At 45.6% G+C, this 251,400-nt stretch overlaps 2 protein-coding genes across 2 annotated transcripts; one reads left to right on the top strand and one right to left on the bottom strand.

Annotated features, from left to right (window-relative positions):
- Positions 1 to 22,509: 22,509 nt before the first annotated feature.
- LOC130879998 (T-cell ecto-ADP-ribosyltransferase 2-like) lies at positions 22,510 to 24,921 on the bottom strand. Its single transcript, XM_057778804.1, has 2 exons — positions 24,084 to 24,921; positions 22,510 to 22,592 (listed from the first exon to the last, which is right to left on the bottom strand). The coding sequence occupies exons 1-2, from the start codon at positions 24,919 to 24,921 to the stop codon at positions 22,510 to 22,512; spliced, it is 921 nt and encodes a 306-aa protein (XP_057634787.1).
- Positions 24,922 to 112,235: 87,314 nt separating this feature from the next.
- Positions 112,236 to 243,340, top strand: Clpb (ClpB family mitochondrial disaggregase). The gene is made up of 16 exons (XM_057778193.1): positions 112,236 to 112,677; positions 115,590 to 115,641; positions 138,838 to 138,924; positions 161,610 to 161,713; positions 176,928 to 177,056; positions 203,894 to 203,991; positions 214,814 to 214,928; positions 223,732 to 223,809; positions 224,948 to 225,003; positions 229,153 to 229,197; positions 229,661 to 229,822; positions 234,790 to 234,946; positions 235,509 to 235,582; positions 235,704 to 235,823; positions 235,977 to 236,081; positions 236,656 to 243,340. Exons 1-16 carry the CDS (start codon positions 112,278 to 112,280, stop codon positions 236,902 to 236,904), a joined length of 2,031 nt encoding a protein of 676 aa, XP_057634176.1. The 5' UTR covers positions 112,236 to 112,277; the 3' UTR covers positions 236,905 to 243,340.
- Positions 243,341 to 251,400: the final 8,060 nt, after the last annotated feature.

Below are 251,400 nucleotides of genomic sequence, written 5' to 3'. Positions count from 1 at the left end.
TTCTGAGGTGTAAAGTATTGTGCTTTTGTTGTTAAGTGAGATACATGTGTCGGGGGGTTGCTTGGATGTCAGAAGCAACGTGAGCCACAGTGAGAAAACTGTCCTCATGCTTGCGTCAGGTGGCCATACGCCTGTCAAATTTAAGTAGGGAAAGAGAGGGTCCTACATCAGACCAGGTTGCAGGGTAAACAACTCTGTCCACTGCCTCAGTGTTAGGGACACTGGGTAGAGAGTCTTGGAAAAACCCTGCTAGGATTTTTCACACAGCACGCATCTCTAGCTAGGCCTTGTCTTCTGCATCCAAGAGCTATGCGTTCAGAAAGAAGGTTCTGCCAGGTGTGGTACCACAGACGCGGTGACACACACCTCTAATCCCAGCTCCTAGGAGGTTCTGTGCGTTCCAGGCCAGCCTGGGCTGCATAGCAAGACCCTGTCTCAACAACAACAACAACAACAAACCACCACCACTACCAAAGCAGCGGCTGACGGCCACTGAGCCATCACAGAGACTGACTATATCAAATAATTATGAAATTGCAGTTGTCTCTATGAGCAGGGTATTACTAAAACTGTCAAGTCATGATAAGGTCGGGAGCATACAGGGGCAAGCCATCACATGATGGAAGTGGCTCGTCTAGGAAGGAGCATAAATGAGTCACACAGCCGGTGTCATAATCCCTCCCCTGCAGCCCGCACAGACCCCTGGGGCTTCCTCTAGCGGGGGAGGGGGGTAGAAGAAGAGAACACATGGGCCTGATTCTCATTTGCAGGTGCAGCTGTCGGTTGATGTGAGAGGAAATAGACCGTGGCCCACCGCAGCCCCAGGCAGGCCAGGAGGGGCAAACAGCAGCAAGCCGGACTGGGAGCCTTTCTCTAACACATGGGTATATTTGTATGTGTGTGTGTGTGCCCATGTGTGTGAAGGCCAGAGGATAATCTGAGATATCATCCTCAGATGCCATCTGCCTCCTTTAAAACAGGGTCTTTGATTGACCCGGTGCTCACCAGGTAGGCTAAACTGACCAGCCAGTGAGCCCCAGAGATCCTCGTGTCTCTGGTGACAAATGCAATCTGCGCTGCCTTTTCCTGTGAATCCTGTGGCTCAAACTCAGGTCCTTGTGCTTGCGATCACGTTCTTGACTGGGAACCTTTGGTGGAGGGAAAAGTGATTAAAGCACCAGCTGGCTGGTCAGGGGAGCAGATTCGGGTGAACCCATGGGGACAGGCACTGAGTCTGAGGGCATCAGCACCTCATGTTGATGTTGACTGGGAAGAATGGGGGGACTTCTCTGGAGATGCCAGGCCCCTGCCCTCGGCCTCTCTAGTGTTGAGCAATAGACTCACGGATGGAGGGGGCACAGTGGCCACTGTGAAGCTCTGCGTTGTTTGCCCATTCACCAAAGCAGGTCTCGGTGCTACCTTGGCTGACAACAGAGTCTGGAGTGCAGCTCTCCTCCTGGAGAAGACCAGATGAGCAGAATGAATGCCTCCGTCTTTCCAGCCAGGCAGAGAGCACTTGTGGTACCCTGTGAGTACCATACAGAGCTGACAGTGTTCCTGGTTCTCTGGGTCAGAGTTCTGTCTCGTAGAGTCCTGTTTTGTAGTAAGGAAGGGGTGCACAACCACCCTTTCATGGGGTCCACAGATCTATGATCAATGTCACCTGGAAAGGACAGAGAAACTCTGGGGAGTCATGGTGCTGCCCTGCCCTGTGGGTTTGGAGGACGTATTTAACTGGCGGCTCTTGTGGAGGATGCTGTCTCTATAATGTAGAATATAAAGGATCCGCGACCAGAAAGTTGAAGGAGGAGTAGACCTTCTTACTGCCATAGAGATGGACCCATTTGTGGAGGTTAGTATTGCTTCATGCTCCTACAACTTCAGGCTCTGCTGGATGGAAAAGCCCTGGTCTCCAGGAAGAGGGAGCTCCTCCATAAAGTGACACAGGAAAGCTCCACCCATCTGAGAAAGAGCTGCTTCTTACACACTTTTGGGTTTCCAAGCCTGTGGTTTGGGAGCACAATGAACTCATTTTGATGGTAAGGTATAAGCAGAACGAGGAGGTTGCTAACACTGGGGCAGAAAGGAAAGGTGGGTAGCTCAGAGGGTTGTTTAGTCTCTACCTTTGCAACAGCTTGAACAGGATACTAAGGTCTGGGAAGGGCAAGCAATAGGACATACAGACCCTTCAGGAGCAAAGAACAGGCAGCTAGATGGGCTGAGCTGCTGCCTGGGTGGTTGAGGGGAGTAATAGGTACTGACGAGAGAAATGGATATTCAAATGTCATCAAGATTGGTTCTGGCTGGGGATGTAGTTTAGTGACAGAGCAACCAATCTGGTGTATTCAAGGTCCTGAGCTCCATCTACGTGGAGTGTGTGGAGGAATAAAAAAGGAGAGAATAAAGAGGAGAGAGGAGAGAGGAAGGGTGAGAGGAGGGGAAAGGAGAGAAGAAGATGAGAGGAGGGAAGAGAGGAGAGGTGAGAAGAGGGGAAAGGAGGGGAGAGGAGAGGAGAGAGTAGGGGAGATAGGAGGGGAGAGGAGGGGAGAGGAGGAGAGAAGAGGGAAGAGGAAGGAAGAGAGGAGAAGTGAGAAGATGAGAGAGGAGGGGAGAGGAGGGGAGAGGAGGGGAGAGGAGAGAGGAGAGGAGAGGAGAGGGAAGAGGAGAGGAGAGGGGAGAGGAGGGGAGAGGAGGGGAGAGGAGAGAGGAGAGGAGAGGAGAGGAGAGGAGAGGAGAGGAGAGAGGAAGAGAGAGAGGAGGGGAGAAGAAGACAGAAAGGAGTGGAGAAGAGAAGAGGGGAGAGAAGGGGAGGGGAGGAGCAGGAAGAGGTAGGGGAGCGAAGAGGAGGGAAGAGGAAGAGAAGCGAGAGAGATGAGAGAGAGGCCCACTCCTGATCCCCAAATGAGAATACCTCCCATGGTTGGACTTAACCTGTCATAGTGAGGCTGTGAAGAAAATGGAAGCTCACACATTGCTGGAGGGAGGGGGAAAGACATGGAACCCACAGGAGGGGAACAAGGCAATAGCTAGCAAAATTACATACACATTTACCCGTTTCTAGGAATCTATCCCAAAAGTACACTGCCAAAAACCTGAATTGCCATTGGCACAAAGCTGCCTGCTGCCAGTCTTGCTTGTGCTCACAAAAGACCCAGAGGGATGCCACAGGGAGAACTGCACTTCTTTGGCCAAACCCTGGGGAAGGGGTTGGAGTCTGGACAAAACGCCAGGTGATTAATTTGTTTCTCACTAATGTGTCCTGAGTGCCTGCGATGTGCCTGCTGGTTTACACGTGCCAGTCTGCTTAACTGTTCAATTTGGAGCAGCGGTCTTTTACCCAGCGGTTCTTAGGATATAGCAAGAAAACATAACCAAAAATGGAGAAAATTCTGTGTAAGATGTTTGTTTACTGAAATACTTTTTTGGAATTAAAAAAATCTATTCTATCAAAATCATGCAGGCACATGGTAACTCCACCCCCAAACACATACACACCCGACACAGAACCAAAACTATTACCTACATTGGTGCCAATCGCAGAAGTACATGCGATGAGTAATGCTACCCACAATCCTCCTCTCTGCACCTCCCTGCCCCCAGTCTAGTCTCCAAGGGCAACCAAGCCCTTTGAACAATTTCAGTTTTATATCTTGAAGGGGTTTCGTCTACATCCTTAAATGATGTGTTTGTGTGACTCTGGCTTGATCGAGTTTAGATGTTATGGGTTGGCTTCCAGTTATAAGTTAGACTAGGACCTCTTTACAAGTAAAAATGACTTTTTATTTCTCTCTAGAGATCCAGGGCCTGGCCTTGGGAATGCTCCGTGAATATTTGTTGAATAGATGGATAACCTGAGGGATTGTGGGAAGGAAAGGCATTGGAAGTGCCGAGGAAGGTGGGGTATAAGGGCAGAGCCCCCCTTCTTCCTGATAGGACGGCATGTCCCCAGGCTCCCATATCACCTGGTCCTAGCCGAGAAGATGAGAGTAACCGAGCCGATGAAGCTCCAGAGGATTTTCCAGCAAGCCCAAGACAGGACACTTGTCCCTCGCTGGTGTCAGCCCCTCTCTGCTTCCTCCTCACTGGAGCAAGGATGCAGGTTTCTGGAGGCGGGGCAGCCATTCGCACTCACATTCTGAAGACGGAGGAAACTGGATTTCTGAAGACATTATTCCGTTCTGCAGAGCCCTGGAATCTGTGGTGAACGGTGCTTTTTGTTTAAAAGTGAGTAAGCAGGCTTTCTGTTGTTCGCTGCAGCTTATCTTCTTCACTGAGGGAGATGGAAAAGAACGGCCCACGCTGGGTGGTCATGGCTGCTACAGGGGTACATTCCATTATTCTCTCTGGTTTTGTTTACTTCTAAAATTTTGCACAACAGAAAGATTAAAAAGAAGCTGCACAATACCATTCTATTTTTGTTTATTTAAAATTTTTCCACCATAAAAGGTTTAAAAGAACCATGAAAGCAAACAATGCATCTAAGTCACCCTTGCAATGTGAAATCCAGAACGAAGCGTTGTGAGGCGCATTGCTGGGACAGAACCAGGGTATTGGGATGCGCAATAGACTTTAAAACATTATTATTGGGGCTGGAGAGATGGCCCAGTGGTTAGAGCATTTGCTGCTCTTACGGATGCCCTGGGCTGGGTCCTGGCCACCATGTGATATCTGATAGCATCCTAACTCCATTTCCAGGGAAGCTGATGTCCTCTGAAAACCTCTTCTGGTCTCTGAGGGCACCAGGCATGCACATGGCGGTTATACAGTCCTGAGGACAAAACACTCACAAAATAAAAAACCCAAATACATATAGAAATGTATGGTGGTGGTGATGGTGGTGGTGGTGGTGTGTGTGTGTGTGTGTGTGTGTATATGTGTGTATGTGTGTGTGTCCATGTATGATATGTATGCCTCAGCTCAAATGTGGAGGTTAGAGGACAATTTTGTCAACTTGATTCTATCCTTCCTTCTTTATGTGGGTTCCAACAGTGGAACTAACAAGTTCCCCAAGTTTCCTCAGACAGGAGGTAGCCCTGTTCACCATGTAGCCCAGGCTTACCCTGAACTCGCTTTGTAGACCAGGCTGACCTCTAACCCAAAGAGATGTGTCTTCCTCTGCCTCCAAAATTCTGGGCTTAAAGGAAAGTACCACCACACCGGCCCAAGCATTTTTTTTTTTTGTTTTTTTGTTTTTTTTGTTTTTCGAGACAGGGTTTCTCTGTGGCTTTGGAGCCTGTCCTGGAACTAGCTCTGTAGACCAGGCTGGTCTCGAACTCACAGGGATCCGCCTGCCTCTGCCTCCCAAGTGCTGGGATTAAAGGCGTGCGCCACCATCGCCCGGCCCAAGCATTTTTAATGGTTAAAAATTTGTCAAATTGGTGGTGACATCTAAATCCACACCTCAGTTTGGGGAAACGGTACAATGACTTGTAACTTTTCTCTTTAACCGAGAGATTATCAGCACAGTTTCTTCCACTGTGTACCAAAGTGAAGTCAAACTGTTTTTTGTTGGATTTCTTATTTAAAACAAAAAACATTTTTTAGCCCCGTTAAATTGATAAGCTAGTTGGAAGCTAAAAGCAGAGGTTATGACCCGCCGAATCTGCACGCAAGTCAAGCGAAGGCTGGCAGAATCAGTCTTCTTGCGTGTGCCACGCCTTGGACCCTGCCCACATTTGTGAGTCTTCCTGTCTCTCAGCATTGCTGCAGCAAACAGAGCGCTGTAGGCGGAGCCCATGGCGGCGCGCTCCTCCGCTGAGCTCTTTCCCTCCTCCCGTGCAGTTTCTCTGATGCCTCAGTGGTGAAATGCCTATGGAGGTTCACAGCCCTCAGGGGAGCACAAGCCGGAGATGTGAGAGGAGTTAACATTCCAATCAGTAACATCACCGGAGCACGGGAGCAATGGATCCCCTCTCCCACCCCGCAGATGAGCAATTCTATACTCTGTACTATGACATTAAACCAGACCAGAAGCACAGCCTTGAGCTGGCTTCCCTTCCTCTGGGTACAGGAACTCACCAGGGACCACTCCTCTCAAATCTACTTGGGACGTCTTGGGTTTCACTACAAAGTCTCACCTCTTAGAAAACCCCCCAGTGTCCTACAAACAGGGACGGCTGGTCAGCGTACCATTCCTCATTTCTGCACCTGGCACCGCCTACTAAGTAACTCTTCATAGAGGCGACTTCTTGACTCAGGCTGTTGTCTAGGGAACCCAGGCAACGACAGGCAGTGCTTCTGAGTCACCACGGAGTGCCTGCCTCTTCTGGAAGTACTCTAGCATATTCAGTACAACCTCGTACAGGAGCTAAGAGCAGCTGGCCAAGATCATCTACACGGTAGCGGAGGTGAAAAGCGTGGAGCTGCTTTCTGTCTGCGGCTTGGCTAGCTGCTCACAATGAGGCCACAGCTCCTCAGGGGGAGTGCTCCCTGTGAGGCCAACAGTCATCAGCAGATTGGATGAACTTTGTGTCTCGGTCCCCAGAATGACTGCAACTAAGCTCTGGGTTATAATGTTATCTGATTACAAGTGTGAGTGGGGCCCTGCTAAATCAATTTCCCCCAGAGGCTCCAAGAAGCAAAACTATGGCTCAGGTTTTTCACCAGAAACAAGGAATTTACGCCCCCTAGAGGAAAAATTTGTGTATGACACTTTGGGGAAACCAGTGACTCGCCCCTCCCTCTCGACAAGTGCAAGAATTTTTTACTTTTATTTTCTAGGGAAAAATGCTATTGCTTAGATTTTAGATTGATCGATATTGTAATAATTGCTTTTGTTTAACTGAGAAATATCCATCCTATATGAATGCCCATTGAATTTGAATGGATCTGAACGGAAGGACTTGAAGTACAGAATCCAAGGTGATTCTAGAAGGCCAATAGGTATTTGAGCTAATTTCTGGAGAAGCAGCCCCAATATGCCATAGGTGGGGAGGGAGGGATGTATTTGGTATTAAGGACAGCTTGTAATTAATTAGGCCTCCTCTGTAGGCTTGGAGGCTATGACTCCCGGCCTCTGTGGATTACCCAGAGACCAGTAAGAGCCCAGTAAATCAAAGATAAAGGGATTTCTTGTCTTCCTGGGGCCGCGTCGGGGTGTGAGTAGAAGCGGTGGGGGCAGGGCAGCTTCCAGAAGGAAGCCTCACCTCTGATCCTTCAAGCGTGAAAAGCCCTTCAGGCTGAGGGAACAATTAAAGAAAATCAAATAGCAAAACGCCAGGATTACAAAGAGACATGAGCTGCAAATTGTGCGCTGTAATTTATGTTAATGTATTTTAAAAGATTAAAGAAATCAGTCTTCAAAAGGATGGATCTTTTAATAGTTGTCTATTTAGAAAAAAAACAGTTTGAAGTGAAAAGGGAGAAGATGCTGCTCTGCTGAATTAAAAACCTTTGAATGAATGGTAAATTTCACGTCTTTACAAGAACGAAATAAAATATTATGCATGAGATAATCTTGAAGAACAAGCTGTTGCTAATACTAATCTCAGTCTGTTCTTGCCTTCAAACCTAAGCGCTTTCCTAACGATTTGGGTAGAAAGAGGAAAAAAATACCTTTGGTTGAATACCTTCAAGGTGCCAGCCTGGTTATGAAATAAATATGCAGCTCAGCCCTAATAATATGTAAATTCAGTCAGGCCAAAAATCGGCAGTGTAGAAACATTAAGAAACCGTTCAGTAGGAAGACTTCTAATCGGGGTTTAAAGAATTCTGGTACAGTCAGGCACAGCAGCGCAAGCCTTTAATCCCAGGCTTCCAATGGCAGAAGTAGACAAATTTCCTTAAGTGCCAGTCTGGTCTACATAACCACTTACTGACTCAGAAATAAACTCAAGTAGGTAAAGTGCTCCTTGCAAGGAGGACACTTGTTTCGTTCCTGGCCACTTAGCCCCAAAATAATCACACAGAAACTGTATTATTTAAATCACTGCTTGGCCCATTAGCTCTAGCTTCTTATTGGCTAACTCTTACATATTAGTTTAACCCATTTCTATTAGTCTGTGTATGGCCACATGGTAACTTTAGCTTTCCGGCTAAAGTTCCAGCATCTGTCTCCGGCGGGGCTATATGGCTTCTCTCTGACTCTGCCTCCTTCTCCCAGCATTCAGTTTAGTTTTCCCACCTAGCTCTGTTCCCCTATAGCTCTGCTACAGGCACAAAGCAGTTTCTTTATTAACCAATGATATTCACAGCATACAGAGGGGAATCCCACATCAAGTGTTTGCTTTGAATAGAATGCTTTTGGCATGAGTGTGAGGACCCAAGCCCATCTAAAACCAGATACAAGAAAAGGAATCTAGTCCCATATGGAGTTGGGAGGTAGAATCCCCAGAAACTCAAAGGCCAACTAGGCTGACACATAGCTGGGACCAACAAGAGAGTTTCAAATAAGGCAGAAGGTGATGACTGACACCTTCTTTGACCTCCACATGAGTGCTATAGTAACCATACCTGTGCGCGCGCACACACACACACACACATTCTGTCACCATTGTCCCTCAGTATCCAAGCTTCTGGGATTCACCTTGTACTTTGGAATCGAATAGTATTTGCATGTAACCAGTGAACTTTGGTCATCTCTAAAATATTTATAATGACTCATTCACCATAAATGCTAATAAAATCATCACTAGCCTGTATTGGTTAGGGAATAATAATAACAACAACAAAGCCAAGTTCTGTACATGGCTACTACAGATGTGATTTTCGTCCTGGGTATTGGGTGTGTACTGAAGTTTTTCAATCTGCCATTATAGTTGGATCCACAGATCTGGAAGCCACAATTGCAGAGGGGCGACTCTGCTTTGTAAAACAAATGTAAAGAAGCCCTCAGCCCGTGCTGTCGAGGGACCTGTGTGCAGCCGGCTAGATGCGTCCTCCATGTCTGTGGATTACGGGACTTCCGTTTGCTGCCCTGGCACATGACATCTGACCCCATTCATAAATTACTGAATGTGCAGAGATTCTGCAGTGTTTAATTTGAATGCTCTTGGGAGTTCCAAGGTGTCTCATTTCTTCTCTTGAGTTCCCATTTTAAATTATCGGGACCCTGTTTATCTGGAGAAATTGTAGGTAAACGACAGATTGTGCACATAGTACGGATGTCGTTCTTAAACTTATTAGTTTCCTGCCCTCAAGAATACTTTCCTCTCCCCTTGTCTTGGTAGCCCACCTCTCTCTCAAGTCCTGGGCCGCAAGGTTCTGGTCTGCATGAAGTTTTAGATCCCGCTTGTAAGGTGTCCGCACTCAGAAAGGCTTTGTTCTGTATACACTGCGCCCCCTGGTGGTTGCAAGTACTCACTGCAGACTGGCTCCATTGCCCTACATCCCAGAGGAGCTGGTCTCTAAGCCCCTAGGCATCACCAGGTGCTTGACTTTCCGGATTCAAAAGAGCATTTTCTAAGCCATATGCAAAAGGACTCTGCGAGTGGAAACTGTGCCATCTTCTCCTGAATGCACCCACTCCAGCCAGTCTATTCCTCAAAATAGTTTTCACTTCTTCCCTTTCTAAGGAAAAAACAGCATCAGTTCAGTTGTTTGAATTCCAACAGGGAAAGGTTGGCTTCTGCTGAGTGGGCAGCTGGTATTTTAATTATCTCAGTTTTCCCTGTGTCACAGGGCAAGGGCTTTCGCCGCTCTACTCCGTGGAGTGGGCTTATTATTACCGTGGGTTCAACAGCTCCAACTCCACCCTGGGGTGCAACTGTCCTTTGGATGCTGGTTTTGTTTGACCAAGACCTTAGCAGAATTCTAATTTTGTGGGTAGCCCAAAATGCTAATCTTGAAGATGAGGGGCGTGTTTCAGGATGAATATGCATCTCCTGCGCTCCGTCCCAGCTGAGGGATATTTTAAACACGGGGAACAGAAGCCCTCACAGGGAGAGTGGGCTGTAGATTCTGCACAGAGCGCGATTCACGGCAAAATCAGCTGCTCTGTTTGGAAGTTTGAGGAAGAAAAGGAAAAGAAAATTAATAAAAGCCACCCAGTCTTGCCCAAGCATGCCCTTTGTCAGATGGAGTTCTGTTTAATCGTCTCCTGATCCCCTGAGCATCCCTCAACAATGCATTTCCATCAATTGGGATTTAGCCGGCAGAGCTCTCAAAGAACAGACTCGGAAGGGGGGGGGGGGCGCGACTAAAAACAACAAAGGAATTAAATGTTAGTGCATGTGCATTTAGTTGTCTTCACTGAAGCAGGAGCTCCGACGAAAACGCACGGAATTTAGTTAAAGATGACTATGGGTCTTCCTCCCACACAGAAACAAAAATGTAAATGTGATATTTTAGCTCCCGAAGGATGCTGAGTTTAAAATTTTAATGTTTGAAAAAGCCAAGTGAAGTAAAATATCCAAATTCTCTGGTTATTTTTTATTTCCTATACTGACATTCGGGAGACTGTGAGTGCAACTAGCTGAATTATTCTGAAGAATCAATATTTTACGGACTGGCTCTTTTATGTTCATATAATACATATCCATAACATTCCACTTAAAGAAGATGGTTTTGCCACTATATTTCTTTTAGAATCTCTTATTGTCATAGCTGCATGCTTGATGCCCCAGGTTCAGTCTCCAGTACTACATGGGGACAAAACCCTAGTAATCAAAATGACTGATTTAATAGTTTTTTTTCCTGAAATTTACAAATGATGAGGTTTTAAGACAATACATTATTCCTAATTACCTGGAGATTTTTAAAGAAGTAAAATTCAAAAGAAAAGTAAGTATATAAAAACTGCTTAATCTCCAGGTGTGGTGGTGCACGTCTTTAATCCCAGCACTGGGTAGGCAGAGGTAGGCCCATCTCTGTGAGGCTAGCCTGGTCTACAGAGTGAGTTCTAGGCTATTTAAGGCTACATGTAAGACTCGGTCTCAAAAAAAAAAAAAAGTCAAAAACAAACTAACAAAACAAGCAAATAAAAAATCCTACATAATCCCAGGCAGGCTTCTGACCCATGCATTTAATGTTCTATGTATGAGACATTTGGTCTCTGAAACTCTCAGATTAAGAGGGTAACATTAATCTGTGTGTCTTAAATTCCGCTGTAAATGTTTGAGAGCCGTTGTCATTTGTTTGTATTATCACACGGGACTGTGTGTACAGCCAGAGGCTCGTGTGTAGACATTTTATGAGAAAAGTGACTTTAAGCAGCAGGATGGGACCAGGAGGGGACAAGAAGGGACAACAGAGCAACTTAGTGTGGACACTGCCCAGGGCCAAAGCTGTGGCCTTCCCATACGAGTATCAGACCTGGGGAGCAGAAATTGAAAGACCCCAGTAGGGACCTTCCCTCAGGTGGAGACCCCCGGACCCAAAGACCAGGCCGAGACCACAGGTCGGATGCAAACTGCAAGAGGTTTATTAGGTATACACAGGTACCTGCGGGCGGCAAAGTCTTTCGGAGGACTTGCGCGCCTGCAGACTGGGAGGAGGTCTTTTTTGTAGGAAAGAGGGCAGCAAAAGCAAGTTTTACAGAAGCAGAAGCGTGGTTATCGGAATGAGGTGGGGGGCATGAATGGTTTTCCTCTCCCAGCATGGATGTCTGGCAGCAGACATCCTGTTCCTATCTTATAGATATCCTACTTTGCAGTCATCCTGCTTTGTAGATGTCCTATCTTATAGATATCCTGTTTTCTTCTCACGAGAGCAGGCTAGCTGCTGATCCTGAGAATCTTTCAAGCAAACAGGACGTTCTCCCGGGAGCCTGCTAGCTGCGGGTTCTGAGAAGGGGGTCTGTAGGGTCTTTCAAAGTGACCAGCTTTAATCTTTTGATTCTGCCTCTGTTGGTTAAGGGTTGTCCTGGGTAGCTTGAACCCTCTCACGTTTCAGGGTTACAGATATGAATGCAAGGTGACCTTTTCCAGGTGTCTGGGGCCTCTGTGTGAGAGAGACCCTCGGGGCAGAAAGCAGAGACCAAGTCATGACGGTAGAGCTCTTACAGACGGGAGTACAAAGGGACTCTGGAGGACTAACTTGTCTCCTCGTTATAAGAGGACGCAGCAGAATGATGGCTGACCATGGGCCATCAAAGAGGACTCATCAGAGACCAAACTCAATGGTGTGTTCATATCGGACTTTCCAGCCCTCCGAACTGAGGAATAAATTTGTGTTGTTTCTTTTCATTTTTAGCAGTTCTTCTCTCTCTCCTAGGGTGGTGGTGGTGATGGTGCTGCTGGTGGTGATGGTGGTGGTAGTGACAGAGTTGGTGGTGGAGGTGACAGAGATGGTGGTGACAGAGGTGGTGGTGACAGAGGAGGTGGTGGTGGTGACAGAGGACGTGGTGGCGACAGAGGAGGTGGTGGTGGTGACAGAGGACGTGGTGGTGACAGAGGAGGTGGTGGTGATGAAGGAGGTGGTAAGGGAGGTGGTGGTGGTGTTGGAGGTGGTGGTGGTGATGATGGTGGTGGTGACAGAGGAGGTGGTGGTGATGGTGGTACTGCTGGTGGTGGTGACGGAGGTTCTGGTGGTGATGGAGGTGGTGGCAGTGATGGTGGTGGTCTGTGTGTGTGTGTGCCCGGGGTCAACTTAGACGTTACTCTGCAGGGTCAGTCAACCTTGGCCTTTGAGACAGTCTCCATGGGTTAGGGCTCTCTAATTAAGCTAAGTTAACAAACCCAGGGATGCCCTGCGTCCACCCCCCCCCCCCCCCGTACTGGGATTCTAAACACATGCCATCATCTCTGGCTCTAGTTTTTCCCTTTCGGATTTGCTTACTTTACTTGTGTAGTGTTTTGCCTCCCTGGGTGTATGTGCACCACGGATGTGCCGGGTACAGCGGAGATCAGAGGAGGGGATCTGATGCCCTGGACTGGGTGGGTGTGAACCACCGTGTTGATACTGGCAACCTAACACAGGTCCTCTGCAGTAACAAGTGTCCTTAACTGCCGAGCCACCTCTCCAGCCCCATCCCTGGCTGCTTAATGTCAAACTCAGGCACGTGAGTTTGTGTGGTATCTAACGTATCCCCATGGCCAGTTATTACTTCTAATTCTCCCAGGTTGAGACACCTTCTTATGGTGATTAAAGAAACTAAGAAATCCACGAATTTCTCATTACCCTTGTCTTCCATAGCTACCATAAACTCCTGGTACTCTGGTTAGTTACTGAGTGAGCTGCAGCCACTTACTGATCTCACACACTTCAATACCATTGATAACCATCCGAGGCCTCGAGTATCTCTTCAAGAGTAGGCCTTGTACTTAGAACCTTCCATATGGGCCAGAGTTTTCCCCCAAGCCATCTTTTAGTGCTCCCAAAAAATTAGTTGGTAGCATCAAAATGCCTGCGTGGTGATTTGAATGAGAAATATCTCCTATGACCATAGGTGCATGTATTTGAACACTTAGTCCCCAGTTTGCGGTTGTTTGAGGGAGGTTATAGAACTTTTAGGACATGGAAGCTCACTGGAGAAAGTACGTCACTGGGGGTGGACTTCAAGAGTTTACAGCTTGCCCCACTCTGAGTTTGTTCTTCCGACTTCTTAAATGCAATTGACATGCAACCTCTCAGCTTCCGCTTGGGCCACCTCTCAGCATGCCCTCCCTCCCTTTATGGACTCGACCCTCTGGACCTGTAAGCCAAAAATAAACTTTCTCCCTTCTGATGTTTTATGGTAATCTATCACAGCAGCAGAAAAGTAAATAATCTGCCCTGATCTGTGCCCATCGACACAAATGCCTTCCAGGAGGGGTTTAACACCGGCCAAGTGTGCCAGAGCTATCAGAACCTAATAATACTGGAAAAAATATTTTCAAGGCTACAATGTGGGAAAAACTAACATGACAGAGAAAAACCAAGCCTTCCTTCCCGTGGTTGCTTTCGTTGAGGGAAACACTGGTGGCCCAGCACATCTAAGCGAGCAGAGGCACATCGGAAGGTTGCACAGTGCGACTCCTGAGCGCTGTCTGTTGTAGAGTTCAGAAAGGTTTCTGAAGGTTTATTTTTCAGCTCGGATCATCCTTATCTATTATTAGTTGCCTTTGTGCCTCTCATCATGTAGACCCAGAGAAGGTAGTGCAGCTTCACAATGGAGTTCTAAAAATGATGAGCCCTTAGGGTTTGCTCGGAAACTAGACTAGGGTGGCGAGCTGACCATCCATAGCTCTTATGAATGGCATACACTGAAAAACAAAGACTGGGGCTCTTCCTACATGATCAGTTTCTAAGCAATGTTATTATGGTCCGGATATAAAATGTACCCGTAGGCTCATGTGTTTGAACTCTACCTGGTGGTGCTTTAGGGGCAGGGGGTGGGGGGAAGGAGGAGGGGGACATGAAATCTTCAGGAGTGGAGCCTAGCTGGAGGAAGTTGGTTGCAGGGGCGGTAGGTCTTGCAGGGTACAGTCCAACCCTTATTCCTGCCCTCTGTTTACTTCTCGATCTGCCCACATAAAAGCAGGCGTTCTCATATTTCCCCTGCCACGGAGATAACCATTACCTCTTCTACGCCGCTGCTGCCATGATGCATTGTTCTCTCAAAGTGTGGGCCAAAATATATCTTGCTTCTCTTAAGTTGCTTATCAGATAGTTGGTCATAAGAAAGGTAAGAGCATAGGAAAATGTGGTTGTTGCTGTGATTAAACATGACTTCATGGTTTATAGGTCTTAGGAGCTGATTTGGGAGAGGGATGTGGAAGGTTGGTAGATGCAGATTAAAGAGTCCCTGGAATGTGTGATTCTGGTGAGCGTGGGAGACCAGAGCGCTGGCAGGAGAGCGGCAATCACACTGACCTCTCAGGATTGCAGAGAGGAAAAAGGACTCTGTTGGGAACTAGACTAGAGGCCATCATGTCGAAATCCAGCAGAGACCCTGACTGCATTCTGCTTGTTCCCTGAAGACCTCTGAAGATGAATTCGAGACTGATGGACTAAGTTATTTGCTGCAGGAAATTCAGGACAGTGTGACACCCAGGCTGTGACAGAGTTGCTGAAAATTGCACTTCCTTAGATTTCGTGATAGAGAGCAGAACGATATGAAAACGTACATTTGGGCCAAGAAAGTAGTCTGGGTGAATCTCGAGTTGCTACCTAGGTAGTGCAGGCAGAGAATCTATAATTATTAAAGGGATGAATGTCATTAAAGAAGAACCACAGAATTTGCACTGCATCTATAGGAAAAGTGACTGAAAGGTGTGACCGGATCTATTCAGAGCTCCAGGGTGTGGCACTGCAAGCTCATTTGAAAAAAAGAAAGTGATGGGATAAAGAGATTCTCCACTGCATCTTCTGAGCAGATCCACCTAGGAAAGTGTTTTCAAAGACACTGATGCTGTGCTCCAAAGGAACCAGACTACCTATTGATCTGGTAGCAGAAATAGATCTATTCTGGGAACTGGCTCACCCATTTACAGGGGCCAGGAGTCCTCCATCCTGCTCTCTGTAAGTGAAAGACCTGAGTGAACTAGTGGCAAATTCAGTCTTGAATTGAATTCAATCCGTCTGTTGTTGTCTTAGTTACTTTTCTATTGTTGTGATGAGACTTTATTACCATGGCAACTTACAGAAGAAAGAGTTTGTTGGAGGCTTACGTTTCAGAGGATTTAGCCCATGACAGTTACGGTGAGAAGCATGGAAGCAGGCAGGCATGGAGGCACTGGGTCAGTAACTGAGAGCTCACATTAAGAAGAATGTGAGATGCACACGCGCGTGCATGAGCTTGCACACATGGATGCACACACACAGGGGGTTGAGGGACTGGGAATGGCATCAGCTTTTGAAATCTGAAAGCCCACCTGCTGTGACTCACTTCCTTCAACAAGGCTACACTCCCTAATTCTTCCCAAACAGTTCCGACAATTGTGGACTAAGTTTTCAAACAGCTATGGCAGCCACCCTCATTCAAACCATCACAGCTGTTCACATGGTGCTAGCTTCGAAGCATACAAAATGCAACAGTTATGGGGTCCTGAAGGTTTCTGCTAAGGTTCCAGAAAGTTGCAGAGACCAAGAAATGTATAGAAAGGTTTGAGTGCTTCATGAAGCTCCTGAAGGTCATGGATGAAGGATGCAGTGGAGCTCCTAGGATACCAGAGATGCCCAAACCGTGGGATACTGCCGAGAAAAGCTATAGATCCCAATTGGAGTAAGCCCAAGAGAGGCCATGTGTGCCATGGGCTTTGGTGCCAGAGGGTTGGGTCTCCCCAAGCCTGCTGGAGTAGAGATGATGCCATCACAAGCTCTGGGTGCTAGAATGGCACAATAGAGTCTTCTAAAGGGATAACATTAAATAAACCATTACATTGGAGTAAAAATTTTTCTCACACAGAACACAGTAACATCATGAAAGAAACAGTGGCTGATTTTTCCTTTCTTTTTGGCCACAGCCGCGAGCCAAGACAGGTGCATACAAAAACCTCCAGGAGCTATGGAATATGTAGTCGATGTGATAGTATTTCCTTACGAGGGTCCTCTGCTGGCAGGAATACCCGTTCTCTGGGCTGTGCAGCGTTGCCCATATCCCCCAGTGGAATAACATGTGTAGGCTGATGTTGGAGCCCACAGGACTCTACAGTGAATGCACAGCTGGCAGACCAATAGGCAGAGCCGCAGGAAGTGTATATGTACATGTCGACTTGGAATAACCCGTTTTGCAGAGCTGCAGGAACGCTTGTCTTTTGGAAAAGTCACTGTCATATCTGTAACAACCTTGTGAAGCCATGATTTTTCCCTTCAAAGTGAGATTCATTCCCAGAACACCTCAGCAGTGTAGCCTCTGCACGAGCAGTGGAATGACTTTGCTCCATTTCCCCACACCCCGAGGCCTTGGAGCGACGACATTTACTCTTTGTTCTAGCAGTCAAATTTCCATAGAGTCAGTCCCACAAAACTACCTGCTAACAGACCACATAGAAATGTCTATAGAAGAAGGCACTGAGCAGAGAGGCAGTGTGCCCCACCTTTGCTAACAAACAAATCTGGTGTCCCCAAAGCTGGTTATCACCAAAGAGATTAGATGAGGAGAATGGGTGAATCCAGGATTCAGGGACATTTAGTAACCTTATCTAATGGTTTGGGATGTCAAGTATTTCCCCTTGAATGCTGGCTTTTTCCTGGGTCAGGTCACCTGTTCTGGAGTACAGCTTTGTCAGGTTCTACCTGTCCTTTTTGTGACTTTGATATGCATATTATCATTGTCCTTGCCTATGGAATTTTCCAACTATGTCTGTGAAAACTAGAAACCTGGTGGAGATCAGATCGTAACCTACTATTAATCCTCCTCTTCCTCCTCCTCTTCCTCCTCCTCTTCCTCTTCTCCTCCTCTTCCTCTTCTCCTCTTCCTCCTCTTCCTCTTCCTCCTCCTCTTCCTCCTCCTCTTCCTCTTCCTCCTCCTCCTCCTCTCCTCCTCATCCTCCTCTTCCTCTTCTCTTCCTCCTCTTCCTCCTCCTCCTCTTCCTCCTCCTCTTCCTCCTCCTCCTCTTCCTCCTCCTCTTCCTCTTCTCCTCCTCTTCCTCCTCCTCCTCTTCCTCTCCTCCTCTTCCTCCTCCTCTTCCTCTGCCTCTTCCTCCTCCTCTTCCTCCTCCTCTCCTCCTCCTCTTCCTCCTCCTCATTACTTCTATTCCTTCCCCTACTCCCCTTCTTTCTTCCCCTTGTTCTCCCCCTTCCTCTTCTCATTCTTCCTCCTCCCCACTCCCTTCACGTCATTTCCCCCTTGCACGAAAAATAAAGAAGATGCAGAGATAATGTACTTGAGTTAAATTTTTACCCTCAGATCCTCCCCTGCCTAGACATTCAATTCTGAGCCATGATGGGTGCTGAGACTGGTACTCAAGGCCCCTGATAGGCTGAGCTACAAGGCCAAGCAGGATTCAAGTATGCCATAGTGGGCCCAAACATAGAGTTCCTAAGGATGCAGCCACAGCAAGCCTGTCCATCCCAGTATGAAAGAGCTGCTGTGTGTGGCATCTTCAGTCTCTTCCTGAGGAGTCCTGGATTCTTACCAGGCTGGAGAGGTTCTCATCACTGGTTCCCATAAAGCTGCCCCTGAAGCTGGTGCTGCGTCAGTCACTTGCCACATTCTTGTGAGACGGAGTCTCTCACTGAACTATTTGATCTATCTGGCAATACTAGCAAGCATCGGGGCTTCTTTTTCTAGTGGCTCAGTTCTGGAATTATAGGCACAAGCTGCCATGCCTGGCTTTTTACACAGATGCTGGGAATTCGGACTTAGGCCCTCATACTTGTGGGACAAACACGTTGCCAGCTGAGCCACCCCTAGTGCCTACAAATTTTAATCTAAATTTTTCTTTCACAAACATGAGTGTAAGTTAGTTTATAAGGTACATTATACACATTTATAATAAGAAAGGAGTATGTCCAATATACTCAAAGGAATTATTGCTATAGTAGGCTACATGCTGATTATAAACTTGGTTCATAACTTAGAATTTGAGATTTTCTTAGCGAAAAGGGTATAGTTCCTTGTAAACAGATTGGTCAGTTGTGTCGAACTTCTTGACTCACAGTCAATGTGAGACCTAAGCCAGATCCAAAGGAGTGATGGGTTCAATTCCTGTGCCCCTCCCTTCCAGTTCCCCTGTCAGTGATGGGTTCTATTCCTGTGTCCTCTCCTCCAGTTCCCCTGTCATTTTAGCCTACTTCAATACAACTTGCCTTATGAAGCTTTTATAAAAAAAAAATTGCCATTGTGTTTTTACTCACTTTTTTGTTTGTGGGTGTGCGTGAGTGGGTACATGCGCTGAGGCATGTGTGTGGAGGTCAGAGGACAACCTGCAGGAGGCTGCTCTCTCCCTCCACCATATGGGCCCTTTGCATCTAACTCACGTCATCAGACAGTGGCAGATCACTTATGTATGGTATCTTGAAAAACAAAGAGATAGCAATTGGAGTTTAGAGACCAAATTGGCCTTTTAGTAGCCCCTCCAGAGTCAGGCACTATCTCATCCCACACGAGAGAATGAGTCTTCTGTCTGCTGAGCAGAGAGAGTCAGCTTCAGAGGCGGGAGAGAGCTGGTCAGCTGGGGCCTAGTCCAGAGCATCTTCCAAAGGATGGCTTCTCGTGAATTCTGCTTAGTAGGTATGCGTGTGACTCTAAGAGTCAGAGTCACCTGTCCTTGTACCACTTACTGCTGCCTTTCCGCCGTGAGTTTTGAGGACCACCCCTGCCCCCCTGCCATATACTTCCTGTTCGCTAGAATGTTTTATTTTCTGGACGATATCTCCAATTTTTTTTTTTTTTTTTTTTTTTACATTCCTATCAAAGTTTTCCCCCTCCTCTCCTTCCAGCTCTCTCCTCTTCCAGTTCTTTTCAGAAAGGGGCAGGCCTCCTACGGATATCAACCAGCCATAGTTTACCAGGCAGCAATGAGACTAGGCACCTCCCCTTGTATCAAGGCTGGACAGAACAACTCATTAGGAAGAAAAAGGTCCGAAAAGCAGGCAACAGAGTCAGAGTCAGCCCCTGCTCCCACTGTGGGAATCCCTCAAGAGGACCACGCTACACAACTGTAACATATGCAGGCTGCCTAGGTCAGTCCCACAGGCTCCCTGGTTGTCGGTTCAGTCTCCGTGAGCGCCTATGATTCTGTGGATTTTCTTATGGTGTTCTTGACTCCTCTGACCCATCTGGCTCCTATAATCCATTCTCCCCCTCTTCTGGAGGATTCCCCAAGCTCTGTCCAATGTTTGGCTGTGAGTCTCTGCATCTGTTTCCATCAGTTGCTGGTTGATGCCTCTCTGAAGACAACTGGGCTAGGCACAGTCTATGAGTACAGCAGAACACCATTAGGAATTCTTTCTTTCTTTCTTTCTTTCTTTCTTTCTTTCTTTCTTTCTTTCTTATTTCTTCTTTTTGCCAGTTAGGTTGGTTCTGTTCTAGATCCCTGGTCTGCCAAGCCTCCAGGTCCTGGCTCTCCAGTGTCAGGCGTGAGCTACCACGCCTGGTACGGGTCTCAAGCTGAACCAGTCACGGGTGGGCCACTTCCACAGTTTCTTTTTTCTTTTCTTTTCTTTTTTCTCTTTTCCTTTCCTTCCTTTCCTTTCTTTTTTTCCGTTCCTTTACTTTCTTTTTTTTGAGACAGGTGTCATTATGTATCTCTGACTGGCCGCAAACTCCCGAGACCCACCTGTCTCTGCCTTCCGAGAGCTGGGAATAAAGGTGTGCACCGCCGCTGCTCTTCTCTATTTGTTTACTTTTCACCATTAAAACATTTGCTCTTGCTTCCTGGCAGACAAAGACAGGATTGTCTTCAGGCGTGGAGAATGGGGAAGGGGGAGCAAGGAAAGTGTTGTGCACTTGGGCAAACCCCACTCTTGCTGAGTGCAGGGCACAGACTTCCTGATACATATACGGCTCAGTTAAAATGCTTGACATGCAAAACTGACAACCTTAATTTGATCCTTGGAACCTATATAAAGGTGGAAGGAGAGGATAGATGCCACAGAGTGTGTGTAAAGGTCGTGGCAAGAGCACACACAACGTGAATATACAACAATAATAACTTTTTAAAGCATAATTGCTTAGCTGGGTTGTGGTGGTGCACGCCTTTAATCCCAGGCATCGGGAGGCAGTGGCCGGTGGATCTCTGTGAGTTTAAGGACAGCCAGTTATATTACACAGAGAAATCCAGTTTCAAAATAAAAATTAATGTGCTTATCCATGTCCTTTGGGATGATCAGAGTTATTGAAGTTAGCTGACAGGGCTCAGGAAGGGCTGTGTTTCTGACGGGGTAGAGTAGGGCGTGGCTTTACATCTATGACCCACTCAATTTGTCCTGCAGGAGTGCTGGAATCCAGCCCCAGCAGGGTTCTGTGCCGCAGGATGGATGTGTGAAATTGGCAAAGAGTGAAGGCATCTGACCACTGGTTGTCTTTCAAACTGATGGCCCCAACTAGCTCAGGTCGTCTTTATTTATACAAGCTCTGATGCATTCAGTCATGAGCAGTTTCAAATCCTTTCTCTTTGATCATTTTCCGGGAATTATCAACATGTATTCATTTTAGTCTCTCTTTTTCTTTCCCACTCCCTTGACATCACCGACCTTTGCCTCCTATCATTACAGGGCAGCGCGGATGTTTATATCTCGCCAGGCACATCTTATTCAGGCTCTGCCCTAGCCGGCAGCAAACGTGGTTACAAAGTAAAAGAGATTTAAGCCCTGTGGTTAGTGGCTTTTTTTTTTTTTTTTTTTTTTTTTTTTGGTACCCAGAGGGACAGCCGAGGGTGCTGGGAACCGAACTCTTATATTTTTGGTGTGAGCCTAGCCTTTAACGGCTGAGCCATCCCTCCAGGCCTTAACATGATACTTTTATATTTTTATAATCATCTTAGTGTATTGTCATGTCCAGGATGTCATTTTCAGGTGTATGCCAGCGTCTAAATATTCTGTATATCACTTTTATGTGGACTACAGTTGTAATTCTAATCTTTATAAATTCTCAAAATAGTAAGGATTAATACCTAATGCTAACAGCTGGGACTAAATTTCTACTCTTCCAAAAATTTCTGCATGTTCTTTTCTTTTAAGGGAACTGGGAGTTTTAGATTCCTTTACTGATAGTTTGATATCTAAGTAAAAATCTAAGTGTTCATGATAGAGATGTCTGTCCTTTCATGTCCTTTATCTTTTTCTTATATGTGCCTATAAAATTTAAATGTCACATTTTAAAAAAAAATTTCCCAAGTTCTTAAGTTCCATGGAGGATGTTTATCTTTTGGGAACTGAGTAAGCAATGATCATATTAACCTTAGTGAGTTCCTTCTGCTCACCCAGAATGGCTGCAAAGGCATCCAGGGGCAACTGGAGGAACTGGTTTCTGTAACAGATCAGGGAAATTTAATTTTTCTGCAGAGGTTTTTGTTCCCAGTAAACTCAGGCACAAACACAACTAACAAAGCAATACTAAGAGTCACTGTCAGAGTAAACAGCGAAAGTTAGAGAGGCCTGAAGCTCATGAGCTCCCTAGGATCCGCGCAGGGGTTTGCAGTATTATTTTCTAGGTCCTTACCAAGGGGATGGGACTCTCCAAAGGGCCTCACCATCTAAGGAGCTCCATTTGCAACACATTTATGGGGTGGCAGCATGGCCCCCGCCACAGGAGCATCTCTGAGAAATGCATAGCATGGACTTTCTCAGCTGCATCAGTGTGGGTATCAGACTTCATGCCTTAGGAGAGATTCCCAAACAAATAATACAACCTAGACAAATACCTAGTCACAGAAAGCCAGGTGTGGTTATAAACCGTTTATTTCCCTGGGTTGTAACAATCACCATATATTGCATACTTAAAACTGTTACTGCTGACCATACAGACAAACATTGCTTTTCGTCACAGTTATGATAAAAGGGCAGTAAATCTGAAATTAGAAAGTAAAGTGTCACCGATAGACCCAGGAGGTTCCAGGGTGTCTACGGAAACCATTGAGTGCGAAAGTAGATCTCCCCAAAATGATCCCACCCTTCCTTCTACCATAGATCTTAGAGAACCAGCCAAGTTCTTGTCTCTTGGCCTCCCTTCAACACTAGGACCCAAAAACTACAGGCAGGAAATGGCTATAGCTCAACAAGAGGAAGCAGCAGGACCAGGAGTCCAGGTATCACCACAAGCAGCAGGAAGGCACAGCCGTCTCTGGCCCCTGTAGATGGGAGGACAAAAAAAGGTTTCCATGTGGCATATCTCATGATACAGGTATCTCCCCTAAACAGTCAGGACTTTACATCCAGCTCAAAACCCAGGGGGGTATTATGCCTGGCTGGCTCTTCTAGCTTCCTGGGGAAGTGAGCAGGCAGATGGATGCCACTTCTTCCAGGGTCCTGTGCTCTAAGACACTGACTGGGGAGAAAAAGATCTTTCCTATTCAGAGCGCCTTTCCTTCTTCAGCCACAAAGAGGTTTCTGAGTCCGAGCTGAGAGGTTAGTGTTACGGCAGTGTGTATTCCTTTTATGCCAGCGGGAGTGAACTAGAACCCACCTGTGGCTCCCAGCGCACCTGGACAGGACAGCAACCATTTCTCCCAGATGGACAGAATCTTTCTAGCTGATCCATGTACCTGGGTAGTGGTCATGCTTTCCTAGGCCCTGATCCAAATTCAGAATTTCTCCGTGCAAATGCATGACATCCCTGTGATCACTTCCTGTGGCGTGGCTTCACTTCCAGCTCCAAAGACTTCCATGTTTCCAGCCTTCCGAGTGTCCCGGCTAGTTAGAGCTGTGATTTCCCGGCTCGCACAGGCTAACTGCAACTCATTTCAGTTTGTTCCCTGGCCTCTCAGCCAAACTTAAATTCCTAGGACAAGATTTAATGGAGCCTGGATATGCATACGCCAGCCACTGCAGCGGCTGAGTGGTGGGCAGTGGAGATAAGGTCTCCAGGATGGGTTTGGCTCAGATGTCTGAGATGTGTTCATGGTTCTTCATGTTTAAAAATAAAAAGCATTTCTGGAATGATATCTACATGCTAATTAATATATCCTGAATGTTTTTCTTTAATTCTCAAATTAATAGTCCTAGAATATTTGTCAATGGGTCTTTATCATTCAAATAGGGAAAACCAGGCACAGATATCTGGTAACTTTCAAAGAGTCACAGGATAATGATGTTTGAGGAAGATTATGATGAAGTCTGATCCCAAACCCATGACAGAGAACAGGGTACAGCAATTTTCTCTGAAAGTATTAAGGAAGGATTACTATGATAGTGATACTTGAACTGTGTCTTGAAAGGTAATCACCAAACTAAAATTGATGGTGTCTTTGGTTGCAGAGATTGAGATGTGGTCAAGGGATGAAGAGAGAACCCAGGCCACAAGGAAGGATAGGTATACATTTACAGAGACGCCCAACCACGGGGGAGCTTTGTCTTAAAAGGATGGACGGATACCCACGGAAGCACTGCTCACTCCTCACAGGGCTGGACACAGTAATAGCTTTGTCCTGCAGCCCCTCACTGTGTTCAACATTTTGATACACCGTCACCGAGGTATGTGCCCCTTAGCTTTACCAATTTCATCCTTGTAGGCACTCTCACCGTGCGCATGGTCTGCCAGTGTCTTCTGGTAGGGAGCACCCCAACTTCCATTTCATGATGGCCCCCCACCAGCTCCACCTCTAACACAGACACAGACTCACCTGAGCTGTTTAAATGACTGTAGTCTGCTTCAGGAGAACCGCTATAGAAGCAGTTGAAGTTGCTCTTCTCTCTTCGCGGGGAGTCCAGGAAAATCTCCTTTCCACTTTGTGCTACACTGACTTTGTGGTATACTTCATAAGCTGGAATCAACACCTCCTCTTCACTAGGATAGTAAGAAAATGCTTTTATATACACCCCCAAGCAGGTTTTGATGGTGTACAGCGTCCCAGTAGCACCATCAAAGTCTTTAAGAGCCATTTCCTTATTCAAAGACGAGGAAGCGAACTGTCCAAATCGCACAGAGCCTTTCCCACTGTAATGAAACCTGTCCTCGGTGCCTCGATAAACGGAGTAGCAGTTCTGATTACTCAGAAGCTGGAGGGCTCTTGTTAAGTAGTAATGGAAGGCCCTGTAATGGAAGTTACCGGGATTTTTCTTGAATTCTCTAACAGCGCCATTAAAATCTTTGTGGATGCCCCCAGTGTAGGTCACTAAAGCCGTTCCATGGAAATCATGGAAACCTTTGGGATAGCTCATTCCGCTTTTTATCTTCTCCCATTTTTTCCCTGCCTTTTCCCATTTTAGTTTTAACCATCTACTCATGTTGAAGTCTTTCCTTAACAGCTCGGGTGCTTTTTTCTCCATTTCTTCGACACAGCCCTCATACTGGTCATCAAATGCATCGGGGGCCATGTCCAGGTTGGGAGGCTCAGTCATGACTGTCACCTGAAGGAAGAAGTAGGGTTCTTTGTTACCAGCTAAGTTTGCTAAGTTATCAGCGCATGCCGGGTGCTGTCTGGAGCCTACATCATGAGACGTCACATATGCCGACCTCATATATGGCACGTGCCTGGGCACAATCTCACTATGTTATGAGGGCTACAGAAAGGCAAACTTAAGGTCTCTGATCATTTTGTGTTTATGGATACTATAATTTTTCTTTATTTAATTAAATTTTTAGTCAGTACACAAAATAACAGGTCTTGCAATGACATTTTCATTGTATGTCTAGCATTATCTACTGCTCATACCCATACACAACAATCTTACTGGTACTACCCTTAAATTACTTTCTCAACATTCATGCTCTCCGGCATCCTCTAGCCACAGACCCCTCAGATGGGGGCAGGGAAAGCAAGGTCAACAGCATGTGGGTTGAGAACATCACCTGCTGGGCTAACAACCAAGTCAGGAGGAATAGATGATGTGAATTTTTGAGTCCAGAAAGAGATTTCATCTTCAACTTCAAGAACATCTGCAAACAAATACAAGACAATGAAAGTGAGGTCCTCATATCTATCACCATGCACAGAACTCAAGTCCAACATAAAGCCAGCCGCATTGAACCTTATAGAAGAGAAAGTGGGAAGTACACTTCAATGCTTTGGCACAGGGAACCACTTCCTAAATATAACCCCAGCAGCACGGACACTGAGAGAAACAATGAATAAATGGGACCTCCTGAAACTGAAAAGCTTCTGTAAAGCAAAGGACACCGTCAACAAGACAAAACAACAGACTACAGAATGGGAAAAGATCTTCCCCAACCCCACATCCGACAGAGGTCTGATCTCCAAAATATACAAAGAACTCAAGAAATTGGTCATCAAAAGAACAAATAATCCAAAACAATGGAGTACAGATCTAAACAGAGAATTCTCAATAGAGAAATCTAAAATGGCTGAAAGACACTTAAATGCTCGATATCCTTAGTCATCAGAGAAATGCAAATCAAAACAACTCCATTTTACATCTGTAAGAATGGTCAAAAACACTGACAACAACTTATGCGGGAGAGGTTGTGGGAAAAAGGGAACACTTCTGCATTGCTGGTGGGAATGCAAGCTGGTACAGCCCCTTTCGATATCAGTGTGATGATTTCTCAGAAAATTAGGAAACAACCTTCCTTAAGACCCAGTAATACCACTTTTGAGTATATAGGATGCTCAATCATGCCACAAGGACATGTATTCAACTATGTTCATAGCAGCATTGTTTGTCATAGCCAGAACCTGGAAACAATCTAAATGCCCCTCCACCGAAGAATGGATAAGAAAATGTGGTACATTTACACAATGGAGTACTACACAGCAGAAAAAAAAAGAAAAGACATCTTGAAATTTGCAGGCAAATGGATGGATCTAGAAAACATCATTTTGAGTGAGGTAACCGAGACCCAGAAAGACAATTATCACATGTACTCACTCATAGGTGGTTTTTAAACATAAAGCAAAGAAAACCAGCCCACAAATCACAATCCCAGAAAACCTAGATAACAATGAGGACCCTAAGAGAGACATACATAGATCTAATCTACATGGGAAGTAGAAAAAGACAAGATCTCCTGAGTAAATTGGGAGCATGGGGACCATGGGAGAGGATTAAAGGGGAGAGGAGAGGTAGGGAGGGGAGCAGAGAAAAATGTAGAGCTCAATAAAAATCAATTTAAAAAAAAGAAAGTGGGATCCTGCTCAGTTCTGGGAAGAACAAGTCTGTGCCCAGAATCTCTCTGACTTCCTCTAGCCACGTGTTCCCTTCCATTGTGGCAATGGCTTCTCTACCATTATGGTAGAGATTATGTGATTCTGCCCACAGGCAAATAAAAAATATGAAATGAAGAAAGCAGACTAACACCATCAGCCTTATTAATTGTTATGTCTTATAAAATGTATTGTTTTCAATTCTTTTTGCTGGGTAGAGCTCTAACATATTCACTGAAAGACAAGTCATGGAATGATGAGGAAGGTCACTGCTCAATGATGTGAACCCACCCCTTCATTCCTGCCTATGACTTTTGGAAAACTATGAAAACTCGCCCCCCACACACAACGAATCCTGTTGTGTTACTTTAAATAGCATTTTGATATAAAGACTCTCCCCACACCTTGAGAATGGCAGAGGAACTGCATGTTGTGGCTAGTTGTTTTGGGGAAGGTTCCTCATGCACAGTTTGGCTTCTCTTGCCCTGCAGAAACAACTGGCCTAGGAGCTCAGCCCTGCAGTGGAGGGTTCCACCTTCCGTACGTCCTCAACTTCAAACCATTATTAATTGTTGTAAAATAACCATAGTGAGCTACATAAGATATCCTCTATAAATTCTTAAAATCTTTTTAGACATCCAGTTATGGCAGCACACACCTATAATCCTAGCCCTTGGGAGGTCCTTGGGAGGTGGAGGAGGGACATCCCAAGTCCTAGGTCAGTTTAGGATGTAATGAGACTCTCAAATAAAGGAAAAATTAAACTCTGGCCAGAAATAAAAATGCAGGCACTTTCCTTTGAATTTGGCTACTTATTCAAAAAGGTTCCTAAAGTTTGACTGTATGAGAAGTTCTCTGGAAACTTGTCACCAACAAATACTTGTGGTCCCCAGTTTCAAAGCAATGCATTTAGCATTTCTAATGAGTTCCTTTGTTAGTTAATTCTGATGCAATTTGCTTAAAAGAAAATATTTATTTTTCTTCTTTAATAATAAGTATGAATGCACGTCCTGGGTTGGGTGTATGTACACCTCAGTGCAGGCGTGGGTGATGGAACCGAACCCTCTGATTCCTGTGCAAGAGGAAGCACTTGCTCTAACCACTTAGAGATTTCTCCAGTACAGAGTTTGCTTTTGGGGAGGTAAGGCCATGCATGGATCCCAACTGATCGGTGCTGAGGGTTGAACCCAGGATATTGTACACGCCAGGGAAGCATCTGGACGGCCAAGCCTTCTTACACAGCACACATTTCCACATTCGAGCTCTTCCTCTGGCCTCAGCTAGAACTACCCCCCCCCCCTTATTGTATTAAAACTTAAGCTTCCAAACTCTGTTTTGAAGGCAGAATGTCTGAGAAAACCCGGATGGAGGTGCCAGTAGAAAGAGATCCTGTATCGTTGGTCAGTCAGCATCGGGGCTTCTCATTCAGGAAGCACGGCTCAGTCAGCCTGCAGTAAGCTTCCCGTTCTTTCCTCCCCTCCCTAGTTCCTCATGTGGTTGATCCAGAGATTTGCCTTTCACCAGACTGGTGTCTACTTCCCTAGGGACAGCTAAGCATAGACGGCCCCCTTCACTGGCCCCTCGGCCCCTCTGCCCACTCAGACTGAAGCTGCAGCTTGAGTCACAGCCCCAGAATGAACTCCTGCTGATTAAAATCCCCCTGGAAATCATGTGACTAACACCTTGGACCTCAGTGAAAACACCCGGCTCCTATCCCTCTCTCCTCACTCATTCCCATTCTCCTTCCCTCCTGCTTTATGTCCGCACCCGATCTCCAAGATCCTACATTAAAATAAAAGAATAAACCTACAGTTCCAACACACAGGAGATCTGGTGCAGGAGGATCTTGAGATCTGAGTTAGACTGGGCTATACAGCAACAGTGGACATTTTAAAATTCTTAAATTAAAAACGAATAAATAAAGCAAAGAAAATGATAGAAGCTAATGAATGTTTGTATGGAGAAAAATAAGATTATTTAAGCATATTCCTGTTCTTTTCTGAAAACCCAGGAAGTTCAGAAAGAAGTGTATTTCCATCAGAGACTATGCACACAGATGCCAGTTATTTCCTGCAGGACCCGGGAGATAAACTGTGTGGTCCTGCATTATATTTTTAAGTCTCTAGAAAGGTTGATAGCCTCTTGTCTGTCTTTCCTTTCTCTTGATCTGACCCATCTCCCTACACTGGCTGTTTCTTGCCCAGAATTGACCTTCTGGCTTTAACCCTTGAGTCATAGACACTGCCGCCCTACCCACAATTCTACACACACTGTAGCCCTCAGATTTTTCTGTGTCCCCTGGACTTTAGAGGCTTTCCCTTCAGAGGACAGAGTTCAGATTTATCAGGTACCTGAGCAGATCTTAGGTGGCTGGGTCTCTGGCCTCTTCTAAAAGCAAGTGTTACAGAAGGGCTGATGTGGCCTTTTTATTCTGTGAACAATGTGCTTTCAGTTTCAGGTTAGTTTGAAAGCCAAATGGTTTATGAACTACCTAAATTAGATAAACTACTTAAATATACCATTTCTATTCTCTATCACTTTTTGTTTTGAGTTTTTCATTTTTTGCTTTTGTTCAAGACAAGGTCCCATTAGCCCAGATTGGCCTCTTACTGGCCATGTAGCTGAGGATAACCTAAAACCCTGATTCTCTTCCCACTAAACTAGATTTATTTGTGCAAAACTAGAACCCAGGACCTGGTTGGTGCTCTCAGCAGTCGCTCTACCAACCAAACTGCATTCCCGTCCTGCATCTTTTCTCTTGTCTGTGCCACAATCAGTCAGGACCTTCCTTTCTGTTGCTCCCCACTGGGTTGATGGGGGGAGACTGTGTAGGCAATATGTGGGTACTGCAGAAAGCAGAAGTTTGTTGACCTTTGCCCTATACATCAACTTTAGAAATTGTATGGCTGGGAGCTTTACCCAAGCCCCCTGGCATTCATATATACAAGGAGTCTAAAAAAAAAGTTTAGTTAAAAACATCACCTCAGCCCTAACATCGTTATTCAAATAAGCCTGGAATGTCGCCACCTGCAAGAAAGCCTACCAAACAGTGGCCCCTTTCCAGGGAAGGTCAAGACTACTCCCAGAGGCTATTGAAACTGTCCTCCAGAGAATGAACACGTGGTCTCCTGGTTTTTCATAGTCTTTTGGTTCTCTGTTCCCCTCTCCGTGTTTTCCCAGGTGGGGGGTACCTGGGAATCATGGCAGCCACTAAACCTGGGTGTCTTCTAATTCAGTCTAATTTGGTCTGATTGGAATTATTGTGTCTGTGGAGAGGTTGGCTGTTTAAGGGAAAATATGTAACACACATAACCTGAAAGCCTGTTGTAGCGGCTCACACCTTTAATCTCAGCAGTTGGCAGGTTGAGGCAAAGGATCTCTGTGAATTTGATACCAGCCAGGTCTACATGGTGAGACCCTGTCAACAAAACAAAACCACCGGCAAATCACGTGAGTACCTCCGGGGAATTATGTGAAGGTGAAGAGAGGTGACCATCTCAAGGTGCATGTTTTTCATCCTCAGTTGCTCCTGGCTACAGTCATCTTGTATGTCGGCTAAAGCATATGAACAAAGTGTTGATCTCAGAGTTTCTTCTGGGAGCTACCTGCTTCTTTCAATCCTAGATCTTATAGCAAATCCATCAGCTTTTTGTGAACCTAGACACCACCACTGGGTGACATGTTAGGTAGAAAATGCCATAACAGACCAAGTTGTTGGGTCCAGGGGGGTCCTGCAAAGATGAGAACACCACCAAGTCTAATAAACCAGAAGCAAACTTTATTCCAGAAACCAGATCCTAGGAAAACCAGAAGCAAACTTAAAAATAAAAAATAAAAAAAAAACCTGTGGGGCACAGAAGCTTATCAGCTAGCTGAGCCCACAGCCAGAGATGGTGTTTGTTAGGCTGTGGCCAAAGGCCGGTTTCTGAACCCACTTTTTATAGTGGAAGCACCAAGCATCAGTTCTGAACAAAGGAATTTTTACGATCCTGCCCTGACCATATGAGGGAAGCGGGTTCTAAGGTCAATGGGTAACTAGGCAGTCATCATGAAATATGTTTCAGAGGAGATTACAGCGAAAGTCACTAATTGCAAGAAAACAGATGTCTTTAGCAAGAAAAGGGACTGCTAGTAATACCAGAAGGATAATAAATTAGAATTAATTGGTTCTAAGGCTGAGAACTTAGGAGATAGCAGAAAGCTTTATTTCTACATTTTTATTTTTAAAATCTACATATTTATTTTCTTATTCTTGGACTCTTCACAAGTGACCAAAAATCTGTAACCGCCAGTCCCATCATATGTAGAAAAGAGGAAAAAAGAAGCTTCTCCAAAATAACGTCTGTAAGTAACCTTTTCTGCATCCTGCTTTCATAACTGAACTTTCCCAGAAATAGAACTTGGAATAGTGTGTGCTTATGCTGGTGTATATTTGGAGGTAAGTCTCTTTCTCAGGTTCTACAAGCTGGAGACCTAACCCCTTCCTCCTCCTCCTCCTCTTTCACTTTCTACTTCCTTCCCTATTCCTAGCCTTCTTCCTCCTCCTTGTTGGAGACAGGATCTTGCTGTATTACTGTGACTGACACAAAGCCTTGGTCTCTGGCCCCAGCTCTCTCTTCATTCTAGATCTCTCAGACAGTCTTGGTGCCACAGACTCCAGTGCTCTGACTTGTTCTCACACTGTTGGATGATCCCATAATGTTATATTGGACAAAACATATCATTGTCTGGTCCTAATGACTGATTTTGAACTAAAGGCACAAAATCCTACTGGCAGAGAAATGCAAACCTGAACATTGTGCACGAGTTCCCAGGTATGGTGACCTATATCCCCATAATCCTAGCACTTAGGAGCTGGAGGCAGGTAGATCAGAAGTTCAAGGACAGCCTAGACTACTTAGCAAGTCTGATATCAGTTTCACCTACAGGAGACCCTATCTCAAAAATAAGGTAGGTGGGGAATGTTAAGAAAGATCACTGTAGCAGGAAGATGCTCAAAGCCTAAATCACAAACCTCTCAAGGACAGAGGGTTTGCTGTGTGAAAGAGGAAGGTGGCTGGGAAAACAAGGAGGGGACAGAAATGTCATAGGATGCTTTAATACTCAGCACACTGCCTGAAACATACCTTAACTGATGGTGGGAGCCAGCCATGTTGCTGGTTAGTAGGCACGGGAGTGAAGTTCAGGTGTGAGGTGGTTTGAATGAAAATGGCTTACAACGGCTCATAGATTTAAATCTTGGTCAATGAGAGCGGAAGTATTAGAAAGGATTATTAGGTGATGCCTGTTTGGAGGAAGAATTTCACTGGAGGTGACTCTCCTCCTGCTGCTTGGATCTGGATGCAGGCCTCTCAGGCGCTTCTCCAGGACAAGGTCTGTCTGCATTCACCATGCTTCCTACCATGCTGATGATGGACTAAATCTCTGAGACTTTAAGCAGGCACCAAACAAATACTTTCCTTTATAAGAGTTGCTGTGGTCCTGATTTGCTTCACAGAAACAGAACTTGGTACCAGGGAACAGGTACCTTACCATGCTTTTTGTTAGCAGAATGTAAACATTGGTTGTTTGGTTAAACACTTTAACAGGGCTTAATGGGCCATACACGTAGGAGCCTGGAAGACACTGTGCTGAGGATGCTTTGAACTGTGGGAACTCCCAGCTCAAGAGCTTTCAGAGCAGAAAAACACTACTAAGTGGCCTCAGGCCATTGTTGTGATAGTTTGGCAAACAATGTGGCTGCTTTCTGCCCACGTCCAGAGGCTAGATGGAAGAGTTTTGGAGTTTAATTGCATTAGCAGTGGAGATTCAGGACAACCTAGTGTTGACTGTGTCCTGTGATTATCAGTGGTCATTCTTATGGAGGTCTATGATGAAAAGGAGCAAGATCAGGGTGGAAAAGTTCAAAATGTAGTTTGAAGAGGAAAAGAGCACCAGGAACTGTAGTGGGGCTAAGTCCAGTGCTCAAGAGACAAAACCTTAAAGAAAAGCCTGAATCTGAATGGAATAAAGGTAGGGGTGACCTCAGGCAAAACCCCACCCAGCTAAGCTTCCAACTCGTGAAAAAGAATTAAGGAAGAACTCAACCAGTGAAGCAAACCACAGAAAGCTGAAAGCTGATGGAGATGTGTTCTAATGAGGGGCGAGTTCCAGCCCCATCAAGCAGCAGAAATGGGCACTCTTGACCACATGGTTCTGGATTTAGAGTCAGAAATGCAAAAAGGGCTGTGGTATTTTAGGGTGTCCATCAGAGAATGCTGCTCAGACGTGGATTAAACCAATAGAAAGTCTTTATTAGCTGGCCAGTGGCTACACTGAGTGTTAGGGAGACAGTGTGTCAGCAAGCCTTTCACAACAACCACACTCGGGTTGACACACTTCACTTAGCAAGAAGAGCGATCCAAAAGCAGAACTACAGAATGTTTTAGCCATTTTTTACTCTTGTTATTCTTTGTTTTTTTTTGGGGGGGGGCACCACACAGCTCCCAAATATATCACACATGGGGGCTTATTCTTATTTATGTCTGGCCTTTTAGCTTGTTTCTAGCCAGCTTTTCTTAACACAATTATCCCATCTATCTTTTGCCCCTGGAATCTTTCCTTTTCTTACTTCTCTGTATCTCACTTTCCTTCTTACTCTGTGGCTAGCTGGGTGGCTGACCTCTGGTGCCCTCCTCCTTGTTCTATCCTGTTCCTCCTTCCCTCTTCCACAGTTCTCCTACGCATACTCTCTTCCTGCTAGCTCCACCTACCCTTTCTCCTACCTTGCTGTTGGCCATCCAACTCTTTATTAGACCATTTTTATTAGAATTGTTTTAGACAGGCAAAGAACATAGCCTCACAGAGTTAAACAAACACAGCATAAACAAAAGCAGCAATCTTTACATCATTAAACAAATGTTCCAGAGCATAAACAAACAAATGTAACACACCCTAAAATAATATTCTACAGTATTTCTCCTTTGTTGTCTAAATAAAAAGAAAGGTTTTGGCTTTAACATAATAAAATTATATACAACAAAAACAGTTATCAAGTAAGAATTACACTTATAATATTCTGTCCATTTGTAGTTAGCATATTCAGAGGAGAAATGCATTATCTTAGTTAATCCAAAGTTTTATAACTGATTTACTTTCTATCATAACCAAGGAAAAATGCAGCTATATATATATATTTAAATAATTTATTTGAATTTATTTCATGTGCATTGATGTGAAGGTGTCAAATCCCCTAAAACTGGAGTTACAGACAGCTGTGAGCTGCCATGCGGGTGCTGGGAATTGAACCCGGGGCCTCTAGAAGAACAACCAGTGCTCTCAACCACTGAGCCATCTCATATATCTCTCCAGCCCATATACATTATATTTTAAATGAACTGCATAAGCACAATTGTGGAGACACAGAACTGGCTTAGAGTGCAGGCTCCTCCTGGGACAAATGAGACGAAGTTGGGAAATGGTTGCTTGGCAAACCAAGCATAGATGAAAGCATATTTTCTCTGCCCATTTCTCAAACGTTCTGTCAGAATCTGTACCCTGGATAAGGAAGGGGCCTTTGAGTTCAGTTCTTCACGCTCTACCAGTTACAAAGGAGTGCTTTGCTTCTATATACTTTTTGCTTTGTTTCTATGTACTTCTTTTCGTTTTTATTACTGTTATTAATTAAGGTATTGTTTCTTGCAAGGAGAGGCAAGAGTTTCTCATGATCATGTATGTGAGTAAAGGGGGGTTTCAGAGTTGAGGTAATGCTTTTTAGTCTGTATAAAAAGCCATACAAAATAAAGCTTGTTATGCAGTTGTTCACGCTCTGCATCCCCTGAGTCCTGATTTGTGTGAGACCCTTACACGGGAACCCCAACGCACTAGATGTTGACAAGTGGTGCCCTAACAGGGACCCTGAAGAGGAAAAGTTAAGAAGGGTCTGAAAACATTAACCAGATAAGTAATCTTTATTACAGGGTAATGGGACAAGCTAAATCTTCTCCATATCTTGCTATGCTAAAACATTTACTAAAAACTCATAATGTTTCTGTTTCTTTTTCTGATTTAGAAATGTGTGTTGAAATATTTAAGGAATATAATCCTTGGTTTCCAGAAGAAGGCACCTTAGATATAGATACTTGGCAAAGAACTAAAACTAATGTTGAAAAAGCTGTGAGACAGGGTGAGAAAATCCTTGTCCATTTCTGATCTATGATTTTTACTGTTTTCAAAGCTATGATGGAAGAGCGGTTAGTGACAGATCTGGGAAAGGAGGTTACTCCATCCGTAAAAAAATTGGACGTGGATTAAAAAACCAAAGAGTAAATTGTGGACGACCAAGAAAGCTTAATCAGTTTGGATTTGCAATCCATTTTGGAGAAACTTAATGGGCTAGAAAAGCAAATGAAAAACTGGCTGCTGACTTGAAACAGGAAGTAGTGCTAGCTGCACCAGTTATGACCATGTTTAAAAATTCTAAACATCTATCGGATTTGGCTTCTTTATCAAGGGGATCAGGAGTTACATAGCCCTCGATCTCTTTCTAAAGAAGCTCAGGTAAAATTAAAATTAGTTGAAGAGCATATTAAAAATGCTTTTTATGAGTAGAATACAACCTAACATTCCTATTATTATTGGATACTTTTCAATATCCTACAGGTATTTTAGCTCAAGATATTTTTCTCCTTGAATGGGTTTACACAAAGCATACACTTTCTAAAACAATAACAACTTATGAAGAAATGTTAGCTTATATCATTCAACAAGGGAGACAACGATGTTCTGCTATAATTTTTCCATTACCAAAAAAAAAAAGTTGAATACATGTTTCAGCTTTCAGAAGCTTTGCAAATTTCTTTAGTTTATTTTACTGGAAACTTTGAATATCATTTCCCCAAAAGCAAATTGTGGGACTATTTACAGAAACAAGAATTTGTAATTAATGATGTTGTAGCTGTCAATCCTTTACCTGATACATTAACTATTTTTACTGATGGTTCAAAAACTAAAAGTGCTTATTGGACAGAATCTAAGTACTGGGTAGAATTTACAGATTATTCTTCCGTACAACAAAATGAATTGTATGCTGTTATTAGAGTTAAATATTGTAGCTGATTCAGCTTATGTTGTAGGAGTTGTACAAAATATTTTTAATGCTGTACTTCATTCCACTAAGCATTCTTTGTTAACTTTGTTTAAATTATTGCAAGCTCTTATTCAAAATAAAAATTCTCGCATTTTTATTACCCATGTATGATCACATACAAATTTGCCTGGATATCTTACATTTGAAAATACTCAAGTGAATAAATTAGTAGCTTTTTCCTCTGCTCAAGAAGAACATGAACATTTACATATTAATGCTAATCATGTACATGTCCAATATAAAATTCCATTTTGACAAGCTAAATAAATTATTTTAAATTGTTCAATTTGTCGTCTGTTACATATACATTCTATTCCTCAGGGGGTTAATCCTCGAGGATCTCAATCAAATAAAATTTGGCAAATGGATGTTACTCATATTCCAGAATTTGGTCGTTTATCTTTCCTCTATGTGACCATAGATACTTTTTCATCATTTATATGGGCTACCCCTTTGGCTGGAGAACACACAAATCACGTTATAAAACATTTATTAGAAGTCTTTTCCATCATGGGTGTTCCCTCTCTTATTAAAACAGATAATGAACCTGACTATACTCCCAAAAAATTTGCTAAGTTCTGTGAATGGTATAACATTGCTCATGTTACAGGGATTGAATATAACCCACAAGGACAAGCTATTGTTGAACATGCCCATTATACTTTAAAACAACAAATTACAAAATTAAAAAGGAGGGAAAAGGAAGATTATGGTATGGAATTAATGTGGGATTTTCAGAATAATGTGAGAGCCATTTTACATCAAGCATTATTCATATTAAATTTCTTGAATCTGCCCCATGGGGATATTTTAACTAGAGCAGAGAAACATTTTGTAAACACCCCAAATGTTGAACTGGCAGAAAAAAATTGGGCCAAAATTGCCATAGCTGCTGAATGGCAGCCTGCATTGCTAATGGTGAAAGGGAGAGGATATGGTCTTGTCTCTCTGCAGGATGCACGACAATTATGGCTCCCTGGCCCCTGGATCAGGGCTCAGAAAGGAGCAGAAGCTGAAGACAGGAGTGCGACGTCGTCATGATGGCCCTCCGGTCAAAGAAGACATTCCAGTATTGGCCATGGCACAATTATCCCTATGGAAGCGACCTTGACGACATCGGTCTTACCAACATGGGGTCAGGTGAAATCTCTTGCAGCCCAGGGTCAGATTATTGTCCAGTAGTCAGGAAGACTGGTTACGGCTGAACATCTTTCTCTGGCCATGTGTGTTCTGCTGTCTGGCTCGTCTGTTCAGGGATCAGCTGTACGTTATGGGGCTTATGTCTCTCACCCACCAATGTCTGAGCCTGTCTTCTGGGGAGATACTGGTGTGTTAGTGTATACCACTCCCAGTACCCTCTCTCCTCCTTGGAATAATCTGACTTTTCTGAATAATTTTGATGGGACTCCATATAATTTTACTTATGTGGATAAAAGGGAGCCGATATGCTTTGGAAATGGTCCTTGTTTTTCTATGGGATTTCGGCATTGGTTACAACCTGGTATTAAAACCGGCAGATCTCGTACTCGTCTTCAAAGACTCTCAGAATGGTCCATTAATCAGACCTGAGATAATATAATTGAAAATTATGAAGTAGCATATCCGGTATGTCCCAGATTTTACATATTATAGTTTAAAATATCAGCCATTTATTTGAAAAACTTGTTTGGGCAAATTTGGCAAAATAATTCAAAATAAGTGGATCAATTGGGGCCCATATGGTCAGTTTATTAACACTTGTTCTGAATGGAATATTACCACTTGTGATTTGCTTAACGCTACCAGGATGAATCGGGCAGTGAATGAAACGATAACTGGAAGCCGCCTCCTGGCTGCGGAGACGGAGGATCAGTGACGATCGCATTGCCTTACTCACAGCCCTACTGCAATTCAGATGCATGTTTGGAAGATCATAGCTGCCTTAAAACCTGTTCAGCTTTTTAATGGATCATTTGTTGGAACACCAGTATCCATTTCTACTTATAAGTGGAAGAATCAATTTCACTACTGGAATTAGTTGTTATGATTGTCAATTGTATTCATGTATTAATTCCTCTGTTAAGTTTAATCCTCATAATCAATCACTTATGATATTACAGCAGCATACACATATTTGGCTGCCTGTAAATTTAGGTCGTTCTTGGGCTCAGAATCCTCTAGGTCATATTGTTGTAGAATTCTTCAATAAGATATTGAAAAGAAGCCGGGTGGTAGTGGTGCACACATTTAATCCCAGCACGCGGGAGGCAGAGGCAGGGGCAGGCGGATCTCTGTGAGTTCGAGGCCAGCCTGGTCTACAAGAGCTAGTTCCAGGACAGGCTCTAAAACTACAGTGAAATCCTGTCTTGAAAACCCAAAAAAATTAAAAAAAAATAAAGATATTGAAAAGAACAAAGCGTATGTGAGGTATAGGAATAGCTGTAATTCTTAACCTTATTGCTGTTGTTGCTACCGCTTCTGCGGCTGGTGTTGCTTTACAAACATCCTTGCAGACAAAACGCTTCGTGGAGCAATGGCAGAAAGATTCTCATGAACTCTGGATTCAGCAAGCTCAAATAAATGCTCGACTTCAGACATACATTGATGTACTTAAGCAAACTGTGGGATGGTTGGGAAAGAAACATTTATCTTTACAAGAACAAATTACTTTGTGTTGTGATTGGAATTCATCCACTTTTTGCACTACTGATCTGGCTTAAAATGATTCTTTATGTGAACAGAAGGTTATTCAAGTTTATCTTTTGGGCAATGCCTCTGCTCGATCTCTCATTGATCACTTACATGATGATATAGGACTTATTTTTGCTAAATCATTTCCTGATTTGGATGCCTTTACCATTGCACAAATTTTTGCTGACAAATTGACAGGATTAGATCCTAAGGGATTCTTACAAAGTGTTCTTCATACCTCCGGTGGTATGCTTATTGTGATCATTCTGATGTTTTTTTATTCTTGATTATGTATCAGTTTTGTGTTCGACCAAACGCAGAAAATTTACATACTTTATGGTTAAAACTCCTTTTGACTTCAAATAAAAATAAGGGAGGAAATTGTGGAGACACAGAACTGGCTTAGAGTGCAGGCTCCTCCTGGGACAGATGAGATGAAGTTGGAAAACGGTTGCTTGGCAAATCAAGCAGAGATGAAAGCAAACTTCCTCTGCCCATTTCTCAAATGTTCTGTCAGAATCTGTACCCTGGATAAAGAAGGGGCCTTTGAGTTCAGTTCTTCATGCTCTACCAGTTACAAAGGAGTGCTTTGCTTCTGTATACTTTTTGCTTTGTTTCTGTCCTTCTTTTCATTTTTATTACTTAATTGAGGTATTGTTTTTTGTAAGGAGAGGCAAGAGTTTCTCATGATCATGTATGTGAGTGAAGGGGGGTTTCAGAGTTGAAGTAATGCTTTGAATCTGTATAAAAGCCATACAAAACAGAGCTTGTTATGCAGTTGTTCACACTCTGCATCCCCTGAGTCCTGATTTGCGCGAGACCCTTACATGGGGACCCCAACACACTAGACATTGACACACAATATCCCAAACAAGAGTAGAACCATATATACAGTGTAACAAAATTAACTTTAAATTTGTATCAATATACCAAAATCCATACCAATGAAAAATATCTGAGATAAATAGTTTTTATTATTATCCTAATAACAAACATCCATAACCAACCAAAATAACCAAAAGCCTCCCACAATCCGGCTCTTGGGAATGTGGACATTGTGTCCTCTCGATCCTTCCTGTTGAATAAGGGCAAAGCATCTTTAAGGTCCCTGATAAAACTTTGAGATGATGAGCAAGTCCTGGGAACTGGTGGTGACCTTTGTGGATATGTCACTTGCCACGTTTCAGGAGGTCTCCTTTGATTAAACCAGATTCAGATCACCCTGGAACGAACCCACAGCCTCTTGTATCCTGTGGGGGGAAAAAAAAAAAAAAAAAAAAAAAAACGCTTCTCCAAAGCATTTTTATTTCCATTTGATAAATACATTTTTGATATTTTTTTATAATAATCAAGACATTCCTAAAGTGTACAAGCTGGTTTATCTCAACAGCCCCTCTTCCAATTTCAGGTCTCTTAGCAGCTGTCTTTTGCTTTTACGCAATCAAAAATTTCAAAATCAACACAATACTATATAGGATCCAGACTCCCTGTGTATTTCCCATCTTTACGTGACTTTTTTTTTTATATTATTTTTACTGTCTCTTTAAAAACTTTAAAAAATTATTTCTTTCTATAACTACCTAAACCCACTTTCTTAAAACTACAAACGTTGTAAGGCACACTGGAACCTGTTCAAAGGGTTTTCCATCTGGACCTCTTCACTGTGTATCTTTAGCCTTTTTTGTCTGCATGAGCAAACTTTAGACTGTTAAACTACTCCTGGGTCCTCCGTATGCTCTAGCCGCTGGCTGGACCCGACTCTCATTTTGTGAGAACAAAGCCTAAAGCTCTCTACCCAGTAAGAGATAAGGGACCAAGAACTACATTCAACCTTCCCAGGGCTCTCAAATACCAATGCTTGCCTGTGGCAGGCATTTTTACTTAATTCTTTCTGTTTAGCATGAAAAATATGTTTAGCTGCTCTGCTGCACATCAGGAGGTTTTAAAGAAGCCATTTTTTTTTCAGTTTTCTCAGGCTCTAGATGGATATTCAAGTCCCACATTAGTATGCCAAAATGTTGTTGTTTATTTTTTTGCTCTTTACTCTTTGTTCTTTTGGGGGCCCACCACACAGCTCTGAAATAAATCACACATGGAGGCTTATTCTTACTTATTTATGTCCAGTCTTAGCTTGGCTTGTTTCTAGCCAGTTTTTCTTAACATAAATTATCCCATCTATCTTTTGCCCCTGGAATTTTTCCTTTTCTTACACTTTCCTTCCTACTCCGTGGTAGCTGGGTGGCTAACCCCTGGTGTCCTCCTCCTTCATCTATTGCTTGCTCTTCCTCCCTCTTCCAGATTTCCCCTTCTATTTATACTCTCTTCCTGCCAGCCCCGCCTGTCCTTTCTGCTGCCTTGCTATTGGTCATTCATCTCTTATTAGACCATCAGACGTTTAGACAGGCAAAGAATCACAGGCTCACAGAGTTAGCCAAATGCAGCACAAACAAAAGCAATATATCTTTATGTCATTAAACAAATGTTCCAGAGCATAAATAAATGTAACACACCTTAAAATAACATTCTATAACAACGAAGCCTAAAAAGTAAGGTTAATACACTTAGAGACTTTTCCAAACTATGGACTTTGAAGCATTAAGCTTTCGTTTTCATTTTGACAGGTGATGCTCTCTACATTCTGAACTTTACGATTTTAATTGTACTTATATCATGGAAATAGTTATGCTAAGGTCTGCCTGTTACATTCCCAACTAGTCTAAGTAAATGTGTCAAATCACGGACTCATACAGCTCTATAGTTGAAGATGAAGGGCCCCTCCATTTATCCAATCAGAACGAGAATTAAAGGACCAGTCAGTCTGGTAGCAGAATAGTTAGCCAGGAAGACCAAGAGAACAAAGATGGGCACCCTAATAACTAATCTCTCTCTATCTCTCTCTCTCCCTCCCCCCCTCATCTTCCTCAACCGAGATGGATTTTTTTGTAATTACTCCTGATTAACAAGCATAAATATAACAAGCTTCTCCCCAAGCCACACAGTCCCATTTATCTCATGAGAAGTAGTCTAAGCCTTTCTGATTCTGCAGGAACACTTCTGCAAGGGAGTCTAACTGTTGTTCTGTTTCAGACATGGAAGCTTACAATGCCTCTAGGTCCTGACCCACCTGTCTACTTACTTTCTTAAGGCTTGACCTCCCGTGACAAGGGCTGATGTGCTCATGGTGCTGGAGCTAGCAATCCCTGCTCCGACCAGGAGTGGGAGGACAGCTGCAGATCGCCCATTTTTTTCCCTGGAGTCTAGGGTCCATATTAAAATTTATTGTTTCTTTTTTCCATTACATAAAGCATCAGAAGAGGCACATTTAATCAAGCCATTAGTACATGCCAACCATATAGTCTCGGGAATATTGCTTTATCCAGATGAGTTGACTCTCAAGGCAGAACAGCGGGCATCAGAATAAGGGGAAGAGCTTGGGTTAAAAGATTTGGAAATTGACAACTTTTAGCCTCCTCTAATGTTCATTTAGGCTGCCACCAATTACAAAGAGTTTGAGCTGACAATCTGGCCAGTTCCTAACTCTATGTATCATGGAGGCTAGGTGTCAATGCATAACCAGCAATCGTGGCTGATTTCAGTCTGGGAAGGATTAACTCTCTCCCCAGGGACACTTGCTGTGGTGTGGAGTCTGATTCCCCAGGTTTTCCCAGTTTCCCAAATGCCAGACACTTTTATGGATTTTTCAGATTTTTAATTCTGTGCTCATTGGGTTATATTTTCTTACTGTGCATTACTAGGGAGAAGCTTTCTTTCCATGTATTCATCCATGCATTGCTAGGGAGAGGGCTTTCTTCCTATGTATTCATCCATGGATTTTCAGGGAGCCTTTGGTTTACAACCCCTCTTTTTATTTTATTTTTTAAAAGAAATCTTTTTTAATTTTACATATCAACCCCAGCTCCCACTCCCTTCCCTCCTGCCATTCCCTCCTTCTTCTCCCTCCCCCACCCCATCCACTCCTCAGTGAAAGTAAGACACATTGCTTTGTGGAAGGACCAAGGTCCTCCCTACTATATCTAGGCTGAGTATGGAATCCATCCAAAGATAACAGGTTCCAAAAAACCATTACAAGCAGTAGGGATAAATCCTGGTGCCACTGCCAGTGGCTCCACAGTGTACCCCAGGCATACAACTGTCAACCCCATTCAGGGGGTCTAGTTTGGCCCTATGCTGGTTCCTTCTCTGTCCAGCTGGAGTTGGTGAGCTCCCATTAGCTCAGGTAGACTGTTTCAGTGGGTGTCCCCATCATGGTCTTGACATCTTTGCTCATATTCTCACTCCTCCCACTCTTCAACTGGACTTTGGGAGCTCAGCCTGGTGTTCCACTGTGGGTCTTTGCCTTTGTTTCCATCAGTTTCTGGATGAAGGTTCTATGGTGACATTTAAGATAATCATCTGACTATAAGACAAGATTATTTTGGTCACCCTCTCCGCTATTGCTTAGAGTCTGAGCTGGGGTCATCCTTGTGGATTCCTGGGAATTTCTCTAGTGCCAGATTTCCTTCTAGCCCCATAATGGGTCCCTCAATCAAAATATCTCTTTCCTTGCTCTCATCTCTGTCCTTCCTCCACGTTGACTATCCCATTCCTTCAAGTTCTCCTCTCCCCATTCCTTTTCTCCTCCTTCCCTTTCAACCTCCCTTCTTACCCAAACCCCACGCTCCCAATTTTGTCAGGAGATTAAATCTACCATTTTGTTTCTTGTTTTCTGTATCCTACCCCTCTTTTCTTTTTCCATAATTACCTGAAAAAAAATTTTTTTAGATATTTAGTTTTATTTGTTTACTGTGTTTTTGTTTTAAAATTTGGGTGGGACAGTAACCAAACAGGCCTCAGACTTGCTATATATTTGTCAATCCCTGCTGTAGAGTATTAGTTGAAGATGTGTTACATTCATTTATGCTGTGAAATATTTGTTTGATGATGCAAAGATATATTGTATTGTTTTATGTTACATTTGTTTAACTCTGTGAATCTGGGTTACTTTGCCTGCCTAAAAACACCTGATTGGTTTAATAAAGAGCTGAACAGCCAATAGCTAGGCAGGAGAGAGGGATAGGTGGGGCTGGCAGGGAGAGAGAATAAATAAGAAAGGGAAGAAGGGAAGAGAGGAGAGAAAAGGAGGAGAGTTAGGAAGCCAGGGGCCAGCCACCCAGACACACAGCCAACAACAGAGTAAGAAAAAGAAAGACATATAGAATAGAGAAAAGTAAAAGAGGCCAAAGGTTGATGGGATAATTTAAGTTTAAAAAAAAAAAAAAAAACTGGCTAGAAACAAACCAAGCTAAGGATGGATATTTATAAGGAAGAATAAGTCTCTGTGTACTTATTTGGGAGCTGGGTGGCAGACCCCCAAAGACTCAAAGATCAAAGAGCAAAAAAACAAAACAAAACAGAACAAACAAACAAAAAAAAAAACCCTACAAATCCTACCAGCAAGAATAAGATCACTACCACAATTTGAGACAAATTCGAAGCAAGCTTGATTTTTGTTGGGGTGCACCCAAGAGCTAGTCAGCTACTGCCTCCTAAGTTGCGTTAAAGAGAATAGCCCCAAATCCATTTCTGGGCCCCTTTTAAGGAGTAAGTTTACAGAAGAGAGACAATGGAGTAATAAGGAACCATGATGTGATTACCATGTGACTAGGGAAGATTCTGGGAGGGCATGGACGGTCAGAAAGGGTCAGAGAGGGTCAGGGTGTCCTCAAAAAACAAGTGAAGGTCATGGGTTAGAGAAGGTCAGGTTCCAGGAAGCAGCAACTCTACTCTTACAGTAAACAGAAACTCATTTTTAACAATACAGCATAATGGCTCCTGCCTTCAGAACGGAGTCAGGCAGTTTCTCCACATCCAAGGATTACTCTTGATGAAGGGCCCAGATCCTCACCAGCACCCTCGCCCCCCTGCTTTGGCAGCCATGACAGGCTGCAGAAAAGACCCAGCAAGATGTAGGCCCCTGACGCAGCAGGATTATGCTAATCCCGCCCCCTCGCCCTAATTACTGGAAAGAAACTACCAGGTATCCTCCAATCACAAGTTAACCGGCAGACTCCGGATGTACTTTACTGATAGAAGGAAGTAACAACCTCCTATGGTTCCATGCAGCATCCAGGTGTAGAGCAGGACAGGTTCCTCCAGCTGGAGGTGTACCAATCCTGAGACTGCTGTTATGCACTCGAAGACCCCCAGACTCGCCCCCTTGCTCTACCCTCAATAAATACCCTACCCACTGCAGCTCTGGGACCCTCCTACTTCACCCCTGTGTCAGCTGGACAGAGACCCCAAGTTAACTCTTAATTAATTAAAAAGACTCTTTGCTTTTGCATCAGATCTGGTCTCTTGGTGGATGCGGGGGTCCAGATTCTCGGCACCACACTTGATCCTTCTGTGTGGTTCTGAAGACTGAAGCCAGGGTTTCATGCATGCGAGGCAAGTGCTCTACCGACTGAGCTGCACGCTCAGGCCTGTCTGCAGTGTTGTGAGGCCATCTATACCTTTGTGTAGCTTTTAGATGTTTTTCTGGACATTGTATATGTCTATCCATACCATCATAGTCTACTGTGTCATCACTGTATGAAGTTTGGATGTAGAAGCAATCTTGTTTATTTCAAATATTTCCTCTCTATGTGTAGAGGGAACGAGTGATCACAGATAAGTCCTAGAAAAAACAGGAACATTAATCACGAAGGGTCACCTCCTCAACAGAGGAAGTGAATACCCATTTTCCACCCAGAAGTCTGGGAACGGATGTTGTTAACGATCTGCTGACCTTTGCTGTCTGTCGAGTTAAACCTCACCAACCCCCACCGCCAGAAAAATCCCAAACAAGCCAAATCACAAAAAGCCAAATTAAGAAATATCCAGGGATTTTTCTGTAGGCAGAGAGCTCACGTAAGAAAAAATTCCTAACAACAGTGTTACAAATTTGTCTGCAATTACCAGATATAGTTTAGAAAACTCAAGAGTAGGAAGAGCTACAGTGGCTCAGCCCTATCACCCTAGCACTAGAGAAGCTGAGGGAAGGCTATCGCAGAGGGTTCAAGGTCAGAATGGGTGGGCCACGTAGTCAGCTCTAGGAAACCTGGGCTACAAAGACTGACCTCATCTCAACCCACAAAACAAAACAAACAGAGGAAGGGAAGTTTGTTTTATTTGCTTGTATTTTCCCTCATTTGTTCTCTATCCATTTTCTTGCAAATGACATAATTTCATTCTTTATTCCTTGCCAGATAATTCTAAAATTGATGTAATCTTGCTGCTGGTGTCAATAAGTTGTTGTGTGTGAGTGAGTGTATGTGTGTGTGTGTGAGGGAGAAAGAGAGAGAGAGTAAATGAGCATGTGTGTGAAATGTATGTGAGTGTGTATAAGTCTGTGTGTATGAGAGTGTGTGTATAAGTGTGTGTGTATGAGTGTGTATGAGAGAGTGTGTAAGTGTATGTGTGTGTATGAGAGTGTGTGTGTGAGTGTATGTGTGTGTATTAGAGTGTGTAAGTGTATGTGTGTATGAGACAGTGTGTGTGTAAGTGTATGTGTGTATGAGAGCGTGTGTGTGTGAGTGTATGTGTGTATGAGAGAGTGTGTGTGTTGAGTGTATGTGTGTATGAGAGAGTGTGTGTGTGTTTGAGAGAGAGTGTGTGTGAGTGTATGTGTGTGTATGAGAGAGCGCCTGTGTTATGTGGGAATGCATGTCATGCATGCTCATGAGGAGGAGACCAGAGGTCACTGTCAGGTGTTTTTCTGTCACTCACCATCATACTTTGTGAAATAGATTCTCTAGCTGAACCTAGGTCTTACTAATTCAGCTAGACTGGCTGGCCAGCAAGTCCCTGAAAGTCTCCCCGCCCTGGATCACAGGTCCCTGCTGTAGCACCTGCTCCTTATGTGGGAGCTGGGGCTCTGAACTCAGAGCCCCATGCTTGTGGAGCAAACACCACCCACTGAGCCTCTTCCCAGTCCCTATAGATGTCTTTTTAAAGTGCAGTTTGGGGTTTCCTGATTCTTGGTTTATTCTGTAGGCTGAATGTCTGATTCCCCTTAAACCCATCTCTTAACTCCCTTAATGCCCAATGTAAGAGCATTTGAAATAGAGCCTTCAGGAGGCAGTCAGGGCTAGATGAGGTTCTGAGAGCCAGGTTGCAGTCTGCTGAGAATAATACCCTTAGAATAAAAAACAGCGACAGTGGCACATTCTGCCATCTCTCACTCAGGGGGCTGAAGCAACAGAGTCCCAACTTTGAAACCAGCCTGGGCTACAAAGGGAGACCCTTGCTCAGAGGGGGGTGGGTATTGTGAGGAGCTAAGGAGTCCTGAGTGAGTGAAGCCCTGCTGTGCGCAGGACCAGGCCAGGCTCAAGAAGGGGTCCCAGTGAGAGTGACGTTACCAGCGTGTACAAAAACAACCATTGCGGCTTCTTCTTCCTGAATGTGTACAGCCTGAGACTGCCCATCCGTTCATCCTACTGAGACTAGCTAATCCTGCCTCCCGTGCCATGCAAAATAAACACACTAAGGTATCGGGTTGTGGTTCCAGGTTACTGGAAGTAGTAGGTGCGGCTCCCTCAGTGCCCAGAATGCCCACAGGACCCCTGCTTTCCTGTACGTGTGTCTGCATTCCTTCCCAGTCAGGGTTCCAGGACCCATACCTCACTGGTTACTGCAGAGCATCAAGAATCCGTTCTCTCTCTGCCCCTCATTGGAGCACAGAGTTAGTTGAATTGGAGGATCTCGCAGGAAATGGGCATCTGCAAGCCAAGGAAGGGAGATTCACAGGAAACCAAACTGTCTTGTGCTTTGCTCTGAAGATGTCACAGCCAGCATAGCTGAGACATAAATCCTGGTGTTCACAACGCTAGGACTGGGGTGTTTGTTAGTAAAAACCTGAGTAGATAAGTTTACCACAGTACAAGATCTTTATCATGAAAGGATGTTGTGTTTTGTCAAAAGTTTTTTCAGCATCTAATGAGATGATCATGTGGTTTTTACTTTTCAGCTCGTTTATATTACATTGACAGAGTTTCGTATGTTGAACCATCCCTGCATCTCTGGGATGAAACTGACTTGATTGTGGTGGATGGTGGTTCTGATGTGTTCTTGGATTTGATTTGCCAGTATTTTATTGAGTATTTTTGCATCAATGTTCATGAATGAGATTGGTCTGTAATTCTCTTTCTTAGTAATATATTTTTGTGGTTTGGGTATCAGGGTAATTGTAGCCTCATAAAAAGAGTTTGGCAATGTTCCTTCTGTTTCTATTGTGTGGAATAACTTGAGGAGTATTGGTATTAGTTCTTCTTTGAAAGTCTTGTAGAATTCTGAGCTGAAACCATCTGGTCCCGGGCTTTTTGGGGTTGGGAGACTTTTGATGACTGTTTCTATTTCTTCAGCAGTTATAGGTCTGTTTAATTTGCTTATCTGGTCTTGATTTAATTTTGGTAAGTGATATTTATCCAGAAAGTTGTCCATTTCTTTTAAGTTTTCCAATTTTGTGGGGTACGGGTTTTCAAAATATGACCTAATGATTCTCTGTATTTCTTCTGTGTCTGTTGTTATATCCCCCTTTTCATTTTTGATTTTGTTAATTTGGACATTCTCTTTCTGCCTTTTAGTTAGTTTGGATAAAGGTTTGTCTATTTTGTTGATTTTCTCAAAGAACCAACTCTTTGTCTCAATGATTCTTTGTATTGTTTTCTTTGTTTCTATTTTGTTGATTTCAGCTCTCAATTTGATTATTTCTTGCCATCTAGTTCTCTTAGGTGAGTTTGCTTCTTTTCGTTCTAAAGTTTTCAAATGTTCTGTTAATTCACTAGTGTGCAATTTTTTCCAGCTTCTTTATATAGGCATTTAGTGCTATGAACTTTCCTCTTAACACTGCTTTCATTGTGTCCCATAAATCTGGGTATGTTGTATGGTCATTTTCATTGAGTTTTAGGAAGTCTTTAATTTCTCCCTTTATTTCTTTCTTAACCCATTGATGATTCAGGTGAGCATTGTTTAATTTCCATGTGTTTGCGGACTTTCTGGAATTAGTATTGCTGTTGACTTCTAGTTTAAACCATGGTACATTGGGTTATTCAATTTTTTTTCTATTTGTTGAGGTTTGTTTTGTCACTGAGTATGTAGTCAGTTTTTGAGAAGGTTCCATGAGGTACTGAAAAGAAGGTATATTCTTTTCTGTTTGGATTGAATATTCTATAAATGTCTGTTAATCCATTTGAGTCATAACATCTGTTAGTTATCTTATTTCTCTGTTCATTTTTTGTCTGACTAACCTGTCCGGTGGTGAGAGGGGAGTGTTGAAGTCTCCCACTATAAGTGTGTGGGGTTTAATGTATGATTTAAGCTTTAGAAGTGTTTCTTTTACATATGAGGGTGCCCTTGTATTTAGGGCATTGAAATTTCCTCTTGATGGATTTTTCCTGTGACTAATATGAAATGACCTTCTTTGTCTCTCTCTCCCTCTTTTTAAAAGATTTATTTATTGGTTATATCCAGCATGTTTCATGTTTTCCTGCACACCAGAAGAGGGCACCAGATCTCATTACAGATGGTTGTGAGCCACCATGTGGTTGCTGGGAATTGAACTCAGGATCTCTGGAAAAGCAGTCAGTGCTTTTAACCTCTGAGCCATCTCTCTAGCCCCCTTCTTTGTCTCTTTTGACAGATTTTAGCCTAAAGTCTATTTTGTTAGATATTAGGATAGCTACACCCACTTGTTTCTTAGGTCCATTTGATTGGTATATTTTTTCCCAACCCTTTACTCTGAGACGATGTCTGTCTTTGAGGTTGAGATATGTTTCTTGTATGCAGAAGAAGGATGTGTTCTGTTTTTGTATCCAATCTGTTAGCCTGTGCCTTTTTATAGGTGAGTTGAATCCATTTATATTAAGGGATATTGATGACCAGTGATTGCAATCTCCTGTTAATTTAGTTTTCATTGTTGATTATGTTAATTTGTGTGTTTCTCCCTTCTTTAGAATTTGCTGTTATGAGACCATCAATTGTCTGTGTTTTTATTGGTGTAGCCAACTTCCTTGGGTTGGAGTTTTCCTTCTAGTATTTTATGTAGGACTGGATTTGTGGCCAAGTATTGTTAAAAATCTAGATTTGTCATGGAATATATTGTTTTATCTTTCTATGGTGATTGACAGTTTTGCTGGGTATAGTAGTCTGGGCTGGCATCGTGGTCTCTTAATGTCTGCATAACACTTGACAATAACTTTCTGGCTTTCATTGTCTCCAATGAGAAGTTAGGTATAATTCTGATAGGTCTACCTTTATATGTTACTTGGCCTTTTCCCTTTGCAGCTCTTAATATTTTTTCTTTACTCTGTATGTTTAGTGTTTTGATTATTATGTGGCAAGCGGACTTTTTATTTGGATCCAGTCTATTTGGTGTTCTGTAAGCTTCTTGTATCTTCATAGGCATATCTTTCTTTAGGCTGGGAAAGTTTTCTTCTATGATTTTGTTAAATAAATTTTCTGTACTTTTGAGTTGAACTTCTTCTCCTTCTTCTATACCTATTATTCTTAGATTTGGCCTTTTCATGGTGTCCCATATTTCCTGGATATTTTGGAGTAAGCTTTTGTTAGACTTAATGTTTTCTTTATCTGACAAATCTATTTCCCCTATTGTATCTTCAGCACTTGAGATTCTTTCATCTCTTTTATTCTGTTATTCATGCTTATGTTTGTAGTTTCTGTTCATTTTCTCATAATTTCTGTTTCTATAATTCCCTCAGCTTGTGTTTTCTTTATTGTCTCTCAGTTTTCAAGTCTTGAATAGTTTCTTTCATATGTTTGATTTCTTTTTCTTGTTTTTCTTTTTTAAAATTTTTATTGCTTTATATATAAGACCACTTCCCCTCCCTCTCCCCATCCAGTCCTAAGAGAGGGCAGAGAACCCTGCCCTGTGGGAAGTCCAAGGCCCTCCCCCCTTCATCCAGGCCTAGGAAGATGTGCATCCAAACAGACTGGGATCCCAAAAAGTCAGTACATGCAGTAGAGACAAATCCCAGTGCCATTATCATCTCAGTCAGCCTCCATTGTCAATCACATTCAGAGAGTCCAGTTTGATCACACACCCATTCAGTCCCAGTCCAGCTGACTTTGGTAAGCTCCCATTAGATCAGGCACACTGTCTCAATAGGTGGACCAACCCCTCACGGTCCTGACTTCCTTGCTCATATTCTCCCTCCTTCTGCTCTTCAACTGGACCTTGGGAGCTCAGTCCAGTGCTTCTATGTGGGTCTTCTCTATCTCCATCTGTTGCCGGATGGATATTCTATGGTAATATTCAAGATAGTCATCAGTGTAACTATGGGACAAGGCCAGTTCAGGCACCCTCTCCTCTACTGCCCAAGGACCTAGCTAGGGACATTTCTTGGTTTTCTTTAAGTGATTTGCTGATGACTTCCAATTTTTTTGTTTGTCTTTTCTTCCATTTCTTTAAGGTAATTTCTCATTTCCTCTTTAAGAGTTTCAAACATTCTTTTGAAGTTATTTTTTAGGCCATTTTCATCTGCTTCATCCATATTTGGTTGTCCAAGTCTTGCTGTTGTGGGGTCTTTAGGGTTTACTGCTGTTGTGTTGCTCTTTGCAGTGTTGCATGTGTTCTTACCTTTCTTTTCTACTCATCTTTTCCTCTAATAGGTGTGGTTGTGGCTATCTGAGATTCTGTTGAATAATCTTCTATGTGCCAGAGAATCCAAAGCTCAGATGGTTGCTCCTCATGCTACAGTCATTGCCACAGTTCTTGTTATCCCGTTGGTTAATCCGTGTTCCTGGAGTTAGCTCAGTGCTCCGGTGTTTTGCTCTGCTCCCTTGCAGTTTGCTGTCTCAGGTCTACTTTGGCCTAGGTTGCCAGCTTTGCCCTGTTTCTGTAAATCCTGGTCTGAATTCATTCCTGCAGACGTCCCTGGCTTGGAGTTGCACCTGGAAAGGTTTCTGGCTCCAGTCTACTGCCTCAGAGGTCCCAGGCTCAGGTGCACCTGGACTGCAGGAGACCTGCTTACTCCCTCAGAGGTCCCAGACTCATGCTCAGACCGGCAGAGGTTCCAGGTTCCTGCCTATTCCTTTTGATGTCCCAGACCAATGCCTGGACCCACAGAAGTCCTGGCTCAGGCCTACTCCCTCTGAGGTCCCAGACTCACACCTGGCGCCACCGAGATCTCTGGTTCCTGTCTATTCCCTCGGGGGTCCCAGGTTCACTCATGCCCAGACTGGCTCAGGCCTAGTTCCTGGAAGGCCCAAGACTCATGCCCAGACCCACTGGGGTCCTGGCTTAGGTCTACTCCCTTGAAGGTTCCGGATTCATGTCTAGATCCTCAGAGGTCTCTGTCTCTGGCTCATTCACTCAGTGGTTACTCCCCTGTACCTATTCCTGTGGAGATCGCTGACTCTGGATCTGGTCGCTGACTCAATACTGATCCACCAGTGTCCTGGTACTGAATTTGCTCCTGGGACTGGATTTGCTCCTGGCTTCTGCTCCCAGTGGAGCTTCTTCCCTCTCTGTCCTAGGTAACTGGTTTATTCCCACTCCGATTCTAGTGGAGATCGCTGACTCTGAGTCAGATCACTGGCTCAATCCTGATTCGCCAGTGTCCTGGGACTGGGTTGGCTCCTGGGACTCAACTTTGAAATTTTTAATACTGTTGAGCAAATGGGAGCTGCTAAGAGTCATGGGATTGTAAAAGAAACTGCTGAATTAAATCAGTCTAGATACCTTAGGGGTGTCTTAACTTTAAAATGGAATTTAGAAAATGTACTACACTCGGGGAAGAGGTTATGCTTTTGTTTCCACAGGAAATTGAAAGACTATGAATTTTCTTCAAAATTAATAGAGACAAGATTTGATTCAGGGAGACTCCCTGAAAACCTTGGCTACAGACATAAAGAGATAAACCTAGAAAAACTACAAGATAGGTGACATATGTGCTGATCCTTTGATGTGGGAGCAGTTTCGAGACCGGATGAGACATGATAGATCTTGTTGGTTACATTGTTCTCATGATTTATTATTACATGCCATCATTTCATATGGCATGGATAGAAGTTTGGTTATATAGTCCAAACAAGCTTATAAAGTTGACAGATGTCTTTTACTTCCTCAAACATAAAACAAAAAAATCATTTCTGACTGGTTTGTATATAATGCACAGTCCATACTTGTGTCAATGCAGCTATATGTGTTACCTTTGAAAGCTTGTGTGTTTTCAGAGCAAGAGGACCAGACACCAATGAAAACAGTGATCCAGTTGATCCAGCCTTTCAGAGTGACTCTGTTACAGTTTCCTCAAAGTTCTGAATTCAGAACAACTTCAAGGCTGATAGCCAAGAAGGTCCAGCCTCACAAACTATTCTAGCCAGGACTTCAGAAAAGCCTACATTTTCCAAATACACAGAGACTATACAACAAATATTATAGCTAGTTTTCTTTGGACTTTACCATTATCTTACTTATCTCAGGGTCCCCTGGGGTTGCTATCACCCCCAAACAACATGAAACAGCTTAGAGAAAACAATGCCCACATTCCCAAGAGGTGAGGCTATGGTTATTTGGAGAGTTATAGATGTTTGTTAGTGGGGATATAGAAACATAAAATAAAAAGACAATTATTCATCCCAAATATTTTACATATGTATAGATTTTCGTATATCAATGCAAATTTAAGGTTAATTTTGTTATACTGTGTATATGTTTCTACTCTTATTTAAGGTATTGTACCTATGCGACTCATTTAAAAATATAATATAAAGCTCTAGTCCTTGAAAGTTATTATCACAAACTGTTTGGGATAATTAAGACATGCAGGTAAGTAGTTAATCATCTATAACAATCAAACTTGTAGTCATGTTAGGTATGTATTCAGAGTTAAACAGATATATTTTAGATAAATAGGTAATATTCAAATGCTTCAAAGACCTACAGAATATGACATTTAATGTGTTTAATAACCTAAGACTTTTCATGTCAGTGAGGCACATCTGCTCCTGGAAGCACCAATCTACTTCCTAAAAGGATGGTGGGTATTGAAGAACCTCAATGAAGAGTTTGCTTTCAATGTGGCAATACTGGTCATTTTGGGAAGAAACTGTCCTTGCCTCAACTGTGGATTTTATACTATAAAACTGGACAAGCAGGATACAAGGGAAAGGACTTTTTAACTTTGCCAAGACAAAGTGGGACAGTCCTTCAAAAGCCACAGAAAAGTCCTATCAGATATGCTAGGCCTTTAGGCTGAAGATGGATGCCCCAAAGTTGCAGAGGAGCCTTGGATAACTGTCCAGGAAGCTAGATGTCTTTGCCATTTCTATAGTTTGGAAGTTGCTTGCTCTGTACTTCCTTTTTATTCAGGTAATAGAAACTTGGGTTTCTGATGGAGTTGAAGACAATATAGTTAAAGTTTTCCTTGTCACCAAATTCAGAACATAAACTTACAGAAGAGCTGTAAAGTTTATAAGTTTGAGAAATATAAAAGCTTAAATTGTTTATCTAAGAAAATGCTTTGCGGTATAAAAAGATAATTTTGATTTGGTAATACACATCAAAATAAAAAGTAAATTAGGTACAAAACTTTGGAATCACCAAGATAAGATAGATAATTGGGTATTTTCTCTGAATTTACCAAATGCATATGAACTGGATATTGTAAATGTAATTCTTACTTGATAATTGTTCTTATTGTATATAGTCTAACTATGTTAAAGCTAAAACCTTCCTTTTTATTTAGACAAAAGGGAAAATGTTGGAGAATATTTGTTTAACTATGCAAAGATGTATTGCATTTGTTTATGTGCTGTGGGAGCTCCTTCTGCTCCCTCAGCCAAAAGTCTTTAGGATACATGCCCACTTGGGCGTGATCTTTTATACTATAACTACAGCTGTAAAGTGTGTGCTTGCTCTCTTGCTTCCAGTTCTTGCTTCCAGCTGCTAGACTCTGTTCCTGTTTCCCTTTCGTGCAGAGGACTGTTATCTAGTACAGTGATCTGTAAGTTTCCCCTAAACAACCCTCTATTATTCATAATTCTGAACTAGTATGGGATTATTTTGTGGCTTCTGCCATCATCTGGTGCCCAACCGTTTGGTTTTAGAATCCCCGGCTCTTAGTACCTGCATGTCCTCTGCCTGGCTCAGAGCATGGGGTGAGTCCTCCCTCAGCCCGCCGCAGCCATGGCCTGTGTGTGGAGCCAGCAGTTCATTTGGATGTAGAATTCTCATGCAGCAGCCTTTCTTGCTACAGATCATCAGCAGTTCTTTATATTTTCTCATTAAACACCTCAAAGCACCTTCAAGTCCCCACGTGCTCTCCCCGGCACCTGTGTCCCACTGCCATGCACTGTGGAAACTCAGACAGGACATGGACTTTCCTAGGTGCCTCTGTTATCTTGTTATTCCTGTGCTTGTGTGGCTACTGGCCATTCAGGGTCCACCGCGGAGCACAGAGTCTGTGATTTATATTAAATAACTGTTTTTAATCTGAGCATATCTTTTAGCATTTAACTCTAAAATCAGATTCAATCCAGCCATGAGGCTCCAAGTGCACTGAGACACCTACTGGCAGGTAACAGTTATTGCTCCTACTTCAGCTAACTGAACCATGGGTAAGATTTCCTCTAATTTAAAAGGGCAAGATTTTGGGCAATTTAGCCTTTCAAGGTTTCAATAGCCTCTTTATTTACACCATGTATGAGGTTTTGCAAGACTTATATGATTTCCCTCATACATCACTATTTTTAATTCTGGGGATTAGTCTTGTCCTCAATATTTTTTCCTTAAAAATATGGTTTGATAATAGGGCCAAGAATGAGACACTTTTAGAAATGGTACAGTCTTTATAGACTGAAACCAATCTTCTAAAAAAAGAGGTTGGAACTCTGAAGAAGGCTATGAACAATTTAACTAACAAAACTGAGTCAACTGAGGTACTTTTAGAAATGGTACAGATTGATAGTAATTTACTAAAAGGAACATTCAGCACTCTGGAGAAGGATACAGCCAGTTTGATACATAAAACCCAGTCAATGACAGAGGGTGCTGAAAATTTGTTTGACAGAATTCATACTGTTGAGTGTATTAATCAGACTCTGTATAAAGGGGTATGACAGATTGACTGATAGAATGTCTCTCAGGAAGGTAATATGCATGCTATGCAGATTATGTCCAAGGATAAGACATTATCTCTACTGCACAGACTTCATACTTTGGAATCCTCAATGAGGGCATTAGAACAGAACACTGGACAGAAGATTCAGACTTTACAAAAGGCAATGGTAAATGGATTTGAAAAGATTGAGGGACTTATAGAATTTGATGACCAGGGACAAAAGGTACAAAGACAAAATTTAGCCTCATCAGTATGTAAAACCCTCCAGGATAGCTTCCCCAGAGTTCTGCCTGCCTTTCTGGTGATAACATCAGAAAGAATATCTGGCCCCAAATATCCTAAGGTTGTCAAAGAATATCCATGGGAGCCCATACATATGACTTATTTAAAGGGAATTAAACAAGCAATTGTAGATTATGGACTATATTCATCCTTTGTTAGGGAAATAATCAAAACATGAGCTTCCAATAGCAAAGCAACACCACAAGACTAATCTCAGCAATCCTAGAAAGTGGATCGCAGTTGCTTTGGAGGTGCTATTTTAAGGGAGAAGCTAAAATTTTAGAACAACAAGAAAAAGCAAAAGGACTTGAGATTTCCCTAGATCAAATTCTAGGTAAAGGACTTCACTCTGATCCTCAGGATCAGGCTCTTTATGATGACCACACTTTGTTCCTATGTAGCACGGCAGTTTTAAAGACTTGGGACAAGATTCAGGAACTAAGAAAGAGAATTGAATCATATCTTAGGGTTAAACAGGGTCAGAGAGAACCTTTTAGTGACTTTTTACAAAGACTAACTAAGACTGTACAAATAGGGGTAACTAAGTTGTATAATAATTGAATCTTTGGCTTATGAGAATGTCAACTTAGAATGCAGAAGGATCCTTGGACCTTTAAAGATCACATCAGCACCCATGGATGAATGGGTCTTGCATACAATGAATGTCAAGACACTTGACTATGGTACTGAAGCTTGGGTAGGAGAAGCGATTTCCAATGATAAGAGAAGACATCAAAATATAAAGTTTTATTTGTGGTAGAATGGGACATATGAGAAGGGACTGTAGACAAGGGATTCTTAGGAATAATGTGTCCTGAGAATGTCAGGGATAAGAGGATTCAGTCTTCAGGCATATGTAGGAGGTGTGGCAAAGGCCAACATTGGACCAATGAATGTAGGTCAATGAAAGATAGACAAGGCAACCTAATACCATTGGGAAATGCTGTAGGGGGGTCTTTTCTAGGCCCATGACTAACATTGTCTAGTCATTCCCAGTTACTGTGGAGAATGTGTCTCACCAGGAAAATTTAAAAATCCAATGCCTGCTGTAAAAAGCAATACTGGTCTGAATGATGAAATAAATGTGGAGCATGAGTCAAAAACTCCAGTAGGACATAGGGAACGTATATTCTGGCAGACTTCTATAAATGATCAAAGACCAAAGCTAAGAGTGTGTGTAAATGGCATTTTTATTCAAGGCTTACTAGACATGGGTGCAGATGTAACTATCATTACTCCAGAATCTTGGCATCCAAATTGATCTCTTCAAGAGGTAGCTGTTCAGTTCCTAGGAACTGGAACTCAGGTAAAACAAAGCATGAGATGGGTTGAATGCCTAGGGCAAAAAAGATAAGAAGGAAGACTGAGGCCATATGTAGCTAATATTTCAGTGAATTTGTGGGGCCATGACCTATTGCAGCAATGGAATACCCAGATTAACATTCCTGCAGGCCCCAAAACTTATGTTTCTGGGGAAAATATTAGAAGATATTATAGACAACAGTCACCAGCCATTCAGGCTGTACAAGAACACAAAGCAGTTGATAAACTTTCAGAAGTACTAATGGCACTGCCTTTAAAATGGGTAACTGAGAAACCAATATGGGTTAATCAGTGGCTTCTAGCTGAGGAAAAGTTTCAGGCTTTAAAATAGCCAGTACAAAAGCAACTAGATGTTCAATGTATTGAAGAATATACCAGCCCTTGGAATTCTCCTGCATTTGTTGTTAAAAAGAAATCTGAAAAAATGGAGAATAGTTACAGATCTTAGAGCTACCAACAAGTTATTCAACCCATGGGCCCTTTACAATCTGGAATTCCTCTGCCTTCTCTGTTACCAAAGTGATAGCCTCTAATAGTTATTGATTTAAAGGATTGCATCTTCACTATACCTTTACAAGAAAAGTATAGAGAAAAGTTTTGCCTTCACAGTGCCTATTTATAATATTTCTCAGCCTACTAGGAGATATCAATGGACCGTCCTCCCACAGGGAATGCTCAATAGCCCCACCCTGTGCCAATACTTTGTCAGCCAGTCATTGGAAATAATACATAAGCAATTTCCTAAGTCTATAATCTACTATTACATGAATGACATTTTGTTATCTGATTCAAATACAGATACTTTAGAAAGGATGTTTGAAGAAGAAACTTTTTCCTAAATGGGGATTACAAATTGTTCCTGAAAAGATTCAAAGAGGAGATTCTGATAATTACCTAGGTTACAGAATAGGTTTGCAGAAAATTAGAACACAAAAGGTACAAATTAGGAGAGACTGGTTTCAGACTCTTAATGACTTTCAAAGATTGTTGGGAGATATCTCCAGTCTAAGACTGGCTGATGTGGGAGGGTCTTCTGTTTTGTGTTGATTTTATTGGTTAATAAAGAAACTGCCTTGGCCCTTTGATAGGACAGAAAATTAGGTAGGTGGAGTAAACAGAACAGAATGCTGGGAAGAAGGGAAGTGAGGCAATCGCCATGCCTCTCCTCTCTGGGTCAGATGCGATGAAGCCAGCTGCCAGGTCAGACATGCTGAATCTTTCCTGGTAAGCCACCACCTCGTGGTGCTACACAGATTATTAGAAATGGGTTAATCAAGATGTGAGAATTAGCCAAGAAGAGGATAAATATAATGGGCCAGGCAGTGTTTAAAAGAATACAAATTGTGTGTTGTTATTTTGGGTAAAGCTAGCCAGTGGCCGGGAGCTGGGTGGCGGGAAGCAGCCTGCAGCACCTTCTACAACTGGCTGTTGGGATAACACCTGACCTAACAGTTTATTTGAATAAAACTTTAGTTGGTGATAAAGACTTGAATAATCTCAGAGAGTTAACAGCTGAAGTGGAAAAGGAATTGACAATTGTTGAACAGAAATTACAGGAGGCACATGTGGATAGGATGAATCCAAATCTTAATTGTATTCTAGTCATATTGCCTTCCAGAATTTCTCCTACAGGAATTTTAATGCAAATGGATGATGTTATCTTAGAATGGATCTTTTTCCACATAAAGCAAGTAAAAATTAAAAACTTATGTGGAAAAGGTCTCCAAATTAATTATAAAAGGTAAATTGAGACTTTGTCAATTAGGTATAGACATAGCAGAGATTATAGTGCCTTTTACTGCTGATGAAATAAAAACGTTATGGGAAGACAATGAACCCTGGCAAAGGGCTTGTGCTAATTTTTGGGGGAGAAATTAATAGCAATTATCCCAAAAGTTATATACTTAACCTTATAAAGAGAACTTCTTAGATTCTTCCCTCAATTGTATGTGATGCACAAATAACTGGAGCCCAAACATTTTATACTGACACAAATAAATGAGGGATGGCAGATTACAAATCAGAAGAATTGAGTAAGGTGGAACAAAGCCCTTATAATTCTCTCCAGAAGGCAGAATTATATGTTATTCTTATGGTGCTAAGGGATTTTAAAGTACCTCTCAATATAGTTACTGATTAACAATATGCAAAAAGAGTTGTCTTGCATATTGAAACTGCTTAATTTATACCAGATGATATGGAATTGAATTCATTATTCATCCAGGTGGAAGATATAATCAGGAATAGGCTTTGTCCTATATACACAACAACTTCCGATCCCATATGAGTCTGCCAGCTCCTCTAGCACAAGGTAATGCAGAAACTAATCAATTGTTAATCAGAAGTGTGTTACAGGCCTCAGAATTTTATAACAAAGGCTTCAATAGCAAACGTTTAAAGAAAGAGTTTTCTATTACATGGCAACAAGCTAAGGAGATTACAAAGAGATGTTCTACTTGCTCTTTCTATAACCAAACACCATTGCCTGCAGGGACTAACCCAAAGGGTATTCAAAGGAATGAGATCTGGCAGATGGATATGTTCCACTTTACGGAATTTGGTAAATTAAAATATGTACACCACACCATAGGCACATATTCAGGTTTTCAATGGGCAACTGCCTTGAGCTCAGAAAAGGCTGATTCAGTAATCACACATTTATTAGAAGTTATGTCCATCATGGGCACTCCTGCATAAATAAAGACAGACAATAGTCCAGTTTATATGTCTAAAAAAATGAATTTTTTGCCTATTACAATATAAAGCACCTTACAGGTATACCAAATAATCCTACAGGTCAGGCAGTCATAGAAAGGTCATGCTGTACTATAAAGGATATGCTGAACAAACAGAAAGGGATGGAAAATACCCCCAGAAATAAATTGCATAATGCTTTATTAACCTTGAATTTTCTTAATGCTAATGAGAAAGAAACAACAGCAGTAGAGAGGCATTGGATAATGGAAAAAACTTTTGAATTGAATCAACCAGTGTATTTCAAGGATGTGTTGGCCTCACAATAGAAACCAGGAGATGTGCTACATTGGGGAAGGGATTTCACTTTTGTTTCCATAGGAAAAGAAAAACTATGGATAGCATTAAAATTAAGAAAGATTCACTTTGAAAAGGAGAAACCTCTTGAAAAAAAGGTTCATCCTTTTTTTACAGCTCATCCACAGTGGTGACAACCATACAGGTGGTAAAGAAAGCATATAGGGTTGGGGCAGTGTTCTGCTCTTGTCTTTACAGGAAAATATACATCTTCAAAAATTCAAGAGACCCTGGATGTTTGAATGCTGACAGAAGAAAAATAACTATCCACTAAGGATCATTTAGAAAAAGGAATATGAATGATGAGTCAGATAATCAATACATATACATTTATGAATATATAAAGCTGGTTTTGGCATTGGACAATGGCTCTGTACTTCTCTAAATCCAAGCATGTTTTTAAAAGGAACATTCAGAGTTTATGTCTCATATCAGGAGACATCTGGTATGGGACAGAAGGAAGACTTTAGGAAAAATTTTACTTTCTCCAGTCTATTTTGTCTATATTGTAGTCTTTATTAAATGTATGTCTCTATGAATAATATTTAAGTTTTACACGATGAACAATAGATTTTCCTATAGATCTTTTTCCTGCTGTAATCTTTGAAGTTTCCAGGAAGAAGCTGGGGCCTGAGAGAGATGACTCCACCTGGTTGAGATGACATCATGATGCTAATAGCACTATTATAAGACCGGATTTTGGGGTACCAGCTGATGAAATGGTGCACCTTCTCATGATGTTCTGACCAGAATTTAAATGAGAACTTTGAAAAAAACAAAAACCTACTGACTGCTCGGAAATCATTTACAGTTATACTAGACAGTAATTTTGAAACTTAAACATCATTTTAATTTTGTAGGATCCCATTACAGCTGGAAGCTGGAAGCAATTTTAGAGGACAATGCCCCCATCCCAAAAAAAAGTTTGTCCTCAGGGTTTGGAACACCATTTAGGGATTGTTGATTATTATGTGTATTAGATAGAGGGTTGGAGTAAAAACTATGTTTATCTTTTTTTTTTAAAGGGGGATAATAATATTGGATAATAGAGCAAATACTTGTGAGCTATTATTTATGGATAATTTACATTGGTATAGTTTTTTGTATGTTGACACAAGTTCAAATTATATTTGTTATTTCTGTTTACAATATTTGTATACCTATGCAAAGTTATTCTGTCAGATTGTATATATGCATGCTTATACCTCTGTTTAGGACATTTTGTATATTGATACAACTTTTGGGATATAGTTTCATATTGCATTATTTATTACTCCTACCTCTGATAAAGATACTTATACATTGTTTACATTTTGAGGTCATTGTCCTCATTTGTTGCACATTTATTCTGACATGAAGTTTTAGTCTTTAAGTTATATAAGTATTAAATATTACAGGTCAATAGTTGTTCATGTTTGTTGTACATACAGTCAGATCAATTAGGTTCTTTAGATACATAGAAATTGCATTCTGTCTAGATAGGTAATCTTCAACTACTTCAAGGATCTGTAGGATATGGCATTTAAATAACTTAGGATTCTGTTGACATGAGACATGATTGTTCCTGACAGCACCAATCTACTCCTGACAGAATGTTGAGCACCAAAGACACTCCATTCCGAGTTTATTTTCTTCTTGGCACAATTGGCATTTGGGCAAGGAACTGCCCATGCCTCATCAACTGACAAGGTACATGGTATCTGGAAATGGATAAGAAGGACACAAAGAAAAAGACTGTCAAATCTTGCCAAGTCAGGGTAAAACAGTTCTGAAATATTTCCTGCCTCTGAAAATGGTCTGTCAGTTATGCTAGGCCTTAGCCAAAGTTGATTGCTTCAACACTGTAAATGAGACTCTGGGTGATTGCTCAGGTAGCTAATTATTTCTGTCCAATTGCTTACTTTGGAAGCTGTTTGATTGCACTTCCTGCCTACTCAAGTAATATTATCTCCCTTCTCAGTCCTTCGATGGGGTTGAAAATTAGATAGTCATAGTTACTACCCTCTTAGGATCTAGCCAAGCCATTTCCAATACAAGACTTAGACTCCTTAGGATAGACTGTTTTTTAAAACACTTATTTAGCATACATTCCTTGCTTAATATTGTTTATGCTGGTTTTAATTCTAATCTTATACTTATGCAGCTGTAAAGTGTGTACTCTCTCTCTTGCTTCCGGCTCTTGCTTCCAGCTCCTAGATTCTGTTCCTGTTTCCCTTTCGTGCAGAGGACTGTTATCTAGAATAGTGATCTGTAAGTTTCCCCTAAATAAATAACCCTTTATTTTTCATAATTCTGAACTAGTATGGGATTATTTTGTGACTTCTGCCATCATTTGTGTTGTGAAATATTTATTTAACTATGTAAAGATATGTTGTATTTATTTAGTTATTAAAGATGTGTTGCTGTTTTACTTTGCCTGCCTAAGGTACCTGGTTGGTCTATTTAAAAGCTGAATGGCCAATACTCTTCCAGGCAGGAAAGTAAGTAGAAGTAGGAATTTAGGCTCAGGAAAGAAAGAAAAGGGATGTCAGGGAGATGCCAGGGGCCAGCAAACCAGATACAGAGGAAGCAGAAAAGTAAGACATACAGAATGAAAGAATGGTAAAAGCCCCAAGGTAAAACATAGATGAACAGAAACAGGTTAAATTAAGTTAAAAGGCCTAGTGGAACAAGCCTAAGCTAAGGCTAAGTGTTCATTATTAATAATAAGTCCCTGTATCTTTATTTTGGAGCCAGTTGATAGCCCAAAGAAAACCCAACTACAGAAGTTCTCTTCTTTTTTCTTTTCTTTACTTTTTTCTTTTTCTGTAGCTCTTGTAGACCAGGCTGGCCTTGAATACACAGAGATCCGCCCACCTCTGCTTCCTGAGTGTTTTTCTTTTATTTTCTTTTTTGAGACAGGGTTTCTTTGTGTAACTCTGGTTGTCCTGGATTATGTGGACCAGGCTGGCCTCAAACTCACAGATATCAGCCTGCCTCTGCCTCCTGGGTGTTAGGGTTAAGGGCATGTGCCACTACCGCCCATATACAGAAGTTCTTAATGAAATACCCATCTCCTTCTTAGTAAATCTTTTCCATCCATGTTCTTCAAGAAACTTAATTTAGTGCCAATTGAAGTCTATAACCCACTCTAAATTAATTTTTGATGACTATGTAAAAGGGTCAAGGTTCCTTTTCACAACATAGTTATCTCATCAACCCATTTTTTTTTAACAGCCCAACAAAGTGGAATGGAGTCTGTGGATCTGCTGCTGGCTCTTTATTCTGTTTTTAGGTTGATTTGTTCTTTGTTGGTATTGGTGGTGATATTCCCAGAACAACAATAAAAAGCTATACAGAGGAAACGTGGATAAAGTCCTCCCACCCTCTCTCTTCGGGGTGGCCACAAGGCTCCCGGGGAGATATTTATCTCCCCTCCATGTTTTAGCAGACATAAATGGTCACATGGTCTGTATTTATAAAGAATTTTTTTAATGATGTGGAGAGTTTACTTGTGAAATGGAGAAAGTAAAATATAAATGTATCAAATGGTATAATTATACTTGGCAAATCGTGGGTATTACAGTAGCCCTAAGAGTTTAGATTGGCTAACTCATTTAATTCCATAATAGCCTTAAAGGATGGGGTGTCGGGGACCAGCCTTGACAAAATTACCTTTCTCCCAGAGTGGAGGTGTGGGAATTTAGAAATATAGTAAGGAATACGAAGACGCAAATGAAAATTATAGTATCAGAAGGGAATTTCAGTGAGTACTGAAAATTTGTTCATGTTTAATTTCCAACAGCTTAAAATACCCCTGATTTCAAAAGGTAGGAGTAGAACAAAAGATGACATTAACATATAAATTGAAAGTCATGGGGTACATTCATTGCTCATGCCCTTGACTGATGCCCTAGACCAAACACTCTGTAGGCAAACCACTCCCTGGGTGGAATCCCAAGTTATTTCCATAAAGGAAACTAGAACTTAATTGGATACTCAGACTTTATTTTATGTAGGAACCAACTACTTCCCTATTTCAGGAGCATGAAGTCTGGCAAGTAGCCACATCTGTTAACCATAACCTTGAGAGAGCAGAACTCTGCTGTACAATGAGATGGGACCTTGGTTTGAGTTAGAGGCACAATAATCTCAAATAAACTAAAAACAAGTCCCAAACTCTCTGACCTTTGGCCTCTTTGGGCCTCCACAGTGGGGTAATTGTTCCCAATTTACAGAAGACAAATTTTTCCAATGACACACCAATATACAGTGGATAGAGAATTGAAACCCAGGCAATCCAATCCAGAGTCCATTCTGGTAATAAAACCTTACAGGAAGAGCAGCTGTTCAACTCCGTGATGGGTTTGTTACCCATCATCTGGCTCACTACCTGTGCCAGGACTCTTGCCATCCAGCACAGCACCTACACACCATAACATCTGGAGTGGGCTTTTCAGCAGCTGTATCCCTTCCACAGCAGGCTCCAGGAAAGCAAGGTCTGGTCTGTTTGTTCACCTTCAGACGCCACACGGACGTAGCATGTGAGGTCCTGACACGTAGAAGACAGTGCCTGAAGGAGCCATGGACTCAGGTTCCTCTCTTTGTGCTCCGGTATGACGACGCAGCGGAAGGTGCTGGAAGCTGATGCCTATCCCTCGAGTTTAGATATGGACCTGGCAAGCTCTGCAAACCTGGATTATCACATTCCTTTATTATAAATCTTGGTTAAACAGTGTCTCACATCTACAAGACTAGCATATAGTAGATATTCAGCAGTTACGTGACTTTCTTGAGTATTTTTGCAACAATTAGGTAATTTTAACATTTGTCTATTTATTTGTTATTTGTTTGTTTGTTTGTTTATTGCTGTGCTGGGGTATTGGGTCCATAGCTTATGTACGCTAGGCAAGTGTTTCACTACTGAGCTACACTCCAGTCCTCAGATTTCTTAATTATTCTGTACTTCTTAGGTTTTGTTCGTATGTCTATAAAATATGATAATGAATAACGATTTAGGATTGTTAGAATTCAAGGTGATGACCGCACATCACATAGAAGTCAGAATTTGGGCAGAATAAATATTTAGTGAAGGTTATCTGCACATTACTGTAGGTGAGCACAGGAGGTGTTTTGTCAGTAGGTGAGGCTGGGTCTTAGTGTTCCAGACAGAGTTTCATCTGTCTGCTTCTGGGGCAAGCTGTTGGTGATGTACAGATGCCACCCAGTGGCTGGCATTTGCCACCACAGCCTCAGTTTCTGGTAAGACTTCCTGGCTCCTTTCATACCTTAAGGATACTCTTCCCTGTACATTTCTTAGGAGACCAGAGGCATTGGAAATAGAGAGGAAATGGAATTTACAGTTAATTCAACAAAAAATAGTGATTGATTACACATTCCAGTGGGGAACGTGTGTGGGTTGTCTAAGATGGTGGTTGCCAACCAGGGGTGGCGTTGTCCATATGAGGATATTTGGCAATATCTGAAGACGTCTTTGGCTGTCATAACTTGAAGAGGCATGACACATGGTGTCTAGAGTATACAGACCATGCATGGCCTAGGGCGATTGTTAGGGCCTTCCATGGGCATTCTGGGCATCAGGTAAATCCATGGAAGTGCTGTCGTGTGCGTTGTCAGTATTGTCTATCCATCTCATATGAGTCAGGGGAAGATGCTAGCCAGGAATTGGCATAACTTACAGAACTCTCCAAAGACATGGGAGGGGCATCCTTGGAGAGCACCTTTTTAAAAATGTTTCTTTATTATTTATTATATATACACAGGGTTCTGCCTGCAGGTACACTTGCAGGCCAGAAGAGGGCATCAGATCTCATTACAGATGGTTGTGATCCACCAAGTGGTTGCTGGGAATTGAACTCAGGACCTTTGGAAGAGCAGTCGGTACTCTGAGCCATCTCTCCAGCCCCCTATAGAACACTTTTATATTTATGGCTTACAACACATGTGTTCAGTGCTGTCACTGAAAGTGTACAAAGTCACTAATGACACTGAAGGACTTAGGCACAGAACATGTTATAGTCAGAAAGACCCCCAAATAAGCCATGTACTCACACAGCTCAGTTAGGAGAGCCTGAGGCTGGGGAGGGAGCCAATGGGTAGGATGGGTTTGTTCATCATGAACGTCTAAGATCTCATTTTTAAAATTTATTTTTATTTTATGTGTATGCATGTTTTGCCTATGTGTATGTATGTGCACCATGTGTGTGCAGTTCCTGAGATGGTCAGAAAAAGTATTGGGTCCCCTAGAACTGAGGTTGAGGAGGGTTGTGAGTCACCATGTAGGTACTGAGAACCAAATCCAGGCCCTCTAGAAGCACAGCAAGCGCTCTTCGTGCCGAGCCGTCTCTCCAGCCCCAAGACCAAGTCTCAGTTTCAACACCAATAAGTAAAATTATGTAGGGCTGGAGAGATAGCTCAGCGGCTGAGAGCAGAGGACCTAGGTTTAGTTCCCAACACCAACATGGTGACACCCTCTCCTGACCACTCTGGACACCAGGCAGGTACATGATACATATATACATACATACAGACAAAACACTTACATGCAAAAACTAAGTAAATCTAAAAAGAAAAATTTTAAGTAAATATATGTGCAAACTACAGCCTTTTGTGCAAGAAAAGCAAACAAAACACTATGAACCAAGGAAAGATTCTATTTCTCATGTTCTCTGATATCTGTGTAATGAAGGAGGCAGTGGGGCTCCTCCTTTTCTTTTATGTTTGTTCTACATTGACAATCAATGGACAACAACTGTGCTGGAGAGGCGCATGCATCAGGTCCAGGAGGCCAGGTGGGAGAACTCTCGATGCAGCTCTCTCAAGCCTGGGAAGAGGATAAAAGGCTCAGAATGCAGACCTGACTTTCCAGCACCGCACTATGATCAATAAACCAGGCAGAGGGCTCCCCCCACACCCTGTAGATGCCTGGCTAGATTCTCCTCTATCTACCCTCTATCTACCAGGGAAATCCTTGGGGGCATAAAAGCCTCAGCTGTCCAGTCGGATGGGCACACATCCCCCTTGCTGATTCTGTGTCCAACTTCCCAGCCCTCGTATTTGTGCAACCTGGACACCCTGGAGCAGCCTGTGCGAGGTGAGAGATGCCATCCCTCTGGCTGGGGCTGGGGGTGAGCTTTCCAAGCTCCTCATTCTAAAGTTTCTAGCTCAGGAAATCAATAAACTTGTGCTGACAGGTATAATTTTGAGTTCTATTCATATGTTAATGGATGTTCTGCTGCCTGGTGAGACCTTGTTTCTTTATGGTATCTGGTGGGAATCATTTGATCCACAGGCTGGGATGGGAGGCAGCTTTCCTTGCCTTGCCTGTTTACCTGATCTTTCTGTTTCCTCTAAGGCATGATGTGAATTTTCAAAGATTGCAGAAGTTCTTTGGAAAAACTCTCTCTGGAATCATCTTTGAATTTTTGTTTCCTGTGTCTGCGCTGCTTCTGTTTTCCACAGAAAATTCAGAAGAAGATCATGGAGAGAACCCAGAGAGCTTCAACTGCCAGTTCTCATCTTTCCACCTTGTTTGAGACAAGGTCTCCCTGCCAGTACATAAGCCAGAAAACCTGGTCCTTGAGAGTCTGGAGATTCTCCTGTGTTTACCTACCATTTCCCACAGCACATGAGGTTTGCTGATGCCTGCACTAGTGAGGATGGCTTTCATATAGGTTTAATGGATCCCAAGTCAGGTCCCCAGGCCTATATGGCAAGTGCCTTCTACCCCTGAGCCATTTCCCCATTCTCACTCCCACCCCACCCTGTGCTCTGACCATACTCTTCAGTCTGTCCAGCTTGCACCTACTTTATCCTAGAGCATCTCACAGAGGTGCTTGGTATCCAGGCCTCTACCCATCACCCTGGCCTTCTGCTCGGTTTAGATGCCTGGATGCCTGCCCAGAAAACTCTAACGGCCACACCTATTTTTGGAACCAAATTTCCTGACTCCATGACCCTTTGATATGGTCCTAGACATATCGACTGTTTCGGTGGCTCATTCAGCTGGTATACAGATCTTTCTATCCTTTCTGTACAGTGGAAATCTGGAGCTCTGCCAGACTAGAAATGGCCTGTGTCTTGTTTTGTTCTGGAAAAATCTCATCATGCAGCCCAGTCTGGCTTTGAACTTGGTATTTAGCCAAGGGTAACCTTGAACTCCTGATGCTCTTGCTTCACTTCTTCCAAATTGGGGATACAGGTGTGTGCTACCGCACCTGACTTGGCCTGGGCCTCTCAACCTGAGCCCACATTCTGAGCCCTGCTCTCTATTCCATGGCAGGGCCCTGCCTTTTAGAGCCCTGCCTGCTGTCCAGCGACCATTGCCCTGGGGACTTCTGGCAGGAAATACCCCCTCTTCTACTTCACGATGGCTCCACCAGTTCCATCTCCAACACAGAGCCAGGCGTACCTGGAGATGCAGTGGAAATTGCTGGCAGTTTTTCGTTTGTTTGTTTGTTTTGCTTTTTCAAAGTTAATATGGTATTTCCCTTTGACTGGTCACGTGTTGGCTTGCCTGACATTCCGAAGCGACTCACGGTCAGAAACCAGCACCTCACATTCTTCAGTAGAACTCTCAGAAGACTGATGGCAAACCAGAGCCTGGCCACCAAATTCTGGTGGGTGAGCAGCTGTCTGCTGAAACTAGACGTGAGGTAAATCACGCCCAGTGTGTATTTTCTCTACCACTGTAATGCAACTTGCTACAAAAGCCTCAATAGCTGTGCCTCGCTTTCCTGGAGGGTGAGCCTGAAAGCTCCTGTGGAGTAACAGGGGAGGCATTGAGCAAGAGCAGGTGGTTTGATAGAATTCTCTCGAAGCTCTGCTAATTCTGTCTCAGTACACGCGGCACGCACAGCCAGAGCTGATCTGAGGAAATGACTGAATTATTTATTCTGCTTGGGTTATTTGTGCTGTTTCTTTTTTCCTCCAAGCTTTCAAGTTCAGTTTGAATTTTTTTTCATTTGCTCCCTATTGCCTTTTTTTTTTTTTTTTAAATAGCTGGGGCACATTTTCCCATGTTTTCAGTACAGCCCATGGTTCCCTGTTTTCAGTACAGCCCATGGACTGTTCAGAAGTCTGCCTGGCTGGTCGCCTGTGAATAAGGAGTCAATTCCTTCACCCAGGGTGTGCTGTAGGCTGCCCAGGGGCTTCAGCCTGCACTTCTCCCTGGTTCAGCCTGAGAGTCATATTCTACTGCCACTGAGCCCATGTCTAAAATGTGCATAATGACTACACAGTGGTTGTCATAGGGAGAATTAAGTGCTGTGTCTTTTATTTAACCTTACCATTTCAAAAACTCATCTTATTTGAGATCCACAATCTCCCACAGACTCTAGCTATCTGCCCACCCCAGAGGTTATTCTTAGACGTGAAGAGCCTCAGAAAAATGAGGGAACTTTACCTGTGTACCGTTAGCTGTATAGATGGAACCAAAAAGTGTCTAAAATCCATGTGATCTATGGTTAATGATATTGCTTTTAGTTACTATGACATCTAATATTAAAATATTTTCATTATAATTGCTTTGTTTTGTTAAGACAAGGTCTCTTTATGTAGCATTGGCTGCCCTGCAACTTGCTCTGTAGACCAGGCTGGCCTCAAACTCACAGAGATCTGCCTGCCTCTGCCCCAAGTGCTGGAATTAAAGATATGTACCACCATGCCTGACCCTCAAAGCCTCTGTTTTGTTTTTTAATTCTGTATGCGTGTGGGAGAGGCATGACACATGAATGTCTTCAGTACACTGTTCCAACAGCACTTCCAGGCCAGTGCTGCCTGAGGGATAACATACAACCTAGGACCAAACAATTCTATAGTATAAATCTCTGGTCGTGAGTCATGTGTGGGGCAGCACTGTAGGAAAGGTTGCTTTTGTGACTCTCTGGACAATGATTCTGACAGGCGTATCAGGAGCAAAAGAGACAATCTGGAAGGACATCTATTCCCACAAGCATATTTCTGTCTCCAGTGAAGGAATTGTTCCAGTTTACCTCCAGATTCCTTTGGCCAATCCCACTAGGGAATGGTGTCATATTGGGGGCAGAGTGTCAACTTCTGGGGCAGCTGGACACACCCAAGCGCTGGCAGTCACACTAACTTCGGTGAAGGGTTATACATGTTTAGATTGAGCGTAGTGTTAATTTCCTGCACCCTCCACCTTGCATCTGTTCCAGTGAGTACCGGCTGGCATAGGTGGAGAATGAAGCCAGCTGATTTGTACATGCCGGGTCATCCTGTCTATCTGATTTTTGAGTTTATTTATAATGGATGACTATTGGGCATTTTGGTGGGACATGACTGTCTTTACACACCAAACCTGTTCTAACAGGGCCCATCCTCATGTCTCTTCTCCTAATCATTTCTGTCATGGGCTAGAGATACCATAATGGTGAGTCAAAGGAGACAATAAACAATGAATTGTGTGGCCAGTAAAGGAATTCAGCCAATTAGTAAGTATAACTACGTTGTATGTGTGGGTCGTAAGAAAATAACTGGATCCACTGTGCAGACAGAGTGAGGGCAAAATTCCATGTAGCACATGACTTCCATTAACCCACATTGTGTCACCAGCAAATGAGATCAGCATAGAACCATTTTCTGATGGTTCCCTGAAAGTCTGGGTATTTTCCCTCTGGATGCAGAGTTGCTTGAGCAAGATGCTGCAAGCCGTTTTGGAATATACTTGTGACAGTAACCCAGGACTTTCTTCAGATGGATGCAGCCTGCCTTCCGTCAGTCATCTCTAGCCTGGGAACTGCTTCCTTTGGTAACTGGGTATAAGGCAGTAAATTCCTTCTGTTCTGACTTAGTCATATAGACAAAGCTATCTTTGTAGCTTGCCCATCTGCTCTTGCCTACGAACCCCACGATCTGCTACCCCAGAAGCTCTAGAAGCCAAACACTCTAATAGGCCCTCTGTCCCCGAAATATATTGTGTAATTTACCTACCTTGATTTTTTTGTTTGTTTTGTTTTTGTTTTTGTTTTTCAAGGCAGGATTTCTCTGTAGCTTTGGAGCCCATCCTGGAACTAGCTCTTGTAGACCAGGCTGGCTTCAGACTCACAGAGATCCACCTGCCTCTGCCTCCCAGGTTCTGGGATTAAAGGCATGTGCCACCACCGGCCAGTTTAAAATGTGTAACCTAGTCTGGTCTCAAACTTACGATCCTCCTACCTCTACCTCCTTCAGCAAATCCTACCAGTGTGTGCCACCAAAACTGGCAACCCACCTTGATTCCTAAGGAGCCACTACCTGGCCTTTGCCTATCCTGAAATCTGTTATTTCAAGAAAGCCCAGTTCTCATTTGGCAGTGGAGGCACTCGGGAGGCAGAGGCAGGTGGATCTCTGTGAGTTCGAGACCAGCCTGGTCTATAAGAACTAGTTCCAGGACAGGCTCCAAAACTACAGAGAAACCCTGTCTTGAAAAACCAGAAAGAAAGAAAGAAAGAAAGAAAGAAAGAAAGAAAGAAAGAAAGAAAGAAAGAAAGAAAGAAAGAAAGGAAGGAAGGAAGGAAGGAAGGAAGGAAGGAAGGAAGGAAGGAAGGAAGGAAGGAAGGAAGGAAGGAAGCCCAGTTCTCAAGTGGGTCCCTCGTGCTGTCTTAGACATTGCTTTTCCAGGGTTCTCTTCACTGTGCTGTGCTAAGCAAAGAACCTTCCCTGGGTGGCAAGTGGGGGCAACCGAGGGAACTGCCGGTTTAGGTCCTTTCTGCCACCGGACTTCGGAACCTTGACCGTTTGTCACTCTAATTGGCTGTATGCCACTGCTCTCTCCAAGCCTCAGAAGACTCTTGAAGTGAACTGCCAAAGGCACTGGTGGGCGGGCACTCAGGGTAAATGCTGTGGTGCCGATCCCGTAAATATACTCCTGTCAATCATTTTATGCCGAGCAGATTCAGAACCTCTCCTGTTCCGTCTGATGCATTCCACACATGCTTTCCAGCTTGCCCCTGTTAATGCATCAGTTCACAGGCTAATGTCTAAAAGGATGTTTATCACTTTAAAAATAACGGATGCAGCCAGGTGTGGTGGCGCCCGCCTTTAATCCCAGCACGAGAAGACAGACAGATCTCTGAGTTCCAGGCCAGCCTGGTCTACACAGTGAGTTCCAGAGAAACCCTGCCTCAAAAACAAACAAGCAAACAAACAAACGATGTGAAATTCTTGTTTAAGTTGTATTTACCATTATCGAGTGACGTACCTATGAGGCAAACAGCAACCTTTTGGAGTCGGCTCTCTCTACCTCCACATGGGTCTAGTACTCAAACATGGGTCTCTAGATTTATGTGGGAAGCACTTTTATCATCTCAACACCCCAACCCTTCAATGTAAAAATTAGAATGTGCCTCTAAATCTCTTTGGCTTATGTCAGTCGGCTCTTGTGGCTCCCAAACCTTTCATAGTTACACCGAAGAACTCTATTCTCCCAACCTTTGGACAAGGGAAACAGTGCCTCAGAGGAGCTAATGCTTTAGCACATCCCGAAGCTCAGCGGGAGCATAGAAAAGTCATTCACAGAGGCAGGAACCAGGCAAGCAGGACATGGCTTTATTTACATCAATGGTTCCTCGGTCTGTTTAGGTAACACAGCCATTGTGAGTCAGATAAAAGCTGTCTCCCCTCCAGAAAAACTGCTTTTATTTTGTTACTGATGTTTTAGTTAGCACTGAAAGGGATTGGTCCAATGTAGTGAAAGTATCTGAAGAATGTCCATCAGCAGAGGGTGGTTGGCTATTCACGAAGAACTGCACCATCGATATCCAAACAGCCACCAACCGTTGGAGAAGTGCAGCCGCTGGCTGGTCCCAGGAGTGGGTAGGTTGAGCATTTCACCTTAATGAGGAGCAGTGCACAACATGTGAGAACCGGGGTCCTTTAAAGGGATCGCCTAAGACCACCAGAAAACACAGATATTTACATTACAATTCATAGCAGTAGCAAAATTACAGTTGTGAAATAGCAACAAAAATAATTTTACGGTTGGGGGTCACCACAACTTGAGGAGCTGTATTAAAAGGTCGCCGCAATAGGAAGGTTGAGAACTACTGTTAATGAGGCTTAAATCCATCAGCCTTTGACATAATCAAACCACTGTGGGTGGTGCTCTCCCTTGACTGGTGGTCCTGGGTTCTACAAGAAAGCAGGCTAAGAAAGCAGCCATGAGGAGCAGACACCTCCATGGTCTCTCTATCAGCTCCTGCCTCCAGTTTTTGATCTGAGTTCTTGAACTGACTTTCTTTGATGATGAACAGTGATTTAAAAGTATAAACTGAAATAACCCTTCCTCCCAAGGTGCTTTGGTCACGATGGTACATCACAGCAATAGTAACCCCCTGAGACAAGCACTAAACAGACTTCTGATTATAATCTGTCTTCTTGGGGAGACTGTCTACAGGGCAAAACTGATCAGGGAAGAGCTAGATGCCTCTGGCGTAAGAGTCCTGGTGTGAGCTGATCAGCCTGCACCAACTGGGGCTCCCCCTTTATCTTCTTGAAAGAGTCTCACTATGTAGCCCAGGTTGACCTCAGACTACCAAATATTGGGATCACAGGTGTGTGCCGTGTCTGGTTGTTGGGATTTTTTTAATGCATCATTCTCTGAGATTGGTTAATGGGAATCTACAGATTAAGGATGATTCTAAACTTCTGGGTGCCCACAACAGAGAAATAAGCTCTCTGCAGAACTGCTCTGAGTGCCTAAGCCTGTAGGTGAAAATGAACATGATGCATTTGCCATGTTTCATATCTAAAGCTCTGGAGCATCTTGTCCCAGGACACAGTCTGCCAGGGTCCCTGGCTTGGTTATCTTGACTTGGGAATAAATGAGAAGAATCTTGTGTAGAATACTCAGGGTCTTCTGCAGAACAAAAGCTCTTCAGTTGTTTATGCATGTTATCGGGTTGCAGACATCGGGCTGAGTCCCACGGTTTCCCCTGACAACCAATTACTATACAATATTTTGAGATTCAAAATGTCTTACCATAGGGAATGATGTTAAATTTTTGAAGACCTAATATTTTCGAGGAGACTTTCAGATAGTCTTACAGAGCCACTTTTTTTAAAAGGAGATAAAATATTGAACAGAATGGCTTCACATAAAAAGTCTCCGTGCCAGCTACATTCTCCAGACTCTTCTCCCTTCGTCTTTTTCCCTCAGGCCTTAGGACTGGCTTCAGAGTTCTGCATTTTATCTGTCTTACACCTTAATAACACTTATCTCCCTAGAATTTCTCTCCTTTTTTTTTCCTCCCTTAGCAACTGAGAGATAAGGAAACTTTATTTTCAGGCAAGACTTTATTAACCAGAACTCAATGGGTAATGCAAGGTTTATAGAAACCTAGGAATTAATAACTTGAATGTGAGAATAATATATTCTTTTAAAAAATGTATCAGACACATTTCACCCAGCATGTAAATTGTCTCCTAAATCAAGTCTAAACTCGAGGGCAGAATTTTAAGCCCTTCCAGAAATTGCTGTCATCCATATATTCATTTTGCACTCAATCCCAGCTCTGGAAACGACTCTTTGTAGAGGTTCAAGTGCAGGCTGTTAATTTCATGTTTGAGAAGGGGTCTCACTATATTGTCCAAACTAACCTCAAACTCATTACGTAGTCCAGACTGGCCTTGAATTCGCCACCGCCCTGCCTCAGCTCCTCCGTGCTGGTTACAGGCCTACATCATCACGCCTGACCCACAGAAAGTTTATTTGGGAAACACGGGGGCCACCTGCAGGAGAGAACGGGAGTGACATTGAGAAGTCAGCCAAGAAGATGTGTTATCAAGGACTACCACAAAAAAGCAGCTAGAGTTTAACCCTACAGGAGTCAGGAGATTGTACAAAATGTCACACCAGAGAAAGACAGGAAGCTGAGTATGTTCCGCCCACTCTCATTGTCATTGGCTGACGCCTGCTCGGGGAATGTCAATTCCTCAGCACCCCCTCCCTGCAGAGTTCATAGTCTGTGTTCTGAAACAGCTTCCAGGAGAGACAATAGGGTCGGGGGTGGCCTAGGCAGAGCACTGAGAATGTTTTCCAGATCTGTCCCCTGCCCTAAGTCTGTGCAACTCCAGGAGTTTTTCTCTTCAGAGAAACCATTTTCTCATCCTTACGCGTTGTCTCGAATCCTCTCTCAAGCAGCTTCCCTGCGCAGCCCTCACACGGCTGCTAAGTGGATGTGCCCATTTAAGCAAAAGTGCTCTCCTCTGAGAAAACAGTCCTTAGGGACCACGGACTGTCAAGGAGACCACATCTTTGTCAGAAAATGAGGTTGGTAATCCTATCAGAAGTTCAAGGCTAGCCTGGACTATATAGAAAGTTTAAGACCAGAAATGAGACTTTGTCTCAAAACACAAAACAAAACAAGAACAAAGCCCTCCTAAGGCAGCTCCTGCCTGTGGGCACAGCTTGAGGAGCGAAGCAGGCATTGGCCTTCATATGGGTAGGCTCCTGTCCACTCGGGTCCTCCTCTAAAGCCACCCCGGACTTAGACATCGTATAGCCTGCCATCAGAGTGTGCGACCTGGGCAGCAACAACCCGGTGAATTGATCAAAGAGGTTTGTGAAGGAGAAACCAGGTGTTTCAGAACCAATCGGATGGAAAGCGGAGTGTCGCCCGTGCCCGAAGCCTGGCGGCGCTTTCCTCCAGGAACCGTCGGTCCTCTCCTCCTAGCTTCCAAGACCAACTCCGCATGCCCAACACCCATTTTATGGCATCTTCAAAATGACAGAGGAAAAGGTGACAGATTGAGAAGAGATGAGCCTACTGTTCAGAGCCTTGGTAAGCCTAGCCTAGGGTGCAGTCGTCTGCGGCTCTGGCTGCTATTGCTATTGGACAATGTGCTAGGTGAAAATTCGATGGTTTCCTTCTTTTTTAACATTTAAAATTAGGGGCTAGATTGATGGCTAAGCTGCTCTTCCAGAAGACCTGGGTTCGATTCTGAGCACCATGTGGCTCACAGTCTCCTGTAGCTCCAGTCACAGGGGATCTGAGGCCCTGTTTGGGGCTTTACTGGTACTGCATGCACACGGTGCACAGACAATGCAGGCAAAATACCCATACACATAAAATAAAATAATTTAATAAGTAAAAAAAACATCTTAAACTGGGCTGTGGTGGCACATGCCTTTAATTCCAGCACTCGGGGGGGGGGGCAGAGGCAGGCAGATCTCTATGAATTCGAGGCCAGCCTGGTCTACAAGAACTAGTTACAGGACAGGTTACAAAGCTACAGAGAAACCCTGTCTCGAAAAACCAAAAATAAATAAATAAATAATTTTAATTACATTTATACTGATATAAAAATTAATTAAAACTGGAACTGGAGTAGTGGCACACACTTGTCATCTTAGACAGTGGAGGCGGGAGGATCAGAGGTCAAGGTCATCCTCCGATACATAGCAAGGTCACTGACAGGCTGGGGTCTGGATGACATTCTGTCTCAGAAAACAAAATAATAATAAACAGAAATGAAAACATAAACCCATCATCCAAGAGGCCGAGGTAGGAGAACAGGCACAATTATGAGGCCAGCCTGGTCTATGTAGTGAGATTCAGGCTAGAGCTAATCAGGACTTCCTAGTTAGATACTGTCTCAAAACACAGAAAAGAGAGTTAGTGGGATAGCTCAGAGAATAGAGGAGACTATAGAGTTAAATCCCCAAGACCCATGTGATAGAAGCAGAAAACCAACTCCTAAAGATTATCCTCTGACCAACAAACATATGCACATATGAATACACACATGTGTGCATGTACATCCATACACACTAAATAAATAAATGTTTAAAGGATTTTTTTAAACATGAGTAAATTAGCTGAGCATGGTACTGGACACCTGTATGTAATCTTAGCACTTTGGAAGCAGAGATCGGATTGCTACAAGTTCAAGGGGAGCATGGATTACATAACAAGTTCCAAAGTAACCAAGGCTATATAGCAAGACTCTCTTAAAACTAAAAATCAGGGCAAGGGGTATGGCTTACTTAGAGTGATTGCCTAGCGTGCACAGTCCTAGGTTCTATTCCAAGCACAGCACAAGCATAGGGCGGGGTCACAGAATGAAAGTGTGGTCGGAGAACAACTTTATGAAGTTGGCGCTCCCTTTGCTCCCACCTCTATGTGGGCTCTCGGGATTGAACTCACATGGCCAGGCTTGTTCAGCAAGCATCTTTACCCACTGAGTCTTCTCAACTGACCTCATCCTGGAGTTTCTGAGTGTTCTTCACTCCTGTCCCCACCTAATCATTACAAAAATAACAAGCCAGGCATAGGAGCACATGCTCCTAGAGGTGCTGAGGCAGGAGGATCAGGAGTTCAGGGTCATCCTCAGATAATTGGTAATTTGGAGGCCTGCTTGAGTACCCTGTCTCCAAAACAAAATAGCCCCCTAAGAAAATAAATAGACTAGAACATTCCATCCAAGTTTAAGTGGGCATGGGAAATACAAAACCTTGTTTTGTGAATGACCTCTCACAAAGGTAATCTACTTTAATGACTTGCCTGCATCATTTTCATTTCTCATAAAAAAAATCTAAGAAAATGTTAGAGGTTCACCTGAGGGAACCTGAATAGATGATTAGAGAGAGGTAGGGAAATGGGATGTTCCTGCTTGTCTTAGTTACTTTTCTATTGCTGTGATAAAACATCACGATCAGGGCAACTTATAAGAGGAAGCATTTAATTGTGCTTACAGTTTCAGAGTTAGAGTCCATGACAGTGGAGCAAAGGCGTGGTGGCGGGGACAGCTGAGAACTCACATCTTGATCTTAAGCAGGAATCAGAGAGACACTGGGGATAGCTTGAGTCTTCTGAAGTCTCAAAGCCCACTCCCCAGTGATAATCTTACTGCAAGGTCACACCTCATAACCTTCCCAAATAGTTCCATCAACTGGGGACCAAGAATGCAAACACTTGAGTTTATGGGGCCCATTCTCTTTCAGACCTTCCAAATACTACTCTTCCCAGATATTATATTAACCCTTCCTTCTTCTTCCCCTAAATTCTTATTTTCAGAAGAGGACATGGATTTATTTATTTATTCCCAACTATAACCCTCCAATCTAATATATTGGCTGATCATCCTTTTCATTGTATGCTGGTTTGCGGTTTGCTTGTTTTTAAGAGAGGATCTCATATAGCCTAGATGCAGCCTAGCTTGGTCTCGAACTCCTGCAGTTCCACTACCCGCCTCCTGAGTGTGGGAAGTACATGTGAACACCACAATAACAATACCTGACATAACTATGCTTCGTATGAACTCTCTTATCTCAGGTGCAGGGAATTTTTATTTATACGATGACCTGTGCCATAGCTCAATGTTTCTTTAATTCTCTTGTCATTTTGTTTCTGTTCGAGGTCATCCTCATTGAAGTGTTTGTCTTGTATTCCAGGTTGGCCTTTGAACTCCTGTCAATGAGGATGACCTTGAACTTCTTGTCCTCCATGTCACTGTCACTGTTCTATGTCACCCTGGGAATTAAACTCAAATCATCATGCATGTTGAAGGAGATCCTCATACAGTGCGGGCTTCCTCCCAGATGCCGGATTAGGCATAGCCCAAACCCAAACACCTGTTTTCACAGATATTTAATAACGCCTTTATTAAGTGAGGAAGAGAAGTTTAAGTCGCTGCTTTCTGACTCGGGCAGCAAACAGCAGCAAATGACCTCGCAGGTGTAATTTCTAAGAAGAGGAAAAAGAGGAGGTCTGTGTTAGAATAGGCTAAGATGCGGTGGTAAAGGAGATGGGGCATGAGAGGGAAGGGAAAGGAGAAAGGAAGAGACAGACTTGGCACATGGGCAAATGGCAGTTTATAAAGGTAAAGGAGGAAATCCCGTGTTAGGATGAGGTGTTTAATTTTAATTGGGCTTGTTAATTAAGTGAAGTAAAGGGAGCTTTTGTTTGCTGGATTTTGGTAGTCAGCCTCAGGAAAAAGAAGTGGCTTGATAAGGCAACAGACGTTGGTGGCCAGCTTCAGGAATGCAATCTAATGGTATGGGGGGGAGGGCAAGATCCGCCAGAGCCACATGCTCGAGTGGGCTTGTTTCCCTTCACATGCTAGGAAACACGCTACCAAACTGAGCTACATCCCCCTCCCCTCCTTAGTTCTTTGGTTTACCTACAATGTTCCTAAGACCTTGCCACAACCCCATCTGCTGCTCCTAGCTGATGTATAATGTCCACACCCCGCTTTAGCTACAGAGTCTCCCAGTGACAGGTGAGAAGATTGCTCCAACTCACTTCTTTTAAAAACAAAAACTTGCAATGTGCACCCTCGTACATCTCCCGTTTGGACGTGTGCGAATTTCCCGCGGATGTGCACCCAGGAGGAAAGTAATTAGGTGGCCAAGCATGTAACGCGTCCTGCCAGGTTGCTAACAGGAATGGCGCACCAGTCTGCTCTGACAACACTTAGAATTAATTAGCTTTCCCATTTTTGCCGGTTAGAAGGACAGAGTGATCTTTCTCTCAGTCCGAGCCACAGATTGACACACGACAGTGCTGCAGATGAAGCCCGTGGTCATCGGTTCCGCCGCTCCCTTGCATCTCAAACCTACTGCGCTTTGAGAATCCCTCAGCTCAAGCTCCACGTCCCCCAGGGACGCCCCATGCTCTCTTTTCCCCTTTTCACCACGGTCTCTCTGCTGCAATCACGCCTCCAATATCTTCTACATCTGCTCCCCAACCAATAGTCTAGAATTACCGCCCTCTAAAGCTGGAATGGGACGGTAAGAATAAATAGAGGTGTTTTGTTTTTAATTTTCTAATGATTACTTATTTCATGTGCAATGGTGTTTTGTCTGCAAGTATGTCCGCTGTAAGGGTGTCTCAGACCCCGAGACTGGAGCTACAGACAGTTGTGAGCTGCCATGTGGGTGCTGGGGATTGAACCCGGGTCCTCTGGAAGAGCAGTCAGTGCTCTTAACCACTGAGCTATCTTTCCAGCCCTGAGGTAGGAGTTTTTAATCCAAAATTCTAGTGCAGGGGTTAGATTTTTCTTTCTAGAATCTAGAAGGGAATCTCTTATCCTAATGAAATGTCAATCAATCAAAGACATCATTCTTAGGCGAATCTCCATAAAGGATGCATATTTGTTTGCTGTTATTTTATTTTGAAATCCTTTTGTTTTGTTTGAGGCAGGATCTCACTCTGTAACCCCTCCTGACCTGGAACTCACTAAATAGCATAGGCTGACTTTGAAATTATGACATATCTCCTGCTTCAGACTCCCAAATGCTGGGATTGCAGGTATTCACCACCATGGTCAGCAGGGATTGACCCTTTTGAGTAAAGAAAGTAAATAAACCAGATGTGCTAACGTAGCTGTTAATCCTGGCAAGGAAGACTGTTGTGAGTTCCAGACCAATGAGTTCCAGACCAGCCTGGACCGCAGGTAATCCAGGTCAGACTGAGACAGAGTGATGTGCTGCCCCCAGGCTCCAGTAAAGGAAGGGAGGGTCAGGAGTTCAAGGTCATCCTCCTATGCGCAAAAAGTTCAAAGACAGTCTAAACTCATGAGAGCCTGTCTCAAAAAGCAAACAAAAACAAAAAATGGCAGTGGGGTGAGAGGGGCTGGAAAGGGAGTGGAAAAGACACTACAAACATACAGCAGTGTCTCACAGACACTGTTCAGAGTCCTGAGTTCTGAGAACTGCAGGTCCTCTCCACCTCCAGTCACCTCTCAGCCTGCGTGGCAGATCCCACGGATTTCTCCAGCCGAAGTTGCAGGTGTCATACCCCGACAAGACCTCATCTCTTGGCTTTAAGATTAAAGGGGACACACACCTCTAATCCCCGCACTCGGGAGTCAAAGGGAGGCGGCTCTTTCTGAGTTTGAGACCGGTCTGATCTACAAATGAGTTCCAGGTCAGTCAAGGCTGTTACACAAAGAAACTCTATTTCAAAAAAGATTTTTAAAAATATATTATCTCACTTTGCCAAACCCCTGAATTTCTGTTACCCAGAAAGGGAAGCAATTGGTTTTGTAGCTGCTGGATAAATGGTCAGATCACGAGAAATGCTACACATAGCGGATGCAGATTGTAGCTAGGAATCTTGAACTTGAAGCTGAACGTAGAGGACACATGTGACTAGATTGCCACCCAAAGTGAACATGAAGTGATATGTGACTTGTGTATGGGGGCACCTGAAATGGTAACTAAGAGAGGGGAGAGCAAAGACAGGTGTGTGCCCTGAGCAATAGGAGAGTTGTGTGCTCTGGGCAGTGGGGGACAGGTGTGTGCTCTGGGCAGTGGAGGACAGGTGTGTGTCCTGGGCAGTGGAGGACAGGTGTGTGCCCTGGGCAGTAGAGGACAGGTGTGTGCCCTGGGCAGTGGGACAGGTGTGTACCCTAGGCAGTGGGACAGGTGTGTGCCCTAGGCAGTGTGACAGGTGTGTGCCCTGGGCAGTGGAGGACTGGTGTGTGTCTTGGGCAGTGAGAACAGGTGTGTGTTCTGGGCAGTGGGACAGGTGTGTGCCCTGGGCAGTGGGGGACAGGTGTGTGCTCTGGGCAGTGGAGGACAGGTGTATGCTCTGAGCAGTGGAGGACAGGTGTGTGCCCTGGGCAGTAGAGGACAGGTGTGTGCCCTGGGCAGTGGGACAGGTGTGTACCCTAGGCAGTGGGACAGGTGTGTGCCCTAGGCAGTGTGACAGGTGTGTGCCCTGGGCAGTGGAGGACTGGTGTGTGTCTTGGGCAGTGAGAACAGGTGTGTGTTCTGGGCAGTGGGACAGGTGTGTGCCCTTGGCAGTATAGGACAGGTGTGTGCCCTGGGCAGTGGAGGACAGGTGTGTGTGCTGGGCAGTGGAGAACAGGTGTGTGCCTGGGCAGTATAGAACAGGTGTGTGCTCTGGGCAGTGGAGAATAGGTGTGTGTGCTGGGCAGTGGAGAACAGGTGTGTGCCCGGGCAGTGTGACAGGTGTGTGCCCTGGGCAGTAGAGGACAGGCTGAGTGAACAAAATTGTATCTGTTTTGCTTGTTTCCTTTTCATGAGAAAACCTTGAGATGGCAAACATTACTTCTCAAATTTTGCTGGTCCAAACTCAGTCCTTCAAGGAAGAATGAGGAAAAGCCCCAGAATATGCCAATATATCCACTCCATAGATGTAACTTCAAAACTCTGGATTCCAGAAAGTCAGTTCTGTTCTCTGTCCCCCATTTCCTCCCTCTGAACAGCAGAGCACCCCAGCATATCCTATACTTAGCCTGGGCACAGTAGGCCTTGTCCTTTCCTGCAGTGAGGGGTGCATTGCTGCAAAGAGGGGAAGCTTCCTGCTTAGAGAGGGAAAGAAAGACGAACGAAGAAATGAAGAATCACATGGGTTTATTCCCCAGCAACATCAAAGAATCTACAGTATGTTAGTATCTAGGCTCAGAAATGGAGCGGGATCTTCCCTGTCGGAACCTGCGGGCCCCGGTGCATATTCATGGCCTCTCTAACTGAGGGGAGAGGAAGAGAGCAGAAGAGATGTCATTCCACTCAAACCAAACTCATGTACAGACACATGCATGCATGCATGTGCACACACACACATACACACAGACTTCCAAGGTCTGCTGCTGGTTCTAACCACTCTTTGGGAGTCGGTGGAGAGTGCTGTTTATCCAAGAGTCAGTGAAAAGTCATGCAAACTGGGCATAGCTTTTACCTTATAATCCGTGCTGAAGGAGCTGTGGCTCCAGGATCATGAGATCCCGAACACCTAGACTACAGAGTAAGACCTTTACCAGGTAATAAAAGAATAGAAGAGACTAAAGTAATCACAAGACTCAAGGTATAGGACTAGCCTAGATGTCCATCAACAAGATGGGTAAATAAAAAAAAAAAAAGTGTGTGTAGTGGGAGGGGCGGGGGCCAGGAGATGGCTCATTACAAACTCTGCAAGCCTGAGGACCTGAGTGTGAATCATCACAGCACCCATGTTAAGGAAAAACAACAACAAACAAAAAACAGGGCGTGGTTGAGAGTATCTGTAGCCCCAGCTGGAGGGCAGAGGCAGAGGACCCTGTGAGATCACTGGCCACACAGCCAACCCAAACAGTGAGCTTATGGTTTACTAAGAGAATCTGTCTCAAGGTGTAGGGCAGAGAACAACAGAGGACACCTGGTGTATTGCTCTGGCATCCGCATATGTGTGCACAGGCACATACATCCACATACTCACATGCGTTCAACACACACTCATGTATACACGAATAATAAAGCAATTTTTAAAATGGCATATATACACAATAAAATTTTATTCTATTACAAAGAATGCAGTTGTGTCATTTTTATGTTAAGCAAAATAAGACAGATTCAAAAAGACAAATGTTTTCTCCTTTATGTGGAATCTATATTTGAACATGATATGAACATATAAGAGGGGTCTTGAGAGGGAGGAAGAAGTATAAAGAGATGGGTAAGAGGAGAAAAAGAGGGTAATGGAGAAAAGACAAAATATCTCTCATATGCACACACGTATGTGCATGTGCACAGGACAAGAACCTAGAAGGGGACAGAAACAGCAAGAATGGAGTAAGAGACACGTAGACAGCAGTGGTGCGGGAGTGATTAAGAATTAGATATGATATTTAAAAACAAAAGCAAAAAATTGGGTTTAATGACGTGTGTGTATGTGAAAATGTCATACTGTGTTGCAGGGTGGTAGAACACGGCTTTAATCTCAGCAGTCAGGAGATGACAGAGGCAGGCAGGTCTCTGAGTTCAAGGCTAGCCAGGTCTACAGAGCAAGTTCTAGGACAGTCAGGCCTACACAGTGAAACCCTATCTTGAAAAATCAAAAAGAAAATGCTATACTGAAATCCATTATTTTATATTAATAAAATATAGTAAATAAACCAAGTGGTGGTGGCTCATACCTTTAATCCCAGCACTCAGGAGGCAGAGGCAGGTGGATCTCTAATTCTAGGCCAACCTGGACTACAGAACAAGTTTCAGGACATTCAGAGCTGTTACACAGAGAAACCCAGTCTCAAAAAAAAGGTGAATAAAATAAATTTAAGCATATTTTTATTAACCCAACATAGTATTTGTATTTATTTACGTATCTCAGCATGCCTATCCCCAAATACACATTGTTAGAGCATATTCCTTCAGACTACCTTATGACTATCATCACATGCAGGCATGGCAATTAAATATAATGTGGCAGTCTTGATGGGATCCCAAAGAACACAGGATATTAGGTGAAAACTAAGGAAATTTGAAGGACAGACTTTAATCATAAGGTGTTCATAACGTCCACAATTGCCACAAAAGTCACACAGGGGTAAGATAAGAAGTTGATAAAATAGAAGACTAGGTCCGGGTACAGGGAACTCTCTGCATTCTTTCCTGGTTTTCTGCAAATCTAAAACTGTTTTAGCAAGTCAAGTCTATTTTTAAAAAGACTACATTATTATTCCCTCAACTAGCTGTTTTTGCTAGCATTAGACATTCATGCCGGTTCTGTTTTTCCACGGTTAAAAATAGCGTTCTAAGAACACCCTGTACAGAGACCTTTTAAATGAGTTCAGAACCAGAGCCAGCCTTGAGGAAACCCAAAATGGAGGTTGAACTCCCGTGATCACTTGTACGTCTTCCAAGTCCTACCAACAGCGCTTCCCAGCTTGCCTGATGCTTACTGCTTCTCCCGCAGCACTTCCCGGCCCTCTGACGGCGAGCCCTGTTCTGTCTCTGCCTCTCTTCGCATCCCTAGAGTGAACATTGACCCGAGACAACGGTTGATACAGTTCCAGAGGGACACACACTGAGCCTGTGGACGTCATCAGAAGCACCCATGCTGTAACAGGTGCAGCTGCTCCAAACAGCCCTCTGGGCCGGCTATGAGGACTCACACCCCTATTCTCCAAACTTGGGAGGCTGAGACAAGAGGACTGGTGGGAGTTTAAGGCCAGCCCAGGCTACTGCATGAGAACCCTGTCTCAAAACAAAAGCAAAAGAGAATCGGCACTCTCTATGCAGACAGCCATTTTATCAAAGTAGTTCATAAATTTCTGTTAGTGATCACCTACACCTGAGGGTTCGCATTTTAAAAGTGAGGCTGGTTTCATCCTCTGCAGATGGTTTCCTCTTCTGCAATACAGAGACAAAATCCAGAATCTACACAACAAGCACTTTTTAGTTCAGGATGTATCAAGAATAAAAAGTCATTTTATAACAGGCAATGGTGGAGAACGCCTTTAATCCCAGCACTGAGGAGGCAGAGGCAGGAGGATTTCTGAGTTTGAGACCAGACTGGTCTACAGAGCAAGTTCCAGAACAGCTGGGCCTACACAAAAAAAGAAGAAAGAAAGAAAGAAAGAAAGAAAGAAAGAAAGAAAGAAAGAAAGAAAGAAAGAAAGAAAGAAAGAAAGAAAGAGGGAGGGAGGGAGGGAGGGAGGGAGGGAGGGAGGGAGGGAGGGAGGAAAGAAATGTCTTGAAAAACAGAAAACAAAAATTACATAGAAAAAAAGTTTAAAAAAAAAAACAGGTAAGACCATGTCTTCCTGCAAAGCCGGGTTTGTTGGGTAGAACAGATGGATCTCAGAAGCTTGCTAGCCAGTCAGTCTCACAAAAACACTGAGCTTCAGGGAAGCAGGGGCAGGCAGATCTCTGAGAGTTTGCTAGCTAGGGCTACATAGAGAGATCCTATCTCAGAAAGAGGGGTAGGAGAGGAAAGGAGAAGAAGAGGAAGAAGAAAAAGCTTATTTTTTTGGTTTTGTTATGTTTTTTGGTTTTGTTTTTCAAGACAGGGTTTCTCTATGTAACAGTTCTGGCTGTCCTGGAACTCACTCTATAGACCAGCCTGGAGTCGAACTCAGAGATCCAACCGCATCTGCCTCCCGAGTACTGAGATTAAAGGCATGCGCCACCACCCACAAGAGATGGTATCTTTTTTATTGATTTTATTGAGCTATACATTTTTCTCTGCTCCCATCCCTTCCTCTCCCCTCCCTTTCCAACCCTCACTCATGATCTCCATGCTCTCAATTTATTCAGGAGATCTTGTCTTTTTCTACTTCCCATGTAGATTAGATCCATGTATGTCTCAGGGTCCTCTTTGTTGTCTAGGTTCTCTGGGGTTGTGAATTGTAGGCTGGTTTTTCTTTGCTTTATGTCTAAAAGCCACTTTGAGTGAGTACATACGATATTTGTCTCTTCGGGTCTGGGTTATCTCACTCAATATGTTTTCTAGATCCATCCATTTGTCTGCAAATTTCAAGATGTCATTCTTCTACATGTTGATATCCAGTTATGCCAGTACCATTTGTTAAATATCCTTTCTTTTTCCCATTTGATATTTTTTGCCTCTTTGTCAAAACTTAGGTGTTCAAAGATGTGTGGATTAATATCTGGGTCTTTGATTTGGTTCCATTGGTCCTCCTGCCTGTTTTTATGCCAATACCAGGCTGTTTTCATTACTGTAGCTTTATAGTAGAGTTTGAAGTCGGGGATTTTGATGCCTTCAGAAGTTCCTTTATTGTACAGAATTGTTTTGGCTATCCTGGGTTTTTTGCTTTTCCATATGAAGTTGAGTACTGTTCTTTCAAGGTCTGTGAAGAATTTTGCTGGGATTTTGATGGGCATTGCATTGAATCTTTAGGTTGAATGGTAAGATTGCCATTTTTACTATGTTAATTCTATCTACCCAAGAGCATGGAAGATGTTTTCAATTTCTGTTCTCTTCTTCAATTTCTTTCTTCAAAGATTTAAAGTTCTTTCATACAGGTCTTCCACTTGTTTGGTTAGAGTTATTCTGAGATATTTTATGTTATTTGTGGCCATTGTAAAGGGTGATGTTTCTCTGATTTCTTTCAGCCTTTTTATCATTTGTGTAAAGGAGGGTTACTGACTTTTTTTTTTAGTTAATCTTGTATCCTGCTACATTACTGAAAGTGTTTATGAGTTGTAGAAGTTCTTTGATAGAATTTTTGGGGTCGCTTATGTAAACTATCATATCATCAGCAAACAGTGAAAGTTTGACTTCTTCTTTTCCAATTTGTATCCCCTTGATCTCCCTTTGGTGTTTTATCGCTCTAACTAAGACCTCAAGAACTATATTGAATAGATATAGACAAAGTGGACAACCTTGTCTTGTTCCTGATTTCAGTGAGATCACTGGGAGTTTCTCTTCTTTTAGTTTGATGTTGGCTGTTGGCTTGCTGTCCATTGCCTTAATTATGTTTAGGTATGTTCCTTATATCCCTGCTCTCTCCTAGACCTTTATCATGAAGGGATGCTTATTTTGTCAAAGGCTTTTTCAACATCTAATGAGATGATCATATGGTTTTTATTTTTCAGTTTGTTTAGATGGTGCCTTGACATATTTTTATATGTTGAACCATCTCTACATCTCTGGGATGAAGCCAACTTGATGATTTTTCTGATGTGCTCCTGGATTCAGTTTGCCAGTATCTTATTGAGTATTTTTGCTTCAATGTTCAGGAGTGAGATTGATCTGTAATTCTCTTTCTTAGTAATGTCTTGATGTGGTTTTGGTATCAAGGTAATTGTAGCCTTATAAAAAGAGTTTGGCAATGTTCCATCTGTTTCTATTGTGTGGAACAATTTGAGGTGTATTGGTATTAGTTCTTCTTTGAAAATATTGTAGAATTCTGAGCTGAAATCTGGGCTTTTTTTGGTTGGGAAACTTTTGATGACTGTATCTATTTCTTCAGCAGTTATAGGTCTGTTTAATTTGCTTGTCTGGTCTAGATTTAACTTTCATAAGTGATATTTATCAGAAAGTTGTCCATTTTCTTTAAGTTTTCCAATTTTGTGGCATACAGGTTTTTGAAATAGGACCTAATGATTCTCTGGATTTTCTCTGTGTCTGTTGTTATGTCCCCATTTTCATTTCTGGTTTTGTGAATTTGGATATTCTCTCTCTCTCTCTCTCTCTCTCTCTTGCCTTTTGGTTAGTTTGGATAAAGGTTTGTCTATTTTGTTTATTTTGTCAAAGTACCAACTCTGTGTCTCATTAATTCTTAATATTGTTTTCTTTGTTTCTATTTTATTGATTCCAGCTCTCAATTTGATTATTTCTTGTCATCTAGTTCTCCTGGGTGAGTTTGCTTCTTTTTGTTCTAGTGTTTTCAAATGTTCTGTTAATTCACTAGTGTGGGATTTTTCCAGCTTCTTTATGTAGGCATTTAGTGTTGTGTCCCATAAATTTGGGTATGTTGTGTGGTCATTTTCTTTGAATTTTAGGAAGTCTTCACTTTTTTCCTTTATTTCTTCCTTGACCCATTGACGATTCAGGTGAGCTTTGTTTAATTTTCATTGTTTGTGGGCTTTCTGGAATTAGTGTTGCTGTTGAATTCTAATTTTAAGCCATGTGATCCATAAGATACATGAGGTTATTCCAATTTTTTTTGTATCTGTTGAGGTTTGTTTTGTTACTGAGTATGTGATCAGTTTTTGAGAAGGTTCTATGAGGTGCTGAGAAGAAGGTATATTTTTTATGTTTGGATGGAATATTCTATAAATGTCTGTTAAGTCTATTTGAGTCATAACATCCGTTAGTTTCCTTACTTCTCTGTTAATTTTTTGTCTGATAGACCTGTCCAGTGGTGAGAGTGGGGTGTTAAGGTCTCCCACTATTAGTGCATGTGATTTAAGTTGTAGTAGTGTTTTTTTTACATGAGGGGGCCCTTGTATTTGGGGCATAGATATTCAGTATTTGGTGCGGGAGAATTGTCTGTATTCTGTCAATCATGTTTTAAATAAATGCTGATTGGCCAGGTAGGAAGTGTAGGTGGGAAAACCAAACAGGAAGTAGAAATGAGGCAAGGAGAACAGGAGAATTCTGGGAAGGAGGAAGCTGATTCCTCGCATTCCTACCCAGACCACCGAAGCAGCAGGATGTGTCCTTCCCCACTGAAAAAGGTACTGAGCCACATGGCTAGCATAGATCAGAAAAATGGGTTAATCAAGATGTGAGAGTTAGCCAGTGAGAGGCTAGAGCTAATGGGCCAATCAGCTTATAATTTATGGAGACCTATGTGTGATTTTTCTTTGGGGCTAAACAGTTGTGGGATACCAGGCGGGACAAAAACCCCAAAAACAAACAGGCCCTGATCATGTTACAAGTATTGAGATTTCTTCTCGATTGATTTTTCCTGTAACTAATATGAAAAGTTTTTCTTTGACTCTTTGATTGATTTTAGTTTGAAGTCTATTTTGTTAAATATTAGGATAGTTTCACCATCTTGTTTCTTAGGTCCATTTGATTGGAAAACTTTTTCCAATTCTTTACTCTGAGCCAATGTCTGTCTTTGAGGTTGAGGTGTGTTTCTTGTATGCAGCAGAAGGATGGATTCTGTTTTGTATCCAATCTGCTAGCCAGTGCCTTTTTATAGGTGAGTTGGTATATTAATGACCAGTGATTGCTAGCTCCTGTTATTTTAATTTTTGTTGTTGATGATGTTATTTTGTGTGTTTTTCCTTTCTTTGAGATTTGCTGCTGTGAGATCATCAATTGTCTGTGTTGTGGATGTAGCCAACTTTCTTGGGTTAGAGTTTTCCTTCTAGTACTTTTGTAGCCCTGGGTTTGTGGCTAGGTATTGGTTAAATCTGGTTCTGTCATGGAATATCTTGTTTTGTCCTTCTATGGTGATTGAAAGTTTTGCTGGGTATAGTAGTCTGGGCTGGCATCCGTGTTCTATTAATGTCTGCATAACACTTGACCAGGACCTTCTGGCTTTCTGATAGGTCTGCCTTTATATGTTACTTAGCCTTTTTCTTTGCAGTTCTTAATAGTCTTTCCTTATTCTGTATGTTTAGTGTTTTGATTATTATGTGGTGAAGGGACTTTTTTTGATCCAGTCTATTTGGTGTTCTATTCTGTAAGCTTCTTGTATCTTCATAGGCATATCTTTCTTTAGGTTGGGAAAGTTTTCTTATACAATTTTGGTAAATATATTTTCTGTGCTTTTGAGTTGAAATTCTCCTTTTTCTATACCTATTATTCTTAGGTTTGGTCTTGTCATAGTGTCCAATATTTCCTGGATATTTTGTGTTGAGCTTTTGTTAGATTTAATGTTTTCTTTGATCAATGAGTCTGTTTCCTTTATTGTATTCTCAGCACTTGAGATTCTCTCTTCTATCTCTTGTATTCTGCTGTTTAAACTTGCATTTGTGGTTCCTGGTCATTTTTTCATGATTTCTATTTCTATAATTCCCTCAGCTTGTGTTTTCTTTATTGTCTCTATTTCAGTTTTCAAGTCTTGAATAGTTTCTTTCAGATGTTTGATTGCTTCTTATTGGTTTTCTTTAAGGGATTTGTTGATATCTTCCAATTTTTTGTTTGTCTTTTCCTCCATTTCTTTGAGCAAATTTTTCATTTCCTGCTTAAGGCCTCAAACATTCTCCTAAAATTATTTTTTTAGATCATTTTCTTCTGCTTCATCTATATTTGGTTATTCAAGTAGTGCTGTTGTCGGGTCACTAGTTTTTACTGGTGTTGTGTTCCTCTGTGGTGTTGAATGTGTTCTTACCTTGTTTACTCATCTTTTACTCTGATTGGTGTAGTTGGGGCTGTCTGTGACTCTGGCGATCAATCTTTCAGGTGCCAGTGGATCCAAGGCTCAGATGGTTGCTCCTCATGGTACAGTCAGGGCCACAGCTCCATTACTCCGTAGGTCACTCCATTTTCCTGGAGGTTACTCAGCACTCCTGGGGTTTGCTCTGCAATACCAGGGGTTGTTTGGGCATGTTCCCATGGAGATTGTTTACTTGTGGCTGTTTCTGCTGAGGTTTCTGCCTTGGTCCTGCTCTGGCAGAGGTCACTGGCTCAGGCCTGCTCCAGAGGAGGTTGCTGGATTGGGCCTGTTCTGGCATGTCAACGTGGGGCTGACCAAATCTATTTAAAAGCCTGAGAGAGCTTGGGAAATTATTCTAGATAAAAAAGAATAGAGTTAAGCATGGCTTCTTAATAGTAGCATTTTCTCAGGTGGGCTCTGCTTGCTAGAGGCAAGCACTCTCATTTAAGAGAGGTTTCCTGGGCTGGGCGGTGGTGGCGCACACCTTTAATCCCAGCACTCGGGAGGCAGAGGCAGGCGGATCTCTGTGAGTTTGAGACCAGCCTGGTCTACAGAGCTAGTTCAAGGACAGGCTCCAAAGCCACAGAGAAACCCTGTCTCAAAAAACCAGAGAGAGAGAGAGAGAGAGAGAGAGAGAGAGAGATTTCCTGACTCAGCATTAGCTGCAAAACTTTGCAGCTCTTTTAAGAGGTCCTGCCATGAAACACTTAAATGGTGTTGGTGAAAAGCTGACTACATGCTTTTTGGTGGTGGCAGGGCTCTTGAAACACCATAGAGTTGTGGCAATAAACATGGCTACAGCTGGTACCTCTGCCATGAAGCTGGAATCTCAGAAAGCTAAGAAATAGGCTGGATCCAGCCATCAATGCCAGGGCTTTAATCCTAGCTATATTGCTTAGCAAATTAAAGATTCACATGGTCAGAAAAAGAGAGATATACAGTAAAGAGAGATTCAAAGACGAAGAAAACCTCTAAATGTTTTACAGTGTGTTAAAATTATATGCAGGCTTGGAAGAGAAAGAAAAAGGTTAAAGTCCGAGAGAGAGAGAGAGAGAGAAAGAGAGAGAGAGAGAGAGAGAGAGAGAGAGAGAGAGAGAGAAGTTGGGTGTGGTGGCACACACCTTTAATCCCAATGCTTGTGAGGCAGGGGCAGGCAGACCTCTGTGAGTTCAAGGTATGGTGGCACACACCTTTAATCCCAGCACTTGGGAGGCAGAGATAGGCAGATCTCTGTGAGTTCAAGGCCAGCCTGGCCTACAGAGTGAGTTCCAGGACAAAGATACACAGAAACCGTGTCTTAAAAAGCCAAAAATTAAAAACAAAAGAAATAGAGTTTAAAATAAAGCCAAGTAAAGATGGAAAACACACACAAAAAAACTGGAAGTGAGAGGCTGTGGATTCATTCTGAGTTAAGAAAAATCAGGTTTGATCAAGGAAGAACCCCTGAGAAATCTCCAATAGGAGTGAATGGCCCAGATGTCTGTGTTCTACATCTAGAACGGATTCAAGACTGCTACCTGAGATGATCAAGTCTCACAGGATACTCCAGTCAGGACTTGATCATAATTCTAAATTTTCTTTAGGTCCCCATAAGATTATCAGCACCCCCAACCAGCAGGAAGTAGCCTGGAAAACTACACCCACATTCCCCAAAAAAATGGACTACATAGTGAGACCCTGGAGGGAGTGTGGGGGAGGGGAGATGAGTAGTAATATCTCACAGTGGAGCAAAGTAGCAAGAATGTTGGTGAATTAACTCAGAGCAGGACATGACTTGTATAGGACATGGTGCACCCTGACGCCTCAAAAAGGGGAGACAATGGGAACACTAGAGGCTACCCACCCTGACTGGTGACAGATAAACAACACCACTGGGGTGCACGATGTGGGACTCCCCTCTCTGCTGTGATTACCATCGATAAATAAAGGAACTTCTTTGGGTCTATAGCAGAGCTATAGGGGAACAGAGCTAGGCGGGGAAAACTAAGTGGAATTCTGGAAGAAGGGAGGCAGAGTCAGAGAGAAGCCACGGAGCCGCCAGAGGCAGACACTGGAAACTTTACCCAGTAAGCCACAGCCACATGGCAATACACAGATTAATAGAAATGGGTTAAATTAGTATAAGAGTTAGCCAATAAAAGTTAGAGCAGATGGGCCAAGCCGTGATTTAATTAATACAGTTTCTGTGTGATTATTTCGGGTCTAAGCGGCCGAGCGACCTGGAACCAACAAGCAGCCGAGCTTCTCCAACATATGCACAACTCAGGCCCAGACTTTGGCCCTGATATTTTTCTCTAGGCAGAAGAGCAAAGCCTCTGAGGAAGAAACTAGAAAATGCTTCATCCAGAGCCTAGAGCATCCTGCCAGCCAAGCAATTGAGAACACGTTCAGAGATACAGGAGCAAACTGACAAGAAAAGAAAAGTCAGCCTAAAAATAAAGCGTTGATGGCCAGAGAGCGACCACAGGCACTCCAGAAAGGGAAACTTGACCCAGGACATCAGGACTAGCCAAACCCACTAAAACAAGGATCCTAAACATTTGGGAAGACTTCAGAAAGGATACCAAAAAGTGAATATGAAGCAAGCACTTGCAGCATAATGGACTTAAACTCTCATTGATCAGCCCAAATTATGTCAGTTAAATGCAGGAATGTAAACTTCAATGGGCTTTGAAGGGTTTGGGATGTGACTCAATTGGTCAGACCCTTACCAGTGTGCACAAAACCTGACTTTGATTCCTAAACCACAAAAGCTGGTGGTGGGCATGGTGGTGTGGTGGGTATGGTGGTGCCAACACTCTGTAGTGGAGGCAAGAGGATCAGGGGTTCAAAGTCATTCTCAGCTATGTAGGCCTTATTACACACACACACACACACACACGCCAGAATTGTCTTGGAGAAGAAAAAGACATCTTTGACAGATATGTATCAACTGGGCATAATAGTTCAGACCTGCAATGCCAGAAAGTTGGAAGGTTAAGGCAGGAGGATTGCTACAAGTTCAGGCCAATCCGAGCTACCTAGTGACAACTTCAAGGCCAAGGCCAAGGGATACATAGTGAACCCAAGTCTCAGATGAATAAATAAATGAACAATGAAAAATATTTATAAAAGTAAGAAAGCACTTGCAGGGGGCTGGACATTTGCTTAGTTTTGCAGTTAAGGATGCGTCAGAAGATGAAAATGTAAATTAAAAGGGAGATGTATTAGACAGGCCAAACTGAGTGTGTAGTGAGCTGCATGAAGCCACACCTGATGGCAATGTAGAGAGCTGCGTGGAGTCGCACCTGATGGTGCTGGCTCCCGCCCTCCGCAATCCCGAAAGCGAGTGCTCTCTGTGATAATCAACTCCTATGGCTAAAGCCTGACTTATGCTATTATCATGCAATGACTGTCAGCTGCTTGCATATGCGTGGACCTATGGGCAGTGCCCACCTGGCAATCTGAGGCTGGCGGCCCAGGCCTACTTAAGGGCTGAGGGAGAGAGGAAAAGAGATAGAGGGAGAGAGGGAGGGAGGAGAAAAGGAGAGAGGGAGAGAGAAATTTTACAATTGTTAACAAGGTCCTGAATAAAACTGCAGTGAGAAGAGCTCCGGTGTTGCGCGTCCTCCTTGCTGGACGAGGGGGGCCGCGACATGAGTGGAAAAGTAATTTTCTGTGTTAGAATGAAGGAAAAAGTTAAGCTTACCTAACAGAAATGAAAGGATAAAGCTAGTGGCCTGGGAAGATGGCTCTGTGGTTAAGAACACCTGCTGCTCTTGCAGAGGACCTGGGTTCAGTTTCCAGCACCTGCATAGTGGCTCATAACTGTCTCTAACTCCACTTCTAGGAAATCTGATGGCCTTTTCTGGCCTTCCGGAACATCAGGTACACATGTGGCACATGAGCATACATATAGGCAAAACCCTCATAAACACAAAATAAAAATTAAATGCACAAATCAGTTTACTCATGGTTTCGTGTACAGTTCTTTAAGCCCTCCTCCCCTCCCCTCCCCTCCTCTCCCCTCCCCTCCCCTCCCTTACCCCCACCCCTCCCCTTCCCTTCCCTCCCCTCCCTTCCCCTCCCCACGAAGGGCTACATCTCTGCAGAGCTGTGTCAGGCCCAGGCAGCACAAACAAGGCGATGTCAGCCGAGGTAAAAGAAGCCGACAATGTATCAGAGAGAACAATGGTTATGAGGGAGATGTCAGAAAGTAAAAATAGATTCTTGACGAGAAGATAAAGAGTGAGAATTATATAAAATGGGTGAGGGAACAAAAACCAAAAAGACATGAAAGTTTATCTAGGTTCAATGGTATCTTAAAATGTCTCAAAAATAACTAGGCAGGGGCTGGAGAGGAGGCGCAATGGTTAGACCGGGGCTGGAGAGGAGGTGCAGTGGTTAACAGGGGCTGGAGAGGAGGCACAGTGGTTAGACAGGGGCTGGAGAGGAGGCACAGTGGTTAGACAGGGGCTGGAGAGGAGGCGCGGTGGTTAACAGGGGCTGGAGAGGAGGCGCGATGGTTAACAGGGGCTGGAGAGGAGGCACAGTGGTTAGACAGGGGCTGGAGAGGAGGCGCGGAGGTTAACAGGAGCTGGAGAGGAGACACAGTGGTTAACAGGGGCTGGAGAGGAGGCGCAGTGGTTAGACCGGGGCTGGAGAGGAGGCACAGTGGTTAACAGGGGGCTGGAGAGGAGGTGCAGTGGTTAACAGGAGCTGGAGAGGAGGCCCAGTGGTTAACAGCGCCTGCTACATTCGCAGATGGCTCAAATCCCGGTCCCAGCACCCGTGTCTGGCAGGCAGCTCACAGTTGCCCATAACTCCAGCTCCAGGGGATCTGACACTCTCTTCTGTCTCCTCAGACACCCGAACTCACACACATACACTGCCAGAGACACAGGCACAGACACACACACACACACACACACACAATATTTTAAACTTCATTTTAATTTTTATTTTATTGGATGGGTGTTTGGCCTGAATGTGTGTCTGTGCACTTCACACATGCCTGGTGCCCAACAAGATCACAGAAGGACATCAAATCCCCTGAAGCAGGAGTTATAAACAATTGTGAGCTGCCACGTGGGTGCTGGGAATTGAATCTGAGTTCTCTACATGAACGGTGCTCTTAACTGCTGACCCATCTCTCCAGCCCCAACATACACAATTAAGAAAAAAAATTAAATAAAAAGAAGCGGACATGAACCAAGCTAAAAAAAAAACGAACCAAAACCTAATCCTCTGCCTGAGAACCAAAGGATGGGAAGGAAGACCACAGTGGGCCATGTTGGCAGTGAGGCAGACTGGAGCCCTATGCCTCCCTTCTTCATGGGCGGGTACTGTCTTGCTCTGGGTTTTGATTGCCATGTTACAGGAAGCTCCCGTGAAGAGTTGAGTGAGGGCTTCCGAGGTCAGGTCAGTGATCTAAAAAGGAATAAACTCGGGAACCGGTCTGCTTCGTGCATGGCAGGGTCTGGTGCTGAGGAGTTTGAGGGGTCTAGCATCTTTCCAGAGTGGTGCTTCCGACCAGGTTCTGTCATACGGTGAGGCAGTCTTTACCTGGACTTGGGAGAACTCCCTGAAAAGGGAGAAGTAGGCAAAAAGACATTGTGTTGCTTCATTTAAAAACGATAAGACTGAAACAGAGACCTGTGGAGTTGCTTTTAGTATGCGATAAATAATAAAAGCCTTTAAAAGTAGGGTTTTGTTGGCTTTGTTCAGTTAAAGGTGTGGGGAGGTGGACTCCAAGGTCAGCCCAGTTCCGCACCAGCAACTAGATACCGCACAGAGAAACAGACAGCGCCGGTATGGTAGTGACAGGCAGGGGCACCTGCCCAAGGGGACAAGGGAACACTATCCTGGAGGCCTCCTTGTGGACAGAAATGAAGAAGTAGGACCTTGTGCTTCGAGAGCAGAACTCAGGCCCCTCAGTAACAGACTCCTCTAATCCGTCAGCAGGACTGAGGAGGACCCCCTGGTGTGTGTGTGTGTGTGTGTGTGTGTGTGTGTGTGTGTGTGTGTGTGTGACATGACAGTTCACACTTCCCTTGCTCAAAGACTGGCAACTGAGGGGCTGGAGTGATGGCTCAATGGTTAAGGGCCCTGACCACTTTTCCAAAGGACCTGGGTTCAATTCATATGGCAGTTCACAGCTGTCTGTAACTCCAGTTCCAGGGGATCTGCCATCCTCACACCGACATGCATGCATGCCAAACACCAATGCACATAAAAATAAATAAATCTCTAAAACAAAAAAGACTGGCAACTGCTCCATCATTCTATGCCTTGGTGCTTCAGGGTGAATCGCAGCTTTAGCCTTGCGACTTTAGCTCTTCCTCCCTCTCCTGCCCCAGCTCCAATTGGCATCAAGCTTGTATAGCGCCTCTCTTATTCCGTTTCACATAGAAGTTCTCAAGAAGCTTCTCCACTATGCACCCTGGAGTCAGGGTCTTGGGAATAGCTGGTATCCTTACCTCTTTCCCAATTCGCGTCATCCTCTTGCTCTGAAGAGACTTCTTTCTTCGCAGTCCTCTCAAGGTGGCTGTCAGCCGCCCCTCAGCCTTTGTTTCACCTGGCCCAGGGGCGTAATGATGCCCTTGATTACATCCTTGGTTCTCACTGCTAGTCCCAAATGTACCCTCCTCCATATGATGAGACTACACTATGTATAACCACCATAAATATATAGACACCTGTCCTCACCTGCCTCCGGGCCGCGATGAAGCTCGGTCGGCAGTGTACTTACCAAGCGTGTACCAATCACTGGGTTCGATACCCAAAACTGCATAAGCTTCATGCTTGTAATCCCGGCTCTCAGGAGGTAGAGGCAAGAGGATAAGAAGTTCAAGTCTTTCTCAGATACAATGTGATTTTGAGGTCATTCTGGGCTACATGACACCATGTTTTTTTTTATAAAAAAAAAAAAAAGGAAAGGAGGAGGGGGAAGAAGAGGAGAAAGAAGTGGAGGTAGGAAAGGAAGAGAAAAATGAGGGGGAAAGTAATCTGGTTACTGGACCACTCTCCAACACTCCCGTGTCACTGTGAGGATGTCCATGTCCAGAGACCTGGATGGATACATTCTCTTCTCCACGGAACTTCATCCACTCTACCCAAGCCTCTCCTACGCATGCTCAGTTTCAAGTGTCTCATTCTCTGCTCCCATCTCTTTCCTAACCCAAGTTCCCTAGAACTCAAAGCCCAAGGAGAACAAGTTTGCAGATGCTTTGTGGACAGAAGCAAGAGTGAGGGAAAGGGACAGTTGGACAGGGAGCTGAGACGGCTGCACGGTGTCCTTTACCCAGTCCACAGCATCTGCAGGACACCCAGCTGGGTTGAGAGTCCAGACGGAACCATTGTCTGACGGGAAGCAGAAGGCGGCCATCTATCTCCTGTTCCTGTCTTCTCATGTATTTCCTCCCATTGTTCAAAATCAAGCTCACTATTTGGCCAGTCTGGGAGGTCCCTGGGGGCCAGAGCTTCATGAATCCAGTCAGCTCAGCCCTAGTGCTGGAGCTGCTACAGTTACTGATGCTGTTGCGGATAAGCTGGACAGCCTGTCGGGGCAGACAGAAAGATGGAAGGAAATGGGCCATCTCAGGAAGCCAGAAGGGGTTAAGCCAGTCAAGTTGTGTGCACTGCATCCTTACCTGTACCGTGCCTGTCCTTCATCCATACCATATGGGTCTATCTTTATCCTTTCATACTGGATCTTAAGCAAGAAGAAAAGAAAGATTTCATTTTTTCTCTAAGAAGAGAAGTTTAAATTCAATTCTGCAAGCACATGCCCAGTTGCATTTAGCATCCTAAAAAGAAGGACTAAACCATCAACTTATTATATTATTAGAGTTGGTAATGGTTGATAGCACTTTTTCTTTTGAGACAGGGTCTCCTGTAGCCCAGGCTAACCTCAAACTTTCTATATAGCTGAGGATGATTTTGAACTTCTGATACTCCCGGCTCTACCTCCCAGGTTCTGGGGTTATAGGCACACACCACCGTGCCAGGCTTTAAGAAGTTCTGGGCTAATGGGCTACTTTGTCCGTTCAGAGATGATGGTCTTTGAATTCCAGGGCCATGGTTGGTATTTATTATCTTCTTTATCTATCAGCCATTCTAGGTTTGGTGAAAACTTCCATTGGCCTGGGTTCCTGGGTGGGGGGACCATCCAGACCTTAAGCCCTCTTGCGTTGGTTGGTCTTTTCAGGTTATGGTCAGTGCAGCTCTCACTTCTCACTGGAAAGGGATCTCCCCCGAACCCTCTGAGTTTCAGACACACTCTCTGCGTCATGAAAGGACCACCATTGTCATTCATGAGAATGAGTGTCAGCTACCCCTTCCAGCACAGAAAGGCATTTGATTGTCTGCTGATCGGCTGGCATGAGGAGTCCAGAGTGGACAAAGATGACCACAACTCCCGGTTCACACCACACACTCACACACAGAGAGAGAGAGAGAGAGAGAGAGAGGAATTTATCAGGTAGAAAGTACTGGAAACATAAATTCTACAAGGGGGTCGTTGAGAAACATGGTGGTCATGAACAGTATCTCCACCAACTTGGAGTTGCCAAGATCTATTTATTGTCGGTATTTAGGGAGACGGCGCCATCTCACTCAGTGCCACAGCAGTAATGCACCCTGGAAGGAACTGCAAAGGTTGGTACCATTGCCAAGGTTTGAAAGATGCATGGTAATTATCTTGCCACACTCTTATTTAATTTGTCCTTTTGGCAGATGCAAAATCTTGATGAATCTTGAAGAATGAAAACAGATCACTATCGACATAATTGGGAGGGAATCCAATTATAGCTGCGACCTTGGTGTGGTGTCTTTATTGGAGCGAATCAATACAGCCCCCGGCATCTGGGAAATGTCTCCTTTTCAACCGAAAAGCGAACTGCGTTCATGTGGCATGACAGCTGTATTCCTTCACTAATTCACCTCAGGGCTACATCAACCTTCAATTTCCAGCATCACATAGGAGCCTTGGTTGTCCTGATGGCTTGCAGAACATAAGACAGGTTCCTTTTATTGATGCTATTACACTTATTGGACCTGATATGCAGGAAGTACCAGGTTTCCCAGGTACTTTGGTAGAAAACATGCATTCAAGGATATGAAAGATAAATACCAACAATTCAAAAATTTGGCATCTAAGTTTCCTTCAATGACTGGAGGAGTTCAAGGCCTGGGACATATTGAAATTCGACTTTGAAAATGAAAGGCAGGTTGCTTTACTGTGCATTGTCCTCCATGAGCAAAGAAGCCCACAGCTTGGTAGACCTGTTAGGATTTGGGGGAAATATACACACACACGTATGAGTGTGCACATCATTTGAACATGTTGTATCAACACAGTGGCTTGCAAGTGTAAAGCTTAAAGTTTTGAATGAAGACCAGAGCAAGAGAAGCCTCTGTAGCAGGTCTAAGTTGCTCAAGGTACCCTGCTGTTTGGTATGAGAAGTGTCTTGCAACAGACAGAAAACATGCAGGGGTGGGCAGGGAGGCTACCAAGTCCTCACTGAAGAATCGCAAGCAGACCTTAGAAATCTGCCCTGGGCCTTGATTAAATGTCTGTATGCATGTAGGAACCTGAGGAGGCCAGAAGAGGGTGTTGGATCCTCTGGAGCTGGAGTTGAAGGTGGTTTTGAGCCACCCGACATAGGTACTGGGAATTGAACCTGAGTCCTCTGCAAGAGCAGCAAGTGTTCTTAATTGCTGAGCCATCTCTCCAGCCCATGGATCTGATAAGATTTAAATATGAAATCATGAAGCCTTAGGTGATGGCCCCTGTAAAGGGATGCTGTCTATGCAGTTGGGATTGCAGTCATAAAAAATGATCCATTACTACTATAATGGCTAAAATCCAAGAGAAGCTAAGTAGTTTTGACACAGGGCACCTCAGACTCTGGTATAGTCAGTCAGCTTTTCCACCATTAGGTGCTCTATCTATCTATCTATCTATCCCTCTATCTATCTATCTATCTATCTATCTATCTATCTATCTATCTATCTATCTACCTATCCCTCTGTCTATCTATCTATCTACCTATCCCTCTGTCTATCTATCTACCTATCTATCTATCTATCTATCTATCTATCTATCTATCTATCTATCTACCTATCCCTCTGTCTATCTCTCTATCTATATATCCCTGTCTATCTATCTATCTATCTATCTATCTATCTATCTATCTATCTATCCCTCTGTCTATCTATCTATCTATCTATCTATCTATCATCTATCTCTCTATCTATCCCTCTGTCTATCTATCTATCCCTCTATCTTTCATCTATCTATCATCTATCTATCTATCATCTATCTATCTATCATCTATTTATTTATCTATCATCTATCATCTATCTATCCCTCTATCTATCCTTCTATCTATCTATCTATCTATCTATCTATCTATCTATCTATCTATCTCTCTGTGTCTGTCTGTCTGTCTATCTACTCAACAGGGTCTCACTATGTAGTCTTGGCTGATCTAGAACTTACTATGTAGAACAGGGTTGCCATGAGCCCAAAGAGACACGCCTGACTCTGTCTCCCAAGCGCTGAAATAAAAAGCAGTACCACCATGTCTGGCTAGGCTCTTTTTTTTTTTTTAATCTTATATCCACTCTATTAAATCCAGCTAGTTAAAGATGATAGCTATCTACAATTTCTATTAATAGCTTTAATACATAGCGATTATAAAAGCAAGCTATGAGGATGTTGAAATGGCTCAGTAGTTAACAAAGAACACTGACCTTCTAGAGGATCTGGGTTTGATTTCCAGGACCCACGTGCAGTCCACAACCATCCATTACTCCGGTTCCAAGGGATCCAAATCCTTCTTCTGGCCTCCTTGTACACAAGGCACACATATAATGTTCAGACACACAAGCAGGCAAAATCCTCATACACATAAAATAAAATAAAATAAAATAATAAAATAGAAAACAGTAATCCTCCTAGTTGTTAGTAACGGATAGTACGCTCTTTTCCTCCCCTGCACCTATTCTAGCATTGTCTCGTTTAGTTTTCAGCCTGGTCAGGTGCCAGTGGCCATCATTTCTCAGGAATAAAGCTCTTTGTACCTTGACCCTGCCAAGCGGCGGCTGCTGCCATTGCTCCTTCAGTTATTTCTAGGTGTAGAGGTGCCAAGACATGCCATTGAAGTCTGCACTGCAAACATCCTCCTCGGGGGCTCCATCTGCTTGTCATGGTTATCAAGGTCAGTAACCTGAATCAGTGCAGCTTTCAGTGCCTGCGCGACCACAGGCACAGTGACCAGATGTCTGCTGTAGACTCAGAATGTCTAGTGGCTTTATAGTGCCCCAGCTGAAAATCCTCCACCCCCAGGAATACACCGAGGGAAGGAACAAATGTTTAGGGGTGTTATTGGAAGTGATGAGGAGAGGGGCCAAGTCCCCCCCCCCCGTACTCTCCTGTCCTCCTCCCTCTCTGGAGCACTGCAGTTCAAACATAGAGCTTCCTGTGCCCAGCAAACGCTCTTCCACAGCCAGAGGGGGGCCATCTTATTCCAACGTTATTCCACTGGCTAGCAGGCAATGGATACACTCCGTCTGGGAAGAATACTGTCCGCGGCTTGGCAGCTTAGCTGAGCGGTTCACTAGCAGTCCCGTGGGCAGCCTTAAGATATATAAAACATGGCAGGACGTTGGACCTTGTGGTCCTTGTCATGCACCTCCTTTGCCATAAGACAGATTTTCATCAAAGGCAAGATTGTTTGAGATCCCATGTGAGTTCAGACATCTAAATCCAAGCTGCTCTAGTGGGGAGCAGTTTGGGGAAAGCACTTGGGGCAGAAGCAGCAACCATTTCAAAGCCAGCATCAGTCAGTAGAGAGGGAGCTCTTCCCTTTCCTCCAAGCCATTGTAGAAACCTCACCACCTGAATGAGTCAGGGTTCGCTAGAGGAACAGAGCTGATTCCTTTACATATAGAATTTATACACACACACACACATATATATATGAGGGTTCGGTTGTTAAGGTGGCTTACAGGCTGTGGTCTGGGTAGTCCAACAGCGGCTGTTTCCTGACAGAAAGGTCAAGAATCTGGTAGTTGTCTCGGTAGTCCCAGTATGGAGCTGGAGACCCAGGGGATTCCTAGAGAATTACTGGTCTTTGTTCTACATTGGAAACCTGGAGAAGAAGACTCTAAAACCAGTGAAGGAGTGTCTCAGCAGCAAGACAGAGAAGTTTGTCAGCTAGAGTGAGGGCAAGCAGCCAAAAAGCGAGTGCTTCCTTCTTCCTTGCTATTACATAGAGCACCACCAAAAGGTGTGGCCCAGGTCTAGGACGGGTCTTTCCACCTAAAGTAATTCAATCAATAAACTCCCTCATGGGCATGTCCATCTGTTTGGTTTTAGTTGATTCCAGATGTAGTCAAGCTGACAACCAAGATTATCCACCACATCACCAGACATGGACAGCTGGCCCAAAGCAATGATCCCATATACAGGACTCGGTATCCATCACTTGTTGACAAGCATTCGTGAATAGAAATACCACATCTTGGGGTGAAGGGAACACTCCTGCATTGCTGGTGGGAGTGCAAACTGGTACAGCCACTTTGGAAATCAGTATGGTGATTTCTCAGAAAATTAGGAAACAGACTACCTCAAGACCCAGCAATACCATTTTTGGGTATATAGCCAAAGGATGCTCAATCATACTACAAGGACATGTGTTTGACCATGTTCATAGCAGCATTGTTTGTCATAGCCAGAACCTGGAAACAACCTAAATGTCCCTTGACCGAAGAATGGATAAGGAAAATGTGGTACATTTACACAATGGAGTACTACACAGCAGAAAAAAAATTGACATCTTGAAATTTGCAGGCAAATGAATGGATCTAGAAAACATACTGAGTGAGGTAACCCAGATCCAGAAAGACAAATATCATATGGACTCACTCATACGTGGTTTTTAAACATAAAGCAAAGAAAATTCAGCCTACAATTCACAACCCCAGAGAACCTAGACAACAATGAGGACCCTAAGAGAGACATACGTAGATCTAATCTATATGGGAAGTAGAAGTGGACAAGATCTCCTGAGTAAATCGGGAGCATGGGGACCATAGGGAGGGGAGGGGAATGGAAGGGGAGAAGTAGGGAGAGGAGCAGAGGAAAATATAGAGCTCGATTTTTAAAAAAAGAAAGGAAAATGAGCAGATAGAGGATAAACGAGAGTCAAGGTGACCAGGCAGAATGTTGAACGGCTCTTTCAAAATTATTGTCAGAAACAATGTTAAGTTGTTAATCTTAGAATGTCACATGCATGATCCGAGCCCTGTAGGTTCCTGCACAGCCTCCCCCACCACCGCAGCTGCTTGAGTTCCGGACCTATTGTGACAACGACAGCTGACATAGACAGACATTGTCTCGGAGTCGCTCTGAGCACCCGGGTAATGGTGGCCCGTGACAGTAGGAACCCAGATCCCTAAGACCCACTTCCACATTGTTCTTCGCTATGCCACTGTCACCAATTTCCTAATCTTTCCAAATTTAGGTCAACTGGCTGAATCATTCATAACTACTAGGTAGAGAATTGTGCTCTTACTTCAAGCAATTATTTTTCCTCTACTAAGAGTGACGGAGAACTGGAGATGCAGCTCTGTGGTAGAGTACCCACTCTGTCTGGAGTCCCTGGGCCAAGGTCCAAAACTAAAGAACAGTCCAGCTGCCCCGACTTCCTTTAGGGTTCCTCAAATGAAATAGTGTAGCAGCTGCCCAGTTGGCTCAGCACTAGGAAGACAGAGGTAGACAGATCTCTGTGAGTTCAAGGTCAATTCTGTTCTACGTAGTGAGCTCCAGGACAGCCAGGGCTGCACGGAGAGAAGCTCCCGGAGTTCAGAGCTTTTGCTGTTTTCCGAGTCCCAACACTGGTGGCTCGCGACCTTTGTAGCTCATTCCAAGGGATCTGATGCCCTCTTCTGGTCTCCACAAGTACTACACTCACTTGTGAAAAGAGACATGCAGGCACACTCACCTATACACATAAAATGAAAATAAATCCTTAAGAAGAATAGCTAATGCAGTCATGCAAAAGTGTTTTGTCCTAACAGCCTCCTCCCCACAAAGGAGGTAATGGACGTGTGAATCGAGAAGGACCGGCAGCACTTCTGGGCTACACGTTGGCTACCAGGCTAGCCAAGGCTGCAGAGCAAGAAACTAAAGTCATTTCTAAATTACTGTTTGCTCTACAGAGATTGAAAAGTTCTCTCATCTGGATAACTCCCTTCCCTACTTTAAAGACCCCTGTGTCCAACCTCTTAGATTTGTGGGCTTGTAACAAGCCCTCAGACCTTAACAGCGGATGTCATGATTGAAGCACCATTCAGGCTGTAAAACTCAGCACCTAGGCAGCAACATCTGCCAAAATGAGAACAATAGCCTAATCCACAGTTCTTGAAAAGTCCTCACTTGGGACGGTCTTGCTTTTGGCTTTTGTAGTTCTGCTTCTGACTGATTCTGGCTAAGTGTCCTTGCTCGCTGAGGTGTGTCAACCTGGGAGTGTTTTTTATGCTTTAAAGTTCACCCTGGGGCTGGAGAGATATCTCAATGATTGAGATCACTGGCTACTCCTCCAGAGGTCCCAAGTACAATTCCCAGCAACCACATGGTGGCTCACAACCATCTGTAATGAGCTCTGGCGCCCTCTGCTGGCCGCAGGCATACATGCAGACAGAACATTGTATACTAAATAAATAAATAAATAAATCCCCCCCCCCCTTTTTTTTCCCAAAAAATAGTTCCCCTGAGAAAGGCTTGGAACTGCACTCCAGTCACAGAAACCCCTTCCGTCTCCAGCTGGAGGACAGGCACTTTCTATTAGCTTACACCATGTCCAAGGGGGCTTCTCTGGTAGGTACCTCACAACAGGCTCTGTGTGTATAGTATTAAAAAAAAAATGAACACAAGCACATTGACTGAGGGAGATAACAAAATGCAACAGAACGACAGGCATTTAGAGACCAGGATATACCCAGAGTGTCACTGCGGATGAAGAGTGACAGGGTGCCACTCACACGAGGAAAAAAATTCAGTCAAATGGAAGGGATATAGAGTGAGGGATGAGAAAGCAAGAATGAGAGACCAGATGTGAAAGTTTTCTCTTAAAATCTCAGCTACACTGACGTACCTAGTCAAGGCTGCCCACACTAGAAGGGTAAGCCTGTCTAGGTCCTCTCACCGTCCATGAACTCCCCACCCTTCCCTCTAATCATGTGGCTCCCCTCTAGACTCACGATCTCCTTCTGCTTCATCCTCCTGTATCTATCTGTTCTGTCTCCCAGCAAACAACGCAGAAGCCAGCACAGAGTCCACTGGACAATTGGTCAGTGAAGGACAGTGAGCAGGGTTTGGGTAGTCACGGTGATACACTGCTCAAATCCTCCTGATCAAGAGCTTGCTGTCCACAGTCAGCGAGTGTGTGCACCTTACTGGTGACTGAGCCAGGTGGGAGAGACGGGAGAGCGGGCAGAGCATCCAAAGCTGCATCATCTCCGTCTGGCCTGGACTCCGCTCACAGCAGTGGTGGGCTAAGGCGTGACCAGGTCTGCTTCACCATTCATTGTCTCCTCGTGCCCAGTCCTGCCTCTTCCTCTTATCTGCCTGGATATTTGTAGACGAGACTAAGTGCCTAGATGAGTAAATCCCACCTTAGGGTGCCATTCGTGAGGACATTTTCAGAGATGATTAGATCCAATGACGAGATTAGCCTCTTGACGAAGTCCAAACACCATGGTTGTTGGTGGAAGGCAGGAGGTAGAGCCTAGTCAGAGGAGATACAGGGTCTGTGAGCAGGCCCTAGGCTGATTCTGTAGCCCCTTTCTCTACCTTTGCTCTGCCCTCAGGCAAACAGCTTTTCTTTGGCACACACTCCTGCCACTTTGATGTTTCTGCCCAAGTATGTGGTTCAAGTAACCAAGGACTGAATCCTCAAAAACCATCAGTCCAAACAAACTCTCTCTCCCTTGTCTCTTTTTTTAAAAGTGTTGTTTGTGTGTGTATGAGAAAGAGGGGGGGGAGACAGAGACAGCAACACAGCAACGAGGCAGGGAAACAAAGAGAGATATCCATGGCACAACACCATACGTGGAGGTCAGAGTTCAACTGTTGAGAATCAGCTCTTTCTTTCTGCCAAGGCTTCCAAGACTGAACTCAAGCAAATGCGTTTACCCGCTGAGCCTTCTTGCTTGTTTTCTATGTGTTGAGCAGCAAGCACAGGGTCCAGAGAACAGAACACAATTTTCATGGTGAGACAGAAAGGAAGCTCTGGGTTCAATGCCTGAACGCCATCTCAGAAACTTGCTGAGAAAACCGAGTAAGTGGCCTCACCTGCTGAGCTGGGCTTCTTCGGTCCCTCTACTTCACACTTGAGGCTCTAGGAACACTCGGGAATCTCTAGAGGAACAGAACTGATAAAGGGTACTTCCTTCCCTGACCACCCAGCCTCTGTGGTCTCCAGAGAAATCTGTCTGCATGGTGACCCAGCACTCTGTGTTGACATTACCTGTTGATCGCAGGGCTGCCAGCTAACTACTCCATGTCTTGTTCATGCATTTACATACTCTCTTGGGCCCAGTAAATGAGCCTGGAAGTTTTGTTTGTTTGTTTTGCAACAAGGTCTTTCTGCATAGCCCAGGCTGAACTATCAATGGATGTTTTATTCACCCTGTAGACCAGGTTGGCCTCAAACTCACAGAGATCCCTCTGCCTCTGTCTCTGCCTCCAGAGTGTCGGGATTAAAGGCTGCGCCACCACACCCTGCAACAGGTTGTAAGTTTTGAAGGGCAGGCAAAAGTCCAAGATGGACGCTCAGTGCACATGTATTGAGAGGAACTGGACAGAGCGGAGTGTACAGAAGTTCTCATTTTAGAGTTGCATTCACATAGAAGTCCACAAGATGGCAGTGTTTCTACGCAATGGTTTGCCAGTTTGGATGATACCGAACACAATCAATGAACAATCTCCCAGAAACAACAGAGAGGATGAATACTACATACTCAGAGTAAACGCTTCAAGTTCACTGAAGCCGTTTAAACTCTCCTTCTGCTTGTCGTCCTGATGCCACACTGTGCCCATTACAAGAACAAGAATTTACATCAGGTGTAGGGTAATCCTAACTTGTGTGATGTAGAGGCTGGAACATCAGGAGTTCGTTCAAGGTCCTCCTCAACTACATAGAAAGTACAAGGTCAGTCTGAGCTACACAGAAATGCTATTCAAAAAAAAATCTAGTCTTTCAGTAGTGACACACACTTTTAATCCCAGCACTCTGGAGGCAGAGGCCAGCCTGGTCTACAGAGAGAGTTTCAGGATAGCCAGGGCTACACAGAGAAGCCCTGTCTCGAGAAACCAAACTAAACCAACAATTTCCTTATTTTATGGGTATACTAGTGTAATTATAACTTAAGTTCCGATGCCCTGGTTTGGTGATGTAGCCCACCACTGAGCTCCTGCCTTTGGCACTCTCACCTGGGAGTGTCTTCACAAGCTTGTCACAGTTATTTTACACATAGAAAATATTTTTACACACAATTATATGCAGCTCTTGTAACAGGCTTCCAGACCTTAAGAGGCACAACTGACTCCATGATGGAAGTATCATTCATAAAAACCAGCACCACCAGCCAAAATGAAAATGAAGACCTAATCCACCAAAGTCCGTAGTTCTGGGAAAGTCTCTAAATGTACTGACCTTGGTGTAATGGTCTGTCCTGTCCCTCTAGAGATAAGCCACGCCCACTCCCTCCCCTTCTGCTGAGGAAAGCTGATCTTCAGCTTCCAGCCTGAGTCTCTTCCTTTTCCATCTCCCTCTCGACAAGGCAGTTTCTGTCTCTCCCCTCTCTCTCTCTCTCTCTCTCTCTCTCTCTCTCTCTCTCTCTCTCTCTCTCTCTCTCTCTCTCTCTCTCTCTCCACTCTTCTCCTTTTCCCCCTTCCCTTCCATAACTCACTAAATAAATATCCAACCTCACTCTGCATGGCATGTCTCTCGCCCACCTCCTAGGACCAGCCACCTTTGGAGACCTGCGGTGTGGTCTCATGCACCATCCCTGCCTGGGAGACTGACTGCTCTGGGCCTGCTGCCTACCCCCGCTCGGGGACCTGCGGTGTGGTCTCATGGCCTGCTGCCTGCTGCAGCCACTCAAGACTCACAGCATTTTTAATTTTACCTTTACACTTGGTCTTTGGTTTCTGTAGCTCTGCTTCTAGCTGACTGTTCTTGTTAGCTGAAGCATGTCAACCCAGAATATGATTTTTGTGCTTAAAAGTTCAGCCTGAGGGGGGCTGGAAAGATGGCTCAGCGGTTAAGAGTACTGGCTGTTCTTCCAGAGGTTCTGAGTTCAATTCCCAGCAACCACATAGTGTCTTACAACCATCCGTAATAAGATCTGGTGCTCTCTTCTGGCCTGCAGATGAGCATGCAGGTAAAGCACTGTATACATAATAAATAAATAAATAAATAAATAAATAAATAAATAAATAAAATATTTTTTAAAGAAAGTTCACCCTGAGAAAGGCTTCAGCCTGTACTTGGGCCCTGAACACCCAGTGTAGTTGCCAGAAGGCTAACACGGACTTTCTGTTGGCTTACACCCAAGTCCAAGTAGTCTTCTCTGATGGATACCCAGTAGCTCTATAATATTTTTCCAAGAGAATGGAGACATTGGTCCAAACCAAGACATACTCAGAAGATTACATCAGACAAAACAGAACACAAGGGACAACCGCTCTGTTCCCTCGCCTGTAGGGACAAACATCAGTTTGGCAATGAGAGGAACAGGACCACCTGTGACATTGGCTGGACCTGGGGACCCTGCTCTGTTAGGTGGCAGAATCCAGGCTAAAGAATGTGCACCGTGTTCCTCTTCTAAGACCCAGCTCTCTGAGCAGGCTGGGCTCTGCAAGCTGGCATGTGGGAGGACACTTGGGAAGGGGACAGGTTTCTTTCGGGGTCACACAAATACTGATTTTGGTAGGTGTCACAAAGGCTCTGGGCTTGTCTAAACAGATCTAAAGGCACTTCAGAAATGGGCTCATTGTATTGTGTGTATCTATTGAATTATGGAGTTGGTGTGACCTTCTATCGCACAGCACAGACCAAAGCAAGGCAATAGCACACTGTGTCTGCTCTTTATGCAGCAGAACCTGAGCCAGGCAGATGATGCAGTGACAGACAAGGCCGCCTTGCTGAGATGCTGAGTCCAGTGGAGCCCTGCAGGTTCAGCTCTAGGGACAGAGATGATGGTTATTCTCTTCCCGAACACAGAGAACCTGGGAGCAGCTGTTGTCCAGGCCCGAGCATTCGAACCTCTAAATGAAAAGACAGGTATATGTGACCTAGTAAAATTAGTAAACACAAGAAAACTATGCAGATCCATTCAGTAGGAAAAGTGTAACTGTTCCCTGAACCCCAAGCTCTACATGGGACACTTCAAAAGTTTCCAAAGAGGAAAATCCCACAACCAACCTACCACCCCCCTTTGGAGGAGGAGCCCTGTTCCCTCACCTGTAGGGACAAAAAAAGAGTCAGAGTTTTAGTGGTGCACAGTTTGGCATCGCCACCACAGTTAGGATTGAGACTAGAAGACCACGCATCACTTTAACATCCTGTGGAAGCCCATTCCCCCATTAACCAGAAGGAAAGAAGAAGGCTGTCCTCACTGCAGACGATAGCTCTGGTAAGTCCAAGGCAAGGGACCAAGAAAACACCACAAGAATTCATTCCTGGGGGAACAAAACATAAAACTAAGTTGGAGAAATCAATATTTCTTAGAGAGACAAGAGCCAGACAGCAGTGAACAGCAACTGAAGGCTCCAGAGCTGAGATCTCTCTTCTCCTTTGGGCCACACGTAAATTTACTCTAAATCCATATGAAAAACATGAAAACATAAATAGGAAGAGTCAGGAGAGCCCCGGAAACCATTAGCAATGGCAGGGGTGTGGGGTTCTCACCAGCACGTTGAAAACTCTGAAGTGGGATGAGCACGTGGCTAAGTGGTAGGGGGCTCCCCTGGTCCGCACAAAGCCCTCAGCGGTAGAGGGCTACCCCCCAGTATATGCACAAAGCCCTGGTCTAATTCCCGCACCACAATCAAAGATTAAAAACAAACTACCATATAACATTAAAAGGGGCTGGAACGATGACTCAGTGTTTAAGTATTTGCTGTGCTTGCAGAGGACCAGGCAGGATTTGGTTCCCATCTGGCAGCTCACAACCACCTGTAACTCTCGCTACTGGGGTCCTACAGTTTGTTCTGGCCTCCTTGGGCTCCTGCATACACATGGCACACACATAGACACATGTAGGTAAACACTCATACACATAAAAGTGAAATCTTACACACACACACACACACCACACACACACACACACACACACACACACACACACACACACTGGAGTGCATACCTAGTAGTGTAGCACTAATACAGAAGGAAACCAAAGGGTTGAGGCTCTAGTGTAAGACCAGGGAGCATCCTACCTACAAGGCTTTCTCTGTAGCCTCTAGATCAGGAACAGCTCAGTAGGAAGAACGGCTTTCCTCAGAAGATCCCAAACCTATTCTGTTACAACAAGCCAGACACAGGTATGTAATTGGTTGTCTACCAACTACAAAAGAAATAAATATATTGTAACATAATCCACAGATTCACCATTACACAACACTTAAACAAGATGGCTCACCTAGTAAATACACTTGCTGCAAAGTCTAAGGATCTCTCTTTCTTTAACATATATATTTTCTTTTGAGAGAAGGTCTCTCTGCCTAGCCTTGGCTGTCCTGGAACTCACTATATAGAGCAGACTGACCTCAAATTCACAGAGGTGTGCTTGAGCCTCTATGCCCAACCCTAGGAATCGTTTTAGTGTGTGTGCTGCTGAAGCGAGCACGCCAGGCGTCTTACCAACCTGAAACAAAGGTGGGGAAGGGTACAGTTTACTTAACAAGTCTCCATTTACTTTGGTTTTTCAAGACAGGGTTTTTCTGTTTAACAATCTTAGTTATCCTGGAACTCGCTTGGTAGACCAGGCTGGCCTCGAACTCATAGAAAAATCCTCCTGCCTCTGCCTCCCGAGTGTTGGGATTAAAGCCATGCGCCACCATCGCCCAGCCGAAGATACAATTTTATTTAAACACTAGTGAGAAATTTCGTCGTGTGTTTCAACTAGAGAACTGGTTCTAGGATTGACCTAAACCAAAATGACCTTGAACTCCAATCTCCCAAATTCCCACCTTCCAAAAACGGATTAAAACTCTGTGTCAACAACACACACACCAGCTCTGGAATCTTGGATTCTAATTGCCACGCCCCTACCAGAGAGTTTTCTTTTTGCCACGCCCCTCTAGCCGAACTTCATTTCCCAACATTCTCCTAAGACCTCTAAGTTAGCGGTCATTGTGACGTCATCCCACAGCCCTCAGGGAAATGTAGTTTGTTCGTTCTCTAGCTAGGGAAAGATCAGGGGCTGTGGACTACCACTCCCGTGAGGTAGTGCGCAGTCCCACCCCATAAGCGGCGTCTTCGAACGCGCCGCGGCAGCCATGTTGGTCGTGGCTTGCACAGGGGCCGGCTCCAAGGGGTTATAGAAGCAGGTGTAAGGATGTTGTCCGCGGTGTTGAGGCGAACCGCGCCGGCGCCGCGGCTCTTCCTAGGGTTACTCAAGTCTCCATCGTTCCAAAGCCGCGGAAGTGCTTACGGCCGGAGCGTAACCACCGCAGACCGGGGAGAGCCGCAGCGGCTGAAAGCTGCCGCCTGGGTGCGCCCTGGAGCATCTTCTATCTCGTTCCCCGGACGGGGGGCAGCCACCGGGGGGCGCCGTGGAGAACGCACCGAGATCTCCTGCCTAGCCGCCGCCTCGTGGGGACACGGTCCTAGCCCCGAAGAAACACTGCCCGGACAGGACAGCTGGAATGGGGTCCCCAACAAGGCAGGACTGGGCATGTGGGCCCTGGCCACGGCGCTGGTGGTTCATTGCTACAGCAAGAGTCCTTCCAACAAGGGTGATTATGGGGCCTGTCTGGGTTCAAGGGAGAGGTGTGGGGGTGGGTCCTGACTCCTTTGGAGAGTTGATGGTGTTTGTAAATTCAGACCCGCATTACCTTATCCTTGGAGAGACCCAGGTACCTATCTGCCGCCAGAGGCAACAGGTTGCCCTGGAAAATTCACTGCTTGCAGTTACATAATTTGCCCCTGTAGGTCTAGTCCCCTACATCAGTTTGTGTATCTGTATAATGGGGACATTGGAATGACTGTCTAATTATAGCCTAGTCCATTAGTCTTACAAGAGGTCTCCAGGAAGCCCCAGCAGCTTAGCGACACCTCTACATGTTTGCCTGTAGAAAGGGCGGAGGAAGGAGGACCCTTGGTTCTGATGCTGGCTTGACTCCCATGCTTCTCTCTGGTCTTAGTGAAGGCAATTTCTCAGTACTCTGCTAAGACTGACGTTTTGACCTCTCTTGGAGTTCAGAGTCTGTTCAGCAATTTCTTAGTGTTTTGCTATGCTTAGTGTTGTGCTTAAGGTGAGCTGAACATTGTATTGGGGGTGGGGGTGGAGCCTGGGGGGACAGGTAGTTGGCAGAAGGAAGGTAGCTCTCTGGAGACTGGGAGCAGGAGGGATAGGCTAAGAAGCGGAGGTAGCTAACCCGACTGGTTTAAGTAGCTAACCCGGACTGGCTTCTTACCTAAATACGGCGAGCTGGGCAGGAGCTAAAGGTTCTCAGCTGCCGGTGAGGAAGGAACTTGTTAAAGCATGGTGCTGGTGGGTTCCATGCACCCTGAACTCAGATTGTTGAGCAAGATTGAACACTGCCTTGACTTTCATTTGTGTGTTCAGTAAGATGTGGCCACCTGAGAAGAAAGGGCTTTGGATGAGGAATGAGGATACCAGGATCTTGTTGTGTACTGTCTCACGCACTTTGGAAAGCTGAACTCTTGTTCTTCGCTACTACTGAGGGTATTGAAGAAGGGCCCTTGTAGCTTAAACATGCAGTGATTATATGATTGACTCGCAGCTCGTGTGTGTGTGTGTGTGTGTGTGTGTGTGTGTGTAGGCAGCGTTCTCTCCACTTAGTTTGGGGCTAGGTGTTCAAAAAGCCCCAACTTTAAACCAAGACAGTTAAGGGGACAGTGCAGGCAGTTGGCCATGCAGGGCTAGCGAGTATTAAAGAAGGTCAGAGAGCTATTAGGGTCAGGATAGCTTTCCTGGAGGACAGGCAATTCTTGGAAGATGGGGAATTTGAACTTGAGTTCTGAGGGAACACAGGAAATATAAGTGCATGTGTGTGTGTGTGTGTGCACCCCATGATGGCCAGGTCTGCATCCTACTTTTATTAGTATTTCCCTAATACTAAAATCTGTCCACAGTGTGTGGATTGTGGAAGGGGATACTTAACAAATATTCCATACACTGAAGTCTTGGTGTGGGGGAGCGAGCTCTTAGACGGGTGAGGTTGGAAGACAGGGTCTTTGGCATGAAGTGAGAGAAGAGAAATGGGCCCTGCATGCCAGGCGGGAAGGAGTGTGTAGGATTCTGCAGGCAATATAGAGCATGAAGGTTCATGAGCACAGACTGAAGAACAGGGGAAATGTGTCTGAAGTCTGGCCTGAGAGGTTCCTCAGGGCCCTAGGCTGGACTCTGTGGCACATGAATGTCAGTGGTGTCCACGTAATGAAATGACTCAAACTGTGGCCCGTTCTGGCCCTTCTCACTTGCCTGATAGGGGATTTTGAGCAAAGTCCTTCAGTTCAATGTTCTGAGAAATAGGTCCCTTCAGGAGTCAAGATGGATTCTGCTGTAGGTAGCGGAAAGCCAAGGCAAGTCTGTGAGCCCAGAATACCCCAGGTTACAGCTCTTTCCTCCCCGCTCTGTGACCTTAGAGAAGGAGGGAGAGTAGACACTAGAAGGAATGGTTTTCCTCTCCCAGCAGGAGGTTGTTAGGTGTGTGGATGAGGACAATCCGTAAGAGCCAGGCATGACAGCGTACACCTTTAATCCCAGCACTCGGGAGGCAGAGGCAGGCGGAGCTGTGTGAGTTCAAAGCCAGCCGGGTCTACAAGAGCTATTTCCAGGACAGTTAGGGCTACACAGAGAAACCCTACCACAAACAATAAAAAACAAAAACGAAGAAACAAAAAAACTGGTTTATGCACATGCTGCAGCTCAGGAGTTTACATGAGTCGGACAAATCACACACAAAGTAATCATTAGTGCTGGGACTGGCGCTGGGCTTGGCTTGTCTCCGACTCTAGTGACTTCTCTTACCTAGTGGGTCTCATGGCTTAAATGCTGAGGCCTGGGCAGAAGTCAGCCTAGTGGCCAGCAGTATAACCCAGAGTCAGGCTGGGCACAGAGCTGTCAACTGTGCCTCTGCTGTTGACTTGTGAGTTTTTCCAAGTGGCCACAAGGTGGCGCCAACAGCCAGACCAGGCTTTAGCTAGGCCTGGGTCCTCAGAGATCTCACTGTCCAGTTTGGGTCTCCTTTCTCTGGACTTGTACTAAGGATTTTGGAGATTTTTCAGTCATTGTTTTATCTCCTCAGCATCCTTGTAAGGCTGACAAAAGTTACTGTCTGTTGAATACCATGGGAAGTTGCTTGAAAAAGAAGGGCTGCAGACAGTAATGGCTGCGTGGGTTGGATCCCAGTGTCCATGACTTCTGATTGGGGTTCTTTCCATTCTTAGGAAGACCCACACACCCGAGCCTTAGTGCTTGGGAACACTGGGGGAACTGGCACAGCATCTGCCTCATCCCCAGAGCAGAGGTGGGGTGGATCTTACCAGGGGAAGAAGGGCTCAGTCTTCTCATACCAGCCTTTCACTTTCTAAGCAACTTCCGCTGACTTGCTGGACCTTCTCTCAGCTCTGAGGGGTAGGTCCTAGCCAGGGGTCTGACCAGTACCCCATCTCTTTTCAGATGCGGCGCTGATGGAAGCTGCCCGTGCCAACAATGTGCAGGAAGTCAAAAGGTGAGTATCTGAGCCCTACTGTCTTACCCAGAAGGGCTGAGCAGAGTGTATTGATCTGCCTTAGAGAAAAGCCTTTCCCCTCCTGGGCTTGTTTCCCAAGGGCTCTCTGCAGCCACAGTCAGAGGCTCCCCTGGCCCAGATCAGACTTTATGTATTTTAAGTATGGATGAGGGCACCCAAACATCTCAGTGTTTGGTAGCAATGGCTTAGAGTTCATGGACCCTGTGAATCTTAGTTTGTTCTTGTTCTTCTGTGGAAGTGACCATGTATTGCTGTTTGCTGCCTGGACCTGGGGTGGATGGGCATCCTTAGAGAAGCTTGGGACTAGGAAGGCCTGCTTAGAGGGCTGAGGCATGCTGGCCTCCAGCAGAGGCAGGCTGTAATTCTTCAGCTTCAGTGGCTCACCCAGTTCTCCTGGGCTGCTTCTCCAATGGAGTGGTGTGTTTTGCACAGAGGCTGCTCCTTGAACAGGGGAAGGCTCATCTTGAGCTGGAAGCCTGGCGGTGTACAGGACGACGCTGAGAGTGGACCTGCGCCAAGCAGCAGTTACGGTCTGTTGTTGAGAGGCAGTATCATCCCTCTTGGGCCTTACCTTGGCCTTATTGTCCTTCAAACAGGTCTAAGTGCTCACGGCACCCTCTTTACCTCTGATCTTTGTTTTCAGTGTTGTGGTTTGTTTTGTTTTTGCCATGCTGAATCTGAGCAGGTATTAAACATTCTTGGCGATAACTCTACCAGTGAGTTACTTCTCTAGACCCTGGTTTTTGTTTTTTCATTTAGTTTAAGTTTTTTTTTTTAAAAAACTTATTTATTTCTTTATTTATTTTGAGACATCTCTCTATGTAGTACTGGCTGCTCTGGAACTCACTATGTAGACCAGGCTGATCTCAAGCTCACAGAAATCCGCCTGTCCCTGCCTCCCAAGTACCAGGATTAAAGGCGTGCGCCACCATGACCAGCTAATTTTATTTCCATTTTCTATTGTGGCCGTTCTGCCCACAGATATTTCTGTGCATCATGTGCATGAGTGCTCTTGGCAAGAAGAGGGCGTTGGCTCTTCTCTAACCGGAGTCACAGATGGTTGTGAGCTGCCGTGTGGGTGCTGGAAATCAAAACCAAATCCCCTGTAAGAGCAGCCAGTGCTCTTAACTTTGGAACCATCCCTCCAGGCCCGTAACTCTTGTTTTTTGAGGATAGATTTTGTTAAGTAATCCGGATTGGCTTTGAACTTTGATTCCTCTTGCCTTAGCCTTCTGAGTGCTGGGATTATAGGTGTGGACAACCATGCGTGATGCTGTGTTCCCATTTTAGAGAGGAAGTCAGGTCAGTGTTTGGAGTCCCTGCATGCCCTGGACCCTGGGTGTACTTAGAGAGGAAGTCAGGTCGGTGTTTGGAGTCCCTGCATGCCCTGGACCCTGGGTGTACTTAGAGAGGAAGTCAGGTCGGTGTTTGGAGTCCCTGCATGCCCTGGACCCTGGGTGTACTTAGAGAGGAAGTCAGGTCAGTGTTTGGAGTCCCTGCATGCCCTGGACCCTGGGTGTACTTAGAGAGGAAGTCAGGTCGGTGTTTGGAGTCCCTGCATGCCCTGGACCCTGGGTGTACTTAGAGAGGAAGTCAGGTCGGTGTTTGGAGTCCCTGCATGCCCTGGACCCTGGGTGTACTTAGAGAGGAAGTCAGGTCGGTGTTTGGAGTCCCTGCATGCCCTGGACCCTGGGTGTACTTAGAGAGGAAGTCAGGTCGGTGTTTGGAGTCCCTGCATGCCCTGGACCCTGGGTGTACTTAGAGAGGAAGTCAGGTCGGTGTTTGGAGTCCCTGCATGCCCTGGACCCTGGGTGTACTTAGAGAGGAAGTCAGGTCGGTGTTTGGAGTCCCTGCATGCCCTGGACCCTGGGTGTACTTAGAGAGGAAGTCAGGTCGGTGTTTGGAGTCCCTGCATGCCCTGGACCCTGGGTGTACTTAGAGAGGAAGTCAGGTCGGTGTTTGGAGTCTCTGCATGCCCTGGACCCTGGGTGTACTTAGAGAGGAAGTCAGGTCGGTGTTTGGAGTCCCTGCATGCCCTGGACCCTGGGTGTACTTAGAGAGGAAGTCAGGTCGGTGTTTGGAGTCCCTGCATGCCCTGGACCCTGGGTGTACTTAGAGAGGAAGTCAGGTCGGTGTTTGGAGTCCCTGCATGCCCTGGACCCTGGGTGTACTTCTCCCCTCCAGATGCTTGAGCATAGAAGAAAATGTGGAAAGGCAGCCACGGCTCCACCAAGATAACTTACTGCTTTGATTCCCTTTCATTTTATCTGCAGCATTATTATTGATTCTCAAGGGTGCTTTTGAGTATTAATGTTCAAGGCTTAGTTTTTAATAAACCACTTTTGGAAGTATGGGCTGGGAGTTGTTTTGTAGCCAAATAAATATGATGGAGCAATAGTTTAATAAACATGTGCTGATGCATCTTAAAAGCCAAGCGCAGATGTCATCTTGTTATAAGAGCCATTCATAACTGCAGCTGCGTGCGGCATCTTCCTGCCCCAGACACGTGCCTTGCCTTCCAGAGCCTCATTACAGGGAAGCGAGGAGTCGGAACTTGCTTAGTGATCCCGGAATCACCTGTTGGTAACTGCCAAAGGCTGCCAGCCTGCAGCTTCCCTCCCCCAAGCCCATTGTAGGCCAAGCTGGGGAGGCTGACACTCCAAGGGTCATTTTAGCTCAAAAATTTACGAGGGTTTTTTTCTGTTTTGTTTTGTTAGTTTGGGGCTTTTTGAGGCACGGTTTCATATACCCAGGTTGGCCTCAAACTCAATACATAGCCAAGGATGACCTTTAACTTCTGATCCTTCTGCCTCTACCTTTGAATGATGTGATCCCAAGTATACACCATCATGATCCATCTTGTGTGGTGCTGAGGATCAAGCCAGGACTTAGTGCATGCTGGGAAGGCACCTACCAGCTGAGCCTCAGCCTTTGGGATTTCTTATTGTCTTGTTTTGGGGGCTGTTTTTTTTTTATATTTGAGGAGATTCTTGCTATTTGGTCCAGAAAGGGATCCAAAACTCATGATCTTCCTGCCTTGGCCTCCCAGTGCTGTGACTGCAGGCAGGTGAATGCCCTTTCCCCCTCTCCTCCCTTCCTTCCACCCCTGCTTTCCGAGTACTGGGATTATATGTGCACACACCCTGTTGAATACACTTATATTTTTTAGATTGTGTATGTGAAGGGGAAGAAGGGTGCGCCCCTGTGTGTGTGGGTGCTCACAGAGTCCAGAAGAGGGTGTCAGACCCCCAGACAGTGAACCACCTGAAGAACAGCATGTGCTTTTTACCACCCAGTCATCTCCCCAGTCCCTAAATATGTATTTCTGTAATGACAACTAAATACCTTTCATTGGCAATCAGTTGAATGAGGCACAGGCTCTCCTCAGCCCTCATCTAATGTCGTCCCCAGAGCTGGGACAAGCTGGGCAAGGGCCTGGCAATGTCGACTGACTGCCAGGCCCAGAACTTAAGCAGGGTATGAGAAAAGAGCAGAGATGAGTGGTGATGTGGTGGGAATATGCCTGGCTGCCCTGGCCACGGTCGGGGTTTTGAATGCTCTTCCTATGAGCAGTAGGTAGGTTTAGGAGGCTTTTGAGCAGGGAACTGAACCAGTTAGGGCTGCTTCAGAAGAAATGGGAAAAGGCTGAAGGCAGATCTTTTGAGAGGCTGTCTGAGGAGGAGACCAAGCTGAGGGAGACTTTCATCATTTTCTCTCCTCACTCAGAGCACTTGTTAAGAAGGAATGAGTGGCTGGGCATGGTGGTGCAGTTTTAATCCTAGCAGATGCAGATCTCTGAGTTCTAGCTAGCCAGAAATACAAAGTTCCAGGCCAACCAAGGCTACACATAGTGAAACCTTGTCTTGAAAAACACGACAGAAAAAACAACAAAAGGAAAGGAATGGCCTCACGTGGGCGCTGTAGATGGCTGTAGATGGGAAGGAGTGAAGAGCAGTCTGGCCTCAAGGAAACCGACGTGCAATGTCCCAGTTGCAGGCACCCTTCTGGCAGGCCAGCCTGGAGCAGCGGAGGAGGGCCTGACATCCTCACTGGAAATGGTCTTGAGTTTTGTTGAGTTTTTCTGTGTGTGTCCTTGACTCCCCTGATGCCTTCCACTGCCCTAGATCCTGTGTGTGCGCTAGCCTCTGTTTGTGTCCAGCAGGCCTGCCTGGACAAGACAATTCTAGTCTCAGTCCCCCCAACCAGTTTACACAGTTGTTTTGCTACGTTTATGATCGGTGTGGTTAGTGACATCAATATTTGGAGTAAAGCTCAAACCTGGAGAATATTAGGGCACTCTTGCCATCTGGGGCTCTGTCATTCCTGTGTCTGGACCTTCCTTAGCTGTGTCTTCAGCCCAGAACCTCAGGAGAGCTCAGGATGGGGAGGGACTCTTCTGCTTAAAGAGAGGAGCTTCACCCCAGAATCTGTAGTCCCTGGAACAGATGGAGACCCCTGCTGCTGCCCCCCCCCCACCCCTGCTCCGTTCACTGCTGTTGCTCCAGGCCAGTCTTTGAGGCTCATGGGAAGTTCCGCCTTCTGATGCCCCTCTCTTTGGTTCGTCCTAGCCGGTTCAGTCGCTTCTGTCCCCTTCTACTGTATCTTTCCTGTGGTGTGGGAGAGTCTAAGGCTTATCTGGAAGAGATCAGGTTGGAGAAATAGAGTTAAATGTCAGAAATGCAGTCAGTAGGTTCAGGAAAACTAGTGACTCCTGTGTCAGCCCAGCAGGACCAGCTTGGGTGTGGGCCTAGTGATGGGAACTGTTTACTGCTTTATGAGAATCTGGCTGCTTAATCAAAAGGACAAGTCAGCACCTACCATTTGCCACACATTATTCTTTTTTACATTTTACTTATTAATTTTGTGTGCATGTGTTTGGGCACACTGGTGCTGCAGCATATATGTGGAGGCTAGAGGTTACCAGTGGAGTCAGTTCTTTCCTTTACCATAGGGGTTCTGGGGATTGAACTCAGGACCTCAGACTTGATGGCAGGCACTTCTACCAGCAGAGCCATCTCACTGGCTTAATGTTTCTTTGTATTAAAGAGTCTGAGCTGGTCATACTGGTTCAAGTCTGTATTCCTAGCACTCAGGCTGAGGCAGGAAGCTCTCCAGTTCCAGTCCAGCCTATACTATCTGTTAGGTATTTCATTTTAGATGGGCCTCTCTGCAGATGCAAATAATTCCAACCAGACCAAATTAAGCCAAATTAAAAGATGCCCATGTTTAATGAAATGTTCCTGGGGGAAGAGAGAAAAGGGGGTACCACGCAAAACCTGGAGACCACATGTTCATTCACTGGGGGGCTGTTTAAATAGCCTGTGGGAATGGTCTTGACCTTCCCTGGGGAGGGGTTACCATTTGCTGGGCTTTCTTGACCCTCCCTGGGGAGGGGGCTTATTCCAGGAGCTGGGGTGAAGATCCCAGCCAAGCAATCCGGACTTTTTGTAAAAGGGGTGTTAGGGAGCTGGGGTGATACTGTCAACCAAACACTATTCAGTGACTTGGAGGCCAGCAAGACTGTCTCAAAACAAAGCCAAACAACACCAAAACAACGCAAGAGTTTGTGAACTCGACCCTTCCTTCACCTTGAGTCAAGGACAGGGTCTGCTGTCCCTCTCCCGCCTGTTTCTGAGCACTGAGTGACTGACTTGAGCCTGTTCCAGTCCTCACTGGCCCGTGGGAAGCCTGGACTCTTCCTCCTTCCTTCTCCTTCTCCTTTCCCAAGCAGCAGCCATTTTCTCCTTTCTCCTTGAAGCACTTAAACTTTGTGAGATTCCCCAGCTCCTCAAGCAGGGAGGCTGGCCCCTGCCCCTCTGGGCAGCTGTGACCCCCTGAGCCCAGCCACACCCTCAGCCTGGCTTCTACACTGAGTCACTCACCCAAGACCAAGGGCACCCGGACAGACTGCAGCACATCTGTCTGCGTTCAGGCAGAGCCATGTGGGACCTGTCAGGCTGGGGACAGGATTGGGAAACCTGTTCTCTGCTGGAGATCAAATTTCCTTCAGATCACACCGTGGAGAGGCAGCACCCTGCCTGCTCTTCCCTGCGCGGACTGAGAGCTGGCCCTGTGTTAATGTGGCCCCAGCGCAAACAGGTTCAACTGAAGGGAACCTGGTAGCGAAAGCTTTGGTCCTCCAATGGCCGGCTGCCCTTTCTTTTCACAGTCCATGTGTTCATTTGACAGACATTACTGAGTGCTTGTCATTTGCTGGGTCCTTTGTTTGGCGCAGGGGGCACCTGAACAGGCTTGACTCCTTTTGATGAAAAAGATGTGGAGCTGGGTATGGCTGTTACCCACTTTTAATACCAGAATTGTAAAGACAAGAGGTCGGTGAATTTGAGGCCAACCTGGACTGCAGGGTATGACCCTGTGTTGAGAGGGAGAAGCAATAGATATGGCCGGGCCCTAGAGAGCAAAGGTGGGTGGTGTGAGATATGGGGAGCTGTAAGGAAAGACCGTAGCACATTGTGCTTTCTAAGGCAGAGATGCAAACGGATATGCTTGTGGATTATAATTTTCAAAGGTTTCAGAGTGCTTAGTGGGAACCATGTTGGTCAGCAGCTAGTGTGGGAAGACTGGCTGAAACATGGCTGTAAGCTGGTTGTAGGTCACAGGTAGAGCACTTGCCTACTTCCGTAAGCTGGGTTCAATCCTGGCACCAAAAAAGAAGAGAAAAGCAACTAGAAGAGTCCAGAAGCTGGTGTGTGTGGTTGGGCTCAGGTGGGGAGAGTTAGCCGGGCTCTCCTGTAAGGCTTGGACCAGTGCTCGTGCCTGACTCAGAGTCTGCTGCACAGGGAGCCGAATGAATGACTAGAGCTCTAATTCAGACAGAAAATGCCAGTGAGTTCCCATTTTTTTGGCTGGAGCTCCTGCATAGATGCTGTTGTTGCCATACTCTGAAAAGAGGATTTGGAGGAGTTAAGTTGAAAAAAAAAGACTGAAGCCTGTTTGTTTGTTTTTTTCTGTGGTGGCTTGTTTATTTGTTTTGTTTTTGGTTTTTTTGAGACAGGGTTTCTCTGTATCTTTGGGACCTGTCCTGCAATTACCTCTTTAGACCAGGCTGACATCGAACTCCCAGAGACCCAGCCTGTGTCTGCCTCCCAAGTGCTGGGATTAAAGGCATGCACCACCACAGCCTGGTTTTGTTTTTCTTTTATATATATATATTGCATACAATATTTTGTCTGTGTGTATGCCTGCAGGCCAGAAGAGGGCACCAGACCCCATTACAGATGGTTGTGAGCCACCATGTGGTTGCTGGGAATTGAACTCAGGACCTTTGGAAGAGCAGGCAGTGCTCTTAACCTCTGAGCCATCTCTCCAGCCCCCTTTGTTTTGTTTTTCAAGACAGTCTCTTACTATGTAGTCTGTTATGGTAAAAATAAAACAGCACTGTTCCCTGTGGTAAAACGCTGCTGCAGTTCCCTGAGCGGCCCATAGGCCTTGAGGGCCAATGGGTCCCAGGCAGAGAGCCACGAGGCGGGTGAGAGACAGAGATGTGCCACAGTGTAGAGAAAGTGGGTGTTTATTTAGTGGGTTATGGAGGGGAAAGGGAAAATGGGGTAAGGGGAGAAGGAGGAAGAACAGAGGGGAAGGCAGGGCAGGGCAGAAGCTACCTCGAGGTTCAGGAGAGAGGAAAGGAAAGAACTCAGGCCGGAAGGAAGATTTGTTTGCAGCAGTGGAAGGGGGAGGAAGTGGGCGAGTTTGTCTCTTAAAGGGACAAGACAGATCATTACATTGTCCTGGAACTTGTAGACCAGGCTGGCACAGAGATCCACCTGCCTCTGCCTCTACGCCAGCCCTTTTTGTTGTTTGTTTGCTTTGAGGTTTATTTTTATGAGTTTTAATTATGTGTAGATGTACGGTTACAATAGCCAGAGGTGTTTACATCCCCTGGAACTGAAATTACAGACAATTGTGAACCACTTGATGTGGGTTCTGGGCACAAGTCATCTCTCCAGGTCCAAAACATGCTAAATTTAGCCAGATGTGGTGACACATGCCTGTAATTCCCTACACTTGGAAGAGGCAGGCAGATCTCTGAGTTCAAAGCCAGCCCAATTTATGTAGCATTCCAGACCTTGTCTCTAGTTAATTAATAAGCATACTAAATTTATCAGTTTTCTGGAAATTCTTTTGACATACTGTTTTGGTTTCTGATTTGATGCTTTTAGAAAATGGAGGATTAAACTGGTTTACTAGGTGGCTTTGGAAAAATAATTGTACAATTCTGGAGAGAAAACTGGTCTGGCTTCTTTGTTGAGGGTAAACACATTTATTCTAGCTCTGCACTGCTGGCTTGGTTTGCCTCTTGTCCCCTGATGCCCCAGCTCCAGGCATTGCTGTCTGAGTGCCAGGATCAAGGTGTCCCGAATGTGTTTAGCTACAGCATAGGTGAATGTTCTAAGAATTGATCTGGGGGTTTTATCTAATTAACAGAAGCCCTGCCTGGTAAATACATTTGGCTGTCTCTGGACCTTGGAGAGGCTGTCTGTTTATCGATCGCTGGATCATTTTGGCTGGATGTGAAGATATTAATGATGGCATCAGAGCAACCAAAACATCCTGCTCTCTTAATCAGTAAATATGTAAATGTCTTTGTGGCTTGCAGTGCATTGAAACAAAATCTTGATCCCAGACCAGCAGAGGTCAAGGCCTGAACAGTATCACTCTCTGTAATTTGATAGTTTGTGCTTCTTGAGGACTCCAGGTTTTTCACGTAACCCTCACGGGTGTCCTGAATGCTAGGACTTTGAAAGAATAAGAGGGCCTGGGGTCTGCTTTTGTTATACCTACTAACCAGCTGGGTGACATTAACATGTCACAACCTTGCCAGTAACACAGCGCCTTCACAGATAATGACCCGAAAGTTAAGGGTTCTTAAGTAAATCTCTCGAAGCTCCCTTCTTGGGAAGTAGCCCTTCTTATCTAACAGACTAGGATGTCTGTGAGGCTCGAAGCCAGAGAGAGGTTCCCATTTCCTCTTAGGAAGCTGGCCAGCAGGACAACCATTTCTGCAGGCTCACTTGGAATCCACAGGTTCCTAAGGATAAACCCCAGGACTGCAGCACTCTCAGGCTCTCCTGCCTGTCTAGACCTGGCCATGCCTCGTTGCCCACCTCAAACTCTTCCTCCAGAAAACTCACCCTGGCTAATAACAGCATTGTTCATTGGCTGTGAACCCCAGTGTGTTACAGAATAAACTGTTACATGCATTTTCCAGATGAGAAACTCAGTGCTTACACAGACTCCGTTCCTTCTGGTTGCCTCCCAGCCAGTGGACACTTGTGATCTACACTAAGGCCACACACATCCACAGCCTGTGTTTTTCCCCAGTAGCTCATATTGAATATAATTATTATTATATTGAATATATAATTCTTATCAAATTATATAGACCTTAAAGGCTAAGTGATTCACTTCCTTGCCCTTTTTTTCTCCAGTTGCATGTGTTTTTCTTTACCTGGCTGGGACCCTATCTGAGAATGCTGGATGGTAGCTTCTGCCTCCACCTTAGCAGGTCTTATGTGGCTGTCTGAGCGCTCCAAAGGAACAGAATATAGAGTCTGGCCTGTTGATTGATTAGTTGATTAAAGTACTGTTTTTTCTCCAAAGACTACCCAGTAGGAGAGCACAGCCCTGGGCAGCAGCTGGACCAGGAGTCTCCATTCATGTGGATGGGAGGCCCTGCCAGCCTGCATAAGAATCCTTTCTGAGGCTGGTCTCAAACTTCCATCTCAATGGCCTTTTGTCTGGGGTTAGCACCCCGGCCTCCTCAGAGAGCTGTGTGTTTGACCAGATGGACAGTGAGCAGGACGGGTGGTAAAGTACAATTAGAGAAGGCACCTGGGATTCCGGGAGTCGGAATACAGCAAGAGGGCAACACCTCCTCTCAGGCTGGTGAGTGCCTGGGTCAGCCAGGATTTTAGGCTCATTTATCCTGTCCCTAAGCTTTAGGTGCTCTATGTTCCTGAAGAAGAAGTCGATTTTTTTTTTTTTTTTTTTTTTTGATTTTTCGAGACAGGGTTTCTCCGTAGCTTTTGGTTCCTGTCCTGGAACTAGCTCTTGTAGACCAGGCTGGCCTCGAACTCACAGAGATCCGCCTGCCTCTGCCTCCCGAGAAGAAGTCGATTTTGATTAAACAAGCATCTACTCATCCACTTCGTCTTTCTCTTTCCCTCTCTCTTTAAATATAACCATGTATATTCACCCCTTTAGCATGTAAAATTCAGTAGCTTTTAATACATTTATAAATAGGGCAGTTAACTGGTCTGACTCTAGAACATCTCATTACCACCCTTCCTGCCCCGCAGGCCCTGGCACCCTCTAGTCTGTTTCCTGTCGCTCTGGATTTGCCCATTCTGGACATGTTACATGAATGAGATCCCACAGTCTGGATTTTGTTTCTAACTTCTTCAGCTCAGCTGCACTTTCCAGTGTTCACATGTGTCGCAGCACAATGTTGATATTCCGTGCCTTTTTGATTAATCCATCTGTCAGTTGACAGACACGTTTTCACAGTGTGAAAATGATTAACAGTTATGTTATCATGAACAAGGCCCATGTTGTCCTTTTTAATTTTTTTTCTAACTACATTAATCTCTTTATTCTTTAAACAATTTTTCCAACAGTAACTATTTCCGTGATGAAATGGGTAACCTTCCCATAACACTTGACACAGCGAGCTTGCCACTACGTGCTAGCCCTTCGTGTGGCTGCAGCTCTGTCCTTCAGGACCATCCATGAGACCCCTTTCCTTGTGATGAGAAAGCGCTACTAGGAGGCAGATACTCGTGGACCATGTCCTGCTGCCCAAGTCTGACTCCTAAGCCATGGTTTCAAGTTTCCATATCCTGGCTCTTTCTAATGAAAAGGCTGTGAAACTTTGGTTCTCCCTGGACTCCAGTGTGGCACTGTTGTCGTTGAGAGGGTATGCTTCCGTTCCCCTCTCTAGAGCCTACGTTGGCTTTCTTGCCCCTGTCTCACTGGATTCCTGTGATCTCTTAAGCTTTGGTCAGGACAGCTGGCACTCTGTAAACATTCAATTAAATCTGTTTGCTTAGCTTGGTTTGGGGCAGAGGCCCAGCCACTGCAGACACTATATGCGTGCGTGAGGTTGGTGGTAGTGAGGAGACAGATGGGCTGGGGGCGTTCTCATGCTGAGACCAGAAGAGTTTTGTTTCGTTTTGTTTTTTTAGGGGAGAAGCCTAAGAAATGGAACTAGTCTCAGTATCTCCAACCTGTAGATCACCTCACTGGAGGTCTCTGATTTATCTGTCTGCTGCTACAGTCCTATCAGACAGCGGGAGTGTGCTGTCCCGTGGCTGCACGTAGAAAGAACAGGCACTGTGCTGTGGGGAGCAGAGTAAGGGCTACAGTTCCAAGCTGCCACTTACGGCCTCGAGATCTGGTCACTGGTGAGACGGGGCTTTCTGTTCTAGTTCAGAATCAAGTGAGATGGGAAGTGTCGAGTCAGGCACCGGTCAGACAGGAAAGAGGAACCATGGAACTCCACTGTTTGAGTCCTAGCTACCAGGACACGGAGGCAGGAGAATCACAGATGCAGGCCTGCCTGGACTACAGCACGAGTTCCTAGGCAGTTTGGACATCTGTTGGAAAGTGAAAAAGGCTGGGGGATGTGGCTGAATGATTGAATGCTACTACTTTTCTTAAAGGACCTGGGTTTAGTTCTCAGCACCCACATCCGGCAGCTACAGCCACCTGTAACTTCAGTTCTCGGGGATCCGATGCTGTCTTCTGGCCATGTGGACTCAGACACACACATTTACCAATAGATAGATAGATAGATAGATAGATAGATAGATAGATAGATAGATAGATAGATAAATGTGTAAGCAATGCTAGGAGTATAGCTCAGTGATTGAGTGTGTACCGGGCATGCAGGAGGCCTGAGTTCAATCTCCAGTACTGAAAAAACAAAAACGCTATTCAAGAGTTTGCCGAATTGTTATTGCTGCTGTCCTCGATAATTTAATGCATTATTCAGGTTTGGGGGACCTATCCATTACCCCTTTTCCAAACTCAAACTGAGCTCTCTCACACGAGCAAGGTCTATGTCTGTCCATTGCAGGCCCTCAATCCCAGCACAGAGGATGGCTTTGAGAAGCTGTTTGTGAGTTCTGTTGTTGAGTGTTGCTGTCCCCTGCGGGTAGAGGCAGGTTTTATGGTTAGCTTTTCTCCTCACTGAAAATCACACGTGGACCTACATAGAGCTTGACAGTAGTGGTTCAGCTGCCAGTCCACTTTGAAGTGATAGATCCACTACTGTTTCTCACTGCTGAACTGCGCGAGCTTCCTAGCAAACACTTGCAATCCAGAGTCCTGCTTTGGGGCCAGTAGGTGGCACTCAACCCTTTCCCGCTCCGCAGCTGTCTGGACTAAGGCAGCTCTGCAGCCCTGGACCGAGGTCACATGGGAGTGTCCTGGGTCACTCCTCTCCCTTACTTACTGTATTTTCGTGTTTCACTCCATTTCAGCCAGGCACATCTCCCTGAGAGTGCAGAGGTGATGCTTTAGGGGATCCCAGGAGATCATTAGAGGAATCCTAGCTTCTGCCTATCTCCTGTGACAGAGCTCTCTGCATCCCGAAAGTCATTCCTGTTGCACTGTTGCCCCGACCTCCACTCACATGGCTTGTGTTTTAGCTGTTTGCCAAGCATGTGTCTGTCCAGCTGCCTAGAAGCCTGGATCAGCACATGCTCAGAGTCCTGCAGTCATCAGTCCTCAGGGAGAGTGCGCAGTGCTGAATGAGGGAGTGTACCTCAAAGCTGATGGGAAACACAAACTGCCAGTATTACGAAGATGACTGAAAGGTTGAGGGACTATGCTAGATGAAACAGTAGACACAGTGTTTGATTTTTCTATTGATTCTGTCTTCCGTTGGGATCACGGGGCTAGGATGCTGTGGAAACTGTTAGGATAACTGTAGACGGTTGGACACAGGCAGAATAGGAGGTCAAATGCTCCTTCTGTTGTATCAGTTGATTCTGGGATCCTTCATGGGTCCCCCGATCTGCAGATACTCAAACCCTTTATGTATTAAGTCATAGTATTAACATAAAACCTACACATATATTATATATTCTTATATAATTAAACCATATCCAGATTGTTTATATATGACTTGGTGTAAATGCTGTGCATATGATTGTCATACTCTATATACTGTTTAAGAAGTGATGACAACAAAAATGTCTGTATGTTCAATATAGATGCAGGGGTTTTTTTAGTTTCTGAATTTTTGAGTATTTTTGGTCTGCACTTGGTTGATTCTCATTGAGAAATTGTCCTTTGTCCTTTATGGCTGGTGATTCTGTAGAAGTCTGTTGTTGTTCCAAGACCGATATACATGCTGAAGTATTTGGAGTTAAAGGGCATAATGTCTGAAATTAATTCTTATGTAGGGAAGTAAAATGTATTAGCAATAGGAACCAAGTGAATCAAAGCGTAAAGTGGATACATGTGAAGGAGTTTTTGATGCTATTTTTGTAACTGGTTTCTAAGTTTAACAATTTATAGCAATCTGTGCACATCAGTATATAATAATTATATGTAAAGAATAGGATGGCTACCCGGCATTGGGCTTTATTTTGTTAAACCAGTGAGTACATTTAGGATGTGGATCAACTCCTTCAACATTTGCCTTTGAAACGCCATGCACATTCACATATGGGCACTCTTGTTAGGTTCTGGCAGGTGGGATGAACAAGGTTCAGAGAGGTTAGCTGGACCTGCCATGGGCACACAGCCTGACAGAGATGGGCTCCTTTCTGGGTCAGTCTTTTCCAAGAGAGGCCTTGTGAACCTGCTCATCTTTGTGCTTAAAGTTTGGACTGTTGATTCTGCAGGGCATTCATTAGGTTCCAGAAACTAACTGTAGTAGGAAAGAACCAGGGGTGAAGTACACAGATTCACTTCATCAAAGTTAGAGGTGCGGTACACACGCCAGTCTGTTCGCTCTTGCTGTTCATTTGCTCTCCTGAGACGGGCCTGGTATAAGAGTGCTGGGCACTTGGAAGCAAGGACACCTAGAGGGCTTCCTAGAGGAGGGGGCCTGAGCTGAGCTTTAGAGGCTGGTGCTCAAATGGCCAGTGTAAGAGACCCTGTGCCTGTGCCTGTGCAGTCAGAGCGTCAGACCCTTGCCTTGAAATCTGTAGGCCAAGGCTGGGCTCCAAGAACATCCTTTGCTGCCCTCCCCCACCTCCCTGTCTCTGGCTGGCTGGGAGATAAGGCACAGATGGAAGCTGCCTGGGGATTCTAGCCCCAGGCGCCTTGCCTCTGCTCAGACAGAGGGCCTGGTGCTGTTATTACTGTAAACAGGGCCTTCTGGGCATCTACAACCAGGGTCCTGTTGCCCAGATAGTGATCGTGATTGGGTCTGCATGGCTCAGTGCTTCCGTGCAGGTGGGACAGGGCTTCCCATTCTTCAGCCCCTCCCAGCTGCAGCTGAGGGCCCGTTCCTGCAAAGGATCCGGAAATCAGTTGGAACAATGCATGATTGAAGTTCACTAGCCGCTTTGTATTGATTGGTCATAAAGAAAAAGGAAAAAAAGTGAAGTGGTCTCTCCTTTCCCTGTGAAGAGCTAGTTAATCAGAATGACTTAAACCTGCCACTGCCTGCCTAGGACGTCTTCCCTTCCACAGTCAGCAAACTTAAGGAACCGGCTTGTCTTTGGAAGTCTCACACTGAGTCAAATTACTAGGAATCCACTCCTCAGTTTTCATTTTATAATTTAGATTTGTTTATCTTTATGTGCATGATTGTTTTGCCTGTGTGTACATGTGTGTGCACTGTGTGTGCCCAATGCTCATGGATGTCAGAAGAGGATGGAGAATCTCCTGGAAATGGAGTTACAGGAGGTTTGGAGCCTCTGCGTGGGTTCTGGGAATCAAACAAGGTCCTCTGTGAGAAGTTTCTGCACCCCAATAAACTTCTCTGCTGAAGCAGTAATCCAAATCAGATCAGATCAAACCAAATTAGAAAAAGCCCAGGTTTAATGAATATCAGTGCACCCAGGTGGCTTTCCCAGCCCCCCAGAGAGGAGCCGGGAAGGAAGACCCGAAAATCATGTGTTTGTTCCCTGGGGTGCAGTTTAAATACCCTGTGGGAGTGATCTTGAGCATCTCTGGGTAGGGATCATGGATTGGCAGGCTTTCTCCGGGATGGAGTCTGGACTGAGGCAACTCCCAGGGGAGGGGACTTGGGATGGAATTTCCACCCAAACATTCTAGGCTCTTTGGATATATGGATGCCAGGGTCTGGGGTGACACTTCCAACCAAACATCCCAGACTCTTTGGGTACAGGGGCACCCGCTCAAGTCTGGTTACTTCCTGTGGGTATGGGGTGATGTAAGGGAGAGTTGGGAGTTGGTTCACACTCAGGGGAGGTGTAGCTGGAGAGGCATCCAGTTGACTGCCATCCTGGAGACCTCAGGCATCTGTTCCTTGAGGGAGATGAGAAGACAGGTTGCTGGGAGAGAAGATATATTGTTTTTATCGGCCCTGTGAATGGGGCTAGCCATGGGAAGGGTCATTAACGCCCAGAAAGAATGGGACAGAGAAGAGCCCCATTGCACAGGAGAGGCGAGGGTGAATGAATGAGAGGAGAGCACACATGCCCTTTAAAACCAGATTTTAGCTGCTGGGTAGGTGCCCATTTGAGCCAGGAGAGATGGTACCAGTGGCTGAGTCCCAGGAGCTAGTGATGATATCTGGACACCCGAGGAGTAACTATAAAATACGCTTGAAAATGGTGGGGTCAGAATAGGCTCTTGAGACAGTTTTCACAAGACCAGATTTCTTGATACAGCAGCAAAACCTTTCCCAGGAACCTGCAGATATCTATAAGACAGCTGGAACAGATTTACATCCTGGTGTCATAGCAGAAGGCTATGGCTTTAGGTTAAAAGGCATGAATATTTTAGAAGACAATTAAAGGAAATTGGAAACTCTGAACCTCTGAAGATACATCTGAAGCCTGTTAATTCTGGACTATGAAGCCTGTGTAAGAGGCATATCTGTCTGTATTTTTAGTAGGAAACTTAACAAATGAAGTAATGAGCTATCAGTATCCTAAGCCATTAAATGCCGACAGACAGATCTGAGAGGGATAAGTAGATGAACAGAAGTGAGACAGTTCTTTTAGCTGTGCAGGCAATCCCAAGTCTCTCCATGGTCTTCGACAAACACCAGTCTTAGAAGCAGCACTAGCCCTTAGCTGCTGAGCCCAAGAAGTCTGACAGATTTTCCTGTGGGGTAGCGTTCAGTCTACCTATCTTGGCAAGATGAGACATTCAATCCCTTGGTGTAGTGCCCAGTAAACTGGTGAGGTGGAAGACATTACGCTGTGTGAGTGGCTTTGCCATACCCAAAGGCAAGCCTCCAGGGCAGAAGGTCTTCTGTAACCATGCATCTTCTTGGAGGAGCTATAGGATGTTGCAGGAACTGGCAATGTCTCTGTCATAAGAAGCTCCTTTGTTGCCGGGCGGTGGTGGCGCACGCCTTTAATCCCAGCACTCGGGAGGCAGAGACAGGTGGATCTCTGTGAGTTCGAGACCAGCCTGGTCTACAAGAGCTAGTTCCAGGACAGGCTCCAAAACCACAAAGAAACCCTGTCTCGAAAAACCAAAAAAAAAAAAAAAAGAAAAAGAAAATTGTAGAGTATGGGACAAAACCGGACTCACTGAACATAGCGGACAATGAGGACTACTGAGAACTCAAAAACAATGGCAATGGGTTTTTGATCCTACTGCACGTACTGGCTTGGTGGGAGCCTAGGCAGTTTGGATGCTCACCTTAATAGACCTGGATGGAGGTGGGGGGGTCCTTGGACTTCCCACAGGGCAGGGAACCCTGATTGCTCTTTGGGCTGATGAGGGAGGGGGAGGGAAATAGGAGGCAGTGGCAGGGAGGAGGCAGAAATCTTTAAGAAAGAAAGGAAGGAAGAAAGAAAGAAGAAAGAAAGAAAAGAAAGAAGAGAAGAAAGAAAGAAAGGAAAGAAAGAAAAAAAGAAGCTCCTTTGTTAAATGCCATACTCTCAGATCTGTAGAGGCACTTGAGAATCAGTACCATTTACTGTCAGGTATATCCAAATTAGACATGTAAGTTAAATTTAGACATACAGTTTATAGTCTATAAACATGGTTTATAGACATCGGTTACAGCTTATCAATGCTAGTAGAGGCAAGACGATTAGAAGGAATATTTTAGTAAGTCAAAGAATATCGGAGGTGGACTGCCTCCTTGGTGGGTCCAGCACACATGGGTGTTCGAGACCCGGTTTTTCTGTAGCTTTAGAGCCTGTCCTGGAACTAGCTCTTGGAGACCAGGCTGGCCCTGAACTCACAGAGATCCACCTGCCTCTGCCTTCCTACTGCTGGGATTAAAGGTGTACACCACCATCCTGCTTACACATGGGGATTCTTACCAAAGATGGCACTGAGTTTTTTGTTTTGACTTCAACCAAAAATGGCGACTATCCACGTGTTTGTATTTTTCCAGAGCTGTTGTAATCTGGAGTTACAAGTTTTACAGATTTTAAAACAAGCACACATAAACACACAGACATAAAACAAGCATACCATGGCCACATTATTTATACATATATATTAACAGACAGATGAACAAAACTTTTTCTAGGAAACTCTGTCAGCTGACCAACTTAAAAATTTTGGAAGCAGGGCGGTGGTGGCGCACGCCTTTAATCCCAGCACTTGGGAGGCAGAGGCAGGTGAATCTCTGTGAGTTCGAGACCAGCCTGGTCTACAAGAGCTAGTTCCAGGACAGGCTCCAAAGCCACAGAGAAACCCTGTCTCGAAAAACCAAAAAAAAAAAAAAAAATTTGGAGTAGGCTGTAGAAACCAGGCAAGCACACAGGTGCTTGAGGACGGAACACCTAATCAGCTCCTGGTGGGAGAGAACGGATCCATTACAGAGAGAATTCCAGTGTGACCAGATCGCATGCCAGAAATGCAGACAAACAGCAAACAATGAAAGAAGCAAGAGGGGGTGGGGGGAGCAGGAGCACAGTATTCAGAAACCATGGGTATATGGGGGGCTTGTTTACTTGTTCCCACGTTGGCAAAAAAATGTTAGGCGTCAAGGACATATGGTGTTAGATAGTCCCAATTTAAAAAAGTTTTATAAAAGGGTGTTTGGGGATCAGGACTCAAATTGTAGGTCCCCTTTTTGCAAGTCTATGCGGGGACCCATAGCCTGATGCAATGGATAGACCCTAAGTCTTTGGGTCAGAAAAACAGAGGGGTATGAAAAATTCTCTCAAACAGGACATCTCCTGAAAAAGGAATATTTTAGAATTTCCCACGGGACAAGGCAGGTCCTTCTCCTGGTAAGGTCGGGAGCTTGGCATGGCGTCTTTCACAGGACAGCCTGAAAATTGAATGAGGCCCTGGGCCTCTAAAGGCAATGACTTAGATGAAGCCAATCTTAGGTATTTTCCCTACACGTGGCCCCGGGCCAGTGGGAAAAGCAGCCATCTCAGTGGGACCTCCAGATGAAAAGTTTCTGCACCCCAGTACACTTCTCCCAAACACTCTGCAAGAACAGCATGTGCCCGTAAAGTTGATCCGTCTCTGCTGCCCCAGATGCTATCCATAGCAGTGACTGGGACTTTAGAGAGTTCATTCAATTCTGTTTTCCTGTAGAGAAAATTAAGGCTCACAAGGGTAGACGAATCCTGAACAACATATCAAGTACCTGACAGAGCCATGACTAGAACCCATCAGCCCTCCGGGCCTTGTCCCCAAATGTCCCCATCCACTCCTGAATCTGAGATGCCCTCATGTATTTATACGCACGAGCTTAAGTACTTTGAAAAAGACTGTTAGGCCACATGTCTTCCACCACATGTTCTAGGGGAAAGTGAAAGCTGACCGCTCCTCTCCTGCGCCCGGCAGAAGTGGCCATGTCACCTCCTGGTCTTTGGCCTGCTGGCCTCTCCCACATTCTTGGTTGCTAGAGGAGACTGTGTTTTTCTTCTTGACTCTTAGGCTCTGCTATTGACTGCCTTTACCTGGGAATTTTAGACTGTTTGTCTGTTTCGAGACAGGATTTCTCTGTGTAACCCTGCTGTCCTGGAACTCACCCTGTAGATCAGGCTGGCCTTGAACTCAGAGACTGGCCTACCTCTGCCTCCCAAATGCTGGGATTAAAGGCGTGTGCTACCACTGCTCTGTGGCAGTTTATTTTCTGTCCACCAATACTTGCTATATTTTCCTATGACATCTTAATTTACTTAGGACATCAGGTGTGGTAGCAGGGACCCTTGTCCATCACTAATGTAAACTGGGCAATGATGCTAATAATATAAGCAAGTTGTATGCCAAGTGCTTTAGCCATCATGACTCATCATCTCTTGATGACACCCTGTGTGTGACATGCAGGAAAGCTGGTGGAAGACTTTTTCTTGAGAGGTCTTGTTATAGCCCTGACTACCTTGAGATCATGGTGCTCCTGCCCCAGCTTTCTAATTACAGGCCCAGGTTCAGTTCATTCTCCCACAGATAAAGACGGAGAGCAGGAACTGCTTTGGGAGGAACAGAGAGGTCAAGTCTCATATTTATCCTGTAGTGGCAGTGGCTGTATCTGAACTGAGATCTTTTCTACTTTGTATGCCCTGGGAGCTGTGCAAGAGCAGGGATCCACTCCGACTGCTGCTGTGGTTTCCTGTCCGCTACCTGGAGCCGTTCCCACCACTGCCCTGCCAAGCAGGAGAGTTAGTTCATTAGGTAGGGCTGGCCATAAGTCTAGAGTGAGCCCAGGAAAGCCTGCCGTGCCCACTCCCTCCCCAGCATGACTATGTGGGCTGCTCTGCCCTGACTGGCAGCCTGCATTAAGCATTCTGCTCATCATCTCAGGGATGATGGAATTCTAACCTTTACAGAGACACCGTGCTCTGTCACAAGCATTGCTCTTTTTAAAAGAGATTAATTCACTTGCCGCATTTTGTCCATTGGTGAAAATCACAGGGGAGAGCAAGGGTGGCTTTCTCTGATCTCAGAGGCCCCTTTAGCCACTCTCAGCAGGCAGTCATTGCCCCCCCCCACCCCCAGCTGGCTCAGGACTTTGAAATGAGTGCCTGCTGGGCATTCACTTGTGAACCACAAAATGAAATAGGGAGATCTGGTTAGTGAGGTCCTAACTTTGGGGACTGCTCTGGGGGTGGGGGCGCTGGGGAGACTCGGTGCCCTCCCCACCCCTGCTTCAGTGCTGCAAGAGAAAAAGTCTGCGGTTAGGTTTGTTGTGGTGCTAGTGAGGTAAGCTGTCTCAGTTTACCGGGTACATCACTCTTTACAGAGACCCACAGTATAGTATATCTCTCAATCGTGACAGTCACCTTGCATGAGGGGTTAGCATTGTCTCCTTCACAGCAGGTGAATGCAGAGCCTGAATCTAGAGCCAGGACCCTTGCTCTCTCCCATCACACCCTGGCCCCAAGAGTGCAAAGACTGATGCTCAGTCAAGAGCTGGGCTCACTAAGAACACCACGGGTCACTCTCATGGGACTGAGGGGGTTTGCAAAGCCCTGCTCTGCTATACGTCCTCATCATCCTCACTGAAGCTCAGTGAGAGGCTGTGACTGCTTAGGGTGTTAAGATAGTAGGTAACAGAGCTTAGAGCTAGACTAGATGAAGGGCTTCTGACAGCACTGTATTGCTGTGTTATTGTTGAGACAAAGTATATCTCAGGCTGGTCTTGAACTTGCAGCAATTCTACTGCTTTGGTCTCCCAATGAGAGGTATGTACTACCATGCTGGACTGGCCTTATATTGTTTCACTAAAATGATAGCAAGTCAAAAGGACACCCCCTCTTAGAAAGAAGAAACTTTAGAGTTTCTTCTAAAAACTAACCAAAACCTTCACAGAAAAGACAGTCCCATATTTATAAGTATTTTAAAATTGTTCATCATCTCAAGTTAAAAGCAGCAATATATTCTTTGCACCCCTTAGACCTATAATCCCAGCATGCAGGAAACAGAGATAGGAGGTTCATGAATCAAGGCCAGCCTGGGCTGCTTAGCAAGTTCAAGGCTGGCATAAGCAGCACAGTAAACCTTGTTTCCAAAAGAACAAACAAAAACAAAGACGCCTTATCGTGATATTTCATTTGTATTTTAATAAATAAAGCTTGCCTGAAGTTCAGAGAGTAAAACAGCTACACTGATCAGCCTTAGAGACCAGGCAGTGGTGAGTGACACACACCTTTAATCCCAGTAGCCACACTAGTTTGCCATAGAAACCAAGCGGTAGTGGTGCATGCCTTTAATCCCAGCACTAGAGAAGAATCTAAGATGGGACAAGACAGTTCTCACACACAGTCTCATTCTGAAATTCTGGAGGCAGGATCATCATCTTGAACTGAGGTAGAGGTAAGAGCCAGTGGCTGGCTCTTTTGCTATTCTGATCTTCAGATTGACCCCAGTATGTTGTTTCTGGGTTATTAATCATGCTACAAAGCCTAGCATTGCCAAGTGTTGCAAGAAGAGGCGTGCACAGAGCACCCCGTCCTGCTGGTATGAAGGTCTGTAGAGCAGTCGTTATCCTGGAGGATGCTGGCAATTTATTCACATCACACACATGCATGCCTCATGACCCAGAGGTCCTATTCCCAAGGCAATGGTCACATAGGTTCCAGGAAACATGGGAGAGGATGTTCTTTGAGCATTGTTTTTGGTGGCTACCTGAGTGTGGGTATCCCTGGGAGAGGTTAGAGAAGAATGTGATGAATTATTCTGGTCCCCTGTTCCTTTCATGGCCATGGATGTTAAAGAACCTAAGAACCCTAGGTATACATTATTTGTGTGGGGGAAAAATCTTGTTTTGCACAAACCATGTGGTGTCATTGAAACATTCAGCTCTGAAGCTTAAAGTGTAGATGAAGTTCTCGTCCTCACTGTGATTGTGAAGGAAGCTTCAGTCCAGATAGGATGGAAGATCGGGAAAGGATGGAGAAAATTTTGTGCCCTTTGCTTATGGACATCTGCCTAGTGGATGGACCATGGGTGGGTGGGGGGCTTGAACTCGTGGAGAACCTCCTGCCTAGGCCTGAGGATTACCACCTGCCTGGCTGAATTGAGTTCTTGATTTTATCTTCCTTTAGTGGCACCGTGGTCTTTGATTTCCTGAGTTGTCCTAGAGCAGACCCCACATCTTCTTACCCACATCTAGAGTCTACTGTAGGACCGTGCCATTGGTTGGCTGAAATAGTTTATCTTTGCCTTTTGTGTTCTGTGTGGAGGTGGGCCGATGAGACGAGATGAGGAGAGAACATCTATGGGTAATACCAGCCTTTCACAAGTCATTTTCCCTCCTGTTTCCTCCTCCATTACAAGAGTTTCTCTCTGCTCCTTCAGCTTGTGAAGAGTAAATAAACTCGGGAATAAGAAGTTCCAAGAGGACAGGCTAAGTAAGGCATGGTTTTGTTCATTTGTCTCTGCCTCTGTTATAGGGAACAGGACCCAGAGCTCAGATTTACAATGATGTACTTTAGAACTTGGATTTGTTGGTTTACTTGGCAATCAAGGGACTCCTATATGCTAAGCATCTGGCTTGTAGATCCTAATAGGTCTGCATGGGCTATAATAGGAACTTAGCATTTCTGAAATTCTTTCCATCTTTCTTTGGGTTGAAGGATTTGTATTTTCCAAATAGCCATGATAAAATTAATAGAGTTGAGGAATGTTAGGTCTTCAGTGCTAAACACTGGGAACTTAAGGGAGAGGGTGTGGGCACCAGGTTTATATCACCTGACCTAGAGGCAAGATTTCAACGTAGCAAAGGGGCTGAGAGGCTCTTAGGCCAAGGAAGTAGGGGTGTCATAGTATCACTATTAAGATAGAGAAGGCAGAATCTTTTTCAGAAGGCTTGGGAGAATGACAGTATGGAACTGGGCAAGGGATGACTCTGGTGAGAGGAGTGATCTGAGCTGGAATTGGGGTTAGAACTCAAAGGACTTGTGTCCGGATCCATGCTCCTGCATATTCGTGTTTGTTATCTGCTCTCTTGAGTTAGTGTTCTCACTGTGTTGTCCAGGCTGCTTTGCACTAACTGTATGTCCTAAGTTTTTCTGCCTGTTTCCACTCTGTCCATGATAAGCCATGCACTGAAAATATTCTTTTGTGTTTTTTCAGGCTATTGTCAGAAGGTGCAGATGTCAACACAAGGCACAAACTTGGCTGGACAGCACTGATGGTGGCAGCCATCAGCCGAAATGACGGGTAAGAATCTCCTTCCATCCAGGGCCGCCTCCCTGGCTACTCGGCCACCCTTGCTGCCCCTGCCGTCTTCTGCAGTCCCAGGTGCTGCATGGTGGATATGGAGAACCACATGTGGTTTCAGATCACAGCAGTACCAGTCATTGACTTTGTGACCTTAGGCCAGTCACTGATGTTGTCATAGCAGCCACGTTTTTAAGAGCAGATTTTAAATGGTTCCACACGTGTGAGTTTTCACTATATTGAGAAGCTGTCCGTTACTGCCCTTGTTGAGGGCTCTCCTAGTGAATTTTTCTTTGGAGGGTCTGGAAACTTCCATCCGTTCCTTCTGTTGGTGGCTATGATGTTTTCCTACCTACTTTCCCCTTCATCAAGGTTATAGCCATCATGTAAAAAAAAAAAAGTAAGGACTGGAGAGCTAGCTCGGTCACTGAAATGCGTGAGGACCATGTGTGAGCCAAGTGCACCAGTGGCTGAGCACTAGGGAGACTGCAAGTGCAGACAAGTGGACCTCAGGGACTCTTGGCCGGCCACTCTGAGTCAGAGTTCCAGGTCTGACGAGATGAGAACCCTGCCTCAGAAAGTCAAGTGGATAGGCTAGGCTAGGCATGGTGGCACGCCACTCAGGAGGCAGTAACTGGTGGATCTCTGAATCTGAGGCTAGCCTGATCTACATAACTCGTTCCAGGCCAGCCAGGGCTGCATGAGACCCTGTCTCAGAACTTGAATAAACAAGTAAATGAGTGAACCTGACGTCTGCCTCTATTCTACACATGCATGGACATGTGCACAGGCACATGCGCATGCACACGCAAGACACAGCAGACGTGGCATAGGCAACCACTTGTAGCTTCTTTTTTGTTTGCTTGTTTGATTTTTTGTTTGCTTGTTTGCTTTTCAAGACAGGATTTCTCTGTATAGCCCTGACTGTTGTGTAACTCACTCTGTAGATCTCAAACTCAGAAAGATCTGCCTGCCTCTGCCTCCCAAGTGCTGGAATTAAAGGCGTGCTCTACCATGCCTGGCCTTATTTGTATTTTTCATGGCCACTGCACAAAATATATATTGTTATATTCATTTTGCAGTTGAGAAAACTGAAGCCCAGAGAGGAAAGGTGTTTTCTCTAAAGTCATGTAGACAGGCTAACCTAGCACGTACAGTGTGCATCTTATTCCGTGTCAGTCCTCCAGCTCCAGCTTTCTGGTTTCTGCCCCTGGGTCTCCAGAAGTCTAGTGGGATGAGGTGTACACTTATCTAGCTCTCATTGTATGAAAGAAATTGTGTAACAAAAACAACAGCATGGGGCTGGAGAGATGGCTCAGCGGTTAAGAGCACTGCCTGCTCTTCCAAAGGTTCTGAGTTCAATTCCCGGCAACCATATGGTGGCTCAAAACCATCTGTAATGAGGTCTGGTGCCCTCTTCTGGCCTGCAGCCATACAGGCAGACAGAACACTGTATACATAATGAGTAAATAAATAAATATTTTTTAAAAAAAAAAAACAACAGCATGTTTTTAGATTTTTTTCACCCAGTGCTGGGGATTGAACCTAGGGTGGCAGGCATGTGCGGCAGGCGCCTTTGTAACATGGGGGACCAGGCCTGCTTGTTGGGGTTTCTGTCCTGCCCGGTACCCCACAACTGTTTAGCCCCAAAGAAAATCTCCCATAGGTCTCTATAAATTATAAGCTGATTGGTCCATTAGTTCTAGCCTCTCACTGGCTAACTCTCACATCTTGATTAACCCATTTTTCTGATCTATGTTAGCCATGTGGCTCAGTACCTTTTTCAGTGAGGCAGATCACATCTTACTGCTTTGGTGATCTGGGCAGGAGTGGGAGGAATCAACTTCCTCCTTCCCAGAATTCTTCTGTTCTCATTGTATCATTTTTATTCCCTGTTTGGTTTTCCCGCCTATATTTCCTGCCTGGCCAATCAGCATTTATTTAAAACATGATTGACAGAATACAGACAATTCTCCCGCACCACGCCTTCCCATTGAGACATGCCAGCTTTTGAAGGGACGCTTTCAGAGAACAGCTACTAAATTAATTGTTGGAGGCACCACTTTTAATTCTCCTGTCAAGCAGGTCTTTAAGGCTATTATTGCTAGTTCTGACCACTTTGGAAGAATCTGAAACATGGAGAAAAACCACAAAACTGGGATTTTCGAATTGTAGGCATTGATCTGCTTCAGATCACCTGGAGATCTTTCTTTAAAGACGTGGACATGTGCTGGTGGTGTGGCTCAGTGATAGAGTGCCTGCCTGGTCCTGGATTCCATTTCTAGCATCACAGAACAAAACTAAAAAGAAACTATATAGACTTTGTTTTTGAGAGAATCCAGTTGTGATTCTGTGTTTCTTAAGTGTTTCTCCCCATGATAAGTTATTTATACAAACATTCAGTAAATATGTGCCAGTCTTTGAATTACCGAACCGTGGGGAGTGGGACTGGAGAGATAGCTGAGCGGCTAAGAGAATTGGCTGTTCTGCCAGAGGACCCAGCTTCAGTTCCCAGCAGCCACACAGCAGCTCACAACTGTCAGTAACTCCAGTTCCAGGGTATTTGGCACCCTCATAGAAATATGTAGACAAAATACCAGTGTACATAAAATAAAAATAATCTTTTAAAAAAGTGGGGAGCTTGTAATTTAATGTAGAGGAGTACAAGTAAAGAAAATAGAAGGACAGCTGGGGATTGGGGTGCAGGGTCTGCAGGGTGTGAGGTGAATGGGTGGAGGGATCTGCCTGGAAGCAGAGTCCATGACTCACTGTTTCTTTGTTTTGTTTTGTTTTGTTTTAATTTAAATTTTTTTATATTTATTGAACTCTACATTTTTCTCTGCTCCCCTCCCTGCCTCTCCCCTCCCCACTTCAACCCTCCCCCAAGGTCTCCATGCTCCCAATTTACTCAGGAGATCTTGTCTTTTTCTACTTTCTACTTCCCATGTAGATTAGATCTATGTAAGTCTCTCTTAGTGTCCTCATTGTTGTCTAAGTTCTCTGGGATTGTGGTTTATAGGCTGGCTTTCTTTGCTTTATGTTTAAAAACCACCTATGAGTGAGTACATGTGATAATTGTCTTTCTGTGTCTGGGTTACCTCACTCAAAATAATGTTTTCTAGCTCCATCCATTTTCCTGCAAAATTCAAGATGTCATTTTTTTCTGCTGTGTAAATTTTTTTCTCCATTATATAAATGTACCACATTTTTCTTATCCATGCTTTGGTCGAGGGGCATTTAGGTTGTTTCTAGGTTCTGGCTATGACAGACAAAGCTGCTATGAACATGGTTGAGCACATGTCCTTGTGGTACAATTGAGCATCGTTTGGCTATATACCCAAAAGTGGTATTACTGGGTCTTAAGATAGGTTGTTTCCTAATTTTCTGAGAAATCACCACACTGACATCCAAAGGGGTTGTACCAGCTTGCATTCCCACTAGCAATGCAGGAGTGTTCCCTTTTCCCCATAACCTCTCCAGCATAAGTTGTCATCAGTGTTTTTGATCTCAGCCATTCTTACAGGTGTAAGATGGAATCTCAGAGTTGTTTTGGTTTGTATTTCTCTGATGACTAAGGATGATGAACATTTCCTTAAGTGTCTTTCAGCCATTTTAGATTCCTCTGTTGAGAGTTCTCTGTTTAGGTCTGTACTCCATTTTTTTTTTTTTTTTTGAATATGTGATCTTTTGGTGTCCAATTTCTTGAGTTCTTTGTATGTTTTGGAGATCAGACCTCTGTCTGATGTGGGGTTAGTGAAGATCTTTTCCCATTCTGTTGGCTGTCGTTTTGTCTTGTTGACTGTGTCCTTTGCTTTACAGAAGCTTTTCAGTTTCAGGAGATCCCATTTATCTCTCAGTGTCTGTGCTGCTGGGATTCTATTTAGGAAGTGGTTCCCTGTGCCAATGCATTCAAATGTATTTCCCACTTTCTCTTCTATAAGCTTCAGTGTGGCTAGCTTTATTTTGAGGTCTTTGATCCATTTGGACTTGAGTTTTGTGCATGGTGATAGATATGGGTCTATTTTTATTCTTTATGTGTTGCTATCCAGTTATGCCAGCGCCACTTGTTAAAATATGCTTCCTTTTTTCCATTTGATATTTTTTGCTTCTTTGTCAAAAATCAGGTGTTGGAAGATGTGTGGATTGATATCCGGGTCTTCTTTTCGGTTCCATTGGTCCTCCTGTCTGTTCTTATGCCACTGTTTCTTATAAGTAAAAAAAAAAATGTGTCTGCCTCAGGTCATGAATGGGGAGTTGTTACTCTGTGGTGACCAAGGACACATGTCATCTCTGTATGCACAAGCACACATTATCACACGCATTACTTTCCACCACTGATTCTACCTATACCCACCTACCCATTGTCTTGCCGAGTTTGCAGGTTTTTCCATATGTGGGGAAGACCCAGTGGTGGGAAAGCAGACGGTGTTTCTTCTGTGTGTGGCATTTTCAGAGTTGAGCACTCTTCTTAAGAACACTCTTAATTAGTGACCAGATTGCTGGAGAATGTGCTTTTGGGGACACTGCTCTCTGAGTTTAATGGGTTTAACTGATGACTCTATCCTTCTCCAGGGCTGAGCTGCTTGGCTTCTAAGATTATTACTAGTTGGCTTGGGTCTTTTGTTTGTTTGTTTTATCCTTGTAAGGTGTGTGTGTGTGTGTGTGTGTGTGTGTGTGTGTGTGTTCTACATTGGGCTTAGCCCTGACCTATCCCTTTCTGTTTTGCTTTTTTTAACTAATGCTTGAAATTGAACCTATAGTCTTCTTTTGGGATGGAGGTATGGGTTGAGATACGGTCTCGTGTAGCCCAGACTGACTGAACTCCTGATCCTCCTACCTCAACCTTCTGAGTGTTGGGATTTAGTCATGTGCCACTTTGTTTTTTAAATATGGGTGGGTGAGACAGTTCTATACAAGCATGTGCATATGCGTGCAGGTGCACTTGTTAATATATACACTTGCAGATACTAGAAGTCAGTGTTGAGCCGGGCGGTGATGACACATGCTTTTAATCCCAGCACTTGGGAGGCAGAAGACAGGTGGATTTCTGAGTTTGAGGCCAGCCTGGTCTACATAGTGGGTTCCAGGACAGCCAGGGCTTCACAGAGAAACCGTGTCTCAGAAAACAAAAAACAAAAAAGTTGGTGTTGGGTATCTTTCTAAATCACTTTCCATTGCATTTTTTGAGATGCAGCCTCTCACTAATACCCTCTTGAGAAAGAGACCTGGTCAGTCGTCCTCATCAATTTAGACCACGAAACCCAATATGGACAAGTTCAACAGAACCGCCAGGAACGGGCTGTCCATGCGTGCTTCAGCATTGCCAGGGCATAAACTTCATTCAGTCTCTTATTGAACTTGCTGATTTGACTACCTGACTGGCTAACAAGCCCATAGACTCACCTGCCTCAGCTTCCTCCAGCACTGGAGTTATAGACATGGTCCCATACCCAGCTTTTACAGGGGTACCCAGATCCCCACTCTGGCCTCATGCCCGCACAGGAAGCTCTGTTTACCCCCTGAGCCATTCAGGACGATCACTGGGTTCTTAAACCTCCATTCCGTGCCCTTCTCTTCCTTCCATTATCCAAATGGGACAACTTTTTATTGAAAATAGCATTGGTCTGGTTAGGTTATTTATTAATATTACAAAAGTTTGGGGTCCCTACTTTTGCTAGGTACTTGAAATAAGATCAGTGATAAACAGATCTCTGTCATATACAATTCTTCTTACGGAAATATGAAGGGAAAGCAGAGAGGCACCGCCCCTTCATTCAAGGCTGACAGCAGAGGACTTTTGCTTCCTTTAGATGTCTGCAGCCTGTGGACCCAAAGAGAGCCAGTTCACCCTCAGGCATCAGCTTAACATGTTAAGTCCATAGGGATCTAGAATATAATCTCCTGAAATCTTTAAGGCGCTTAACTGCTCACCAGTTGGGATTTCTGAATGCATTTATTTTATTTAGTCTTGAATAGTAAATGCAATGTCATCACTGTAAATTTTATAAGTATGCACAGAAGCTTAATTTAAGATTTACTCCTTTATTTATAAAAAGGTTTTGAAGTGACTTAATTAAATACAAATATATATCAAAGACTTAAAAACTGGATCAAGATCAAAATAATATTTTTAGAAGGAAAGATAATTGTATCAGGATATTGAACCAGAGGTTTTCTTTTCTAAAAGTAGGTTGTTTGTGTAAAAATAATATTGAGGAAAATGTGGCATCTCTTGAACTCCTTCTATCTATAGATTAGTTCTTGAGTCATACTTAATGTCAGTGGGAGTTTGCTGTGTGACTGTAAATTGGGTAACCAATGAAGCCAGATAGCGATCCCAAGTTTTGGTTCTGGAGAGAGACACTTTGGAGTTTAAAGAACTTTGAACTTTTTTCCTATCATTTCATCCATCTGGCCAGCTTCAAACCATCATGTGTCAGGTGCTGCTGTGCTGAGCTACATGAAGGTACAGAGCATAAGCAATCACAAACTGTCCTACAAAACATGACTTGAGAGTGGGAAAATGGTCTGGTCAGTAAAGTCTGGCTGCATAAGTAAGAAGACCTACATGAAAAGCTGGGCAGGACAGTGTACCCAGCTGCCTGGAATCTCAGCCTTGGTAAGGTAAACTGGGCAGGTCCCTGGGGCTTGCTGGCCTACCCTAGCATTGAAGAAGACATTCAGCATCAGCCTGTAGCTTCCACACACATTGCCCATGTATACGTAGCACGTACATGCATGCACACAGTTTGACTGCTGATGACCAAGGACTTGAGTAACATAATGGCCATGGTCCTCAATGACCAAAGACTTCCTGACATTCTCCTAGGACCATCCCATGGTCAGCAGAGTGTTAACAGTCCAGTCACCGGTTTCTGAGCCCTTGATGAGCCTCCTGCCACAAGACACTTGTTTAGCTGAGTCCGGGGGCCCCATTCTGTATTACCCTCTGACCCAGCAAAACTAAAGGCCAAGCCACACGGTCCTGGGCTGATCACTTCGACTTAGAATAGCCTCCACCAGCTAGTGCAAATATATGGAGCTTTCAGTGAAATTCAATTAGTCTTTCTTTAAGAAGGAAAAGAAATCCAATTTTACCAAACACAGACAGACGGTGGACAGCACTTTGATGTTACAACCTCTCAGTGATGCTTTACTTAGTCACAAGTTCATAAGCAAGAAGGCTTAATTACTTGGGAAAACACAGGATTAAAGCTAGGCACAATGTCCGAGTATCCACTGTTGAGCAACTTGATTTGAACCTGTGCACCCAGTTCGTGTGTGGTGGGAACTTTGATGTGTGGGATGACAAGCTGAGAGTCATGACCTGCGTGGAGAAGCTCCTTCAGATGGCAGTTGCAGGCTGTGTAGGCGGGGAAGCAGGGTCTGCCAGGCCGGTTTGCTCAACTTTGATGTCCAAGCAGGCACAGGCTCCACTATTTGCTCTTTCACTGGAGAATGGATCGGGAGCCTCCCACCTTTCCCAGTGGACAATGGCCACTGATGGAGTGTGACGACTGTTGACCATTCCAGAAGCCTGGCGAACCAGAACAGGGCTTTGGAAAGTACGGAGCCAGGAGAGGGGAGCCGGGGTGGAGGGGCTCTTTTTAAGACAGTCGTTTCTCCAGATGTAGCTTTCCTTAAAGGTCTAGGGTGGTTGGGAGCATTCAGTGGAGATAAAAATAGTCTTCTATTGCAGACACCAAGTGCAGCTTGGTCTTAAGATCCAACAGGCCAATAATATTTGCAAATTGAAAGTTTAAGTCCTTTTTGTTCCCTTCATCAGAGTACATGCGCAGAGAGAAGCAGTATGTTTTAAAAAAATGGCATGGATTAGATCATTTTACTTTCTTATTCTCAAAAAACAAGCAAGCTGTGAAAGCATCAGATGATAGGAGCAGTATTAGAATATATAAAGAACTTCTACAGGTCAGTTAAGACAAGCAACTAAATTTTTTAAAAGTGGACAAAAGACTTGAGATGTTGTACTTAAATAAGGGATAGATGGAAAATGTGCACATGAAAAGACACAGCGCTGGTCATTAGGGAAATGGAAATTAAAATTATAATGATATGCTAACAGTCCTAAGTCCTGACAGGGGTGCAGAAAGAATTACCATGCATTGCTTCTAGGACATAAATTGATACAACCACGTCAGAAAACACTGAGCAGCTTTCTTATCAAAGGAAAGCAAACGTGCCACGTAGCACAGAAATAACAGCTCCTAGAGAAATAAGGTATTTGTTCTGGAGAAATATGATTCGGATGCAGATATCTGTAGCTGCTTAATTTGTAAAACAACCAAAGACTGGAAGTGTCTATCAAGTAGCAAATCGACAAACTGCGGTACGTTCATTTAATCGGATAATACTCCATAGTTTAGGTGCCGGGTCAGGAAAGCTGGAGAGATGGTTTAGTGTTTGAGAACTCATCTTGCTCGTACAGAGGACCTGGGTTCATTCAGTCCCCATCATCCCCATCAGGCAGCTCACAGATACTGTAACACCAGCTCCAACCCTCTTCTGGACTCCACATGCAACTGCACGTACCCACCTCTCACATCACATAACTCAAAATAAATCTGTTTGTTTGTTTGTTTGTTTGTTTGTTTAGGGTCTCATTATATAGCCCCAGTTGGCTTCAAACAAGATGTTTTTCCTACTTCATTTAAAGGTGTGCACCACCATGCTCCTGGCAATAAACCTAAGTCCTTTTTTATTTTTGAAAACAACATGGTAGTTAGGGAGACAGTTCTGTCAGTAAGAGCCTTTGCTTATGCAAATGAGCTCTGTAGACCAGACTGGTCTCTAACTCAGAGATCCACCTGCCTCTACTTCCTGAGTGCTGGGATTAAAGGCGTGTGCCACCAATGCCCAGCTAAAGAACTTTTAGGATGGTAGAAATATTCAATATTGCTATATCTTTTTGTTGGTTGGTTGGTTGGTTGGTTGGTTGGTTGGTTGGTTGGTTGGTTGGTTTTTCGAGACAAGGTTTCTGTGTGTACCCCTTTGCTGTCCTGGAATTTACTCTGTAGACCAGACTGGCTTCAAACTCAGAGATTCGCCTGCCTCTGCCTCTGTTTCCCAAATGCTGAGATTAAAAGCAAGCACCACCACCACCAGGTTTATATTCTGTATCTTAATGATTGTGGTGATTATATGTGGTTACCTACATCATTATTAAAATGCATTAAATCATACATTTTGAATAGTTGTCCTAGGCTACAAAGTGAGATTAAGACCAATCTGATTATATCTATGTTGGCCCTGTCTCAAAAAAAAAAAATATATATATATATGTATATATGTATATATAATATATATCTATATATAATCTTTTAAAAGGTATATTTAGGATGATACTTCAAAAGCATAAAATAAATGATATTTGACTTAGTAAACTTGACTTAGAAAAGCAATTTTAAAAGCTCTCATCCCAGACAGAGCTGGATGTCATGGTTCACATCTGCATTCCCAGCATTTGAAAGGCTAAGGCAGGAGGATTCCCACAAGTTGGAATCCAGTCTGGGCTATATAATGAATGAATTTCAGACCAGCCTGGGCTAAAGTGAAACCCAGCCTTTAAAAAGCAAAATATAGCATAGGCACACCTATAATCCTAGCACTCAGGAGGCAGAGGCAAGATCATGCAGTAAGCGCAAAGCTATCTGGGGCTATATATTGAAGTCCTGTCTCAAAAAAAACAAAACAACTTGTTAAATAGTGAGATAGATAAATAAAAGCTGTCAGCTCTCTCTAATATTCATTATTAGCTGTGACCAGTGGTGTACTGAGAATTCGTGTTGGTGGTATTGTGTTTGGATTCTGTCTGTTGCTGGTGTCCAGCAATAGACTGCTACGTTCTGATGGTTAGTAGAGAGTGGAGATCAGTGACATCGTGAATCATGAGAGTCACCTTTGTCCCAGCATGCATTGGGTTTACATATGCTCACAGGTATATGACTTCATTCCAATGAGGAGAAAGTCTGAACAATGGGGTGGGGGTGTTGCCTTTCCCCCTCCATTCTTGGGCTCCTTACCCCTAGGCTTCATTCAGGCCAGTGAGACCCCTAAATAATGAGGCTGTTACTAGGATTCTGAAGGAGACCTCTGGTGTAAACATCCAGATGTGAGTCTTTTTGGGGCCTGCCTGTGTCTGCAAGCTCCTGCCTCAGAGAAGGTGAGAATCCTAGGGGGAGCGGAGCAAAACTGTTTGAAATTCCGTGTGAGAGTCTCCCTCCTCCTGCTGCCTTTGCCCACCCCCACCCCCAAGTGCACTTCATCAGCATCGGAAGGACTGGTTCCCGGCACTGCCTGCCCTGCTTGGCTGGCGTCCCTGAGGAACTGAGCTAATGAGTAGATAACACGCATTTGCCAAGGCCTTTCCTGGATGTGGTACCTGGGCTTTGTTAATTTTCAGATGCTGCCATCCTTGGCTGGCGACCATTTAATTCTCTTTCAGAGCAGTCATTTATTTTTAGCATTTGCTTATTTTTCCTCCGCCTCACTCAGGGAAGGGGACCATTAAGTCCTGCCTCTAAGAAACCAGCAGTCCCGCCAGGGTGCTGTTCCATAGGCTAGGCTCTTTAGGCCTCTCCCTTGTGCACTCAGAGGCTCCACAGGTGGTCTTGGTGCCAGCAAGCTGGTGCTGCCCTTGCTGGACTCTGGCAGTCTCCCTGGCAGCCGCCTCTGCTGCTGCTTAGATCCGAGGGCGAGCAGGCAAGGCGTCCCTGCCCCTCTACTTTGGCAGGATCTAGGACCGGAGAGTGCTCAGGGAAGACTGTTAGGTGTCTAGTGCTGAGATGGAGCTCCATGCCTAAAGCAGCTTACACTTTCACATCTTACCCCACTGCAGGAAGTGAGGGCAGGATCTCAAACAGGGCAGGAACCTGAAGGCAGAACTGTTACAGAGGCCGTGGGGGTGCTGCTACTGGCTTGATTACTCTGGCTTGCTCTGCCTGCTTTCTTAGAGAATCCAGGACCATCAGTCCAGGGATGGCACCACCCACAATGTACTGGGCCCATCAATCACTAATTAAGAAAATGCCCTACAACCATATCTTTTGAGTTTTTGTTTGTTTTGGTTTTTCGAGACAAGGTTTCTCTGTGGTTTTAGAGCCTGTCCTGGCACTAGTTCTTGTAGACCAGGCTGGCCTCGAACTCAGAGAGATCCTCCTGCCTCTGCCTCCCGAGTGCTGGGATTAAAGGCGAGCGCCACCACCACCTGTGCCTACAACCATATCTTATAGAGGCATTTTGAGGGTCTCTTCTGTCAGATAAAGTTAGTCAAGTTCACTGAAAACTGTGTGTCAAGTTAACATACATTATTCAGCACAGAGACCTTACTTGGAAGCATTGGCACCTTTGTCTCTGGCTGTGACCTCCTCGGCACAGGTGTATCCAGTCTTCCTCTCAGGATATCTGTGAATGCAGCCCAAGACGTTTGAAGATGACAACGCATATCTCAGTGTCACAGGGTTGGACATCCCTGGCTAGTGTGTAAACAGTTGTGGGCTCTGGAGTCAGGTACCTGGGTTTGAACTCATACTCTGCCTCTTACTCACTAGGTGCTTGGCAAGTTATTTGACTTCTCTGTGATTATTTTCCTGGCTGTAAAATAGAATAATAAGCAGGTCTACCTCAGCCTGTGAGGTTAAATGTAGAAATAGACATAAAGTGTTTAGAACAGTGTCCTGCTGTAAAGTAAACTGTGCTGGGTTTAAGTGCCTCCATTATTATTTCTGACTTCCCCAGAAAGGCCTTCAGGTAAAGCTACCTTAGATGTGGTGGCAATGGTACCTGTCTCGTCTATAACTCTTAGGTGACTAAGAACCAGTAGGGCTCTGGTTTCTCTTTTCAGCCCTTTCCCTCTAAAGCTGGGGATCCAGCTTTATACAGTCCCCTGAGTAAAGTCCTTGAGTAAAGTTCCTTATACGTAGTTGGCTCTCGTCTCAGGTGGCCCTCTGCCCAATTAGGGCAGTGCCCAGTATTTCCCAGCAAGGAAGGGTGGGCAAGGGTACTAGCCAAGTGCCTGGAATGCCAGTGCCATGCCCCCAGAAAAGTATTCAGGGCTTGATTATTCCCCACTACTGCTGCTGTGGCCGATTATCTCTGAGTAACAAAGAATCATTTCTAATCCCATTTGGAGTCGCTGTTCACGATAATCCTGTTTCGTAGTAATGATATTCCGTTGCAGCATACTCCCGTTTCTAGTTTGGCAGATGCATGCCTCGACCTCAGACAACCCAAGGCACTGCTCAATGGAAAACTGTGCCAACTCATTTGCCTAACATGACAGTATCCGCCCCTCCCCACCCCACTTCAATTCTGTATTCTATTCTGGAGTTGTATGTTCAGTGCTCTTTCTTCTGGAGAGTGTCAGTTGGGGCAGGGCGGCTTCCAGTGCCATCTGGTTCAGCTGCTGAGGAAAGGCTGTTCATTTTGGGGACTGTGATATGGTCCAGACCCATTCCTCTTCTTTGAGACATCTTCCAGTGCATCTGTGCCTTAAGCTTCTTATCTGAACGGGACTCATTGGCTGGAGGGTCAGGGTAGAGTCAGATAAGGCAGTGTGTCCGGGTTTCAGCAGTGTGACAGCTACGTGAGTAAAATGTGGTGCAGGAGACAATGTGTTCACTCTAGTGCAGGAGACAATGTGTTCACTCTAGTGCAGGAGACAATGTGTTCACTCTAGTGCAGGAGACAATGTGTTCACTCTAGTGCAGGAGACAATGTGTTCACTCTAGTGCAGGAGACAATGTGTTCACTCTAGTGCAGGAGACAATGTGTTCACTCTAGTGCAGGAGACAATGTGTTCACTCTAGTGCAGGAGACAATGTGTTCACTCTAGTGCAGGAGACAATATGTTCACTCTAGTGCAGGAGACAATATGTTCACTCTAGTGGATGGTGACGTAAGACTGTAGAGCCAGAGTCACGTGATGAGCCATGGGGCTGTGTTCTGTTCATCACTACATCACTGATTTCATTGAGGCCAATCAAACAGGCAGATTAAATGATATACAAAGGTGTATTGATAGGCTAGATGAAAGAACATTATCTCAATGGCTTGTAGCAATGATTAAATTCGTACTGGTAAAAATTAATGGGGACAAGGGTATAGGTCAGGGTTATAATGTTTGTATGTCATGTATAAAGCCTTGGATTTAGTCCTCAACACTGCAGAAAGAATTTATATAGGTGTGCATGTGTGTGCGTGAACGTGTGTGTGTGTGTGCATGCACGTGTGTGCGTGCGTGCGTGCATGAGTGTGTATTTGGAGACTAGAGGTCAACATTGGGTGTCTTCCTCTGTGATTATAAACCTTGTTGGTTTTTCTTTGTTGGGGAGGTGGGTTCAAGACAGGATTTCTCTGTGTTACATACAGTTCTAGCTGTCCTGTAGACCAGGGTGGCCTCAAAATCACAGAGATACACTGCCTCTGTCTCCTGGGGGCTGGGATTAAAGGTGTGCGCCACTACCACCTAGTAAACCTTGTTTTTTGAGACACAGTCTTTCACTGAACCTGAGCTCACCATGTGGCTGTATGGGCTGGCCAGTAAGCACCAGCGACTGCCTTTTCCTGCCCCTCCTCTAGTGCTAGCAGTCCAGGTGCATGCGCCACACTGGACTGCTTTATGTGAGTGCTAAGGCTTGAACTCGAGCCTTAGGTTTGCACAGCGGTCACTTTGCTGACTGACTGGGCCATCTCCCTAGCCCAAGAACTTTTTTTAAGATTTATTTTTATGTGTGGTATTTTGTCTGCATGTATACCTAGTGCCCACAGAGGCAAGAGGGTGTCAGATCTCCTGGAAATAGAGTTGTTTGAAAGCAAATAACCATCATAAGCTTGTGTTTGAATAGTTGGTTCTCCATTGGTGGAACTATTTGAGAAAAATGAGGAGGTGTGGGCTTGGGAGGAGCATATTCCTGGGGGCAGGCTTTGAGTCCATTGTCCTCCCTGCCCCCTGCAGGGTTGAGCTCAGCTGTTCCTGCTGCCGTGCTCTCAGCTCTCATGAACTCTGGCCCTCTGAAACCACCAGCCCATTAAACACTTTGATAATTTCCCTTGGTCGTGGTGCTTTATCACAGTAATAGAAAAATAGTAAACATGGGGTTGTGAGCCATCATGTGGGTGCTGGGAACTGAACCCTCTGGTAGAGGAGCCAATACTCTTAACCACTGAGTTATCTCCCTGCCCCCTAAGAATTGTTTTTAATTAAAACATTAATAGAGGAACTGGAGAAATGACTTAGGAGTCATTGCCTGCAGCATTGCAGAGGACCTGAGTTTAGCTTCTAGCATCCGTAGCCAACAGTTCACAGCCACCTAATGCTCCAGCTGCAGAGTAGCTGATGGCCTCTCTGGCCTCCAGGGCATCCACACTCATGCTGCACACACAAACACACACAGACACTGGTACACATACAAATAAAATGAGTCTTTAAAAAAAGGGTCGCTGGAGAGGTGGCTGGGGCTGGGAAGATGGCTCAGCAGTTAAGAGCACTGGCTGCTCTTCAAGAGGACCCAGGTTCAATTCCCAGCAGCCACATGGCAGCTCACAACTGTCTGTAACTCCAGTTCCAGGAGATCAGACATCTTCACACCAATGCACATAAAATAAAGTTAAATGAATTTAAAAAGAGAAAAAGAAAGGAAGAAAGAAAGAAAAATAAGAGGGATGAATGTATAGGTCAGTAGTTAAAACCAAAACTGCTGTGAAATCCAAGGTAATACTTAGGTCACTGAAATCTCTGTGTTCCAAGTGACTGTGCACAAGTGTCCAGTGTGAGTCGGGAATGTAGCATTTCTCATTAGTCATTATTTTTACCTAGCCCTGTCATTCTGATGGGTCACTTGCCAAAGAGTCTAATTTAGACCCATACTGCAGTATAAGTCCTGGTCGGGGATTGTCCTAGGAAGGCTATGCTGGGTGATCTTCATTTCTTGGCTCTCACCTTACTATGCCGTGCTGTTTTCGAGCCTCATGTCTAAATGTGTCACCCGTCTTGGACCACCACTGATTTTGACTGTTGTCTATCTGGGGCACATTCTCTTTGTCCCAGCTAGCTGCTGTGACCTGCTTCGCTTTAACTACCATCTGAAAATATCACAGTCCTCAGTTACATAGCGGGTCAGTGACTGAGATAGTACAACAGCTAGGCAGGTGGTGATGGCGCGTACCTTTAATCCCAGCACTGGGAGGCAGAGGCAGGCGGGTCTCTGAATTCAAGGCTGGCCTGGTCTACAGAGTTAGTACAGCAAACTAATGAGCCACTGGGAACGTGCCTGACTTTAGACCCAATCTGACGTGTATTTTTGAAATGTATACATTTGACTCTTGCTGAGCCTCAGTTTACTCTTTTACAAAATAGTATTGTCCTTTGCAAGATGCATAAAGATCCGAACTAGTGATTCTGTAAGGTGCCTAGTACACTGGGTGCTTTCTGGTTTCGTCGTAATCGACAGAAGCTTATTATTGCCCTATGAGAAACTGGAACACATTTTCCACAGGCACCTTACTTGCTACCTTTCTTTAATTCGTTTGTGAAGAAGCTAGCTTTACAAAGAAAACTGTTCTCTCCCTGCCCTTTGCCTTCCCAGTTCATGTGCCGTGCCACAGGGCCCGTAGAGTTAGCACACATCAGTGCCTGTGGTCAGGCTGCCCAGCCTTGTGAAGTCAGTCAGTATGCTACTGAACGGTCCCCACTCTTGCCTTTCCTTCTCATGGAACTGTGGCCTGGGCTGAGAATAGGTTACTTTGTGGGATGGGGAAGGGGAGGAGGATATGGAGTGTCTTGTGAAGCTTGACAGTGTGTGGGAATGACCTGGATCTGGGGTCATTGCCCCTTGCTTCATCAATTCCAGCTGATTAGCAGCCATCTTGCACACACCTGGCCCAGCCCCAGCCCCAGCTTACGCCACAGGCTTCTCTTCTTTCCCCTAAACAATGTAACGACCCCAAACAACTCCAGCCACTGAAACCAGAAAGCAACTCTTAACACTGATCAGCCTGAAAGCAACAGCTCACTGGGGTCAGAATGAGTGACTTCCGACAAGCACTCCCACCTCTAATCTAATCACTGCCAGATCAACAAATTAATTAGCTGTGGCTCCAAAGGGAATCCTGGGTCCCAGGAACTGCCACTTGGGGACCACTCTCCCGGGCATGTCCTCAGTTTTGTTTAGGAATTGTCTGCAAACTGGGAAGGGCCGGGTGCCTAAGAAAGTGAGGTGCAGGTTTGCACAGCTAACCGCCTGCAGCCCATGCAGCCCATGAAGCCTTCAGACCTACAGGTTGGGCAGAACAGAGCCCTTCCGAGTTTCTCTTCCATTCCCATCAAATAAGATTGTATCCCTTCTCATTCATGTATTTGTGCACTCATTCAGAAAACAATCTGAAGTACCTAGTACACTGGTTAGTGCGACACATGGTTACATATTCCAAAGTAAAGATACATAAGATCTAAGTGCCTGCAGTAAGTACAGGGCTGAGAAATAAGTTTTGAGACATGGCTCTTGTTCTGTACTCTGGTAGGAAAGCACATAAAAGTCAGACAACTGTGAACCATGAAGGCCACCTGGGTGCTGTGCAAAGAGGAAGAATGAAACTCCAGGATGGGGCTCAGAAGGCATCACTGAGTTCATAATGGTGCTAGTTAGTACCCCAAAGGTGAAAGATCATAGTCAGTTGAAGCAAGAAACAGTAAAGTGGTATCTTTGACCTTTGATACAGTTCAGTGAGTCTGCTGACTATCTTGGGTCCCTAATTCTTCAGTCCAAAAGATCAGTCAGGACTTAGAATTCTATAGCTGAGGAAACTTCCTAGAAGGAATAACCCTTGCAACAAATGATCAATATATAAACAGAAGTGGTCCTCAGTTCCCCTTAAGAAGTCACATATCCGTGTTGCTGTGTGTGCATCAGCATCAGCCTGCGCCGTGTCCTAGCTACCACGTTCAGCTGCATCACCCAGGGATATACGCTTGCTTCCGGGCGACTCCTGCTGCTGCAAAATGCTGTGGTGAGCAGTCTCGGATTTCCCTCTGTGGGCCTGTATGAGGTTTTTCTCTAGGAAATACATATTCAGGAGCACATGTGACACAGGACGAGGCACTTTAATTTGATGAAGTGTTACAAGAGAAGCTTCCAGAACAGAATGACTGCACTGGTCTATACCCTGACAGTGCCTGAAGAACCCGATTCCCATGTTCTCACTGATACTTGGTATTTTCCAGCTTTCTAACTTTTGTCAGTATACTGAGTTTAAAGAAGTACCTTGTTGTTTTAGTTTGTTTCTCTAATAATAGATGAACTTGCTTCCTAATCTGATCTCTGGTGTCCTCTTGTGGAAAGTGGCTTCATATCCTTGTCCTGTTTTTTTATTTTTATTTTTTCATTTTTATTTTTTATTTATTTTTGGGGGGTCTCTTCCCCAGTCTTAGCTTGTCTGTCCAAATTTACTACAGACTGATAGCTGAGAGTCAGTATGAGGAAGTGAGGACTCTGTAGCACATCTCATGCAATAGACATTCTCTGCTTCTTCCTATTAGTAAGGGAAGTAGGGGATGATCTCCAGCTTTGAGATAGGCAGATCTTTCTGTGGACCACCAGAGGCCAGATCCTGAGCTGCCTGAGAGAATTCCTGATAACTCAAGGCCAGTAAAGGGTGGGTTGAATAGTTCCTTTGAATAGAGATGAGAGGTTAGAGAAAACTCAGTTGAATTGAATGATGTCCTCTGCCTCTTTTAGTCAAATGATTAAAATCCAGTGTATGTCAGACTTAAATATAAGGCAGAGGTGGTTGAGCCTAGACCTGCAACCTGGCAGCCAGCATGCCAGTACCAGGATAGAGGAGAGGTCCCACTCTCCCTTTGGTAGACCCTGCCTGCCACTGGACTGTCAGCATTTGTCCTCTCTTCATACTAGCTGACCCACCATCTCCCTGTGCTCACCTCTCCTCCCACTCATGCTTTGGACTAGGGAATTTCTTTTCCCCGTAGCAGAAAAGAAACAGACATCACTTCTTTCCCAGGGTCTCTTCATTGCTGTGAACTTCTTGGAAATTCTTGTATCTGGCTTACAGTTAAATTTGTCAGCAATCTTGTGGTTGCTTGTTCTAGCCTGGCTCACAGCCTGTATTGCTGTACCCACAATGCAGTGGGGATCTTTGGTCATCCAAGAGAGAGGTGAACTGTCTTCTAAACCAGGCTGAGCTGGCTTCCACAAGGAAGTGCTAACCAAAGATCGGTGCTCTGTAAGTTGTGACCATTGCTGGAGAGAAAACTCTGACAAGGTGTTTGGAGGCATGGTTGTCACGGAGCAGTGCTTTCTTAAGGCCTGTCTTTCCTCAGTAGAGCTGCTGCCTTTTGAGTTCTGTCTGAAATGAAGGGAATCTTCTCAAGGTTGCAGATGAGTCACTGTCTTGGATTGCTTAGCCGCTTTAGTCTCCAAGTTTTCGAAGTGAATTGCCCATTTCTTTGATTGGGTTAGCAGCCCCAGGGCTGATTCCCAGCCACTCTCCTCTCGCCATCCTGCCAGACCACTGTCTGTCCTCCAGGGCCAAAGGCAGCATACACGGTTGCTTGGACACGTCCTGCAGCCTGCAAATTGGACAGATGGAATCAATACTCATGAACCTGGAGAGGCCCAGGTAGCACAGTTAGTGACAGTAGCTGCCTGGAGGGACAGCCTGCCATGAGAGGGCGTGTGATTGAATAGTGATTGGATGCAGCAGCTGAGGATTAACCAAATTATGTCCCTTTGAATTTAGATTGACAAACCCTTCTCATTTGGACTTGAAAACATGTCAACTTGTGCAGACTGTAGAAGAGCTGCCTACTTGGTGTAAGGCTGTGCTGGCATACATTCTGGGAGTGATCATTTGGGGCCCAGATTCAAGTTATTGCTATGATTGTGTCAACCATGAGAAGAGGCTCATGTTTGTGCAGCTTTCCCTATATACTTGTAGGCACTATGGAGTTTACTTCCTCGTAGTCTGCTAGGAAGCCTTGCTATCTCTTTTATTATGGTAAGGAAAAGGAGGCCCTAGGTCGAGTACCTTGTCCTAGATACTATCTATAAATGATAGAACCGCATTTGCACTCCAGGTCTCTATGCATGTTAGAAAGTGCCATGCTACCTACTCAGTTTTTTAGCTTGTACTTCCCGAAACTTCCCTGGTTATCTTTGGGGCCAACGTGGTACAGAAAGTTGTCATCTGACCTCCATGTGATACTGTGCCATATACAGCTGTACACACAAATAAAGGAATTTAAATTTTTGAATGGTAATTTTCTAATTTTGGAACTTTCTACAACTATTAGTTATCATCCTATGAGGGAGTTTTCCCAGCCAAGGGTAGTATATCCATAGTCTCAGTACTCAGAAGGTGGAGGCAGTAGGCTCAGCAATTTTAGACCAGTCTTGACTATGCAGCCAATCATAGGCTAATCTGGGCTTCAGAAGACCTTGGCTCAACCCTGTTAGCAGGGGTGTGAGTAAGCCAGCTCCAAAGCTGTGAACATCTGTCTTGTGGCAGCATGGGTGGGGGAGAATTGCTCCGCCCTCCCCGTCAACTCCTGGAGCAGGGGGAAGTCATCAGAGCAGGAGAGCCAACCCTTTTAGTGTAGGTGTGGGTGAGCCAGCCTTGTTGTAAAAATGGGAGAACTCTCCCCGTTTCTCATCTGGTGGACCAACCCTACAGCTGCCCAGACCCAGACCCAGACCCAGACCCAGGATTATGACTCGGTCCGCCCAGCATCTGCCCCATCTATGACCTGCTGAAGCATGTGAAGGAACCTGGCCTGCAGACCCAAAGCTGCAGGATCTCCACATACAAGGCAACAACGGATATCCAAGAAGAGTCCCAGTAAGGACCAGAAGTGATAGTGTAGTAGAGACCAGAGGCCTCGCACCAGACCAATGACTCTGCAATGAACACTTGCAAGTAAAGATACATGGATAAAGGAGGTTACTGCTGACTCACTGTGTCACACTGCAGCATCCATGATGAGATGTTTAATTGTTTTCTCTTTTTAAATTTTTTTCTTTTTTTCTCTTAAATTTTGTTTTATTTGGGGGGCTACAAAGCAGATGGTAGATGCGAAGGAACGGGGACATGAATAGGATCGAAATACATGATGTAAGAGACACGTAGAATAAATTTAAAACCAAAACACTTTGGCTCAAAAATAAAAGATTACTTAAAAAAAAAACAACTTACAGGCTAGCCTTAAATTTCTTGAAATCATCCGCTTCAGTGTCCCTGCAGATGAGTTTACTAGCATGAGCCATTACTCCTGGCTTTGTTTGCATCCCAGGCTAGCCTTGAACACTATGTAGCTGAGGATGACCTTGACTCTAGATCCTCCTAGTGTTAGGATTAAGTGTGAACTGTGGGATTGCATCTTAGTTGCTGGGTTGTTATAAAACTTGTATAGTCATAAACGTATTATAAGCACAAAGTTATCTGATAATAGCTGCACTCCCCAGATAGTGTACCTTGACTCTATAAGAAAAACTCTTCCAGTTCCTAACTTTGCCTCATAGCTACAGTCTCTCTCTAAAGAAAATATTTATGTAATTATAACAAGTTATAAGCCATTATTGTCATTGCTCATGTAATCATGCCCAGACTGTCCCAGAATTTACTTAGCCAAGTGTTGTGCCTGTTGAAGATAACAGCGGCCAAACCAAGTGATACATGGAAAAGCCAGCAGCATGGTTAGCTGCAAATACTGCAGAAACAAGAGAAAAAACTGAAACTAAAGTCTGGATTTTTAATAGTCTGATAATCCCAGGAATTTTTTTTTGAAACACCTGCCATTTATGCCTTTCAAAGTGTTAATGGTTTTGAAGGTCAGTTCAGAAAAAGTAAAAATTACCTTTTACAAAGAGCAAATCTGGCAAAGACACTCAAAGAAATCATGAGATAGGGAGCAGAGGACTGTTACACCTGGGTTTGGGAATTCAGCTTGGCTAGGAATCGGAGAAATGAGTGTACTAGTTTGGCTCCATGTTTTGCTCTAAAAAAGAAAGAAGAAGAAAACATGTCTGAAGGAGGGAAGGCACGGTGTTCCCATGTACCTCATACTCAGCTTGTGAAAATAAGCATGAGTCCCATCTCTGCAAGAGGCAGCTCAGCAATACTTTGAGTGCTTATCCTAGAGTTAATACAAGCACTTGGGAAGCTGAAACAGGAGGATTGTCACAAGTTTAAGGACAGCCAAGGCTACATACATAGCAAGTCTTTGTATGTAGGGAGAAGAAAGAGCTCCTTATGCCCTCTCCTAGGGCTGAATCTTCTAGTAATGTGTCTGCTTGTCATCAAAGTATTAAAGACATTCTCTTTTACGGTAAAAGATTGGTTAAAAGACAGAACAGCTGACTGCAGTGCTTGCTTTTATTCCCTGCACCGCAGAGGCAGAGGCAGAGGCAGGAGTATCCTGGGGGTGTGAGAGCAGCGCAGTCTGCAGAGCAAGTTCCAGGACAGCCAGGGGTGTACAGAAACCCTGCCTCAAAAAACACAGCATCGCCGGGCGGCCAGCACTTGGGAGGCAGAGGCAGGCGGATCTCTGTGAGTTCCAGCCTGGTCTACAAGAGCTAGTTCCAGGACAGGCTCCAAAACCACAGAGAAACCCTGTCTCGAAAAACCAAAAAAAAAAAAAAAAAAAAAAAAAAAAAAACACAGCATCATCTCAGAATTCTCTACAACTGAGGCAAATGATGCTTTGGTCCTGCATGAAAAGGGGGTACATACATTTAGAATTTATCTATGACCCAGTTATTTAAATTATAAATGTGCTTCCTGAAAAAAACAGTCAAATAAATAACCTGTGTTTTAAGACATCTTTCTTCTTTATAGAAACCCTTTCGGGGGATGAGTGTTAGTAGGACCATTACATTATAGAAGAAAGAGGGAAGCTACCATACACTGAGCATGTTAACTAGTTCAAGCACTGTGCCCTGTGCCCTTGTGAGGGCTCTGCCAACTATTTAAACTCCCCAGTCCATTTTTACACAGCTCCTGGAATGATTTCTCTAACGCAAAGGTTTGAAATAAAATATGCCAAACTCTTTATAATGATTGCTCTTAGAGTTTGGATTAAAGAGGTGGATCTAGGAGATACTTCCAGTTTTGATATTTTAGTAATGTCAGAATTTATATATGCATGGGTGTGTGCGTGTGTGGATCTGTAGAAGAAAGCATATGTGATCATGTCCTGCTGTCTGTCCTTGCTCCCATTCACACCTCCTTCTCTCGCATTGTGCTGTTCTGCTTTCTCTGTCTTGCTGGAAGGCGTTCCTCAGGCTGCTCCTGTGCCCTGCTCGTGCACGTGTGCTTCCCATACTCATCTACTCCTTCAGAAGCTTCATTCCTAGGTGTTTTTATTAACTAAATTTGCTCTTAGACAGTTTTATATAAATATGTAATGATGTATTGACCCTCTCTTCTCCCTTTCTCCCTGTTCTCGCCCCCATCCCCAATCTCAATATTCATGTCTGTTTGTATTATTTTTCTTTGCTGTAACTGTACACTTGTTCCTTCCCAGGAGTCTGTAAGCACAATATCACAGGGAACCTAGTGACTAGAATGTAGTGAGCTTTTGATAAGTAGTTGTAGGGTGAATTGTCTTAGAACTGTGAAAACCAGACCATTTGATCTGCTTTTCTAATTGCTTCCAGCGTGGTGCAGGTCCTGCTTGCTGCTGGAGCTGACCCAAACCTTGGGGATGATTTCAGCAGTGTCTACAAGACTGCCAAGGAACAGGGAATACATTCTTTGGAAGGTAAGGTTGGGCTACCCCACTGCTCTGGGTGTCTCCACCTGTGGCTTCCACAAGCTTCGCTCAGTGTCCGCAGCTACTCGAGGGCATCCCGAGGGGCTCAGGAGAGATGCCTTTCGTAGCTCCTTTCTCCAGTTCCAAAGTGTCGGGAAAAGAGAGTGGAGCCTGAGTTCATGACTTCATTGAGGTGGGGCACACTTCACCTGGTCTCCTGAGACTGGGAGCCTCCGAGGAGCAGGCAGTGGAACAGATTTCAATGAAATGGTTGAGGATACTGCATGGAATGTGAGTTTGCTCCTTTCGCTACCTACAGACTTCTCTGCCCCAGTACTAGAACATATGCTGTGGTTCCTAGCCATAGAGGTCTCTAAGTACAGCTGTGAATATTGCTTTTTCAGTGTGTGGTCTGATATCTGAGACTGGTGCTTTGCTTTGCTGTGACCTAGGGCTAGGAACAGACCTTTGTGCCTTGATCTTCTGAGAGCTGTAAAATGGGCTTATTGCTAATACCTCACGGATGTACGGGTGGTTATTGAGCCGCAGAAAAAGGTGTTGTGGCACCTATCTATTGGAGAGAACCTGCTCAGATCAGTCTTTGTGAGGTCTTTGGTGAGGAGTTCTTCAAAAATGAAATTGAGAAGAATGTAGGTTGCATTGGCTGCAGACAAATGTGTGTTTTATATGTGAGCTTTTGCCTGTGTAACCTGTGCCTGCCTCCTACCCACTGTCCGCCATCACCCAGACAGACTGCTATTCCCCTGAAGTTTGGTGACAGGACAGCTTAGCAGAGGCTGCTTTAGACCTGGAACTAGTAACAGCAGCACAGTAGCCCTGCTGGCTGCCTTATCCTGGAGGAGATTCAGCAGAGGAGAGCCTCGGTGCACTTAGCCCTCTGAGCGAGGGAAGTAAGGCTGGCGGCTCTGTGGTGCTGCGCCAGGGACAAAGTTTCTCAGATCGGTGACATGAGGGGAGTGTCCAAGAGCATCAGGGCACTATGCCCCCGTGAAGTGTGAAGTTACCCTGCTGTCAGCTGCTCTTCTGGGTGCTCCTTAAATCTTAGCCTCTTCTATGGTTATTTGAACTCTCGCCACCCATATCTTCCTTCTCCTTCCCAACTGAGAGTTCCTTGTGTAGACCATGACCTGTGCCTCTTTAAATTCCTCTGAGCTAGAAAGTGTTCACTTTATACTTCAAACAGAAGAGAAGTTCAGGAGTACCAAACTTGCCCTTTCTTTGCCGCTTAAAATGGACCCGGCTGATGGGCTGTCTCAAACACAGCTTTCCCTTGCGTCTGTGTGCTTGCTGTTTGGGTGCTCTCACCTGAAAGCAGAGGAGCTGTCAGATGCTGGGGCCAGGAAGGAGTGGGGATTCTTGCAATGCCTTCTCTTCTGCTCTGAGAATTTTAGCAGATTTTGCAGACTCTAATCAAGCTTTTTTTGTCAGCTTTGCATTCTATATTTCTTTGTAGGTTGATGCTCAAATTCGTTCTAGAGCTATACAATAGCGATCAACAGGTTTGTTTTTTTTTCTGGGAATAGCCAAATTGTGTAAATTTCAACTTTATGGACCATTTGGTCTTTGGTATGACTACTCAGCCTGACTCTTCGGTATTGAAGCAACCATGATGGTTCACGAACAGACTTTGTTCATTTATTCATTTGAACAGCCTCCCTAACTTCCTTCTAACTCCAATGCCAACCAACCTTCACTGCAGGTAAACAAATAAAAATAATAGGAAAGGCCGCCATGAAAGAAAAATACTATTTCTTTTTGTTTTGTATAGCCTGCAGTTACCAGTGGGCTTTCTGTAGACTCAGTATTTATTTAGAACTCCTTACTGATGACATTTCTGTGTGCTAGCAGTCTGCTAGGCAGACACACTCCCTACCACCATGCACTTTTTAGAGCAAATGATCATAAGGCCTTGATGATTTAGAGTTCTCCAGCATGTGGCAAGGCAGTTTTGATGTATTGTCGTTAACTGCAGCTGACATTAAGTCCCTTCTTTCCCATCCTCTATTTCTTTGTCTACAAATTGAGGTTTTTTTTATTATTTATTTATTTATTTTTAACATTTGTTGTTAAAATAAAAAAAAAAAATGTGTCCTGCACTTATCTGCATTTATTTTCCTTCCTTATTCTGATGACCCTTGCTTACTCCTGCACATTAATGACTTGTTTTCAGGGAACCCATAGGCGCTCAGTAATCATCAGAGTGCTTAAGAAGCTTTTTAAAAATGCATCCTAGGGCCGGGCATGATGGCACACACCTTTAGTCCCAGCACATGGGAGGCAGAAGAGCTTTGATTTCTGAGTGAGTTCCAGGACAGCCCAGAGCTATACCGAGAAACTCTGTCTCAACACAAACACACACCGCCTCCGAGGGCTGGAGATACTGCTCAGTGGTGGGGCACTTGCATGAGGCCTTGAGCTCCACCCCCAGCGCTGTTTTGTTGTTTTGTTTTGAATTCTAGTATCTTGTCAGGAATCATTAATAAACTCAGTACTGGTAGCTTATAAGATCTCCTCGCCTTCACTGACTACCTTTGTCTGCCACAGATTATTTTCCAAGGTACATCTGTTTGGATGTACTTTGTTCTCTGCTTTCTGGAAGGGACTAGGATGATGACCCTTGACATATTTCATCTCAGGGCTCTTTCTAGCCGTCAGGTTAATTATGGGGATGGCCAGCGTATTTTAGGGCGCATGTCAGGTTCCAGTATCAAAAGGTTGGAAGCCCCAGCATCCTTTATCATCTTCACCGTGTTTTTAGACCATTCTCCATTTGAAGACGTCTTGTCTTTTCATCCTCTGTTAGCTGTCATTGCCTGCCGTGTGCCATCTCAGTGCTGACATACGAGTGTAAGATCCATCCCTGAGCTTCATTTCTTGTTTGACTGACGGGACTGGGGGTGGAGGGACTGGGAGATGTATGAGGAAGAATTTAGAAGAGCCAGTATTGTCACAGGCTTAGGGCAGCTAGACAATCCTTGCTGTCAGAATCCGTACCAAAGTTCACTGTATTTTATAATTATTTCTGTGGATCTTAACCTACCCTTGGTACTGAGGGAAGATGGTGGATTGTAGTTTGTGACTCTGGCCCAATTTCCTTAACCCCAGTAGTTTATATACCCTTTGCCTGCCTGTCAGTATTGCTGTGTTGATCAAGATATAAAATAATGTGACGCGTGAATTGCAAACTTCTCTGCAGTTATAATTGCTTATTAGTTCCACTTATTTATAATTCAGCCTGCTTTTACTGCATTTCGGGCACTCTGCCAGATGCTGAGAATATCTAAATTAATATATTTGGTCTGGCCCCTCAGCAGCGCTCCTAGCCAAGTAAGATGGACCTCTGCAAGGAGTTACACTACCGAGTGGTAAGGGCAAAGGTAGCTAGCTGTATGAAGAATGTAAGCAGCCAAGAGTGAGGTACTGATGGTCTTTTTTCTAAGATCAGGCTATGTCTTGGACATGTCATTGGATGAGTGACTTTGGATTGGGTCTTAAGGATGAGTTGGAGATTGCTTGCCTAGAACACACACAGCCTGAGGAGGACAGGACGGTCTTCGCTGTCCTCACTGAGGCCCTAGGAAAGCTTTTCCCCTGCCTTACATGCCAGCACAGCTTCTTAGGAAGCCTTCTTAGCTAGGTACATTGCAGACTCGTGCCCTCTTATCAAGGTTGGTGTTTTCGGGTGATGGTGGACTTGCTAGCACAGCTGACCCAGGAGTGCCTGGCATGGAAATCTTCTTGGCCTGGCTGTTATTGCTGTTCTCTGCAGCCCTCAGAGTGGTGTCTTCAGAGTCATAATGGTGGCCTTAAAAAAATTAAAAAAATAATAATTTTTAAAAAAAGCTTAGGAAATACTGCCAGGCAACCATAGTTCATCTAAGCCCTGTCGCTGACTAATTATGTAATCTTGGCAAGTGACATAAAGTCCTTGACTTTCAGACTTCTCTGTAATACAGGGATAACAGTACCCATGTTATTGGACTGTTAGGATGATTGACAATAACTATATGTATGTAAAAGTCATTGGCAGTGGAGTTCCTCTATGAAGGTAGGTTTGAGCTCAGTGTAAGTCAGGACACCTGATTAGGAAGTAGTGAGCAATGTACCAAGGAGCACAAACAGGCTGGAGTCTGCCCATCAAAACTTTCTTAGGAGATTCTTGCCATGGCTCCCTGGGTTTCATGGGCCAAAGATCTTGGTAACTATGATTTCTTTGGTTCTGAATGCTCAGCTACATGTAGAGCAGGTGATAAGCTCAGAGGAAAGAGGATTTGAACTGCTTCAGAGTTAAGAGGAAGAGAGAAGGAAATACATCTAAGACAGGGACAATGACAGACAGGTGGGATTATAGCTGTTCCTCTGCTCGCTCATTCCTGTCTCGATCACAGTCCTTTCAGAGCCTCAGCCTACCTGCTCACTCCAGGAGACTTCCCCTTGTGGCTGGGCAGTGGGCTCCTACCCTCAGGTGGAGGAAACATTAAATTAGTGGTAACAGTAAACAAGTCGCCCAGTGTGGATGCCGCGGGCTGCTTATAAGTAATGGTTATAAACATCCAGTGTCTGGTGCTGTCAGAAATGCAAGCACGTACTCCGAGTGCCTCTCATATGTACAATTAAAACAATAAAACATGGTAGAAACGTGGCCAGAACAGGCTATAAGTCAGGTTCTCTTCTCAGCTTCAAGTGGCAGCTGAATAAAGATGAGTCCTGAAGAACTGGGTTGGCACAGGGCTCTTCCAGGGTGAAAGCTTCTCAGATTGGACCTCCCAGAGCCAAGAACCCCTTCCCACAGGGGCAACAGGTCCTGGCCTGCTCCAGCTGACCTCCCCATCTCTTGCCTTCAGATGGGGAACAAGACTGTGCAAGCTGGCGCATCACAAACCAGTGGACAAGTGCCCTGGAGTTGAGGAGGTGGCTAGGAGTCCCCGTTGGCGGTAATGGAACTGCTCTCTATACAATAGTTCTCATCCCCAGGCCGTGCTGGGGGCTCTGCAACATTCATCTTTATGTAAGCTAACCACCCAGTGGAGAAGTTAAGTACCATGTACCCAAACCTTCCCTAGCACGGTAGAAAATGAACGACCCCAGAAAATCCAGACTAATAGGAATCCAGAGACTCCCAGGGGAGAGCTTGGGTCTTATCCCCAGAGACCTACATGCATGTCAGCCCCACCTCCCCCGACCATGAATAGCACGATCCAGACTGCGGGTGTTACTTGTAGTCTAATGCCCAGATGCCTTAACACATCTTGGCCTTGGTGTCCCTAGAGAAGAGACCTTAGATTGCCACTCTTGGCTTCATTCATAGATGTGCTTAAGCCAAGTGGGTTTGTAGACCACTTAGTATCTGTGATGCCTGGAGCAGTTCCCTAGACTTCTCAGAAGCTCTCCTTCCCAATTTGTAAAATAAAAGTTATTAAGAGAGCTGGGAGTAATGTAAAGTAATGTAAAGCCTGGACCATAGGAGGAATCCCATGAATGGAAACCTCTGTTTCGTTAGTCTAATTATGTCCATAGGAAACTACAGGGTCTTTGACCCTTTATCCTTAAAGAGCCAAATATTAATTTGAGTCTAAGAAATGTGTGCTACTTAATGATATGACCTTGGGCAGTTCATCCTGTTTCTGTGCTAGTTTTCTCATCTATAGAGAATATTTCTCACACCACATATTTGTTATAACGGTCATTTGATAGCTGGCATGGTGTTGCATGTCTATAATCTCAGCACTCAGGAGGCTGAGGCAGAAAGAATGAAAGTTTAAGGCCAGCCTGAGATACATTGTGAGGCCCTGTGAAAAGAGACCCGTTCTCCCAACATCAGGGGAAAAACATGAGTTGACGTACTTATGAAAGTGCTTGTATGATATGAAAGCAAATATGATATACCAAGAATGGCAGCTAATGATAATAAAGATTGGATACAGTCGAGACCACATTAGACCAGGGTCCAGTCATGGTACAGATCACAGTGGAGCTCAGAACGAAGAATGTTGGGCTGAAGTAATCAAGGAAATAAAATTAACCTTGATTCTCAAAGTCTAGGAAGATTTGAGGCAGCTGCCAGAGGAAAGAGAGGTGGGTCTGGGTAGGTATGAGGGGAGCAGGGATGTGCTGTGTCCAGAACTCTCAGGGGTGTGAAATAGAGAAGCTCTGTTTCAGACTGAAGAATGAACGTGTTAGGACACACCATTCATGGATCAGAAGGTCTCTTTTCAGTGAGCAGTAAACCACATAGCAAGCAGCACAGCATTGGTAGACACCAGGGTTTTATCATCAAATGCAGAGGCTCCAAAGTCCTAGAGGTGAGGGGCTGCAGGATTGACTGCTTCAAAGGGTAGCAAAGGAGGGTATGATAATGAAGCTGTACCATGTCAATAGCTAAGGCAGCAGCAGCAGCTGGTAACATTTATATGTATTGATCTTGTGTTCAACATTATGTGCTCAGTAAAGGAAACTAAGGCAGAAACAGTGATGTCCGAGGACTGGAGAGATGCCCAGCACTTAGAATCACTTGCTGTCCTTCAGAGAACTAAAATTGGTTTCCTAGCACTCACATCAAGTGGATGATAATTGTAACTCTAGCTCTAGGGGACTTTGCACCCTCTTCTGGCCTCTGAGGCTAAGTATGTGTGCCAGCATACACACATTCACACACAAAGAATAAAAATAAATCTTTTTTTTTTTTTTTTGAAGCAGTGATGTCCATTGCCAACAAAACTGTTTCCTTCCCTTGTGTAGAGCTCAGAGACCGTACCAGGTTGCATGTGCCTCTGAGTATGCCAAGACCTCTGGCTTCTCTAGAGGCTTGGAAAACCAGCAGGCTAAAAGCTCTTAGGCAAGTTGTTTTTATTAATGCCCTGACTCTTCTTCATCCTTGTCCAGGTCCACTCAAGAGTCTCATTACCCCTCCAGGGCCAGCAGTTCTATATGCCATCTCTCAGCTCTGCCACAGAACCAGCAGGGTGGACAGAGGGCTGTCACTCCATCAGGCATTTTGGCCAACTTCAAGACGAAATGTATTACCCAGTTAGGTTAATTGTTTCTATTCTTTTAGCTCTCCAAACTTACATAGATATATATGTCTTTCTCTCTTAGGAGAGAGAGAGAGAGTAGTTGACATGTTTTATTAAAAAGAATAAATTCAATGCATTTATAAAAATAAGAAAAGTATGATGGGGTAGCAAAGAGCTAGTCTTGTGATTTTTAGCTGATTTACATATTTTGTGTATAAATATTTTTTCATCAAAAGTTCCAAATCAGGGTTGGGTCCCACACACTACACAAAATATATTAGAGACATTTATATGGATAGCAGGAAGGGAGACAGAGGGCTGAAATTTTCCAGGCACCCAGTGATTGATGGGGGCTGAGGCTCCCCCTGACGCTTTATTGAGTTTCCGATGATTATCTCTCGCTGAGACATTTTTTACAGATGACGGTCGAGCTGTCACAATGGACCATGGGGGAAAAAAAACCAACAATAATAACACTTTAATCTTTTTACTGCACTGCTCCCTAGTATCTCAGATTCATCTTCTCTGACGCACGCAGTTCATTATTCTGCCCCTCCCTGGATGGGAAATAAAGGAAAATAAATATATATGTAGACACGCTTACCCACATGCATACACACAACACAGAGTATATAAAGAGACCACCTCAGAACCAGAGAGGGGCAGAATTTATTGTTCTTTTTGCAAGTGTTGAGGTTTATTAGTAGAGATGCTTGGTTGGCTTGGAATTGGCTATTAATTACAGCGTTTTGTATTTGTTTTTTATTGCAAGTTTTTAACATCTTGAAGAAAAGGCAGAGGAGAGGCAAGCAGGTGCAGAGACGGGGATCACTGGGGGACCAAGTTGGACCAGCCAGGTTGCATAGCTGCTCAGAAGCAGGCTTCTTGCGCTTGCTGCCAGCTTGTCCCTCAGGATCCTTGGAGCCAGAAACCACTGAGCACCATGGTCTCTAAGAGTCAGGAAAGGTGAGAAGTGAAGGAAATTGAAGCGGTGTTTGAGTCCTGATACACATCCTCAGCAGACTCAGGAGTTGGCCCCCTTTGTACATTTGAGGATGGAAGGGTGTGACGTGGGTCGGAAAGCCTCACCAGGTTCTCTGGTAAAGGACTCCTGGGCCGAACAGTATGCCATGCAGTCTGTAAGCCATCTCTAGTTCCTTGCCAGCCTTTCTGTTCTGCCTTCCTTTCCATGGGATTAGAAGAGATGAGCTGCGCTTCCTGTCGGAAGGCTGCTGGCCAGTCTTCCCTTTAATCCATCACACCTTTTCTGAGCCAGTCATTACACTTGGGAGGAGTGGTGGTGGGGACAAGAAGGACCCTGCTCCTCAGGAGTCCATGAACAGAGAGCATGGTGCCTGTGAAAACCATTTTTAAGTGGAGGCTGGACCTGAAACCAGCCTCGGTCACCATGGGCTCATACATTCTACAAAGGATAAAGCTGATCACAACATCCATACTTTAAGAACCTAGTTTCTGCTTAAGAAGACAAGCTTACCATCTCACCGAGGAAGCAGTTATTGAATACAGGAATGTAATGTGTGAAACTATGGAAGAATACACGGGCCCGTGCAGGAGAAGATGGCACCTAATTCAGTGTGAACTAGATATTACTACAGTGCATAGAGGAAGGGGTTCATGACCTCAGGTTGCTGTCAGGAAATACGAGGCCAGAAGTGAGGCATAGTCCCACAGAAGAGACAGGCGTCTGAGCTGGACAGTCATTGCCTGACGGTGCCACTTTAACCACCTGCATGAGCCGAGACTAGTTTCTTTGTTTATTGAATGGCAGCCTAGTGCATTTTTGTGAGGAAAATCGTTGATCAAGTCCCTGGCCTGATCTCTCACACATAGAATTCAATAAATAGAAGCCATTCTTTTCTTAGCACAGTACTGGGGTGACGTCCCTGTGCCCATTCTCCATTGTTAGTGTTGGGGAGGGTTCCAGGTGGCGTCAGAAGGAGAAAGAGCATGACATAAACTGAGCACTTGTTGACTCTTGCCTGAATGCCAGGTAATATGCCCAGCTTCCTACAGACATTTTATCTTTGAGATAGGAACTCAGACTGATCTTGAATGCATTATGTAGCCTAGGCTGGCCTTGAGCTCCCAAGCCTCTTGCCCCTTCAAAGTGCTGAGACTGCTGGCATGTGCCACTACACCTGGCAGTCACTGTTTGTTTGTTTGCTTTGGTTTATACTTTTAAATATAGCAGCTTTATTGAATTGAATTGACATATAAAGCTAACCATGTAAAATCTATAACTTAGTGATGTATTCTTTCACAAGAGTTAAACAAGCATCACCCCAGTCTATTTTAGAACATTTTTATCACATTATAGGAAAACCTCATATGCTTATCAGTTATTCTCCATTTGCCCACAAGTCCCTGGCAGCTACCTTGTCTCTATAGATTGCCTAAAGTGGACATTCTGTGTACGTGGAACCATATACCACATGGTCATTTGTGACTGACTTCTTTTCCCTAGCATTAAGTTTTATATGTAGTGTGGCAACTGTCATTACTTCATTCCTTTTTATGGTGGAATAGTATTCTACTGTATATCATTTATCTCTTCACCATATGATAGATATTATATTGTTTACCTTTGGGCTTTTATAAATACATGGCCATAAATATTTATGTAATTTTAAATTTATTTATTTATTTGAGATAGGTTCTCCTGTTGGAGCTCTGGCTGACCTGGAACTCACTATGCAGACTAGACTGGCCTTGACCTCAGACATGGACCTGGCTCTGCTCCTGAGTACTTTGTACCACCTGGGGCACGTATTGACACCCCTCCAAACTATGTCAGATTTTATTTAAAGAATTATATCTCTAAAAAGGATATAATTATTTTGTATTATAATAAAATTTTAGACTTATAATTAATTGTAAGTATTGGTATTTTAGTACCATGAGCACTAACTATTTATTCAGTACCCCTCAAATTATTGTTTGTCATACCATTTACGTAGTACTTAGCACATGACAGAGCTAAGATAAGCAGGGCTGTGTGTTTGTGTTTGAGTGGTGCTGAGAAGCAGCCAGAGCTACATGGAGGGCATGGGGGCTCTAACTGCCGCTGACTCTTGGACTCTGGCTGTGGACCCCTGAGGCATAGACTTTGTAACGTTCACAGGCAGGGGTAGGGCAGAAGTGAGCAGAGTAGTGGCTGTCACTTTTCCTGTGGCCAGAGGGGGTGTGGAACCTCCCACAGAGACAGGGAGGCATCTGGGAGAGGAGCCTACACCCCCTGCAGGTGGCAAGATAACTTTGTTGAGAAGACCACCTTGGTGGCCAGCTGGTAAGACAGGCCTGGTTGCTCCTTTGGATGACTTTGCTTACTCTCCGGCCAAGGGGATGGGGGTGGGGTGTTGTTCCTTCTCTCCACCCCCTTTCTACCTTCATCATCTTTTGTGACTTAAGAAGAGTGACATCTCAGGATTGGGCCTTTTTAGCAGTTAGCAGTGGGCCTGTGTCTTGGTTACTTTTCTATTACTATGAAGAAACACCATGACCAAGGCAAAAACAAACAAAGCACCATTTAATTGGGGACTTGCTTACAGTTTCAGTGTGGGGTGGCGGGGTTGGGGGGAGCGATTCCTTGGTAAGAAGCGTGCAGCAGACCAGTAGGCACCAGAGCAGTAGCTGAGAGCTTACGTTTTACCTACAAGTTGGAAGCAGAGATAAAAAGACCTGGCCAGGCATGGGCTAAGGACCTCAGGCTGCCAACACTGAGCAGTGCAGAAAAAGCTTCATGCCAAATGCAGAATTGGCATGGGAGATTCCTGCTTGCCACCAAATGTCATTCTTCTGAACACCAGGGCTTTCGTACAAAATGGGAGCATAAACTTACAGCTCCTGGGGCAGCAGTTCTTCTTTTGTTTTTCGAGACAGGGTTTCTCTGTAGCTTTGGAGCCTGTTCTGGAACTAGCTCTTGTAGACCAGGCTGGCCTTGAACTCCAGAGATCCTCCTGCTTCTGCCTCCCTCCCGAGTGCTGGGATTAAAGGCGTGCACCACCAGCACCCGGCTCTGGAGTGATCGTTCTGGAGAACACCAGCATGACGCGCGCTAAGTAGACACTGCCAGGTGACAGACACTATGCAGAACAGGTGGTGGTTCTCCCACCTGCAGTGTCCTGCGCCTGTGCCTTCCTGGGAGACTAGATAAAAAGGGTCACGACTGGCACTGAGACCAGATGCTGTGTTACCACACCTAGAGCAGCCCAGCAAGAGCCTCCTGTTCTTTCTTTCCATTTACAGATAGGAGTTTGGCACAGAGAGGTCAAGCAAACCATGTGAACCTGCACAGCAGATTCAGGATTCAAATACAGTGGTCTGGCTTCAGAGCTTGCTCAGTTACCAGCCATTCTGTGCTGCGGTCACTAGACATTTGTTTATAGATACTGTTATTGTTTTCCACAAACAGAAATATCTGGACCTTATTTGTGTGAGATGTTGAATATATTTAATCCAAAATGCTTGGCACCAGAAGAAAATCAGATTTAGGAGTTTGTTTGAAACTTGGAATGTTTGTGTATAAAGTTTATTAGTTGAACACCCCTAATCCAAAAATACGAGCTCCATGCCCTAAAATCAGGAAATTTTTTGATACAAGGTCATCGTATGTAGTTCAGGATAGCTTCAAGTTTGTAACCCTCCTGCCTCTGTTTCCCAGAAAGTTGTCAGCACTGAGAAAGGATTTGGAATAAAAAAGAAATTTTGGATTTTGGGGTATTTTACATCTTTGATTTTCATAAAAGAAGCACTCAGTTTATTTCTACTTGCTGCTTTAACAAGCATTTGTCAAGCGTTTACAGCTCGGCTCTGCTGTGCTTGGCTTTAGCCCAGAGTGTACTGGTGAAGAAGGTAGTGACAGTCTGTCTCCAGCTGCTGGGCAAGCCCAGCCACACAGCAGGTGGTTACTGTGGAATGTCTCTGGGACAATACCTACCTCACTCAGGCAGGATCACCTGGCCAAGTGATGGTTCAGAATGGGTAGGATTCCAGCTGGGTCAGAAGTTCCAAGATGAGAACGAGCATTAGGCAGGCAGTAGTGAGAGGTGAGACCACAGAGGAGCAGAACACTTGAGGAACAGGGCTCTCGCGGGCCTCTCAGGGCCTCTCGCAGGCTGTGATGCTGGTTCTCTGCCGAAGTCACCTGCCCTTTGTGATGAGCACCCTGTGTGCATAGCCTTGTCACACTTGTGAAGACACATTATTGATTTGATTCTCGAATCAGACAGTTAATTCGTAAAGTCAGAAATCGCCTATTCATTCATGATTGCGTCTGCAGAAGCTACCACCGTGCACGGGCACTCATTACACTTGTTTGCCCAATGAGTGATGGGGTTTCTTTGTAAAATGGATTATACCCTTCTTGCTTTCTTGAGCCAACTATCACTTTTCTTCAGGTTTATCATTATATCCAGCAGTTAATGTCCTGTGTGGCAGTTCAGAGATGCCCTTAGGGCCTTTTGAGGTGCTGGGCTTGGAATCCTTTTTCAGCTTTTCATTGTCCTGTTCTTTTCCCTCCCTGCCTGGCCAGCGTTTGATTGTGATCAATCTGCTTGCCTCGGAAGTGTCCACCCAGCCTTATTTCCTTCCCCTAACCTGCAGCGGGCTAGAAACAAGATCCCCAGTATGATGGGGTAACTAAAAGTAACTAGTGGGATTTGTGACTAAGGGCTGGTCCCTCTCATTGATCTCCTAAAGGGCTCACACAGGAAAAGCATAGATACATTATATTATACACACACACACACACACACAGAGGCCTTGCTAATATAGGTAACCCCTCAGGTGTGCCCAGAGGCCAGGCTAATCCAGAGGCCCCTTGTGTGCCCGGAGGCTGATCAGACACTTTCTTGCTGCCTGTTTCTGACGCCCAGGAGAAAGTCACATTCTACTGCCGGGGTCAGTAGTGTGGTCTGGTCTCCAGCTCTGAGCTCCACCATCTTCATTTTGGCCAAAGGTTTGAAGTGTTTCCACTCATGCTGGCTTGTTAGGGTGCGGCTACACACCTCAGGCTATCACATGGTAATGCCAGCTTCCACCGAATGTCTTACTGTGTTGCCAGAACAAGAAAAGGAGAGAATGCAAGAGTCTAAGGCTGGTATAGCCTCCAGGCTCGGCTCTGTGCTGGATTCTTTCATCGGCGCTGTGAGGGGAGAATGCGACTCACCCTGGTTCTGGTTCTCAGCGCTGGTGATTCTGACTGCTAGACTGAGGCCACCCTTCCACCTCACCTCTGCGCTCCTCACACAGCATTAACTAGCCAAGTGAGGGAGCTCCCGCATTCTTGTCTAAAAACTGAGACTGGACATTTTTGCTTTTAGATCTGTATTTAGATAGTGTCTTCAGTATTCCAAGAGGGAACACACTTTCAGTTGATTCTAAAAACACTCAGAAAGAGTGGCGTAGGAATAATTTCTTGGTGCTGCTATCTAGGCAATGTCACTTTTTGTCTTGTACGCGACCTTTTATCCCTCCAGGCAGCAGGAGCCTGCCCTTTACAGGATTAGTGCCAGGGGACAGGAGAGAACTGGCACAGGCAGGCAGATCCTGGATCCTCGATTCTACTCCCAACAAAATGAGCTAGGAGATAGCATTAAGGAAAATTGGGTTCTGGGGTAGTTTCCAGATGAGGGAAACAGAAACCTCAAAACCCAAGCAGGCTTGAAGCTGCTCTGTGGGGCCTTGCTTCCCGGGGGGGATCCCCCAAAGGGTTGAACCTTCTAGTTTATTAGCTGATCTAAAAGTGTCTGGGTAACAACGTAAGCCAGAACCAGTCTCATAAGCAGATGTGTGTATATCCACCCACCCAGAGGTCTTGGACAGTGAGAACAGTTTCAGGTTTTATTTTAATAAGACAGGAGAGAGAAAAGAGGGCACATGAATAGTGCCTGAGGGTTTGCACGCTCAGCTCCCATGAAAGGTCTGTCCTTAGTGTCCAGAGGATGTTTATAGAGAGTTTTGAAGGGTAGGAAATCAGATTGCAGAACTAGGATGGAGCTTATTGGTAGAACTCTGTCTGTCATGCACAAGGATGTGGTCAACACCAGGTTCAACACTCAGCACTACCAAAACAGACCAAAAAACCAAATGAGAGGTACGGTAAATTCCGACTTGGTAGGGAATGCACACTCAGGCGCAGTGTGCAATCCCTGAAAAGTAGACGAGATGTGCTTGTTCCTTCTCAGGTCACTGAGATATGAGGCCCTTTTTCTTCTTTGTTCCCTTCTGTAGTTTCAATTTTTACTTGATTTGGTAAATCAAATTTTAAGCTTTAAGTTACTGAATTGTAAGCAGTAGAGGTGTGTGACGCTTCTGCCTCAAACATCCTCTTGCCCTTCCCTGTTCCCATCACCCCACCGCCATCCCACCCTCCACCTTTTTTATTCTCTCTCTCTCTCTCTCTCTCTCTCTCTCTCTCTCTCTCTCTCTCTCTCTCTCTTTCTTCTCAAGCCGAGTTTACCCTGGCTTTCTGTGTCCTCCCATTTTACCCCAGCATAGGGTTTATCTGCAGCACTCTACAATCTGTTTATCATCTGCCTCTTCAGTCAGCCGAGGTCAGGGACCATATTCATGAAACAAACCAGGCTGTTTTACCTCCTCTTGCCCAGCCCAGATGGCCAGGCACACAGTGTAGATGCTACTTAATGTTTAGAAGTTCATAGATAAAATATTGAAGAGCCCAGGCACTCAAGCAGCTGAAACAAGAGGACCAGCCTGAGGTACACAAAGAAATGTTACCTCAAAAACATGAGGAAATCAAAAAGCAGATGAAGTTGGGCACAGTGGCTCACACCTGGAATCCCAGCACGTGGGAGATGGCGGCAGGGGTGGCGCTGCGAGTTGAGGACCATTCTGGGGCACTAGTGAGACCCGGTCTCGGGAAACAAAATGGGCAGAGGGCCGAAGGGTGGTACATGCTCTAGCCCCGCACGGAGAGTCTGGCCAGTCTACTCTTCATAGTGAGACCCTGTAAGCCAGCGGGTGCGCGCGCACACACCTACCTACCCACCCACCTACCTACCCACCCACCCACCTACCCACCCACCTAAAGGGAGAAGTGGGTAGGGAAAGTAGACAATCATGAGCATGTACAGACTGATTTGTTGCTAATGGAGGTTTGTGGGTTTTTGCTGTTGGTTGCTTATCTTGTTTTGTTTCTGGTCCCTCAGTCCTAGTCACCCGAGAGGACGACTTCAACAACCGGCTGAACAACCGTGCTAGCTTCAAGGGCTGCACAGCTCTGCACTACGCCGTCCTGGCCGACGACTACCGCGTTGTCAAGGAGCTACTGGACGGAGGTGAGAGCTGTGGCTGTGGCTGGCAGAGGAAAGTGATCCTGTTACTCTCCTTGAGCTAATCCCAAGAATAACAGTGGCCATGTCTGTATTGGGGGCAGGGAGGGGGTTTCCTCCACCCTGTCTGTGATAAGCTGCGAGGGTTGTTTAAAGACTTTTTTTAATTATGTGGGGGAGGGGCTGGAGAGATGGCTCAGTGGTTAAGAGCATTGCCTGCTCTTCCAAAGGTCCTGAGTTCAATTCCCAGCAACCACATGGTGGCTCACAGCCATCTGTAATAAGGTCTGGTGCCCTCTTCTGGTCTTCAGCATACACACAGATAGACCATTGTATACATAATAAATAAATATTTAAAAAAAAAAAATTATGTGGGGGAGTAGGTGTGTGCACCTGTGTCCAGGTGTCCTCAGAGCTGAGTGGCATTGGATCTTCCAGGAGCTGGAATTACAAAAGCAGCATGGGCACTAGGAACTGAACTTGGGTCCTCATTGCTGAGCTGTCTTCAGCCCCACTGTGAAGAGTTTTCTTCACTGATGGCTCTTCCCAAAAGTCGGCTCGTTCTCTTGTGACTTCCAGAGCAGGCACAGGAGGAGAACAAAACCCTACTAACCTGTGTCACAGAGTTGCTGTGATTTCGGCCCCACTGCAGTCTCACGTAGGTCTGTTACTCTGAGCCATGGTGTCCTGTTCACACTCACACTTGTAGTCAGGGGCTGGGACAGAGATCTTAAGTTTGAGGCAGCCTGGGCTTCATAGTGAATTCCAGGCTAATCTGAGGTCTATAACTAAGCCTGTCTCCAAAGCTAGCAACAATACCAAAGGAGAAGGCTTCTCATTTGACTTGCCCCTTCGAGTACAGACTGTATTGACTTACTAAGTATCCTTAGGACCAGCATAGTTTATGCCATGTAGTGAGTGTTCTGTAACTATCTGCTGAACAATGAATGGCCTCCCTTTCAAGAGCATCAGTTTCATTACAGGAATAGAATGCTCCAGACTCTGACTGGGCTGGTTCTTTCCAAATCTGGTACAGAGTTCACTGCCAGACACCTTCATATGGCCATTTCCTTCTTAGTTCCCCTTATCCCCATCCAGCTTCTGAAAGATTAGAGCCAACATGTGGAGGACCTGGATCCCGGGTGAGGTAATGGCATGAGGTTGGAGCCAGCATGTGGAGGACCTATTCACTCACTCCCTGCTACTTTCTGAAGGCCAGACCCATTCTTGGGGCTAGAACCTCAGGTCCTCCTTCCTTCTCCATGGGGACCAAAAGAACTAGACCATCCTTTGAGTCCCTCTGGGTCACTCAAATGACTCTTTCTTCCTCACAGAAGAAATCTCTCCAGGATTGGTAGGCTAAGGGATCCCACTCCTTCCTCAGGTAGTCAGCTCCATGGGAACACCTTTTCAGTGAGCTGTGGTCACTTTGTATTTCTACCACTTTTTCCAGTCAGCCTTCACAGGACGTTCATCCTGTCCCCGAGCCTGTGCCTTCCAGGTCCAGGATCCCAATGATCTTCCAGCCCATGTCATGTCCTTGATTTGGGACACTTCCCAGGAACCCAGCCTTGCCACCTCCTATCAGCCATAACCAGGCCTTGCCCATGCCCTCACCCTTCAAGGGGCCAGCCCTAAAGCATGCCTTGGTCTGTAAGTGTACCTGCTCTGCCAGGTAGAGTAGGGTGACTCTGTCCTTTGGAAAGCTCTCTGGTGAGACATTGCAGCTAAGCGTCAGAACGTGCATGTGGGGCTTCTCTCTCCCATGCCTTCCAATCCGTGCGCCCAGGCATTGTCTCCTGGTTCCTATCCCTGCTCCCCCAGCCCCCAGACAGCATTCATTCTACAAGGAGCCTTCACCCCCCCTTCCCGAGGTTCCTGTCCCTGCTTCCACGGCCACCAGACAGATGACAGCGTTCATTCTACAAGGGGCCTTCGCGCCCGCTTGCAGATCGAACACCTTTGAAATGAAGAAGCAAGGGCCTTTTATGAGGCTCCGTCCACCTCCCCCCCAGGCCAAGGCTAGCCCTTTGAGCTGTTCCGGGGACACGCTTTTCTGCCCGGTGACTTGGAACGGATACCCTGAGCCCCCACCTCTGCATTTCTCCCACCTGCCTCTTTAGGAGTCATCATTTATACCCTGCCCTAGTTTCCCAGCCTCGAGGGTCAAAGCCATTAGCCTGCTTGTTCCTCCCTGCTAGACCTGAACAAGTTGCTGTCACTCAGGGCCTGCAGGCCTGCCAATTTCTGACCCCTCTCCCCTTCTTGACCTCCCTTACTCTACCAGTGTGTGTGACCAGCCAACCAAGAGGCAGGATCCTGCTCTCTTGTCCTAGGGGCTCTGTCTGTAACATTTCCAAAGTCTTTGACCTCTGCTGACCTTTTCCGAAGGGTCTGCCTTCCTGCCCTCAGCTTTACCGGAGTGCTCTGGCCACCAGCTTTGCTGTAGCAAAGAGGAAGGTTCTCTCTGCAAGACCCAAGGCAGGCCTAGGCACAAAGACTGTCTGCTCACAAGGTCTACAGGGAGTAACCACTCTTGCTGCTTGTTCTCTGAGCTGTGAAGAGGCTCAGGCAACAGCATCAAGCTGAGGATGTGGACACTTCCAGCCTGTAGGAGGCAGCATGGAGTAGTAGAAAACACACCCCGGGCTTCAGAATCAGCTAATCTGGGTTGGGATCCCAGCTTCCCATAACCGACAGGTTATCCTAGCTCTCCTAGCCTTGGTTGATTGTCAGAGGACACCTCCTTCATAGGACTGTGTGGAGATTAGTAACAGGTGTCAAGTCCCTGGCAGACACATGGTAGATGCTCTGTGACAAGTAGTTACTTTTTTTTCATTTTTATTGGGGTGTATCGATTGTATGTAATAACGGGGTTCATGAATCGTGCTCCTGGGTCATTTCTCTCTCCCTCCTGCCGTCGCACTGGTTGTTTCATTCCCTCAGTTTCACTCTGCTTTCATGGCCTGTACGTGAAAATGTTTTTATGTAGCTGTGTGAATTCTCGGATCCAAGCTGACAGACATGTTTCTATTGTCCATAGCAGTTACCGTGACGACTGAGATAGAGTTACACTCTGGGTGGGCAGCTGTAACTCCATTTCTCTTCCTGCATCTGTGCCTGCACCATCCCCGCGACTTAGGGTGCTGTTGCCTTTCCTCACTTCTCACCCCCTCTCTCGGGAAGCCTTTTCTGCTTGTCCACCTGTTTGGGTGCCTCTTTCCTCCTATGAACTGTGCCGTGTTGTCCGAGAGCTCACCACAGACACTCAGGATCATTTTCCAGTGACCCCATAGCCGTGAAAAGGTACATGCTTTGGAGACGGACTTGACTTTAAAGCGTGTCTCTGTTACATCCCATGTTGAACTATTTGCTATCTCTGAGATCATGGACCTCGGGACATCTTGAAGGTCAGGCACACCATCTCTGACCCTAAGACTCTGATGCTGACAGATGTGTAACCGGCCATGGCAGTGGGGTGGGTGCTGTGGCAGAAGGTTGAATAAGGGGCTCTGTGTACACGAAAGAGGAAATGCCTTTCTGTCACCGAGCAGGGAGGTGGAAGAAGTTACAGAAAGACTCCTGGAGGAGTGGGTGATCCCCTTTCCAGCAAGAGCAGGAGGGAGACAGTTCTCTTGTAGGGATTTGAATTAACTGGTGGCAGTCTTTGTGTCCTACAAGAAGTATACTGACAGTATGTTTTCATCCTTGGTGGTGCTGCCTCGGGGTGTTGTTTACTTAGAACAGGAAGGTTGTGCTACCACACTTTCAAGTACAAGGAAAGAGGGAGTAGGGCAGGTGGGCACTGTGACTGGCGGCAAAGTCCCATAGACGCATCTCAGCACACCCAGAGCTGGTGAGCTCGCAGGAATGCGCTCCCATGGGCACCTGTCTGCCTGAAGCACACCTCTAATCACGGGGCTTTGACTTAGTTCCTTCAGAGAAATAAGCCCTAAAGCCCTGAGGTGTTCACTGTGTACCAGTGACACTCTGGGGAGAGGTGATAAAACCGTTTGTATCAGCCTGACACTTGACTGTTCTTCCTGCAGCCTCTAGCACCCACCCCACGTTCCCGCCTCCCTCTACTTGTGCAGCTCCTTCTGCCCTGTGTCCCATTGGGGCCTTTTCAGGCGGGTGCGTTTCTTTCTACCAGCCAATCCCCAGTTCTGCTTCCATCCTCCCTGCCCCTGGGACTAGAGCACAGCATCGCTTACTAAACTAAGGTAGAGTGCACACCAAGAGTCTACCTAGCTTTTCACCACCATCTCTTTACCTACACACTGGCACACTACCGAGTACATTTTTGGATGCACTAACAAATCTCTGAAAGCCCTGCATGACTTCCTGACCCACCCGTTCTTAGTGTCCTGCTGCCTCTCTGTCTCTTCTCCCCACTGCTCCTCCCTGTTTCACCACTGGTGCTCCTTACCTCAGAATGCCTGGCCCTTCTGAAATCTAATCCATCCTCCCCAGGCCTCTCTTAGCCTTTCCTTCCCACTTTCAAGGCTCCTCTTTGACCCCTTCTCTGAGTTCCTTGCTGGATTGTTGGTGTTAACCTGCCAGCATCCTGAGGCAAAGAGCCTTTCCAGTGCTGACATCCTCCTGCAGCGACCTGTGATTAGCCCATCGTCAGGACCAAAACTCAGCGTTCTGTTTCTTGTTCCACTTCACTGTCTGTCCATCTGTCTACACCAGCAGATGTTGCACCGGCAGCTTTCTTTGCCTGGGGCTGTCTTCCCTCTGTTGAAACTTCACACCCAGCAGTGCAGAGAAGGATCACAAGTTCTGGTTCTGCCACCCACAATTCTCCTTTGTGCAAACCCTTTCTCACTGTCCATAAAACAGAGCAGCTACCACAGCTGCTCTCAGGACCCTCCTCCAGCCCTGGTGTTCTGTGCAACCTCTGCTAAGTCTCTTCCATCATCTATCAAGCATTTGCTATAGTAGTTAAATTTTTTATTGCTGTGGCAAACTACCAGTATAAGTATTAAAGGGAGAGAATTCACTTTGCTCACAGTTTCCGAGGCTTTAGACCATCATGGTGGGAAGATATGACGAAGCATGTAGAAAGGACGGGAACAGGAGGGAGACATTTGCTGAGCACCTCTCCTGGCACAGGTCTCAACCTAGGCATCAGGCCAATAACTCTGATCCAGACCTGGGTGTTGCCATTAAGGAACTCAGTTTATAAGAAAACCAGACAATTAACAATGACTCTGAGCCGGTGATGGTGGCGCACACCTTTAATCCCAGCACTTGGGAGGCAGAGGCAGGTGGATCTCAGTGAGTTCGAGGCCAGCCTGGTCTACAAGAGCTAGTTCCAGGACAGGAACCAAAAGCTATAGAGAGACCCTGTCTCGAAAATAAAAAAATAAATAAAAATAAAAGCTATGACTCTGGTGTGATAGTGGAGATCTAGAGATCTTAAGCTGCATGCTGTAGAACACCTGTTGTCATCCCAGCACTCAGGAGATAGAGACAGGAGGATCCAGAGTTTGAGGCCAGCCTGGGCTATCTGATATGAGACCCTGCCTAAAAAAGGTGAGGGGGTTGTAGTAAGACACACCTGTAATCACAGCACCTGGAGGCCTGAGGCAATAGAATCATAAGTGTGAGTCCAACAGGACTATGTATTGAGTTCAAAGATTCTCTGGGTTGTACAACGAAACCTTGCCACAAACAGAGCTTTCTGAGTCTCCAATAAGGCAAGGAAAGCCTGGTCTAGGAGATGGTATTTACTCTGCAAGGATAGATGTACGGTCCCCAGGCTGGCAAGGGCAGTAACTAGAGGGGGCCTGTGTTCAAAGCATGGAAGATGAGGCATAGTCCACTCTCCACAGCATGCAGGTAGTTCAGAAGGGTGGGGGTCCTGGTGTCTGGTCGAGAATGGAAAGCAAGAGCTAGCTGCTGAAGGGTTGTGCTAAGGAACTTCCCCGTAGGGCAAACCATGACATTTTTCAGGAGAAACATGACAGGTTTTGTGGAAGTCTTTGTTTGGTTGGTTAGATGGTTTTGAGACGCAATCCTAATGTGTTCCAAGCTAGCCTGAACTTTCTCTGTAGCGGAGGGTGACCTAGAGACCGTCGGGGTGACTGGACGAGCACAGGCAGGGACTTCCAGGGTAACTGTACCCTTCCATGCTTTTGCTTTTCTCTCTGTGAGTCCTGCACATCCTGAACTCACTCCACATATATGACCATAAATCTCGCATGATGCAGGATGGGGTACCAAGCCACCCCCACTTCACTTCTTGAGTAAAGCACTTTCTTATTATAGACCAAGACAACTCCTCAGTCCTTTTTTCTCTCCTCGGATTTCTAAGCCCCTCCCTTATGAACTCCCAAGTTGTTTTCTTCTCCCATTTCACAAAGAAGGGAACTTCCTCCCTGCTGCCATCTTCCCACCTGCCTGGCTGCAGAGCAATGCCTTCCCTCCTCCAGTACTGAAGCACTTCCTGAGACCAGCCCTTCGGGGGCTCTGGTTCTTCTTTCTCAAGAACTCTGCTCCCCAATTCATGCCTTCCTCTCCTGCCCTACTTCTTTCTCCTTCCCTAGATGCTCATGTGCACCAGTGTGAAAATGTGCCTTCATCTCATTCATTAAAAGAAAAACAAGCCTCATAGCTACCTCTAGAGCTCATCCGATTTCTTGCATGCCATAGTGACTAAAATTTTCAAAGGAATAATTGCCCCCCCATCATTCTGCTTTCTCAGCTTCTCTTGTTTCCTGAACCTCAACTGTTAGCGTCAGTGTTAAAATTACTTAAATGGTAGTACCGTCATTGCCTTGATTTTCAGATCCAAAGCTTAAGTCATCCTTGAACTCTTTTCTCTTCCATTCCATGGACAGTACTTCAGTAAGTCCTGTTGGTTGTCCCTGGCCCCATCATTTCTCGTGTACTGCCCTGAGAAGACTATTTTCACAGTTTATTCCTGTCCCCTCAAGCCTCCACCAAATCATAGCCAAAGGGATTATTGCCCTTATTATGTCATGTCCCAGCCAGACAGTGGTGGCACATGCCTTTAATCCTAGCAGTCAGGAGGCAGATTCGAGGCTGACCTGATCCACAGAGCAAGTTCCAGGACAGCCAGGGCTATATACAGAGAAACCCTGTCTGGGGAAAAAAAAAAAAACACTTTAAAAAACAGTTTCCTGCTTAAAAAAAAAAAACAAAAACAAAACAACTTTGACCCCAGCATTGAAGTAACAGCAAAGGCCAGACTCCTTACCAGAGCCTTAAAAGCCCTTTGTCACCTAGAGCTCTGCAGCCTCATGTCACTGCTCTCCCTGGATGTCAGTCTTCTTCAGAAACACCAGCCCTTGTTGTCTCCAAAGGATGGCCACCCCATCTTCAGGCCTTACTCAAATGTCCTGTCTCAGGGACTTCCCAAGCTACCCTAGTAAAAATTGCTCCAATGCCACTTTATCCTGTTACCCTACTTCGCCCTCCTCGTGGCACTTAACTTGGCACCTTCAGATGTAACATGAGGGCCAAGCTGCTTAGGGTTTCTGTCCTGCCCTGTACCCCACAGCCAGCAAGCCCCAAAGAAAATCACACAGAGATCTCCATAAATTATAATGCTGATTGGCCCATTAGCTCAGGCTACTTATTAGCTCTTGAAGCTTATATTAACCCATTGTTCTTATCTATGCTAGTCACATGGCTCAGTACCTTTCTCAGCCAGGCAGGTTACACCTTGCCTCTTGGTGGTCTGGGCTGGAATGGGAGGAATGGGCTTCCTCCTTCCTAGCATTCTCCTGTTCTCATCGCCCCACCTCTACTTCCTGTCTGGTTGACCCACCTATACTTCCTGCCTGGCCAATCAGCGTTTTCTTAAAACAAGATTGACAGAATACAGACAATTCTCCCACACCATGCAGATCTGTTTGTGTCATTGTTATCTGTCTCTTTCCTGCCAGCACATGGAGTCCTGTGGCCACAGAGACCTTATCTCTCTTACACACAGTGAGCATAGGGAAGGTGACTCACAGTTACTGACAAGGAACTTGGTGCTTCCCAGTCAAGATGGCTGGCGGGGCAGGCAGTTGGGCCGGGTAGGTTTGAACAGGAAGACTGGAGGTCATTTTCTTGGGGATGGCTAAGGCTGCACATTGTCCATGGGCAGTATAGCTGAAGGACCCCACTGATGCAAGCCCAACAAAAGGAACGAAGCAAGGGCCCAGGAAATGGGAGGAGGCGCTGCGCTAAGGCAGTGCATCTCACATCATCTGCAAAAGATTGGTCTCTGTTTTCATCTGTTCATCACAAACCACTATCTTCTACACTTGATTTTAGCCAAAATTATGCTGAGAAACAATAATACTTAAGTACAATCAAAATGAATTATTAGAAAAAGGGATGTTTTCAAGAGAAATGCCAACTACATGCCCATCTTTGTTATTAGTGTCCATAGACATAAAGTGACTCTGAAAGTCACTATGAAAGTGTCTTCTAGAGGACAGATGGTGAGGCTCACCGAATGGCACTAGTTCATGGCCCCCACATTAGGTGTCACTGCTGTGCTGGTCCTCTGGGCAGAGGAGACCGATGAGCAGAAGATGAGATAGCCTCTGCCCTCAAAATCGTCGTTCAGGACATAATCATGCTGCAAGGCAGAGAGGTCAGAGGCTGCAGGCACCGGGAACTGTGATCCACCCCCGCTCTGCCTTGTCTCATCTTTGTGATCACAGCCCCTCTCCAGCATCACTTTTTTAGCTATAAAATGAAGAGATCATAGTGCTAACAAAAAACGCCTTCTTTTGCTTGGCACAGATAGAAAACCTTTGTGCTAGCAGTTGTCTAGGGGAAGTAGGGGGCAGGTAATAGGTACAGGTTTGCATGAAAATTTCTAAAGTAGATTATGGTGATGGTTGTATGGTACTGTCTTTATGCTAAAAAGCATTAAATTGCATACTTTGGATGGGCAAACTTCATGGCATGTAAATTATATTTCAGTAAAGTTGTTGAAAAAGAAAAACTCTTCCATACCATTCCAAACTGAACAATTCTGGCTTGGATGGGCGGCTGGCTACTTGGAAACAAGTCAGAAAGCCAAGAGAACTAGAATCAGCTCCTCGTCTAGCATGGCAGATGAGATGACCCATCAGTGATATCAGTTCTTTTTCAAGAGCGCTATTGAGAGACTGGAGAAATGGCTCGCTGCCTAAGAGCACTTGCTGCCCTTATAGAAGGCCTGAGCTCGTTCCCGCACCCAGTCTGAGCTTCTCATAACTACCTGTAACTCCAGCTCCAAGGCACCCTACATCCTTTTCTGGCTTCCACAGTTGCCTATACATATGTGACACACACACCCACATAAATAAAAATATTTTAAAGAATGCTGTTAAAAATTTAACTGTAAACATTCTCTTACTCTTAATGACATTTTGATTAATTTCATCATATTATCTTAACAAATATCTGTTGCATACCCCATCCCTTGAAAAGCTTAAAATTTGTCAGAGTAGAAACATTAGGCAAATAATTGCTAAATTATTAGCTAATGATATAAGTACTATTGTTACAGAAGAGTAGAAGGTACTACAAGAGGATAATGAGAACCTAATCTAGTCCAGGGGCTGTGGGAAGTCTTCTGAACAAATCCATGTGTGCTGAGATCTGAAATGTAGATACTTGAATGTCATCTAGCTTGAGACAACCCTGTGGAGGGAGAGGGCCATTCGTCACCCTTAGGGACCAGCAGTTATGGATCCAAGGACACTAACAAGTAGGAAAGTTTGACGGCAGTGGTTCTCGACCTTGCTAAATCTGTGACCCCTTAATGCAGTTCCTCATGTTATAGTGACCCCCAACCATAAAATTATTTCACTGCTACTCCATAACTGATTTTGTTACTAAAATGAATCATAATATAAATATCTGATATTCAGGATATCTGATATGTGACCACAAAGGGGGTCACAACCCACAGGTTGAGAACCACTGTTCTGTGGTATTATCATTGCAGTCCACATCTTGGATCAGGTGCCGTGTAGGACCACCATGATCCTGAGTCCTGCCCTCAGCACTCAACCAGGTCAGAATGAAACTTCCTTTGCTCATCCCCAGGGTGAGGTCCTTCTGTACCCTAGGACCTATGGGATCAGTGAGTGGCTGAGCTGGAGACAAGAGTCTGGTCGCCATGGCTTTCCAGAACCATCTGCCGTCCAGGCACCCGCATTTCATCAAGGCTCTAATGGGCTCCAAGCAGTCGTCAGATGAGCCTGGCTGGCATCCGGCATGAGCTCATCACCGCCATCAGTAGCAGCTGGAAGCCAGGCCTCCCCTGGGTGAAGGAGAGGTCAGCATTGGCTAGGCAGGTCGTTCCGGGTTCCATTCCATCACCTGCACAGCACCTGGAAGCAGTTCCCAAGGCCAGCTGTGCTTTGCTGGCTTGTTTATACCCCTCTAGGGCATATCTCAGAGAGGAAGAAGAGAGACCCTGCTTTAGGAAGGGAAGGTATCAAATTGAAGGTCAGTGCCTACCGAATACCAGCTAAAGGGTAGACTAGATATGTGTGGGAACCAAGATTGCCTCCCGGAAGGGAGTCTTGATTCTAGCATTCCTGTGCTCTTTCCTCTGCACAGAAGCCTGACCGTGTCCTGGAGGAACCCAACAAGGATATTCTCTGTGAGCTTGAGCCACATGCTCCTTTCTGAACTGCATGTTGAAAATGAATTCTTTTCATTATAACAGAAGGGAACTTGCCACTGAGAAAGCCTTCAGGGACCCCCTTGGAAGTAATGGATCCCTGTGTGGTAGGAAGTGCTGCCTGGGTGTTGGGGTCTGGCATGTACATCATTCTGACACCCTGTCCAACCTCCCTTTTAATAGCGTCAGTTTGCTGTCCTAAAATAAGTTAGCCTGTGGTACCCAAACTTTCCATTATGATATTTTGTAACTTTGAACATTTACCTTATGATTTGCTCAAGTGCCTGTAAATCTAAATTTTCCTATTTATTCAGCAACTATTATCTCTCTTTCTGCAGCTGATCACCATCATCTTTGTTTTAGGCTTCTCTGGTGATCTTCAAGCATCCTGGCTGATTTTTTTCACCACGCTTACTCAGAACTGAAATATCTCCTTCCCACTGAAGTACATTCTCAGATGCAGAGTATGGACGTGGTTGCTTAGGTTCCCAGAATCTCACCTGCTTTAGCACATGACAATAAGTAATTGCTGACTAAATTAATTTATAAATAAGCACAGGCAATAAAATAGACTCTTCTCTTGTCTTCCTTCATGATAACTGAGGACAAGGAGGCGGAAGACCCATTCTGGCATTGAAACAGGCATTGTGTTTGGTGGAACTGCAAGCCCAGGTTGAAGGGAGGCAAAGGAAAGGACAAAGCTACTCTAGGAAGTGGAACCAAAACAAGCCCTGAGCCTGTATGCTGTGTAAAGATGCTAGGAAAATGGCCACCACCGGACTGTTAAGGAGACTTGAGTGCTGAAGGCCTCTAGGATGGAAGAACCAGGATAAATTTGTAGTCAAAACAGTTTTGAAGTGATTGTCATGTGTGTATCTTTGACATGATGATTTTTACTTTTACAAAGATACACTATAAAGTTTCATGGAGCATTTTAGGAAAGGAGTTTATCAAAGGAGTATACATGGTGGGAAAGAGGTGTCCCTGCCACATCTCTGGTCCTCCTCAGGGCAGGCTTTGTAACTTTTCCTACGATCCGCCCTATGACTGTTGTTAGCAGTTAGCACCATGGGGACAACCACATGAGTATGTCATCGTGCGGTTGTGAAGTAGGTTTCACTAGGGTGAAATCAAGGTGTCTTCAGAGAGGCCTTCCTTTTGGGAGACTCTAGTAAAGAGTCTGTCCTCCCCCTTTGTCCACTCTATATTGGGCCTTCATTCCCTGCTTTGGAGACCAGCCACCTCCAAATAGCAATGGCCAATTGAGTTTCTTTCATATTTCATCACCTTGGCATTCTTTCCCCCTCTTCCTCCCTTTAGAAAGACCCTGTAGTTGTGTTGGACCAAACTGGATAGCATAAGGTATCTCGGAGCCAACTGATAACCAAACTTAATTGTGCCTGTAGCGTTCAAGCCCGTTCATGTCCCCATGATATATTCACAGGCTCACAGGACTTGGAAACTTCATTGTGGGCATACTCTGCCTAGAACACTCTCAGAGATATTTTATGCATACTTTGTTTTTGTTCTTGTTTTTGAACAATTAATAGTTGCACATAACACAGACTTGAAGAGTTTCAGTGATCAAAGTCTTAATCCCACAGCAGCAAAAGCCACAGTGTTGTCTGTTCTCTCTGTTGCGTTTCTTCTTTTCCTCCTTGCAGTTAACTAGAGCAGGAATTTTTGGTTTTGTTTTTTTATTTTTCGAGACAGGGTTCCTCTGTGGCTTTGGAGCCTGTCCTGCAACTAGCTCTTGTAGACCAGGCTGGTCTCGAACTCACAGAGATCCGCCTGCCTCTGCCTCCCAAGTGCTGGGACTAAAGCCGTGTGCCACCACTGCCCAACCAAAACCAGTCTTTATACAGCCCTTTTGAGATAGATGTTTTCCATATTTTCTAATGCCAACACTCACCCAACAGTGACCATTTGGCATGTGGCCTTCTTCTGTGGTATGCAAAACCCCTTCCCCCCAATATATCTATATTGGTCATAGTGTACTCACTGATACATACTGTTTTAATGCCTGTAATTCATTACTGTCCTTAACTATATTTGTGCTAAAATTGTCTCTGATTTTACCAGGGTAGCATTCCTCTATCTTTTTCTTTCCTTCCTTCCTTTCTTCCTTCCTTCCTTCTTCCCTCCCTCCCTCCCTCCCTCCTTCCCTCCCTTCCTCGCTTTCTCCATTCCTTCCTTCCTTCCTTCTTTTTTGTTGTTGTTTGTTTTATTTTGTTTTCTTTTGGTGGGTGGGGGACAGGGTCTCTACAGAGCCCTAACTGTCCTGGAACTTGCTATCTAGACCAGGCTGCCCTTGAATTAACATCCTCCTACCTCTGCCTCCCAAGTGCTGAGATTAAAGGTGTGCACCAACATGTTTCTTTTTATTCTTTTAGCATTAGCAAGACAGTTCAAGCTCATCTTTGCCCACCTATTTCTGCCTTGCCTGGGATTTTTTTTGTGAGCAATTGTCTTAGAAACTGAAATCTAGTATTGAACTTCTTTTCTTCCTCCTCGTTTTTGTAGTTTTTGTGGTTTTACTTGAACAAAAATAAACCGTGCGTGTGAACTGCCCCTTCCTTCACTGATCAGCCTGGTGGCACTGGGATTGGTAACTCTAATGACAGCTGTAAGCTCTTTGTCTCATGGCTTTGCAGTTTTAGAGGAAACGTAATGATCTCAGCACAGTAAGACCGGTTGCTCGGCAGCAGCACTTCTAGCTCCTTGACATAGTGGACCAGGGTCTTAGCTTAACCCTCTCTGTCACCTCGACAGAGCACCGTGGCATGCCTCTTACAAAAGGGGCTCGTGGAATCCATGGTCTTCATGGTGGGGAGCATGGCAGCAGAAGCACAGGCGTGGTACTGGAACACAGGACGCTGAGCTCACTGGGAAGGACTTGGGCTCTTTGAAACTTCAAGACTCATCCCCAGTGACTCATCTTACTAGTACCAGATGAATTTCTTTGTCTTTTTTTTTTTTTTTAAATGTTCTTAGACTTCACCAGAGGACAGAGGGCAGCCATGACTCCACATAGGAGATGGCAACTACCTACAGACAGCAAGAGGAAGGCAGCCTGGGCACACTTCTTGCACTTTGTTAACCGCCAACATGTTCGGGTTTCTGTGGGAAGTTAGGGAGGGTGTGCATCAGATGTGTGCTGCCTTACTGTTTGAAATAGGATCTCATTGATTCTGGAGCTCACTGGATTGTCACGGGAATTTTGTCAGTCACAATAGAAGTTGCTTGCTAGTTACTTGCTTCTCTTACTACAAATGTATTTGAACATCATTTCATGTATTTAAAAATCATTTCAGCCAGGTGGTGCACACCTTTAATTGCAGCACTCTGGAGGCAGAAACAGGTGGATCTCTCTGGGTTTGAGGCTAGCCTGGTCTATAGAGCAAGTTCCAGGACAGCCAGAGATACACGAGAAATTGTGTCTCAAAAAAAAAAAAAAAGGAACCAATTGGATTTTCTTTTGTGAATTATCTGTCGCATCTTGACCATTTTTTTGTTTTGTTTTGTTTTGTTTTTCGAGACAGCGTTTCTCCGTGTAGCTTTGGAACCTGTCCTGGAACTCACTCTGCAGATCAGGCTGGCCTCGAACTCACAGAGATCCACCTGTCTCTGTCTCCTGAGTGCTGGGATTAAAGGTTGGTCTTTGTTTTGTTGTGCGGTGCTGCCCCAGTTGACCTGGTACTGTCACTTTGTAGCCCAGATCAGTTTCAGACTCACAGCAATCTTCCTGCTTCATTCAGCCTTATGAGAGCTGGGGTCATAGATATACATAATGCTCCCTTATGTTTTTGTTTGTTTGTTTGTTTTAAGATTTGTTTTTATTTGTTAGATGAACGTGTGCTGTGTGAGAGCAGCTGCCTGGGGAAGCTAGAACTGGGTGTCATTTCTAATTTGCCCTTTACCTGTGCCACAAATCTGGGTCATCCTGCAGCCTCAGCTCTGGGACAGACAGGTCCTCAGCGCTCATTAGGGACAAACACTCTTGAATAATAATCCAGCCCAGACAGGGAGGTCCGTCAAAGTGGTCCTCTTGGTGTCTGGGCCTGTCCCCCCGCCTCGCTCCTCCTCTCCCACTACTGTGTTTATTTTTGAGACAACCGGCTGATAACTGCTAGGTGTAGAGCATAAGCTGAGAGAGTTGAGGCAGCGGCCTCTGTGTTGGGAAATGCAGCAGTCTTATGGGGAAGATGAGTATTTCCTGCAGCCTTGATAGAAGGCTGAGAAACACCAGATAAATGCTCAGACCCATAGCCTATGACATTTGACACCATATAAAAGACACCTCTCCCACACTTGCGACTCTCTTCACACTGGTAAGTACAGTAAGAAGATCCCACTGGGATGTTCCTGTGCTTGTTTGCAAAGTCAACTCTGTGTAAGTCTTCCTGGAGTGCAGAGCGGAAGTCTATGAATGTGCCTTATTCCAGAATCTAGAGGCTCACTGTTGCTTTTATGTTTTGTTTTGAGACAGTGTGTTGATGTCTAGCCTATGCTGGTGCAGACTTATAGCAGTCCCCCTGCCTCAGTCTTTCCATTGGCATGAGCCACCACAACCAGCTTCAGCCATTGCTTTAACTGCTAATACTTTTCAAAGCAGAAGTCTGGACTGAGCTCTGGGAAACAGACTTGTAAGTGGAAGCCTTCTCTCCACGGTTATGGACATCAGCTGGGATTGGTCAGCAGACGCTTAAACATCTGGTCAGCTCAGCCCTTTGGGGTGAGCAGTGTTTTATAGACAACCCATCAAGATTGATTGGCCTTCTAACTGAATTAGCCAGATGTGGGCATTGTGTGCCCTTTCCTCAGCCTCCTCCAATGCTGTTAGATGAAAGCAGACATGCGATTAGCATGTTTGAAGATGATGTGGTTTTAGTGCATAAACAAAAGATGCCGCCTCCTGCAGCCTGTGGCTCTGCCACAGACATCAGCAGTATAATTACAAGCCTAGACCTGAGCTTGGCCTCCTCAGTCTCAGCTGTTATTTGCAAGACGGGGAGGGGAGCGGAGTCAAGGCTGACAAAGCCTAGGGACCCGGGCTTTTATATAGTCCCCTCTGAGTTCTGCTTCATCCAGGGCACACTGACACCTTGGAGGTGGTGTGCTGGATTGGGAGGAGGAGGAATACAGCTAGTCTGAAACCCATAACTTCAGAAAACTTGTCCAAATTTTAAAAAATGAACTGAGCTTCTGTGCCCGGTGCCATCACATGCTAGGCAAAGTGTCATCAGCATGTCAGGGTCCCACAGGTTTGCAGTGAGCTGGAGTCTGAGGCAGGAGACTTGCCTTCTGCTTTTCTAGCTCCGCGTGTGTCATGTATTGGGCACTCATTACTTTGGTTATTTACCTTCTCTCCTGACCACACTAGTCTGCATATTTTCCTCAGAAGAAGCAAGGCATTTTCATGTTGCCAGTAGCTCTGTTGATGTTAATATTCTGTAAATAACTCATGCGGTGTCTCCAAACCTGCCCTCTTCCCACTGTCTTCTGCTCGCCATGCTTGGTGAACGGCATTGTCACCATCTGCCACCTTCAACAAGAAGGCATGGTTAGTCAGTCTGGTGCCTTCTGCCTCTGTGGTCAACAAGCCCCATTACTTTCCCTTAGCTGGGGCTCTAGAGAGCCTACAGCTCTAGAGCAGCCTCGTTGTCGCCCTCCCTTCCTCTAGGTCCACCCTGCAGAACTGTTTGCTCTTCTGCTCTAAAACCTTCAGCAGTTTCCAGTACCTCCAAGGTCAATCCAGACGTCCAGCCCTGCATCCCTGGGGCCAGTACCTGCTAGGCCCACAGGAGGATGTCTGGGAAATAGGCAGGAGCTGTTCAAAGGCCTGCTAAACCGCTCATGCCCTGGCAGTCTAGATTCCTTCTCTGAGCCTCCTCATTCACTCGTCCCTACTTCTCCAGCTGTCCATGTCTGCCCAGCTTCTGGAGGCCGCTCCTTATATCGTCTTTCCGACACTCCCTGGTGCGCTTACACAAGGAGACTCAGTTCTCACCCTCTTCCCCCACAGCAGTTTGAGAAAGCTTAAAAGGTACAGGTTTTAAATATCTGGAAAACAGATCCCTGTACATCTTCTCCTTGCACCCTTCTCTTGGCGCCACAGATTCTGCCACTAGTAGCCCTGGTCAGGTTATTAGTGAAGGAAGAGCACCCAGTCCCCCTTCTGTCTGCTGTGAAAGTAAGGTAGGCAGCTCCCTGCTCACCACCCAGATCCACACCTATTCACGGATGGTACCTGGTGTAGGAAGGCAGTTAGAGGAAACATAGCAGTGGCTGTCACTCATTGTAACCTCACTACCTGACAAGGTTTTTATCTCTTCTGATAAGCAGCTAACCACAGAATAGACTCTTACATTTCCCATGTGTGTAAGAAGGATCCCAGATTGTTTGGGAACTTGCATAGGTTCACCTCGTAAGTGGCAGGATCATTGTGTTATATTTTTATTATGTTCTTGCATGCCATGTTCCACAGTCAGCACTACAGGCTAAAGTGGGTTCTGGAATGTTGCTTGGATGATTGGTTGGTTGAATGGACCAGTGTTCCTCCCGTTGAACTTGGCTGAGTAGCTTATGCCAAGAAGTATGGATTTTGTCTCATCTCCTAATGCCCAGCTGTACACAGACATGTTCCCTCCCACTCAGTAACAAACTGCCTGGAACTCTTTCCTGGCTCATATTTACAAGAGAATGTGATAAATTCCGTATTGATCCCTCCTGTTCCACTGTAAATTTTGCAAAAGATGATTAAATAGAGCAATAGAGTCTGCAGGCATTGTGGCTCAATATGTTGTGGACTGGTGTATCGACCTCCTCCATCCAAAGGCAGCCAGCGCCTATCCCTGCTGCCCCAGACCAGTAATTAAAATCCTGTGAGACTGGGATTTAAAATCCAATCATATCCCTGAATCAAGCCTTCTAGCCTCCCCATGTGACGAGTGCAATAAGGTAACGGCAGGAGCATGTTTATGTCTGTGCTGAAGCAGTCCCCACAGGGTGGGTAAGAAATGGAGAGTTGGTAGCCCTGCTGGCTAAATCACTTCACCCTGACACCACAGCCACTTGTAAGACAAGCTGTGGGTACATAAACCAAAGACCACAACTCAAGCTTTAAGAGCAAAACATCAAGCACAAAGATTCACAAGCTCTGCTTCACTGTGTGCTTCTGTCCCACAGACAGTGCGCCAAGTTTCAGCGAGTGAGCTGCTCCTGATTAGTCTGCTCGGGGGATTTGGCAGCCAAATGTGTGAGGATTTCCACCAGAACTCTGACTTCATCTGAACTGAAGCTAGACTCCTTGTATTAGTCTTGCAGTAAGGTCGGGATTTCCCTAGGAGGAGAGACAGCCTCTTCTTCCTCGCCTGTCTTCCTCATACCTAGCACGCTGATAGACGTATAAAGGACTCTCGGTATCTTTGAATGGACACGTGAATAGATAATTAGCAGTTAATACGGAAAGATCGTTCAGTAGTTAGGATCACTTGCTGCTCTTGCAGAGGGCCACATGGTGCTCACCACTGTCTGCAGCTCCATTTCTGAAGGACCTGACATCCTCTTCTAACTTTCATAGGCACCAAGCACACAAGTAGTGCATAGACATACATGCAAACAAAATACTCATTCATATAAAATAAGAATAGATCTTAAAAACAAACTAAGTGACATTTCAGTAGTACACTTAGCGGGTAGCCATCCATCCAGTACGCGAGCACTCCTGCTGCTGGGAACTTGACTTTGCCGTAGTCTACCTTAGACTTTCTGATGCTTAGCAAGCCAGCCATGAGATGCATCCAGGGGTCTTATTATTAACCTCCCAGTTCTGCATGGTAGCAGGCTTGGTCTCCTGAACTTTTTTTTTTTCTCTCCAGTCCAAACCACCAACTAGTTGGTTCCCTGAGCTATTTTTCTCACATGGCTTCTACACCCGTTGTAGTTCCCAGAACAATCTCTCTACTTTGTCTCTGTTCCAAAACCTATGACTCCTCCTTTATACTTTACCTCTTACTGTCAGTCTTCTGTCGGATGTATTAGGTGCCCTTCCACCCTCATCACATCTACGGATTTAATGAGTAGCCCACCCCTTGATATCCAGATGAGAAATAAACATGCTGGACACAGCCAAACCCACTTACTGCCGCTGGGAACCTCTCTGGTCTGTCTTTTCCCCTTTTCCCCTAGGGTCTGGTTGTCCATCAGCCACTGACTGACATTCCATGTGTTGCTGGCATCCAGTGTCCTCATGTGACCACAGGGTTTTCCTGAGACATCCCACCAAATGTCTGATGAAGTCCCCCTTTGCCCTCACTACCTGGCCAAGCTCACAGGTAATCCTGATACAGGAGAAGAGGCTAGTCTCTTATGATTAATAGAGACCATCAGTTGCCAGCAGTCACCCCACTTCTTCTTCTATGTTCACAAAGCCCCCTTGACGCATACGTTTGGTTCTGGAGATGAGGCAATGTTTGGAAAGTTCATGGTGAGATGAGTGCTTTAATGTCTCGACAGAGGAAATGGCCGAAAGGCTGTCTGTTTCACTGCAGTTATTATCTGTGGTGCGCGTGTGCACAGTGTGCACGTGAAGGACAGGACAGCTTGTGGAGTGCGTTCTCTCCCGTACGTAAGTCCCTGGGCTCGAACTCAGGCAATCAGACCTGGTGGCCGATATCTTTACCTGCTGAGCCCACACGTTGTCTTCTGTTCTTCTCAGCTTTGGTCCCAGAACCATGGTGCATGAGGGGAGGGGGGCAGTCCAGCTCCTCACTCCTCCATCCACAGCGTCTGTCTCCCTCCAGTCTGGACCTGCCGCTTCTACTGTGTGGCAGTTCTTGCCTTTTTGTGCTGTGGGGCTGTGTCTGAGTGAGGCCATGAGGAGGTAAATAGCTTTTTGTCCCCCAGATTCCTGAAGGCTGTGGATCATGGGAAAGGTTTCTGGGTGCTGTCCAGGAAGTTGAGTTACTATAGCTCACGGTTTCCTTTGCCCCAGACTGGGAACCCTGAATAGGAAGAGAAGAAATGCTTTGCCGTATCCTTTCTACAGAGATGTCTGTCCTCAGCCCAGGATGAGAAGGATCTCCTTCTTGCTTGGCCCCAGAGCATCTCAGCACTTTGGAAAGGAGTCATCAGGCCTTTGGTGGCACTTTGAGGTGGGGTGGGGGGAGTAGAGCTATCTTCTTTTTTAAAAAAATGTAACATTTCAAACATTTATGAAAGAGAAATGAACCCCTGTTTTAAATCTTAGCTTCACTGTTTGCCTGCTATATGACCACGGGGCAAATTATTTCAACTCTGAGCCTGTTTTCTCTTCGTGTATGAATTATTCAGGCACAGTATGTAAAGACTGTTTACCCAGCAAGTGTTAGTGTGTGTCCCTGTTCTTACTCTTCCACCAGACCCAGGCAATCTGTAAAGTGGGGTGGGGAGGACTCCCCTGCTTCCTTCACCAATGGCAAGGATTAAACTCATGGGTGTAGTCAGCAGAAGATGCAGCCTGGGATGCATGCCTTCTACCTGTTGTTAGCTGAGTGTGTCTGATTGTGTAGTGTGGAGCCCTGGTCCTCAGGAGGTGGGGCTCTCTCTCCTCCACTGTGCTTCCCTTGTCACTCTCGCCACCCTCTTAGATGTCTGCCTCTGAGGACACAGAGAGAGCTGGTCAGAGACTGACTGTGGTAACTGGCTTGTGGCAGGCCATGACCCGAAAAGGGAATAAGAAGAACAAGGACCCAGAGGGGACATGACAGAGAGTGTGGTGACAGGGAAGGCTTATGACAGACGCTTGTCCAGCCATCTTTCCAAGTGCTTCCTTGATAGGGAGCTTATTTCCAAAATACCAGTCTGCCTGGAACCTCTTATCATGGAGGACATCTCTAACATCCACCAAAACCTCTCGCTGGTTTCCTGAAGAGACTGCCAGAATTACGGAAGTCAAGATGAAGGGGTCAGAGAAGCGAAGGTAAATGTGAAAAGGAGGGGTGGATGACAAAGCCCTTACAGAGATCGCTATAATCTTATTTCAGCCATGTTCAATCTTGAGAAAATCCATAGAGGTGGACGGTCCAGCAGTCACCACCAGAACAGTAGAGAAGTGCCCAGCCAGCAGCTGGTACTCCTCACCCACCTGCTCCCAGCTAGGAGGGGGAGTGCTTCTCCTCGTCTCTCAGATGGAGAGGCTCTCCCTTACAGGAACAAGGGCATGATCACACAGTTGCTGTCAGGAAGGCTTTCCCAGCAGACAGAACAACTGTCGTGTTCTCTCAGCCTCAAAAGATAGCTCCCGAGAAGAAGACAGTCTTCTCTGACAAACAGGAAGAAGCATGTGCTGGCCCTGCTCTGGTGTCCAGCAACAGTGACCGTGCATAGTGTGCAGTTCTCGCAAGAAGACAGGCAGAACGCTATGGGGGTATAGACGATGGTACCCAACCAGTTCGTCTGTGGGAGGGAGTAAGGAGGCCTTCCTGGAGAAGACAGGTTCAGTCTTCAAGGATGGAGTCGGTGGAGCCAGGGGAGCACCTACTTCAGACGCAGCAGAGAGAAGTGAGCTCTTACGAGGGTGCTTTCCCACCTGGAGCATAGTGATTATGTCAAATCAAAAGCAGATACTGACCTGAGAAGAGCAGCAGGCTCCCTAGGCACCAGTGAGCCAGGCCTCTCTCACCAACACCCCTTCCACTCCCTTAACCTTCCTGGGTGAAGAGATCTCAGCCAGCCACAGCAGCACCAACCAACACCAGTTCCTTCTTGCCCACCCAACCACCCCTACCCTACTTTCTGGGCCCGATCCATATTGACAGATCCCCCAGAATCTGAAGGAATTCAAGACAAATGGTTAAGAGGATGGAGTTAATAAAATTTGAAAAATTGAGGCCTGTCACTCCACTAAACTTTTTTCAATACCACTGACAGAAACATATTTCCCCAATGAGTGACCTTCCACAGCTGTAGCGGGCAGGCGCAGCCGCAGCCGTGCTGCCAGGAAGCCAGACTGCTATTTATCAAATATTATAAGCTGGGACAACTAATCTGGAGCAGGAGAGGAAGGAGGGTCCTGCACCACACTGCCTAGGGTGCTCCAGGTGTCTGCCCCAGCCGCAGACAGCCAGTGGGAGGTGACGGATGGCCTGCGATTAGTGCTCCCACCTCCTCCCAGCTCTATCACTTGCTCCCAGAGGCCTGGCCCTCAAGACCAGCTGCTTGGCCTGGAGGGGCCCTGGGTGGGAGGCAAGGGGAGGTCAGGCCAGGGCACAGGCTATCCTGATGCCCCCGGAGAGGGCAGCCGGGTGAGGCCCAGCGTGGTTATTTATTGGAGTGTAATGGTTTGTGGCCATTGGTCGTGAAGGTGAAATCGATCAGTGGTAGAAGTCAGGTTCTATCAATTATTAGAGCAATTAGTCAAGTCAGAGGGAGAGTATGAGTCTGGGGGAGTAATATTGGATGGACATTATCCAGGTGCCCCGCCTCAGCCTTCCCAAAGTGGGGCAGATGTGCTGCCCTTAGGCTCCAGAACCTTGGAGAACCCGGCTGGTTTCCCCAGTGAGTAGCCTGACCTGAGAGTCTTCTGGACTGGATCCAAAGCCCAGCACGGCTATAAAAGGAAGTTCCTGTGCTGGCTGACCCAGGTACGGAGATGTCCTACCTGTCCCCACCCCGTGCTTTATGAGAAGTGACACGACTCCTGCTAGGAATTACTCAGTGGCCACTGTTTATGGCACACATTTTTCATTCTGTAAGCAAATATAGATCACTGACAGCACTTGTTTGAAGCAGCTAATCTCACCCTCTCTTCTTTCTTCCCCTGCCTTCTCTCATCTTCTCTCCCTCCCTCCCCCCCTCTGCCCATGCCTCCTCCCTTCCCTCATTCCTCTCCCTCCTGGAGATTTAATCCCACTCCACAGAGCACAGCTAGGAGCAGAGCTCCCTCCTGGAACCGGAGAAAGGAGCGCCCTCTCCACTGCTCCAGGAGACTCCTGGCCCGGCTGCGCCATGGGATGAGGAGGATGCTGTCTGGCACTGGCCCCTTGGACCTTGCAGGACCCCATTCAGTGCCATGCCAAGAGAATTAACCTTGTCCTCCTTGAACTCTTGGTTCTTACCTGCCTGTCCTTCAGCACAGTGGCCAGTCTCAGTCTGTGCTACTGTCATGAGCCCATCATGTCCTCATAGGCTCTTGGAGAGCTGCTTCTGTGCTGACTCAAAGGAGACTCATTCCTAAAAATAGGAAAAGACATCTGCAAAGGAGACAGGAAGACTGGTCACAGGATTGAGGGGAGCATTTGAAAAGAGTTCTTAAAAAACTCAAAGGAGTCAATGGCCAGTTACTACAGAACAGTAAGGAGGGATTTAAAAAAAAACAAAAACAAAAAACATTTCCAGCACTCAGGATAACAAGGCAGGAGGAGCTCCTCAGTCAAGTAAAAGAATAGGGTGGGCTATTAGTGAACTTAAAGGCCAGTTCCCTCTAAAACAAAAAAACAAAAGTATGCCGGGCGATGGTGGCGCACGCCTTTAATCCCAGCACTTGGGAGGCAGAGGCAGGCGGATCTCTGTGAGTTCGAGACCAGCCTGGTCTACAGAGCTAGTTCCAGGACAGGCTCCAAAGCCACAGGGAAACCCTGTCTTGAAAAACCAAAAAAAAAAAAACAAAAACAAAAAAAAAAAACAAAAGTATGAGGGGAAGGGCTGGAAAGAGCTCATGGGTCAAGAGTGCTGCTTTCAATTCGAGCAGAAGTAGATAAAGAAGGAGCTGCTCACTGGCCCTGCACGCACACCTTTGATCCTGGCATTTGGGAGGCAGAGGCTATCCTGGTCTACTGAGCTAACTCTGGGGCAGCCTTTCTATTACACAGAGGTAGGACGGTCCCTCCTGAGACACCTCTGAGGGTATGGAGAATCGGAGTTAGGAAAAGTAGGCTAGAGTGGACTCTAGGCTCAGAACAATAGGCCTGCGGTGATGGATGATCTTCAGGCCAGTTTCCCTGTCTGTATCTTGGCGATTTTAATTCCTTAGGGTTTTGAACATTAAAAGACAAAAACCCATGTAAGAAGTAGAGTCAAGCATGAATAACGATCAGTAGACTGTTCCTGTCACTCCAGGACATCTACTAAAAGACAGGAGGCGTACAGCCGAGTTTGGCAACGCGGTGTCCACAGCGAGTCCCAGTACTTGGGGGTCTGAATGAAGCAGGAGGAATAGGTGAGCTTAGGTCTTCAAGGCCAGTTGGAGAGAGAGAAGTGGGAGTGGGTACTTGGTGTCTGCTTGGGCTATATCTAAGACTCTCAGGAAAACAAAAGGTAACAGCAAGTACAACAGAGACTCGTACAGTTTATGAATGTTCCGAACAGCCAAAGGGGGAATAGCTCATATGTGTAGCTCATATGTGATGTCACAGAACAGAATAGTATTCAGCCATGCTACCACATGAAGGAACATTGAAAACAGGTGCCGTGAAAGAAGCCATTTTCTAGCTACAAATACTCTCCATTCCGCTGGCCCCCGGACCAGGTTTTCCACCTACCAGGTCCTGCACACCAGCTCCTGTAGCCACTTAGGAAACAACCACTTGAGGCTTAGTTGTTAATTACGTACTCTTTGGCCTGTTAGTTCAGGCTTGCTTGTTTGTTTGCTTTTCAAGACAGGGTTTCTCTGTAGTTTTGGAGCCTGTCCTGGAACTAGCTCTTGTAGACCAGATTGACCTTGAACTCACAGAGATCCGCTTGCCTCTACCTCCAGAGTGCTGAGATTAAGGCGTGCGCTACCACTGCCCGGCTTAACTAACTCTTACATCTTAAATTAACCCATTTCTATTATTTTATATTTTACCACAAGGCTCATGGTTTGTTACCTCTTGCTTCTTGGGTGGCTACATGATCTCTACCTGACTCCACCTTCTTTCCTCTATCTCTTCTTGGATTTACCGTCTTGCTATATTCTGCCCTGTCATAGGCCAAAGCAGCTTCTTTATTAACCAATGGTAATAAAAACATTCACAGCATACAGAGGGGAATCCCACATGTCCTGTAATTCCATTTATATAAAATACCCATAAAAAGAGAAAGTCAACCATTGTGGAGTTTTTGTTTGTTTGGTTAGTTGTTCTTGTTGTTGTTGATGTTCTGTAATGGGTATGGAGTTTCTTCCTGGAGGGTAAATTAGATAGTAGTGATGGCCACACAACTTGAGATTAAACACCAAACGCTATCTTTTAAACAATAGGTTTGTGGCCAGAGAGATGGCTCAGCAATTAGGAACATTGGCTGCTCTTCCAGAGTACCTAACGACATCTCCAAGGAACCAGATACCTTCTCCTGGTCTCTTCATGTACCAGGCACCAGCATTTTAGGAACCTAGGAATGTAGCTCAGTAGTAGAACATTTGCCTAGCATGTATGAGGCCCTACTCCCAGCACTGTTTAAAAGGGGGGGGGCAGTAATTTTATGGTATCTGAATTCCATATTCTCTGTATTATAAAATACATATTAGTATTTATTCCTAATTGAAATGATCTTATTTTTCATTTTTATGGAGGAGGTGTGGTTGTTTTGTTGAGATAGTGTCTCACTGTGTAGCCTTGGCTGCCCTGGACCTCCTGTCCCTGTCTCCCGAGTGCTGGCATTAAAGGTACATGTCTGACTGTTTTCTTACTTGAAATTTCCCTGTGCCCTTTTTCCTCCCACTCAGACAGCCACTTACAAGAGCTTAGTGATTTTACCATATTGCTAAGTTGTGGATTCTAAAGAAGCAGAACTTCAATGGGGGAGGGTTTCAAAGCGTGAGATAAGTGTTCCCACAGGCAGATTTAGGAAAACTGGCTTTTGCTCCTATCCCCAGTGATCAGATACCCACTCAGAGCAAGGTCCTGTGTTGTGTGGGTCCTCGTTACGTCCTTACAGCAGCGACTAGGCTAAACTCCTCCTAACTTCTGTACATTTCTCTAGTAAGAAAGGAGCACGGGAATTACTGAGTAGTTACTGCCGCATGCTGAAGGTGACGTGCACACATAGCTAAGCCTACTAGGCTTCTTTCTGATGATACTGGAAGGCAAGCTTATGAGGCAAGCTCCACTTCTGTCCTCAAGCTCCATTCCTTCGAAGTTTGCAAGGAGCTGACACAGAAACAACAATAAAAAATCTGCCATGCTGCACGCACACCTTTGATCCCGGCATTTGGGAGGCAGAGGCTATCCTGGTCTACTGAGCTAACTCTGGGGCAGCCTTTCTATTACACAGAGAAACCTTGTCTTGAGAAACAAAAACAGAAGCAGGATAGCTGGCATTGGTTAGGGCCAGGATTGGGAAGAGAGAGTAGGGTTAGGGTTGGGAAGAGAGTGTAGAGTTAGGGTTGGGAACAGAGGGTTAGGGTTAGAAAGAGAGAGTTAGGGTTGGGAAGAGCGTTTCCCAGAACTGGATTGTGGGAAGAAGCTTCTGGCAGCACTGAGGGTGAGAGGAGTCTTTCCTTGTTATCTCAAGCCCTGCTAAGTACACGCCATATACTGCTGCTCTGTGCACTTCGAGGGCGGTCACATGGCTCTCGGCTAACCTTTGTCCTCCAGTCACCAGAGCGCACACCCCCATCATCCTCCCCAGGACTTGGCTGAGTCTGGCTGGAGGAAGGAGAAGAGCTGGGCTTTGTGAGTCACACTCTAACCCCCCCTTTAGGAGGCTGAGATGGGAGGCTTTGAGCTCGAGGGAAGCCTACTCTACAATAAAGCGCCAGGGATACATAGGGAGACCTCGCAAAAAAGAAAAATAAAAGATATTAAGGAGAAAAGAAGCAAAGCAGGGCCTTTAAGTTCCTGTTTGGGCTCTTCTATTTTAGAAAGGAACCCATTATATGGCTTTGTGAATCATTGTTCCTTGATCTGTAGTTATATTGGCAAACGTGAACATTTTGACGAACACATATATGTATATATGTGAATGCGTGTGTTAGATGTATAAATCTATGAATATATTTGCTGAGTTTTCTTAGCATGTTTAGCTGCATGTACCTGTGTATGAAGCCCCTAGTCTCCTGACCTCCATCATATCTCTCCTTCCAAAGTAACTTAATATGTTTATCCTGTCATTCTGTAATCTCATAAATTTTCATGGAGATTCATACTGAAATTGAGACTCCCGAGCCACCAATAGGTGAATGCTGAGGAATCTTTCGTATAGCCCCTGACCGTTTATCCTTTTTTCTTGCCAGGAGCCAACCCCCTTCAGAGGAATGAGATGGGACACACACCCTTGGATTATGCTCGGGAAGGAGAGGTTATGAAGCTTCTGAAAGCATCCGAGACCAAGGTAAGTAGAGAGAGGAGGCTGTGGGTACCCCATATGTCATTTAATCTTCCACTATTTTGGGGGGTTCCTGTGTTTGTGTATATGTATCATGTGTGTGCAGTGCCCAGAAGAGGGGAAAAGAGGACATTAGATCCCTGGAACCTGAGTTCAGACAGTTGTTAGCTGCCACATGGGTGCTGGGACTAGAACCCAGGTCCTCTGGAATAACAGCCAGGCTCTTAACTGCTGAGCCATCTCTCCAGCCCATAACCTTCCATTTTTGTCAGTTGCTTCAGGTTCCACACCAAGAGCACTTCTTAGGTGATCTTACTATATACAAGACTGGCACTTTTAGAGTAAATTATCAAGACCAAAGCAAATGCATTTGACCACAAGACTATATATATAGTAGATTCCATGTAGGAATGAACACAGAATACCTGGCTCTCTGACGCTTGTCTTGTTCCCTTTCTAGCATATGGGATCTGTTGTCTGCAGCCTGGCTGAAGAGCCTTAAAATAATCCCCAGTGCTGGGATTGTAGGCATGGGTCGCTAGGCCAACGCTTGATGATTACTGTCTATTTCAGTTCACAGCCAGCTCTGGTCTTACCAAGAATAGTGAGCTTTCCTGTCATGAACATGGAGAGGGAGAGTCCCAAGCCATGGGTGGCTTCTGAGAATTAAACAGTCTCCTTTATTTTTTATTTTTTTTTTTTTGGTTTTTTTTTTTGGTTTTTTTTTTTTGGTTTTTCGAGACAGGGTTTCTCTGTGGCTTTGGAGCCTGTCCTGGAACTAGCTCTTGTAGACCAGGCTGGTCTCGAACTCACAGAGATCCGCCTGCCTCTGCCTCCCAAGTGCTGGGATTAAAGGCGTGCGCCACCATCGCCCGGCTAGTCTCCTTTATTTTTAAGGTGACAGCCTCCCTGCTTCTTTTCAGCAGAAGCCAAATGAAGTCTTGAGTGAACTAGCTGGGTGGTGGTGGTGCACACCTTTACTTCCAAGCCCTTGAGAGGCAGAGGCAGGTGGATCTCTGTGAGTTGGAGGCCAGCCTGGTGTACAAAGCGAGTTACAGCCAGAACTGTTACACAGAGAAAGCCTGTCTTGAATTTAAAAAGAATAGTTGCTCAGACCGCAAATGTCCTGCAGCCTCTCACAGACAGCATCCTTTCCCGTCCTCGTCCCTTGGCCCTGACGCTGCACACGCTCAGAACAGCATCAGCCTCGTGTTAGTTTCTCAGCCACACTTTCGAACTTCCCGACAAATAAGACTTGCTTTCCCCAGCTACAGAACTTACGATTTGGGAGCAATTGGGTAGAATCCAAGAACCAGACCTGGCAGAAACACGGACAGTCATCGGATCCTGTGATGGGAAATCATAGGAAAGCAAAGCAAATGAATCAGAGAGGAATGGAATTGTTCTGGTTGAAGGGAAGATGGTCCGAGTGTTACCCATGCAACCCACTCTTCCCTCAGAAGCCAGGCAGCTGCTGAGGTGCGGTACAGCTGGCTGATGAGCTCCGTGGCGGGATCTAACCAGAACACCAGGCTTCTGAGCCCTCCTCTTTCTTTGCTCTTCCTAACATGGTCTTGTCCACAGAGATAATTCAGCGTGACAGGTCCCACCTAGTGGCAGATGCTCTGCCTGTCTGAGACAGCAGAGACTTGGTTCTCAGCCTAGCTCCATCATTCTGCCTGTGTAACCTTGGAACTAGCACTTTCCTCACTGAAGCCTCAGTGAAGCTCCAGGGAAGAGAAATACTGAACTAAATAGTCCCTGAGGGTCAGCTAGATGTATGTTTGCTTATCCAGCAGGATAAGCTGGACTCTGTTGCTGTAATTGTCCAAAATTTCAGTGGTTTGAACAACATGTATTTTTGCCTTGTGCTACTGTTCTCTGTGGCTGGAGAAGGAAGGTGGGCTCTGCTCATCAAGGGCACTCAGATGCCACCTTTACAGCACTCTCTTCCTCCACCCTGCCCCACGCCCAGCCACTGGTTGCTTGCCAAAGGGTAAAGTATACTCTGAAGGGTGTTAAATTTTCAGTTGTGAGAGCAGGCAAGGTTGCACTTACCACACAAGCCTCGCAACCTGAGTTGGATCCCTAAAACCCATAAAATGAAGAAGGAGAGAACCAACTCCACAGAGTTGCCCTCTGACCTCTCTCTCATGGCCACAGTCAGAGTTGACTACTCCACCTGGAAGCAGAATCCTTTACTTCCTACAACTCACTGACCAGAACTAGCCACAGGCTCCTACCAAATCAAACAAGGGCAAAAAAAGTAATCCTGCCTTATTCATAGGAGAGCTGGAACAACTCAGTGATCAGCCTCAGCCACGGAAAGGGTGTCTCTGATACACTTAGTTGTCTTAGGATAATTTCTTGAGAGAAGAGATGAGTTAAGAAATGATAGCCAGCTTTTCACAGCCCATCCAAGTTGGTTCTTGGGACCAAAAAGAGTTACTAAATTCAAGAGGCTGTTGCTTCCCTCCCTGGGCTCAGATTCTTCGCCCCTAGAAACAGCTGCACTGCCATTCAGGCCAGCTTCCCCACATGCCTTGATGAAATCCCTGCTGGCTCCAGAGAGCCCCAGGAACTGTACCCATCATCTTCTCTGTAGGCCAAAAACACCTGTGGTGTGTCAGGTGTGTGATGCAGTCCTGGTGCTGGTCATGCCAAAGTTTCTCTCAAAGGGGACAAGCATCTTAGTGTCAGCACAGGTCGTTAGAGCTACTGAAGGTCACCTGAGGGAGGTGACAACAGTATTATTAATCTAGTACCAGGTGCCCTCAGCGTCTCCACTCATTGTGCTGTCTGTGTTGTCCTCGGCTTGGTTGTTCCATCTCTCCTTGCTCTCCCTTCTCCTCTGTTTATTTTTTTACCAAACTGCAAAACCTAGCTCTTGGGGGCTGGAGAGATGGCTCAGCGGTTAAGAGCACCGCCTGCTCTTCCAAAGGCCCTGAGTTCAATTCCCAGCAACCACATGGTGGCTCACAACCATTTGTAATGAGATCTGGTGCCCTCTTCTGGCCTGCAGGCATGCATGTAGGCAGAATAAATAAATAAATAAAAAAAAAACAAACAAACAAACAAAAAAACTAGCTCTTTAAGGCAGAATTTTATGGGAAAGTTCTATTTTTGACCTGAGCTTCATCTCTCTTTGCCAGGTAGTAAACAGTAGCTGCCTATCAGAGTTCAGGCCCCACCAGGGTAGGACCTTCATCCATCGACCACTAATTAAGAAAATGCCTTACAGGCTAACCTACAGCCCCATCTTTTTGTTTGCTTGTTTTTTGTTTTTTCAAGACTGAGTTTCTCTGTGTAGCCCTGGCTTCCCTGGAACTGTCTCTGTAGACCAGGTTAGCCTAGAACTCAGAGATCTGCCTGCCTCTGCCTCCCGAGTGCTGAGGTTAAAGGTGTGCAGCACCATGGCCTGACCTATAGCCCAATCTTTTGGAAGCAGTTTCCTAATTGAGGTTCCCTCCTCTCAGATGACCCCAGCCTGTGTCCAGTGTCCAGCACAACGCGAGTTCCTACTTCTCTGACTTTGTCTTGCTCCCCTTCTGTTCCTCCCGCACTGAACCCCACCAGGAGCTCACAGTCTGACAGGCAGACAGGCAAATGAATCAGTGCCTTGACTGGTCAAGAAGGGCTTCTGGAAGAGAGGTCAACTAAGCCCAATCTCAAGTAAAAGTTTCCTGCTTCTGGATAAATGCTGCTTGTATTGTTATTCCCAACAGTTATTGAGTGCACCTAGGCACTGTACTGCATGCGTAACATACTTTCTCTATTCCTGTAGCAAACGTGTACGGTTGCTCATAATACTCTTATCTCACAGATGGGAAAACTGAATAGGCCAGAAAGAAGGAAGTGGGGAGCTATTATAGGGTTAGCAGAAACCTGGCTCCAGAGAAATTCCAGGAATCCACAAGGATGACCCCAGCCAAGACCCTAAGCAGTAGGGGAGAGGGGGCCCGAACTGGCCTTGCCCTGTAGTCAGACTGATGGTTATCTTAAATATCACCATAGAACCTTCATCCAGCAGCTGATGGAGGCAGAGACCTGCATCAGAGCACTGAACTGAGCTCCCAAAGTCCAGTTGAAGAGTGGGAGGAGTGAGAATATGAGCAAAGAGGTCAGGACCATGATGGGTTCACCCACTGATTCAGTTTACCTGAGCTAATGGGAGCTCACCAACTCCTGCCAAACTGTGTGGAACAAGCATGGGTCCAAACTAGTTCCTGTGAATGTGGGTGACAGTTATATGGCTGGGGAAGACTGAGGGGCCACTGGCAGTGGCACCAGGATTTATCCCTATTGCATGTACTGGCTTTTTGGGATCCTGTTCTGTTTGGATGGATACCTTGCTCAGCCTAGATATAGTATGGAAGGCCTTGGACCTTCCACAAGGCAATGTGCCAATGTGCCTTACCCTATCTGAGGATTAGATGGGCGGGGTGTGTGTGTGTGTGTGTGTGTGTGTGTGTGTGTGTGTGTGTGTAGGGAATGGGAGGAGGGGAGAGAGTGGAAACTTGGATTGGTATTTTTTTAAAAAAAAAATAATAAATAAAAAATGAAGGAAGGAAGTGACACACAGGAAATCAAGTTATCAGGATTTTAAACAGATGTACCTCGATGGTACTATACAGACCACAGCCAGCTCTCTTTCCATAGATTTGCCTAAACCTACTGGCAACAATGTCTTATATGTCAACCCAGAATTCCCCAAAAGTGTGAATTTAAAGACACAGGACTTGTGGTGTTGCATTTTCGTCATCTAATGAAGAAATGGCAGATGGGACAGTGAGAGGGAGGGTTGGGGTAGGTGCCGCTGTCACCGCTGTCATGCCCCTGCTGTATCGTGTCTTCACCCACCAGACATTTGTGTTACCCTTCTCCCTTACTATTTGTGATTTCTGCATATTTAAAATTATCCATAATCCTAATCATGGCTTTCAGACTCTCTGTCACCTTAACTGGACCGAATGATCTTCTCGTAATGAGAGTCTTTCTGCAGCCCCTAGGCCTAAGCTTCTTTGATCCCTGGAGAGACCCACAGTGGGAGAGGCCCAGCCACTGTCTCTAGCTTGTTGTCCTACTGTGGGAGAGACAGGCTCCACTGTCGAGAGAACTGACGGGTGCCTTGCCTCGGGAAGGATGCAGAGTCATGGAGGTGGGGTGTCTCTAGGAAAGTGGGGTTTGCCAGGCTCCTGGCAGAATGGGCAGGGCAGGCTTCATAGAATGGGTTAGCCTAGATCTCACTTTGAATGATTTCAGTACAATGAGAGTTTAATACTTAGTGCCTAGACCATTTTCATGTCCTAACTAAGAGATGAAAGAGAGGTAGAAATATATCTCTGTGCACATGATGGCAGATAAAACAAAAATATGGGGCGCTATCCCATGATGAATATTCAGCTGAGGGGGACGCGCGCATGCCAGCCGCAGCTCCTCTCCCGATCCTCACTCCACTGAGACTCACGAGGAATTTATTGCTCATTTTAATCACTCCCAGAGAACGAATTGGCAGGAATATTAGGCAGATAGGCCCATCCTCTATATTTTATTTGCATATCCCAGTGACAGCATCACAATCACAGTTCCTGTCTCTAGTTTCTCATTCGCTTCAGGGTAGCTGGGGATGTGCTGCTCCCCTGGGTCCCTGTCCCAGGCTGAGAGCCTGGCTGCTCCCAGCAGACCTGAGGGAAGCTCTGCAAGAGTGGTGAGCAGAGCACCCAGGAGGGCGGGGGGGGGGGCACCTCTTCCTCTCAGCACCTGCTCTGTCCCATGTGCTTGGCTGCACATCAGCACAGGCACCTGCTTGTGGGCCGCAGAGCGAGCTTCACGGGAACGAGCTTCCGTGAGTTCCGGCCTCAAGAACTTTCTGTTGAAATATATCTATAGAAGGAAGGTGTGCATATCAGAGCCATGATTTGTGTGTTTTCACAGCAAGCACTCCTGATGAAGAAATGATCCAGAGGCCTGTCCATTTCCTAACTTCCCCCTTTATTATGGCCCAGTTTTAGAAATCATATAACAAGTTCCAATAAACTTTCTATCAGACCCCCAGCTGCTAACATTTTTATCACAGTGGTTGTGTGTGGAGATAGAGAGATAGATAGATAGATAGATAGATAGATAGATAGATAGATAGATAATTATATACAAAGATATAGGTAAGTTTTTCTGAATCATTTTAAGGTTGTACTCATGGTGATTCTTTACTCTCCTGTGTGTGGGGGTGTTGTTTGTTTTAAAACAAGGGTTTGTTTGTATTTTGGGAACTTTTTTTCTACACTTAGGGCCTCAGGAGCACTGAGCAACACACTCAGCCCACACTTTCTTACATACTGTCAGCACAGTTATCAAAATCAAAATATCAAAAAGAATTGATATCGATAAAAATAACCTTCTCGTGGTATTCCGATTCTCGGTGCTGCAGAATTCTCTGTAAGGAGAAGGTCTGGTCCTTACATTGTATGTGGTCTTCGTGCTGCTCTAACAGAGCTGCTTTCTCAGTCTCTTCTTGTTGATGAGCTTGCGATTGTCACAAGTACAACTTGGTTATTTTGTAGAATGTCCTTCATTTGGGGTTTTTCTACTGTTCTGCTGATTCAACTCGTTAGATATTTCTGAACAGAACACCCTCTGGTATTTATTTTCAATAAATTCACTATGCAATCCAGTAGTAGAAGCAAAGAGAGCAAATTTGCCTTTTAAGTCTTGTCTCCATAATTAGACCTTAAACTCAGTAAAGATGGGGGCTTCTCTCATCCCCAAGTCAAAAGTGTAGGCTCCAGAGGGGATTGGAGTAGCCAGCTTTTCTGGCTGCCCTATCTCTCCAAGGGAGCTTGCAAACTTGGCCTCCTGTTCCTTCCAGTACACCTCACAAGCTCACTCTTGTCCAGGGACTGTTTCTGCCCACCTCCCACCAGCACCACAGCTGCCATTTTCTTTCCAGCTTCATTGTCAAGCCTGTCCCCTAAGGCATGCCCAGTAGTCAAGACCCTTGTCATTCGCCTTCTCCCCGAAACCCTCCCTTGCAGTGGCACTCACCTCTGAGCGGAGCAAGCTTAGCTAGGTTCCAGCCCTTTCCTGTAAATGCACTCATAGCCAGGAGGAGTGCCATATTAAATCAAGACTGATGGAAACCAGGGGCTGTGATTATCCAGCCAAGGTGCAGCATGGGAAGCTGGTGGATGCCAGCTCCAGGTGAGAGCGTCTGAAGTTAATTGTAGCAGGCTTTTATTAAGAGAATGGTCACTCCCCACAGCTGCTCTCCTGGCAGCCCCTTCCCAGCTCCTCAGCTCAGCACCCTCTGCTTCCCTTGGCCCCTTTCTTGCCTTGTCTTCTAGGTAAGTGGAGCCCCTCGAACTCAGTCCTGTAGCCTTGTTCCACAGGCCTTCAGAAGAGCCAGGCACAACAGCCTGCATCCATGGAGCCCTCAGAGCTCCTCCTGCTTCCTTCCCACAGTTGGAACAAGTGCAAATCAAGTGCTTTCCTTCTTCAGTTTTTGTTTCTTTCTTTTTTTTTCTAGCTGACAAACTTTCCACAAGGCTGGGTTCAGAACAGATGCCTTCAAAAAGTGACCATGCCTAGTATGGACAAGGCCCAGTATTCTGTCCCCAGCAGTGTGAAGCAGCAAAGATTAAAATGTGATTTAGTACACTGTAGTACAAATGCTTCTACACCTTGGCGAAGCAACACGAAGTGGTAACATGTGGCCTCATATAACCCCCAGCATACTGCACATTTTTTATTATGTGTGTTACGTACATGAGACATGTATGTAAATGCAGATCCGTGTATGCCATGATGCACGTGTGTGGAAGTCAAAGAGCGACTTTCAGAAGTTGTGCTGTCCCCCCACATAGGATCTGGGGGTTGAAGTCAGGGGTCAGATCTGCAGAGCAAACACTTTAAGCCAGTGAGCCATCTTGCCAGCTCTCCTGTACATTTTTATCAAATAAATCTGACAGACTTTCAGAGATTTTTTTTTCTAAATAAATAGGTGTTTGAGACTTGACACTTGGGAGGTTCTAGTGTGTTCCAGGAGTTAATTCCATTGGCACCTTTTCCGAGACTATCTAGGAAGCTCCCAAGAAACCAACCAGTCATTCATACCCGTTCCCCATGTTCACTTCCATAGTAATTAGAGATTCTTGCCCTTTGTCCAAGAAATTAAAGGAACTTTTTTTTATTGATTTTTATTGAGCTCTTCATTTTTCTCTGCTCCCCTCCCTGCCGCTTCCCTCCCCTTCTACCCTCTCCCAAGGTCCCCATGCTCCCAGTTTACTCAGGAGATCTTGTCTTTTTCTACTTCCCATGTAGATTATATCTATGTAAATCTCTCTTGGGTTCTCTGGGATTGTGATTTGTGGACTGGTTTTCTTTGTTTAAAAACCACCTATGAGTGGGTACATGTGATAATTGTCTTTCTGTGTCTGAGTTACCTCACTCAAAATGGTGTTTTCTAACTCCATCCATTTTCCTGCAAAATTCAAGATGTCGTTATTTTTTCTGCTGTGTAGTACTCCATTGTGTAAATGTACCACATTTTCCTTATCCATTCTTCGGTGGAGGGGCAATTTAGGTTGTTTCCAGGTTCTGGCTATGACAAACAATGCTGCTATGAACATAGTTAAGCACATGTCCTTGTGGCACGATTGAGCATCCTTTGGATATATACCCAAAAGTGGTATTACTGGGTCTTGAGGAAGCTTGTTTAATTTTCTGAGAAATCGCCACACTGACATCCAAAGGCGTAAAGGAACTTCTAAAGCAACATAAAATCATGACCCTATCATGTAGGAAGAATACTTGGGGAACCACGATGGTCATACCTCACTCACCAAAATGGAATAAAAAGTCTCATTAGGCATTGCCTGGCACAAAGGGGAAAGGTGTGTTCTATGAGGCTGCATAGATGGAAAATATACAAAGACCGAATTCCATGCCATGTAAGGAAAACTGGTGGCCAGAGTTAGCGGCTTCTCGTTGTCAAAGAATCTTCAGAAGTGGACGATGTGGAGCCAGCACCTGCAGACTGAGCTTCCCGGATAGTGGACACCCAAATGGACTTGGTTCCAGCTTCCACTTAGTTCAGAGCAGCTCTTTCTTCCGTCTGTGGTCCTCTACCTGTGATTGAATTAATTAAAAGGAATCCTGAACTTGATCCTCACCCCCACCCCACACCTTGCCAAAAACAAAAAACAGACAACAGATTAGGCAGTTAGTTACCAGATGGAGTAAAGGAAAGTAGTATTTATTCAAGACCAGAACTGGCATATAGCTCAGGGTTAAGGTGCTTGCCCAGCATGATCAAGAACCATAGACCCAATCCCCACTCCTGGAAGGAAAAGGAAGGAAGAGAGAAAAATATGTTCAGATGTTTCATAGGGTAGGTACTTCAAAGACATCTGAGTCACTCTGCCGTATTTGCTGTGTGCTTCGCTCTGCACACAGCAAATGAGTGTTTGTCTCATTTCCTCCTTAAGCTGCCTGCAGGGTGGGTGTGAGCACCGTCTCCAGCTCTGGTGAGGGAACTGAGATCCTGGGAGGAAAACTAGCTCAAACAAGGTCACTAGCTCTTAAATGGATGAGGTCACTGGAGTTCACGTCTGTCTACAGAGAAGCTTGGTCATTCTGCCACATACGCCAGAAGAGGAACCCACCTTCACACGGAAGGTGACTCTAAACAGTCACTGGATGACGTGCAGAGTGCAGTGCCTGGCACATGGCAGTGTGTACGTGTGCCCGGGTCATCCTGGCAAACCAAGTTCATCTTGAGGCTCCTTCAGGGTCTGCCCAGCGTTGACACCATTCCAGTGAGTGTAGTGTGTGTGTCTTGTCACCAGCACCGCCCAGCCCAGTGGGCCTGAGTGCTGAATGGGCTTGTGGGCAGGGAGGAGGAAGAGGCAGATATATGGCTGGAGTTGGCAGAGCCAGGTGATGTATGTGGCGCCTGAGGGAGCTGCACAGTGACACTCTGGATTCCAGCCGGCAAGCGTCACTCCACTGGGATCGGCGCCGAATTATTGCTCCATATGAAACCGAGGACTGATGGGAGCTTTCAGTTACAGACTGATAGCAACAGCCAAAATTGGATTGTTTGCTATTTATTTTTTTTAACTTCTGTCAAGGTCACTACTGTAACAGGAAAACACTACCCAAGCAGCAGGTATTTTTCATCCACTCTGCCCGCAAGAACATTTGCAGCCACAACTTCTGTGACGGGGCCTTACCTAGGCAGCTCTCTCCCAGGAAAGATGCCCACATTACCAGGGCCGCTTAAGACCTGGCATTTCCTTCTCAGTTTAGGATCTGCCCCACCCCTCAGCACCCTCTGCCTGGTTACCAGTCCTCCAGCCTCTTCCAGTGCCCTGTGTCCCAGAAAGCCCCCACCCAGCAGTCCGTATTTACGTGTCTTCCCCTTTCCTGAACGTCTGCACCATCCCATCTAGCTGTTAATTCTCTTGTTGTGTCTACCCTTACATTAATGTTCATACTCACCAGATGCTGCTGCTAGGTCAGAGTCCATGTCAGAAACAGCTGGAACCTGTGTTAGGAAGCACTCTGTCAAGTCAGGATAGGCTTACAGTGAAAAGTACAGTCATGGATGGACGCTCCTACCCCCGTCAAAGCATGAGGAGAGTGGCTCTGCCCAGGGAGTATTTGTGGATAGACCCTGCCACTCCTGCTTCCTGAACCGTGGGCTAGGGATCATCTGGACTAGCCTTCAGTGGCCATGAGCCAGAGCAGGACCCCTGGAGCCCCAACCTCTGTAGTTTTCCCCCTGCGCGCTGAGGCCAGCCTCCCTGAACCATTTGCTTTTTCTCCCCAGTACATGGAGAAGCAGAGGAAGCGTGAGGCAGAAGAGCGGCGCCGCTTCCCGCTAGAGCAGCGGCTGAAGGAGCACATCATTGGTCAGGAGAGTGCCATTGCCACCGTGGGTGCTGGTGAGTCCTCGGCACTGGGGGGGGTGGCGAGAGTCGGGGCAGCTTGTGCTCCACCACAGAGGTGCAAGGCTGCCCCAAAGCCAGAGACATGTGGTTTATATTCAGGGTTATCATTTGTGAAGTACCATCTGTATGCCAGGTATTGTCTTAAGCTCTTGGCGTATTTTAGGTCATTTAGTCCTTATAGCAGTGCTATGAGATGGACACCATTAAATACCATTTTACAGAGGAACATGTTGCGGCATCTAAGAAATTTGCTCGAGGATGCTTTCCTGGGCTTGGAATCAAACTCTTGTCATCATCTGGTCCATTAGCCTACCTCCTACTTTGAAGGTGAGACATCTGAGACCAGAGAGGTGGTAGCTGAGCTAGAACGAGACTTCGGTCTCTATATGCCAGCCAGCCCAGAACTCAATCCCAGACTTTGAGAATGGTTTGCCAGCAGCCGCATGGCCGGATCTCAAGAAATGCCTTCTTCCCCACTGCTAACGGGCTCGTTCCCATCCTGAGGCTCCACCAAGCACAGCTCTCTCTCAGCAGATGTGTACACTAGACGCTGCTGAAGGCAGGGGCCTCGCCTCTGTTCTAAATCTCAAACCCATGCCTGTTTCAGGGTGACTTGAGGCAGGTGAGGAGGGAAGCAGGTGCTTGTACCAGACTAAACTAATTGCAGGTGGTGGTGAGCTCTCCCCTCAATACAAGTGATTCTCCAAGGAGAGTCTGCACCAGCTGCCACAGTTTCAGGCCTTGGTTTACACCTATGAAATCAGAATCTGGTTTTTATGATCTGCCACTGAACCAGAGTGTAACACCCTCTATCCTAAACTGTCTATGCCAGTCCTGCTAACTGGCCCCTCTAGTTCTAGGCATATCCTCCCATTCCATACCACCCAGTGTCTGTCCAGGACTCACTGCGCTCTGCCCACTAAGAAAGGAGCCATCAGGTGGGAATCTAGGCTGCCCTCTGGGACATTCTGGGGACACATTAGGAAGTGATCAGAAAATGGTGGCAGTTACCCCAAGACACATGGAGCCCATTTTACCTCCATCACCCTCATGCATCATGGAAGCTTATGAGACTTTCAGCAGGGGCCTGACTCCTGCAGAGGATGAACAGAGCCTAGGGACCAACGCTGGCGTCCCCTATAAAAGTCAGAAGTGACCACGTCTATGTCCAGCTGCCACATACGGGGTAGGAGCCCCACCTAAAGGCCTAACAGAACACACCATTGCCCTCGGTGATGCAGCCGACTTTCTCCTGACCTTCACTTCTCAGCAGCCCCTCAAGCTCAGAAGCTAAAACACTTCCTGAGATGCTGCTTTCCTCTGTGTACTTCGGCTTCTTTGGCATCACGTTTCTTGCCTTTATAGTGAAGTACCATGACCAACAACCCCATGACTTTGAAGCCCATGTTTTTCTATATGCCACCAAGCCCACAATCTAGTCCCTGTCCTCAAGATGTTTTCTTGGGTTGGGTCCTGTACTCTTGAGAGCTCCATTCCCTCTCTCTGTCCTGAACTCTGCACGAGATCAACAGTAAACTGGCTGCCAGGAAGGCCCACCCCTTGCCCCATTGTGTATAGATTGTCCCTGCTATGGCTCTGGTGACCCTACACAAGACAGTACCCTTGGGGCCCATGTTGTACAGGGCTGTGCTCTTTCTTTATTTCACTTACTGTGTACCTGCCTTTCTGAGGAGCCACTCTGAGGATGTCCTATCCCATGTTCATTCCTGTGACCAGATCCTAGAAGCTTTAGTGGCTGTAGCTGCAAGCCTGGTCAAAGCATGAGACACTTTCTACCCAGGACCCTGGCACCTCAGAACCCCAGCAGGCATAGGAGCGTGGCAGGTGTAGAGGACATTTAGGCATTTCTGGACTCCAAGCTAGTGTCGTGTGTGTGTTTAGGACCATCTGGATGGACACAGAGCCTGGCACCCCATGGGTACCATGAGAATGGGCAGCCAGAGAAGTCCTACAGAATGAATTGATTTGATAAATGGCCATTTATTACCCTCACGAATTGGCTGAAACCAATTTCGGTCACATCAACCCCTGGTAAGTGCTGGGATATTGATTTGTGCAAAGTAATACAGTGAATTTATCAGTGTGATCCCCAGCTGCGGGGCTTCTAGCAAGGCTGGCGCACAGTTACTGCCTTACAAATGGAGGAGCTAAAGTACCAGTCCTGCAAACCAGGCCCCCAAGGCTGCTCTTGTCTGTTAGGGTCACCAGTTCCATGAGGTCACACAGACTACATGGGCATGGAAAGTGAGCTTCTTCTTCCAGAACCCAGTCAAGTGATAGAAGATGGCAGACTTCCTGGGAGCTCGCACCAGCCCCGCTCTCCTCAGAAGGGCTGTCTGCTGAGCACACCAGAACTAGCCTCTTAGAATATTTCCTTGGCTCCACCTCACTTCTCTCCATGGTTCTCAGACCTAACCTCTCTTTCTTATCCTGTACAATTTTTACTGATTTCACTGCTGTGATAAAATACCTAACAAGAAGCAAACATAGCGGGTCGGTGATGGCACACGCCTTTTATACCAGCACTTGGGAGACAGAGACAGGTGGATCTCTGTGAGTTCGAGGCCAGTTCAAGAATACAGTCCATAATAGCAGGCAAACCATGGTGATAGGAGCTTCAGGCAGTTGCTAATAGAGCAAGCAGCTATTGCTGGTGCTTCATTCACTTTCCTTGTTACTGAGACCCTGCCCGTGAAATGCTACCACCACCACAGTTAACCTAATCTAGAAAAATCCCTGAGGCATGCCCAGAGGCTTGTCACCTAGGTGAATCTAGAACCTGTCAAGTTGACAGTGTGAACCATCACATCGTGATGCTCTGATCTGGCCATGCAGTGGCCTCCTCTCCTTCCCCTGGTGTTCCTGCTGGGCCGGAGTGACCTTTAGAGAACACGTATCTGAACAGCACTCCCGTGCTGCAGCCTGTGAGTGTCCTTACTGTCCTAATGTGGCACATGGACCCACCGCTGGTGCTGCTGCCCCCTCCATCGCTGCCTCTGCCCGCAGCACCCACCAGCCACAGCACCCTGCCTTTGCTTTCCTTTCTGAGTCTGTCATGCTGCCCTCTCTGCCTGAAGCTCCTCCTCTGACCTGCCACCCTGGGGTCCGGTCCAGCCCTACACAGTGACTAACGTTGGGTAGCAGTATACTTCAGGCTCTGTAAGAAGAGACCAGGATTTGTTGTGTTATCCATTCCCACTCAAAGGAAGTGCTAATTCACTTATGTGCTGTGGCCCTTTGTGCCCCTGTCAACTACTCTGAGGAGAGAAGAGAAGCAACAGCCCTGCCCTCCAGCAGCTCACAGGCGTACTAGAGGGAACACTCATAAGGTTGTTAGTTACAGTGATCCTCCTTGGCCTTTGACCTCCTGAGTGGGCAGCAGGTCAGCCTGCAGATACCTGGCAGCTTCAGAACTGTGTCTGTATAGGGACATTCCCCCAGGTCCCAACAGAGCCTCGGCGTTCCCTGCACTCCCACGTGCAACTCCGTGCAGCCACAGCACATCTGCAATGCACATCTGCACATGCACCTCGGGCCTGACCACACACCCTTCCCTGGCAGTGCCTTCCAGCTTTCCCCTGAACGTATGGCCTTTTCCCTGGGCTTCCTGAGAGCAGCTGTCATCACTTTGATGGTTTGCTGTCTCCTCAGAGATCAGGACCTTCCACCTGTGTCAGCTGTTTCCCGGGGTTGGGTCACAGCTGTACAAAGGTGAATGAAGACAGAGCCCATGTTGATACCGCTTGTAGACTCAAGGGTGACTCTGAGCCACGAGCATCTCTGAAGAGCTGGTTCCACGGGAGATGCCACAGCATGGAACAGCTGTGTTCTCGGTTACTTTGGGAATCCTCTCACATGAGACCTTTAGAACTTATCCAGAGGGGCTGGAGAAATGACTCGCCAGTTAAGAGCACTGGCTGCTCTTACAGAGGACCTGAGTTCAGTTCCCAGTACCCACATTGGGTGGCTCACAACTGCCTGTAATTCCAACTTCAAGGGTCTGACACCCTCTTCTGGCCTTCAGCTACTTGTCTACATGGCATACACACATAAATAAAAATAAATTTAAGCCAAGCGACAGTACCGCATGCCTTTAATCCCAGCACTCAAGGGGGCAGGGGCAGGCTGATCTCTATGAGTTAAAGACCAGCCTGGTCTACAGAGTGAGTTCTAGGACAGCCAGAGATACACAGAGAAACCCTGTCTCAAAAAATAAATAAATTTAAAAATAAAAAGAATTATCAGGAAATATGAGTCAGCTAGCCAGGCTGCCCCAGAACCTTCAGTTGAATGGAAGCAGAATCCTGGGCTGAGAGGAGGCAGCTCTTTCTTCTCTTTGCTTTTTCACACATCAGAGCCTTCTTAGAATGTCCTATTCTACCTCATGCTCCAGTATGAATGCCATCCAGTCATGGATGCTCCACCATACTCCCGGCACACCGTCCCATCTGGTCACAGGTGCTCCACCATACTCCCTGCACACCGTCCCATCCGGTCACAGGTGCTCCACCATATTTCCGGCACACCGTCCCATCCAGTAACAGGTGCTCCACCATACTCCCGGCACACCGTCCCATCCGGAGCCCTCAGTCTTCGTAACAGTGCTTCCTTCAGCAGTGTGTGCCAAGTGAATGGCAAAGCTTGTTTGCAGAAAGGATGCATAAGACTCCTCAAGGGCTCAAAAGAGACCAGAAGCCTTTCTCCAGAGTGGCAGAAACCACCAGCAGAACTGAGTCTCTCCCAGCCACACTGTCCTCTATAAAATGGGAATTGGAGACTCGGCCTTCCTTTTTACAGTCCCAGAAATACCAAGAATTAATTTAGTCAACAAACATTAAGCCATCAAACCGATGAGGGCTTAGTTCAACGTGTCTAGCACCGGCCTCCCCAGAACAGGTTGAGGTGGGGGCACTTTCTCCTCCAGATACGAGGGCAGCTAGCAGAAGAAAACACCTTACATTGTTTTCCCATGTCTGGTTTTGATTTCCTCCTGTATGAAGCAGAGACAGTACATGCGTCTCGAGACTCTTACACTGTTGAGGGAATTTAAAAACGCTGACAGTAGCTGGGCATGGTGGCGCACGCCTTTAGTCCCAGCACTCAGGAGGCAGAGGCAGGCGGATCCCTGTGAGTTCAAAGCTAGCCTGGTCTACAAAGCGAATTCTAGGACAGCTAGGGCTACATGGAGAAACCCTGTCTCAAAGAAGATGCTGACACCACGGCAGTTCGTGGTGGCTCCCACTTTTAATTCTAGCACTTGGGAGGCAGAGGCAGGTGGATCTCTTTGAGTTTGAGGCCTGGTCTACAGAACAAGTTCCAAGATAGCCAGGGCTACACAGAGAAACTCTTCTCTCAAAAAACATAAATAAATAAAAAATAAGAAAGAAAGGAAATAAAAAATAGAAAAATTTAAAATGCCGACCCTGACTGCCACCATTGCCCCCACTGCAGCCCCTGCTGCTTCCACCCTGTCACTGCGCTCTGCAGCCTTCCTTCCTGCTCTCCTGACCATTGAGTCACTTCTTCATGCAGAGCTGACAGCGTATGAGTCTGTGTGCACTCTAGAAGTGAAGAAATGGGAACTGTAAAGGAATGGGTATTTTACTGAGTCAGGCACAAGACTCCAGGCTAGCTCCTCCTAACTCATCATCTCTACCATGCCACCCTGTAAATGAATACACACAGAGAATTGATTGGCTGGGGCCATTTTGGTGGAATTAACCCTGAAGACTTGGTACAGATGCATCCTTCAGTGGCCTCACAGTAAAAGCCCTAGCCAGGAAAAGGCATCTAGAAGGGACAGACACAAGCGGATGTGCACTAGCATGGCCTGTAAGAGCGGAAGCACATGGTTGGAACTTGCAGAGTTGGGGCTTTTAAGGGGGCATTAGGGAGGAGCTTCTGAGTTGCCCCCACCCCCGGCATTATGGAGAGAGCCAACCGTGGGAAAGACAGGACCAGGGGACAGTGTGCTGAATGGCTGAGTGTGCAGATTGGAGGACTACAGAGAGAACACTTTTGAGAGTGAGTCAGGGCTAGGAGAACTGACTCCCTTTGCTGTGCTCCTAACACAGTATATGCTCTTCTGAGTATGTTCCTATGAACCTGAGCAGGTTTCCTAATGTCTGTGTGTGTGTGTGTGTATAGACATGTATTATATATGTGTATATATTCTTACCTATAAAGCAGGAATCACCTTCCCTGCCCATCTTGCCCCCTATAATCATAGTGAGGAAATGTGGCATTACGGATACAAGGTTCTTTATAAGTTATAAAGCTCTAGCCAAGTAAGTTGCACATTTGCTGAGCCACAGAAAGAGCATCAGCACCATGGCCACATGGATGTTTCCATCTGGCCTCTTTGCAGGACTCTTCCAGGCTCCCCAGCCTTAGTTAGTCCTTGGCCACCCAACCAGCCACACACACCCTGGGGCTCTCGCCTTTTCCAGTTTTTCCTGGCTGCCTTCATTTTTCATTCTGTCGGACTCCATCTGCTTGGCCGTTTTTCTCTTCAGATATTATTAGAAATATCCAGAGTTATAATTGTTTAATGGTTGGCATTTCGCCTGTTTCACAGGGACCCCAGAGCAGGCCCACCCCAAACTCATGCCCTGGGTCTGACAGAATTGACCAGGGACAGCTGTGCGGTGGAGTCTGCCTGGCATTATAAAGAGCTCTCCCCCAGGTGCATTATTAGAGAGGCGGGGAAAGATGGCCCCGGGTGTAATTCAATTCCACATTCTCCATGGTGAGTTGGTTTTTTTCTTGTGCTGCACAGCCCAGCAATGGGCTAGGATGCTACCCCAAAAGAACAGCCAAGAGCAGAACCTCACAAATGTGATACCCTGCCTGAGGGGGCCATACCACCTGTCTGAGTGATGCTGGGTCCTTCTGCCTCCCCAGATATACAAAGCCTAACCCTGCTCCAGGCTTCCTCTGTTCTCAATACAGATTCTCATCTCTGCCAGCTTTTGGGAGAATGCTGACCTTTTCTCAGTCCTGCCTTTATTTATATATATATATATATATATATATATATATATATATACACATACATACATACATATATGTATATATGTATGTATATATATATTCATTCACACACAGCATCCACAGAGTCTTCTTCCGTTTTACTACCTGGACCTGTTCCCAAATACCCTCAACCCTAGTTCAGTGTTTCTGTTGGCACGAGGGCAGGCTTGGGTTTCCCCCTTTAGCCCTCAGTTCAGGCCCATGAGGTCTCTGAGTATTCCTGACCAGCCTTTCAGACAGTCCCAACCAGCCAGTTAGAGCAGATCCAGATGCCAGCCCAGGGGAGCAATCAGGCCGTTTCCCCAGCTCCTTCTCCAGGGCAACTCCTGGCAGCACAGGTGGCTAGTCTGGATTCCGTGGGTTTGCATGGCTTCCATCTGTTGCTGGAAAGTGAAGAAGATGACAAGTACAGGCCTGAAAGCCTTAGACAGGTTGTCCAGACTCGGTCGGCTCCTACCCATCTCTTGTGTTCATGTCATCATCCTCTGCCCACCTCACTTTGTGCCAGCCACCTCTGCAGATCCCGTCAGCCCCTGAGATCTGTCATCATTTCTGCAGCTGCTTTGAGACTCAGCTGCATAACACTCAGGAGCTTGACTCCTCGAGATGGGCAGGCACATCCCTAGGCCTGTTGACTTCTCCACTGAGTCAGTTTCCAGGCCTTGTGCTCTGACATATGTCCTTTTCTTATTTTCCTGACACTCTGGGGACCAGAGCAGACACACACAGTTCCATCTGCAGACAGACCCTGATGGTGCACAGTGCTCTGTCCTCTTGTGTCCTCTTCCTGCTCCTAACATCAGTGTCTCTGTTAGTGCAACCCAAATTCGATCTCGCTTCTTACAGCAGCTGTATTGGGATTTTTTTTTTTTTAATAAAGACAAGTTTTGGGAAAGAACTCTTGTGTGACTTAAACAAGTCTCTCTTTATCCATCTTTCTGTTTCCTGTTCCAGATAATGGAGTTAAAAATCCTTTTCCTTCAGTGTTTTATGGGTCTTGAATAAATACAAGTTTCCAATTGTACCTAGTGTTCAATAGAATACTCTTATTACGGTCCTGCCTTGTCCCACCTGAAACCTGATTCTCCCACTCCATACTGAGACTCAGCTTCTTCACCTTCATGCATAGCCCTTGAAGCAGAGCTTCAAGAACTTAGTGCAGATCTGCCCCACTCCTCACCCCCAGCCTTCCAGAGTTAGCAGAGATGGACCCCAAGCTCTACACTACCCTTGATTGGCCCCAGAAATTCTTTTAGCTATTTCCACTTCTTAAATCACAACAGAGCAGATATTGGTTTCCCCAAATGGGAAACAGCCCAAATCTTGCACCTCCCTGGGCCCCTAGAGGCATCACCATAAAATCTTCCCTCTACTTTTCCAAGTGATAGAGGGGTGACCAGCGAGAGTTAACATTCCTCTCAGATTCTCCTTCACCAGTCCCCCACCCCTTCACCTCCATTCACCATCCACCCGCCTCTCCGTTTCCCTAGCAACGCTGAGTGCTCATCCTGGAAAACTTTATCCGAAATCTGCTCTGGGCAGCTTTCCAAATCCATGCTAACCTGATTAGGTGTCTCTAGGGACCTTGCCAGCTAATCAGATTAGGCAGCACTAATGGTAGTGAGGACTTTGAGTGGGCACAGAGCAGTAAAACATATTGTATACTTAGTGATAATTATCCTGCCTTTTGTGTCATTGATTTATCTGTCTCCCTCCCCATCCCGTGTTGTGTGTTTGGCCGTAGCGATCCGGAGGAAGGAGAATGGCTGGTACGATGAGGAGCACCCTCTGGTCTTCCTCTTCTTGGGATCATCTGGAATAGGTAATCACAGGCAGATCGGCTAGCCACTGGGGCAGAAGAGCTGGAGAAGCTCCAGAAACAGCTGCCCAGACTACAGAGCTACCAAGAAAAGAAGACCTGGGCTTCTTAATCATGTTCCATTTACCAAGAGCTGGAATCGCTACTCCTTCCCCTGTCGTGGTTCAAGGGTGAATTTACTTGGTGCACCAGACCACTGGGTCCTGTTATCCCTGGCCCACGTACTGTGCATCCCCAGGGCTCCCTTTGGGGACAACTGAACCACCTTAATTGCCTGGCACATGAGCTGTACTTGGGGCAGCTTACCTTTGGGGAGCTCAGGAGAACTGTTCTGGTAGTCAGCTGGGCTGTGCCCTCCGAGATAATTCTCCGCCTTTCCTCCACCCGTCTCGTGGTCTCACCACAACCTCTTCCTCCACCCGCACCGTGGTCTAACCACAACCTCTTCCCCTACCAGCAACTTCATGGATCTGACTCTCCTCGGATCCCAGAAAGTTGATGTACCCACAGAGTGGCTTTACCATCATTCTAGATGGCCCTTCCAAGATACCACTTTGCCACAAGATCATCTGTGGAGCTCATGGGAAGGACTCTATCCTCCTCGGCCATTTCTTGGCTTGAGGTTTCAGGATCTAGCTGAGTGGCTGGATCCTGAGTGTGCGCAAGAGATGCAGAGCAAGAGGCCATAAGCAGGGCACTCAAGAAGAGATGCGGTTTGTGCTGAGCTCCAAAGGATGTGTTGGTTTATGAGTCTTCCTGCCTGTCCCACTCTGAGAGTGCGATACAGAGAAAAGCCCGTGGTTCCATCACAGGACAATTGGGAGACAGTCCAGACTTTCATTGTGGTCCCAACTTCACCATTTATTTTCTGGGTGACCAATTTTGGGAGAGCTTCTGAATCTCAGCTCCCTATCCGTAGGAGTACTTGTCAGGGCCCATGTATTCCTAGTGTTCTTTTTAACTTTTTAAGACAGGGTCTCTCTGCATAGCCCTAACTGTCCTGGAGCTCACTATGTAGATCCTCTGCCTCTGCCTCCTGAGTGCTGGGATCAAAGATGTGAGCCACCACTCCTAGCCCTAGTGTTCTTTCACGCCGAAGACCGTTGCCTGGGCCTGATCCACCTCATCCCCTTATTCCTAGGGAAAACCGAACTGGCCAAGCAGACTGCCAAGTATATGCACAAAGATGCCAAAAAGGTAAGGAATTAAGACCAAGGTCTAGTCGACAAACCAGGGAAACCTTGCCGTTCATGACTGTTGTCCTGAAGAGCTGGCCCTGGCCCCAGAAACAGGCCTCAGTTGTAGCCAGGACTGGCTCCAGGAATCATCTCTTCATGCCACAGTCTCTGCAGCTGTGAAATGAAAATGGCCATCCTTAGCCGGCCTTTGTTAGGACTCTTTGGAGAAATAGGTGAGATTTCATCCACACGTAGCTGAGCACCCGGCCCATGCCAAGCTAACAGTGTGTATTATATTGAGACCCCTGTCTGCAGGAGCTCAGGCTAGCTCAGTGTTAGTCAGGTAGGGCTGTGCTACAGGCACCTCGGGAGGCACTGGAGAAAACAAGTAGGGATCGTTTGGTGTCTGCTGCGTCTCTGTCTAGCCTGTGCCCTCAACTGGGACTGCCGCTCTGCTCCTTCTTGTAGCCCAGAGCCATGGGCTCTCCCCAGCAAAGAGCCATTCCCAGCCCCATTTATCCACACCTGACTTTTAAAGGCCTTGGGTGACAGGGATGCTTTTGAAAAATCAGTCCTTGCTGACAATACAAAATACTCAATAAAAGCTAAATATCTTCCCAACATTAAGGCTAAGTTCCCTTTTCCAAGAGGTTGCCCAAGACTTAAATGCACTTGTCTGGTTTCATGAACATCTCCCCACTTCCCCACCCTCCACATGCAAAGAAGGGTTGCTTAGGCCCTTTCCAGCCATGTAGCCCAGCAGTCAAGTCCTGAACTTCTATCCCTTGTGGCCCCTGCTCCCTTGCCACCTCTCTGAGGATCCTTGGAGCCAGGCTGTGTGGGCGTCTCCTGTGGATCAGCTAGCAGAAAAATGTAAACCTTGGTCTCTGGCAGACCCGCTAGCCGGGCAGGCTGGCTAGAAGTGTGTGGCATGCTGATGTTCTCCAACCGAAACAGCAGCTTTAAACAGTTCATCAGGTTGGCAGCGATTGAAACAATTAGCACTCTGGAAAGGGCCATAAACTACAAGACTATTAGGAAAGATACAGTTACGGGCAGGAACCACCTGATTAGGGATGAAGAATTCTGAGTGGCTTAATTTTAATACTATCAGAAAGGTTAATATTTAATTACAAATTATAATCTCTTTATCCATGCTGTCTTAATATATCTTCATACACACTGGAAATAGGAGAGTATCTGCTGATTTGCTACTGTAGAAAGGAGGGGCCCTAGTAGAAGACCGGTGATATGGGTACTTTCTAGGCGGAACATCTAAATAGGAGACAGAGTTTACTCCCATTCAGGGTGTCCCCCAGGTGTCTTCCATCAGCACACGCCTGTGTGTCCTGCCTACACCTGCTGTTTGACAGTGAGCTGTGGTGCACCAAGCTCCAGAGCCAGGGGCCCTTGACTGGAGTTCCAGCTGTTTTCTCAGGGCAGAACTCTCCAGCTGTGTCTGAGGTTGTGTTGAGCGTCACCTTTCTCCTGTCCCCAGCAGTGTCCTCCTGCTGTGTGTGCTCACCTGACCCTGTGAGGAGCTTAGCGCAGTGCTGGCTTAGGTCTGCTGTTTAGTTGAGAGAACTGAAGCCCTGCAGTAGAGGCGTGAACCTGGAGTTCAGCCTTCCGCTCTTTTCTTAGTACCATATTCTCTGCTGCTCTGGGGTGAGGATTTAAACTGTTGAAATGTTTCACAAAGGAAAATGAGGTGCCTAACAGCCCCCCCAAACACTTACTAAATCCTAGATGATTCTTCTATAAAACCCCTGATCTGTGCAGTCCCCTGGGCCAACTCATTACAGAATGTGTTTACACAGACATTGTCTGCCCATGAAACATTCGTGTTTGAAGCATGCCTTCAAAATCCAAGAGTACCCTGGACTGTAAGCTGACTAACCAGTATTCCTGGCACCTCCTGGACACTCCATAAAGCAAAAAGTATTAGGTTTGAGCCCTGTGTCCCATGGGTCATCACAGGCAGGAGCTCTCTTCCTGTGCCACCCAAGGTGGCTCATGAACTGAACTGAGCGCTGGCCTGCCTCTCTGCTCCTCATTTTACTGGTTTGTGAAGAGACGCTAGTGCCTCACCACCTCACAAGACATTGTAGCCGTACATTGGTAGCAGGTCCACTTGTGCGCTTGTTGGCTTTACTTCCCTCAGCTTCTGCACTGATTCGCCCCGGCTGCACAGCCTTGTTAGCTCTCATCAGAGTTAATAATCCTTGAGAAAGAACCTTTGTTCTGTGACGTCGTCATAAGGTCAGGTACTAGAGCCCAAAAGACTTTTGAGTGTTAGTGTCTGTATGGTTACAGGGTAAGAACTAGTATTTGGTCTCCTCCCCTGTGGAATTGGCTGAGACTCTGTTTCACCAGTGTCTACGTAGTAGGTTCCGTAATGCTCCATAGCCCATTAGATCACTGAGACAGTGATGGCAAATGGTGACCGCCATTTCTCAGAGCGTTACTCAGAGTGCAGTCAGTACCTGTTGGATGAGCTCTTGGTTGCTGTTATCTCACTGTGTACACAGCACCAGGTTAAAGTCACATGTCACCAAACAGGCAGTAGTGGTGCATGCCTTTAGTCTTGGCACTCAGGAGGCAGAGGCAGGCAGTTTTCTGTGAGTTCAAGGCCAGTTTAAAGCTAGTTCCAGGACAGCCAGAGCTGCTACACAGAGAAACCTGGGGCGGGGGGTATCACATGTAACCAGAAAGATTCTAGCCAAGAATATTAAGCCCAAAAACTTGTACAAGCTACTTAGCAAGACTCTGAAATAGACTCCAGAGTAACTGGGGTGAGAGCACTTGACATAGGAACCACTGCTCTGTACCTTGTGGACCCTGTGACAGCCCTTCTGAGCACAAACCTCTGAGCCTTCCAAGTGAAGGCTTCTGAGAACCCAGCTGGTTGGAAGAGGAGGAAATGAAGCACAGTACTTGTCATAATTAGAAACTTAACAGCAAAGCCTGCCTGACCTTCGTTTCCTGCTTACCACAGGCTTATAGTTCTAAGGCAAGTAATAGCTTCCTCAGGACATTGCTGGGCAGGTAGCAAACCCAGCAGATGTGAACTGCTGTCATCAGACGCGCATCTATGACTCTCCTCCAGATTTTTGCTCTCGCAGTCAGCACTCTGAACCTTTCCAGAAACTTCTGTGAATGAGCTGATGAGATGCTCTTGGAAATGTTGCTCATGCCCCATGAACTGAGAGCAGTCCCCACCCCACATAGCCTTAATAATAGTCTTTCCTTCGTACTTTCTTAGGTCTCTGTTTAGGCCCCAGCTGACTCGAGGAGAGGAGTCAAGAGCCTAGTGTTGCCCAAGAGAGACTGACTGCAGGGCTAAAGCCACAGTCAGTGACAGCGCTGGCTCTGAGCACCTCCCTCCAGCCTGTACCTGCGTACAGTGACAGGACAGATAACTCAGACCACTTTGCTGAGTGCCTGGCCAGAATATCGCTGTGCATGCCGCCTCCTGAGTGTCCTGCTGCCGTGTGCCCCCAGCTCCGGGGAGCAGCAGAACTCTACATTCTATAAGAGTTCGGGAAGGAGAGCGGAGCAGAAGTTTTCAGTAGCCAGGTGCCCGTGACAAGGAAGGGCTTCTCTACCTCTGCCAGATCACATGCCCTAGCATCTTTCCTGGCACTAACTGTGACCTTCTCCCTGAAGGGCTGTGTTCTGAGCCACATGCCCATGGTGGAGAGAGGAGACCTGCAGCGCTATCATAGACACCTAAGGGGAAATGAAAACAATAGCTGGTGCCATAGGCCTCCCACAGCCTTGCAAAGGCCAGGAGCTATGGAACCCTGTCCTTCATCTTCGCTGGTGCTACCGGCTCTGCTCAGACAGCTGCTCCTCAGAGATGAGAGTGTCAGTTCTGAGTGCGTGTGGAGCATCCTCTGAGAACGTGGGAGGGGGAGACCAATAGAAGCTACCTGAGGGAAGAGACATGGTGAACCATATTTCAGAAGGCAGAGATGTGATCTGCCTTGCTAAGGTAGAAAATGAAGGGGTCAGGAAGGAGAGTGAGTGAAAACAGAAAGTGCACTTGGGATGGCAGACATCTCAAGCTACTATGGCCTAGAGGCCTAGGATAGTTGAGGGCTCTGGCCTGGGTCCTTCCCCTGCCTCCTGTCTCACATTGACAGCCCTCCTGCTTTTTTCCATGCAGGGTTTCATCCGGCTCGACATGTCTGAGTTCCAGGAGCGACATGAGGTGAGACAAAGTCTCAGGGAAGTGTGGCTAAGAGGGCTTGTTTCATGGCTACTTTTGTGTCTTGTTTGACTTGTCAGTCGAGCCCTTGGCTTCCAGTAAAATCAGCATCCCTAGGGTCTGTCCTGGGGCATGGGGGTCACATGTGCAATAGAGTCAGTGGTGTCTTCTACACCACATTTGTTCTGAAGGAAACTGGCCCTGTTAATACTGCATGCAGCCATCTTCCCACACTGGGAACACATTGTAGGCTAAGAACACAAAAAGAAGCCGGGCGGTGGTGGCGCACACCTTTAATCCCAGCACTCAGGAGGCAGAGGCAGGCCAATCTCTGATTTCTAGTTAGGTCTTCAGAGTCTGGTCTGTAGAGCAAGTTCTGGGACATCCAAGGCTATACAGAGAAGCCCTATCAAAGAGAGAGAGAGACAGAGAGAGACCTTCCTAATATGTTTTTGCCCTATACCAGGTAGCCAAGTTTATTGGCTCTCCACCAGGCTACATCGGACATGAAGAGGGTGGCCAGCTGACCAAGAAGCTGAAACAGTGCCCCAACGCAGTTGTCCTCTTTGATGAAGTGGACAAGGCCCATCCAGATGTGCTCACCATTATGCTGCAGCTGTTTGATGAGGTAAGAGCAGACTAGGCCAAGGTGAAGAGTAGGGACACAGCATTAATGGGGGTTGCAGGCAACAGGAGCCTAGGCCCAGAGCCTGTCTGGTTGATCCTCTCTTTACTGCTCTCTCCTCCCATGTATACTTAGTTACCTGGGCAGTGTGACTCCCCTCTCGGGGCAGGCCCACATGAGGCACTTGAAAGGAAACCAGCCAGATTTCATGGCTCCCAAGCTGCCTTCCAGAGGTGCCATGGGGTAGGGGTGAGGGAGACAGGAAGTTTAGGTCTAGCCCTGCTCCTGACTGACTTTATAACCGTCACTGCTCATCTCTAATATCAGTGACAAACAAGGAGGTTGGAAGTTGCAGTATTGCATGTGTGCGTGCATGCGTGTGTGTGTGTGTGTGTGTGTGTGTGTGTGTGTGTGTGTGTGTGTGTGTCTGTTGCCCACAGAGGCCAGAAGAGGGCATCAGAAGTTACAGATAGTAATTACTATGTGGGTTCTGGGAATCAAACATAGGTCCTTTGGACAAGTAGCCAGTGCTCTTAACTGCTGAGCCAGTTTTCTGGGTCTGCACTAGTTCTTTATTTGTAATGAAATTGTATGACTGGTGTTCATAGGGCCCATCTTCTTACAGACTGGGCAGTCCTTCCACTAGTTAGGGTGAGCTAGAAATAAGAACTTGCTCTTTTTTTTTTTTTTTTTGAAACAGGGTTTCTCTGTAGCTTTGGAGCCTGTCCTGGAACTTGCTCCCATAGACCAGACTGACCTTGAACTCACAGAGATTAGCCTGCCTCTGCCTCTGCCTCCTGGGATTAAAGGTGTATGCCACCACTGCCCAGCAAGAACTTGCTTTTCTTGGTGCATTTGATGTGTACCTCTAGTAAAGATTTACAGACATCTTTGCTGGTTACTGTGATAGCTAGGAAGAAATTAGCTGATTTTTTACAAGCAAAAATACCAAAGTTCAGAGAAGGTATAGATGGTGAGTGCACAGCGACAGAGCCTCTGTGGATACACGTGACCCTGTGCCTGTCTCCTTGAGAGGGTAGGCTCTACCCATTTCAGGGTCCCTGCCCTACCAGGAGATGCTAAGAGCTGTACTAGCTGGCATTATGTGCAGATGGGGTCACTTTAGTCTTTGGTCCCCTCCAGCTTTGCTTCCCGTGCCCCATGAAGCACAGGGAGAGACTCTCCAAGAGCAATTAACAATTTAGGCACCAAGTCACAGGATCCAAATGTCCCTCCCTACCAGCTGCAACTGCCTTCCACCAACAGGCCCGAGTACATTCGGGTGACTGGCCCTTCATCTTCTGCAGGACAGCTGTCTGGGAAGACGACAGCACACCTGGGGGAAAGGCCAGTCTGCCCCTGTCCTGCCACAGGGCTCCACTAAGGGCTTTTTAGGAAGCTCTAGCACAGAGCCCAGCTTGCTAGTGTGTGACGCCCTCGGTCGGAGCTGCGGTTGGCAGCTATGCTTGTTGAGGGCGGGGCTTCAGCTGGTGCCCTTCAGCCCTTCACCAGCCCCCAGGCCAGCAAACACTATGGGCTAACTGTAATTTTTGGTTTTTGAGACAGGGTTTCGCAGTGTAGTCTTGGCTGTCCTGGAACTTGGCTTCAAACCCAGGCCCACCTGTCTTTGCCCCCCAAGTACTAGGATTAAATATGTATACGACCATGTGCTTATGAGGTGAACACAGAGAAGGGCTGAAAGGAGAAAGCTGACACCCCCAAAGCCTCAGGGGCCTGCAGCTCTTCACAGTGCCACAGTGCCGTCAGGTGGAGAGCACAGATGAGGTAGCCAAGGACACACAGCTAGAAGGAGCCTCAGACTTGCCGGGCATTCTGCAGATCCTGGGTTCCATCCTTGGCATGTGTGCACAAGTGCTAAAGAATTCATCTGTAGCCGGGCGGTAGTGGTGCACGCCTTTAATCCCAGCACTCGGGGGTGGGGGGCGGCAGAGGCAGGCGGATCTCTGTGAGTTCGAGACCATCCGGGTCTACAAGAGCTAGTTCCAGGACAGGCTCCAAAGCCACAGAGAAACCCTGTCTTGAAAAACCAAAAAAAAAAAAAAAAAAAAAGAATTCATCTGTAGGTGCAGCACCCGGCCTAAAGCAGCTTCCATGGGAGGCAGAAAGCTCTAGACATTTGCCTGTGGGGAGAGAGTGGTGCCCACATGAGCTGATTTCTGGCCAGTGCCGAGCCATGACCTGAAGCAAGAAAATCTGCAGACCAAGCAACAGATGGAGACCCTCGTGTAGGAAGGGGACGCCTGGGGACTCGCTGTGGCTAAGAATGTGATGCATATGAACCAGCCATAGCTACTCCAGAATTTAGGGACACTCTGGTCAAAAGCTACAATTCATGATTCCTTCAGCACAGAGGCTAACAGAGGCCTCAAGGGAGGCCACGTCCATCTCAGCAGTGTTCTGTGGCACAGGAACAGTGAGGGATTAAACTGTGAGCTTAGCACGAGTCAGAGAAGGTTCAGGGAGGAAATCAGGACTCACCCCAGTGATAGGCAGTCCCCAGATTGTAGCTCTTGTCTTTATTCATGAGGTGTTGTGCAGGGCAGCAGGGCACAGCCTGCGGTGCTAATGATGAGCTGAGTGGATGGGATGCTGAGGTGGGAGCTGTGCCCAGGGACAGTAACGAGTGCAGCAGTTAGGGGCACGGGGTTCAGACTTTGGGGTGATGGAAGTCCCTGGAACCATACCAGGCCTGCCCTCCCAAGCCTGCCCTGAGAAAATCAAGAATTCTATGGCAGTTACCAAAGCACCTGAATACTTGGCTTATCTCCCGTGGACACAGCGCTATAGCCCAGCATAGAAGTCCCAGAAAATCCTGGACATCGAGGATTCATAATGATCCTAACCCTAAGTATTGGCTGGGAAGACAGGCAGCCCATAAGCCTTGGGCGAGATTTGCACCCCAGCCAGAACAAGAACAGTTTCATCTTTGGAACACATCTGAATTACCAAGAAAACTGAGGTGTGAGTGCTGAAAGTCACCTTTGGGTTAATTGTGCACTGTACCTGCTCCCCTGCCCACCTGGATCCATCCTGAGGCCCAGTTATGAGCAGAGCTTTGGTCTCTCTCACATTGAAATTGCTGCTGGGTTATTGCTAGGTCCGGGACAGCAGTGCATGAACCCAGGCCTCAGAGATGGGCTTGAAAAGCCAGTGTGGACCACACAAAGTGAGGTGCCAGGTGCACATGCTTGGCTATGTCATATAGGCACGCAGACTTGGCTCTCCCACCGACTCCGTCATCTTAGAGCCAGTGAACTGGGGCAAGAGCAGAGAGCTCAAGGACTGACCCTGCTTCCTTTGCCCTCACCTTTGGGGGCCGGAATTGAAAAACAAGGAACAGGAACAAGCCCTGAAAGCAGGCCCAGCACTAGGGATTCTTGCCAGCGCAGACTGCAGAAGCAGAGGCTACGTCTGACTCATTCTCGTGCCGTCAGCGAAGGGGAAAGCATGGCGACAGGTTTAGGCTGGAGCAGGAGTCCACCATAGCTCAGTGATCTGTCCCCAGGGCCATGTTCTCTCATTCCGTCGTACCTCAGACAAATCCAGGCAGAGATTGTCTTCCACTCCCTCACACTTGTCTCCAGTAAGAAGCAAAGGATTCAAACTAAGTTTGGCCTAGAAAGAAAGCCAGTGAGGAGGGCATGAGGCTCGGAGTGCTGGACGCCTGGGCCAGGTACTGACCCTGGACAGTGATGAGCAGCCTGGCCTCTCCCCAGGGGTCCTGGATGGAGTAGAGCACTGCAGTGACAGTGGCCTGGCCTGTGTGCCCTGCCACCGCTGTCACACTGCCCATTGTTAGTGTACAGATGACCAGGCCTCTGCCCCTTCACCCGGCTGCTTTCAGACCCTGTACTTTTAGTCCTGTTTCTTCCCTTTGCTCCTTTTCCTATTCTTTGGTGTACCTGCCTCTAGGAGAGATGGCTCCCTCAATGTCACTTCTGGAAAGAACTGAAAGAACTGAAAATTCAAAAAAAAAAATTCCCAAAGTGCTTAGAGGACCCTCCCCATCTATTCCTCCTTGCCAGCATGGAGGACAACTCCAAAGATAGTTGAATACGGTGGTCTACACCTGTAATCCCAGCACTAGGGAAATGGAGGCAGGAGCATCAGGAATTCAAGTTCATCGTCAACTACATAATAAGTATGAAGCTAGGCATGCCTGCATGGGACCCTGTCATTAAATGATAGATAGATAGATAGATAGATAGATAGATAGATAGATAGATAGATGGATGGATGGATGGATGGATGGATGGATGGATGGATGGATGGATGGATGGATACATACGCAGGCAATTAGGCAATGACTAAGAGTGCTTGCTTTTCAGTTCCTAGCAGCCATTTCATCTGGCTCACAGCTACCTGTTTCTCCAACTCCAAAGGCTCTAGTGCCCTCTTTTGACCTCTGTTGGCACCCACATGTGCATAGTGTACACTACATATTGCCTTAAAAACAAGAAATAGAAGATGTAAAAATAAGAACTGTCTGGCTCTGGCAGATGTCATTAGCACAGGAACGGCAGCTGTCCAACCACAGGCCCAGCCTGGCGTCCTGAAGCTCTTCACCAATGACCGTGTGTGGTCTGATAATCATCCTCTAAGATGCCCTCCCCTGCACTTCTGCAGTGACCTAGGCTTTCCTTCATCATCATCATCGTTTCCTGATCTCACTGACCCTCTAGGCCAGGATCATGAGAAGGCTCAGAAAGTTCCAACACAGTTAGCCTCCAAAGGAAGTGTGTTTGACTGGGAGTCAGACTGGCCACTGGAAGCCAGGAATGCTAGGTGCCAAGAGTAGGGGCACCTCACCTGGAGGCCTCGGTTGGTAAAACCATTGTCAGGATGTGAGTCATATGCCCAGAGAGCTTAGAGTGGGAGGCAGCAGCAGAGGGACTTGGGGAACAGCTGTCTGATGGAGCCTACCCAGCTACCAGCTTCATCCTTACCAGGGCCGCCTGACAGATGGCAAGGGGAAGACCATTGACTGCAAGGATGCCATCTTCATCATGACTTCCAATGTGGCCAGTGATGAGATCGCCCAACATGCACTACAGCTGAGGCAGGAAGCTTTGGAGATGAGCCGAAATCGAATTGCCGAAAACCTTGGTATGATGTGTGTCCTGGGCCATCCAGGGAGGTGATCTGAGCACAGGCATATCTGGGGCAGAAATGGAACTGAAACCCTTCGAGTAGAAAGTAGGCATCATCCCAGAGAGTAGTGGGGACAAGAGATAGTGCCCCACCTTCAGTAAAGCCCGGGTCCACCAGTTTACAGGATGGCTTCAGACCCACCCCCCAGCCCTAGGGACCAGGGAGATACATATTCAATGGGTCAGAAATTGGGGAAGTGGGCAAGGCCTCACATACAAGGGTCATGGAGATGTCATCAGAGAGAGGCCGCTTCTGCCTTTCTCCTCTAGAAGAGCCTGTAGGCCTCTTTGCTGGGTCAAAGCTGTCTTCTGCCCCAACCCAACCAAACCTGAGTCAGTGCTTTGTGGCATCTGCAAGCCAAAGAGCCTCAGAAGTCAGCTAGGTGCTCAGGACAAGGCCGGGACCTCAGACTATGGCTACATGCACTCAATAGCAAGCCCAGGTTTTTCCCTGGGGCCAGCACAGCCCCAGAGGTCCTGAGTGTGATGGCTAAGTACTTTATGATCTATCTTCACAGGGGACGTCCAGATGAGTGACAAGATCACCATCTCAAAGAACTTCAAGGAGAATGTGATCCGTCCCATTCTGAAAGTGAGTTTTTCTTTTGGCTTCCTGCTGGGGCTCTAGATATACGGAAGTTCCTGTCTCCCCAATTGGTCCAGAAACCTCCCCACTGTCACTGAGTGCCTCCACCCTTTACCTGTCTCTGCAGGCTCACTTCCGGAGAGACGAGTTTCTGGGACGGATCAATGAGATTGTCTACTTCCTCCCTTTCTGCCACTCAGAGCTTATCCAGTTGGTCAACAAGGAACTGAACTTCTGGGCCAAGAGAGTAAGAGAGGACTGACTGCCTGTGGGTGGGGATAAGATATCTGAAGCCAGTGGTCCTGGGGGCACGGTCTCTCAAGGCCCCTTCGGACCAGTGTGCCTAGAGCTAGAAGGTGCTAGGCACCATGCAGACAGTCCTCTCTCTGACCTACCTCAGGCCAAGCAGAGACACAACATCACGCTGCTGTGGGACCGCGAGGTGGCGGATGTGTTGGTTGACGGCTACAACGTCCACTATGGCGCCCGCTCCATCAAGCACGAGGTGAGCACAGAGGCCGAGACAGACACGGAACCTCTACACCTCCCCCCGGTGCCCTGGTGCTTCCATGCTCAGCCAGTCTCCCTGAAATTATCCATAACAGCAGTGAACAGAAGCCCCTTCAGAACTAAAAATAAAAAATGATCAATTCAGACTAGTCTCTAGTCGGGTGGTGGTGGCGCATGCCTTTAATCTTAGCACTCAGGAGGCAGAGGCAGGTGGATCTCTGAGCTCAAGGCCAACCTGGTCTACAGAGCTAGTTCTAGGACATCCAGGGTTACAGAGAGAAACCCTGTCTCAGAAACAAAACAAAACACTAGTCTCTAAGCAGGGTGAATAAGTATGAATCCTCATTAGAAGGACCTGGACTGAGAGACTCCGAAAACTAACGCCATGGAGCCTTTAGCAGTTACTGGTGAGCTAGTTGCCATTAAAGCTCAATTTGCAAGTAAGAACTGCGGCTCTGAGGTTTGTGACTTGCCCAGACAGTAAGCCATAGAGGCCAGCTCCTGGCTGAAGCTGCAGGTCAGGTGCAGGCTAAGGCAGTGATGGCCCTATCACCTTCCTCCACCTGCAGGTAGAGCGCCGTGTGGTAAACCAGCTGGCAGCAGCCTATGAGCAGGACCTACTGCCAGGGGGCTGCACCCTGCGCATCACCGTGGAGGACTCGGACAAGCAGCTCCTCAAGAGCCCTGACCTGCCTTCACCCGAGGCTGAGAAGCGTCCGCCCACACTGCGTCTGGAGATCATTGATAAGGACAGCAAGACCCGCAAACTGGACATCCGGGCACCACTCCACCCTGAAAAAGTGTGCTACACCATCTAGCATCCGCCTGCCTGTGTGTACCCTGAACATCTAATAAAGACCCCTTGCTGTGACATGGCAACTGACGTGCCGTCCCCTCATGCCTCCCCAAGGCCCAGGCCCTCCCCTGCCTTCTTGGTTGTGAGGTTCACGGTCTGTTGTGATCTCCAAGCAGGAACAGGAAGGCCTGGTCTGCGCTTCAGTGCGAACTCCGTTCCATGTCGTCAGAACAGGAACATATTGCCAGAAGACCAGAAGCATGGCAACAGAAACTGAGTGTGGCTGGAAGAAGACAGGGCCAGGCGGTTTTGTGCACCTCTGCTTGTGCTGACGCAGCGTGTCCCCATGGGGGTGAGGAAGGCAAGAGCTCCGGGCACGGGTGACTCTGTAGTCTACAGCTCTTTCCCGTGCCCGTAGCTCTCTATCGTGCCCACCCTGGAGTCCAGCCTATAGGGCACCCATAGGTCTGAGTGGTTCCTGCCATCCTCTGGGATGGGACTGTGGTCCCTGATGACCAAATTCAGCAGGCTGGCAGTACAGGTACTGGAAAGCTGTATGGGAGCAAGGTTAGGGTCAGGCTCCGTGTAGGTGGACATAGAGTGTGCCTCAGCGCTGTCTCTTAACTGCTGTCCCAGCCAGGTGAGTCAGGATTGAGCCTGCCGGTACCTCAGTGTGGCATGTCCACTGCAGACAGCACGACATCATGTGTGTTTCAGCCCAGCCAGGCAGGATACAACAGACCTGGCAGAAGCCACCAGTTGGCACTGTTTCCTACAGGATTTGGGTAGAGCCCTCCGTCCACCAGGGTGCAGAGATAGGGCTGAAGTCAGTGTCATGGGTCATAGAAGAATGTCACGACAAGATGGTCAGGCCAGAGCATGAGTGCCCAGCTCTGTGTGGTACCGCCCAGCTCCTCAGGCAGCCTGTTCATCTCTACCTCAGTAATTTATTCTCTTTTTTATTTTGAAATTGTTTAGACTTATAGAAAATTCTCCCCCTCCCCTCTGAAACCTTTCAGTCAGCCACTCCTCCTGTCATTCGGCGCGGATAATGACCAGACCAGGGCCGGGACGCACACTGCCACATGCTCCTGCCCAGAAACCCCACATTGCCTTTTCTTTCCATTTCTTCCTCCTGTCTGCCTGAGGCAGTTTCTGTGTCCTTGCTCGTTTTTAAAGAGTCCTTCAGCTTGGGTTTGTCTGATGTCACTGATGAGCCTGAGGTCTGCATCCTTGGCAGGATGACCACAGAAGCCATCTGCCCTGCTGCTCCCAGCACCTGCACTGGTAACTGTAATCTTGAGACTAGGGTTGTCTGTGGAAGGATTCTCTACTGTAAAATTGTAAACTTTCAGGCTGGGGTGTGGCTCAGTAATAGACCTTGCCTAATATGCCTGAGGGCCTGGGTTTGATTCCCAACACCACAGAAATAAATAAGTGTATATATAAATGAATAGTTTTCCTCTGGAAATGAAATCAAACCAAATATATTGTCTTATGCCTGGACTCCCAGCAGTTGGGAAGTTGAGGTAGGGTTGTCACAAGTTTGAGGCTGCCATCTGCTGCATAGTGAGTTCTAGACCAATCTAAGCTATGTAGTAAAACCCTGTCTCCAAATAGAAAGAGCCAAGCAGGTAGAGCTCTGAATTCTAGACTGGCCTGGTCTGCAGAGTGAGCTCCAGGCCAGCCAGAGCTACATAGTGAGACCCTGTCAAAAGGGGGGGAGGGGGCTGTAATATGGCTCAGCAGGTTAAGGAGCTTGCTGCACAACCTGATGATTTGAGTTCAATCCCTGGAACCCATATAAAGATGGAAGGAGAGAACCAACTTCAAAAAAATTGTCCTCTGGGTACTGAAGAGATATCTCAGAGGTTAAGAGCACTGACTGCTCTTCCAGAGGTCCTGAGTCCAATTCCCAGCAGCCACATGGTGGCTCACAACCATCTGTAATGAAATCTGGTGCCCTCTTCTGGTGTACAGGCAGAACACTGTATACATAATAAAATCTTTTTAAAAATTGCCCTCTGACCTCCACACACATACAGTGGCATGAATGCCCCCATACACACATTATTTCATAATAATAATAAATTTAAAAAGGGATAAAATGTTCTGGGCAGATACTTGAAGCCGTTTGAATGTCACATATGTAGAATTTTTCTTAGTGTTGTGTTCATCTCAGCTGTTTTACTGCTGTGCTTACTGTATTCCTTATGACGACTTTGCTGTCCTTATTCATGTGTATCTATTAATGAGTATTCTGTTCTAAAGACTTTTACCTCATTTATCCAGTTCTGACTGATACGTTGGCTCTACTGTGGTAGGAAGGATGCTGATCGTGCAGCCCTGCTTGGCTCCTTCCACTCTGCCCTTGTGTCCAGCCTCACAGCCTCAAGTTCCGGCACCATAGACTTCTGGGCTCACTCACCGTCTCCTTTTATTGTATGGACCAATGGTTTCTTGATACTTCAGGAGTAAGATCTGGACGCCAGGGATGTTCGTGGTGTCCAGACCCTCCCAGCAGATGCACCGGGAACTAAAGATACATGCATATACATATGTCTGGTTGTATCTCTTCATCTATGTTATGAAAAAATCATGAGTTCCAAGTGGTGCCTATAGTCCAATCTAATACTATAATGTGTGGTAGCCTTTTTTTTTTTTTTAGATTTATGTGTATTAGTGTTTTGCACGCATGTATGTATCTGGTGGCCAGAAGAAAGTGTTTTATACCCTGGAACTAGAGTTACAGACAATATTGAGCCACCATGTGGGTGCTGAGATTTGAACTTGGTCTTCTGAGAAAGCAGCTAGACCTCTTAACCACTGGGCCATTGCTCCAGCACATGCAGTGGCCTTCTTAAAACCTTACTATTCCTTTTCGGTTTCTTTCCTTTTCTTCCTCTGTGGTGTCAGACTGCCCTTAGAGCAATGGTTCTCAGCCTGTAGATTGTGACCCCTCTGGGGTGTCAAATAACCCTTTCACAGGGGTTGCCTAAGACCATCCTGTATAGCAGATATTTGCATTATGATTAATAACAGTATCAAAATTACAGTTATGAAGTAACAACAAAAATAATTTTATGGGCCAGGTGGTGGTGGTGCATGACTTTAATCCCAGCACTCGGGAGGCAGAGGCAGGAGGATCTCTGTGAGTTCAAGGCCACAGCATCAGGAAGGTTGAGGACTGCTCCCTTAGATGCTCTAACTGTATTAAAGGATCACAGCATCGGGAAGGTTGAGGACCGCTCCCTTAGATGCTCTAAGTCAGTTGGGCAGTGCACATCCCTATGCCTTATTCCTATTGAATAATCAATTGTGGACAAAAATAACTGGAATTAAACTCAAAACTAGATAATTTTTGTGCCTGGAAACCCCTTGGCTATCTTCCTGGTCATAGCATGGGGAACAGACTAGACCCTTGCTTGGACTCTGGCCAGACCCTTGGTTATGCTGTGCTCTCGTCCAGGACTGGAGCACATCCTGGCTCAGCCTGCATGCCCCTCTTGTTCTGTGGTCAGTCTTTGTCACTAGAACGCAAGCTCCAAGAGGGCAGATGCTGTCACAGAACCTGCCATGTCACGGTGCCAGCATGCACCCAGGCGCCCCAGGAATATTAGATGATATTGTTTATTCATTGTTAGCCAGGAAGTGGAACGCACCAGGGGTGATCTGAGCAAGCAGAGCAAGGTGACAGCAGGCATCCCATGGAGGGTCCTGTCGTTCATGACTGTGGTGCAAAGAGAAAGGCTGAGCAGAGCATGGTTCAAACCTGTAATCCCTGGGGGTGAGGGGGGCACTCTGGCAAGAGGGGTGTACTGATTGTTTTAGATTCGGTGAGGAGGCAAAATAAACATTTAGGGGCTAAACTGATGGATAAAGAGTCCTTAAGCCCTTGCAGAGGACCTGGATTCCGTTCTCAGCACCCACATGTCTGAAACTCCAGTTCCAGGGAATCCTAACCTCTTCTGGCTCCCACAGGCTCCTGTGATTTGGTGCACACATGAACTCATGAACATACCCATTAAAATAAAAACACTGAGGACATCTAAACCTGAACGTTTTCTCGAAGTAAGTCTTAATAAACAGGGACTGGGGAGATAGGTCAGTGGTTAAGAGATTCAATTCCCAGCACCCACATGGCAGCTCACAACTGTCTGTAACTCCAGTTTCAGGCGACCCAACACCCTTATACAGGCATACACAGAGGCAAAACACCAATGCATATAAAATAAAAAATAATTTTTAAAAACAATCTTAAGAAATAGGCAGAAAATGGACAATCAAAGCTGAAGTTTAGGAGGGAAAAATAAGATAAAAAAAATTAACTAGCTAGGCAGTGGTGGCACACTCCCTTAATTCCAGCACTTGGGAGGAAGAGGCAGGCAGATCAGTGAGTTCAAGGCCAGCCTGGTCTACAAAGAAAGTTCTAGGACAACCAGGACCTTTACACAAAAAAATCCTGTCTCAAAAAAAAAAAAAAAAACTGCAAAAGAAAATAATCATAATACTAATAATTAACTAGCCAAATGTGGGATCTCACCTATAGCCCCAGCACTGAGGAGGCTGAAGCGGATGGATCTTCATGAATTAGCTGAAAGTGTCAGTTAAATAGGGAAAGTTTCCTGAGCCAGCTAAAGGAAAAGAGAACCCAGAAAAAACCAAAAATGCATGTCAACCGCATGTTAATCTTCTCAGTATTGTTCAATTTTAGTATATGTGCTGCGGTCAGGATGTATGAGAAAAGAATAAAACAAAACCAGCAAAACAATAAGCAACTTAAAACAACAACCAAAAAAGGCCAAAAATGAAAATCCAAGATTAGGAGTGTGGAATTAGATATAATCAGAAAATGGGGAAATATTTTTTTTATAATTTCACAGTATCAGGTTGTCTAGGAACACTGGCTCTAGATGCAGTCTGTTGGGCTGGCGTGTAGCTAGTGACAGAGATCACTGAGCCGTGTGAGGCTGTGTCTAGTCACTAGCACCACAGAAAACTTCCTGCGTTGGTTTGCTTTTGTTTGGCTGGTTGGGTTCAGGGTTTTTGTTTTGTTTTGTTTTGTGGCTTGGATTTTTTGTGTATTTTTTTTGTGCTTTTTAAAATAGGATCTTACTGTATAGACCTGGCTGGCTTTGAACTTGAGAGATCTGCCTGCCTCTGCCTCCCCACTGCTGGGATTAATGGTGTGTACCACCACACCTCGCCACAAAAAGCATTTCAGTTAAACTTGTGTGGGTTTGTTTTCGGGCTTGGGGGAGGGGTATGTGGAGATGTCAGGGTCAGCCTCAGGTTGTTACTCAGTAGCCATTTGCCCTGGGTTTTTTGTTAGTACATTACATTTTATCAGTATTGTTACTTATTTCGGGTGTGGAAAGGAGGAAACATGTATGCCGTGGGCGTGCATATGAAGGTCAGTTCTCTTGAAGGTTTGGGTACAGCCAGCTTTACCTACTGAACTATCCCATGACCTAGAATTTCTGAGACCGGCTCACTGGAGTGGAGACTGAGCTGACTGCCAGGGACCTTCCTGCCTCCCTTGGCAGTGCTGTGGTTATATTTATATATGTACTGGTTAGTGTCAACTTGACATAAACTGAAGTCACCTGGGAAAAGAGGAGCTGCCTCCATTTGGCTAGCCAGTGGGCAAGTCTGGGAGGCATTTTTTAATTGCAAATTTAAGTAGGAGGAGCCAGCCTTGTGTGGGCAAAGAGTGGTGGTGGGACCATAGTGGCTCATTCTTGTCATCCCAGCACTTGGGAGGTGGAAGCAGGAGGATCCTCCCTGGGTAGTGACTTATGAGGCCTGAGCTATATGAGACCCCTTGTAACAATACATAACAGACCCACATGTACTCAGACTTGGCAAAGGTGACCGAAAGAACCCAGTCTCCCTCTGACTGGATGCGGAAAGCCAGGCGAGTTGAACTGTAGACGCTGGTTTCACGAGGGCCTGCAGCTGCTGCCCAGATTAATTGTGACTATGGAAGAGAGTCCTTATATTTAGAAAATATAAAGGCACCGCTTCAGGAGCCTGAGTTTTTCGTGCATGCTGTACACCAAGGAGGAACAGCAGTCAGCATTTGGAGTCTCCAGAAAGGTATGCAGAAATTCTTTGTATTATTTTTGCAAACTTTTCTGCAAATTTAGAACTACTTCAAAATTAAGGTTTTTAAATGAAAGATGAGCACCAGTGTGTGTAGTTTTGTGTGAGGTTTGATAGCCTGATGACCAGTTTCGAGTGGGATTTCTTAAACCTGAGTTGAAAATATTTGTATATGATAGAACACCAAAAAACTAATAACTGTTGTGCTTTTAAGCACTAAGCCTGTCTTGAGAGGCTGAAGTAGGACACTGCCTAGAAGGCTCCATTCGTGGAGAATACCAGTTGGTACAGATGTTGGGGAGTAGATTCTCTTGTTCTGATGTACAGCTGTGTGTTTAGAGCATCCAAAGGGCAGTCGTGAAAACCTACCAGCATTACGGATATTTGGTGAGTGACTAAATAAAAGCTGAATGCACAAAAAAATCTCTCTATTCTGCCGGCGTATTAGCCGCTTTTCTGTGGCTGTGATAAACACCACGACCAGCAGTTTACAAGAGAAAAGGTCGATTTGGGGCTGACAGTCCCAGAGGGATGAGCCCTTCACCGTCGCTGCCAGGAATGACCTAAGGAGGCAGCACCACGCCTGCACGTGAGGGATCACATCCTCCACCGTAAACAGCGGAGAACGAAACCTCAAACTTCACGCCCAGTGATGCTTTCCCCCAACAAGGCCACACCTGAGTGTCCCAGGCTGGGGACCAAGTGTTCCAATTATCAGAATACAGGGAGCACATTTCGTTCAGACTATCACAACCAGTAACGAAGCATTCGGATCTCGGCGGCGTCAGGTGGGTGATGCAGTCACTCAGGCGTTGATGTCCACACAAAGGAGCAACAGCTGGACATCTTAGGGACAGTAGTGGAAAGGAAATGTCGAAATATTCACCTTTAGACAAGTTTTAAACCACATTACTGTGCTACCTATGCAATATTATAAAGTCTTATGAAATTTAACCAAAGACAAAGTCTAAGTACCGGAGCTGTAGCTCGGTTGGTGGTGTGATCGCCTAGCGTGTGGAGTCCTGGGCTCAGCATCAACTACAGGACCAAGCTCTGGGCTACACCGGCTTTATAGTCAGACCAGATTGAGAAACTCGGGCTGATCCTTGCCACGGAGGTCACCTGCAGCAATCAAAATTTGCAAACCTCAAAAAGAGACTCCGGAGGTGAAGTGGGGAGACATTGTGTCCCATTCAAGAAAATAAGTCCATAGAAGCCATCTCTGAAAAAAGTATAATAGCAGGTTTACCTAACACCTTTGTTTTTGTTCTAGTTTTTTGAGATGAGATAGCCCTGGCTGGCCTTCAACTTACTTTGGAACCCAAGATGTTCTCAAAACGGTAGTGCTGCTAGCTCAACCTTCCCTATTCCGGGATCTCCTTAATTTTATTATATGTAGATGAATGTCTGCCTGCATGTCTCCATGGGCCACATGCAGGCTTTGTGCTCACAGAAGCAGAGGAGGGTGCCAGCCACTGAAACTGGGGTTACAGGAGGTTGTGTGTGACCTTGTGGGTGATGGGAAGTGAACCCGGGTCCGCTAGCAGAGCAATAAACACTCAACCACTGAGCCCGAATTCTTGGATCCACTCATGCACCACCATGTCCAATGAAGTAAAGTTCGCATAACTGACTTAAAGATGCTCAAATAACCAAAGACAGGCATGGATAGAGTTAGATACTCTGTGGACAAGGTGTAAATGTCAAGGTAGGCTTGTAACTCAGGGCTAAAGTGCCTGCCTAACGTGAATAATTAGTTTATGATGAGTTCCTGGATTTGACCCCTCACACACACACACACACACACACACACACACGAACTGAGGTAGTACATGTTTGTAATCCCAGTAGTCAAGAGGTTGAGGCAGGAAGGCATGGTCAAGGCCAGACTAGGTAGTGACCGCCTGCGACCTCAATTCTCAGCAGGAGGCAGGACAGGGGTTCAACTGCACTCTTAACTGTAGTGAGCTTGAAGTCACCCTGAGCTACATTTTAATCCTATCAGGAAAGAAAAATGAGACAGAGAAGAAATAAGGGCTAATGAAAGACATGCACATAAATGTTTGGAAGGTTCTGTGAACTCATCATAAACTAATTATGTCAACCTGACACAAGTCACCTGAAGAGGAAACCCTGGTGAAGTGGGCATTTTCTTGTTTGAAGATTGATGTGGGAGTTCCCGCCCATTTTAGGCCACGCTAGTCCTGGGCAGATGGGGCCTGATTATGTAAGGAAAGCCACATGGAGTGAGCCAGTTAGCAGCAATCCCCGAGGTGTCCTTTCCACGTGCACTATGACCTGGGGTGGGAAGCAAACCCATTCTTTCCTCCCTGTTTGCTTTTGGTCCTGGATGCTTAGCATAGCAAGCAGGGCTACACATCACACTCAGACCTGTGCAGGAATCTTGAAGGCAGCGAGAGGGAAACAACTCCTGTAGAAGGATCCAAAGTAACACTAGGGGAAGCCCCCCCCCTTTTTCCCCAGAAATATAAGCAGGAGGCAGTGGACTGACAAACCCAACATGCTTTAAATGTCAGTAAAGGTGCTTGCTGCCAAGTCTGCTGATTTGAATTCAGTCCCTGAGATCCACACTCTAGAAGGGGAGAACCAACTCCAACAATTGGTTCTCAGACCGACAAATAGAGATTTTTTTGTTGATGTTTAAAAAGAAAGAGTTGAAACCAGGGAGTGGTAATACACACCTTTAACCCCAGCACTCGGGAGTCAGAGACAGGTGAATCTCTGAGTTCAAGGCCAGTCTGGTCTACAAAACCTGACCCAGGGAAGTCAGAGCTACGCAGAGAAACCCTGTCTTGAAAAACAAAAGAACAGTTGAGTGTGATGACAGCCGAGAACTTGTCTAAACGATCAACCCTAACTTGCAATTTAAGAAGCAAAGGAAAACAAACCCAAGGCTACCAGAAGGAAGAAAATAGTGAAGATGAAAACAAATCAGTAATATGAAAATGAGAACATTAAAAAAGAAAAAGATGGTTCCTAGAAAGGTTTGAAGACTCAAATTACTAAAGTCAGCCAGGCTGTGATAGGGAATGGCTTTAACCCCAGCACTCGGGAGGCAGAGGCAGGCGGATCTCTGTGAGTTCAAGGCCAGCCTGGTCTACAAGAGCTAGTTGCGGGACAGGCTCTAAAACTACAGCAAAACCCTGCCTCGAAAAACCAAAAAAATCCCAAAATTAAGTAAATAATAACAAATTATTAAAGTCAGAAATGACAGTGGGTGTTGACAGAGGTTTCTGTCCCACCAAGTCCCACAGCCGTTCAATCCCAATGAAATACACAGAGGTCTACATTAATTATAAACTGGTTGGCCTATTAGCTCAGGCTTATTAATTCTTATAACTTACATCAGCCCATAATTCTTATCTGTGTCAGCCATGTGGTTTGGGTACCTTTTATCAGTGAGGCCTTCTCATCTTGCTGACTCTGTTAACTGCAGACTGAGCCTTTCCTCTTCCCAGAATTCTCCTGTTCTGGTCACCCACCTATACTTCTTGCCTGGCTACTGGTCAATCAGGATTTTATTAAATTAATACAAGTGAAAGTGGTAGGTAGTGTCATGCAGGCAGGCAGGTAGTGAGGGCACATGGGAGAGTGAGTACTGACATCTAGGAGGAAGAGACTGTGTTCTAAGGACCTCCCATCAGGTCAACAGCACCTTCCAATTCCACGACCTTGGTGGGTAAAATACAGGGTCAATATCCATTTTAAAACCATAGTAACTAGGAAGAAGATTAAATCAGTAAGCAAAAATGTCTTGACAAGAGGCTGGAGAAATAGCTCAATGGTTAAGAGCACTGCCTGTTATTCCAGAGGTCCTGAGTTCAATTCCCAGCAGCCACATGGTGACTCACAACCATCTCTGGTAGGATTTGATGCCCTCTTTTGCCATAGAAGTTGTACATGCAGATAGAGTACTCATATTCTTAAAATAAATAAATAAATCTTTAAAAAAAATTGTCCTGACAAAATCCCTAGACCAGATGGCTTCAGTAGTTAAAAAACAAACAAGAATTCTAAAGATCTAAAAACTGAAAGGAAGATACACTTCTCACTCAGCCTGTGACCAGGCTGTCTCAATACCAAAGGCAAGACAAGACATAAGAGGAAAACGACAGTCAGCATCTGTTGTGAACACATGCCTGAAGTCTAGCAAAACACAAGCGACCCGAATTCAGTGCCATGTTAAAAGGATCCCATGTTGTCACTAAGTAGGCTTTCTCCCTGAATGCAGGGCTAATTCATGTGGGAAGAATCATCTGTCGGGGCTGGAGAGATGGCTCAGTGGTTAAGAGCACTGCGTGCTCTTCCAAAGGACCCGAGTTCGATTCCCAGAAACCACATGGTGGCTCACAACTATCTGTAATGAGGTCTGGTGTCCTCTTCTAGCCTGCAGGCATATATGCAAATAGAATATTGTATCCATAATAAATAAATAAATATTTTAAAAATAAAAAAGAAGAATCATCTGTCAATTCACCACACCCCTCTAACAAAAGAGGGAGAAAAGGAAATGCACATGAGCATCTCTCTTCATATAGAGAACAAACTGACAAAATGTAATGCCTTCTCTTGACTTAACGCCTTTAAGCAGAGGCAGAGGCAGGCGGATCTCTGTGAGTTCGAGGCCAGCCTGCTCTACAAGAGCTAGTTCCAGGACGGAAACCAAAAAAGCTACAGAGAAACCCTGTCTCAAAAAAATAAATAAATAAATAAATAAATAAATAAATATTATAATCCCAGCACTTGGGAAGCAGAGACAGGCGACCTCTGTGAGTTCAGGGCCAGCCTAGTCTACAAAGCAAGTTCCAGGACAGTCAGGGCTACACAGAAGAAAAGCGGGGAGAGGAAGGAAGTCGAGGCTGGAGAGATGCTCAGTGGGTAAGACTATTTGAGGACCAGGGCTGGTTCCCAGCTCCTACCCGGTGCCTCTGTTTCCTCACTCCCCTTAGGGATCTGATACCCTTCTCTGGCCTTAATAGGCACCAGGTAGGAAGGCGTTGCACACACAAACATGCAGGCAACAACATGCATACACATTAAATGTAAAGAAATCTTTAAAAATTACTAAAGAAGTTTTAAAGTAACCCACAAAATGGGAGGAAGTGTTTGTACAATAGAGGATTAAAGGGTGTGGAGATCCAGGGTCAGTTCCTCAGCACCCGGGTGGGGTGGCTCACAACCACGTAGGTGTAATTCCAGCTCCAGGGATCTAGCACTTCAAAATTATCTACCTATTTATTTATTTTATTTTATTTATTTATTATTTTTGGTTTTTCTAGACAGGGTTTTTCTGTGTAGCTTTGGAGCTGTCCTGGAATTCCCTCTGTAAAACAGGCTGACCTCAAGCTCACAGAAATTCCCCTGCCTCTGCCTCCTAAGTGCTGGGATTAAAGACAAGTGCCACCACCACCCCGCGATATTTCGTCATTTTTTCTGGCTGGGTAGTACTCATGATCCAGACATGCTACGTTTTGTTTGTGCATCAGTGAGCTGACAGGACTGGGGTTGTTTCTAATCTGCTGTTTTGAGTGAGGGTTTCAGTGTCTTAATTCTTATGATTTTTTGTTGTTGTTGTTGTTGTTGTTTGGTTTTTGAGACAGGGTTCATCTGTGTAGTCCTGACTCTGCTGGAACCCACAGAGATACACCTGTCTCTGCCTCTAGAGTTCTGGGATGGTTAAAGGCATGCACCACCACTACCCAGCTCTTATCAACTCTGTGTAGCTTTGTAGCCTGTCCTGGAACTCTCTCTGTAGACCAGGCTGGCCTCAAACTCACAGAGATCTGCCTGGCTTTGCCTCCTAAGTGCTGGGATTAAAGATGTGTGCCACCACTCCCAACTCAAAATTATTTTTAAAGAAGGAAGGGAAAAAAAGGAAAAAGGACATTTTAAGGGTTGGAGATATAATTTAATGTTAGCATACTAGCTTGGAGTGTATCAGATGCCATAGGACCCTGAATCCTTACCACTAATAAATCAATCAACAAACAAATCAATTAATCAATAAATAGGAAGTTGCCTGCCAGGGTAAGTCCAATTCTTCTTAAGAATGCACTTTTTGCAGAGTGATAGTGGCGCACAGCTTCAATCCCAGCACTCAGGAGGCAGAGGCAGGTGGATTTCTGTGAGTTAGAGGCCAGCCCTGTCTACAGAACGAGTTCCAGGACAGCCAGGGCTGCAAAGAGAAACCCTGTCTCGAAAAAACAAACAAACAAACAAAATGCATTTTCCTCTTTCCCTGTCACCACCTACAGACCCCAGGCTCCACCCCCACCCCCCCCACCCCACCCCGTGCCTCAGCCCACAGTGGGCGGTATTGCTGGCCCTACTTGCTCTGAGGCTGCCACGTTCCTGGGCCGAGCAGCTACTCCTTTCCCTGGGTCTCTAGATTGCAGACGGCTGCTGTGGGCCTCTGATTGTGTAAGCCGATCTAATAAGCCCCCTTTATAATTATATATCAGTTCTGTTGGCTCTTCTCCTCTATGCCAGTAACCATAGCAACAATAGAACCTATATCCAGATCAACTCTTCACTAAGTTACCTAATTTTCCCAGGCTGTTAGTCCAGCAGAGGGACATACCCATATCTATACATAAATTCCATTTTAGCATCTGCTGCCCACGCACATTGTCCAATGTTAAATTAAAACTTGTGCATTACAACTCAAAGGACAAGATGAATATTGGAACAACTGAATATCCACGTGCAAAGAAATAAACTCAATCAGTTCCTCACAATGTACACAAAAATTAACTCATAATGGATGAAAGGCATAATCATAAGAATGAGCTGTATCCATCGGTGGTGGCTGTAGCACACCTTTGATCCCAGCACTCAGGAGGCAGAGGCAGGCAGATCTCTGTGCATCTGAGGCCAGCCTGGTCTAAGAGCAAGTTCCAGGGTAGCTGGGCAGTTACACAGAGAAAACCTCTCTCCAAAAAAAAGCATTAGCAGTACAGTATTCACCTAAGGCTTGTTGGCCGGTCAGTCCAGCACAGGTTTCAGAGAGGGACCCTGTCTCAAAAACAAGGTAGAGAGCAATCAAGAAAGACACCTGAAACCACCCTCTGGCCTTCACAAACACACACACACACACACACACACACACACTGTGGTGGCTTGAATGGCTCTGATAGGCTCATGTGTTTGAATGTGTGGTCCACAGTTGGTGGAACTGTTTGTGAGGGATTAGGAGGTGTGGCCTTGTTGGAGGAGGTGTATCACTGAAAGTGAACTCAGAGGTTTCAAAAGCCCATGCATTCCCAGCACACCCTGTGTGCTCTTGCATTCTCTCTCCCTCTTTCTGTCTCTCCTCTCTCTCTCTCTCCCCTTTCCTCCCTCTCTTCCTCCCCTCTCTTCCTCCCTCCCTTGAACTTACTGGTCAGGATGTAGGCTCTCAGCTACTGCTCCAGTGCCAGGCTAACCTGCTGCTGTACCTCCACCATAATGATTATGGATTCACCCTCTGGAACTGTAAGCAAGCCCCCAGTTTATAAGTTATCTTGATCATGGTGTCTCTTCACGACAATAGAAAAGTAACCAATACACATTCATATACAGAGATGCAAACAAAAAGATACATAAAGATATGCATATTGTGTACTAGAGCATCATTATGCTTGAGAGAGATGCAAATCAAAACCAGAATGAGATCTTATTTATACTCATTAAGAAAACTCGAATTTCTTAAGTAAAATTTAAAGAATAAGAATTAATAAGAGCTGGGCAGTGGTGATGTATGTCTTCAATCATTCCAGAACTCTGGAGGCAGAGGCAGGTGGATGTCTGTGAGCTCCAGGACAGCCAGAACTATACAGAGAAACCCTGTCTCAAAAAACAAACAAACCCTGCAACTGACAAAGGTCTGATCTCCAAAATATATAAGGAACTCAAGAAACTAGACCATAAAAGGTTAATCAATCCAATTATAAAATGGGGCACTGAGCTGAACAGAGAATTCTCAACAGAAGAAGTTCAAATGGCCAAAAGACACTTAAGATCATGCTCAACTTCCTTAGCGATCAGGTAAATGCAAATCAAGACAACTTTAAGATACCATCTTACACCTGTCAGAATGGCTAAAATAAAAAACACCAATGATAGCCTCTGCTGGAGAGGTTGTGGAGAAAGGGGTACACTCATCCATTGCTGGTGGGAATGCAAACTTGTGCAACCACTTTGGAAAGCAGTGTGGCGGTTTCTCAGGAAATTCGGGATCAACCTACCCCTGAACCCAGCAATACCACTCTTGGGAATATACCCAAGAGATGTCCTATCATACAACAAAAGTATATGCTCAACTATGTTCATAGCAGCATTGTTTGTAATAGCCAGAACCTGGAAACAACCTAGATGCCCTTCAATGGAAGAATGGATGAAGAAAGTATGGAAT

This window comes from Chionomys nivalis, chromosome 8 (assembly GCF_950005125.1).
Source record: "Chionomys nivalis chromosome 8, mChiNiv1.1, whole genome shotgun sequence".
NCBI lineage: Eukaryota > Metazoa > Chordata > Mammalia > Rodentia > Cricetidae > Chionomys > Chionomys nivalis.
This window is presented reverse-complemented; position numbering and strand designations above follow the sequence as displayed.

What these genes read in the sequence shown, in the direction of transcription:
- LOC130879998 (XM_057778804.1), bottom strand. Translation starts at nt 24,921, where the DNA reads ATGAGGTCGGCATATGTGACGTCTCATGATGTAGGCTCCAGACAGCAC. An exon ending in CAGTCATTTAAACAGCTCAG is followed by an intron (nt 22,593 to 24,083) that starts GTGAGTCTGTGT and finishes TCCCATCTACAG; the next exon opens with GGGCCAGAGACGGCTGTGCC.
- Clpb (XM_057778193.1), top strand. Translation starts at nt 112,278, where the DNA reads ATGTTGTCCGCGGTGTTGAGGCGAACCGCGCCGGCGCCGCGGCTCTTC. An exon ending in CAAGAGTCCTTCCAACAAGG is followed by an intron (nt 112,678 to 115,589) that starts GTGATTATGGGG and finishes ATCTCTTTTCAG; the next exon opens with ATGCGGCGCTGATGGAAGCT. An exon ending in AGTTCCAGGAGCGACATGAG is followed by an intron (nt 229,198 to 229,660) that starts GTGAGACAAAGT and finishes GCCCTATACCAG; the next exon opens with GTAGCCAAGTTTATTGGCTC.